At 34.4% G+C, this 223426-nt stretch overlaps 1 protein-coding gene across 6 annotated transcripts; it reads right to left on the bottom strand.

The window, feature by feature from the left end:
- Positions 1-65342: 65342 nt before the first annotated feature.
- On the bottom strand, positions 65343-220594 carry LOC126857589 (lachesin). Of its 6 annotated transcripts, none has more exons than XM_050607200.1 (11): positions 220457-220594; positions 100370-100417; positions 89755-89858; positions 87225-87432; positions 86921-87076; positions 77401-77529; positions 73383-73520; positions 72507-72671; positions 71614-71682; positions 71205-71273; positions 65343-66547 (listed from the first exon to the last, which is right to left on the bottom strand). In XM_050607200.1, exons 1-11 carry the CDS (start codon positions 220527-220529, stop codon positions 66399-66401), a joined length of 1308 nt encoding a protein of 435 aa, XP_050463157.1. In that variant the 5' UTR covers positions 220530-220594; the 3' UTR covers positions 65343-66398. The 6 variants fall into 6 exon arrangements, with proteins under 6 accessions (XP_050463157.1, XP_050463156.1, XP_050463158.1 ...); XM_050607199.1 differs by lacking the exon at positions 220457-220594 and adding an exon at positions 133453-133584; XM_050607201.1 differs by lacking the exon at positions 220457-220594 and adding an exon at positions 133453-133584 and having other exon boundaries at positions 72507-72656.
- Positions 220595-223426: the final 2832 nt, after the last annotated feature.

Raw genomic sequence — 223426 nt, 5'->3', positions numbered from 1 at the left:
ATTTAATTGCAATACATGTGTTCTCTGCAATTTATTCGTGATATTTATTTCATCTGATTTGAAAATATAATTGATTTCTTATATCAATATTATACTTTGAGAATCGTGGCAGAACAAACGCATTTCAAATAAACGTATTTCTATTGGAATCTTTCTTTAAACGATCCTGCGTTCCGCGATGCGGAATACGTGCAGCAATGCGTATTCCCAAACTCTCATAAATATTCTCGGTGGAGTGCCGTGCCCAATTTTCTGAAAAATCTGATACGAGCGAGTATAATTCCGACGAAAGGGAAGGCGAGCGCTTTACATGCACGGTCTTTTGTGCTTTTCACGAGACACTCGCCGGTAAAAGGGTAGTTTCTCCCTAATCATATTCCGTTCTTCCCGCCGGTCGCGTTCGGCCATTGGAATGTATTCTTTGAGGCAATCCATTAAATTCCATTAAACGAGCGCGTCGACCTATCTAGTCCAATATTACATTGAGGCATTTTTATCAAACTTGCCGCGTTCGTCCATTTTCCCGGGCGCAATATAGAAAAAGCATTTAATAGGATTTGTCAGAAGCGACGAACGATGCGAAGGTATCTTCCAGTAGCATTCCTGCAGCTCGGGAGAACCGTGCTAACGTGCCTGGCAAATACGTACGGCGGTCGCCCGATTATCAAACGATGACACGAATGCAGCTTAACTATCTTTGACATGCTGCTTCCTTATGGCACGCGGCCATTTCGCGGTTCTCGCGTGTCATCTGGGCAACGATGGAAGGAAACGTGTCAAGGAGATCCAGAAGTGTCCGCGTGAATTTTGTACCAATTCGAGCAATGGGAGCCATGTGTGAATAAAAAATAATACGCATCTCTGTTTCTCTTTTTGAGATATTTTTTATTATAAAAAATTTTAGATATTTTTATTTTTAATATTATAGAAAATATACGAGCATTTAAATATAAAATGCGAACAATACTTCTTTTTTATTTGTTATTGCTATATGTAATTATCGTGCGCTCGAGTATTATTTTATTTAAATAAAATAAAATATTGAAGCTAAAATTAGTCGATATTAAAATAGTATATTTTGTTGTGAGACGTTGTATAGACTTGCAGGTTGTACAAGACAGTCGCGTATTCGCATTATATCGTCGAATTGACGTTAGATGCCCGCGTCACGTACAAAGATATCCTACGACTGAGCAGAGTGGATTTCCAAAATTGAATATGCATTTGGCATATTGTCAGCGCGCGAGGTGAGTCGGGAAGGAGATAGAAGATTTGGGTGATGGAGCGAGAGATGTCTTCGAACGAATCACAATGCGTTTCATTGCGAAAAACTTTTAGGAAAAAGAAGCATTCCCCTTAGTGCTACTACAGATTGTCTGGAAAGAATATGAATTTTCATTAATGCAGAATGGTGAAGGCGTGCAGAGAGAAGAAGAACTGGCTTGTCTATTGCTTATAGTAAATCACTTAATTTCGAGTGTCGGATTGTGAGCACGCATTTAAAATCCGTGATATCGCTAAAAATAATAATATATATTATTAAAAAATAAAGTTGATTTTAAAATATTTTAAATAAATTTTATATTTTTCAACAGAATTTGAAACATTGTGTGTGTATTGCTTTAAGATTTTATTACAATTAACTTAATCAGCGATTAAAAATATTGTAAATTAAAAATACTGACGGATAAAATTTCAATTAAATACTTTTTAATATTGTATCACAATATAAAATTCGGCACGCTTATTGAATAGCAATTTAAATCATCGTTGTACTCCTCGCCGACATGAAACATATTAACTTTACAAGTGCACAAATAAATTATATTATTTCAACGATTCACTAGTCTCGCAATTTCATTTATCGCGATAAATTTGTTTTTGTTATTATTTTTACCGCTTAACAAAAGTATATGTCATATGTCAATCTTAAAAATTCAATCATTTAACATCTTTCGCAAGTAATACATTATTTCGCTTTTACCTAAAATACGCGATTATTATCTGGTATCTGTCATCTGTATCCGGTGCGAAAAATCCCCTTGTTGATTCTGGCCTTCATTGAATAAGTGTCCGCAGCCGGCGCGTGAGTCCTGGCGCAACTACGACGATATATCAAATTTCTTTCTAATAACAGCACCATGGCCCGCGCGCCGTGCCAGACACCCCGAAAGTATCCAATATGGTGACACTCCGAGAACGACACCTGAGAAACGAGGGGCGTCGCTAAGTTAAAGCGGCTAGTAATCCACAGGTTTTACTTGGAGAAAACTCAGATTCAAGTTCTCCCCCTTTCTTTTTCTCGTCTAGAGCACACAAGAGCCCAGAGTAACGTCACCGCCGTCGCTGCCTCCTCTTCGTACCTCGTCACTCGTCGCTGCCGCCACCACCCCCGCCAACAGTCTCCGCAACACCACTAAGAATCGCCTTCAGTCTCCGTCAGGACGAGCCCTGTTCTACTCTCCGTTCTCTCCGACACCCTTTCAACTATATTCTCGGCTCACCGAGGTCAGCTTATGAGAAATCCCTCCTGCCGCGTGCTAACATTACGGTTCAGTTCTCGCTCGCCCGAGCAACTCCCTAGAGCTGTCTATTAAATACCTAATATCAACCCATGCTCGCATTTCCCATCAGTCTCGCCATATCCATCTTTCTCTCTCACGTTAAACTTGACGTTGCCTCTCCGCCATTTCTCCATGTTTGGCTCCCTCTCTACTTCTCTCTTCCTCTCTCATTTTCCCGTTGTATTCCCCTTCTCATTCTTGCATGCGCGCGTGCAGCTGCAAGCTCGACTCCACCACATTTCGCACCTACACAGTGCCGAAATGTTAGTCTCTTTGCTTTCTCACCTCTCTGTACAAACGCTCACTCTTCCACCTTCACTCTCGGCAAGGATTCTCCGTCATCATTTCTCTCGGTCTCTCTCGCATTTCCGTACTCGAAGCCTAATCCGAAACGTGCCGAATGCCATTCGCATTATCATTCTTGTAGCAGACAATGGAAAGTTTGTTTTAGACTCGGCGTTCATCCTCTTTCCTTTCCCTCGCCCCTATTCCGATGTGCTTCGGCACGCATTCCGACAGCTCGCGACCTAGCAGAAGCATCGAGGCGCGCCTTCAACCAGCAGTAATGTTATACGAGTTTCGAGCACTTTACACGCTAATCTCTGCCGTGGGGATTGCGGGACGGAGACGTTATAACTCCGCATGTGCGTTGCGTACTATCCCCTTTACGCGGCACGATCCACCAACATCGGGAATCGATCCCGCGTCTAGGGTTCTACGGGAAAGGCGTTGTCATTAAGCCGTCGTTCATCGTGAAAACTTGTCGTGCCGAGCAGTAATAAATTGCTTCAGCCTCCCATCAAAACGTTTTTGCAGTCTTATAGATTATGCTTGAATTAAGTCGATACACACCACAGCAAAACTGAATCCGATAAACTCGTTTTATAAAGTCGTGTAGCCGATGTATATATCGATAAGGTAAGATTTATGTAAACGTATACGCGGGGTATAATAGCAATAGCAACACGGCGGAAAGGCGGAATATAGTAAGACTCGTACTACTTAATCTATATGTTTATGTTCTTACTTTGTGAGCATAAATCATGATACTTAAAATACATGCTTTTTTTTTTGTTAGTTTGTTTCTAATGGCATAAGATTTAAGTGACTGAAATTCTGAATTATAAATTCACCTTCCAATTTCGTTCATCCGCTATACACATACTGGCCACATATACAACGCTTTGACGTTTGATGTAAACTTCTGATCCGCCGTCTTTTCCGGGCCGCTATCCATCATTCTATTTCATCGTGTTAATTCCCAGGAGCGTACAGCGGCTATTAAATGAGAGAATAATAATTTCTAATTCCCTGCTACCGTACGGAAGCGAGTCTAGTCGTCAATGCCTGGCTATTTGTGGATGGAGATTGGCAAACGTATTACGCGCCGGCTGCGCGTGTAATAGTTCAGGATTATGGACATTGGAATAAGGAATTGGGAATCAATATTGCGGGTATTTACGGAAGGACTCACCCGAGCACTGCTGTCGCACCTCTTCCACTGTCCGTGGCATTAATTGCGCATTTCTCTCCCTGTCTCGCCCTCTCTTCTCGCCTCTCGCGCTCTCGTTCTCGCGAAATGCTGCTCCTTTAATTAAATCGGTTTATTAAGCCTTCGAGTGGATGCGCCGCATCGTGAAGTCTTCTTTTCTTCTCCCTCTCTCCTCCCAACCCCTCCTTCCTTCCCCGCATTCCTCAAATCGCCCCTTTTGTTTTCCGCGGTCGTTTCTTTTTTCTTTCTCTTCTCACTCATTTCTGCAAGAAATGTATCGCAGTTATATCGTCGACGGGCACGTTCGGCTTTACGATCCGTGTTAATACCTCGTGGATAACCACGTCGGGAAAAAGGCGATTCAACTTTGCTGAAAGTTTTTCGGGGATTCAAGCAGAGGCTAGGTTAAGCCAGGTTCGCTCTCATAAAGTAAAGACCAGCGTTTGAATTAAACATTAGTCTATAGATAGTTTATATAGTATTGGCAAATATACCACGTGCGATTATATCAAGATATAACAATCTCTTTGTATGATGATTATATAAACGATGCAACTATTATAATTCCAATAATGATGACCGATGTTTCAAATTGCGGTTAAAAAGATTGATTTATCATTTTTTCTCACAGATTCTTATCTACTTTATGCGGAATTGCAGAAAGAAGAAAGAGAAAAGGAGATGTGAAAATAGGAATAAAAATGAATAAAAAGAGTTTTTAATCTGTTAAAATTTGTACTGTTAACTAAAGTAAATTTTTTTGGTGCCAAACATTGGAAAACTATACTTTAATTTAAAGAAAAAATATCGTATATTTTTATATTAAATTTATTTCGATTAGATTGTACAATTTTTTACTTTATATAATGATTTATAGAAGATATTTCGTATATGTCATAGATATATAAGTGTATTACACATGTAAATATCGTCCGCAACATTGTTCCGAACACGTGCATCCTAATGCAGCATTAAATACCTTTATTTAACAAGTTACATGAACACAAGCACAACTGCACGAGCTTAAACCAAAGCTTAACTAAGCTCCCGCTTACTGGTACTCTCGCGTATTGTTTAATCGTCAATTACCACGTTGCAAGGAACAAATATACGATAACAATTCCAAATTCGGATAGTTGGAGAAATAAAATTTGCTAAGGAAATATTTTTTATATATTTACTTTTCTTAGATAAACATTAATAACTCAAATAGTATTAAATTTGCATATATAAACACATATACATAAATTTCTCGTTGGTATGCAAATTATCAGAATATTCTCGATAAAAAGAAATGTATAACTAAATAAACTATTTATGCAAGACAATTTTTTTTTTTTGAGGATACATGTGTCGGTTTAATGTAATATAATTTACAATATTTTATTCTTTAAGATAATAAATTTGCGTTTTGACGCTGTCTGGAAATTTAATTCCAAATGTTATGACAAAAATATGTTTACACTTATCAGAAAAGACGTGTGTCAAATTGGACAATTATATACGGCTAAATATAACGCAGACCGTACCTACAATTCTGACATGAAATTTGGTAGTTTAAATTAATTAAGCCAGAGTGTCTAGTGAACCGCGATCTATAATTTAACATCTCGTTCTAATTTTATCGCGTTTCTTCAGCCTGCGACGATGCTGAGGATAACATAATCGATGTATGCGTTTGAAAAATCTCGATATATTGAATATCATTTTTCGTTTAACTGTAAGTGCGACCAATTTTGTTTGATTTCGCTGACAACTGCTCTCACTTGTATGCATCATAGACAATAGAGTCGCTCTTTTTAAACGACCCGGAAAAAAAATGAGAAAGCTGCTTCTCCTTTCCGCTTCTTTTCGTTTTATATTGCATTACGCGGGCATACATATTTATTCAGCGTACATAGACTTTCCATCGTAAAGCGACGCGACTGTCGACGTATCCTCGCATTCAGCATGATACCTGGGGACGTTTACGAAATCCAGGATAGCATGTCAAAACGTTTCGCATATTTGGCGACCGCCGCGAAAAATGCGAAAATGTTCCAGAATTGATTTATAGCAATTTTATGCTCATAAATTCATACGTAATATACTGTTCGATGTATATGTATATATGCGCACGCCGTATGTATGTGTGCAAAATTAACATTTTACACAAATGCATATAATCGAAGGGATGTTTTCCAATGTTTTCCAATGTTTTCACATTAATCAGCGGTTAATAATGCGGTGCTAATCTCTTTTTCTCTCTTTTTCTCTCTCCCTGTTTTTATTTAATATTCGCACGCAATGTTCTGAAAAATTGTATTTTAGCTGTTTTGCAAATTCACATTTTGTTTTATCCTATCCAATACTGGGTTTTTTTTTTACAATTTCTACTTTTACACACACAACGCGTTTTCAAAAACTCATGTATATATACGCACACATTTCGTCGTCAGATTTATATAAATATTTATCACATTGCGCCATTTTACGAGAAGCTTACGAGAAAAATCTCGCATACGATGAAGCGGAAGAGTTTGCGTCGCCCCCGAATCCGAAAGAAAGAGGAAGAAAATAGAGGAAATGTGGAAGAAGAATTTGGGATAACGCATTGCGTAATGGTTGCGCGTGATTCAGCGGATGCGATACGATTTTTCCGCATGTGAATCCGCATCGCTCCACCATGACGACGACTATTTATTTGCCGCGACGTCAAACGCGGATGACTCGTTCGTCAAAGCGCGCAGCATCGCGATACAAAAGACAACGGCGCTATCTTGGCGATAGACAAGACGGAGAAAGCGGATGAGCGCGTTGGATCGTGGAATCGGTGGAGAAACCGCCGGGGGTGAAAAAAAGGAGAAGCGAAAACTGAGAGGGAGGAAAAAGATAGAATGAAAGATACGGAGGAGCAAGAGAACGATAGCGAAAACGCACGAGCGAAAGGCTACGAGATGAAATTCTCAAGTCATCCATTCTGCGTGTCAGAGGGGATTCCCGTGCGGCAAGAGGTACCGTCGCGGAACCGAAGAAAAGGAAAAAGAAGCCGGCTATAGAGAAAGAGAAAAGAAAAGAGAAGAAAGGGCGAAAGAGAGAGAGAGAAAGAGACGAGATCGTTGTAGGAGGCGAGGGAAACAAGGACACAACGATAGTAGTGGAAATGGCGATAGAGCGAGGCCGTACAAGGTAGCAAGACATCGAACGAGGGCGTTTTCATGGCGGGGAAGTCGAGGGAGCCAAGAAAACTGTCAGCAGAGCTCAGATTGTATCGTCGCTCCCAAAGGGAAGGTACACCGTCCACTCGAAAACCTTCTGACATATGGTAACCGCGCTCGCTTGTCGTTCACGCTTCTGTTTGTCGCTCGATGATGCGCGGCAGATCGAAGGGGTTTCTTTTGACAATATAGAAAATTACGGGTAAAGAAATAACATTTTTTTTTAATTGTATAAACTAGAAATAAATTAATTTAAAAGAAGAAAAAGAGAAAGAAGATGAGAAGATTTTCTTCTTATCAGAAGAAGAAATTTAATGAAATTTTAAATTTAACACGGACAAAAAAAATTAATTTTTTGCGCTTACAAAGTCATTTAAACAATAATGAGAGAGAGAGAGAGAGACAGAGAGAAAAAAGAAAATTAGGAAATGAGAAAAATATATATATATAACTTTATTCAATTAAAATATAATTTATGTAGCTATTTATTTGCTTGATCATATCACTAATGTATTTACTTAATCATATTGTTAATTAATTGATAATTTTATATATGAGATACGTGATAATTAATTCATTTAGCACAATTGATTTACTAACCACATATTAATTTATGAAATTCACCGCACTAACTGCACAATACTCTACTATAAAATAATCATGCAGTCAAAAACAGTTGATTTAATATTTTAATAAGATTTTTATGTGGATAAAATATATCCAATAAATTCTTCGTTCTTCTTTAATAATAATTAACAATTTAATTGGCGCTCTCTTTTTTAATCTATAAAAATAGATAACATTTTAATGTTGTATCTTTCTATAGTCAAGTACTTATTTTCACCATTTCTAAATGTTTACTATTGTTTTTTACATTTGTTTCTATTTAAATTAGCATATGACTCTTTCGTTGAAAAATCTTCTGCATTAATAATAATTTAATCAAGATAAGTGCATCTTTAGAGAACAAAATGTTTCTCAAGAATATTCAAAAATTGCTTTGAACAGAAATGTTGTTTCTGGCTGTGTGTATGTAAAAGAATTTTTAGTAACAACGTCATTTTTTTCTATATGTAGTAAGCAATACGTTAAAAAATTATATTATTTAAAAATCTATCCAATATCGCATTAGCATTATATCGGAATAATCATCGTGATAAAATAATAAAGTTACAATTATAACAAGTATATGTATAACATGTATATGAAAATATAATAATAAATAATATGTAAAAAAATAATATTGTTACGTATGTAAAATGAAATGAAAACTTTAACTATTAAGAGAATTAAAATGAACAAAATAAAGCTCATTTCTCTGGTTTAGTTGATTTCTTTAAAAAAGAGAAAAGACGTTTAATAAAATCTGCAAGTTGTTTTAAAAAAAGGTTAAAAACATTTGGTAAGAGAGAAGGGGGAAGAAACTGTCCCCTCACAAAATGTGATAAATGTGTTGTGGAGCGACAAAGAAAGTGATTAATTTACGTTGAGGTCCGCAGTAGACGATTTAAAGATTTTTAGAAAAGAAGTAAGATATGTTATTAATCAATTTTTCTTATATAATACAATTTTGATTATTTACGTAAGTAAAGTAGTTTTTTTTTGTTTTTAAAATTGCATTAATAATATATATAACTACGAAATATTCTAATTTCTTTATATCTTGTATTTTTAATTTTTTTTTTAAATTAAAATTTGATTTGTGAGCAAATGCATATCAAATATCTAGGATCGTATATAATATATATAATCTATGTTAAAATATGATAAAAGATTTAATTCTAGAAATTTAACTCATGCAGTTACATTTTTATATTATATTTCCAAGTTATTCTTATTTAATAAAGCATATGTAATAAAGCACGACGATAGTAATAAATGTTATAAAATTATCTCTACAACAGATAATTTAATAATAATATTTTGTTGTTGTTTGAAGAATACTGAAAATTAATCGAACTTCCGCTGCAACTTTCATACGCGTATAAAAAAATCAGGCGGCCTCCATTCCTTCCTATGCCGCATAAAAATTGCCTATGAATTTATTATAGCAATTCGCGGCAGAGTGCACGGAGTGTTGAGCCGAGACTTTCGCGAATGTCTGGATTCACGATGCGGAATCCTACAAGTTGCCCGACATCTCGGTACTCCTGAGAATTGCGGCGAAATCTTCCCGTGGTCACTGCGAAAGTTCGGTGTAAGTGACATTTTGTTGTCGGCTTTCGCTGCATCGACAGTTACGCAGACTAACTGCAATTCCGAATGCACAACTGACAACATATTGGCAGTTATCGTTTCGATACAGCCAATAATGCATCATGCTGCTGGGTCTTCCCAGCAGTATGAAAAATTAATATAAATGTTTAAATTATTTTATAATATTTTAAGAACCGTGTAGTTTAATGTTAACGAGTATTATACATAGATATAGATATTTAATAGATATTTAAATGCTTTGCAAGAGAAAGAGAGAAAGCAAGAAAGAGAAAGATTCAGATTTTTGGATATAATTTATAAATTTTAAATCTTTTTGGGTAAGAGAGATCCGAATTTTATCAATTATATAAAGATTCTGAAAACGGAGTACATTTTAATTTCACTGAGATTCTTCATACATCAATTTTTAGAGATTATAATATAAATGTACTATTTCATATGTTTCAAAATTTTTTTATATCAATATTTTAATCCATATTTTACTTGATTTTTTATAAAAATAAAAAAAATTTTGTAGTTTATCTATCAAAAAATTAATTTTTAACACTGAACATTTTGAAATAAAATTTTCTTTACAATAATTGTAAATTACATATCAAACATTTAGTAGCAAATTATTACATGATTCGTGTCTCCATCAAAGTGACATATGTCATACTGGCATATGTCATAATGATTTATATCGTAGATTCATATTTTGTACAGTTAGAGCTGTTAGAGAGATTGGTCACGTTTCTCGCGCAGTGTATGCAGAATATATCCAATATTAATATACTATACACAATTTGATGAGTTATGTGTATGTATTTCTTTTATTTATTTTTCATCTTCACTTTTATTTATTATACTGTATGATAATAATTGTTTCTCAATTTCTTTCTTTCTTTTTATTCTTTATATATTTATATCTCTCCTTCTGTAAATAATCTACACACTTTCTTCTGGCTATTTACAATATTTTTACAAAGCTAAAAAAGATTAACGTATTAAACAATTTATATTTCAGATAGCTAGAAAAAGGACTGCACTGCTTTGAACTGAAATCAAAATCCATTCATGAGATATGTGCTCATTTAGATTTGTTAATGATAATTGTGAATGAATTAGAATTGCATGATAATAGCCTATATATCAAATTACATGTCATAGAAATTGATACAAGTGAGTCGCATAATTTCATATTGGAAGTATTACAGGCGTACATTCACTCGAGATACGCTGTGCCGTTATATCACAGTTTGATTATTAGTCTCATTGGTGCAATTGCAAATATGGTGCGCACTGTAAACAAAGGGTCAGAATCAAATATTCTCGTTGTTAATTAAACGAGGAAACTGCATAGACCGGTTTATTTACCGATACGGTGTTTGGCTCGAAGTTGGTGTGATTTGCATATATACGTTATACTTTCTGAGATTTTTTTTTCAAGCTTTCATTACTTCATTTTCTCTCATACTTATCTTTCTTATTTAATCTCTTTATATAGCGCAATTTAAATCTGTGAAAAATCAATCATCAACGAAACACAATGCTAATAAAAAATAACAACGGTAAAAGCAGAAGAACTACCGATATATCCGGCAAATCTTAAGAATAGGATGGGTTAAAGAGGAGAAAATAGGGATAACAGGGCGAGAGAAAAAGTCAGTTAAAAGCCGAGTGTTCATTAAGACTATAATAGGAAAACGTTAAACAGAGAAACATTAACGTTCTCAGTGCTAAGATTATAGCACCTTAAAAAAGGAATAGCTATAAGAACACTCAGAGAGAAGTATCTTGTAAATGTTTAATAAGTTTAATAATATGTTTAATATATTTAATTTACAATAAATCACATTTTGTTTAATTAACAGCTTGTTGATATAGAAGATTTGTATGCAATATATATGCAAATTTATGTTTTGCATTTTTTTACGACTTTGATATTATTTTACGACCGTACTTTATTGTATAAAAAATTTTATATGTAATATAAATCTAATCATAATATTTAATGTATTAAAAGTTGTGTACACAATTTATTATTGATCTAATAATGCGTAAATTTAGGAGACTTTATAATAATAGAGTCAAATTTAAGAACTCTACGACATAGGAAGAGATACATAACTATAAAAAAGTGTATAAGCCTTATTAAATGTCTCTTTCTAAATTCAATAAGTTTTCGTGTGCTTATTTTAACCGTTGGGTATTGCGTAATTCACAGCCACATAAGTTGAACCGTATTGCACAAGTGGTACGAAATAATGTGCATGTAAGGTTATTTATGTACACGACAGAACGTGATTTCGTTGCTTCGCTTCATCTCTCTGAGAACATAAAACGCATTCGGTATCGATATTCGCGTTATATTCGGGCAATGTATTCTGCTTGCTGAATATATCTCTTGACCTGCGATCGAAAGTGCTTCGGAAAGTTTTGTCAGGAAGCAATGCATTCCAAAATTCAGGATGGTCATCTTTTGAGCTTCAAGTATTTTTCATTACGGATTTTCGATACTATATATACTTACATCGCATAAAATAAAGTAATATTACAACAATATAGATAATATTACTCATGTTAAATAGTATAAAAATAGTGTAATATATGTATATAATTTAGAACATTTAATTAATAATAACATTAAATAAATATAGTTAAGAGAGGAAGTTATTTTTTATTATTTTTTTAATTAATGAATAACTTTGTGATTTTCTGAATTGTATTGCAAATTTAATCTTGTTGGTGCAATTTTCTTTACTTTTTATGATACATATAACGTGATAAAATTTTTCTACAAAAAAGTAAGGTAATTTGAAACACTGTTGCATACAGATGTCAATAAGTAATAACGATTTGATCACGTTTATGGAAAAAATAGAAATAAATCTGAAAGACATTTGCTGCTTATTATTACAGGTAAAAATAATGAAATGGACCGATTAATCTTTCGGATATTGCAGGATATTGAAGAGGAATGTCTAAGTAATGGATTTTCATTCAGCTTTTTATGATTGCATTCCAACTGGGATGGCTTGACATTTTCTCCAACACGCATAAGAATATAACTTCGTTATGACAGGCAATCACTGTAAAATATGAGCGATCGTTGGATGCGTGCACTTTGTCAAGTTCTTCAAAGAATCGAAATACTTGAAACTTTTCATACTATCAGTTCTTATTCTGACGGAATTTTAAGCTATTTTTATGTTCCATCTTCTTTTTTTTTATCCTCCTTCAAGTCATAGATATGTTCGCATTTTGTATAATTTAATATTCCATTTGTATATACGTCATAGTACAGAAAATATTTCGGCAAACGAATTTTCAGTAACATGGTATACGTCCTTGATGTTGTAAACATTAGCGCGCTCTTGTTAACGTATTATGGTTTATAGCTTTATTATTCTCACAGCGACACTCGAACAGTAAGGAAGTAGAACGCAAGACATTCCATCAAATTTCTCTACTCAACGCGATTGCGAAGAATCGGGCAATAATTTGATATGATAAATAATTAATTATCTTTCACACACTTTAAATTTTGAATAATACATTATTATATCATAAAGAATAAATTTCAAAGTGCGTTTTGTGTGACATACATATTTAATAAAGAATTGAAATGATTAAAATTAAAATTGTGAATTATTGTTTTGTGGAGATCTTTCTCTTTCTCTTTTTATTCTCTTTATAAACAATAATTATTTTTAAAAAAATACTTGATTTAATTATATTTTATTCGATGCTTTATTATAATCATGATTCGGATTGAGGACGCGTAATAAAATAGCCAAATCGCAGGTTCGAATAATGTTTAACATAATAGTAAACTCTGTGATATATTAATCTGTGATTTATTAAATAATTAATCTATAATTTAAAATACTTGTATTTAATGTTCCACACCGTATATATGTCATAGTACTCAACATATTTTCGGCCGCGAATTATCAATAACATTGTATTCGGCCTTGGCGATATAAACATTAGCGCGCTAACGTCTTACGACGTATAACTTTGTTGTCATTCATACAGCAACGCTCGAGTAATAAAGTCGAACTTGTCGATTCGCAGTACGATTCACATGTGAAACGGGGTTCGATCGTGCCGAAATTCGAAAGTGCGGGAGTGTCGTTCAAAATATCGCGCATACAAGTGCAGAAGTATCTTTTAGTAAAAGTGCGGGAGTGTCGTTTAAAGTATCGCGCGTGTGAATCAATCTGAGAGGAGGAGGAGGCCTAGGAGAGGCATCCTGCCCCGGCGGAGCAACCCAAGGGTGAGTATTATTATTTTTATATTAATTATTATAAATCCCGTACATGCATTAATTCGATTCGATCATTATTTGAATAGTTTAAACAAGAGAGACTTCTACTATAAAATTTTTATTAAAAAAAAATAGCTTTCTTTTTTAAAATTATTCCATATTTATATATCTTCTTATTATTATACACATCGGATATAAAATTTGATGCACACAATAATAATTTTTTGAAATATTAATTATTTTAAGTGTTGCTATAATTTGGATTTTATATTTGTGTGTTGCAGACAACGTAGCCTCAAGACCAAATCTCCGTTGTTGCGCATCAGTGTCGGTGAGTGATAAATTTTATTTTATTTTGAGGTGACGGATCCGTAGATATTTTAGATTGTAGATTGTAAATAAATCCGTTGCCTCAAAATGGATGGGCTAGAACAGATGAAATCAAATAAATTTTAGTAGACTTTTTAAATGTACATTAAAACATATTAGAAACATAATTTAAAATATAAATTTAAACAAAAAGTTGAAAAAAAATAAAATATTCTTCATAGCCCATCCATCTTTATTATCATGTCAATTGACAGTTTGTCGTGCATCGTTTTACTATAATTATATTTGATTATTAATATAGTAATATTTATAATACTATGTAATTTATATTAAAATAAAATATTTATTAATTTTATTTTATATATTTTTATAATTTTGTTTAATTTTATTTTATTAAAATTAAATATTGTTACTTCAATCAATTAAATATTATCGTCAAATTACCCATATGATAGATACATAAATTTTTCTTTATTTATTTTATTTTATATATTTTTATAATTTTGTTTAATTTTATTGTATTAAAATTAAATATTATTACTTCAATCAATTATTTAAATTTGATTGACAACTTGGCATTAGATTGACTGAAGTAAAGTTATATTAAAACGATGCGTGACAAACTGTCATATCATAAACGAGCATAAAATTATGCTCGTGTACCCCGGCGACAATAATTAGCCGGCAACGGAAGGATTTTTTTTCCTTCATCGACCTCTGATAGGGGTCCATCGAAGCTACATTTCTGGCTAGATGTAGTCAAAATGAGCATGGCCAGAATTAACAAAAGGTAAGTCCAACTGGCCCAACGCCTAGCAGTCTACGGTACATTATATTAGGGCATTCTATTAGGATGCGCGAATAGGGCACGCGAGTAAGACACGCGAGTAGGGCACGCGGTTAAGGCACGCGGTTAGGGCACGCGGTTAGGACATGCAATTAGAGATACGTTCTTCAAATCTCAGATTTCTGCTGATTCAGTGAGCAAGCAGGTTTGTTAGGGCTATAGGAATTGTTAGGCATTAAAAAAAAAATTAAAAATAAAATTACAATACATAATAATAATATCCGACTTAAATTTATTCTCAGGAAAATTAAAAAAAAATAAATTAGAATAACATTAAATACTATAATATGTTGTAATATATATTTTATATTAAAAATATTATAAAAATATTGTGTAATTAATAATATAAATATGTATAATATGAAAAAAATATGTATAAATATGTATAATTGTATTATATAAAATAATAATACATCTCTTTTATACACGCATGCATTTAAGCGATAGCACGATAATTTTGTATCTGTTTCGCGTATTATTGCATGTACGTCACATGCGTTTTGCTCCAATCGTCGTTTCTGAAAGCTTTCGACCGAATTCGTGCGATTCGAGCGAGATTAAAGCGATTTGTTGAATGAGAATAAACTGGGTTCTATGACGAGGGAGGTGCATTTTCCAGGAAATCTGCAGAGGGTTCGTATTATTTTGTAACCGGTTGGTTCGGTCGGCCATTGTATGGCATTATACGGATAAAAGCTTTGACCGTACCGGTATAACGGAGAGATTTATTACGGATCGATAACTTCAGTCCTTGTCACTACTCCGATGAAATGTTTGTTGCCCAACGGCCGAAAATAAATCCCCTCTTGCGCGATGCGTGCAAACTTGTGCTTCGATGATACAGCGATATCTGCGATTTTATATCAAATTGATTATTTGCATCGCAGCAGATCTTCATACAGTCTAATGTATATTTCGATGTAAATTAATTTAACAAAAATAGTTATCATTTGCCTGTTTTGAAAATAATTATTATTAGTAGTAGAATATAGTTTATTCGAGTTCCTTTTAATGAAGAAAAAAAAATTTATTTAAATGTACTAAATGTATTTATCAGAAAAATTTGCACGTATCTTATTCATAGCTAATAAAAATAATTGCAAAATCATGCGAGTTAATGGTTTGTTATAATGTATTATAAAATTCTTATTGTTAAATTTCTATTATCAAAGACGTGGCGTAACGTAATACCGATATTCTAAAAATGTCGATAGCATGTTGAAAGATATTGATGTTTGTCACTTTTAATATTAACGATTTTTATTATTTATTTATGCTAATAAATATCGATTTTCTTCTTGGTAGGAAATATTCTACCATTGTCAAAAGTGATATAATTTTGCTTTTGATATTTTATAGATACAAATAATATTAATTGTTAAACGTCAATTTTTATTTTCTTTCTCTCTTTCTCTAAAATGTGTCTAAAAACTAATGAAAACATTTTACGATAATATAATTTTAGCTCAAAGACATAATTTATTGTAAGATATCTTTAAATTCTATGGCATTTAATATATAATGTTTAAATTTATGACAATGCATTTAAACTTGCAAATTAATATTCGCGTGTTAAAGTTTAAAAATGACGTATAAATACACATATAATATGATCATTTAATTAATTTAATTTCATCATTTTCTTACACATATTTGTATAAATATTGATTAAAAATAATTAAGTGAGACTAAATAAATACGAAAAAATCGTATCTTTGTTCTCCTTATTTACAAGTGTTAAGTTGGTTATTATTAAATCAATAAATAAATCATTATTTTCTACTATATTTATAATTGCTTTTTATATTTATTTATAATTGCGATTTATAATCATTTTACCGTTGGCTTAATCTATCCGTAGATCCGTATATCGTAACGTAATGCGGCTGGAATGGAAGTCATGGATCGGTCTTATCTATCCTACCTATTGTGCGCGTAGTTAAGGTAGTTAATCATTCCGAAGTTTACAAGGTGTTAGGTGGTTAGCATCGCGGGAATTAATTTGTCGTGCGCGACGTCGCGGTAAATTGTCGGCGTGGAGTTGCCATCGTAGAGAGCTGCTAGTCGCCGGGTAGTCCTAGTCTCGGCTTGGGTGCTGGTAGCGTGTGGCTCTTTAGAGTGTCCGAACGTGCATAAACTGGTGAACAATAGTTCGCGCTATGAATACACGCTTCACCTACGTTTTACACGCTATGTACCGCAGCTAGAATCGTGTTGCAAGATCATCTCTATATACGATGATCAATCGTGCTAACTCTCTCTCGCTCCAAGGAAATTCAAGTATACATCAAGTATACGAAAAATTTTAATTTAATGTTTACGATACGGTAAAGTGCAGTTTCTATTTTTTTTATATATATATAGACGTACACATGCACGCATACATACAATTAATTTAACTCAACAAAATGTTTTACGCTTGCTCGCGCGCTATGTTGTCGCAGCACGTTACGCACGATAACGTTACGATGTCGCAATAATAGCAGTCGGACTATCAGATATAATAACGCATTTGTCGCAGCGAAATCGCACTGAAATTATTATCTCTCGCCCATGCGTTGCCGCGTTATTTCCTTTCCATCGAACCACCGTTCGTCATGCGGAAGATCGCCGACCGCATTCGAACTTGAGTGAGCGCATAGCTCTCGATAGCGAACGCATTACTAACCGCCGGTTTTCCGGATAGCGAGATATCGCTCCCTTCAAATTTTTCTCCCAGCGTCACACGAGTGATTCTCCTTTTCTTTTTTTTTTTTATCTTCTACAATTGTCGCACTCGAACGCATTCGGAACTACCGTTGAACTTCTTAGCAATTCCGCTCGGCTGGGTGGACCGGCGTAGAAAGGGCGGAAAATGGGCGCTGGGGGATGGAGCGCGACGAGGGGCGCGTCTCTCGGTGTAACTTTCCCGCAGAGCGTTACGTGCTACGTATGTACGACGGATTTCGAGCGTGGAATTTTCGTCGATCCCCCTTCGCGCTCACGAAAACCGCCACAACGTGCGCAACACGCGCGCCATGCACCGCGCTCCACTCTCTCTCTTTCGTAAGGGCTGCAGTTATACTATCCACGACGAGCGTAGTGTGTGCCGAGTGGGTTGGGTTAATCGCAGGTGCAGCATCTCTCTACGGAGTTTCCACGCTCGAATGGAAACTGGTTGCAGCGGTTTGCACGTGTTGTCGAGAGCGCCTGCGAACAGTTGTAAAGGCGTGGTCGATGATTATAATGCCGCAGATATTGTCGTTCATTGCAATTTAATGCAGTTCGTTGCGAAGTTGCGTCCCGTTCCCGGAGCTATTTAACATTAAAACATTTACAAAGTGATTTATCGTTCCCGCTTTATTTTTCACGCAACGTGTTAACGGAATTGCATTTTGATTTATTTCCAAGCGGGAATGCAAATCTTCATGCTTAATATAATTGTAATATATTAGACTATTTTATTTTTGTATATTATATTTTGCATTTAAATTATCTATATTCTTCGTATGACAATATTTGCAAGAGAAATATTAATGTCATTTATGTCATGAGTATCTTGTTAAATTAGATTTTACAAATGCATCGAAAAATAGATCACCTGCCATTGACTTTGCACTTGGTTTAGGCTCCCTCGTGAAGCGTTACAAAATTTAGAATTGATCGATAAATTATCGTTTAACTGGTGCAAAAAACACGTTACGTTCTATCTGTGGAACAGGAAAAAATTGGAGGAATTTTAAATGCGGAATATTCGATTCGCTTCGTATACAGGTAACAATTAGATTGCATCAAACTGAAACGTTGCACACATCTGCGTAAATAATGTTACGTGCGCGCCTCATATATGTACGGTCGCTCACGCTAACAACGATTTTATCTACTAATAAATCATTTAGGGATTGGTTCGATTAACCGGCAATCTGCGTCCATGCTGCGGATTCCTTCGATATTCGATATATTATCCGGCATCAGCGACGCAGATCACTTTACAACGATCACCTCGGTTAGCCGAGAAGTGTATAGCGTCGATTTATCGATCGATGCAAGCAATTCCTATCTAACGAGAAGTAAATGTTCGGAGGATGTTATGCATAAAGTTGCGCAGACTTGCAGAATAATTTAGTAGTTGCGTGACACACAGCGACATGGCGAAATTGGTCGAGCGAGCGCGTGAAAACTTTGCGATAGTAATCAACGTCCTCAAAATCGATTAATTCTCACGTATTTATTGTTCTGCGTATGCGACGTTAAGTTTCGCCAATTCTAAATGAGCTTACCAACCGACAGACCTATTATTTGATATCTGCCAAAGAGCGTAAACATTGAGCAAAACTCTAAATCCGTATCGCCACAATTTACTGCTCTCAATCTTTGACGTGAACGAAAGACATAAATAAGTGCAACACATTTTTACGAAACAAGAATGGGGCCGAATCGAATTCGCGAAACAAGGGTCCGGTAATAAATGCTCTTTGAAAGTTTCTCGAAAGAATCATCTCTGTACGTGTTTGAGAGAGTTATAAGTTGTAAAGGATTTCGCGGTGCGCACATATATAAGAGGTACTTCGTAAAGCACGGTAAGGTTTATGTTTCTGCGATCTCTTTGCAGTGTGTAATGGGCGAAATATTACGTCTACTGGTTTTGAAGTTAATAATACGCTTGCCGGCACACGTCATTGTTTTCTTTGTACGAGAGTCGCATATGCACTTTCACATAAGCGTGATATACATGGATCAAACCAGGTCGACGTTTAAGAGGGTTCTCGTGTACCCACTTGCCAAAAAGCGTAGTATGTAAACTTTTTATCAATAGCATGCGAGGTCTGTGCTTCTTCGAATGTATAAGAATAGAGAATATTATATTTGATAATGTATCTATCTCGATAATTGCAATCTAAATTTGTGAATCTAATTCTGCAAAGGTGAGAAATTCTACTTTGTTTAATTGACTTATTTCATGAGATAATCATTTAATTCATATTTTATATCATGTATAATTGAAATGCAGAATTGAAAATGGAAATTAATATAGAAAATTTAGATTGCTAGCTAAAATTATAAAATTATAAATTATTTAAAATATAATATTCTTAATATAAATTATTTCTATAAACTAATAAGAAAATTTATTAATAACATATAATAATAATATAAATTATTTTAAATATAATATTTTTTTTAATATAATATTATTTTTAATAATTTTAATAATGCAATTTTTACAAATTCAACATATGTTGAATTTCTGAAAATTAATATTTTTATAAATATTATGCACATATACACAAAAGCTAAATTTCTTCACTATAAATCTCATAAAAAGGAAACATGGCGATATTAATTCAATGATAAATAAATTATACGTATTACAATAATATTGCTCTTATCTATATGTTGAAATTGGTTTGACGTTAGAGGATATAGTATTTTCAAGTATGTGTCTATAAATAATGTAACTAGGAGCTATAAAATTATCGAGAGCACAAGATATCGCTTTGCCATATAATTTATCGCACATAAGTTTGCCGTATATGTTTTATAGCAGTTCGAATCGATTTATTTCATTCCCGCAACGAATTCAGACGGGATCGATGTCAGATGAGATACGCGTAATGGTCGGATCTCGACATGACGAATTGTGTGTGGATATATCTATATATGTCTCAGGAAGAGAATGTTCATTAAAATATAGATATTCGCGCGCGTATACGTGCCCATATATACGTCACATACACATATATATATATATTTGCATGTGTTTGAAAATAGTGGATCACAAAAAAAAAAAAAAATGAAAAGAAGGGAAAATGAGAGAGAGGTATGGAAAGAAGAATCGGCCGTCTCTCTCTACTGTTAGCATAGTGGTGCATACCTATTTGCGACAGTTGGTACGCTGCCAAGATTGCTGATTCCCCGCGGCTATCGTAGTACACCACTGTTCTACCTCTTTTACCCGAATACGTAAATCTATTGTGTCGTCGAGGACGAAGTGCATATACGCGAGCCAAATATCCCGGCCCTGTTCGCCGTTGGTCTGAGCTGTCGACGACTGCCGGTCTCGCCGTATATACGTGCACGTGTGTATGTGAAATATTTCAATTTTCCAAAAATTTTCATCCCGTTGTCATCCGCTACTGGTTAGCCAATCTGCTCCCGTTCGTCGGCCGTACAAATGAGCTGCGAAGCGGAGACGACGACGACGACGACGACGACGACGACTAATGAGCTATGGCAGTAAAAAGTGAAGAGAGGACTTCGTCGCCAAGTCCGAGGCGGTTTGCCGCTCAATTCCGAAACTCAGCTCGGAGATTATTAGAGAAAGTTAGTTCCCGACAAATACTTGGAGGTAATTCCGTGATTAGTAATTATTTAATGAAATGCAAAAAAATATTTGATTTTATAATAGAAGCTTTTAACCCGCGATCGTCTACAAATTCTACGAGATTTTTTATCTGCTTCATAATATACATAAAATTACTTTATAAATACGCAAAATAATAGGCAATAATTAATTTTTTAATGTTATATTACAAAACAAATACTATTTATATAATTGATGTTTGCAAAATGATTTAATTAAAATTTTAATGACACAGATTAATTGCGATTTATCTCAATGCTGAGTGAAACTTGATCCTAAAGATTGTCTTAGAGCAAAATCGTATCTTAATAACTCTCTGCTTCAAGGGTTAAGCGTTGAGCTTGGATAATCTCGATTCAATTAATTCAGCTATTATCACAGTAGGTTAATAATAACTAACTTTTCGCGCAGATGGTTTCTTCAACGAACCTTTTACTTTTCTTCTTTCGTACTTTCCGAGGTATTATCTGTTCTTCGTCGCAATTTTCTCTGTGCCTTTAAGAAGCATAGTAATTGTAACTTTAAATCCCGATCAAAAGATGGGAGACATTATTTCATGCACATTTATTTTTTTCCTTATTCGTTCGTCACAATACTTACGTTGGACAAAATTGTAAATTGTTATGATTATCATTCTCTCTCTCTCTCTCTCTTTTTCTCTCTTTGTCTCTTTCATTATTATTATTATCATCCCTCTTTTTCATCCTCAACGTAGCGGACTAAAACTTTAGAAGTCGACGTCTGCATTGATTAGCATCCGCGGTGGAAATTTATCGAGTTCAGAGAACTGGAACACGTGAAATGAGTTTTCTTTCACTTATTTTTTTTGCAGCCTCGAATTTGTACTTTCATGTAGGTAGTCACGAAACATTGTTCACACAGGCATTTGAAAAGTTAATTATACCTTTTGTAACTAACATGCAGAGTGTATACTACATTTCCACTTCAAAATTTAACCACTGTTTTTGCATATCTAGCTTAAAAATTACATTGCTCACTTGACTATAAATCGCGTTTAGTAAACAAAATTTAACAAAGAATATTAATATATTGTTTATAATATTATTTATTAGAGAATACTCTAATATTATATTATGTAACGTTTATAATAAATAGCTACACAATCAATTTCAAATTATTTAATTTACATTTTCATATTTTGTCCAAAAAATATATAATATTTAATATTTAATAATCAAAATATTTTATTTAATCTTTCATTTTTAGAGAAATATTTATAAAATATTACTTAAATTTTTAATTTTTAAGTCGTTAGTTTTTAGTTTTCATAATTCATAATTCTTGGAATAGCTTGTATAAATTAATTGGTTATTATTTATATATCAATGCATGTTCAACCGCAATTTACTACTCTAGCCTTTTCGTTACGCTTAATTTTATACCAATTAAAATAATATATAATAATTATCTAATCATTTAAAAATGATTTTAAAAAATATATATATTGCTTTGAATCGATTTTTTGTTTTGTCAACTCCACTTTGTTACAAAACTGCGATAATGTTATTAGCGAGATAAAATTCGACAGCGTAAAGTCATGGAAGGCAGGTATCTAAATCTGTGCCATGTATCGAGTATCGATCGTTCACAGTTGCCGTACGACGGTACTAAAATCCACAAGGAATTTCCTTCTTCGCGCAATGTCGTTTCCTACACGTCTTAGACCCTCGCATCCTCGTCGTAGAATGGCAATGAAAATGATGGTAGCTACGCGGCCGAAAGGCGCAAAGGCGTCTTGATACGAGAGCGCTCCGAAAGCCACTCGATAAAAGATCCTTCCTAGGATCTTGAGTAGGTACGTCCATTTTTATGGAGGCCAAGGACACACGAATAACGCAGATAAGAGCCGGCCCGAGTCGAAGAGCTTTTGGTAGAGAAATTTTTGAAAATAAAGCGCGCCCCGGTGATAGAAGACGGAAAAAATGTGCGTGACCGATTAATGACACAAAGAAAGACGCTTAATTAATAAATTCACTGTTGAAAAGTAGGATGGAAGGTAGTACAAGGGGTGGCCTCGTTTTTCGCGAAAATCCCGCTCGCAAGGCAGTTTCCTCCAGATGAATAGCCACCTCCGTTACGTTAGGAAAGTGGGGTAACTGAAGTAGCATGATTAATTAACGTATAATTAATGAATGGCTGAATCTAATAAGAAGCTTGCGGTGTAATCACCTGGAAATTTATCATGCACGAAAATAAGCACGATCCCCGCTTCGCTACGCGGAAGGAAAAATTCCGCCAATTCTTCGTACTTTGCACTTTGCTACATTGTTTAATTCTCGCGAAGAATAAAGAGTCTAGCTCCTGGCATCATGACCGTATAATCAAGATACGGCGCTTTCTTCTTATATAATGTTTCATGAAAAATGGGTTTAATATTACTTCATAATATTTATACGTTGCAGCTTAATAGAAATATATTGTTACACATTTACATCATCATAAATTAAACTCTGTAGTCTTTAAGATATCGTAAAAACAATATTTTAAATATTTAAATTATTGCGTTAAATCGCGCGAAATCTCTTGTTTCATATTGATTACGAAAATTGATACTTATCAACGATGGCTTATCCCTATTCACCATTCAGAGCCAAATAAATATTTTACTTTGATTTTCAAGAATATTTATTATGCGATTGTTTGCCCGCTATCTTTTCATTGTAGGTATTATTTAATTCTTGTTCGATGAATACACAATGTGCTCAATATCTCCGACTGCATTTCGCGCGATTAAAACGTAAAAAATGATGATGGTTTATTTGTTATCGCGAGTGGCGTTACGTCGAGATATCAGGCAAGGTGAAATAAACGAACAGCCAACGGCCAGAAATTCATGTCGCGCGTCTCCTTCTTGCCTGATTTTCTTTCAACTGACTGTAACGCACGAATGTAGTGTTACATGCGGAAGAGAGTGCTCTTAACCTCCACCTGGATCTTGAGAGGTGGTCTTGTAGAAAAGAGGGAGGAAGTGGTGGCAACATGAGAAAAGAGAGGGTCGAACGGGATGAAGAAAAAGGTGAATACAAGGAGATCCGCCATGGTTATCATGAAAGCTCCGACGAAACTCGAAACTCCTCCGCTTCTTATTTCTTCTCGCTTCACGTACGTGGACTGCATCCTCATGACGATTATATTCTTATCTCTTAAAGATCCAGAACTCCGTCATATTTGCCTCGTTAGGAATGTCCTGTGTAGAGATGCATGAACGAGAAGTGATAATAGATTTCTGCGCGGAGATCCCGAGTGTCGATTCGATCTGATCACCTTGCGTCAAGTTTTTTATATCACGAGTCGTAAATTTATTTGTAGGTCAGTGTATTGCAATCTGTTTTGATAAATAGACGAGAAAAAAAAACAGTTAAAATACAGGAGTTAAAAAAAAAACAAGAAAAAAATATTAGTACTCAGTGTTATGAAAATTTTCAATGTAAATAAAAATAAGATATTACTTTATACACACAGTATATTTTATTACGTTGAACTATATATTAATATTTTTTTAGCGTTAATAGAGAGAGAGAGAGAGAGAGAGAGAGAGAGAGAGAGAGAGAGAGAGAGAGAGAGAGAATAATAGTAGTAAGAAACTGTACAAAAAGTGATATTCTTCAAGACAACAATTCTATGTACGTAAGAGAACGTTCTATTACAATTTCATGAAATATTTTATACAGGAACACATTTTTATAAAGTGACTTGATGAAAAGATATGAAAAATATCGATCCACACATATATTTGTGTATGTGTATTTCAGTATACATATATATATATATATATATATATATATATATATATATATATAGCATTATGCTACTTTACCGTTTTTAATTATGTACATATTTTCTGTAGATTTTGCTGGCATAATAATAACGCTATTAAATGTGAAATTTGATCGAATCGCGAAATAAAATACCGCAGTGTAAAAAATCATGATCAATCTTTGTATTGTAAGTTCTGCTGTCGAGTAACGAAATGCTACGGAGCTACGCAAATGCCCCTGCATAAAATCTGAAGGAAAAATAAATGCTACGTGCATATCCATACGCGCTGAAAAATCTGCTCCTGCCACGCTGCCATTCGCCTCCGTACGGAAGGATAATGCTTTCGTAGATTTTCTTACGATGTCTCGTAGAACCGACTGGCACCAATCTTTTGATATAGAGACATCGTCGTTCTACGGACAGGGATGGGTCGTCGTCGTCGTCGTCGTTGTCGTCGTCGTGGATGTGGGTACACGATAACAATGCAAGCGGAGAAACCGATATCGACTTCCCGGCCGGTTCGAATTGATGAGCTCGCGGTCTACGTTGTAAACGTAGTCATCGAGAAGCTCACCGCGGTATTGGAGATTTGATTGATCTCGATGTATATGAGGATAGGGAGGACAGTATTGTGCCACTGGTGCTAATTCCCATTAGTGGGTGTACGTCGGGTGCGACTGGTTCAGCATTGCAACGACGCCCATCTATGACTATACATGGCCAGGAATCTTGTCCATATACATTCGTTATCACTAGGCTTCCCTTACATGGTAATGTAATATAATCAAGATATGTTCCCCCGGACATGAATCTTCCTTACATTATGGCCATAAACCTCGTTAAAGCTTCAAACTCGCCGGTCATTTTCGCATCGTGCTTATACGTCTTTATACATACGCGGCTCTATGCGATTTTCACATTGTTGTGTGGTATAAATATGATATATTAAACAGATATAAATCTCTAAATTATTCTTGTATCGATGGTAAATGCTCATTTTGCGTGCTCAAAGTTTATGTAATATATATTAATTTTGTATTTTAAACTTTCTCTTTATTTCATGTACTTTCGATCCTTTTTCAAAGACGTTATCAGCTGTTTTTTGTATCAACCACACGTTTTCACTGGACGCACGCCATATCACGTGACTTTTTTATCGCTGGTGTTTGTTATACAAATATGAAATGCGAGAACGTACTAGCGGACATACCATCATATTATTCTTATGCCCATGTTCAATATTTGCTTTGTGCGATTTCAATATTTTTGTTTTCCGTGGTTATCAATAGACGAGATGCATTCGTGTTTGATTTGCACGCTTTTATATGATATATAAAATGAAGAATTTGATAAACGTTAGTTTACACAATACGGAGAAGTTTTTTTAATAAAACGGATATATTAATAAGATATTTTAGAAAGTCATTATTCTTAAGTTCGCTCTTTTTGAATATATTATCAAAATTAAATAAATTGAAAAAATGATTTAATATTGAAACTCAATCTGAATATTTTATTCAGACGCGCTATTTAGATCTCAACATTATATATTTTATCTCGATTTATAAAATTTTTTTTTCTAATAAAAGCAGTGTGAGAGATCAACGAATTTCTATTATCGCGTCATCTTCGTCATCGCTCGAATTAGTCGTAGGGACATTGATTGCAACATGTGTTTCGATGCACGCATGATTAGGACTGCATCGGTGTAATTGAGTGGGCGGATTTCCGATTTGCATTACCGTCGAAGATGTTGCTGCGCTGTGGGTTACTAATGGCACGGACACAAATGGCTGAGACTGCCTGCCGATCCGCACCGGGTATGTTCCGCGCCTAGTACGTTAGTGTACACTAACATAGGTATATACCTGGATGGCGTTTCTCGGCAAGCCTGCAAGAGGAGATCGACGATGGAGGAGAAACTGAGGGGCCGCAACCGCAGCCCGTGAGTGATATACCCTCAATATCCACACTTTATCCTAAGATCTCACTAAATCTCTTCCTAGCTTGCCTACCCATCTCTCCGACGCATCCATAAGCCTGCATACACAGTGCTCCAGTTTATGAGACGGTATATTTTCGGCCGTAGTAACGCGTGCAGTGTGAAAGTCTGCTAGACTGCTGACGGGTTCAATGCTGCATTGCCTTTATTAGTGTTAGCACTGTATTCGCCGCGTCTTAGCATTCTTCGAGCCTCGTCTAATTTTTCTCGTAATATGTCAAATTTTTTGGCAATTTTTTCTTAAAATAATAAATTAATAAGTTTTTTTATATATTTTAAAACAGTAAAAGTAAATATTGTCTTATTTGAAAAGATAAATTTTGGAATACTAAGCAGATTATATTGCTTCTACAAAAAGACATTTTTGAATAATTAATGTATTTTATCAAATAAATATATTAACTGAAAATTAGTGTATATATATATATATATATATATATATATATATATATATATTGTATGTACGTGTATATATTTATATATACATACGTTCTAAGCAATATTATATTTTTCCTATTAGAGGAAGACACAGATAGGAAAAAAGATAGGAAGACGATAGCGGAAAATTGATATGCCTTGTTTTTCTCAGACGTGCAAAAAGAAAAATAAACTCCCGGAACGGTCTCGTATTTCGTTGGAGAACTACGTCTTCGTTTTGGGCAGCTTTTCACAACAGCTGTTGCCAGCTGTCGAAGGACGTGAAAAAAGGTGTCGGAAGCACCGGCGTAAACGTGAACAGAATTTCATATCGGAAAAATCTTCACACATCGGATATGTGATTTTTTTTTACGATAAAATTAGAAAATTATGAATAATGCTTTATATTCATCAAACAAAAATTTATTAAAATCAAATGAATAGAAGAGCATATATAAAAAATTGTTGAGAAAAATAATAAAAGATAAAAATATAATTGAAAATTGAAACAAAATTATAATCATAGTAGAATTTTACACGTTTTAAAATACATTAGAAAATTTAAGATTGCATATATTTTCCGCACAAATATGAGAATAATTAAAAATAAATATGTATTTTTATATAATTTAGATTTATACAAGTTTTTTTTATTACAGCATTTTATTAGAGGCAAATACATTATTTTTTACTTTTTAATTTATCATCTTAACTTTTATAAAATTAAAAAATTTATCTTATTTTAAAATTAAATTTAATAAAAATATAAATATAAAAAAATATTAATGTAATCATGCATATACAATTTTAAAGTTTAAAAATAAAAAAAAACAAATTTATTTCTACATCAATAAATTATTAAGTTTAACGTTAATGAAAGTTATTCAATTAAAAATATATTCATGAAAAATATTTAACATGAAGGTGTTTATATACATATGATTCGTCAAAAGACCAACCGTGAATTAATCCCACATTTTGCGGTGAGATCCTATAAAAACATTTAGAAATCCTGTACAGCAATTACGCCGGAGTGCCGAAGAGCTCACATGCGATCCTTAAAGCAACAGGCGTTTTAACTGCCTATCAAGTGAATGAATTCATTTACGAGTCGACAGAGGTGAATGAAGAGTGCTCGAGCTGCGGCCGCGGACTAGCTTTTCATACGCCGACGACGTAAATGGCTATGATACCTCGACACGTTAAACCAGATTGCCGCATCCACTATCCCATCGCGATATGTTCCTCGATTTCGCGCATAGTTCCAGTCTATATTCGCTGATTTACATCATTGATGTGATGAGAAAGTATCGAAGCATCGTTATTAATGGATGTACATTTTACATTTTTATTTGCATTAATTATTGAAGTTTCCATTATTTTAAAGCATACGCGATTGTAACCGTATTGCGTTAAGCTTTTCATACGCTCATACGACAACTGCGTATTTTATCATAAACATTTTACGTTCCGATAAGCAACGATTTATGCCATTTGAAGCTGTTTTGCAATTGTTTTATATTATTTCAGATAATAACAATGACATATTATACAACTCTTGAATGTCATACTGATGTTGATTAAATGGTATTGTACTATTAATCGTATCGTGAGAAATTGCTTTTTGAATTTTCTGTACTGTTTCATTTATTTATTCATACATGTAAAAGAGATGTGCATTATTTAAATGCATTTTGCTTGTCAAGTAAACTTTACATGACATTTGTTTTAATGCCTTTTCTAATATAGTATAATTTGGAAGGAAATACTATCCAGGTAAAATATATTGTATTTTATTTTATCAATTATTTCTAATTGTGCTGAATTACAGTGTCTAAGAAAGTTTTACAAATTTTATAAAAAATTATTTTTATCCAACTATTATATTGCAAATTATTTATATTTTAAACAGAGATAATGATATTGCTATATAAAAATAGATAACGTACGTTGCATTTATGTAATTTAAAGTACTAGATACATACAATTTATTTTTACAATTCTCTTCTAATAATACAAAAAGAAAAGAATTTAAAAGAAAGAAATATTGACCTAAACGTTGCAACATTGCAATACAAACTGTAAATTTGCTTTATTTATATTTATTATATATGTATATATATATATATTATATATATATATATATATAACTTGAACGTTTTCACCATTAATTTATTGTTATATATATATATATATATATATATATATATATATATATATATGTCGTAAATAACAAGTTGCGTCATATGTGTATGTGTGTAAACAGCTCATCACATGCAAGTTATATAAATATTGCAACGATAACTCCGGAATTAAAATTGGGTCACGCAACATATCAAAAGCTTTTTCATACATTATTGATTAAAATGAAAATGTTCATAAAGCAAAATTTAATTATCTACAAAACATAAATTATTTAATAATATAATTAATTAGTAACTTTAACATATTAATTAGTAACACAATAAAATGATTTGTGCCATTTTCTTCTATGTAACTATCCTTTTTATATTTATCAATAAAAAAGATAAATTGAGATTTCTGTACAATATTATTATTGAAGAATTTTAACTGTCATGATATAATTTTATTTTTCTTGAAAAATGAAAATTTTTACTTTGATAAATATATCTCAATGACAAGACGATCGCGTGTCTTAATAATAATAAATGTTGTCACTTTTACATAATCAACTTTCTGTTCTTTTTTTTAATAAATTTGAAGAAATTTACATAAATGACTATTATTTTGCAGTCAATAAATAAATTTTAAAGTAATACAAAAATAACGTTTTTATTAATTATTTTAACCGTACAAATTTTGGTTATTGATGTTTTATTAATTATCTTAAGCATATAAATTTTGATTAGTCTTCAATCGATTTTTTTTGAATTTTTGAAAGATTTGACACGATTGCAATTTGAAAACGGAAATGATAACCATCTCCAATTGTTGGCAACGCAATTCGATCTGATATCAGATATAGAGATTGTTTTGACCGATTGGCTGTTAGATAGATATGAAAGACAAATATATCTACACACAGATATATCTCTATCCATATAGATATACTTTCCAATTTTTGCACAAAAAATTTAAAAGTATGAAACAATTTTTTTATATATTTTTTTTTCCTGGAATAGTTCTGTAGAAGATTTTTTGCTTTTATTGTACATTTATTTTTTCTATGTTTTTCATGTCTCATCAATCAAACATTAATATATAATTATTTTAAGTTTTAATTATTATTTCTATATTATTTATTGTTAATAGATTAAAATACACACTTGAAAATATTTTTTAAAACACTGCCATTATACAGTACATATTTACAATGCACTAAAAGTAACAGACTATGCAGAATATAATGAGAAAGTACTTTTATCGCGCTCCGTATTTGAAAGAAGATTTCATAAAAACAATAATGCTTTCAAGCACATATATATATATATATATACACATATATATAGATTCGCGCATATTTATCGCCGTAGTACGTATAATAGGAAAGTAGCGAAAACGGAACGAGTTATTACGGTAGGATACATCGGCACGTTTCAGCAACAGCCTCGGGCGATTTGCGGCGGCTTTCTTTCCCGAGGCTGGTCAGTGCGCGCGTCCGATTCTCTGCGGAACTTTTAGAAAAATTTCTGAATGACTCGGCGTAATCGTTGAGAGAAGCAATACGACACAAGGCGTGGCGCAGTTGTAGAAAGTTTTAACGCGCCTGGCGTGATCTTGCAAATAGCCGTCGTAAATCAATAGCAAAGGACGTCTGGCCTCGGTGGAGGGGGTGTAAGCCGAAGAAGGGAGCACGACGTTGGCACGATGGGGGTGTTGGGTGCCGTTGGGCCCGCGCAGGTTGGGGTAACGAGAAATTGAAGGAGCCCGTCGTAAATGGATGTTCGCGATTACGAGAAAAATCGTATATAAATGGCATGGTATGGGTGACGGTGTGAGAAACGGAGTGGAGGATGAAGTTTTATCTGTCGGATGGCTGGGACGCCGAGGCGAAGGGAAGAAAGGGATGGAGAAAAAGGGAAAGGGAGAGAGCGTGCGCGAGATAGAGAGAAAAAGAGAGAAAGACGGATGGAGAGGAAGCGGGTGCGGAAGGAATCGAACGGAGGATGGAAAACGGAAGAATTTGTCCGTATGACGGTGCACGTTTCGCAGCGAGGAAAGATTTTGAATCAAAGATCGATTACCACGAAGTTATGTGATTGAGGGAGCACTGACGTCGTGCATTTTTAACTCCGTCCGGGATATATGGTACGTTTTCCTTCCTACGCGTTTGTTATAAAAACCTAATACCCTCCCCAGTTCCATTTATCATATGACTTTATTACGCGGTATGTGTGTGTGTGTGTGTGTGTGTGTGTGTGTGTGTGTGCGCGTTCCCCATCCATCGAACGGTAACTGCACAATCGCGGCGTTAAAACATGCTGAGGATTATATTTAGGATTATACTTACACTACAATGTACGGCGTGTGTGTAAAGGACATCGATAAAAATCACAAAGCCATGTACATTTGCAGCAAATAAATCATGTTGTTTATTGTGTTACTAAATAATCGCATTACATACGAAACACTTCCTGCAACATCTGCAACTATGGCTTACCAGATCTCGTCGAATGACACTATTGAAGCGGGATACACGCCAGTAATGGCTGCGTGCGAAGCAACATGGCACACGCTTGTTTGGCAGGATCAGGGTCAATTAAGTTCCGATGTACATAACGATTCATTGAATTGAACTGGTTAGTCTACTCTAGCGCGCAAAATGTCACAGGAATGTGACTTCGATAAATCAATGTGTGACTTGGTACATTTATAGAAATACTTTAATAGTGTGTTTTATTTACTACTGATTATATAATCAATTTTATTTTATTAATAAAATAGCAAAAGTATTTATTTTATTATGATGTTACATCAGAGTTGTACATTAAAAAAATTTTATTAACAAACATTATATGCAAAGAATTAAAAAAAGAAAAATCTATACTATTAATTTATTATTTAATCTATACTATTATATTTTAAAATGATTTACATAAAATTCAAAATATATGTATTAGAAAGATTATTAGCATCCATTTTTTTTTTCAAGAAAACAAAGTACAAAATCAAAATGATAAATAATCCAAGAATTCCCAAAGAGACATGTTTTATTCGTCTTCTTACTTTTCTTTGACATTTCAAGAAAAAATTATAAAAAAAAAAGTTAACGAGGTATATCTCTCGCGGCTTTGGTGTTTATCACCAAAGAGGTGGGCTACCCCATAACTATATACATCTACAACGCGTACCTTTACTAGTGCGATTCGATCACGATAATCAGGGATTACCTCGAATGCGGTGGCGCACGCCAGAAAGGTCGAGCATAGACACGGAAAAGGTAAAAACCCCCGTCACCCGTCCCTATGACGGATCAGGCTAGCAAATAATCTTTTTGCGATCCCCTTTGGTGGCCAAGCTTGCCTGTCTCAGTCGCCAATCGTGGCGAGAAGAGAAAGAGAGTGATGCAACCGTTATGGCATTGGTGATAAAAACCGATATACCGCCGACGCCATCCGTGAGTGTAAGGATTCCGTAGTAAGCCGAGCAAAGACTGGAAAAAGCGATTTCAAGAACGGTTGGGAAAAAGCGTCTTGCCGTGGCGAAATTAGCAGCGTCGCCGATTAAATCAATTCTATAGGAAAGAACCATGTAATCCAAATCACTTTTTTACTAGATGATAAAATTCAATTTCGTTTAAAAATTTGACTTTTGCAATCATTTTTTCTTATATATTAAATCAACTAATGTTAAGTCAAATCGATTTTATTGTTATAAAATAAATTAAAAAATTTACGATGTTAAAAAACTAAAAAATTTTGATATTAAAAAATGAAGAAATATGTCGGAAAATTTTTCATATAAATTTTTTTTTAATATTATGAATTAATTATTTATATCAATAAATCTTATTTTCTCTTTTTATGTATAATAAAGAAAATTATATTTTCATAATTACTTCTCTACATTTTCATTATTCTTCTGCCTTTATTTAAATTATCATTGTCATCGTGATCTTCTCATAGGCAAATAGAAACGATATAAAATAGTGTCGAATAATAAATAATTTTCAAATCCGACACGAGACAACGCAAATAATCTTTTCGATAAATGGCGCGTGCGCCTGTGGCGTTAAGCCTGGTCGGGACGGTAGACGGAAAAGGCTGCTTCGCTTAATAGAAATTTAATTGATCCTTCGGCTATGCGCGGTCGAGCGTAATGCAAATTGAAGTGCTCCAGTGAACGACCCAGCGTATCAGAGAAAGAGGATCAAGAGCGGCGAGGCTACTAGCGACGAGCAAGAAAGAGATGGAAACAGAGGGTAGTGTCAGAGGAAAGTGGAATCGGGATGAACGAAGAAGAGGGAAAGAGAGAGAGAAAGAGAAAGGAAAACAGAGGGTGAGAATGAGAGGGAGGGAGGAAAATGCGCGAGGCAAAGAGGAATTACCTGAACGAGAAAAGGAGAGAGCACAGAGGATCCAATGCAAGGTCTATGATGGCCGGAGTTTCGGCGCACGAGAGTGGACGAGAGAGAGAGAGAACAACAGTGAACAGCATTCTTGTCCCACGCGGCTCAATTCTCCGCTACAACTGCATTTTCCCTGTATACGCCTGCTTCCGCTGATCTATTCCTTTTTGGCTTACTCTGCACTCTCCTCTCTCCTCTTCACTACCCTCGATCGGTCGCGTATCTTTCATTTTCCACGTGGTCGTTACGATAGCAGCTCCATCAAACCGGTTGCGTTATGTCCTCATCGCACTATCACGCGACCACCGCTCGGTCCCTCGCAACCCTTCTTAACCCCCCTTTTCACGTGTATCATCTCGTACCGCGTAGTTAATTCTCTCCGTGCTCATGGAGGTCTCATGACAACGCATGCTGATGATACATCGCGCCCCACCGTGACCATCACCCTTCGCCGTCAACGACGCGGACACGGCAATGAGGGCGAGCGAGACTTTATGGGCGCGTAAACCGAGAACACATCCACGTTGATCTGCTAATGCGAAAGTGGATGCTTCCCGCTTATTTGCCAAGCTCGAGGTTGGCGTTTATAAGCTGTCGCAAGTTGATAGTGCGGTGCTTTACGATCACTTTTCGATCTCCTCTTATAAAATATTGCCAGAATTACGAGAAAATCACGAAGCAGTTTATGAGTTTCTAATATATTAAATGACGATTGTTTGACGATCAATATTGAGCGATTAAATATCACAGAAATTTTTCACCCTATTATCTGCTTCAGTTAATGCTACGAAAAATAATTTTCCAAATTTTACGCTGCAATTTTATGCTGTAATTATACGATGAGTGAAAATTATACAATATAATGCTTCTCGATATATTATAAATGTCAGAGATGTTCTTTCATCTCAATTTTATATGCATAAAAACAATAGATATACATATTTAATAAATCAGAAAGATTTTTTTTTTTTTTTTTTTTTTTGCAAAAATAATATTAGAGTTTACAAATTATAATTTTAAAATATTAATGTCTCGCGGGTAAGATATAAATGATTGAATAGCGCGTATATCTCTTTGTAATATGGAAAGAAATAAAGCGCGATAAAGTTAATTGTATCATAAAATTGCTATTATGATAAGTTTGTAATAAATAAAAGTGTATTTTTATTACTAACTAAAACATACATATAGCGAAAGAAATTTAAAATATACAAGCCATCAATCATTAATAAAAGTTAAATGGTAAATTTTCGTGCTGCTTATATAGTGCCAACATGGAATTTACAAAACTTTATTTTCTATTTGCGAGTGTAAAAAGTGTTTGCTAATTTACACCCGTTCATTTACACTGAGCTTTAATCCTGTGGTTGGTAAATTTTCCTTTTATTGTTCGATATCCATATACGATGAAAAGCATATTTCATTAGTGAGCATAAATTATGCGATAAAATTATGCGATAAAAATTTGTGGCAAAAAACAGAAACAGAATATACAATGTATTATTGGAAAAAGATGTTATTTTAAAAACAAAAACTAAAATAAAAATGTAAAATATCATCATATATTCTTTTAAAATTTCGAGTAATTGCTTTGCTATTAAACCGTTTCGATGAAATATTTGAAGAAAATATATTTTATGTCAAGAGAAATCTGAATGAATAAAGTTCTATGGCTCAAATCTAATCATGCAGTAAATCGCACACAGTGCTCTCTCACCGAAATGTATATCTCTCAAACTCTGTTGCTTTGACGCAAGAGAACACCTTGAGAAACGGTGAACCAATCTAATAACGAAACTAATTTTCATATTCCATTTTCACGTATCTTGTCAAAGACATACGCACAACTTTATGCGTTTAAATTCGAAATGGAGCACGTTTTGCGAATACTTGCATAAAACAAGTAAATCACTTGACAAGAAAAATTACTTTTGTAATAAAAACTTTTGTAATAAACAGAAAAAAAAGAAAAGATAATAAAGTTTTCTATACCATCCAAAAATTCATTGATATACAATCATTCATATCTTGGAATATATTCTGTTTAATGACATAACTTCTTAAACGAACATTGAAAGTTGTGTGAACGTATTTTCTCGAGATATAATAGTAGATATGATAATCTTTTTTTATTCATCAGCTTATAGACATCTATTACCAAATAATTTAAGAAAATATACGACAAATAATAATATGACATTATGAAAATACACATATACTCAATCACGTAGATTTCAATCGTTAATATAATGAAGTAACGAGTTCCTAAATTCATCACGCCTTTGCGTAATATATATTATTTTTGTTTTGTCGGCCAATAGAATGGGTATGCATTCGTAGATAAACGATCCTTCTCCACGCTACTTCGCGTGAAGGATTAGCGAGAAGTACGTCATATATTTCATCCTGGACCCGCCTTCCTCGGGGTAATGAAAATCCAGATACTAGCAAGAAACGCGGGAAGGATAAAATGAAACGGAGAATATGGAGTACAACAAAGGAAACTGGAAGGTATTTGTAGAAAAAACGCACACGATATGCACACGCTTGTACATTACTTTTCATACAAATCTTGCTGGTAGTAATGTAAAAACAATATGTTACACATAACAAAATGTTTGAAAAATAAATCAGCATTTTTTTATATTTAAATTTTTATAAATCTAGACTAATAAAAAAAGAAATATAAAAATCTATTTAATATTATATTAGATATATAGTAAAAACTTTCTTCTTTTTTATTGGATTTTTTAATTTGTATTTGAAAAATTAATGATATGAACAATAATGATATAAACAATGAGTGAAAATTAATGATATAAACAAAATCAGCTGCATTATAACATTTTCCAGAAATTTAGATCATTAATAATGTTTAAATAATTGTATATAATATGCATATATAACACAATTCTGACTCTTTTTAATATATATTATGTCAATATGAACATCTCGTTATCATTAAGTATATAGATGAGACATATCCTTTTTATGATTTTATGATATATAACAATGATAATTATTTATGTATGTATTACATAATAAAATGATAGAAATATAATAAAATTTACATAATACAGTTGTAAATTTATCGCAATTAAAATAATTTGTAAACTATTTGTTATGCGATGCGAAATCGCAACGTGCAGTCGCATAATTCGTCAAAATCATTGGTTATCTTGATCCAAATGCACGTGCGGTCGTTTTGGCCTCCGTACAGCCACGTATGAAGCGTATCGTGCCACCTAACTCGTAAAATAACTCTGAACAAGTTTTGATAAATTGTAGACGTCACAGCACGTGCGAAGCGTTCCCCATTAGTTACGGCGTTTCCCACCAGAATGTACTCCTGTCTTTTCTTGAAACATGTGCTGGCGTTACTATCAGCTGTCAAAATTTCTAACACACATGTTAAAACTTATTACCCAGAAAATATATTTAATACGAATATATTATACCATATATACGCACACATTATTTGCAATAGCAGTTATAAATAATTTTTACCTCTAAAATATTATACCGAGTAAGGTATAAAATGTTTTTTATATTATTTATATTCTTAACATATTTAATATTAACGGTCAGCTTTCAAAAGATTTCATTAAAGATGATAGATGACGTGATGTAATAGAAATAATAGAAATATTATATAATAAATATGAAAGTATATATTTTTCATTTTATTCTAACATTTTCTATTCTAACATGTATAATATTTCAATGGTCAGTTATGTTTAGCACGTACATATATTAATGGACGTGTGTTAAATATATAACGTCGGTCATTTATAACTAATAAATATAGCATTGGACATGTGAATAAATAACTTCCAATATTGAAATAATATGCGCGTATTATGTCAAAGAATAATAAATTATAATATTTCTACCGTTATATATATATTACCGATAATATCTCTCTCATGTGTAACGAGTTTGTTTCGATACAATTTATTGTGATTTCCGCCGTTTTTGCAATATATTGTAATTTCAGTCGTTTGGCCTGAAAAGTTGGATATATCATATTTTCATCAATGTAATCTGCTTAAAAATGATTACCACCTTTGTATAAATCACACATATCCATTTCAATACCGGATCGTAAATTTCGTTGGTTTTCTGCTTAAAAGCCGAAAACTGAATTACACCCAGCTATACAATCCCAGAAATTTAATCTAGGTTTCGATATTCGAACAAATATTTTATATAGCTGGGTGTAGTTTTTAAGTTAATATCTCGTATGTATGTATGCAAATAGTTTATTCCGATTAACAAAACAATCGTCGACTAGAAAAAGAATACCATTGTGGTTATCTTCACAAAAGTTTTTTTTTTTTCAAATATTTGTTTCAACTGTACGATGCAAATGCATCTTTCATTACAGCAGTCACAATGGAGAAAAATCAATTTTTTTAGCGATTCCACAGACGAAAAGGAAAAAAGAATTGTGCAGAAGCGCATGCTCTCTTGAGTCGAGCGACTTCTCAATCCGAACTGCGGAAATGTCTGACGGATGGCGCGTAAGGATAAAGAGAAGAGGAAGACATCCGCCGATTCGAGACACGCAGGCTATTTAACCTGCCGGCGAACGTGCGCCGTCTGCGAGCGACTTTCACGGCGACTTGTTGGTATCACCTGGCTCGTGCGTTCTTGAGGCACAATGTAGCGGCAATTTAACTTTGTACCTGACTTACGTGCGCGATGCATACAAATGGGGTAGAAATGCATCAGTCAAAGGAGTCCCGTGCTGAGGGCTAAGCGGCGCGATGCGACAGCGCGAGGGAAAGACGGTCTTAAAATCGCACGCGGAACAATACCGCACGTCAGGTCCGGAAACAGTACGGTCGCATTGTTTCCCCCGCCGGCATCACGATCCCTCCCATATAGTATACGTGTGTATGGCTACCAGCCTTCTCTCCCCCCGCGGCCACCCCGAGCCACACACCGAGTTCTCCCTCGTGCAATGCAATTTCAAATTAATTATGCATCGGGCTGCTCGTGCGCGTAGGCGGACGTCGAATAATACCCCCGGTAGTTCACGCCTCCGAGGTCGAAAGAGGTAGCTAATAAACCGGCATCAATTAGTCGGCACGCAATGCCACGGCAGGCGCACGGTATCTGCGGTATTCGAAATTAGATGTATTCCGCGCATATAGAATCGCGTTCGTACGAAATCAGGTATCGGCATGTTCCTGGGGATTGACGCCAATTAAATGACCAGCTTCCGCGTCAATAATGATTGTCGGTGTTCTTCGAAGCACGAACACGAAGAACGGCATGAATATTGCACGATCTTTCCGATGAGATTTGATGTCGCAAAATGCTCGATTAAATTAAAAGCTATACTACTTAAAATTCTTAAGTAGTTGAAATTATCATTTTTTTTTTTTTGGATAATATGATATTTTTTTTTTAAATTCACTTTTCAATTTCGATATATGCATCCATTTTTTTCCATTTATATAAATTCCTTTGGCACGCAAAAATACAAACAAATGCTACTTTTAAAAAATGCAGGGCACGCAGACAGAATCTGCGTAACTCGTCGGATCCAAATTTAAGAAAACGAACAGTCAGCAGATCGGACTGAATCGATCTCACGCTTTTCTCGCTGCAGAATACAGGCGAACAGAATCAGTCCCCTCTTCTTCGGCGCTACAATGAACGCCGGTCACGGTAAGCTGCATTTCGTAGATCGATTTCGTCGCACGCGCGCTCGGTGCCGATCGGGGGGGTCGTTCTCGGTCTGCGAACCGGTACAAATGAAAACGGCAGCATCGAAAAAGGGTAGCGCCGTGCGAAAAGCGTCCCGTTGCAGCGAGGGGTACTCGACAGGATAGAGCGTGAAAGAGGGTGAAAGAGCCAAGAGATAGAATTAGAGATAGGATACACGAGGAACGCGAGTGAGAGAGAGAGAGGGAGAACGGATGCAGGGCGCGCGAAAGTGGGAACATGGTCAAACGGGTTTTCCCTTTTCCTCTCTTGCCTGGATCGGAGGGGAAAGGCTTAAATCAACTTGATTTAAATCGCTGAATCAAACGAGCGCGCTTCCGCGTGCCACTTCTCTCTCTTTCTCTCTTTATCTCTCTTTTTTCCTCGTACGTGTGTGCAAGTCCGGTACTCCAGAATAGTGGTGATGGTAGTTCCGCACGGTAGCCGGCAGCTATTTAAACTGCAGAGAATTTCCTCCGCGCGCGGGCAGCTTTTTAAAAAATCAACCTCTCCGGCTGTACACGCCATCGGGACAAGGGCGGGCTCGTACCTGTCGCGACGGGGCCAGTTTTGTCGAGCACCGACGCCAAAAGCGTCGACCGAGTTTACCACAACAAAACCGAGTGCCGTTCCCCGGGTGCGTTGTGTTTTTAAAACGGCGACACGATAGAAGCGATTATTCGTCGTATTGTGGGATAAACCGTGCGATAAAAACGTTTTCGCGTCTCGTCGATTATACACGACGACACGCTAAAAGCGATTATTCGTGAGCGGAAATATCGTACGGATAAAAACCTTGCTCGCACGTTGTGCGATTCTAGGAGCCCTTAATCTGCAAAAGAAGAATAATATCTACAAATTTTTAATAACAGCATACTTTGATCGGTTTGCCCTCTCTCTCTCTCTCTCTCTCTTATAAATTCTTTTTGTATACAAAAGTGAATTATATTTTTAATATACGTAGAATTATTAACAATTTTTGTTATAAAATGATTTTCTCTATAGATAAAAAAAAACTATCCAAGAAATAATAAATATGAAGTCACATAAAGCTGTGCTACTTAAAATTTTAAGTAGTATAGCTTTTAATTTAATCGAGCAGTAGAGAACAACAAGATATACATAAATGTTGTTGAAAAAAATTAAGCTATTATAAAAATTTTTTAAATTATAGATTCTCTATATACTGTATTCTACACTAAATCTGAGTTAAAATTATGAATAATTAATCATTTAAAATTGTTGACGTCTAAATATTCGTAAAAGGATTCATACCAGAGATAAATCTACAATGTTAATTTTGCACAAGAATAGAAATTCGTGTAGATATCACTGCTAAAACGGTGATGAACTTTGTACGAAGCACTTTACTAAAACTTCACTAGGTACATAGATTCTGACAAACCGACAATTGCCCCAGTTATATAACGAGCTTTCCTACCCGTAATAATTTAGATGCTATGCTACTGTGAATCAAAATTCTTTGTTATGATGATATAACTATCTTTTTAAAATAGCATACTGTATATTAAGATCAAACGTACTTTGAAGATAAAGTATAGCAAATAAGAAGGAGAAGGTTTTACTTATCAAAATACAAATTAAATATAGAAAATGTAAATAGTAATAGTTTTAATTTGTAGATACATTTTAGGGTCTTTAAATAACTTTTTCAAGAGAGAGAAAGAGATTTCGACTAAATTTTGATGTGATAAATTCCTAGTTTCTTTGAAAGAGTATGCTAAATAAATTTTATATAATCTTTGCTCTTAATATTTTTATATATGTATATATAATAAATATAAAGATTAAAAGCAAAGATCATATGAAACTTTTTAACATAATTATGTTTTCAAGGAGCTAATAATGTTACTGCAATAGCGTGACATATTTGCTTAAAAATCAATATTTTTGTTATTTTTTGCCATCTAAGATATTTGCCAATACTTTCTCCTTAATGATGCGACTAATTATGAAACGTTAGTTTTTGGCGTTGCGTTTTCACCACAGATGAAGAACGCTAGTGAGTACGTAGAAGCAGTTTCCATTGCTAAGAAAAAGTTGGGTGAGAAACTTGGTCGCCGCGGTCGAAACTTTCCTGTTTTTCCACTCGTTGCTATTCATGACCGGACGGAAAAATTGTAGAGCCAGGGTCGTCGAGAGAGAGAGAATGCGTCGGCAAGGGGAGAAGGAGAGATCGGCAGGGGGACAGGAACTTCTAAGAAAGTATTATCCCGAGGGTTTTTCCGTTCGATGCCCGGTCGCACTTTTAAGTCAAAGCGAGCCATTTCCACGATGGCTATCGTCGCCGCCGCCGCCGCCATCGCCGCCGATATCGTCGAAGTCGTCGACGTAGTTGTCTTCGCGTCATCGAGGATCTCATTAAAAGCGAGCCACTCGATTACTTACTCTTCTCCTCCCTTCCCCTTTTGCCGTTACTCTCATTCGTTCTCGTTTTTACTCTTTTCCAAGTGTAAGTACGTGTTGAATTAATGAGATGACTCTTTCGAGGAATTTCTCGTCAATGAAGTATCGTTGAGAAATTTTTGAACGCACGGATAAAAATAAAACAAACAAAGAAATCATAGAGGAAATGAACTAAACGCTTTGCACACAAAACATAATTAAAATATATTATTATATGTCATATGCAACACTTAATTATGCACAACTTATTGCAGAATAAAATACAGTAAATATTGAATATTTGTGATGAAATCCAAATAGTGTAAGTTTATATATGTAGAGATAGATGTATTATATTCTGTAAATATCATGTTTGTAGATACCACAACGTTAACCGGCGTTAAACGTAATTGCAGAAAGATTTTACGCGACATCATTGGATAAACATTTCCTCGAGCAAATAAATTCTCTCTCTCTCTCTCTCCCTTTCTTTTTCTAATGTATTATTTTCTTTATTTCCTCTAGATGTTTACGCCCGATACCTTCTCAGAAAACCTTCGCTCCACGCTTATCCGATAGAGCATTGAAAATAAATTTAGCGGGAAATCGGCGTGTCATGGCGTGACTCGCCGGAGGTGGGACGCGCTTCGAGCAGTTTCCTACGGGGCTAAGTTTGACGTTGAATTGATTGGGCTGCGCTCGTCGGTCTCTACGAGATGGACGAAGGTTGTGATAGTTTGCCAGAGTTGATGGTAGTAGTAGTAACAGTGGTTACGACGACCGTGACGGTGGTATACCTAGGTCACGCAATAGACTTCCATGTTGCTCTCGTCATCCACTCGTCGTTGCTCTCGGTGAAAATTGAAACAAAGTGCCGTCAAAATTGCATCGAAAACTTTTTCCGAAATTCAGCGCATATAGGTATATATATATAGAGAGTACGCCGGTGTAGGAAGAACAGGGCGTTTACGTGTGTTCGATCGGATACCTGAAAGTTTCAAACGCAAGTTCCTCTTGAAAGGAGGACGGTGAAACAAGATCTAACCCTTCGCGCTCATCCCCGCGCTTCCATCTCCCGATATCCTCATCCCAGATAAGGAACAAACTTTTACGCGGTGTCGTTGGTTCGCGCCGATTCTTTCTCCCTCTTTGACGCGAGGGAGCTTTTACCGTCGTCGGAGGGTGACCGTCTTCGACTAAACCCCCTACCGCCCAAAAACTGACTAAGCGGGAGACCGTCGCGTATTCCACGAAGGGTGCCGCTCGCTTTTTTTTGTCGGGAGATTATCGCTGACAATAAAAGTCAGACCGCCGTGATTCCACGTCGATCGCAGGAACGGCGAGGTAGGAGAGTCGGAAAAGATACAGAAGAGAAAGAAGAGAAACAATGGAAGTGACTGAAAACGTAACGGAATAGGGACTAAGAAAGGGAGAAGGGGGGGGGGGCAAATAGGGGGAAGAGAGAGGAATCGCCTGCCTGCCAGGGTTGTTCGGTGACGACTTTACTCCTTCCATTAATCAACCCTCCCCGCTTTTGTCGCTTCTACCGTTGCCAGCGCCATGGCAGAGGATGGTATGGGGTGACTCGCCTTAAGCCACGCTCTGTAGCCACGTTGTTCTATTGCTCTTAACGCTAATGCTACCCACCGCCCGTCTACGAAGAAAAAGGAAAGACCCCTTCTCCCATCCTGCCTTACACCGAGAAAGCATCTATATCTACAGCACCTCACCGGCGTAGATCGATTGGTAATCCGCATTGAACAACCCCTCCCAACGGATATAGCTACTCTTTCGTTTTATTTTGATAGTTTCCATTCGATTGGCAGTAAGTAATGTAAAAAATTGTGCCTATCAAAATATATCCTTTATTGCTAATTGCTTATTGTTTGTGTGAGTGCTTATAGATATTTATATATAAAGAATATAATCACATATCATGTGTATAATAATATATTTAAATTTAAGATTGCATGGAAATGTGAAAAATATTATATTTTTACGATAATTTTTGTTCTTTCTCTGCTTAAATACAATTTGATAAATGTTAAATGTATCATAGATAATCAGTGGATTAATTAAGTAAAATAAAATAATGCAATTTTTTCTTGTTAGTTATATAATCAGATTTATGTGTTAAATAAATATGAACAAGAAGCTATGCACACAAAATGCTTAGCATAGAAAGAGAATGAAAGATTTGTATAATTAAAATAACTTTTTATATTTTAATTGGAGAATTTAATAATTGAATTTAGAGAATTTTAAAGAAATTTAATAACATTAAAAATATATAACAACAATTATATTATTAAAAAACAAAGAATAATTAAACAAGTATAATGTATTAAATAAACTGTACGAAAACGTCATGCTAATTAGTACCTGACCGAGTTTTTTTTATGATGAAATGCAAGCAGTTTAATTTCCAAGGGGAGGAATATTTTTTGTGAAAGAAACCTATTTGTAACAGCGTGGCTTGCGCCGTTATTCACCGACCTAGCGTGGCAGAGAAGGAAAATCAATCATTCGAGACCGCCTTCTTTTAATGTTAAATCTTTAATTATCTGAAATCTTTTGGAAGTGAAAATTAGCCGAGGATTAAATAGATGGTATACAATCGATATATTTACATCCGAAGCTAAATTATTACTAGGCAGAGAATTAAAGGTGGAATAAATGAAAGTTTGAGTCGTGCGACAGCCAAGTCAGGCGGAAAGTTGCTAATAGCATAGTTCAAGAAAAAGAAATAATTAAGGAGAGAACATAATGAGATTGGGAAGGAGGTAAAGTGAGTGAGGAATATTGAGGTTGGAGTAACAAAGAGTGAGGAGTTGAAAAATGATAAAGAAAGAAAGATAGATAGACACAGAAGTGGAAATGACCGAGATTAAAAAATAAGAGAGTCGAAAATATAGAAGTAAATTTTCTGTATCTGTCATTCCTGAAGTGAGAAAAATATTAGGCGAGAGATATAAATGTCAGCTTATTAAGTTTATTAAACCTAATTTCTGAGCTAATAATTTTTTTGTAAGCAGCTACGCGAACGCACAAGTATGTTATTAATAAAGAAAATTATATTAAAACTTAAATATTTTTACATTACTTAAATAATTGGGCATTTTTAATTTAATATTTTTGCTTCAATGCAAGATAGAACATAAGTATCTTGTATCGTGCAAATATTGGTATCTTTAAATAAATCAACATTGCATTCAGTTTTTCTGTTAATTTTGGAAATATCTCTCTTCTCTCTCTCTCTTTCTCTCTCCCTCTCTTTCTCTCTTGCCATAGATGGATTATCTTTTCCTTATTTATCTCTATCTTCAACATCTGATTTATTTTCGTATTACTGAACTTTCGTGAATAATATTTCTTCGTGAATAATATTTCTAGTGGTATTCTCTGTTTCTGCATCTAACGTAAGTTGTATTTCTCATCTCGAATCTCCCAACTCATCTCCCCGGGCCTTTGCCCATCCCCTTCGCATTACCACTCAAGCTTCTTAGCGCTTTAGAAAATTTTCTTGTGCTTCTTAAACTTTCTACCTGAGCCAATTTGGTGCACGTCTTCCTTGTCTTTTGTGCATCTCCACAACTTGTACCGCCTCGCTAGTTAGACATTGCCTGTACTGTCATAATCACATTCTCGTACATTTCATATTTTTGGTTTGATGAGTGTATAGGCAATAATTTTAGTTTTATTCAAATTTAACAGATCGTTGTAGTAAAACAAATAGTTTTATTTAAACAAAAATATGTTTACAAAAATACATGCATTTCTATAATATTTTTAAGAAGAATTATATTTTCGGGCAATTATTATATTATATTATGTTTTTTGTTTATCTACTTTATCCGTTCTTTTTTATTGATATTAAAATTTTTTTGCTTTTTGAAAGCAGTTCAACTAGCAACAAATAAAATTATTTACACTTTATTAATTCCTTAAAAAGATTAACAATAAACTTTGATACTTTTAAGCTATTGACTTCATATACTTTTGTTGAATGCAATGCTGTGTTAAATTTTCGTAAAATATTTTATTTAAATAAATACTCTTAAAATAAATAACAATACAAATCTAAGTAACATTTTCACTAAAAGTAATGAGAATGCGAACAATATTCCTAAGAATCTTAACATCATTTCTGAAAAGACTAGCGCAAATATTTTTAATGATACTTTCGAGAATCTTAAAAGCGTCCCTTTTCATCGTATAGTAAATCATAGTAAAATAATAATGTTGTGAATTTCATAATTTATATTTGCTCTTTTTAACTTGCTTAAAAGCATTTCAAAGAAGGATACCATACAACAATAAAGCGTAGAAGAGAAGTGCTTGAGAAGAACTCATCATTTTTTTAACAATTACTCGTAGTTTCCATTATATATGTTTATCTCTTTCCGTCGTTTAAAAATACATGTATAAATTATTTATAAAATTTATGATTAACAATTAATTAAAAATTGATTTTTACTATATAATTATATGTTTTAAAAAACTTTAATTGTATGCCAGATTATTGTACAGATTTTAGTCGATATTATAACACGTGTATTTAATAAAAATTCTAAATTAAAAAACAATTCGTTGAAAATCCGCAATATTTTTATGTGAACATACTGAGGTTTAGATATATCGGCAATACCGTCATAAAACCTAATGTTTTGATCCTTTGATCGACCAAATTTGTGGTCTTACTATCGATATGACATCTTCAGAGCTTAGCGACGCGGACGTAACTCGCTGTTAGAAGGAGAGAACGCTGGAACGTTCTGCAATTCAGGCAAAAATAACGCTGATATCCGATCACAATAGGAGCACAATGGACACCGGGGACGATGACTACCCGGCTCCGGGCACTCAAAGAAATTGGCTGGTGGTTTCCTGACCCCGGACGCCCGGACCTTAACGGATAGTTGGAAACTCCGGGAGCAGGTGGCTTTGGTGTCATGCCCCGAACCAAACCGAACCGCTTCGAAAACCCCTACCCCGTTTCCGCTCACCTCTGCCCTTCCATCTTCGGTGGGGAGAGGGGCCGACTCGGTCCGGTCATTCTTTTCGCATTCGACAAAGGAGTTACTGAGTGCTGAAAGATCTTTTAAATCCCGAATGCTTTTCTCATCCTCCTCGCCTTACGAGAGCACGCCGCTACCCCTTCCTTCACCCCGCCGTCCACTACCTTGATCGTTCTCTCTTGTAACTGATCTCCCACATGATCGCTAAGTTTTCTCCTGGTATACGTGATCTCTTGTGGAGTCACATTCCGTTATCGGGAAACGATCGTCCGGCTTTCCTAGACAGCATCCTTCTAGACACCCCTGCATTTGTAAACCCGAGGGGTTTGTCACCGATGGGGCTAGTTGGGGAGGAGCGGGGGGCGAATTGCGCTATAGTGGCGGAAGATGTCAATGGATGATTATCACAATCAGGCAGCTGCATTTTGCATATAAACAAATATGATTGTAATCCTATATTGCGCTGCTCGCTCACGCAATTAAATAATCATTAATGTGGTTCGCGCACAGCGTGATTGCACATTAAATCACAGTCTGATATTCAGCGCAAATAAATAGTCGCGAATTATGCGATAGCGGGAAATATCGTGACTGTGCGCTGAGCAAGCTGAGCTCGTGTATAACGTTTCCCTGATGCATTCGAGCGTGACATTGGATTTTACAAAAAATAAAAAAAAAAAAAAATAAAAAGCGGAGTTGTGACGGGTCCGTTATGCCTCGCGAAGCACGATTTTACGAGTTCTGAAAAAGAATTATGCCATGTCATAAATGGCGATTGTACGCAGAGAGGGGAATAATTGTCCTAGCAGATATATAAGTATAAGAATATAATTGTGTTTCCAATATGTATATATATATATATATATATATATATATATATATATATATATATATTATAAGGCACTATATATATATATAATTGTATGAATAATGTATCAAAATGGCTTTGCGTGCAATCTTTCAATTGCAAGCACAATTTCCATAATTTTCAAGAGAAATAAAAAATAGATTGCATATTTATTTATTTTTTATTATAAATATGTATATTTTTAATTATGTTAAATTTAAATATATATTTTAAATCAATCATGATCATATGAAGGAAAGTACAATCATTGACAACTACTTGATGAAAGTAATGAGCGGAACAAGTCCTGTTCAGTTAATATTGAATGATCAAAGGCGCAAACTCAACGAACTATTGAATACGCTTCGACCTGATTAATTCTCCCTGACATACATACGAGTCAATTATTAAAGTGCCCTTTATTTATTATTGTTTATAATTTTTTTGCAAAATTTTTCTTGTATTATACAAATTGAAAGCTTTGAAAGAAAAAATTTTTAATGTTTTATTTTTGAAATTAAATCAATATTTATAAGACTCTATGTGTCGTAATTTATTTTTTCTTATGTCTTAATTTTTTATTTATATATTTATAGATGTAGATAGACTTTGTAGATGACTGTTATTTTATTGCATCTATAAATAATGCAAATATAATCTAATAATTCAATATGTATATAATACACTATCTTATTGCTAATGTATGTTAAAAATAATTTTTTTATTTTTAGACATTCAACATTGTTGAATGTCATATTATTATGTCATATTATGTAAAATATATTTATAGGTGGCATTTCAAAAATTTATTAATATTTTATTACAAATTGTAATACACACATAATTCTATAATTCTTTGTTTTAATATTATATGTAATTAAAAATGTATAGCATACATTTTTATCATTCATTTACTATTTTATATTTAATGCAAATATTTAAATTAATTAAATGAAAAAGATTTACATTAGTCACTATTAAAACGCACGTTTGTGTTTCGCAATGTAAGCTAAAAGATAAATGAGTCGTTAAATGGTCGCAAAAGAACAAATTTTCTTACTTCAGGTGTGTTAAACGCGGAAGATAAAACGAGCTTAAAAAATTAAGACTTAACCGTTAAACTTGTAACATTATGATATCCGCGTAATGAATATATACGAGCGAAATGAGCGGCACGCAGATTATAAGGTAACCTTGCTGCGTTTAAGTGAAAAACTCGAGACTCCAGCTAATAATAAGTCAGAAGGTGCGTGCCGGCGCGTTTATCGAGAGCGCGGGACTTGGAGCTTGATACTCGCGATACACAGGTAGATACACAACGTTAGACATAGACCAGATTTCGGTAGTAAATCTGAGTTTACGGAGGATTCAACGGTGTTGCCCAGGGCTAGCGGCAAAATTTATGTGCAACCGTTCTCCCTTCGCGCCGTGGTTATGCAGGTGGATGCGCCGACGCTTTTCTCCCCGGCCGGCGCGGCAACACCTCTCGCATCAGTCTCTGTAATGCATAGCGGGCGATAAATAGATACTTCGTATCTCTCGATTACTTTCAGGCTGCTTTCAGAGTCGGCGGATAGCTGATCGACACTTCGGCACTCGTTTTCCCCGTGCTCGAGTTCCTCGCGCACGACATCGTTAAAACGAATTTACAACAACGCTAATCGCGATTTATGGAACTGTGCGTGCAAACTTCGCGATACATTCTCTTGCAAGTTGTTTACGCGTGACACGCAAATACTACACCAGAATTAGACATTAAAGTGCACTATGCGAAATACGTACTCGGTGAAGAGTAACGTAGTGTCATGTATGGGCACTTGAGCTGCGGCGCATAACTTACGATCGTGCACGATATTGTTATTATTATACATGTAGTAATAAAGCAAACCGCGTAGATTAAAGAAGAAATCAACGAAATATAATGTGACATTAGCACTTCTCTGGTAATAGCACGAAATCTCGATGCCTTTCTTGTCTAAGATAACATGGTGCCGAGACCGTTTTGTCAGGATCCTCTTGACGTCGGGAACGTGAGATCGTTATTTCATTATGGTTAATTTGAGACTGAGTGCGCTCATGGGAAGGCCAACGAGATAACAGAGAGATTTCCGTCATTAGAGGGACGCATCTAGTGAAGATTAACGAGCTCTTTGCTGCACAGTATCATGCACTATATGTCAAATAATATTTATTTATATTTATTCTTTATGCCTTCCTTCTTTCCTTTCTCTCTCTCTCTCTCTCTCTCTCTTTTTAGTTATGTAAAATGACGGAATACTTTTTAATATTCAGTATTTGTAACAAAAGGGATCAACATGTTAAAACACTACTTACACAGCGCCAATAATATATATCGCTTACATATATCTAGAAATCTATTTTTATTTGAACAAACAAATGAGCATTTCAAACTAACTTATTTCTTTTTAAATTTTACTGTGTAGTTTTTAAATGAGTTATCAATAACGGTTTTTTATTTACGCGTCTAATTTAGACATATTTTTATTTACTTTCTTAATCCAAAAAATTAATTAAAGGAAATGTCATTGCAATGCATCTTTAAAATATAATAACGTAGAAATATCCATGTGTTGAGATATGCATTTAAAATTTTATTATACGTGTTTTTTAAATTAGTTACTAGGTTTTTTTATATGTACACATATTACTTTCGATATGATTGTAAGATTTAATGCGAATAATAGTTACCTCTAACATTTCTGTGTCAAAATTATTGAAAATTCTATCATCAAACAATTTGCAAAGAAAAAAGCTGTCATGTGAAAGATCCATCAATCACGCTCCAAGTATCGTTTTGCATATATATATATATACGCAGCATATACGCGTAACATGTTCATGTTTTTAAAATTACTGGTAAGAGGTTGGCTTTATCAAGAAACATTTTTCTCCAAATCATGAACTATTCCTTGCAAATATGTAAAGATGAGAAAAAAAGATGAAGCTTGCTAGTTTGTTATCGATCCATTGGCGTTCCGTTGCCTCTTTTGCGCAGCTTTAAATAAATAGGTAAGCGGAGCTGCAGAATAACGTTCTCGCCGAGAATATGTGTAACGGTTATAATATCAAGGATTAAAATTGAGATACGAGATATTATTATAATATTTCCTGTCATAAAGGTAACTTACTTTTTTTTGACTTATTAGTCATACAATGAATATATATCGAGAATAGAATATGCAAATAGACACAGAAATGTGAAAAAGCTTGCGTGCTTAAATAATATTATATAATGTATATAAACAAAACGCAAGATAGATACGTTAGTATCAATGTCGAATTCCATGATTGGACGAATTTCACTGGACAGGAATAGGGTTGCCGACGCAAGGCCAATATTGGCTTGGAGGATTGGCTGATCAAGTCGTATTTCTGCACAGAATCTTGTTTGCTTCACGTAGCTTTTATATTGAATCGCTTGTGTTTCGCGCGAATCCCACGTATTGTTTGCTAAATTAGATTAGGCGTTTGAAGAGACAGAACGTATTTTGTTCCATAGGTTACAAGTTTTCAATCTGTCGTCATCTCTTCCACAGTTTCGTGCAACAAGTTTGATTTGCACAAATATTTAATTATAATATTAAAAATACGTAACGTCTGTATTAAAAATATATTTTACCATTAACGCTTATTATTAATAATTATTAACATTTAAAAAATAGAAATAGTAACTAAAAATAGATCTGTTAGTTAAAAAAAAAAAAATTTTGGATGATCTAAAAAGTAATAATAAAATGGCTACTCAAATATTCTAAAATATTTTCCTTTATTGAAGTACGATATATGATTGTACGACGTCTATGATTATTGTGCTTAATAGAAACAGTACTATGTGTGTGTTCACACCGATAGTTACTTATTGTTAGATTCAATCCTTCAAACGCTACCTACAATTGCCATAGTTCACGAACTGAATATCGGAGTTTCAATCTCGGTTCACGAGCAATAGTATATATATATATATATATATATATATATATATATATATATATCTAAACTTCTTAATAGATTTACTGGAACACCATATATAAACTTCATTGAACTAATGCAATGCGTTGTGTCGTGATTGACACTATTATGTTACGACTTTTAATTACAATGATTTCAACAAAGTGTCCCACGAATCTTACTATCCTTAAATCCCTTTTAAATATGGCTCTCCCTTGTATTCTCGGTAACAATACTTAAAGCGTTCGCGCCGCGAAAAGAATGAGGATATGCGGCTAGAAAAAAAAGAATAGGGAAAAAAAAACGGAAAAAGGGAAATCGCAAAGGGGCTCGGCCTTGTAAGATTTATGAGAGCCGACGAGGTCTTTGCCGGTGGACTCCGTGTGTACTTACGACCCTAAGATATTGCGGTCGTTTCCCTTTGGTCAGGCGAGCCGAAGAAGTCAGTGGGCGCAACGTTACGTCTGACTCCTTTTTGCCCCTTGAACGATCGAGCCTCCTGTCCTCCCCCGTCCCTCTCCTTTGATCTCCTTCTTTCCCCTCTCCACTCCTTCCATCAATTCATTGGATTTTTAGCGGCGAATGGTTATAACCGCTACTATCGCGTAAAATGTGCCCCCGCCGAGTTAAAAATTGGCTTCTAATATGATATATGCCGGTCACCATATGGCCGAGAGAGTGCCGCAAAACGGACGATATTTTCAGTTTCTTCGGATGGTGCTTATTTCCACTTTTCTCTCTCTCTCTCTCTCTCTTTTACTCCCTCTCATTCGATTGCGCTTCTTCCAACCTTCTCTTTTCCATCCTGCCTCCCGTATCACCCTTTCTGCCTCTCTTTTATGCAATCCCTCTCTTTCTTTTCCGCCTTTCTCTAACGTACTATTGGAAAGCGATAGTATTTTCGCGCCGGCGGTTCTCTTATGGCGCGGCTATATTTCATGACCCTATCCTAGAGAGGTGAGAACACGGGATGCGAAGGCGGCAAAGGAGAAAGGAGGGAGGGCAGGGTGGCAGACAGGGATAACGGGCGAGAATACTGGCGCATTTAATATGCAATTGCCGAGCACGGTACCGGAGGGTAAAACTTCTCGAAAGATCGGCGCGAACACGCGTCTTCGGGCTCGCGTCCCGACAACTCCGAGCCGCGTTTGACGGTGACATCTGGTCCCTGCGCGAGGCGCCGAGATCAATTTTCAAGGTTCCTGAAATTTTGCAGCAAGACGTACTTAAAGAAACGTTAACGTAAAAATTGACTAAGTTTATTCATGAATTATAAAAGTGTAAAATTTTTCTTCTATACATACTTTATTGCGCAAGCAGCAAACAATTTATTATTTTGGAATATTAATATTTTGACGTACACATCCATAAAATATTTTTTATTCGTTTTCTGATTGCCAGAAACGAATAGATAGGTCTAATTATAAAAGTCAATTGGTTAGATTTTGCAGCAACAATTCACTCGTAGAATCACAGCTATGAAACTTTCGGAGCTTTTAGCGAGCTGAGTACAAAATTATACGAAGCGGGAAGAATCTTCGTTTAGTATGTATTCTGAAAGGAAGGAAAAGAAAGAGGTAAGGCGGAAGAAGTATTTATTCCTTCTTCGTAGTTGCCGACGATTTAGATTAAACGAGGCCGATTAATCGCATCTAATTGCACAACTCGGGACGAGTCATTAATTCCCGTTTGAGAGAGCGGGATTACCGATCACTAAGTAGATGCAGTCGTCATCTAGTCAGACTTTCAGCTTCATTATTTTCTTATTTTCTTACTTATTATAAAGAAAATATTCTATTTTATTATAACTATCATAATCGATAATGAAACAAAAATTAATATTTTCTTTTATTTTTATTTTGTTTTAGATAATATTCATATAAAAAAACCAAACAATTTTTAAATTCTTTTTTGATACATATATTAAATGTCATAAAAAGATTTTAAATTGTATTTGTACTGTAAATTTAATCATAATTTTTTTAAATCTCTTCTTGTAAAATTCTTTATAATAAATGTAAGACGTTTGAACAAGTAAAGTAAGATTACAATGAGGGAAAACAAAAAATAAAATATACAGACATCATAGGAATATAATTTATGCTGACGGCCGCAAATAATAAAAATCGTAGGAAAACGTAACTGAAATTGAGATATACATTGTTCTTTATTACGGCAGAGAGTCAGCAGTATTTGAATAGCCTGCATAATGCATTGCGATTTGACGTCGGAATAATTATAATATCTATTTCTATTTTTTTATTTTATCAAGATGTCAGTTAGCGAAAGTAATATTTTCTCTTAGATGGCTTAAATTTTATAGAATTGTACGATTTTTTAGAAATATTCTATAATTATTCAGAGATATAGTTTCTGCCTTAAATAAAAATAAAATATATAAGATACATAATACATAAGATATATAATAAATATATAATATACGACAATTGCGAGTTAACTATTTGCGCGTTGATATATTATATATATATATACATTTTTTACATATCTATAAAACAAAAATAACTAATGTTTAAAGATTCATATTCTTTCTTTTAATTAAAGATATTATTCAATCAAGATTTTATTGCGATTCATATCCATCTTTAAGCAATATTATTTTGATGATAACATTCGCGGTGATCTAAAACCTAGCTGGGATTCAGAATATCGCGTGTGGAAACGATCTCATCGTAAAGATTGCATAAGGGCGGCGCGTAAAGTCCTTCGTGTGAAGTGACCTCGTCAGGTCGATTCAATTCCAGGCGATGAGCGACGTCGAGGAGAAGAGCGAACAAAACTAGACGAGCTCGTCTGCCGATCTCTTCCATCGCGACGAGAGAGGATCAACGCCGGATAATAGGATTTTTTGACGTACGGGAGACTCTTCGACCCTACCGGATCGGGTAGGGAAAAAAAATCGTGCTTATTGCTGACTTTGAGGAAGTGACTTACGCATCACTGCATGCAAAAATAATCTGACATGAGACCTGGTAACGTCAATTGCTTTACTTGATATTTCACATTACATTTCTGATCATTTATATATGTATTGCATTCGCTTTTCTTATTTTATTTCTTTTTACGCGTTGCTTTTCTTCCTTTAATAAGAGTGCGCATAATATAATACATCACGAACAAGTTATACGTTATGTGTCAAAATAATTTACAAATAACCATAGTTTACAAAAATGGAATTAATAACCGAGTGATTCATAATAATGTAATAAAGATTTATTCTCTGTATTAAATAAAAAAATAAATAAATAAAATTTTGCATAAGAGAAATGGAAAGAAAAGAGGATTTTATTTGTATAGTTTGCTCTGCAAATAAGGTCTCTATCAATTTACAAGTGAAAGTAAGATCATATAAATTTTTAAATAGTAGTAGAAAAAATTTACTCTAATTAATTCTTATAGTAATACATATATATATATATATATATATATATATATATATATATATATATATATATAATTAAGAATCGAAGTAACAGGAATCAAAATTGTAAATTATTGATTTGCGATATTTCTCTCCTTTTATAAGCTAAAATTATTTTTTTTTAATATTCAAAGTCCAATTATATTAGGTCTAATGCATTTCTTTTCGACGATTAAATATGATTGGAATTGAGAACGCATAATAAAATAGTCGAATCGCAAGTTCGAATAATTGACATAATGATAAATTTTGTGATATATATATATATATATATATATATATATATATATATATATATATATATTAATCGTTTATTAAATAAGTGATCTATAATTTAATATACTTGTACAATTTGAGATTCCGCTTTTATATACGTTATAAAATGTAAAACAATTTTGGTTCTAAATTATCAATAATATGGTATACGGCCTTGGTGACGTAAACAACAGCGCGCTAATGTTTACGTGTTACAGCCTTGTTATCATTTGCACGACGACATTCGAGCAGTAAAGTAGTCGTGCAAAACTCTTCGTATATTCGTCAAATTTCTTTTCTAAACGCGATTGCGACTAGTATTGACACACAATCGTTATTATTTTAATTAGTACAATTAACATTTAATTAACTTTCGATAAACAATATAAAACTATATCGCGTCAATCATAAAGTGCATATCTCGTGATTATTCCGCGATCGTAAGTACCGGACAAAGTGTCTTGCGGTCGTTAAGTATACGACTAATTATAATTAATTATGTTTTCGCGAGTGAGACCATGAAGAAGGAAAGAATGAGCAAGAGAAGAAAAAAAGGTTTGAGCGATGGACCAACGACATGTGCGATAAGTAATTTATTTATCATTTATATAATGTTTAAAATAGACATATTACTATGTGAGTACGTATTAATATGTGATATGTATGTGTGTGTGTGTGCGTGTATTTATGTGTATAATACGTAAAATATTTCGGCAATAAATTATGAATAGATTGGAATTCGGCTTTCGCGACGTATAACGCGCTATTGTTTACGTTTTTTGTTCATTGACGTATTGTTATGGTTCGCACAGCAATACTTAAATAGTATTGTAATGGTGGGAGACGCGTCATTAAATTCCTTTCTTACTTATTGTTATCATTCGTGCGGTGACACTCGAATAAGAAAGTATTAATACAAAACGCTCCGTTCTTTTCTTAAACGCGGAAAGTATTAAGTTTTAACAAATAATTTGCTATGATTAATACGACAATTTTATGTTTTAAAAACAAGCAGTAAAACAGTCAAATCGCAGAATTGCAGATTAATTAGCATAATAAAGACTCTGTGAGATATCACTCAAAAGTTTAATAAGTAATTCATCTATAATTTGAAATATTTGTATAAATTCATGTTTCGTATATATATGTTATACGCAAAAGGATTATAAGGTAATATTTAACATAATTGAATATATATAAAATAAAAAAAATTTTAACTTATATCTTATTTTATTTATAAGAAAATATAAAAGCACATCATTGTTTTTTTTCTCTTCGTTATTCTCAGATACATAATGAACAGTTTCTTTTGAACTAAAAATTCAAAAAATAGAGATTTATCTGATGTAGCATTTCGCGGTTGTTAATTTAAATAATGACTGAATATTTATAATTTATAATTATTTTTTCTTGTTTTTTCCAATCTTCATATTCTTTCTATAATTTATTTATATATATATCTGTATAAAATCTCAATAAAATGTAAAAAATATATTAGAAGATTAAATACTTTTTTTATTAAATATTTATTAAAAGAAGTTGAAAATTATTAACAAAATTTTGTTATTAACTTTTATCTTAACATTTCTTATTCTCAAATATAATAATCTAACGTTATATGTATACAATTTTGTAATATGATATATATATATATCATATTACAAAATTATATACATATAATACCCTCCTAGGGTGTAACCTTGGCGTGGTGGGAGGGCATAGTACCCGGATGGTACCTTAAGGGCCTTAAAGGCCTCCTGAGGTTACTGAGAAGGGGAAACCAAGCACCCAAACGCCGTCGTCGCTGTCATCGTGCCGCGGACGGCTCGTCGTATCGTTAATGCTGTCATCGTGCCGCGGACGGCTTTCGCGGCGTCGGTTCCGTCAACGTGTCGCGGACGGTTTTCGCGTCGTCGCGTGTCCATACTGCATTGCCACGAGTCGTACAATGACTCATATGTGGCACGCACATCTGTGGAGGACTTAGTGCGTTGCCTTGTTGCTCGTCATCGGAGCGTACGAGCAACGAGAGAGTCGCGTAACCGCATAACCGCGTTTTCGCGTCGTCGCGTCTTCGCGTCGTACTTCTATCCCGTTTTCACGATTCGAGGATCGTACTTCGTTGCCGACTAACTGGGATATCTCTCAGCGTTGCTATCGGTAATATATTAATACCCTATTAATATAATTAATTTTATATAATATTAGGTAACGTTAATACAATATTAATGTTATATATATTATATAAATATTTATGTATTAATAAATTTAATATATTAATGGAGACGCAACGTTAAAACGCCTCAGTATCGCGGCTGAGGTGAATGCCGGCCGCGTAGCAACGTATGATCGTGCATAGTATAGATGCGACGATCGCGCGGTTAATCAAGAACTTCGGTTCGAGAATTGGCTGTTGGGGGCACGCTCTGCTTCGACGAACGGTTCGGCCCGAATCGGTTAGAATTCGATCGATTTTTGAATCGTCGTTCTCTCATCTTGTACCGTCTATCAGCTGTACTGTATCGCATTGAGGACAGTTGGCTGTGTTTTATTAGGTTCGATTTTCGCTCGCTAGAGAAGCTGATTTCTCATCTTCTAAGTGATCTAAATTGTGACACTTAGGACTTGGGTATCTTCATTCTCGACCCGTCTCTCAGCCTTATGATAAGCGTAAGTTTCAGTCTGTATGATAGAAACTTGGTGGTTCTCTGTGATCGTTCCTAATAAAGTTCGAGTCGGCCCTCGGTGAGAACAAGCGCGGGCAAGAATTGAGCGTCGATTCCATCAATCGATTTCGTCTTCTTCCTTTGCTCGCTTAACCCTAGCTCGGAGTAATCGTGAATTCCCGACTTGTCGACTCGCAGTATGATTCTCGAGTGAAACGGGGTTCGATCGTGCCGAAATTCGAAAGTGCGGGAGTTTCGTTTAAAGTATCGCGCGTAAAAGTGCGGAAGTATTTTTTAATAAAAGTGCGGGTGTGCCATTTAAAGTATCGCGCGTGTGAATCTACCTGAGAGGAGGAGGAGGCCTAGGAAAGGCATCGAGCAACAGTGGAACAACTTTGTGGTAAGTAATTTATTATTTGTATATTTATTATTTATTAGTTGCGTACGTACAATTTAAATTAAACAATTAATCGCGTAATTTGTGATTATATGATTTAAACAAGAAAAAATTAAAGAAAAAAGTTTTTACTTTTAGATTATAGCTTTTATATAAAATTATTAGTTATTAGTTTTTTTTTTCAAAATTTATAAAATTATTTTATTCATCAAGTTATTATATACATCGAATGTAAAATTCAATGTATTTATGATAAATTTTTTTAAATATTAATTATTTTGAGCGCTACTTTAATTTGAATTTTCTATTTATATGTTATAGATCAACGTAGCAACCCTGACATCCTGAGAGGAGGAGGAGGCCTAGGAGAGGCATCCTGCACCGGCGGAGCAACCCAAGGGTGAGTATTTATTATTCATATATTAGTTATTAAAAATTAGCAAAATATGCACATTAATTTAGTCTCTTTATTTGAATAAATTAAATTAGAAAAAATTAAAAAAAAATTTTACATAAATCCTATAGAGGTTTTTTTTGAAAAAGTCTTTTTACAATTTATAAAATTGTTTCATATTTATATAAAGCTTTTTAGTATTGTACGCATCAAATATAAAATATTCCGCACAAAATATTAATTATATTTTACTATAATTTGGATTGTATATTTTTATGTTGCAGACAACGTAGCCTCAAGACCAAATCTCCGCTGTTGCGCATCAGTGCCGGTGAGTGATAAATTTTATTTTATTTTGAGGTGACGGATCCGTAGATATTGTAGATTGTAGATTGTAAATAAATCCGTTGCCTCAAAATGGATGGGCTAGAACAGATGAAATCAAATAAATTTTAGTAGACTTTTTAAATGTACATTAAAACATATTAGAAACATAATTTAAAATATATATTAAAACAAAAAGTTGAAAAAAATATAAAATATTTTTCATAGCCCATCCATCTTTATTATCATATCAATTGACAGTTTGTCGTGCATCGTTTTACTATAATAATATTTAATTATTAATATAGTAATATTTATAATAATATGTAATTTATTTTAAAATAAAATAAATAAAGAAAAATTTATGTACCTATCGTATTGGTAATTTGACGATAATATTTAATTGATTTTAATAAAATAAAATTAAAATATCGTTACTTCAATCAATTATTTAAATTTGATTGACAACTTGGTATTAGATTGACTGAAGTAAAGTTATATTAAAACGATGCATGACAAACTGTCATGTCATAAACGAGCATAAAATTATGCTCGTGTATCCCGGCGACAATAATTAGCCGGCAACGGAAGGAATTTTTTTCCTTCATCGACTTCTGATAGGAGTCCGTCGAAGCTACATCTCTGGTTCGATGTAGCCAGAATGAATATGGCCAGGATCAACAAAAGGTAGGTCCAACTGGCCCAACGGAAGCAACATACGTACATTATTCTATCAGGCTACGCATGTAGGATACGCGAATAGAACACGCGAATAGAACACGCGAATAAGGCATGCGAATAGGATACATGATATGTTTTTTATAATATGAGAAAAGCGAGATACTCGTTATAACAAATTAGTTTATGTAATTAGTGACTGAGAAACTCGTTAAAACAAATTAATTTATTTAATTAGTGAATGAATTGAACTATTAGTAATAATAAAAAATACATAAATCAATTCAAATATTGATTACTTGTTATATCGATGTCCTTATTTATCGACAAAAGCAAACATGCATTAGAGGAATTAATCGTCTTTATCTCAATAATAAATTTTTATTTAAAAAGGTGCATTATATAATAATACTTAATTTGTTTATTTATAAGCAATTAGTAAAAAAATAAAGGTAATTGTATCTAATTAGTAATCAAATCGATTTCCGGCATAGCATCTATTAGTCTAGATTAGAAGAAAAAGTAAGTGGAAATTGAGATAGTGTGAGATGCACACATTCTCGTATGCCGTCGTACGAGATCCGAATCGAAGTCTTTCCCACAGGGCTACAGGAGACACTTTCGAGATTACTTTCCAATCTATCCGAAGCGAATTGATCCAAAAACCATAAGGCATTTCCTGTCCGTTGCATTATTTTCGCCAAATGTCCAATCGCAGTGAGAGCCGATGAAAAATCGCTTTATGCAATTTCAGAAATTGATTCTGTTAGACTGATTGTACCAATCTTCAACATTTGAGTGAATACCAGTCGCGTTATTTTTAACGGGATACAATCAATAACCGAAAAAGCTTGTGGAAAAAACATATATCTCGTTCGTCCATAAAGAAATAGCGATAGTTTTGATGAAAAGCACTTCGTAACGTAATATTTAACTTTTGCATTAAAAAAATTAAAATTTGTTTAATTATTATATTATGTGGTAATATTTGTATCATATTGAGTAATTACTTTATATTAAAAAATATTATAACAAAAATGACTATAAATATAATTATATACATTTAACACACACACACACACACACACACACACACACACACACACACACACACACACACACACACACACACATACAAAGATAAATACAATAAGAAATATTTTTACAAATATTAATTTTGCGCGTATACGCACAAATTTAGTTTAAGTATCTGTATCTGTGTGTTATAATTTTTATATAATTAAAACATAAAACATCATAAGAATAAATAGTGCGACTGGTATAACACTCAATGTATTAATTTAATTGGTTAATGAATTAAAGCCGAATTGAACATCAATTTTGATATTCGGGATATCCGTCAGAAGTGTTCTGAGTATGTTCGTATTATCAGTAATGGTCGCTCAGGGGTAGAGAATGGGAGACTCTACTAACTTCCGCGAGTCGATAATGTCCCATAATTAGTAACTCCCAAAATGTCGATGTAAGGGAAGATACACATAGTGTGATACAGTCATTCTGAATTTGCCATATCGAGAAAGCAATCGTTATTATAGTTGCCATCAAATTATTTATTGTCATTGTCACTAGTGTTCATTAACAACAAAACAACTGCAATAAGCCTCTTAATGATTTGGTTTAGTATCTCAATCTAAATTCCTAGATACGGCAATCTAACTTTCAAGAGTAGACAATCACGCTATGAATCATCTCCCAGTCACATCGCTACGCCCATCTGATCCTAAGAAGGGAGAAAAAAAAATAAATGGTATACAAGCTGATTGATCGTCCTTGCCATGCGTCTCGAAAATTGCTGACCCCGCTCATTTTCTAGCTCTTTTTTTTTAATCGCCAGTCATTTTCTCGCCGACTGCATCAATATGTACGCACACGTAAACGCGTTTGTCCGTTTGCCCGCAGCGGCAATCCTCAGTTGAAATATACAGCTGGGCAAAATGCCGGATTTGCAAAATCGCATGGACGTAAATAACCGCGAAATGAAACGCAGAAAACCTGTTTGCCAAAATCCTCCGCTAAAATCGATGCGCTTTGTTTTACGCATCATGTGTCATTCGAAGAGAAAGATAACAAACCATTAAATAATAAAACAAATTTTTTGTGTTATAAATTTAAAGCTAAATTAAAATTTTACTGTTAAATCAAAAGTTTAATTTGATTGTTCACTCACACATCATTTATTAAAATACATATTTAATACGAAAAAATAAAATGTGACAAAATATTATCTTCTTTTAGTAATAATTTTTTTAATTTTCTTAATAATTCTTTTAATCTTTTAATTGTTCGTATTAGCCTTTTATTAATCCTGTGAAATATTTTTGGATATAACGGGCTTTTTTACCTAAATTTGTTATTTCTATTTTTTTTAATTTTATTTGCTAACACCTTTATGCAATCATAGCACGGTATGTAATACTTTGATCGTGACTAACAAAAAAAGAATTAGAGAAAAAATTGTAGTTCCAACATTTCATTTCAACTATTCATTTCAAATAACTTTGAAACCAGGCATATTATACTAATTAACATAATACATAAGCATTATGTTAATTAACAATAAATACAATTAATTAATATAATAAAACAGCTTAATCTCATGTGTCACAGGCTATTTACCGCTTTTAAAAGAGTAACTTTTACAATATCTATTTGCAAAATGTATATGAGATATATTTTATAATATACATGAAAGCACGTAATAATTTTAAAATTCTATTAAATATTTAAAAAATTTAATAATATTTAATTGATAAAATAAAATATTAATTTCAGTTACAATATAATAATTTTTCTCTTTTAAATAGTCTAATTAAATTTAGTCTAAATTTTGACAATAGATAATATAATGTTTTTTATTTGCTATTATATTATAAACATCCATAATTTCTAATATATTCGCGTAAAATATATTTACATATAGTAAAAGATATCATATTTAATCTCAATTAATTAATTATGATGATATAAAAGTTAATATAATTGCAGACAATAATTTCAAAGACAAACGCTAGATTTATTTCCTTTTCAATTTCACATTATAAGACATATATTATTTGCAATCATTTAAATATTCTCTTTCATATTTACAACAGATGTACAAATATTATTTTTTTTAATTTTGATATTTTATCTACATATTCAAATCAATCCAGAGAGAATGTGTATTACATTTAATGATAAATTAATATATGTACGTTATATGTCATATGTGATATTTATAATAATTAATTTTATCCAAAATATAGCTTATCTGCTTACAGTAATTGCAAATATTCTCTCGAAGAAAATATAAAACATAATTTATTTCTCATAGAGAAAGAAAAAAAGAGCAACAGATAATATTTTATTACTTTCAAGTAAAATAAATGAATATTGTTTGTATTGCGATAATAAAAGATATTATATCATCGATTTATAGTATATTAATGGTAAATATAACAAAATATTTGAAAATTAAAATTAATATAAATGCGATATATTTTCTATAAAAGTTTATAGTTTCTCATTCTCATATTAATTTAATTATAAATTGATGGAAATATTAATTATATACACACAACTTATTCTATACAAATATAAATATATTTACCAATTAAATAAAGAAGTAGATTCATTAACAAAAGAATCCATTAACAGTTCGTGTTAATCAGAATTTCGCGGATGCGCGGATATAATTTTATTTATTAATAAAACATTTAAATAACATATGCATATGTACCGTATTATCTTCAATAATGTCAAATCAAATCCCTTTCGAAATTTGTTATTTAATACTTGGTAAATTTATATACATATATATAATTATAAAAACATTAGCGCTTGCGTACGTGTATAAATAATTAATATGCTACTTACCTTCGCAAGAAGTTTGTATTGTTTTCAATACTTCCTCTTTGAAAAAATATCTTGTCAAAAAAAAATATAACAAATAAGAAATCTGCAATCTATAAATAAAAATATATTAATAAAAATATAGCAAAATTATTACAAATAAAAATGCACATTAATTAGAAAGTAATATTTTAGCTTATTCTAAGGACTTATTTATTAAAAAATAATGCTTGTATAATGGCAGTCATCAATATTCGATTTATTAAGATATACAGGCCGACAGTTCCACTATCTATATCTAATCCCATCGGTTCGTGTTTCATCCGAGGCAGTGCATGTGGTACATAAAAATCGTTTGACATAGTGAAATCGTCGGACATGTGATACATTAATAACATTATCATAACTTAATTTGAAATATAGCTACGATATCGCGCTGCAGCCTCATTTGGTATTCTATTGAACGACGTCATCGCGTACGAATACCGTCTCTCTATATCATCTCAAACATTATATAATATTCACAACACTCGCCTCTACATTCGATTTAACAAGCGCAGCCTCGAGTCATCCTCTCAAAGATGACGATCCAGACTGATCACAGCACAACGTATCTACAATATTTACAGAATTAACAGGGAAAGGCGCATGGCATTTCACATCCGTTTCGCTTGAGATCGAACGATGATGGCAATTGATACGATCAGGTACAACGTAAGAAGAGATTCAAAGCGTTTAAAGCGTCGCAGACAACATTCTCTACGCAATAATGTGCCTGTGTTAAGCGCACGCGGTTCGCGTAACGCGAAGAGACAGAAGAACGAGAAGTGGAAAGCAGGATTTGCGCAAATATAAGAGTTATATATATTTTCGGAAATGCCAATCAATATTTTCAGACGAAAATAACGTTTCGATATACGTCACACGTACATTAATCTATATAACAAGGATATACTGCATTGCGTTACCGTTCTCTAATTACGGCCGTGCGTAACTCTGTACTGTGATAAAAATCGCATCACACTCCGTCAAAATGTTATAATCGCGCAAAAAGAAGCCACGAAGCTCTCTGCGTCACCGTCGTCGATGATTCGAGGCTACTTGATGTCTAGCGTTAATATCTTCCCCGTGACACAAAACCTACGAATTTCCCTTGAATTCTCTTAACAATCGCGTCTCGCGAAACGCATGCAGGATCATACGCTCGGATTATATGCACGCCTTAATCAATCAAACAGCTAATTACGAGATTACCGAGCAATGCGACTCGATACAACTACAATCCATATGTATATGTATATATATATATGTATACATATAAATATGTCTATATATATATATATATATATATATATATATATATATATATATTTTTATTTATTTATATCTCTGTTTAGCATTTTATGCGTACGTATATATATATATATATATATATATATATATATATATATATTTACTGAATACAGTTCTCTCTCGTGTTTCCCTCGTGATATAAAAACGTGAGAAAGTATATCAAAATTTTCGCGAGGACTTAAAAAAAAAAACAAAAAAAAAACGATTAAATAGCATTTATAATAATTATGGAAAAGGGGAGATCAGTTTCGTAAGTTACGGCTAAAGTATATGACCGTTTCACACTGCATATCGGAATTCGATAAATGAGTGAAAAATACATGAAGAGAGTAAGTTTCGTCTAATCGAGTAAAACGTTACATCAATAGACAACCAATGGTGGATCGAGATATTTTTGAGAGCTATGTGTGAAGGAAATTTATGGAGATTCATATCAGAATAATTTCGTTGAAGTCGCGCATAAGTGTTCATCGATGTATGTATCTGTATTCGAGAGATATATTCACAGCTCTTTTATAATCTAATACTCTTCGATTAGTAGAAAAGGAGAGGCAGATACATCAGGCAGTAATTCTCAGTATCTTGAGATGACCTAATTTTACAGCGAAAAATCTCGATATTTTTTCCGCGGATTAAGTGCATTCCAATTTCTAAAAATATTTAACAAATGACGGGACGTTTTTCTCGATATATATATATGCGATACATTAAAAAAAAATTTTTTTTCAAACGCGAGAAGTCTCGTCCATATAAAAGAACTAATTGCAGGAGAAGAACGACACGATTCAGTGACACACGAGCGCCAATCAGTCCAGAAAGCCTAAACCGCATACTTACACGACATACTATATATTCATATTTATATATATATTATTCATATTATATATATATATATATATAATATCTTTTCTCTTTGCCCTTTCTCTCTTTGTATAAGTTTAGTTTTAGTATGAAAATAATTTTATATAAGCGCGGCCCGCTTCGTCACACTCGTCCATCACTTGCCCGGAGACGGCGTACCGGAAACTGGTAACCGCGCGCGCACCGGCCGTCTCCGGTCCGATCACCGACCAATAAACACTAGAACTGGAAGCCCCGTTCCCGCGACGTGAGAATCACCTTCTGATAGCCGGAAGCAGCAATGACAGGAGGCTGAGAGAGAGATGAAGAACGAACTGCGCTCGATGAGACACGCCCGGGCTCTGGATGTCCGGCAACTCGCCCGGTGGCCTCATTGACGCCGGGCCGTAGTCCCTATCGTAGTCTGAAAACAGACAAAACAACGCTGCGGTTGTTCCACTACGAGTACAATGGGTTGATTACGCGAGAGTGAGATGTGCGTTAATATGGCTTTTATTCGAATAATTTCTAATTCAATTGCGATGTAAGAAAGAAAAGAAAATAGAGGAAAAAATTGGAATATGAGATACGCTACTCACACAACATATGAGATGCTACTTTATATGACGAGAAATTTTTATCAAATTCTAACGTTTATTATCGTCAAATTTTTCATCAAATTGAGTGATACAATTATGGGAGTATCAAAATAAAATTACCACAAACTTAACGTTATTCTACTGATAAAAAAATTTGTGTGCACTTTCAATGATATAAATACAAATATTATTAACTATTATATATTCTAATCATTTTTATCTTTTTTTTTTTTTTTTTTGAGAATCTCGATATTTTATATAAAAATTACGTTTTTATCTTATATTCCTCTATGTTTTCTTCTATAAAATTGTCATTGATTTATTATTTCTAATATGCCAATGACTCTATAGAGACAAGTGTGTAAAAACAATTAAAATTTTTTCCTTTAGTATTCTCTGTATAAAATACATCATTTTAAAAATTATAATGCACGTATAGATATTTCTTAAAAAATTTATTATTTATAATAAATTTAAATATTATATTAACTTCATCCTTATTAATGTCTTTATTAAAGTTTTTATTTACAATTAAACATAAATAAACTCTCTCTCTCTCTCTCTCTCTCTCTCACTTCTCTCTGCGCAAATAATATGCAAGTATCCATCTACCGCGCGTTAATTATGATAAAGTATTGTATGTTTAACAAAGAAGAATATAATCTTACATAATAAAAGCAGAGAATGCTGTGCTAATAATAAAAGAGAGAAGCTTATTCATTGACCGAAAGTTAATATTCTTTCTCTTCGGTTTCGGTTAATGAGACTGGCCGCAGGGCGGACGACCACGCCACCGGAATATCGTTCCCACTTTGTATCACCGACCGCGAACATCACCACCGTCGACACCGCGCTTCGGACGAACTTCTTGGTCCTATTTTCACATAACGCTCCGCGCCATAACCGTCGTTTGCCAGCCGCGCGACGTCCGTAACAAATAGTTTGGTAGCGCTTGAGCATACGCGAAAATCGTCAAGCTCGGCGGCTCATTTCCTCGGTGGTCTCGTTCTCGTCCCTGCCAGTGTACAGGCACGTACGGTAACGAGCGGATACGGAAGATAAATACGAGGAGTTGTTGCGGATAATGCGAAACGAGAGAAAGGGTGAGATGGGCATCCCTCCCTCCCTCCCTCCCTCCCCTCGACGCTCGCGCGCGCGTCCGGGAATTAAATTCGAGCGAACTCTCGGTTCTACCGGAATTTCTACGATGCTCAACTCGCGCACAAATCCCTTTTTAACGAGATAAAACCCTCGGCGATGAGGAGTGGCGGGCACAGGAGAGAACGCGGAAAGGGTAAATTCATTTGAGATTAAATATATCCGACGTCTGTTAAATCGGCTCTTATCAGCCGTTACCGTCAAAGAAACGCCGGATGAAATGTTACTGGATTAATTGTGGCGCCGCAGTAATTCGCAGATGCGCCTTGCGAGCTTTTTCATTTGTTATGTAGCTAAAAGAGCGATGAGACACCGGTGAGATACGTAGCCAAGAGTTGCTACGCGAAGCGCATCATGATATATATTGAACTTCCGCAGCTTAACATTTAAATACCTTGAAACTTAATAAGATTTTTTTAACAAGTTTTCATTCAGTACACAAAAAAAAATAATTTTATCTTTTAATAATAATTATATATAGAGTTATTATATAACAATAAGAATAAAATCAATGGAAAATCTAATATCTAATAATAAAATATAATATTTAATAATACAATTTTATAAAGCAGGAATTTTAATTTTTAATATATTTATAATGACAAGTCTATATATAAATAAAAAAGATGAACTTGTACATTAATCTAGAAAAATTACCGATAAATTTTGTATGAGATATGATATTCACGTATATTAAACACATGAAGTAGATCAAATAATATGCAAACGCGTCAGTTATTCGAAGAAAAAGCTCCATTTTATTCGATTAAATTCACATTTCCTGACGCTAACTTTTATTGATTGTCTGAACTTTGATAAATGAATTGAAGTCGAATCAATATCGCCACCTGTGGCACTAATGTATAGTTAGTAATGTTACAGAAACGTATATATCAATGACAGTAGACCATACATCAGAATGTACGATTATTACCGCGATAAAACTTCACCCCGATTTACCTTAATGACTTTTACCCACGGCATTATCAAATAATTTAGGATCTGTTCCCTTGTAACGAGTTGCATTTATTAATAGTGATAACTATTTGACTAAAGCGAAACTTTTACTCGTTTTGTTAGTTCCAAATTATATTATAGTTTTCAAATTATTTCAGCAAAATTTTAAAAACATATTACGTTGATAATCATTATAATAATTTGTCCAATAATGAAAAAAAATAACAACATTTTTGGAAAAATATGGATAAATTAATAATTGAAAAAATTGGATTATAAATATTATATAGCAATTAACCAATGCGTCTAGTTTGGAAGCATTATTATCTAGTGTCCGTGTTTTGAGTATTTCAAATAGAGTTTGATTTTAAATCGAATATATATTTTTTGTAGAATTTTTTTCTAATCTTTAACAACCAGCCTTCGCGATAGAACGTTTAGAAGGATATTAACAAAATTTGTTCTCTCCAAAAAGTCGGAATGTAACGACTCGAGAAAGTGTCTGTTTTTGCCTTTTTCCTGGCACCGGCGGATAGTCGCCCCAAATGCAGGGCGTTTCTCGAGAGTAGTTCATCGTGCGCGCCCCTTGGCTTGCCCGCCAGAAACGGACGTCGAAACCGCACGTTCGTTCGGAAAAAGTTATTCCCACCTACCAGTAAAATCCACCGTACGTGACTTTCCGCATAGTCCGCGACAGACGAACCATTTTCCAACACTTTAACAACTTCTTTAACAACTTTAGTCTGTACATTCAGTCTTATTATTGATTATATTCCGATGATTTTGAAATTACTCAAAGACTGTCCAAACATTTGTCATAAATTTATGCTAACTCACTTTTGTTTAAATTAAGTATAAAGTGATAAATTTTTAGAAGCTATTATTTCTCATTAACAAAGCAATTTACATATACAATAATATCACAAATCTTGTTTATTTGCATAAATCAAATTTTTGTAAAAAATGTCTTTTTTTTTCTCCATTTTTTTTTTAATTGGTCTAATCAAAAAATATTTGCATTCAAAAAAAAGAAATAAGTTGTAATAAAATGAATCATTTTATGCAATTTGCAATTCCACTAATCGCAACATTTATCAATTATTTTTCAATAGCAGTAAATGATTAACGATTAATCGGGAATAATATTAACCGAACAGAGTACATAAATCACAATTGCAAAAGACGATACGCACGAAGTCAATCGATTTTTCAAGGAGGAAAGAAAAGGGCGAAAAAAAAAAGTATCGATGGAGTTTGCCTCTCTCCATTTCCTCTTTTCCACTTTCTGATCCCGGAGGCAGACGGCCGCGAGTCAACGCAGCTCGTTTTTCATTAATTGAAAGTAAACTTCAGGAAAAGAGAACTGGCCCAACGCTTGGGGGAATCTTTGAACAAAGTCATTTGAAGTGAGTTTTGAACTTGCATTTTGCCGCCAATCTCCAGCAGCTGGGCTTGTATAATATAAGGAATCTGCGAAGAGTTCGAAGTTAACGCACAAAGTCTGCCTTTCGTAAAGATCGTGATTGATAAAAACTCCACAAAAAACAATCTATTTAGATATATTCAGGCGCCAAAACTTATTTTGTGCAATCATTATTATTTAAAATACATTGAATTTTCGTAGTAAAATCATAAAGAGCAGGAGTTCTTTTGTATTGTTGTTTGGAAAAGTTCACTGAATACGCTATAGAATAATATATCAATGATTAGTCTCAGAAAAATTTGAAATTTGAGGATAGTAAATTTGTTTAAAGATTTTTTAGAAAAATGTTATGAAGGATATCTTATAATTCCGCGCGCAGTTACTCATATAATTTGTAATGAAAGAGCGACTAATTTGCGAATATATAATTTTTTTCAGTAATATTTCAACGAAAAAAAAAGATAATTATTCGAACAACACTTTTCAATATAAAGTTTTATAAATTTGTCGAAGTTGTGTTCTTTAAAGCTAAAATTAAGCAAGTCTTAAACTTTTCAACTTCTCCAATCATGTACAGCGCGCTTAGAATTGCAAAAAATTTCACACGATTATCAATTTTTGCTCAATGAGCTGAAAAAAAACCGTGAGTTAATGTATGTCGTTTTCGCTTGATTTTACGATAGCGAAGGGATAGCCACAAAATCCTTCTCGGTCAATAAATGGGACCGTGTAACGTGACGAAGTAATTCGCTCGCGGATAAAGTGGATCACCGAGCATTGCCAATTTAGTGGATTTTCTCTCTTAGGATCTTCCTGGTACAACGTTGACGAGGTTTTAATTACGCTAATTACTCGAACGACACGGCGGTGTCGGGCAGAACGTGTATCGTCGTGGGAAATACCTTGGCTCTACGCGGGGCGTGTTAAAATAGATATTTACTGACCTGGATTTCGCCATTCCTCGACCTCGTAGTCGATAGGTCGTGGTCGTGATTTCTGGTTACCTTTCCTACCTAAAATGCATTACACAAAGGCGATTTTATACATTGGTGCTCTATACGATAAGCTGCCGCGGACGAGGAGTGAGAATGGATGGTTTTACTTAGGAATCGAAAAATAAGTGAATTCTGTCAGAAGTTTCGCTCGATCCTAAGGTAAAACGTTATTCTACCTTATTCGATATCCGTATTAGGCGCTTCCGGTGGTTTAACATAATGCTATATTATCGCTCGATTTAAATCTCGTACATCGCATTTTTCTAACCGCTGCCCTATATTACGTGTACTTATCGTACATATGACAGATACAGACACAGTTTGAAGAGGAATTTATAAAATATTTAGATGACATTACCATTTTTGTGCGGTGACGTTGCATGATATGGCGACTGTGTTGTAGACGTGGTCGATGGAGCTGGAATTTCTGCGCGTCAAAATAAATAAGTAATATATTTCAATATGTAAATACGTACAAGAATATTGCGTAAGATTGCATTCAGGCGCTGACAGTTGTGAAACAATATTGAAGATGGGCATAAGTAGTGTTAGATATTATGAGGATGCAAAAGTTTGTCAAGTTTTACGACAAGTCTTTACAAACATGCAATGCTGAGAGACGCATCGGAGCGGCCTACATGAAATTATTTTCGTTTGCATCGTCGTTTAAACTAAATAAAACTTTCCTTCTACCTTCTATTAACATTGTCAAGAAGACAACGCATTTAACGCGGAATAGAAAGACTTATCATCAAATTTCACAAACTTTTCCATCGAACTGTTTCTTTTTTTTCTCTCTCCATATATGTATTTTTGTATATTATATAAAACTGGAATTGTTTCACACACAATTTATACACGCGTTAAAACATTAATTTATGTTTTATATAGTGATGTGTAAAATAATTTATATAAAACTCTTGTAATAATTATACTTATATGCCCAACAAATTTAATATGGCAATTATGGTTAATGCTTGCATAAGAAAAGTATGCGCGGCCTCGCCTGTCGCTCGTTAACGACGAAAGCTCAAATATCTTAAAGTAACTGACTATTGGAAACCAATTATTTCACCATTAGCGCGGACGTCGACTTCGAATAATCGATCTTAAATAAAGTGCAATTATATATTCATTTAATACTTTTCAATGCGTGATGCTAAATGTTTTTGCAAAGATATATATGTATATGTACTTCTACTTGTAACAAATCAAATATTATACTATATGTCGTCTTTTTGCGTGACTTACCATCTAATTTGATGTCGCCATCTGTTCCGCCAAGAGAATTTTGTGCGACACATTTATATGAACCAAAATCTTTCGGACCTACGTTTCTTATCTTTAGCATCATGTACTTGTTGTAACCGCTGTCGGTCGATACCGCCTCATACTTATCACCTGAAACAGAATTGCCTGTGCCAATAAAACCAAGTTCTCCGACTTTCATTTTAAACTAGGATAGTAAAGTTGCATGATAAAAAATAATCAAGTATCTGACGTATTTCATCTATCGATATATCAAGAATTGTTTTAATAACGATTTGTTTAGGTATTTATAACTTTTTTACTTATACATTCTGCACATAAACAAATTCTTGATATATTATATAAAGATATAAAGTTTTAATTTATTTTTCAAATAAAATAATTATTTAATATTTATTTATGAAAAATAATATAGCTTATCTTTTAGTTTGCAGAAATAGAAATTTATACATGTACAGTAAATTGTATCAGAGAGGTATGCAATAATTGTGAAAAACATATCACATTTGCATATCTGATATTTAAAATTATCAGACACTATTATATTGTCGAGATTCTTGTCCTATTATTGAATACTTTTATAATAATGAAAAGTAATATATGTGTTTAACAAGTTATATTTTCTCACAAAATTGAAGTTTAAATATAACAGTATCAGACATGGAAGAATTGCAGTCAACTTTTGATATTCTATTTTTTGTCGCATTGTTAAATATTTTTGAAACAAGTTGAAAGTACATGTATTTAAAAAAAAAATTGTTTTCTTGCAAAACCGGAGAGCTTAAATATAGCGTAGACATGCACTGTAAACATGCAACAATTGTAAAGGATATTTGCATATCAGATTTTTAGAATTACCAGACACTATCATATCACCGCGTTCTGTTGTCCAATAATTTATAGAATTTGGATAAGCTTCAGTATGACATTCAAGAGTTACGTCTTGTCCAATATAGGCTCCTTCCAATTGATTTGGTATTGAAAGCATGGGTGGAACTGTAAATAAGAAACATAATTTACTGTAATTTATATATATATATATATATATATATATATATATATATATATATATTTAATAATTACTATTAACAATATTTTTACATTTACTGTTATTTTTTGTTTTCACATATCAATAATATCATTTTTTTTAGAATAATATTAATTAATTAATTTATATTTTTTTACCAAACACAAGTATGGGCGCACATGTGTAAACACATATATATTGAATGTGATAAAGATAATGGTAAATTAAGAAAAAAAAGAAAACAAATAAAAAAAATATTCTGTTAAAATCAAATCAATCTAGAATAATATAAATCTATCAAATTAACGTCATTCATTAAAACAATATAGAAAATTTATACAAATATGTAAAAGACATTTTTTTTTTAAGTTGGTTTTGACGTCTAAAAATTTCAATGAAATGTTCGCAAAAAAGTGTAGTTAACACGCAATCCCCATTGCATGTAATACAATTGCCTATCTTTGCACCGGAGGTTGTCACGATTTAAAAGCACTATCTGAAAATAAGCATTTGCCTGCAGTTGCATGCAATGTAGACTGCATGTTAGTTCCATCGAGTCATTTTCCACTGATATTTTTGAAAGCGTAAAAGAACTTGTAATACAAAAAGATTTTTCTTGTTATTGATATTTATTCAATGTTTAAAAAAAATGATTTTAAATATATATATATATATATATATATATATATATATATATATATATATATATTGCATTTATCGTCATATACTCTGCATAAGGAAAAAGTTGTTAATTAAACTGTGATTCATATTATTATCTGGAACTATTGCCTTCAGTTGCCAATTTATATAAATGCTTCTGATTGTTTTTAAAAATATGCAAAATAGAATTAGTGTTTTAGAAATTTTTTGATAAAATAAAAATTTTTATATAAAATTTAAATCTTTTTTATAAACATTGATTCCGGGAAGAATACTTTTTTATTAATCAATCAACTTATCATTTTTCTAATAAATTTTAACGTTAGTTAAGTTTTTACTATTTTTTTAGTATCTTTTTTTAAAGAAAACATTATTTTATATGAAGACTCTCAATTGATATTGGTGTATCATAAATGCGAGGCCGTTCTTTTTCGATCGATATAGATATCCCAATATATCGTGTCATACTTTCGTCTTTTACGGACGGACGTAAATCACGATTTACTAGCAGCAGGTGCACTTTCGACAGAACTACGGAGGGTAGTTTTTCTACCTATCTCCTTTCCCCAACCTTCCTGCTGAGCTATCGATAAATCTATAGACTGCGAGCGAGTATACACTTTGATTGCACATCATTCAATACGTATTTTCAGAAGCGTAATTCTTATTTATCAAACTTTACATTGCGCATGCGTATATGTTTAAAAATACTACGCACAAGATTTTATAATTTCTAAATAGATATTAAAAATGAAGAGCATTTACTTAGCAAAAGCTAAATGCACATTTGTGTATATATTTTTGGCTATTATCGACATTTTTATCTCTATCTCAAACTTTAACTCGTATAATTCCAGACTCAACCTTAATTTTTTAATTATTTATTTCTATTCTAAAAAAAATCATATAAATTATTTTCTTTTACTGTCAACTGTCACTGGAACGATTTAATCTTTATATAAATAGCACTATAATCGTGTACTATCTATGATAAAGGCGGCTTAATACACTAAAGATAAAATTGCTTAAAAAAAACTGTTTGATGATATATCTTTGTAATAAACGATCGATATTAATTCACGCCACGCGTTAATAATACTCGCGCATTTATCATGCATCGCGCGCATCATCAGATCAACATCCGCCAGAGAATGTATAGCACAATATTCCGTACACCACAATATCTACGAAAAAATCCAAAGAGAAAATACCAGATCCGCATGGGCAGTGTGTAACTGGTCAAAAAGTTGACGCGATTCGTGACCCTCGTGCGAAATTGCCGTTCAAGGGTGGCTCGAATTCCTCGGACGATTATTAATATTTGTGCTTGCCCGCAAGGGGGAAAGGTAGACACGTAGAAGCGAGAAACTAATGTGGTAGAAAAGACGACGCGTTTTGCACCCCAAACTGAGTAAAACCCGGGGGGGACGGGTGGCGTTTGAAATAACTGCGCGGGGATAAACGGACGTATATCGACCATATCTAGGTCAAGTAGCTGTCCATAAATCGGTAGCTAAATGAGACGTTGAAAACCTAATGCATAGCGCATTGCGGGGATGTTTTTATGGATGAAGAACAAAAACTCTTCATCGAGTTGCAGCGATGATAATGTACTTCAAATGTATGTGTGCCTGTATTTCCTGTTTTAACTACTTTTACATAAGTAACTATATTTTTAACTTACATATAAATATTGCTGAATATTTTCTCTTAGATTTTATGGAATGCCAAATATAATTTAAACTATTTCACAGTATGTTTATATGAAATAAAGATAGATATTGTTTCTATAAAATAAAAACTGTGAATTTCTGGTCTAAAAAAAAAAAAAACTTTATTTAAAATATAATCTTTCTTTATAAATAATATATTATAAAATTATATTGTAATGTATATATGTGTGTTCCATCAAATCTAGGTGGCATAAAATTTAATAACATAGCACTTGTAGCGCCTGTTAAAAATTTAATACAACATGCGAAGTTGGCGCAATGTTTGTCGGGAGATTAATAAAAAGCTTATGAAAAACAATATTAGCGTAGTTCATATATCAAAGAAAACTAGTAGCTTTATTTCATTTCTAACGTTTATGAACCACGTCGAGTTTATTAAAAGTATAATATTTCCGACATCATACTTTACTGCTTCCAGCGACCAGCTTTTACTAAGTTACGCGCGCCTTGCAATCGGGGAGGTATGATAAAAACGGGTTTCTCTCCATCATCCTTTCTTATCATCTTTTCTTGCACAGAAAAATACGCGGGTATTCTTACGCGACAATAGTCGTTTCTTCCTGAGTTTTATCCCACTCTTATCATAATACCGAAGTGCATAGTATTACGATGACAGCGTGGTTTTCGCTAATGGCATATATATATACACGGAGGAATCGATGGTGTCAGTGTCAAATCCAGCGCTCCATAGAATGATATTGATGCAAAATCAATATAATCCAAAATGAATAAATCGTTGAATATTCTCATACCATATTCGCCTTAAATATATGTCAATAAAGAAATAATGAATAAAATCATATACATTTAATTTATTATAATTATATTAGTTATATTAGAGCCAATATAATTACAAGTTTATATTAGAACTAATATAACTGTTATGTTATAGTTACATATATAGTTATATATATATATTAGTAATATTGCAGTTATATTAGAATATTGGTTATCTGTTCTTCAAGAGAGAGAATTATTGTAATATTAAATATATTATAAATATATCACATATATATTCATTCACATACAGACATTTTAATCTATTTTTGATTATCCGACGCAATCCTTCAAAGTTTCGATTAGTTCAGTTTCGATACTTGCGCGTTGGAAAATAATTTCCACAAACTTTTTCAATCAGAGAAATCAATATTAAAATCGCTGACTTTGCAAACTATTGGTTTTATTTGAATTCATTAGGTTAATAGGCAGGAAGCTATTACTTTACGAATATTTTCATATGTTTTTCTTTCTAATCTGTATTTATAAATATATGTTAAATTTTATGAAAAATTTTCAATATCAATTTTTTAACATTTTATTAGAAATAATATCATGGTGAACACATGCACTTCTTGTCTTTTATTAGAAATGACATCCATTACGCAGACAATGTTTTAAGAAATGTTCGTGCGTACGATGAGAATTCTTTGATAATGAGAGAAAATTAGTGACTTACATTGTACACGCAGCGAAACTCGCTTGCTCACGGATGGTGGAACACCATTCGAAGCTATGCATAAATAAGCGCCCATGTGAAGGCGGCTTATCTTCACGATATGCAGCACTTCACCATCCACTACATTCACTGAAACATAAAATGTTCACGTATATTAGCATATAAACTGCAAAAGCTTTAGAAAAATGTATTTATTATACTATTTCAACACTTTTATCAGTTTTTATTATAAGATAAAATATTTGCAACTAAATTGTTACAAGGGAGAGAAAGAGAATACTGGTCATAAGCTTTATTACGAGATCTACAATTAGCAATTAGTTAACAATTGAATTTTAAATTAAACGATACTTTTTAATTAACACGTGTTTTGCGTTGTAAATAGCAGATTGTTGAAAAATCCTCCTATTATATTCCGCGCAAAATAATTATTGTAGAATGTATAATACAATTTGATAAATACACACGACTCGTCGCAGTTGTAATACTTCTCACGAATTAATAAGCGCATGGCGTGCCATGATAATATCAACATTATTTCGAAACGCGCGGATATCGATAATACCGACAAAGAAGGCAGCATGCACGCTGAAAGCGCGATGCGCATATGCGTTAAACTTTTATTGCATGTCGTGTGACAAAGAGCACTTTGCGCCTTCCTCCCGGAGAGCTATTTGCATCTACGCTGCATTCATTTCTGGCATGTTGGTTGATATGACTGGCGCAGATCGCATAAAGTAGAGATAGATAGGAAGCAAATTAAACTCTACAAAGGCGCAAAGAGTAAAGGCAAGTTACACCAGTACTTTGTCACAAGGCTTGCTTGAACATTATAGACATGTACGCGCAGAGGATCACATTATTGGCATTGATTCTGCGCGCAAAACTTTAATTATAATAATATAAAGACGAAGAAGAAAAATAGAAATTACATATTTGATAATAAATACCCTATATATGGAAAATGTCTCAAAAGTCACGTTTTTTTTTCTGCTATAGGCGCGATGATATGCAATCGATAAAAAGATACACTAAAGATTTTTAAACACTTGTATACAATAATGTTTATTATTATATTGTGTGCAGATAAATATATATACAGATAAATTATTATACCTCAAAGTTTCAGAAGATTACTCCGGTTATCCTCATATAATTCATGTCATAAACGATAACATCATACGCAAGCAAAATGCATGTTATAACTCAATGTGTCTTTATCCTGATTTCTAGAATGATTATACAGATAAAGTGCATCGACAACCACTATTATTGTAAAGCAGATATTGTCATATTAGAGAAACTGTTATATTTGAAGTAACGATCTATGCTATCTCATTGTCGCCACTCAATGGATATTGCACGTGCTATATAAATATATATTCTCTGCTTAGGTATAGAATCACCTGATTCAACAATGTCTTGCATATTTTATTTATATCGACCAAACTATCCTTTAACGGGCAAAAGATATATATAGAGAAATCTCTATTAATATTATATATTATGCTATTTTTTCATACTTAATAAATAACTCCTATAATATATGATAATTAACTGTTTAAATTTCTGTCTAAATTTAGATTGATATAATTTTAATAGAAGTAAAACAAAATAAAAGTTAGATTTTTTCACTATTCAGTTCAAATTAATACTTAAAATTTCAAGAAAATGCAAATGTAAATGACATATATTGCAATGAAAAACTTATTTAAAGTTTTCTTGCAATAAAATTAAAAGCATCGTAAATGGCAAGAAACTTTTTACGTTTCTTTGACTTATATATATAGAAGCAATAAGATATTATAAAGGCATAAGATGTTACAAGTTAATGCCCTTGAAACGCATTGTGCGTTTTAATGTCTAAGAATATTTTACGCCTTTTCTCTCCCCTTCTCCCTCTTGATGATTTTTATTGAAATTTAATTACGTTATTTTACGTGACGTGCAATACAAAAAGATACTACAAGAATCAATAATGCTCTTTAAATTGGCAGATGTAATAATATCTGTAAATTCGGATACACACACAAAATAAATACGCACATATTATTGCGAGCAGTTATTACATTTGCATACTATATTTATGCATTCGCTGCGTACAATTACAAGATATTAACGTCAGCTAAAATGAAAATGGCAAGCCATTAAATTGTGCCGGCCGTGCAGCTGAAGATTTCGCTGTTGAAAGAGAACGCAACACATATACACGTGATGCAACGATGAAAGCGGTGAAAGGAATAAAGTTGTTATCCAACCAGTAGTAGAACGCGAGAGAGGGTGCTGAATCCATGGTAGCCAACCCCGTGCTACAAGCTGCGCGGCAAACCTATCTATTGTTCCATAAACAATGCAGAGTGCCGGGAGATTCTGCCAGCGGGTCGCACTTTCAGGGGGTTTTAATCAAGTAGTCCCGCAGGTCCTGTGTCGGAACTACCCGCTTACCGGTTTAGCGGAAACCTTTAAAACTTTCGGCTTAATGGGAAACCGCAATATGGCTCGGCCGGGCGGAATTTCACGGCGGACGAACGGGGTGTGACGGGGGCGAACAAAGGAGAACGTGGACAATTATTATTTTCGGGCACGCCCAAATTTTATCGTTTTCCGTGCGATCGAAGTGGCTCAAATTAACTGCGCAGGGATCCGTTTATTTCACGGTAGAACGGCGATCGATGCCAGTTAAGATTAGAACACTGTATTATCATATCGCGTGAACTCACGCGTTGTCATGTCACATTATAGTATAAATAGCATCATTAATAAAGTTATTGTTGACTCTTACGGGATTCTCCTCTCGTCTTTCCTATATTCATTTTGTTAATTTTTAACGGCATTTTTTTCAATTTTTTTTTTAGAATTGAATATTATATAAAATATTACATTAATGCTTTTTTTTTCCTCAATCAATAATCTCGCCTTGTCTGTAACATATAATTATAAAAAAAACCCTTGTGTTATGGTAATCAATAAATATGTTTCAAAATTTTTAAGCGACATTATATATACATACTGTAAATGATGCAAAATATTTTAGAGCTCCGCCGTTTTAAGCCGTGAATGCACAGGGAATAGTGGCGCGCGCACGTGGAAGAATTCCCGAAATAAATTAACGTCCGTTTGAGTCGATGCCGCGAGCGCGCGCGCGCGCGCGCGCGACGTACTTTGCATAACGTTTCCCGGCGGCGTATTCTCAGCAGCGTAAAAATAAACGAACAGCTTACTCGAAGACGAAGTGGTAGGTTGGCCACCTATTTGGGAATTAGTACGTGATGTATTCCGACCCATAAGCGAAGGATGGGTCGTAGATATTTCATCCCGTTCCCCTTTCTCGTAGCCTTAAGTGCCCTTTTTCGCGTTATAACCGGGAGATAACCCGGGTACATTCATTCCCAAGCGAAATCCTCGGCCAACGATTATTGCCGCTAATGCATCCGCGAATGTTAGATCAGACATACGTAAGTGATTTCCACGTATTTATTACACTGGCCACGACGAAATGTTTTAACAAGAGTGACAACGATCATGTCAAAACAGCGTAATTATATGAAATGTTAAAAGCAAATACAATTTTAATCAATAATTTTTTAAATCTATGCTTTTACGTTCTGTGATCAAATTTTGGAATGTATAAAAGGGAGAATGTGTCAAACACATTTTTTATTATATGTGATATGTTTGTTCTCATAAAAAAATAAATAAAAAATTACTTTGCTTGATTTTTCAATGTAAAACGAACGTACAAGCATTTTTGAATAAATTCACATGTTGCATTTTTGTTTGTAAACAGACATATATAAATGTGTATGTGCATGCACATACAAAAGATATAAATATTTGATATATTTTTTAAATAAATACTTATAAATATTTTATAATTAAAAAAGACGAATGCTTATAGAGATATTGTAAAGAGAGATTGAATTAAAGCTTGTATAAAAGACGGTCGCGATGGAGAAATGAAAGGCGCTCATTTCTGTGCTCGAATTCAGGGAATAACAACGATCAATTGTCATGAACGATTGACGTCACCAAATTTGAAGGACAAATTACGTTTGCAGTGCAACATCGCGTAAAGCGAATGAAAGAGACGGGGCTATTATATCCTAGTTTCCAGCGAGAAATTTCTCAGATAATATTGACTTCGTGCTGAACGCGCTGACTTTACCAGTGGTTTGGAAGGCACAAAGGAACCTCAAACGGTAACGAGAAAACGTAACGTGCTTTCTCACCGCAAGCATTGGCGTACCACCCTAGCCATCGGAACGTTCGATACCGGTTGGAGCCTGATTGTATGTATGTGTGTTCGTTCTGGCATAGAACTGAGCGAGCGTTGGATATGTGTGTGTGTGCGTGCGTATATATGCGCGCAAAATGAGTGCGAGAGTATAGCCGACTTTGCGTCGTGCTTTATACCCGATGCACATCGCCTCCTATTCTCCTGTACGTTCGTCTCCCGGCACACCAGCGGGAAACTCAGCTCGTTGTCAGTTTCGATTTTCCAGTCGCGTCGCGTTATGTCGGCCTCGCGTCGACAAGCCGTGGTCGCATTAGCAGAGAAGCCTTGCTAGGATACTCGTGAGAGTATCGGTGGCGGAAATACTTGAGATATCTCTCTCTCTCTCTCTTTTTCTCTCTATCTATCTATATATATATATATATATATATATATATATATATATATATATATATATATATCTTTACTTTTTCGTGAATACAAAACAGGTGGGCGAAAGGAGGCGTATGCGCGCAATCTATAACTTTACATATATACATTTAACTATCGGTGAACAACAGTATATATGTGTATATATATATGTGTCTAATTACTCATGTATACACATGTAATCACAGTTGCGCCGTTACCTTGATCCACGATAATCGTGTAGATGTATAGTGAGGTGAGAGTAGATGAGGTAGATGATAGTTGCGCGATATACACACGTATACACATATATGGGCGCAAACGAGTTTAGAGTCGTTCGTACATCGAGAGGATACACTACCCGATTCGTTCGGCTGATTCTGATGGGAATAGAGTGCACGGACACGATGGACAGGTAGCGACCAATGCAGGTGGTGACCAAGGCAAACTCGTACATATATCTGTGAAAAGGTGAGAAAAACCAATCGCATTTTCCGAGCACGAAGCGGCGTTGGCACACGTATATGCGTTTCCATAACTATAGAAGACAGGGAGGATTCGCTTCCTTCATCCTTCTTTTAGTGTAGGTAAACCTCCTCGTCCCCCGTATCGGAATTGTTGCGGATGCGAATACATCGTGCTCTATCACTACCCGCGCCAATTCAGCCCCAAAATTTGCGACCGGGACGTCGCTAGATTGCGACGTTATCGCTCTTATGAACGATCATATTAAGGATACGAGAGTAGCGCGACAATTCGTTTCCACCATCCTCATGGTTTATTTGCCCTTCGTGCCTCCCCGCCGCTCTAATTTCCCGCCCGCGCCTTCCTTTATCTTCCCCCCTTATATCCTCCCGCCGTCGTTCTTCCGCACGATCAGTTCCGGCCTGTCCGCCGGAGGTAAATCTCCCTCGTACCTGCAGGTGCCTCGCACCACAACCAACACCAATACCAATGCACCATCCTATCCCCAACGACGGCACCTCGATGCGCCAAGATAGTTTTGCTAAATTCGATTTGCTTTCTCATCTCTCTTGGCCATTCTTTTTCGGTTTCCTCGCTCCGCGGCGAGGTGAGGGAGCGAGAGGGATGGGTTAGACCCTCGATTCGAGAAGAAGCAAGAGAGGCCGACAACCATCTATACTTTCTCCGAGGGTTAGAGGGTGTCTGGAGGCTATCAGGCGGGGAGTAATGGCGTTAGCCCATCCCTCGTGCCCCAGAGGCCAACACATCAGTTAGTAACGCGGTCGTATGGCTCGAACGCGCACCATATTCACCACCGCGATATTTCGTCCAATTACGCCGATAATCTGACGCTTCTCTCGAATGACGGATCGTCGGTTCGCCATAAGGCGCCTACCCACATCGATTCATATGATATCGATTAGGCATCAATGTGCGGCAATTTTATAGATTCATAATTGCGGATACGGTGACCCATTTTTAAATGTATTAAAAAAAAATTCGAAATTTTTCCGACAAATGTTTCTGCAAAATATTTTTTTGTAAAAAGTTGTGTTTTTAATATCGTGAAAATATCTTCTTAATGTTTAATTTTATAGCAATAATGTTAGTATGACCCCCTTATTCCTTAATAATCACTTTAAAATCCACTTTAGATTTTTCTATTATACGAGTAAGAAGTCTCCCCTCCTTCCCACAAATTTAATATCCCAACGAGAAGCATTTAAGGACTTGCGAGGAACCTTTAAAGGTTAATAAAAATGTCAGTTCAAAAAAGTTTTAAGCAGCTTAAAATATAACAAATGATAACTTACAAATGATTCGTGTTCTGATGGTTGCAAAATGAATTTTCTAAATAGAAAATAATATAGAAAAATACAAAGTAGATGTTATATTGGAAACGAGGCAGTTTATGTAAATAGATGATGTATGTAATGGCTTGCCATAAATAAAATATTCATAGCTTCTAGATGTTAAGCCTCTCAACACTCATGTGCTATATGCGCGAACATAAAAGTTTATTACTTTTTTAAGATAGCAATATTATAAAACGTTAACTTACATAATTTTAGCTATTATTTCACAAATTCTCTAACTAAATGTTTTAAAAATAATGTGTTTATTATACACATATATTTATTATTCTAATTTCACAAAATCACTATATAAGGTAAATGCTTACAAGCTTTTTCTTCCCTCGGTATCGGGTTTTTCTATTACATTCGTGTTCAACGACTATTTTCCACTTACGATAAAATTGGATAACTTTGTACCTTCGAATGCATTGCGAAATAATAGTTGAATGACAGCGGAAAGAGATGGAATTTTTCGCGATGTGATGCTTATGTTTTTATTAATAAATGATACTAAAGCACACGTGCTTTTATCAGAAGTGACGGCAGAAACCATTGCAATATTCGTGAAATAAACTTGCTTTCAATTAAATTAATCGAAGCTTTTTAGGAAATTATAAAACGCACTTTGTTTATAATATTTTATTGATAATATTGCAAAGTAATATTGCATTTATCTTACTATGCATTATTTTTTTATATTACGATGAAGAAAAGGCGTTAATAGACATAAATAAAATTGTATTTTATACTTTCTTTACTTTCTAGCTATCGCATTAATTTTTATTTTTTTAACATTGCTAATTTTAATGAACATTAGTGCAGATGTATAATAATACGTTCAATAATATAAAATTTTCGTAACAGCGTCAATATCAATATAAATAATAATTGCGATATTGGCATAAAATAAAATATTTGTAAAAGAAAAATTGTGTGTGTATGTGCGTAAAGTCATATAATAAAAAATAATATAAATAAATATAACCAATTAATAGCAATTCTCTTATTTATTCTTTGTCTATTTTATAAGAATTGTATAGAATAATTGTTTCAATTATAATTAATTTTAACAGTAATGCAAAAATGACATAAATAAATATAAAAATAAATATAAAATAAATATAAAATGTAAATTGTTTAGATTTATTGATAAAAGCACGCGCGCATACTTACATACACATACATGTTAATTTGATTTTAATATATTATATAAAAAGTTTCTCTAAAATTAGATGTATTTTTTCGAATTTCTAAATCACGCATCACTTTGGCGGCAGATAATCAGTCGATCAAGTTAGTCAAGCTATTTTTCCATATCAGAACGCGACATCCATATTTATCAGTAACAGTTTATACGGTCAGTTTAGTATGGAATAGTGGTTTACGATCTGACGATCCTCTCCGAACGCCGGCGTGACCTATGCCTGGAGGGCAATGAAAATTTAAATTAGCGTAGAAATTAAATCCGGCCTTTATTGAGAGGAAACCCATCGGAATCTGCAGACAGTTTGACGTCTCGCTTTTCTATATTCCGGCCAACGGACAGAATTGTATTTTTTTATAATTAGTAACCAAGGGGATAATTAGCATAGATCGAGTTAGGCCTAAGGAAGTGCACGTGTTTTTATATGGTTATTTTCACGATATTGGAACGACAAGAATATCTCACATCTGCGCTGTTATCGATTCATTATTTATGTCGGAGTCACGTAATTACCCGCCTTTCACAGCGGATAATTACGTGACAACTAACATAATTAATCAATGAAGTTTTTGCTTATATTTCTTTGCTTAAATTAAAATATATTATACATATTTTATAGAGTTTTTTAATTAATTTTAATATATAAATATTCTTTGCAATAATGAAAATAAATATATTTTGCCTGACTTGCTAAAAACTTGGGATAAAAAGTTATAAATATTTTGAGAAACTCTCAATAAGAAATAAGAGAATTTTATATATGTATTCGTGCAGAAATCGAAGAAACTTTATCACGTAGCATACTCTATATCTCTATATGTATTGATCTCAGCGCCTAGCTGCAAACTGCAGCTGCACTCTTGGACATATTACAGTACAGTTTGGCGATATGCAGTGGTTATATCGCGCACCTGAATAATTGCGTTCTGGCCGGGGTTTATTCGACCAAATTTTGATGTCGGACCAAGAGAGGAATAATTCAATCGTTAAAGCACAATGCTCGTGAATAGATGATACTGGCTTAGATTTTATAGTTATATGTGTTTCCTCGCGTTTAAAAATGTATTTTCTCTACAAATATTCTTATTTGTTTAGAAGTATCTAATTTATATAAGTTTAAGAAGTATATAATTTCTCAAAATATTGCTAAAAATGTGAATAACTTTATTTCTTGGTAAAAGTAAAGCATAAGAAGTGAGTGTATCTAAAAATAAATTTAATTAGTCATCGCGATAATTGATTATAAATATGCAACATAAATATATTTGAGATTGGAAAATTGATAAATATTCCATATTACACAAAATAAACTTAATTATCGCGATATTATCTGTTAGCTAATGGCTAACATATTATAACATATATAATATTCTGTGGTCAAATATATCTTATTGATATTTTATATGCTTTTATTTATCTTTTCATTTTAAGTCATTTTGACAAAAAGTGCACCTTTAAAATAAAAAATAATACAATAGCAATCTTAATAAAACTGCTCGAAAATTGCATGTTATTTGAGATATTTTTTTCAGAATATCGGAATACGTTATTTGTAAAAGACCTGAAGTATTTATAAATTTTTTAAGTTTAGCATTTTATAATATAATAATTGTATTATATTGTCATAAAAATTATAATTTACGACTAATTTGCAAATGTCGTGTATATTTGAACAAGGATATCAATCTGGCATCAAACTTTATACGCTATTTGATCGCGATATCCACCAACATATTTCTCGACAGTGTAATGAAAGCAATGACTATTTTATACCCGGCGTTAATCTCCAAGAATCATCGTTTCTATCTGTTCGATTATTCATATAAATCATAGTAAATTATGATTGGGACTCACCACTTTCGCCATTATAATTTATGTTCTTGCCATCTTCCCTCCGCCACATGACATAAGGCTCCGGATATCCGGTCGCTTTACACGTCAATGTCACGTTAGAAGCTTCACGGACCACCATGTCAGTGCTGGTCTCTTTAGTAATGATCGAGGGTGGTACTGCGACATAAATGTTAGACAAAATTTATTTTTAAAATGGTTACATTTATGCGGATTTGAATGAAAAGAAACTTGTAATAAGTACAAATAACTTTGAGCGCAGATAAAAAGTATATATTTATATATCGGGGAATAAATTATTACTTACCTACAACTTGTACGTAGCCTTGACGACTTTTCATTGGATCCGTATTCACCTGGCACATGTACCATCCGCGATCCACTTCCTGTACGTCCTTTATATGAAGATACCATGAACGATGATCATTGTATGTTAGCGAAATTCGTGGATTCTGAGTAATTACATTCTGATGAATCGACAATATAGTTTGTGTGTCAACGCGCACCCAGGCCACCTAAAACAAACGCCAGAACGCATTTTTTTAATATTAAATTATTGCTGAATATATAGAATAGGCCCAAATGTTCCGGCCACACTTTGAGATTTTATAAGAAATTTAATGTTGAACAAAAGTTTCTATAAACATAAGTCCAAAATGCTTCCTTAAAAAGTTAGCTCCCAAAAATCTCTGAAATCATGGTTATTTTATATATTTTTACAAATATCAGGAAAAGTATGCATTTTTTAATAGAAAATACCGAAATAAAAGTTATACAAAATTAAATTATCTTTCAAATAAAATTAAAATGATTGTAGTACGTTCCATAAGTTTTGAGATAACCAGTTTCAAATGTGCAAAAAAGTGTTTATATATAGTGTATATATATATTTTTTTTTATTGAACTATCTTCTTTTTTCTTTCTACTTAACCCAATAATTGAGCAAGGTTGTATTCTCCAACCATTACAAGAATCTTGAAGAACTAACAGAGACTTAGAACTACTTACTCTTCTTCCTACCACTGACTCTCACACACTTCCGTCGTTGAATTTCCGATATAGGCAAGAGGTTTCTTGAGCATGCAAAACATGTCTGAAGTCTCGCGAATTCTACAGTATAATTTCCAACGCGAGTGCAGCTCGAGTATGTTTCGTGTTTCCAGTACTACGACTGGAGAGTATCGTTCGTAGAAAAGATCAGCTCACTCTCTCGCGAATATTTTAGCTCTAATATATATATATATATATATATATATATATATATATATATATATATCGTATATTATATATTTATATATACACGACTGCGATAAATAATATGCAAAGACATCTTTTTACACTTATTTTATATAAGTATGAATATATTTATACAGCTTAATATTTTTTTATTAACGCACTAAATTTAAATTTTTAAATCCAATGCTTCAAAAATGCTATATAATATAATCTCTCTAAATAAAGATTACATTAAGCTATATCATAAGCTAAAAATTTTTCATCTCGATATAGAAAAATATTTAACGCTTTTCCATAATATAAAAATTTTGCGATTAAATAAAAATGAATAAATATCAGAATCAAAATGCCGTCAAAAGAAAATTTTTGAATACGAAATATGCTTTCTCCTCGGAATGCACGGTGAATACCGGGAGCATGAAAGCTTGTCGAACGACGAGGATATAAATCTTTCAGCTCTCATTAAATTTTCAAGCGACGAATGACGAATACCTTGCAGATTATATTACATATAGGAAAGAACATTCCTGAAATACGCTTAAAGAAAACGTATGAATTTAATTTAACTCGTTTAATAAGAAATGAAGAAATCCACGACACTATGGGCAAGTGGGTGAAGGAAGAAAAATAGAGTTAGTTAGTTCGCAAAATAATATGGAATAATTCATAAACTTCTACTTGATTCTGATCACCATCTTGAAAAAGAAGGAACGTGTTATTAGCTTACGCTTCCTTTGCCTTGCGAATTATATTGTATCCAGTAAGTGTTGTCGCTACTCAGCAGAACGAATTGTATCCCATTGTTACGTCATCTCAATTAACTGAAGGAAAATGAAGCAATTATGCAAGGCCTTTGATAACGGTACGTAAACTAGGACCGTCCAATTCGCAGTCTACGGACCATAAACGCCGTAGGGATTTCAGCAGATATTATCTTCGTTTAATTTGTGCAAGCGCTTCTCTAAAAACGAAACGGCAAGAAAACTTTGAATTTTACTCGATGGCAATTTGCACGGAAATACTATCTTCGCGATGACGTTTCTATTTTTATATATTGTAGTCATATTTGTATGTTAATGTGCAACAAATAAGACGCATTAGTCTTTATATGAGATATCTGCTAATAGTAGCAGATTTTTTTTCCTATTCCATATCTATAATATTTTTATCTGCGCTTTCATTTTGTGCATAATATGAATTACAAAACATAATAATGCAAAGAAAAAAAAAATAGAATTTAAAAGAATGAAAATTGATATTTTTTTACATCCATAGTATATATATATATAAATACGTGACCTCAATTTTTGTGAATGTCTCAATCGATGGATCAAATTCAACTCAGCGAGAATACGAATAATTATATGATAACGTTCTATATGAAATTCAACACGTACTCAACGAAAACGAAGAAATAATTTCACATTTCAGATCTATCACTTTATAATATCACAAAAGCTTTTTTATTAAGTTTTTGAATAATTGAAATCAACGAATATGTAGCGCAAAGATAATATGGATAATTGCGCGATAACAATATCTCGATGACATTTGGCATACATGAAATAATAAAGACAAAGAAATGAATTAATTTGCAGTACCTTATAATGTCGTAGGTTATCCACTACGCAAGCAAGCAGAGCATCACGTCCCACGCTTACTGTCACATTTTGAATTTCCTCGGCAAATCGGGGTAAATCGGCGTCTGTAACAATAATGTAGAGATTTTTTGTAAAATAACCAAGTAGAGAGTAAATTATTAAATCAATTAAAACATAATATTTAATTTTTTTATTTGTATATCTATTTTTTAAATCATTAATTTCATTTAATATAAAACATTATGTTATCAATTTTGCCAGGTAAAGATATGTGTGTCACGTGCAAGGATTAGAGACATATTTTCAGAGAAAAAAATCTAATTTTTAAAAGTCTTAAATTGCCTCCGTAGTAAATAACAAATTTAATCGAAGCAAGTGATTTGCTGTTTTTTTCCAGAAATTATATCGCGTAGTATATACGCGTATATGTAGAAATAAAAAATATTTTTAATCAAAAAATCACCGTAGTTCTGGTTACATTAGTGTCAGTATCTGTTTATCATAATTTGTTAAATTACTGTTGCCCTTCGGCTATTATAAACATTAATTTTTCTCTAAAACAAAATTCAGCATAAATTAATTAGTAAATAAGCTTCTATTATTCATTTACATTTTTTATTTACATTTGCATTACTTTGCGTGGAAACAGTTAATATTCATTGCTGAATAATTGTGTAATTGCGAGATGAAACATTAGTTATGAAAAGACCTAAAGAGATATTATTGAAACAAATAAATAATAATTCTTTTTAATTTTTGTGGCTTATTTTTCATAAAATTAGTGTAATTTTTAAATAATAATTGTTATTATTATTTATTTTACAGATTAGTCTTTGACAATTCCCCAATTATACAAAATTTATCAAAATTTTATTTAAGATGCTTACCTAACTAATTTTATATTATTACTAATATATTATATATTATCCGTATTAGACTCACAGATGCAATTTTATTAAAAAGAAATGGGTACATTTACAATATTACAACATCAATAATCATTCACATGATACCGCTCATGTTAATAAATGTTCCTTTCTGCTACGCGCCGTGCGTCTGATCAAGATAAATCTGTCGCAAGCTAAGCACTTGATTAATCATTTCGACTATTATTCACTTACGTATGTTTGATGCTGGCACGCCTGCACGTATGCCTAGACAATACATCGTCCGACCTGATTGCGGAGTTATTATCATTAAAGTAATACAACGAGTTGAGAATTCAGGCCGGTCTCCCTTAAAAGCTTTTATCTTCGTTAATGTCTTTACGATGTCCCGAGCATCTGAATTATTTATGGGCACAAAGAACTCGCGGAGAACAGGAAACAGAAGGATAGAGGGGAGAAAGCAAAATCAGGGGAGGGGAGGGGAAGACAAAATATCGTAAAAGGAAGAGAGCGAAAGATAGAACAGGGAGACAAGCTTCGAGATAAGTTTGAGTTACTTTTAAGTCTTTTAAGCGCGACAGCTCGGATACAGGACAGCGTTAATTACGCCCCCAAGTGCTTTATTATAAAACACTTCGCAGTGTTAATTGTCGCGCCTACGGCGACAGAGGATGAAAAAACGAGTAACGCGCTTGGAGCAACTCGAAATTCATTGCTGCAGTAAAATGTCAGAATAAATGGTTTTGTAAATTCCATTTTCCCTCCCCTCTCTATCTCTCTCTCCCTCTCTCCCTCTCTCTCTCTCTCTCTCTCTCTCGTTTTCTTTGCTAAAGTTAAGATGAGAATTATACTGCGCACATCGGAAAGATGAGATTGAAAACTTTTAATATGGTCGAAAATCTTTCCGTCTTGGATCATTATTGAGAGATATTTTTCTCAGTTGGATGAATAATTAGACACTTAAATTTTGTTCTGAATCTCTTTAATGCTAAATAAGTAAGTTTGTTATCTCGTTTTTTTGATTGGCGAGAGAATGTGTAACTTCTCTTAACTATAATAAGTTAAATTTCATACGTTTATTAATGAGATACGCCATCGTCATAATGCCGATGGCCGTCACAGCATTCAACGTGTTAATGATAATGAGAGGGAGAATCGAGTGAAACTGCTGGAATTCGCAGGCACGTCCTTCGAAAGTCGTTATCAAACTGATTAACAAGCTTTGATTAAGGTAAACCCATGTGTCGGTATATAGCATGGAGCGCTTAATAACATGACTCAGCTCCGCATGAGAAAGACACAATACATTACATACTAGATATATCGTGAATTTCGTGCATAACAGTCCGCAGTTAATGAATATGAATTTCTGCCACTGCACGTACCTGCGAACAGCTTTGGAATAGGTATTTAATAGGAGCACGCGCATTATATAAATGGAAATAACGATAATTATACGATGCGTAAGAGCTCTAAAAGATGTAAGAGATATTTATTATCTCGTGTGAATTTAAAATACTTTAATAATCAAATAAATTTAAAGCACGAAATGTCTAATGAGACGCAAATTATCTAGCGTATTTATTTTACTAACAATAAGAGAGGAGAGATATACATACACATATATTATGCGAGATTACACACAAATATTTACATATCTTGAGTATATTTCCCTAGAACGGAGAGACCAAACAGATTAGACTTGAAAATCCTATCAGCGATAACTACGATAAGGAAGGTCGCTTTTAATCCGCGATGTTCACGTCTCATCTCTTGCTCGACATTATCGTACATATCGCAGGGGAAATCGTGTCTTCGTATTTCGAGAGTTGCGACTCAAAGGCGGTCTTATTTTCTCGTTAAAGAACGATTTAACGAGAAACGAAATTAAGGGTCGCGCTTCTTGCCTCAGAGGCAAGCCCCTGCGTCTGTCTATCCACTTTTCCACGGCGCGCGCTTCGGTATTTTCTTAGCACACTTCATCACCTTTAACCGCGTCGGAAACCGCAATGGCATTGGCAGCAGACTTTGGCGCCAAAGGTGATTCAATGGTTTCTCATTAAGTTTCCGTCTTACTTTGTCTGCTTCCTTTGCTTTTTGTTGTTTTCATTGCCGTAGTTTATGCAATAATCATTACTCTGTGACAGACACAAAGAAATTACGGATTTCGTATAACACGTGGAAATCCTTCATTATCCATCTTGTCCGTAACAGATAAATTAGATTAGATTCTTGCATTATATTAAACATTAATTTATTATATTGCAATGAGTAATGTATTTTTATCCTAATATTGCACACACACACATAGCTGAATTTCAAGAAAAATTCTTCACTTTTACAAACTTTGTTACGCGTTTGTTATCTTGTTACGCGATTTTTTAATAACATTCAAAATTATTTAATTTGTATCAAAAATTTTTAATTTACATATATATATATATATATATATATATATATATATATATAAATTAAAAAAAAATATATATATGCAAATTATCTTAATTTTTCAAATTATATAATCCCGAAAAGTTTGATTATTCAAATAAAAAAAAGAACGTTGCGTTATTATTTATATATACATACGATATACGTTCATATATCTTTCAACGCATATAGTTTAACAAAAATGATATTTGCAGTAAACTAAAAATTATATAAGCACAATTACGTTTATATTATTGCATAATACTACAGTTTGATTTACGTTTTTTCTCGCGTGAAAAATCGCGCACGCGGCTCGCGACATTTATATGTAGAGTGTGACACAAATATTCTGTTATATCATACACGCGTTATGCAACGGGATTCTATCACGGGATAGCGATTGCGCGAATAGGTATGATAACTTTTATTGTGCAAACTATCATAAATTTCCGCAAAATTTCATTTCCAAACTACACTCTCACTTCTCGACCGTGTCGGTCTGTATCTGCATTTTGCAGCGAACTGCGACGCGGCGAATCGCGGGTGAATCGAGCAACGAGAGCAAAACTATTTGGTCGAGGCGTGCGGGAAGAAGTTAACAGTTTGGACCGGCCATTTCCGCTAGGTATTTCGATCAAGCAAGATCTTACGCGAGATTGCCGATTGTTCTATGCGCTATTTCAGACGGTTGTCGTGGGCGGGGGGGGGGCGAGAACTTCCATCCTCCTTCCACCCGTTGAGAATGCGCGACATTCGAGAAACAGTTAAGGCTACATGACGTTCGTACGGCCCTACCTATCCGATGGAAAGCTCCTCTCAATAGGGAATAATAAACTTTTACTGCAAACTATTTCAATGAAATTCACGCTGGATGTAGGTTTTCTATAACGGTAAAGAGGATGCGACGACAAAACGGTGCTATAACTGTCTCCGATTTGATGAAAATTTTATTGCGACAAAATTGTTGTAGAAGTCATTGAGAGAAATTATAATTAAAGTTGTTCGTAATGTAACACAAATTATTTTAATGATTAGAAAATTTATAAAATTACATCAGATATTTGTTTTTTTATTTGCATTTTATATGTGAAATGAAGCGTAAGCGTTTTTAAATAAAAATTTAGCAACACGCAATATCGTTAACAGAATTTTTTTTTTTTTTTAAATATGAATACAAATATTTGATAAAAGTGTGATACAAATATAAACATTCACACCGATATTGCGAATCGATTTGTTCGCGCGCTTTGGCAAGTCTTTCAGATAAGAAAATCTTCGGGCAAGTCGAACAGTTCGAACATGAAACTCGTAAGGATTTACCTGAAATGAAGTTAGACTTTATTAGTTTACTGAAGTAAACGGAAAAGGACTTGTGCGAAACGTGCTCAATAATCCGTGCCACGAGATTATCCGAGAGCTGGCAGCGTTTCTTTCGACGTGCTTTTACCTTCGCAGCTTCGCGCGGAAATCACGATGGAATTTTAACAAGTTACAGCTCGTGCTCGGGTAGCTTGCTCGGAAAATGCACAAAGACTTATGAAAGTCATGAGTTTCCTCTCGGAGTAAGCATTGTCGTTCTTCCGCCACGACAAGTATTATGTACCAAGAGGTAAACATGAGATGTGAACATATCTGTATTAAACATAGATATCAATGAAAAAATTCTTGTACAAATATTGATAAAAATCTAAATTGCTACTTTAGCGAATTTACGCTTGAAAAATTGATATGAGGAGTAATTGACTTTTAATTACATCAATACAACGACAGAATTGCATCTCAGAGTTTGCAAGTTTTCGAGATTTTCTCTTTGCTTTTCCTTGACTAATAAACTCCTTTCTCTCAGACATTTGTAAATTGAAATATCGACCGTAATTATAACGTTTTAAAAGCAAGAATAAAAATTGCATAAACGAAGAGAAGATAGAGATAAAAAAACCAATATGCATAAGAAGAAAAATGTCATTAATTTTCTTTCTTATATTTTTTTAATCTAAAATCTAATGGTACGTATTAAAATATTAATAAGTCTTATAAATTAAGATATTCTTATAAATTTTTTTTGTTTCTATTTATCGCAGAGAAAAGTTTCAGTTGTCCACTTCAACGACGCGATATTAGTTATCTCTTCGCGATTTCTATATTTCTGCAGAATCATTGTAAGCAGTCTGGGTTTCGAAGTCGTCATATTTCAGGATTTAATCCTACAGAAAATATATTAGCGCTGCAACGTCGAGCAATAAATCAGGCAATAAAGGAAAGCTCAACGAAGAAAAGAGGTTGGATAAAAAGAAAATAACAGAACGGAGAAAGTGATCTTCATTATTTTTAAAAGCACTCCAGAGGCACGGTTGGAACCGCTAAGGGTGCCATGTGACATATATATATATATATATATATATATATATATATATATATATATGCCTTTGGAGGCATCGCGGAAAGGCTGCGACAAAAAATACGCGGCCAATATTTCTAATATTCTTGCTCCGATTCTGTCATCCCTCGCGCTGGTAGATTCACTTTGCGCTCGGAAAAGGAGAAAACGACCAGTGGGGCCAATCGAGGCTGGACCGAAGCTGGAAAGTTTTGCATAAAATTAACGTAGGAAAAATTACTGCTATTACCGGCGGTCTCACCCGTACGTGCACGGTACGGTAAGTCGGACGCAAGTGGTAAGAGCGAGGATCGTGGCGGACCGAGGAGGGGGTGAGAGAAGGCGAGCGGTCGGGCTATAATTATAAATGTGGCCGTGACTAATTCAATTTTCCCCATCTGGTAGCGATTTGCAGGGGTAGAATAACTATGGGAAACGCTAGACTACGATGAGAACGGCGATGCGCTGGATAATAGCCGCAGGAAGTGCCGTCTGGTAACACAGTAAGATAGGTAATAGAGGTAAGAGAAAAGACGAAGGCACCGGTAGCGCCTTCCACAGGAATAACGCAGTCGGCTGAGTAAATAAGTTCCGTTTAAATGTAATATCCCGTTGAATTGTGTGCCTCAGGGTTACCGCCATCGTCGTCCTCGAAATCCGATACGCATATACTTGGCAGGTCGATACAGCGCCGGTTATTTAAGGTTTACTAACTATTCACTCGCAGTATCATCCCTTTCGTCTCGTTCTCTCTCTCTCTCTCTCTCTCTCTCTCTCTCTCTCTCTCTCTTTCTCTCTCTGCTTCCCTCTATTTCTCTCTCATTTTCAGACCGTTGTCAGAAATTTCGACAGGCGGAATACCGTGGAAACGGGAGACACCGTTTGTCGCAACGATAAAGAAACGAGAACTTTATTCCCGGATCTCACGCGTCTCTCTTACGTTCGTTGACTCGTCGTATTTTATTCGTGACGCTTCTCTCGCCTCTCTAGTGCGTATCCCAAAATGACGCTGTGCCTCGTGCATATTCTGTGGCAATGCAAAGCCGCGAGCTACGCGACGAGAAGGAAATTATTTTATTTCGCACTTCGAAATATCACCCTGCGCGGACTCATTCATATTCATGCCCGCGCCTGAGCACTTCGTCTCCGAAATGTGCCGTGCCGGTGGTCGTGCCGGTTAGTTTAAGATTCAAGCACGATCTTCTTATTCGGCCTAACTCCGTCCCTTATTCCCTTATCGCCTTTGATTTTGTCTCTTAACGAGGACAAATATTACTTGCAATATGGTATATGTCCGATTCGCACAAATTTAGAAATATTCAAATTTTCTGTCGCTTTTTCGTAACAATACAATATAAATTATTATTACAAAATAAACAAATAAAATTGTTGCTTCTCTATTTTTACGTATCAATTTATATCATTGCAATATAATTTCATTCTCGTCAATTTTAAAGATTATTAAATTGTAAGAAATATAAAATATTGTTTTTTTAATACGATTAAAGGAACAAGCATCGAAAAGATTCTTTGATAATAAGCTAAAAAAATATTATATTATTAATATTAATTACTTTTAACAAACATATGCACATAAAATCAGTGTCATCGTTTACAATCGTTATAATTAAAATCGTATCTGCTAACTTTGTTTACATTATCATTCACACATTACGAAATAACAATTGGTTCATCTCCGCAAATTACAATCGGATCTCATTCACCTCTTATTCAGAATGCGAGGTCTAGTTACAAATCTGATTGTCTCGCGACGAGCAAACTCTATACAAATAATGCTATCTCCTTGGTTTATCTAAACAACCCCAACTTCCCACATTACCCGCTTAACGCAAGCGACTCGGTTGATTAGGGTGCAAACGAACCGTAAGCATTAAATTATTCATCATCCGTTCTACAGTCGAGACGGTTAATTGACAGTCTAGTTAGTATCCGATTAGTTTACGTTATTAATGCGATATGATTAAAACTTTTTTGGGTCACGCGCTATAAAATGAATTCGCTTCACCTCGGTTAAAACTCGATAACGGCAGCTACACGAAGTTATTTCAGTCCCTAGCCTCATTATTATACGTGATATATGATAATCAATGTTAAAATTCTGGTAATGAGTTATAATCAGTTACATGAAAGAAATTGATAAGCGTAAAATAACTATAACGCAGAAAATTTTTTTATTTTTTTGCAAATATACTTTACGCATAATATATATTGTAATTTGTAATTATTTTGATGTTTCAAAGATATGAAAAAAGATGATATGTAATTATTAAAAGTCTCATATAATTATTTTGCTCTTAATTATCGCCAATCTTTTGGAATAGAACATCTTGTAAAATTGATTTTGGCTAATATTTTTATTACATACACAGACTCTATTCACGTATACATATAGCATGCATATGATATTAATACCGCTATTTCTATTTTTATCATTTATAACAATGATCATGTACACTAAACAAACACGTCTACATTAAAAATCTCACGAGAAATCTACGTAGGGCGAAATGTCGTAAAGGAACATCGACTCCGTTCGGAGCGAAGTGTAAGAGTTGTCGCTTCTTTTCCCGGGGAATTGGTCAGATCGTAAGATTTCCCGTGTGCCCATGTTACCGATTAGCCTCGACGCATACGACGGCGGGGAATCGCGTTCCGGGAGATTTCTCTTCGTCGGGGAAAACAGGTGGAATGGGAAATCAGACGGGAAGGAAGGAAGGAAGGAAGGAAGGAAGGAAGGAAGGAAGGAAACGTCGAACGCGGGCGTAACGCGATAGACTTCTCTCTAGAAGCACGAGAAATTGTAGGGATGGTTTGAGGAACAGGGGGAGGCGGGGGAGGGGGGCAAGTGGAGCGGCGGCGCGTAACACCATTGTGACGAATGATTCGCGCGTGTTCCATCGAACACCATCGACATTGCGACCAGCGCGCGCGATGCTGGTACCTTCTGTCCCGAGGCTGGCGAGGCACACGGCTTCGGAATCACGGGTGTCGGCGATATCGATCGGGCGCGAAACGGGCAAATAGAAGGGGTTGTGAAGGGAACGGGACGGGGAGGAAGGACCACTTAGAGAGCCATTGCGTACCGAAATTTCCTCTCCTCTCCCACGGAGATTTCTGTCGCGGATTTTTGCGAACAAAAAGACGGATCTGAAAATCCTGACGAGGCTGTGGAGAATCAGAGAGAAGCGTAGATAGTGATAGCGGACGATATGGGTGGGGGTTAGAGGGTAGATGAGTGGGCGGATGCGGCGGAGATTTCATCCGGCTTTTGTGACGCGACTGATATATTTTTATCTGACGTCGGAACTCCGACGACTGTGTGCTCGAATTGCTTCTCACCGAACGTGCTCGTCTGATATCGACCGATAAGACATATGTAAATGGTTATTAAGCTATGCCGAATGAATGCGAGACGTTTAATTTGATTCGCGGAATCCTGCTGAGATTTTGTGACAGTTTGTCATGGGACTGTTGAAAATTCAAACTTGACGATACTCGCACAACTGAATATAGGGCATTGGTAAAAAATACACGAAAATGTGTGACACGTTGCAGCCGCAATATTAAAAAATCATATTAGAAGCGACGAACAAAGTTTTAAGTATTAGTATTTGGTACTCTTCATATGCAGATGTCTCCAAAAAATTTGATATTGAATTATAGTATTTTTAAGTAAAAATATATATTTTTTTACTGTTATAATAAATAATAAAAAATATAACTATTATAACTACATTTTGCACTTTTATTATTCACGAATCATATTTTTAAAAATATAAAAATATTGACATCAATTATTTTATATATGTTTTACTGTTATCTTTATCAATATTTGGCTCGCAAATTAATAAGATCTATGATTACATCTAAAAAAATGCAGCATAAAAATAAACGAAATAAAATTATAATATAATAAATAAAATTAATACATTATATTGTTTTTTTTTTAATATCATATAAATTAAATCACATACAAGCAAAAATCGAATTCTTTTCTAATTTGATATATGTAAGAAAATTATATTCTGAAAATACATAACTTCTCCTCAACTAGACAATTGCCTTGCATTAAACTAATTTTTCATGCAATATTTCTTAAACTCTACGACAATCACGAAACTGCTCATAAAATTGAAATCATTGCATTGCTTGTTTTTACTTCATTGTTCAATATACGCTATCCAGCGAATAATATCTTTGTTATTTGCATTATGCCATCGTGCGATTCGATCAAAACAGCTTATGCTGTCGGCTTACCGTTTCTCATATACAATCGATACACAACACGAAAAAATAATCGCGTGGAGTGAAAATCCATTGCTAGGCGACGGCACAAATACGAGAGCGTAGAGAGAAGGGGACTTATTTTCAATAAAGATTATAGATATAAAAAAACAATCTGTGCTCGATAAGCCAACAGCGGCTTTATCGTTCCCATAATCCCATGTAACATCGAAAAGAGCTCGAGATATCGATGTTATGGATAAGAATCAAATTGCGGTGACAGAGAGGCGGCGGAGGGGGAGGGGAGCGAGGCAGGGAGGAGAAGAAAAAGTTATTTTACAAGCAAGCGGATACGCCGAGGCACGAAACGGACTATTTCATGAATCATCCAACCACCCACGATATACAAGCAATGTCGTTAACATAACAACGAAAGCGTCCGGTGCTTCGTAGTTTACTTTGGCCTTTAACGCAAACAACAAGGACGATAATGCCCGGTCCCGGTTGACACTCGCAATGTACAGAGCCACGCGAGTAGGATTTTCGACATCCAGTGCGTTCTCGTAACATCCCGCGGGATCTAGCCGTTTTCACTAGTGATTTCCGGCTGGATTGCGCTCATCAAGCTACGGTCACTCATTGTTATTGTAACTGTCCGATAATGATGCATCCTACATACCGTGATGGTGACCCAACGTTCCCGGTAATAGATTCCTCGCTTGTCGCCCTGTAACATGAAAGAGAACGCAGCGGATGTTAGATATCAAACATCTGTCGACAAACGTCATCAAACGTGTAAATTAAAGTAATTTGTAAGGAATTTTATTATTCTCTATCTAGCAACTACTACTCGAATCCATTATAAATTTTTATATTGATTCAATAGAAAATATTTGTGGTTATTTTAGGTATTACTCGAAGTTAATTAATTCTTGCAAACGTTTTGCATGTTTGTACGAGGTTATTATTGTGACAACGATATATCAATAATATATTAAGGTGAAACAACATCAAAAACTATAGAGTCAGAGCGCAAAACATAAAAACGTATCGAAATCCGATTAAATAAAAAAAAAAAAAAAATATCCGTGAATCAGTTTAATCGAAACCAATTAAGTTGAAACCTGTAGAATTTCGAGTACTTTTATATTATTCATGAACTTGGTTAATAGACGAATATTCCGGAATAGAGGTACTTGTTCTACATTGATAGCGTACTACGTCAGTGCATGTCGGTTCTAGAAAATTTGTTTTCGAAATCGAAAAATAATTGGATTTCTTTTTTCAATATGTTCTATAAAATTTCAATATAAACAAAATATCATAAAATGCAAAAATCAATTATTTCGTTATACAAATATACCTTTAACAATAGATATAAATTCAATACGTGCTAATTTTAAAATACAAAAATAAGATCTAATATTTGTCAGTTTTTTGTATAAGTAAAAAAAATTGATAAATAAGCCAAAACAATTTGTAATAATCATACTATAGTAAACTGCTAAAATCTGGCAAAATGAAATGGGACTTATTAGTGATATTTCGTCTACGAATATGTCACTTTATGAAACAATGCCATAGATTTACATGCGAGATGGCGCATCGAAGTGACAAGTGACATAGGATGAACATGGGTATGCAAGAACATCGTCTATGCCGTTCACAAGTGACGCGTGTCACTTTGAAAGCATGACTTATATGAGACATTTATCTCCTTATCACATTTAAATTTAAGAGAAAGAGAGAAAGGGAAAAAAATGTATGTTACTATATTATTATTTAAAAAGAAATTATACATTTAAATGTATAGCAAAGTCACAAATTTTATGATATAATTTTAAATATTATATTGCTAATATTAATTAACTGAAATATTGTTCCGGTGATAAAAAACACGCAAGAAAAAATCCATAACGTAGTCGCAAAATTTTTGCGGTAAAATTTATGAAAAAATGTTCTTTATTATTTTGAAATATTTTTTAATTGTAGTTTCTCTCTGATCGTTAATAAAAATGACGTCAATTAAATGCAAAAACCGTGCATTTCTCTTAAAAATTATTTCACATCTTCTAGAGATGTCTAGATTTATATCTTCATAAATAGAAAAGGATTATACAATACTATATTCTATATCTAAAGAAATGAAATTGTTGAATGACTTACTTACTGTACTGACAGTACTATTAAATGAATAAAATGTAAAGCTGTTATATTATATACATTTACCGTGCAAATCAATGCGTATGAATCGTCACGACTTTTATGCATGGCAATGTGTGATAGCGTTGTGATATTTTCCAGTGAATTCGAGGTGACGAAACTATCTAAACTTGGAGATTATGACAACCGTTTGTCGCGAGTTTAACGATGTTCAGTGACGGCGCTTCCCCAATAGTTATATAACTTCGTGCGTCTCATAAATGCGAGCCACGGAGCAACTTGAGGATAATTACATTCGCAGATGACAGAGGGTAAAATTACTTGCATTATGAGCATGAGAGTAGTAGATTACACGTGGGAAATGTGAATTTGTAAAAGCCAATATATACGCATGTTTTGTATCTTGTGTGCAAGTGAAAATTTCAGATAATTGCGTGTACTGGGAGCAATTGCTCCGAGTAAGCGATAAATTAATAGCGAGCATAACTCCATCAAAATGTATCATTTTCATTTAAATTTAATTTCGTAAAAAATTTATGATGATTTCTACGAGACTTTTTACAATAAGCATATGCAATTTTGAAATAAATTTACGACACGAGAAAACATTCATTCATCAAAGCCACAAACCAAATGAAAATGTGTTTGCATCTAATTTATACATCCTTTATTAAAACGTCGTTTGCTTTTATATTTTTTACTATATATGTAATATATACATATACGTACACATTGTGCAAATACGTCCGTAATATATTATACATGAGAATTTTTCCGACTAGATAACTCAACAAGACAATAAAAATCACAGTAACAATACCTTCGTATTTATATAGTCTATATTTTCGCGGTACTTCTGCTATTTTCTTACATTTTCCAGTTTTTTTTTTATATATAAAGTTAAAGAATTTAATTCCATTGACCACGATTGCTATTTTATTCAAGCTTTGCTAACATTGTGCTACTAAGAAAGGTTTCATTGTGAAATTCGGATACGAGCCATTGTGCCACTCTTTTTCCCTTTTCTCACTCGTTGGTAGAGCCACCACTACGTAATTGCGCAACTGTATTTTCTGCGCCATGGCGTCGGGATATGTTTCAAGCGGCCGCATTTATTTAGGACGTGGTCTCCTCATGACATTGTGTGATATCGCGTGCGTCCCCGGTAAGATTAATGGACCAATCTTGACGTCGGGCATGGTTACGCGTAATCAGGAGACAACTTTTCGGAGCTTCAGCCTTTCATCATGATAGCAATGTAGATAGATACATACCAGTTACCCAACGTGGCTTGCGCTTACGCGCAGTACGCTCGGGCTATTCAAGTTTACGGTATTTACTTTACGTTCCGCCATGTAAGCTCCGTAAAACGTAACATATACGGTGTAACGGCAGTCACGGGGAGTCGTATGCAGAGTGAATAAAATAAGTGTTATTGAGAATAAACGTCCGCAAATTTTTTACAGCATAATATTATCATTTTGCTCGATGTTTAAACAATACGAACGCCGTTTATTACAGAGGAAGGTTCAATCCAGGATAGTTAATATAATATATGGCTTTTCATTTCTTATAAACACAGAAGATCGCAAAAACATTGGTATAGAGATCGGTTATCGAGCAATGTAATATTTGTTACAGACGATTTCACGTCACTCGGGAATGAAATCGATTTGTCTCTTCTCTTAGATTTGTTTTTGAAAGGTCAAACTGCCAGCAACTATTTATCAAGTAACCGGAATACCAGGAGGAGCACTGAAAGGAAGAAAGTCGCGAACAAGAATAATGAGCTCGGTTGAAAAATCGGGGCACTTCACCAAATTATTGTTGCTCTCTTCGTGTTAGATTTGATTCGTTGTGCTGTTGCTTGCAAAATTGTCATCGTTTATTTACCTTCGCGAAATCATGTCTATCACATTAGATTTATCTTAATGTGATTATATTATTTTTCCGTATAACACAGTCTGATTATGTAAAAGAGGTCTAAACACATGGTGACGGAGATTTTAATTGCTAATATTATATATGCGGATTGCGCAAGAATTTATATGCATCAGTTGCAACATTATAAATGTATGGAACATGAATATAAATAGAAATAATTATCATCAGCGTCAAAATGAATATAATATTTCATTAGCAAAAGGATTCGCGTAATTAATAATTTTTTTCTTCATTTAGAAACGACAAATAGTTTCTCATTGTTACGGTTATCCAATTAAATAAATGAAAGCTGAGACAGAATAGAAGTTAAAAGGCAGATTACATGCCTTTGTAATTCAACGGTATTATTTCATAGTGAACATTATCTTGCTATATCCAACTGTAGAATACTTTCGGTTGGATTAACTTCATTGTTCGAAATCCAAGCGTATGACGTTACGTATTTGTATGGTAGTAATATTTCTACACGCATCTTCTCAACTATACGTTTCTATTCATCTCATTTTCCGCTGCAGAACGTTGACTTACGGCGGATAATGCTAGTCATAGTCTGCTTAACATAATTTTGTGCACATTGATTATTCACTTTGTCCCACCCAATGGTTCTCGACCGCATGTAAATTCCCGTAGGATCGCGAGTCTCCGAGCGGCACTAGGAAGTTACACGACGAAATAAGGTACGGTGCCTAATACAGCTTTATACACCCAAAGGAGTGTTTTACCCAAGTTGTTTCGTTCCGGTCTGTCGCCACTTTTCCGATAGGCTCTTTAACTAATTCAAACGACGGTGCTATAACAACTGAGATAAAATTCAGCAGAGAATTAAAAAGGCAAAGGCCGGAGAGGCGGAACGTTCAACTTGTGCGCATCGCTTGAATGTTAAATCGATGAACATCTACCCCGTTAAAACTCGAATTAATTAATTAATTACAAATGGCAGAAACAAAAAAAATATATAATTTGAGAAATAAATATTGTATTCTTCTATAATCTCAAAGTTTAAAAAAAAAATGAAGTACTTTCTCTTATTTTAACAATGTTTTTCTCTAAAGTTAAATTAACTTTCAATAATTCAAACTATGCAACCTTAGCGTTGTGCCGGTTGAACTTTGCATTCAACTTTTAAATTTAATGAATATATTTTTCAGTTATCGAGAGATAAAGTCAAAGTCTCACGGGTTCACAATAGTTATAAAGATATACGAATCTCGAGAAGTGAAGAATATTACAGAAACCTGCAGAGGAATAAATTTAATTTTACACTCAACCGTGTTAATCCTTTTCTCTTTATACACTGGCTCGCTCTTTCTTCTCGTAAGGGGAGAGAGGTGCAAGTTGCGCGAACAGGAATAACGCGAAGACCGAATAGAGGATGGCCGGGAAGGTGAAGAGGTGCAATGGGGTCAGGAAAACGGCACGGTGGAAAGGGAAAGGATGGGATCTGCGGAAATAAAAGGACTAACTCCGAGGTACCGACAAGTTGAAAAAGTAGGTAAAATTGGATCTCGGTGCTGTCTTCATCCGCGGAAGCGTAGAAGTGGCAATCGCGCAGCAAATTAAGCGGGACCATCGTCCCAGAAGAACGAAAATGGTTATGCCCTACCCTAAACTTCCTCTGTCTTATACCGTCATTTTTCTTCTCTATTTCTCCAACTTTTTGCGCTTCTATTAAATAATAGATGAATCAAAGTAATGCGCCCTTCTCCACGGCAAAGCATAGTTTGCTTCAAGCTAGAGGCAAGTTTCTAGAGTCTCTTCCCTACCTTTGTATATTCTTGTAGGCGTAGGATTACAATACATCGACTTAGTACATTAAAAGCTTTATCTTGTACAAATTTGGTTGCAACAAAGCATTTTATTTTCATTAATACATTTTAAAAATTATTTATTATTAAAGCACAAAAATATTAAAATATTAAAATTAGTTACATACACATAAAATTATTATAAAATATAAATAGCCATATAAAATCTGATAAACTATTGTATGAACGTATACATACATGTATAAGTAAATGAGAGATAGATATCAAATTTTTCTAAAATTATATAAATAATATAATATATCATATAAGATAAAACTTTTCCTTTTCTTACAACAAGAAAAATTAGCCAAGAATGTAAATAACGTATTAATTCCGTGGATTCAATAGAATATATTTATTATATATGATCTCATCCAGACAAAAATTATTCGCGCATACCCTTCTTCATGAGCTATCTCTTTTGCGTGCTAAATAAAATATAGGTCAAAGTATATCTCTCATCCTTTGCCCTACGCGACTTGGCCCAGAATCAGCATAAGTTTCCAACTTTGTAGCGAAGAAAGCCCCTTGCGGCAAGTTGCGTACCCGCAGAATCTCGTGAACAGAGTCAGCGCATGCCAACTACGAGGAAGAGTAAGACGGCGCCTTGTATGCTTGGACCGCGGCGGCATCCTCTCTTATCCCAAACACGTACTAGCACGCGCGCAAGCTTTTACGCCAGTAAAACGCCGTGTGTAGCCGAGTTTCTTCGTTGAATGAAATGTTAATAGCAACGGAAAATGTGCGTACACGTACACACGTGCACGTACATTTTGCCAAAAGGCATGAACTTTTCGGATAACACCCGACATTGCGCCGTTTGCGCATTCTTTTTACACAGCTTGGCGAATACCTCACGTTCTTGCGAGCGCAGGAAACGGAGTGTCTCGAATTCTCTCCCTTGAACGGCGTTAACAGCACGAGCGTGCTTTTCATTTTTTTGCTAACGAGAAGCTCGGGTGATTCATGGAAACCCGTAAATCAACTTGACTACCTGCTCCTTAAGGGAATAATTTCGGTCTCTTCTCTTGCCGAATGATTTATGAATTAATATCTTTTTTAAACCGCTATAGTATATTCAGTCTATGAGAATGGTCAGTATATGTTAAACGTTAAACGCTAATCGACTAATTTGTTCTCTTGGCTAATTCAATTAATCATTTCCTGTTTAAAATGTGGTAAATTATTTTTTTGCCAGATGTATATGTATAGTTTTACAAAGTATAATTTTGAAAAAAATGTTTGCACTTTAATTTTATATAATTAAAATTATATATATAAAGTAATAAGTAAAAAAGTACTACATTTAACAATTTAACAATTTCTATTGTCGATTATTTTTTAACATGTATAATAGATATTGTAATAAGTTTAGAGTGTCGATTATATTAACAATTTCTTTTCGCTTCTTATATGAGTATTCATTAATGTTATCCAGAATAATTAAAATTTATATTTAACGTAGCTTTGTCCATTTGATCATATTTTGACAGATTAGTAAACACACGAAAAATATGATCTATTTATTCTTACGTATTTTAATGGCAATATATATGTGACATATTTTCCAATATCGAGACATTTAACAATAAGTTTTATTTATAACCGCGATTATTTATGAAAAACGCTACCTTTATTATCCTTGACATAAAACCCCTATAACTGCACAAGTAATATTCGTGTAACATCCTTTTCTCCTTTTTTAAATATAATTATCGCAATTGTAATGTTTAATAATATTTGATGACGGGTAGCTTCGTCACTAGGGGTTTAACGTTAATTATATTACGTAATTATATTATCTCATTGCGACACAAAGACAATCTGTACATATATGTGCATTTACGCAGGCAGCAGTTAACTTTATTCCCATGAGGGCAAGGTACAAATAGCTCGGGGCTTCGCAACAGATTCGAAATATTCTCACAGCCTCTGTATCTAAGTATCGCGTTGTAAAAGCTATCGGGAAGATCAATGTATTTAAAATGGGATGTTATGCTCGATTTCATGACGCGATCAATCGACAAAATAATACTGCGTGCAAAAAACTGCAAAAAAATTCCGGGTTTCAGCGGGGACCATTCGTCTGTGTTAAAAAGGGATTCGATATCGCCGCATACATCATACACGTGATCGATGATGGCGATTGCAGCGGATCGCTGCAGCCAGTTATTTCATGCGCAGATTGAGAGAGGAACATTGTTTCGGCTTAAAGATAACGCTTTGTTTCCGGTGCTTCGCGGTGAACAATGCACGCATGAAAATCGAATAACGCGCATAAAGCGCGCAGATAAGCGCCCGTGTTGGGTGGGAAAAAAAGCGCGGCTCAAGCAGCTTTCATATTTCATGACTGCCACTTGCGCCATATTTTTCATTTTACTCTATTCTCGCCCTTTTAATTACTGATATCGTGGGAGAAACCGCACAGCAGTGTTATGCGCGCGTGCGATCGCGGAGATTTGTAGCCGACACCAGGTCCTGCGAAATTAAGTTTTACAAATTTACAGTTTATTATCCTGTGCCGGATGCAATACGAGAATGAAATGGATGAATAAATAATATACGCGATAACATTATTTACATTTCTACTTGCAATTCTCGCCATATTCCGATGTTTTGATTGCGTCTGTATCATGTTTAAAAAGACGAGCAAAAAAAACAAGTTGTTTGAAATAAATAAATATAAATATATTTTGGAAAAAAATAAACCCATTTTATCGATCCCTCAATCCATCAATTGTGCTGACAGCCGTCGAAGTAATTTCTAATTACCGTATGTGATTCGCATGTGATCATTTTCTAGAAGGGAACGGACGCATGCCAATGGAGCGAAATCGAATTAGTGCCGTCGTCATGCTTGTCGAGAGGTCGCAAGCGAATTCGTACGTGTCGATGTAACGCTAATTCGCGATCTGAAAATCTTTCACGCAGTTAAACGGCGGCGGTAGCAGCGCGATTTGGCGGATCGATTCGGGAGCCGCACTCTTTGCGAGAGCACGTCATTGCGGATCCCGGCGCTTGTCCCCGATGCTCGTCAACGATCGATACACGAAACAAAGTGCCAAACGTACACATTTCTATACGTTGCAATCCGAAGGGCAATTCAATTGCGGCGGTCGTCCCATACGGGCATCTGCAATATTCTCCGCGAGCAATCGTTCTCCAGGGAACGTCAATGTATGCGCTCGCGCAGCTCTCCCAATGACATTTACATTTATATTGACACGGCGCTCAATGGGATCTTGAACAACGGCAGGATGCTTAAATGCATTTGCGACCGCGGCTTAACGACCGGACCCGAATTTTTTCAGTGCCGGATCAGCGCGCGGAAACGCGGCAAATGGTACATGCGAGGACGCATCGTGTCCCGCAACGAACGCCAAAATGAGGATTCAACGCGATTAAGTTTTCACGTTACAAGCACGCCAACATCGCGGTACGTCGACTTCTGTGCGCGATACACGTTTTCAACAAATTACAACACCGACAAAAATTGATTTTTTTTTTTTATCTACAGAAATGAATAAAACGCGAAATAATATTTCTTAGGAGAGATAAAATTTTTTTATAGACACACGAATGTCTAGCAAAAACAGTTTTAATTATACCACGGTTACCGTAATATTGAACATTCTTGGTTAAATAATAATAAATGATATTGTATATTTTAATGCAATTAATATCTTATATCTAATGATATAACTATAATATGCTATATATATATATATATACACAATATCTATCTATATATATACAAATGTTGTTTTCAGTAATAAAGAGAATTAATAATGAAGGTTTTAATTTAATATGTACAGATTATGCATATTTTTTGCATACTGAATGTATAATATTATTTATGATTATTACAAAGAATATAATATAGACTATTATTATTAAATTTTCTTTATACATGTATAATTAAAATGACGCAATACTTAATTAATGTAATTGTCATAAAAAGACGTGTCATTATGATGACAAAATTGCAACTAATATTAAATAAGACTGTCTACGTCATATTCGTCTGGCTTCTGTAGTCCGGTGTATTAATATCGAAGAAATCTAGCCCGAAATAACATACGGACAATATTATCCTTCCTACCAGGTATTTATATTGTAATATATATTTATTTATATATTGTAAAGAGTCGGTAAAAAAAGATTCAATTCGTGAATATAAACCTGTATATAGATATGGATAGATAAAGTCAAACCTAGCATAAAATCGACGGCGAAGGATTCAATCGTTTTCGTGACGATGTACTCGGTGATAGAGAGAGAGATATAATTTTTACCTTTATTTTTCTAATTCAGATAACAAAAGTATATTGTTCAAGAGCAGCTACCTATGGCCGCTCTCCTTAGAAGAATTGCTTTCGAGCACGAAAAAAAAACGACGAAAAAGATTGCGTCGCGATGGCTCGTTACGTGGCCGATATCCCGCGACTCGTATACCTCGTTCACCTGCGCAAGTACGGTAACCAAATTCGCCTCACGTATTTCCTCGGTCCTTTAAGCGCGACCTCCGGAGACCCACGGCGTCCTGCAATTTATTTGGAATGACGTTCTATTAAGATGGGATTCGGTTGCCTTTTACCGATTCTATACCAACTTCCGGAGTAACACGAGGCCTTTCGTCTCACGAGTTAGCTACGCTACGAGCTAACGAGTTTGTAACTTTTTAAACGGTCCTTTAGCGAGAGCGCGATTCTTGATGTCAGTCTAAGATGTCGATAGCCGATACTCGACACGGTGATTTAAGACCTCCTTTCAACGGCCAGGATAAGTTAATTGTAACTCGATAGCGTTTAAAATTTACCAGTCGAATATTGATTTTTACTGTGGTTACAAATAAAATGAACTGCCGTTAGGGGATATTCAATTATTTTTAAACAGATCAAGTTTTTATATATTTATTGACTAATTTCAAAAATGAAATTTTTCGAATAAGGAATAATCTGTGATAATAATAATGTGAAATAATGATCGTTCTATTTATGCAATACCTGCGAAACGTATGCCCGGATGTAATATTTAAAAAAAAATTGATATATCTTCTTAATATGTATATTATTTTAGAAATATATATATATATAAAAAATACAGAAAAAAATAATAAGTTTCATGAATAAATGTCATATTCTATCTCTATTTTTATTATTTAATTTTATTTTAGAATTTTATATGAATATTATTTTAAAATTTAATAAACTCTTATTATCCCATTAAACAATTTAATAAAGATTAATTTAATGCAATATATGTATTGATCAAAACAGCGTATCAAGAATTATACAAAAACACAAAATAAAATACAATTTTTATTTTTCGAGTTCTGACTTTTTATCTATTCTCTGTGCATGTAAAATTTTTACATCATATGACCCAGTTTAGTGAATGCAAAAAAAGAATTAATATTTCCTGAATAAAAGCTATAAAATTATATTTTGAATAGAGAAATGTATTTGGACATTTTTATGCATCAGAAAATTGTGTCAGGTAATATGTGAGATAGCACATAGGAGAGAAAGAAGGAACTTTTCGGACGCGAAATGACATCTGAAGAAATCTTGAGAAACAGAGGCGCTGACGCGTATCCGCGTCACATATATTTTCCCCCTCGTCTCGCGGCCTACCATACCATTCTCGAATTACGAAACTTCGTAACGCGAACATTCGTTGTGTCGGATGAGCCCACGCCGCGCGAGAGGACACTTTGTTCCGTAGCGACTGTCAGGAGACCCGTACCGTTGTGCTCGCGCGTCACGTATTATGGCATGCCCGCTCTGTCGAGTCGGAGCCGCGCCACGTATAAGCGTTTTCTCCATCTCGGCTCTCAAGTTTCCACAAAGTATACGATGCGCGGGCTGGAATTTTCACGAAAAGAACGTATGCGCCCGGGGATTCGTCGAAATATTTCCGTCAGCTGCCTTTCTCGCGCTCTTCTTTCTCCGACTTTTTTTTCCTTTCTTTTTTCTCTCCCTCTCCCTCTCTCTCTCTCTCTCTCTCTCTCTCTCTCTTTCTTTTGATCGTGGATAAGAACGAGATTTGGAACGTTGCGTCGCATCGCATTGGTCCAACGAGATAAAGAAAAGAACGAAGACACAGATTGCACGAACGATACGTAAAGTAGAATCCGCGGGTCAGTCACAAAGGAAACTCTCCGTGTCCCTTCTGTAGATTCCGCGCTGGTCTCGACGCTGGTTCCGGAAGACGATGGTATCAAACGGATTTCGTAATTGCGGAACCGACTGTGCTGGCAAGGCACATAAATATTCCGTTCCGTTGCGGTGTGAAGAGACGAGTTTCCGCGACATCACGTACGCGAATTATACGCACACGAACAACCGCGTCTCGTCCTCGAATGATTTTCCCGCTCTCTGACAAAAGTTCACTCTTACCGCGACACGACCACTCTTTGCCGGCGAAAACTTTTTTCGTTTTACTACGCAAGTATACGTGTGTATGTGTATATATCGTATATAAGTATATGTGCGGCGCTGTCATTATTCTCGCACCGAAAGAGAAAACTCTTCTCACGGGTGACAGGCGAAATTCGTCAGGTCTCGGACTTGTTTTTTCTCCACACAGTGATTTAATGCTCTCGCAACATCGCAAAGATAGAGGTTGAAGATGCGAGGAGGCAGGCAAGACGCTCAATCAAAATTATTGCTCGCGCGATTTCGCGCAAAGGGATGCGGCGAGAGAGGGCAATTTCGCGAAGTGTGTTGGGATTAGTGCTAGTCCGTTTTCAGTTTAGAGAGAAATAAGTGGGATAAGATGAGGGTGAAATGACGGGGAGTACTTTATAGGATAACCGTGCGGAATGGGAATGAGCTCTGAATGCCGGCACGGTGTATTGACGCGTAAATCACGCCGGGAGAATTGATTTCCTTCTTCACTTGACTAATTCCCGCTTAGCGCAGATTTGTTATTGATTATACAACGTTCCAAGATTTTAATTATTATATTAATTTTATCAATACCAACGGCTTTACCTATCTTCCTCGATTGCCATTTCCACTTAAATATTCTAAATATATTCATGTCGCATAAAAATTGATTATATTTTGTAATTATTGATAAAATAATAATAAAATATGGGCAGAAATTATTACAATTTTTAAAATATATAAAAGTATAAATATATATTAAAAATAATTTGCGATTTATTTTTTATACCCATATGATTAATTAAATGGTTACCATTTCACATAACTCATTGTATATCGCTTCAATAATACATCAATTGAATTACGGTCCAATTATAGCTTTATCTCAAATAGCAAGCGCTTGAAAAGAATATTACATTGCGAATTTAAACGTAATTTTGCCAACTGTAATTAATGCTGAAACGTTTCGATTCAAATTTTTTGCTTAAAAATTTTGAATATTGCACCCTCCATGGTCGAAATTGCACGTACGCCTCGATCGGCAAATGTTCGATGGTTTCATTATCAATCCATTGTAACGTAAAATCCGAATTCGCCAATCCGTTCTCGTTCACAATTTCGTTTCGATATGACGAGCGTGATATCACTCGGATATTGATCCTGGCGTATGACACGTGCAAAGGAGCGCGCGCGCGTGAACAACACGCTCATCGAGAGCGCACGATTGCGCAACTGAATCAGTTACTCTGAAGCTTGATTTCAATTTGCCATAATTTCATAGAATTGATAATCAGGATTTCGCGTGTTTCCCCGACTGTACGTTGCTCATTGAATGATATAACTTTCACGAAGATGCGAAATGTGTCGCAAATTATTATGTTGATAATATGCATTTGCAACGTAGATGCGGTACTGCAAGTTGCATATGGAGATCGAGAAGGATACAGCGAGAAACAGATAAACCGAGAAACTGCATATTACTATTTGATGCCTTAGAATACGAGCAAATTGTTTAAATATCTCAAATAACAAAATAATTTCAAGAAATGTTCACATTTTACACAATATATGAGATTATGATTCATGTACAATATATAAAGAAAACAAATGGGTACATAATTGTAATTTTTAATATCAATATTAATATTAAAAATATTTAATGTTTAAAATCATATTCTTAATGAAATAAATAGCTTTTATATTAGTATAATAATATAAATTATATATGTATAATACATAAAAGAAGATTAAGGAGAATAGGTATATCATTAGTCAGACATCGTTACTGTGGCTAGTACTGTGGTAAATAAGTTTTTTAATTATTTAAAATAGAGACAAATTATACAAATAAAAATATGCAAACTTTTTAAAAATTTTAGAAGATTACAAATAAAATTGCTAACAAGATAAAAAAAAAAGAAAAAGAGAAATTTACGCGTCAGAACGTCAAGTTGCAAATGTTCATTTCCGTCGCCAAATCTAATGAATTTCGCTGCAGCTTCCGCCAAATTATACTCGCATGAATGCAAATGTAAAATATGAACTTTTCTCTCTTTCTCTCTCTCTCTCTCTCTCTCTCTCTCTTTCTCTTAGCTTTTACTTGCAGCCAAGTATTTATCTGATTACATAAACGCGAGAATTTGGGGAAAAAGTAATAACCAGCGTCGAATAATGTGTTTATACCTTGTAAAGTTTATATCTCGTAAAGTTATATTTTCTTTCATGTTTGAAGCTTAAAATTAAAGATATATAACGCGAAAAATTTCTAATTAAATTGTGAATTTTTATATCAATTGCTATGATATATAGTTTTATTTTTTCATAATATATTTAGACAATAGCAAAAGAAATATTTACTTGATTTATAAGATTTGACGTATTTTTCAAGAAAAAAGATAATATAAATTAACAAATTATGTATGTATATGTACAAGAATATAATGAATTGCACTAAAAAATTCGCCTTTATTACAGGAAATAAGTATGTAACTCTGTGGTAAGTAATTTATCGCTAATGGTTATTTTTTGGCGATATTTTTCTCTACCAAGATAAAATTTGTAACGTAGAATTGCGCTTACACAGTAAATGTGACAATCGCATTATTTTGCCGCTTGAGAATACTAGTCATTGAGAACAGGAAATAATCCAATACATTAATGGAATCAACGACGAATTGTTGTGATATATATATATATATATATATATATATATATATATATATATAATATGTTTTTATCATGGAGAACTCGCAATAACCCCTACTCGATTTAGAGTCCAAGCAGCTCGCGGAGACTCAGCATTGGTTGGGGAGAAGGAGGAGGTAAAGTGGTAACTCGCGATGGACATCGGGAGAGACAAAGAGGCAGCAAATGTCCAACCGAAGGGTGAGATACGCGACGGTTTCTATGGGTTTGCGGTGGAAAACCGTTAAAGGGAGAGCACACCCGCTGACGAGGCTTTCCCTAGATACGCCAACACCTAGTTGCCGGACCGAGCTTTCAGAACAAACGGAAGGAAAGCCGAGAGGATGGATAGATAGAAAGAGAGAAAGAGAGAGAGAACAAATGGGTGACAAGAGGTACCTGCACCCCGGGACATAGAAGAGAGAGAGAGAGACGGAAGCGGCGGGGCGCGTGGGAAACGAGGGGACGAAATCAAGGGAGGGAATTGAGGATCGGTGGGAAACGAAGAGCCGAGCTCAGCGCGGAATCGCCCGGCCGGAAAACGCGACACCACCGGAAGATTGCACTATCGCGCACCCACTTGTTTTCTATCCCCTCGTCGTCGTGGCCTTTTCACCCCTCGCGTTGCGACCACCCTCGCGCAAACTCCTCGCTTTCCTCCCCTGGACTCCCCAGCCGATTCTTCCGTCCGACAGCGTATATACAAATCCGTTTCATCGGTTTTCTTTGTTACACTTGAGGTCACCGGATCCAATTCCCTATCAGCTCGAGGGTACGCATACTCGCTTGATTTTCTCTAAAATGCGCAATATCTCGCGTTCGATGAAACTATCCGGAAGATCGCGTTTCTTGCGTCAAACGGAGAGAGCGTTCCACGAGTGAATTTGAAGTAGTAAAGAGGTGCCGTTTAAAGGATGAAGACACCATTGCTTGGGACTTTTGCTCCGCAATACCCGGCTTCGTTTTACGAGACTAGCGTGCGCGCAACCGTTGATTAAAACTCGCTGCTTTCCACTTTGAGCTTCTTTCGTTCGAAGTCAATGCTATATTCCATGTGACGCACATTCATATTATTCCTTCAATGTTTTCCATTTAATTTCGCACTTTTCATTTCAAACATTTTTTTCAAATCATTTTTTTTTCGATTCATTTCATTACATCTATTCGATTAAATAACTATGTTATGAACAAAAAAAAGGTAGAGTTATAAATTCAAATAAATCTATTAATTTATTATTTAAAATCCATATTATAATATTAATACAAAAATATTTTAATTGAAATAAAAATTTTTATAAAATATATATTAAATAAAATAAGTAAATATACATATATTTAAATAAGATCATAAAATTATTGTCTTTTAGTGCACCAATTTTAATTATTTTGTTTTTTAAAATAATCACAATCTTTAAACATTTAATTTTAACGATATTGCTATCTAAATAGTTCGGATTTTTCAAATTAGGAAAAAAAGCAATTATTGCTGTCAGTGAAAAAGAAACACGTTTGCCATCACTAAAAAAAAAACACGTTTAATGAGAAAACCTCATGACTTCTACGTGCAGTAATTTAACCTAAGTCCCACTCAATTTAAGACTTTGGTATTACTAGCTTGGTTTTACGACATCCACGCGGCACCGTCAGTTTCATTGATTAAAACTCTTCGCTTCTCTCAAATCGCCGGAATTCGTACGAGTCGAAATGGAGATGTCGAAAGAATGAAAGAGAAAAAGAATTCCTACGCGGTGACCGTCAAAAGAATGAAAAAAGAAGGAAAAGCCTCTTTATTCCGGAAATTGAAAGAAAGTACGAATGGCCATAGCATAGTGACGATGAAAGGAAAAAAAAAAAGAAAAGAGAAAGAGAGAGACATGGATGAAAAAAAAGAGAGAAAGATCGGGAAACATAATGAGGCAGTGGGGGAAGAAAAGAAGGAAGACGGAAGGGTTAGGGGATGGAAACTACACGTGGAGCGCGTTTCGGTGCGAATGTAGTTATGCATTGGAATTCCCTTCTCGAGGGTGCGACGACGGTACTGGTAATAGGAATTGCTCCACTAGTATCCTAGACGAAGCAACGATTTTCCTTGCGGCGAGAGGGAAAAGGAAATATAAACGAGACGAGCATTGCGGAGACTCGCATACGTGCGGAAAGGAGAGGAAAAGAAAGCGACGCGGTCGTCGAGAGATATAGTTCGATAAGTATGAGCGAGTGTGTCGTACGAGCCGAAACGAAGTTTGCCAGACTCGAGGTTGCCAAACGCGAGTTCGGAGAGCGAGCGGTAGAGAGAGGCAGGAAAAACAAATATGTACCCGTGCCTGGTTCCGACGGATAAAGGATTTTTCTTGAACATGACGTAAGACTTTTTTTTAGAATAACGCGTTTTTATTTTTCCCTTTTTTTTAACATAATCTCTTTCTCTCTTTTTTTCTTTCTTATTTTTTCGTTTGTAGTATTTATATATATATATATATACTAATATATGATTATTGAAATATATAAATCATAAAGCCAGCATATAAAAATTTGTCAGGAACCTTGCGATAAAAATATACGTATTTCAATATCTCGCTGATATTTCGTGTCAAATCATTTCGAAACTGTTGATCCTCTCGAAGAGTGCTATGTTTCTCATGCGCGCGAGAGATCTACGATGATTGTATGCGAGAGTGGCCCTAAGGCACGGAATAAACTCACTGCAAGATACTTGCGGGGCGAGTGTTCGGTGCTACGTGTGTGCAGCACAGCATAGCAAAGTTTGCATCGAGACTGCCAGCCGCAGGTCGTAAGGACAAATCCGTTTTCGAGTTTCGTTGGGTTACCGGTGAACAAGGAGTTTCCTTGATCACCAATACGATTTCGAGCCGGATTGGCCCACGTAGACGCTTGTACATAAGCAGATACATTTAGTTATACGTGTATAACACTGCACCCACACATACATGTCCACGTATATCTCGCTCATACATACACGCATATACAAATGCATACATATATATGTATGTAGTTCTCATAGAGAGGGTTAGTAACGCCACAAATCAATGGTGTCTAAAGTTTAATGTAGCCCAAGGCGCGTTACACGCGGCAGCGTGTAATTAACCCTTAACCGTGAGCCGACAACGACTTTATAACATCCTGAGTGTACATCCGGTGGTTCTAACCCACCTATCCCAACGTCACCGAAGCAGAGTAATTGCGACCAGCGGCAAATAAGAGTTTCTTGTCGATCGTAGCTTACGATCCATTTCGCGATCGATCTACAGATAAATACAAGTGCCGATTGACCATAAGGGTTTGGTGGCGAGTAATTTCCATCATTCGACGATATTCCGATGATGACCGATCGAAACAGGCCTTACGGGTAATTTCATACGTTCTATTGGAAATGCCAACCGTATGATCTATCACTGAGACGCGTCGTTTTGTAAACACACTCATTGAACGTATCATATCAGCATCATCGGGATGTTCGTGCTTCTATCGATCGTCCATTATCGTTCTGATCTCGAGCGTACGTCGACAGGGTCTCGGGCCAGGAGAGATAATTGGCGATGTCCGCGACGCCCCAGCTAGAATCGTTAAGTACAATCGACCGTTAAAATGCGATAGAAAGTTCGCTCCGTGGAGTGTAAATTTTTAATCAGGCAGAAAAAGCGGGACGCTGCCAGTCCCGCTTTCACTCGCCACATGAAAACGCAGAGAGTTACGGAAAAAGTTGTACGCCATTAGTTAGATGGAAAACTTGTGAGTTTTAACTTCGTCCATTTCTGAGTTCGAAATTATATACACACCTAATCATCCAGAAATATCATACTCTTTATCACAGTTACAAATCTAAATAGACAGACGGTTTTTTAATTATAATTCGGAGTTAGATGATCATATATCAAACTATGGATATAAAAATAGATAAGAAATTTAATTTTTTATTTAATTGAAATTAAATAAAAAATAAATTTTAATTTTATAATCAATTTATATAAATTCAAATAAAAGTTGTTTTATAAAACTTGTAATTATATAAGACCATATTATAAAATCCGAAATTAGGCGCGATATTACCTTATTTTATATAATTATATTAATCACACAGATCATGATTAAATCCAATTATATGTATATGAAAACAGATCGAGCCAAATATAATTATATAAATTATATGAAGCCATATCGAGCCAAATTTTGAATATTATTACACATATAATCACTTAAAATTACTTTAACTGGATTTTCATTTGATAAATAATTTCTTAAATAAAATTCGTGACAGCGGATTATTATTTCAGCAAAACAAATAATATTTGATAACAAACGTTAGCTAGATAAAAATTTTCGAGAGCCAATAACAGATGTTTTTAAGAGGAATGTGAAATATCGTAGAAATTCTATTTGCATTACCACGGAAATTCGGCAAAGTTTCATTCTCCCTCCCCGGTTAAAGTCTTCGTGAGTCTGCCAGGAATAACACGGTAAACGTATTCCTTAAACCGGAAGTTTATCAGGGAATCCCGGCTGCGGTCAAGCGGATTCCACTAACTATCCCTTCACCCTCATCCGCCCCTCTATTCTCCCTTACTTTAGGAGAGCAAAATATTCGAGCAATTTGGTGACACTGCCAAGCGTCCGCTGGGGTCTTTTTATCCGTGGTGTTAGCCGGCTTAGTTTTATCGTGGGCGCATTATCCTTCCTTCTCTTTCCATTCTCTCTCTCTCTCTCTTCCCCTCTTTCTCTTTTCTCTTTTCTCAATATCACATCTCTCTTCTCGCGGTACCAAACTACATTTCGGCTCTTACCTATTCTGGATTAATGCCAGTGGTCTTGCCATCCGAATCTCTTCCTCACCGTTTCGAACGAATATCGCCTTCTCCTTGTAAGGACTCCCCTTTTTCCATCTTTTTTTTATCTATAGAATTTTTTCTCTCTCTGCCTCTCTTTCTCTTTTGCGACCCCTGTTTTCCGACGCTTCGCCGAAATATAGGTATAGACGTGAAGCTGACAGTCGTAAACGAAAAATTACGAAGTGAAGTGCCGGTGTGAGACATGATATATACTCATTGTCGTGCTCGGTTTATTCTTCTAAGTCGAGCCTCTCAAAGTTCAAACCTCATCGCCTTTGTATTACCCGCAGCGGATGTTACGGAATGACGAGATATGCTTATTACAATGGAAAATGCCAGTTCTCCGTGATCTTTCGTAAGAGAATGAATATGTTGCTCATGCATTTAATTATGTTTTTTAAATTATATATAAATTTTTTTAAATTAAATATATATTTATCCTCATGTCAAATCTGTATCATGATAAAGGCTGTACGTATATATCAAAGAAAATATAATTTTTATTATTTAAAAATGTCAAACTATTTAGATCTACTAATAAGAATTGTCAAGAATTGTCTTACATTATGTATTATAACGCAACACATGTTTTAAATGTATTAAAATAAGTTTAATATTTTAAAAAATAACAAAAAAAGGGATAACTTTATTTTAAATAAACGTCATTTTACATATCAACGGAGAGATTACATGTCGTGTCGTCTTGATAGCGATGTGCGCGAATGCACATTAGTTAGTACCTAAATATTATACGTTAAACACGCAGCCATCTTATCCAGCGCGATCTATTTCAATTACGAACGCTAAAACAAACAGTTTCACGACACCCCGGGGAATCTGGTCTCGAATTTCGTGCTCTACGGAACGACCGTCTTATCTTGACGTATCGTCGGTGTGCGTCCCCGAGAAGTTACGTCGAAGATGATTTAAGGAGATAGATTTGCGCGCCGTGCCGTAGATTCGGGACGCCTTAATTGGTTTAGGTTTTCCCTGATATCGGGTTTTACGAGACGACCGAGAAGGAATACGGTTTTCCTGACGCTCCAGCGTCATAAAGATAACAAACTATCATGCTGAAGAAATACCACGAGGCGTAATTTACCGGGAAAACGGTTGCTTGCCCGTCCTTTAGTCCGAGAAATCGATCGCTATAAATATATACGGGATGTGTTCACACGCGCGTTCAAACCCCATACACGCGTGTCGTAAAATTGCACAGTCGAATGATCGGACGACAAAAATTTCTCAGCGAAAATTGCGACAACGAAAATGGAAACCATTTTGAAGCCGCGTATATACATATATGGTTTCGTGGGTAAATCCTAAGGGGACGATGCGAGCAACGTTTATATCGTGATAGCTTTTTTACTGTCCGAGTGCATGTACGAGCATGCCGACAAGCGCTTTATTTTCCTGATTTGCTGCACTTTTCACATTGTGATAAAGTAGACCCTGTGATTGTGATTGATGCACTGCGTTGTGTTTCAACTGTCTGGGACGATCCGGCGTATTGAAAGTAATGATCATTGCCGATGTTATTAGCAGTATATTGGAAAAAAATATTCGCCAACAATATTTGTCATTATAAAGCAATAATGTGTTTTATGCAACACAATAAAATGCATATAGTAATTTTACAAATAAATAGAATTTTTCTTCAACGAATAAACCTTTAATTACATATCATTTATTTCAATAAATTTCAATTTTCAATATTTTTAGTATTTTTGCAAATAAAATATTATTAAAATAAAATTATTTTAATATTAATTAATAATTTTATTATTTATTTGTAGTTTTGGAACTTAATTTATATCCAACTCAAAGTTTCTATTAAAAAATATATTTATATAAAAGTTGATTTTTTAATCTTGCCAATTCATCTAAACTAACATTTAAAATTAATGTTAATTATTGTTTTATATTTGTGAATCAAATATTTATGATTATACTTTAGTATTTAGGTTTGGATTTTTATATTTTCTGCAGATAATTCTTTATGCCAAATACTATAATGAGGAATCTACATACGTCATGTAAAATAATTAATGGTTTCGTATAATATTATATCATACATACATACATATAACAAGATGAGAAATATAATATCTTATTACTTAAATTCCGCTCCATTCAGATTTAAAAGTTAATATGTATGGAGATTGTACGATATGTCTTGATAAAATAATTTTACATTTTATTCCACCATATTTATAATCTCTCTCTTCTAATTTAATTACGTCTTTGTTCAATTTTTTTCTCATTCATGATCATAAAGTAAAAATAGTTTCGAATATGTCATACATCATATATATATATATATATATATATATATATATATATATATATATATATATATAAACCATTTCAAAAATTTTTTTAATATCTTATCTTTCAAGTTTTTCTCCTCCTCTTTTGAATTTATAAGCTTCTAGATTTTCTTTGAAAATTCATTCTCTCGAACAAACGTAGTTTTAAATTTGAGTTCTGCTCTTAAAAATTTATAATTCTGAATTACTGAATTACTTAATATACACCATTGATATTAATTTCCACGCCGTTTTCGGCGGATGTTGATGCCGCATAATTTTAAGAAATTACCGATGAAATTTATCCATATAAATATTATATCACCGAACAATTATGGCAATAATACTGGCGACATTACCGCAGAAGTTATACACGCGATTGTTATTACACTCATATACAAACAGAGTTCTCTAATTACCGCGCCATTGTTAAACCCTCGAATGGCGCCAAGTCATTGCGAACTACTTTCGCTTCCCCATTGCTTGTAACCATAAATCGCATCGTAAATCCACGTTCATGAAATATTCCAAGTATAATTGGCACTAACTTTTTTCATATATGAACTAGGAACTTATAGCCGCGCGGCCGGGAAAATTATTCTCCATGGACCCGCGGGTTATGCAACTCGGTCAACCAGGAGAGACCGTACTATGAACCGCGCGTACGGTAGTCATTATATTAGAACATATGGAAAATTCGCTGCTAACACATTCCCTATCTCGTTCAACCTCGCACTGAAAACTACGCGATTTCAAATATTCCTTTGGAAATGAGCCGGTATTTTATCTTATACTCGGATAACTCCTTTCAGTAGTACGATTTCAAAGATTGTGCTAAAAGCCTGCGAAGTAATAATAGGATTCCGCTTTGTTCGCGTGAACATGTCAGTCCGGTTACGCCTAGCTGCAATAAGTATTACAATAATTGACGTGACTCGGAATACTGTGAACAAAAGGAGAAATCATATTTGCATTCATCGACTATACTGATGTTCATCACGGCACATAAAGCTGCGCCTATTCTACAAAATATTATGACTAATGGACTTAATTATATTGTGTTGGTAATAATCGTTATTTGCGAGCTAATCATTATTATTTATGTATGCATTATTTTTACCGCGTATATATTATAAATATGTAGTTTTTATAAACTTTTTTTTTTAACAATAAATTCAAGTATTTAAAACTTTAGATATTCTAAAGTTTTAATTAGAATTTATTTGATATTTAAATATTTATTGAGATTTATTAAAATATTCATTAGTTTATGAAGCCGCCACGAAATTTCCATTAGAACACATACGATTGTGTAAAAATTTGATACGACAAAAATATTTATGTATAACAACGTGTTACTAACCAAGTAATACAACAAGGAAAAACACTATTATCAGCCTTTATACGAAAAATATTACATTGTTACGTGATGCGCGCTTACTACAATAGAAACTTGCAAATACGTATATTGTGTATATGTATGCATATATATATATATATATATATATATATATATAATGCAGTTCACGTTCTGTGCTTTTTTCATGAATTTTTATGCTAAATTTCATGCATATACATTCATAAATATAAATCTCGTATTTTTTTAAGTAAAATGTTGGGTGGTTTCATATGACTATGCTGAAGAATTTATTATCCCCGTATATATATAACTAGAATCTCCAATAACTAAGCCAGTTTTTTTTTTTGTGTATCTTTACATCTTTAAAATATTCAACATTTAAATATTTAGTTATATAAATATTTAGTTATATAATATATAATCTGACTTGATCTTTTTGCTTTCTTGAATATATCTTTCGTTATTCAAATTTTTACACTAGACTTTTATTCGTAATACTTTTTTCACTTTATCGATAATAAGTTTTCTCGTAATTTGCTTTATTAATTTTTGTTAACATTAGAAATATAACTTTTTTCGTCATTTTATGAATTATGGATTTTTGAACTCGTGCGGATTGTGCATCCATCAATTTTACACCATGCGATGTGACATGTCAGTCACGTCGCGAAGATTCTAGGCACTTTCTCCTTTTTACATAAAGTATGGACTTTTCAAGAGACCAAAGTAGAATTCTCAAGAAATTTTACGATGTAAAATAATGATATTTTTTTTTATTTACGAATTCGTCATAAAAATCTAAAATTCTTCTTTTGAAGATTTTATAATAAATGTAATACAAAAAGTGCTTTTCTCAACCGTTACTAATTTAATTATATTGTATAAAGAAACAGAAATAGAGAGAGAAAAAGAGAAAATATGATATACTTGAACAGAAAGTTTATCTCTTATTCGAAATGTGCACGTCATGTGAAGTGAAGAGCTTTAGAGAGATTTCCGGATATAAAATATCGATTAAATAGAGATTAACAAAAGCATGCCTATTAAAGCGCGATAATGTTCTGCAATAATGCTGCACAGAATTGAATAGCAGTGAATATTCGTTGGAATGTTCTTTAATTTCTACAACAATGGACAGTGCAAAAATGCAGAACCTTTTCCATTAAACTTACTTTAAATGATATGATAAATTGCTTGCTATATTAAAATTCTTTTATGAGCGTTAAATTTAAATATTATGCAGTGCAGAAAAATATATAACAATTTATGTTACGTGCTATATAAACGTAACATATAATTTAATTGACAAGTTTTACAAAAATTCGCGTAATTTAATAAATATATTTTCCTGCGTTGTATGCGAAAAAGTTCGTCGAATAACAATAATTAAATTCAACCTAAAGTTATTCCTTTTTGCTATTTATGATAATATCAAGAAATTAGCACGACCTACATCTCTCTTGCGCGTATGCATTTCTTTATCTATAATGTGAACCAAACATTACCTGAAACGCGGTTCATGTTTGGAAGTAATTTAAGCCTGGGAATGGGTTAAATTTTCTTCCACTTCGACGGGAGGTCAGTCGGGCACGATATAATGAAATATCGATTACGCGGTCTGCGGCATTACCGAAATCGTTTTCCTGGCACTCGCTCACATTGGCCCAAATTATTCCGCTCGATGCACCTAGATACTTTTATATCTGTAATACCTTTATCGTACGTGTACATATCCTAGTTTTCTCATCATAAATATTTTTCTTTTACTGAAAATTTTTCTATTCTATGCAGGTATATATAAAAAATTTAATCCAATTAGTCAAAAATTATCTTAAAACTGAGTAGAAAAATAATCTTTACCAAATTAAATTTTTTTTCTTTAATAAAGATTAAATTAAAGAAAATAAATTCACATTGTAATGTAAAAAAAAAAATACAGAAGACATAATACTTTGCACAGTATTAAGAAAACAATATCTGTCTTTATTTTAATATTTTTCAGTTAACGTTTATTAAGTGACAACATAAAGAGACTTATAAAATTAAAGAGTATTACAAACTTTATTATTAATTTTATATGAAACATATTTGATTATTTTTTTAATATTTCGTTGTCGAAGAAATTGGAATTAATCCCAATTCGGTTATATAAAGAGAATACGAATGATTTTTGATATTTCGTACAAACGAGCCGCTCTTTTCAGTTTTTTTTTTACACGGGTCGTAATGTGTGCTTCCGTAACGACCGACAACAACGAGCACGCATCTCCTGGCGGAATTTGTCCGCGCGCGCGCGCTCCCTCGTTCGCTTGTTCATACAGATAAATTTCCACGGTGGCAAGGGGCATACATGGGTATGGCTTCGTTTTGCGGGACGTAATTGCCGCTACCGAAATCGATGAATATTTCAGCGCATACATCGGCACGAAGCGTCGCGTACTTGCGCCCGCTCGTGTACGTTAAATTTACCCCCTTTGCCCGTGTAGTCCTTCTCGCTTTCACTCATCCAACCCTCTTATTCTCGCTTTCGTATCATAGTATTTGTCTTGCAGCCTCGCTCCCCGCCGCTCACCGCTCGCTCTGCCAACGGCCGGCGAATATGTTTATTCATGCGGTTATTTATTAGTTCGGGCAATTAGCATTAATTAGCGCAATCTGGTACTCAGTTCTACCTCGTAGCGGCACGTCCGCAAGCCGCGAGCGGCGCGACATTGTGCGGTCATTATGTTTTGGTGGTACACAACGAGGCAACGGGCTGTAAGCTACCAGCTACGATTGCGTTTACAAACTCTGTTAGCTTCCCACTTACAATTATATATACTATATGTAAAAGGAAATCAAATGTTTCTAATTGATCTGTTTTCTGAAGAAAATGATAATTAATTTTTATTTTCTGTGAATATGGACAGAGACATTTTGGGGAATTATACTCTTTACAATAAAATGTGTAAAATGTTACATTTTTGTAATGTTTAATACATTGTTAACAATGCTTATTGTTAGTGAAACATATGACGCTCAAAGTAAAATTTTTGTATAAAGTATAAAAAATAAAGAGAATAAATTAAATATATTTTTATAAAATAGTTTTATAAAATTGTTATTATCTGTTAATAAGAGTTTTGTCTTAAAGTTTTAGTGATGATATTATTTATTTAATATTTTAATACTTAATAATTATTTAATACTTAATTATTATTTTAATACTTAATAATTATTTAATATTATATATAACATAAAATATTATATAATATAATAGTAAGATATATCAATAATTCTTTTACGCTTACTTTTATCATAGTCGAACGAATAAAATCATGGTGTTTCTAATTATTATAGTCGTCAACACGTGCAAATAAATCATGCACAGCAAATTTAATTGGTTGATACAATGTCACAGATAATTCTCCAATGAGAAAGCCATAGAGGAAACGAGTAGTTAAGCGAGTATTTCGGAGATAATAGTCTTCTCTCTGGTAGAGATCGCTTCATTTTATGACTGTGCGCGATCAATTTGTCTCGCTTCATTCTGATACCTCTTTCATTGGTCAATCTCATATAGTTGCGGAGGAAATTGCGGCTAAAGTTTTCTCGCTTCTAACCTCGCGTCACGTAAAGTTCAAAGAAAACAGAATCAAAAGTTAGCGGCTAGTTTCTCCTAAAGATAAATATTGATGGTTTAACATTGAATTGCAATTAAGACACAAAATAATATCCTTAAATAATTGTCCATGCAATTTTATTAATTTTTATTTTACAGATTTTAACAAAATAAAACAATTTTATCGATTGAAAGCCTTTGTTTATCTACAAAGCATTAAAAGCTTTAGAAAACAAAAATATAAAAGAGATCAATTTTTGTCGAAATTCAAATAAAATAATAAATTTTATATATTAATTAAAGCAATTATATGAAAGAGTTAAAATAAAAGAAGGGAGTAATATTTGTAAACGTAGCTGCAAGAAATTATGCGAATTATAAAATAGAATTGTAATAAAATAAAACTAAAATATTAAGTTTTAATATCTGCGTACTTACTTTAAATTGTACCACTTTTTATATTAATATTTGGCTTTTATATTAATTCCATATTTTCACTGAGAAATTCTACTCTAAAATGACTATAATATGAAATCAATTGATATGATGTTAATTTAAGTCAATATGAATATGTATGAAGAAATTTCCCAGAGTATATATGAAATAAATATATAGCTACGATTTCACATATTTAAAGAGATCTACATATTCGAATTTCTCTTCATCATAGAAAAGGTAATAATAGCGGACCAGACGTAAAGATATGAAAATCTGATTATTCGAGGACATTATAATGCGATATCCATTTTCCAAATGCATCGCGTCCATCCGTGTTATTCACGCGATAATAGAACAGAAAGGATTGGCAAGATACTAGGCAGGCCGGAGCATTAGCATAAATCCGATAGAGATTCCTGGTATTATGAAGATCCGAATTCCTGGCCGTTAAGCGTGTCCTCTTTCCCCGCGTAGCATCCATGCCATCGTGAATGCGATTCGTGCAGCATGCAGTAGCGCTCACGGAAAGACAATAGAGTCCGATGGCAATGGCGGGAGAGGAAGTAAGAGGGTTCATTAGTCGATGCCGCGTCTCTTTGCATTAAGTATTGATAACGGAGAACTCTCGAAATAGCGAGTAGAAGGGCGAATTGCGAGGGAGAGATAGATGTGGTCTTTGTTCGTGACTACTTCTTCGCCCTGGATCGCGCGAAAGTTAGGTGAGAGGTATCGTCTTGGCGATGTCATGACTACTTGCCCGCGGAATCCGTCTTTGGTATCGCTGAGTACAAGTACAGCCACGTCGCAAATACATTGGTGGCAAAGGTACCACATCAAACGAATTCACTTCGAGTCGACTTCGCGTACCAATCCCCCAATTATCGTCGAGTATGTCTGTAAAGTCGTTCCCTTGAGTCGCCGTCATCTTCGCCACCGTTGCGGTGCTTTAATCGGTTGTCGAGCAACGGTTTCTACGTGGAGTTAACGACTTGCTCTCCAGATCAATGAGGGTATATAGATGGGAAATGTTCATGATTATATATATAATGTAATTTTGATATAATAAAAATATTATTTCAAAAATTCTGAATATTATTTTTGTTTAAGAGAAAAAGAAAGATGGATAGATAAAAAGATAGAAAGGAAGATAGAGAAAGTTACAATACTCAATACTTATTTCATGATTTATTTTGCGGAAATAACAGTACATGTATGATTAAAATAAATTAAAAAAAAAAACGAGAATATAAATGTCAGCCTTGTTTTTAAAACTTGATAAAATTTATATATATATATATATATATATATATATATATATATATATATATATATATATAAAATGCGTTATTTGGAAATTAAGAGACGCTGAATAATGAGAATAAAAGCAAACGCTAATTTTGAAATACAATCATGAAGTGCAATCATTATTAATTGAATGACATTTTATTTATGAAAATGGGATAATTACATGAGCAGCGTTCGAAAGACGCGGTGACCCATATTACAAATAAGCATGATTAATTGAGCATGATTCAGCTTAACTCTTCTGTTTCTCCGCGCATAAAATAGAGGTAATTTCTGATAAATGATGCTTTGTTCAACCCCAATTAGTAAACGAAGCGTGTGTAGTAACCAGATAGCCAAAACTAATTTTAGAAAAACTTGATATCTTTAAGAAGAGATTTAATATATACATACACATATATATATGTACATAAAATAAAAGTTTTCCTCGATTTTTCCGTCAATTTTAATGAGAATGAGGAGACGTGTATACGTAAAATCCTCAGAACGCTACACATCGTTAGAGGTATATTGAAAACATGTATTTTACTATGTACATTGAGGTTGCTCTTCAAGCTTGTAGAGAACCGGGTGCGCTAATGCAACTTTCCCCTTGAGTATTTTCCATCCGCATCGCGCTTAATGCAACAAATATATATCGTTTCCTATTCTTCTTTTCTTCCGTTTTAAAACTGCTGTCCGAAGAGGTTCGGGTGCATGTACGGCTACGTAACCGGAAAGATAATCGTTCGAATGTATCCTCCCAGTTTCGATCAGAGGAGAGAAGGGGCGACGTTTCCCGAGTTTTATTATCCCTGTTTTAGTCAACCCCCCAGAGGGGGAGAGGCGATCGTTTCTTTTTCTTAGCAGTGATATTTTACCATGGCCGGGAGGGGGGAGACGCTCGCCTTTTAAGCGTTTGTACCCGTTCGGCGAGCTAGAAATCGAGAAAGAGACGGGGTAACGGGGAGAGAGAAACGAAGGGGATAGTTACCCGCACTGCAGAATTGCCATTTTCCGGTCTCACCCTCTCTATTTCAGTCCCCTAATCCCAACGCTATAAATTAGCCCGGACGGAAGTTCGATACGTTAGTCGCATTTGTCCACGGTATATCCGAAATAAAGAGGACCTCGTGAAATCATGAGCGTGCGCGAGTCGGCAGAGGGGAAATCGTTCCCTATAGCGCCTCCATTCTATCTCATAGTTAAAGAAAACAGGCGGACTATATGTCTGTCTCGACTATTTAAGCCGATACCAGTATATATAATAAGTCCTAATGAACGAAATAATGACAAATATTTAAGCCTGTCTTCACGTTATGTAGCATTCGTTCTCCAAAGTGGCAATGCAACTGGTTGCTCGTTTATTTCCTATCGATATTTTGTGCATATGTTCGAATGTCACAGTTCTTTCCTAAACATTCCAAATATGACCAATAATATACAAACATCGAATCAAATATTTAATGTATACTGCAGAGGGAGAATCTTATAATTGTTTCTCTAATTAATATCCAAACAGTTATAAATCTTTATTGTAATTAATTAATATGTTATATTTTCTCTGATCAATGTTTATTAATTATTGAAAAGCTTCATAAATATATTGTCAAAAATTCTGAACCTTAATAACACTTATATTTCTGTGTCTGTAATTTATTACCGTATTATATTCATATTAAAATAGATATTTTCATATTGTTTCCATTATGTATTAATACATTCTTTATAATATTGAAAAATTTATTGTAATTCCGCTCTTACGCGTTGTAGTCACGTCGCGTGATGCAACTCATGAGTCATGACAAGTGATCCGTCGAATCGATATCCCGATAGATCGCTCATCTGATTTTCAAGCGCTGAATGTCGCCTTGTTGCGTTGTATATTAATGATCGCTCTGCACTATACAGCACGCATACAATGGCATGCAGCGAACAATAGTGTGCATCGATTCGAATGAGTCAATCACGGGCATAGTCTAATTTGGGATATACATAAGACCGAAGTATATGGAAACTGATTCATGATCTGAACTATGCTATTGAAGGTAATTTCGACGATATCCAAAATAATTTCAGCAAGATATTCCAAAGTGTTCTTGCCGTTCATATGGAGCGTATTATTGTTTGCCTAAATATAATCAATCATCTCTTTTTGTTACAAAAATAAACAGACTCTCTATATTTTTTTCTCTAGACAGTGTAGTGTCAGTTTATAAAGTATTTTTGTAACAAAAATCCAAAATTACAATCTTTTAAATATAGTTTGCTTTTAACGTTGTGATTACGTAATTAATTAATATATGTATACAGAATACTTATATTATAAGAGCTTAATTTAGTAAATTGTTTTTTAGAATCAAAATTAAGATTTCATTAAAATCAATTTTTTTCGACTGTATGTATATGTTTATATGCGTAAGTACAATATACTCAATTTTATTGTAATATTTTAAAAATATTTGCAGATTATTAAAAATTCTAATATGCTGTAAATTGTTGTAGAGATAGAATTTTAATTGATTTTCTTATTGATTTTCATTAAAGCATTTATTTTCTAGACTAATTGCACACGCATACATATATTGATTGGCTGATATTTATCGCACTCAAAAAACAAAAGCTAAATACATAATAACAATATGGCTAATAATTAGCGTATAATGACAATCATTAATCTTCTATTATTCTCCAAAAATTTAAGACTGCATTATTTGTTAAAAGAATTATGTAAAAAAATATATAAAAAAGTAATTTTTAATTTATAAACCTGTTATGTATGTAGCATAAATTTTATAATTTAAATAACAAACTATATTACACAATTAAATTTATATGTCATTCGATGATTTTGTAGATTTTGTAGGGAAACATTTTGTTTATTTAGTGTACATTACATGGAATCGTCGCGTCGCGCTGTAAATGTACACATGGTGAAATGAAACATAGTGATTCTCTGACTCAAGTGTAAATAGGAACGCCATAAAACTAATCCGGGATTTGTCTCGTGAATAACGCTTTGTTATCCTTAAATTAAATGAGTGTCGCACCGTTGCCAAGACTTTTTTGGCAGTCAATGTGGGAAGGCTTCCGACCCGATGAGACGAGTTCGCCGAGAAAAGGGAAGTGAGCGAAGAGAAAAAGAACGGCGAGAAAAGTAGAAAAGCTTCACTCGCCGCCTCGTTCGTTCGTTATTGTCGGCGGGTAAGGATCCTGCCAGGGATTGGACGTGGAAAAAAGTTCCTCGGTACGAGAGGGGTTTCTCGCCTTCATGAAAACTCCGAGGTTTTATAGATGGGGATAAATAATGTATCAGGATATTGGGGGATAATCGCGCTGGCAAGAAGAATCGAGGGCTCGGGCCAATCGAGGGTTAGATATCCACAGAACTACGTATCTACCATACCCTCCTAATATGTACTTTTACTATATCTCTCGAATTTCGTCGAAAACGCGATGGTTAGATCAATCGAGTGAAATTAGTTTTTTGCGTGTTCTTTATGCTACCACCAACCTTACATGGAAAATTTTATCTTAATTTTAAAAAATCTGGGCGTGTAAGTAGACTTAAAAAACGTAGAAAAAAAATTAAATTTTTTTATTATCACGAATGCATATGATAGTTTGCACATTTTTGCTTGAACAAAGCTGACGAGATAGTCGATAAAACCATCTTTTATCGGGAAAAATCTATATTGATAAAACATCTAAATTTTATAAAAACTTATAAATAAAGAATTCAATTTATAATATAATAATAATAGTTATTCTGTAACAATTAATTAACAGAAAAGAAATTATCATACAAAATACTAGCTTTTAATAAACAAAAAAAAATATTATTTATTGTCAAACACAATGTATTGATAGACTTAAAAATCGAATGCATCTTTAGCTCTTGATAATCGCCGTTGAGTTATCTCTTCTTGGCAAAAGCAATTAGTGTAAATAAAATAAGCGTCATGTACCTATCATGTATAGTTTATCGCGCATGAGATGTTATTACTTCGCTCACAAAGTGTTATGACATGTGATTAAATTAATGTCGAAATCCAGTAACACAAACACACAAACTGCTGAAACTTGCCGACCAACTCAGATTTCGAAATCACACAATCTCGGCGCGTCACAGAATGACGTGCCAACGTATTTTGCAACAAATTTTAGTTATATTAAAAAAGTACTACAACCATTAAAACGTAATCATTATTACATAAATTAACACTCGTATATATGCATTTATTTCAATAAAATGTATTTCTTGTGCGTGATTTTTTTATCTTACAGTCATACATAATATAAATATATAATTTATAAATTTATAAATTTATAAATTTATAAAAACAGTTATTAACGTATGCGAGCTTAAAAATGAAATAATTCTATTTTTTATAAATTACTAAATTTGAAAATATTTTATATTTAAAATAAATATAAAATATATATAACGTAATATATACATTTCAATATTAATATTTTTATTTTATTTTATTTAATATAAAGTATAAAATAATTGATGATAAAACTATGTGAGAAAGAGATAATATACTTTTGGGGAAATAAAATTTTTAAAGATAAATTCTAGTTACCATTTTGTTTCTTCTTTTTATATATGCGTCCGCGTTTATAATTTTAGTGTGATCTTATATCATATATATGTAAAGAAATAGATTATAACTGCACTGCTAAATTGTAAATACAAAAAGATGTACGTTGAACACGGCAAATCATCACGTGGCAATTTTACGAAATTATTAACGTCAATCTTCGCGCGGATTAATCAAAACAAATTTTGCAAGATTGATTCACAACGCTCTATATACCCGAATAAGTCACATAGAAAGCCTTATCTCCACGTACAAGAGACGCGGCCGCTTTCAAATGTAAAGAGACAATAATTTTTCTCGATATATAGCGGTACAACGAATATTATCACTGACCTTCCACAAGGGATGGACGAACAAGGAGCACCTGCGCGACGACGTAAATCGCTGACACAATAATGCGGATCAGCGACATCCATCTAGAACTTGGCGTGACGCCACGACGAGAAAGGACAATTCGCGCCGGAATCTCGGTGCGGACTGGCACATGAGGGGTTCACCCGGCTCGGTGGCGGCTGGAGTAAAAGAGAGGGTAAGAAAGAGCGGTAGGGAGAGTTGGGGTTAGAGAGAAAGAGATAGAGGAAGAGAGGGGTTGAGAGGGGAGACAGAGAGAACGTGATCCTTTCTGGTCTACCGTGAGCTTTAGGGTTGGTTCGCATGCGCCCGTCTGGGTTCACGTGCCCTCCGCCATCACAAACCGTAAGACCCGCCTTCCTCGTACAGGAGACACGTTCTTAGGATAGCGAGAAACACACGTAGACACCAACGTCGGTTCCATGGGATCCGACCACCAGAGTCCCCTTAGAATAGATAAATGATCGAACGTACTGCGCTAAACAACGTAGACGCGCCGAGTTACCTTTCTATTTATACAATGCACGCTGTTTTCTAAAAATATTAAAATTTATTATTTATATATAATGTATAAAGCGATTACGATTAGCTCTTCATCGATCCGATATACTGGTTAATTAGTATGTAGGTGTATAAATATTACCATGTTAAACACGTCATCAAGCGTAAATTATCTTAGCAAGAATAGAAGTTGTTTTATATTCAAATATCACAATGTATTAATGTACTGTTAATTATAATTTTTTTTTAAGCCAAGAATTTTTAAAATAATTTTATATTAAAAATTATAAATTTCTTTTAAATTTAATTTTCTTTTTTAAAAATACTAGCTATAATAAGTTGATTATTTAGATAGAAAAAACAAAATTATTATATATTATATTTTTAAATTATTTTAAATATTATATACTGTATATTTGCATATATTTTACAAACTTTTAATGTATTTGATAATAATTGTAATTTTTGTAATATTTTTACTATACAGTTAAATCAACATTCTAATGATTCCGACGTTGCAAGTAGTAAAACCCATCGTATGGTCAGACGTGAATTTCAGGCTGTACCAGATTAAGAAGCCAAATTTATCGTCTTTCTCTATTGAACTTGTATAGAGTGAAATCACGTGCTCAATCGAAACATTGCTTTTTCAATCTGTGGGGGAGTGAAAATAAGTTGAAATCGATCGTCGGTCTGACGGTGAAAAAGATTATCCACTTTTCCGTGTCAGATGATAAGATTTCGTGACCTGTGATTCACCGCATCAAGCCAGCCTACACGTGCGGGGACTACTTTAACAGGCTGTCGATCAATCAGTAGATATCCCCGTTTATCAACTGCTTTAAAAGAAGGTTCAAGCCTAACGAGATCGTATATGCTATATCGTAAAGTTCTTTCTTCAATTGCATATCCTGTATGCGAAACTTAACAAAGTCTGATGTACTATTGCTAAAGTTCTTTGGTTTGAATGTAGTTCGCGTCTTTCAGTACCGTGGTTTGCGTCACGAGATCTGTCAGATCAATAATTATGAAACAACAAACGGTATACAGAAAGCTAAAATTGGTTTCAAGTCACGGGCAGGAGAATCGTTAGTGCGATATAGGGGCGGGGGATAGAAGTCAACATCAAAAAGGTTGCCGTGGAGTTTAAGCGTTTTACGTCTTTCGGTGGCATGCGAACGAGTAGTGCAAGTCATAAACCCAACCCACAGCTCTAGCCGGTATTCGTAACAGGCATTACAGTACCTACCTACATCGCGCACTATTTCGAGGGATGACTCCGAGTGCAAGTGTACCGAAACTTTCGTGGGTGTCCTCGTAAACCGGTAAGAGATGGCTTCAAGGTGACGGCAGGAAGCGAAACGTGTTTCTAACTCTCCCTTTACCTTCCCTCTTTTTGTCGCACTTCCCTTTCCTGTGCGTCTAGATTCTCTCTCTCTCTCTCTCTCTCTCTCTCTCTCTCTCTCTCTTTCTCTATCTTCCTCTTTTCTTTCTACAATATTCTCTTCCTTTCATCCGTTGGCAAGGTAAAACCGACAACATTTCCACTACACTTGCTTCGTCGCACATATTCCGGCATCGTTGTAGGTGCTTCTGTAGGTCTTTCGAGCCAAGTTTCACAATAGAGGCACGAGTCTCCAAGAAGGAAACTGTAGGTATTGTTCAAATTATACCTATGTTCTAATTAAAGCTACGCTATTGTGTGCGTAAAAAAATTTTATCTTTAATAAAAAAGTCAAATAAAGTGCGATGAAGAATTTTAATTCAAATATTCATATATCATGCACCGTTTTTGCGCTGACGGTTTTAAGGCCATAACGACACTATCCAGCGCGTATAACTTTTGGTCTGATGACCTGTCGGACGGAAAAGAAAAACGTTACGATCGTTTGTTTTTAGATTCGCAACCGCGATAAAATCAAATTGCACGGAGATCGAGCGAGACGTCGCGGAGGTCGTCCGAGACGTCGATGCGGCTCCGGAAAATGCCCATTCCCAGTGAAGGACTGGATGCTCATTTCCTGCCGTCGACGCGGCGGACCGCAAACGCGAAACGGGTAATTCGATTTTCTGCGAAAGCGCTAAGAGGCGTCCAAAAGCTTCGGCTGCGAGCGCTCTCCTCGCGCTTATTCCAGTCCACGGTTGTCGAAGAGTCGAAGAGAAAGAAAGAGGAAGAAAGGAACGGCCGTTTTATTCACCTTGCTCTAAGTACCGGGCTTTTATGCGCTTTAACGCGAGCATGCGAATGCAGCGTGAAGAAACACACGAGAACAAACAGACGAACTTGAGAACACTCTTAACAGCACACTCGCTGTTTAATCTCTATACGCGTGCATCGTAATTCGCAAACTATTTCACTTTCTATAGTCTTGCCAATATCATGCGTAGTTGATTATCGGATGTTAATCGTATACGACTTCATTTTATTATATATACGATCCTTTATTATATACGATTCTTTTATTATTTTAGATGCACTCAAAATTATTTTATGTGTTGCTTATTTTATAACTTTTATACATTTTTCATTTTATTTGTTATTTTCTTTATTTGCTCTCAATCAATAATTTCGCGGTATTTAATCGCTAAATGTCAAGCTGTGACACTAGTGGAATCAAACCAAATTTACTCGTCTGAATTATGTGATTGGCAATCAATCAGCTTAGTGGATAAACAATAACGATATTTGCGTAATATTCAGTTCGCGTATTTTATAAATTAGGCTTACAAGTACAGATTTATTTTACATATATATATCTTAATATTTAAACGCTTAGAAAGTGTCAAAAAATAAAGAGATATAGTATAATAAATAAAAAAATGAAAAATACAGTATAAATAAAAAAATTTACAAAAAGAATGTAATAGATATTATACATATAAGAAGTTTTTTTGATAAAAGAAACATTGACATAAATATAAAAGATTCTGTACTTTCAAGTAATATCATTTGAATGCGAAATATGTAGCATTTACAATAGGAATTATAATTGATTTTCTTGACATAATCTGAGCATCTATATATTGTATTATTAATACACACATATATGTTTATTTTTTAATCTAATTGGCAAGTGTTTACATACGAAAGAAATGAATGTTTTCTTTAATTGTTTATATTGTATTCAATGTTGCATTATCCGATCTTTTCATACTTGTTATTCCTGTATTAACTGTGTAGCAAATTCAGATTTTCCCACATCTGTCAAAAATGTTACGATAAAAGAAGCGTGACACTCGATAACGATATATGCAGCGATTTGCGAGCACTAACGTGCAAGGTGGTGCAATGCATGCAAAGAAGCGCACGAGCGCAAACGAGAAAACTTAGAAACTTTGTTAATAACCAGACTGTTGTTTAACCCTTTGCACGCATCCTGCCCAGCCGCAAACAGACCCTGACGCCACCAAGGCGATCCTACCAGACCTTAACGGCCTGAGAAGCGCGTTACAGCGATAATATTATGTCGGTAATATAATGCGCGCCATGGGGGATTTCTGTTATATTCTGACAATATCGGCACGCAGCGCGTCTCATCGCTCGCGGCGCAATAGGTCAAAGTGCATCATAAAATATGCTTTGTAAAGAGCTATCGATGTATATCGTGTAAAAACAATAACAAAGGGAGATAACCACGAGAATAATATGAGACGAATGATTGACACTCCATGTGCGTATATATCTCCTTTAATAAGAATAATTATAAATATAAATTTGCGTTTAATCATTAAAACGCATATTTAACTGCATTCATGTATTTTTAAATTATAAAAAGCATATTCGTTTTTAGCTATATATTTTTCTGTATTTAAAAAAATTTAAAAAGATACATTTTTCACATTTCAAAACTGAAATGGTTAATTGTTTAGTAATTTCGAAAAAAATAATTATTTAGAAAAAAATATCTAAATGTCTATTTAAGATATTTACAAATGTGTCCTTAATTTTTAATATTTCTACAAAAAAGATTATTATTTTTAATATACTTTCAATATAATAAAATTGTATGTGCATTATTTCCAAAATGATTCATGTTATTACGTTTTCAACACAAGTTTACAAATTGTAATATTTGTTATAACAATATTCCAATGAGTTAATTATCTAGTTAATATGTAAATTAGTAAAATGTTTACGTCTCTTGCATAATTATTTGTATAAGTAACAAGCAGAAATAAATATTAAATATGACTTGCATTTAGTTATAATATTTGCAAAAAATATTTTATTGATTTCTGACATTAAAATAATATGAAAAAAAAATGATAAATGTACGTTATATATATTTTTATAATAATATATAAGAGTAGTATATAATTTTTTTTTGTGTATATATAAATTAAATTTATCCATTTTAATTCTGCTATTTTTAAATCATTAATATAATTGACATAATTTATGGATAATTTAATATAACTCATGATAACATTGGAATATCAATATCATTAAATCTGTTGTTAGCGTAAAGCAGTGCGTGATTTTCAATTTTTGTTGTTTCAATTAAAGTATTGCATTAAAATGTTACATTTGTTAAACTCACGTAAAGTCGATTTGCATGTATGAATAAAACCGATTACGCGTATATCGCGGCGCATGAATTTAAATACATAGCTAAACTAATAAACATGCTTACGCATTCTTTTGGTTATGGATACATTGTTTAATTGGGACGATCACATGCACATGCACATTTTGGCGAACATTGGAATTTCGATGACACCTACTTAACCAGATTTGTATGCGGTCGCATAATAATTTATTCCCGATCAAGCTCGATGCGTAATTATTTATACACAGCCCACTGTTTCGCGTATCTAATAATTGGACTCCCGGCTGACTGGAAGAGCTGCTTCCTCTCCCGGGTCAATCAGGCCGACCGTGACAGTTCTGCATTGAGCCCTTCAATTAATTCTCACCGGGTGGCAACGCGGTACCTGGGCCTTACAACGTGTATGCGTGCACCTTTGATAAACGAGTCGCATAAGGACGATTAATTAGCGCAGCATGTGAGCGGTGCTTGCGTGTACACTCTGTACATCTGGTCCAGTTATATGTAAGCGTGCACGTTGATAAGCGAGCGTGCCGGTGCACGTAGCCGCGTTGTACATTCGGTTGTTTTCGGAGTCGAAGGGACTACGAGACGGAAAGCGTTGGCACGTCATTGTCTAACCACAACCCAAACCACCCGTACCATTATTCAGGGGCACAAGGCTTTGACGTTTCTCGTCCGAAGCACGAGATAAATTGGCTCGCGCTATAAGCATTGAATAAACAGTAATACACACACCAACACTTCCCCAAAACACACCTGACTACACAGTTAGAAGGGAATGGAGCGAATCGTCGATAAGATGGAGCGATAGGTTTTAATAAGGTATCATTTTCACTTCCAGCAACATATATTTCGTGTTTCATCGCCCGTGTATTTCGTAGAAGTTAGGCACGGTTGGATATTTTGGACAGAGACGCGCGCCGACGTGGTCCTATCAGTATCCTTCTGCTCGAGTTGTGCCACTCTGCTATGCAGCAGTTTTTATCCACGTCTTGTCAGAATCCCCGCTATAGTATAAGTATCGATATTGATGACACCATCATTAGTTTAATAAAATACATTAATAACGCTGTATCTTAACCGACAAAAATACCCGCTAAAAAATTCAGATATAGTTATTGAAGAAATTTCTTTCTTAATCAAAAAACAATATTATATATAAATATATATATAATTACAATATTATATTTAAATATTTATATATAATTACATAATTATATTTAAATTACATATTAATTTTTTAAAGCGATTTTAATGAAAAAAAATAGATTTTTTATTTGATTACATTGTAATATTTAAAATATAGAATTTGCAATGAAATAGATTATTAACGTATGCAATTGACATTTTTAACATATGTTATTTCAAGTTATTATTTTATTTAGAAAATGACGCGTCCTGTATAAAAGCTTTCTGTATATCAGCTGATTACGCAGTTTCACATATTAGATGTATATTAATTCTTTAATATTCATGACTGAATCATATTTTTACATGTTTTTAAGATTAAAATTATGACTCATATATACATAAAATATTTTCGGCTTCTCGGAGTAATATTTATAAGCGTCACAATGACTTTGTCACACATGTCATGTGAAATTTGCACATACAATATTTCTGGATACGTATTTAAGGGAGCAAATTATTTCTCTCGCACATATATTTCACACGCATCAAATGCATTTCCGCTTCAACCGCAAAACGTTAATAATTTTAATATACGTGAGTTATAAGTGCGCAACACACAGTACGAAGGCGAAATTGCGGACCGGAGGACCGTTGTTTTTCCTCGCGCGTCCCATAATACGATATGGCGGAAAATTGCATACGTTTTAAAGTTCACTCAACAAACTGCAACACCAGGCGGACTCAGGGTCACAGCCATCACATATTCATAAACGCTCTACATAACCAGGGTGGTATGCGCGGTCACTTGCTTGTACGCAATTGCGGGAACTCCGTCATCGTAGGGAATATATTATCATCGTTCTCGCGGATTCCCATATTACGTTTCTTGCCATTAAGCGATGCAGTTTTGCCGGTAGGATGTAAACATCACCATCATGATGTAAATTTTAGTCTAATGCTCTCTAATCGCTTTTCAAGGGCAATTACTTTAAATACAAAGTATTTACAGAAGGGCCCGCCATGCTTATACGATAAGCCCACAAAGTTCTTACGGTTCTTTCGAGGAAAAACACGAATCCCTTTCTGAAAAAAAAAAAAATGCTCGAGATTACCGTGATTTCTCGGAGCGAGGGTGAACACCTCGGAATGTGAAGACTGACTGGGTGTGGCTGGATTCATTTTCCTTTTATTCAGCTCGCTGCCGGTAGCATGGGGATCTCAAACATGAAAGGCTGGTGGCTCTCCGCGTGAAACAACCCGAAATAATACTATTCGAAACAATGGCGCTATTGTAACCGTTATCGATGTCTGCGTTTCTTAAAATAATACGACATCATGTTTTTATCACTTTTTTTCACAAGTAGAGTTGTATTACAAATCAGCTGATGTGAAATTTAAAATGAGAAGCTTTAGCTGCAGAATTCGATTTATTTTATAATTGAAATAAAGAAATGTTTATTTGTCTTAATAACTTTTGACAGCTACGGTGAACAAAATATTTTTTTCTGTGTTATAACAACATTTGACAATATCTCAATATCCTATGTTTTCCTGTCCAATTCCTATGGTCTTATGGTCAAGGCTACGTTACTTCCAAGTCAATACCAGTACATTAATGTTTATCTCGGGTTGAACTTGCTAACGAGCACTAAGGTAACCTCCGTGGTAGTTGTCCGGGTACTGAATAGTTCACGTTGGAGGCTGATTTCATGGACGATGTAGCTAAGTTAACGTGACTGCCCTCTCGCAGTTGACGTAATTTTAATGAGATGACGTAGACCTTGCTTATGATATTGTTTCTAGGATTAAAGCTACTATATTACCTCATTTACATTTTCAAAAAGAGAATATTATGAATAAGTTGTATATATTTTGCAAGAAAAATGACTTTATAATAACAAAAATATATATTTTATAATTTTTCATATAATTAATTTGCAGTGGGCATTATAAATTTGAATTTTATGAGAAATAAATCGATAAGTTTTGTTAATAATCTAAGAATAATTTTTTTTATTAATGAGATGAAGGTTACAACATAAAGAGCACGAGCGCGTTAATTAAATATCGATAATGCCGAGTGTGTGACTGGAACGCTCATACCTGGTCATGTGCGTTCTTACGTTCGAAAGAATATATAAAATCCTGGTTGTACGAGAGGGTGACAACTGGTCCGGACCATCGAACAGAATTATCGAAGCGATAGGGAAGCTATCCGAGACTCTGTCCCTTCGTAATCCCGCCTCTGTTCGAGCTATTATCCCGGAAAAGCCAGTCGAACATCCGATTAGGAAAACCGAACATACGTTATTTCCTTTGGGCAGAAAACGTTTGGTCCGCTCGCAGCAAAATGACATTTTATCGTTATTACGTTTGATGATTCGAAACCGGCGCCGATCGATCCTCTTATAAGCGAATTTGCTACCGCGGCCTTTATCAATCTCAGAATTCTGTCATTCAATCAAACCAAATTGTGAGAGCAATCAGATCTATCTTCTCGTAAAACGCGGATGGTAAAGCGTATTGTTGTTGTTCGTCAAAACGAGAGTATATTACAATATTAGATATTTTTATTTATTTCTGATTATGTGATTACGTAGAAATATATGTAAAAATAAATCGCTGCATAAATATATTCATGTAAGAAATTTTTAGAAACCGTTTCATATTTGCCATTAAAAGAAATGCACCGATAATTGCATTTAAAGTTGACGGGATAACTGCATCGCAAGACATCCGAAATGGCGTTAGTCGTCGGAACGCGGACATTCCCGTGCGTTCTTTGACAAAGATTCCTCTGCTATTCCTGCACAAGCGGGATACGGAGTAAAAATCTCGCGACGGCTTAAGCGACGGCTTAAGCGGCAGCATTGCAAATAGATGCAAACGCGAGCGAAAATCTCAGCATTTGACGGCGGAATTTTTCAGCGTTTTATTCTCAGGTGCTCGCAACTTGTAATTGATAAATGGCGTCTCGAAGAAGGGAGAATGAGAGCGCGATGCTCGCAAAATGCCGTCACGAGTGGTGAGAGGAGGAGGTTGACGCGGCAGGGCGGATGAAAGAAAGAGGGTGGAGGGGTGGAGGAAAGCGGATAGAAGAGAACAGAGAACTGCAGTTTCATCGCATACCGGAAGACGAAGGCACGGCCGGTCTTCAAGCGTTTCATGGCAAACCAAATATTCGCGGTATGCACCGGCGTTACACGCCGGAATTTCCAGCATGAAGTCGTTATACTGCGAGACCACTTATAATTAATTGCTCTAGTTTATAATCGCCTTGCGGCCATTGTGACGCGGCCGCCCGAATAACGCGGATACTTGTACTGCATACTGTGCGTGTATCCGAGGCAGGGCTTTTATTTTATTTCGCGAGAGGCACGGATAATTCGCAAGATGCGCCCGCGCAGATTAATCAGCGCTTATCACTGGCCCGACCGAAATAGCGTTTCATCGACGTGCATCTGCGGAGGACAACCCGCCTCGATAAATTAGATAATATGCCGTGCGTGTTTCCGCTTACTTGCCGCGCCTGCGATTAATGAAGCAATAACAAGCAAACGGCGTACGGCGCCGTTTATTTTGCGGCAATTGACTGGCACGTGACAGAGTGCAATAATTCGCCGAGACTTCATTAATGCTTATACGCTTTAGCGAGTACATTTTGGTTTCCATGTCAGTTACAACGCGCATAGAGCATTTCATGGTAATTTCACGCGTCTCCGCAGCAGATTTCATCAGAAATTCACTATATATACTCGTCATATGTGCAATAATCGAGATTTATTGATGACAATTTTAATTTAAAATATAAAGCACACTATATATATATAACTGTATGTATTATATATATACGTCACACACACTGTACTATAATATAAAAATTTAATAATTTATCCTGTAATGTATATCTAATCGATTTATGTGGCCATAATAATCTATTTTTTTTTTAGTTAAATATATTAAAATAATAAACTTGTAATACAAGACAAAAATTTATTTACATTTCTAACTAATATATCTGAAAAATTTCAAGTGATAATATGTTTCTTGATCAAACATAACATCAAATTGCACTGTTAGAAACATCGTAAAAAAATTCTATCTCAAAGTATTATATATTAACATTTTATTTTTTTTTTTTTTTTGCATTTTGCAAATTGCATTCGCTCATACAATGCATGTTTAAAGAATAAAATTAGATCGTAGATATATTAAATATTTATTTGCGTGCAAATTTTCAAGTTTGCGTGTATCTACGACATGGTAGGTCTTCAAGGATGAAATTTAAGCTGTCTGTGAATTTAAACGCGAACCGTGTCTCTGTATGTCTTCCGCCGATTAGATGCGACCGCGGTTGTTTGAGTTACAGATTGCGCCTGAGGTGTATTAAAGCTACCTTAGCAAATTACTATCGTATGTACTAGTATATGCATTTCAACACGATTTGAAATGTCTGCTTAAAATCTTGGGAAATATTATGCATATTAATAAAATATTTGAAAAAAATGTTATAAGTATTTAAAACGCATTTCACATAAATAATTTAAAATATACATAAATATTAATAAATAATAATTCACTTTGTTATTATTTATCATCTGCTATAAAATCATAAGAAAATATTATGACAAATTTATAATATTTTATTTTATATATTATAATTTATTTAATCAATAATTTAATGTAAGGAAAAATTTTTTTGTTTAGTCTTTCTTGCAGCAAACTTATAATTTAAATATTCCATATGTTTAATTTATTATTCAATAGTAAAGAGACTTTTTATGTATAAAAGAATGCAATGCAAATACGGTAAAATTATTATTTTAATACGTTACTCAAATATCCTTTGCTATTATTTTTTCATCAATTTAATCGTTTATACGTTGCTGGCATTACCTAGAGATGAAAATGAAATTTTCGCGATATTTTACTTTCATAACATCATCTGCGGAGAGAGGGTTGAAGAACTAATTGCTGAAGTTTTCCCTCCAAGCAACAATTTACGGTGACTCGCGCAAGAACACGATGAAGCAATTCGTCCGAGCAAATCGAGGCAATTAATATCCAGCGGTATAGTAAATTTGTTTTTAAGCCCCTGACGTAGATTGATCGAGAGGACTTTTAATATAAATATTACGTCTCGCAAGAATTGTGTCACTGTCAAATGCGCGCCACGCGATAAGACAATTTGCTGAACGCCTCGCGTAATAATTCACGTCGGCGATACGGATGCTCGTGCGCGATATCGATTTTACCAGAACGACCAGAGAGCGCGATGCCTTCGCCCCCTCGCCCCCAACCCAGAATTTCCACTCAACTCCCAAACGAGATTCGTCGGCGAAAGAATTCCGACTATCGAGCGAATTTGCGTCTCGATTCTGAGCTGTCGCATCTAACATTTACCTGGACCATTAAATATTTAGTATCGTACCAGCTGTGAAAATCTCGCGTCAGAATAGAATGACGTGCGTCCCACGGCGAGAACGAGCTTTAACGAGAGTAAAACGGGCAGCGAGAAAAGCAGAAAAAAAGGGCACGCGAAAATCCGTCGTTACAGGAAGGTTTCGCGACGATTTTATTGAATCGGACAGAAACAGTATCCGCGAAGATAACGCGGCTAATAATACAATCTTCTTACAAGCTCGACGTCGATATCCTTTTTATATATCATTCGTGAGCTAACTGTCGTTCCATTGAAAATCAATAATTCTAACCGATCTAATTTTATTATTGTGAATGAAATGCATCTTAGTTAGAGACAAAAAACTTGACATTGTTTAAAATTATAGCAAAACGTATATATTCATCTTATTTACACTTGAATTGTTTACTAATTTACGTTAATTTCCGGCGTTTATTTCAACACTATTGACGTATCTTAGCGTCTAATACTTAAACAAATTATTACATATTTATATTTACAGATCTATTATATTTAGACCTAATCACGTAATCATTTCCTCGAATCCAATTCGTTCTGCAAAGCAGATATATATAATAAATTATACATATTAAAATTATTTAGAGATAAAAATATTATATTTATAAAAGATATCTATCTTTCCATTGACACATTTTTTTCTGAAAAAAACTATAAATAATTTAATTAATTTAATTATGATTTGATAGTACGCATTATTTTGTTATACTTCAGTTTTTTCTTCGATAATATAAATTTGCTTTCTTTATATATTAGATAAAATGCAATTCGAAAATTTTTTATATATTATGTTATAGTTATTAAATCTTATGTCCATTGTTAGAATTATTAAAATTATAAAATAAAGTAATAAAATGTTTCTGTAAAAAAGATTACCAAATCATAATGTGAAAATTTTCAATTTACAAGAAAAACGTGTAATTTATATATACTTGTTTATGATGATTCCACCGACTAACACAGATGATAATAACAAGTTACAAACAGGCTTTGTCTCGACGTCATTTTCACTTAAGCCATACAAATTTCAAAGCACACTTTAACGTGGTAAACGCTTGTATGAACAATGCTCAACTTTGTGCGAACAGTATGTAAATGTAAATGCAAAGGCACACCACATTTTACTGTTGTAAACGTTTGTGCAAAAAAATCCATAATGCATATAGACACAATACATTTACATAATCGGAAAAGAATCGTCGCGCGGGTTAGTGATCCAAACGACATTTCGATTTAAGCTTCTTACCGGCGCTGCAGGTCGCTTGACGCTTGGCTCCGTAACTGACGGAATAATACTTACTGTCAAAAATGACAGTGTTATCGGCGATAACATGAGCTTTCCGGACAACGGATTAACGAGTCACTCAGGATTTCGCGAACAGGGCGCTCCGTCGCGATAGAAAGACAGGGAATGGGACAATGATAACGGGCTGAGCCCTAATCTGGGTCCATTAGCTTGACAGATGTAACGGTAAACACGATGCCGTTGTGATATCGGCTTGCAAATTACAACACTCCCACCTGGAGGACTGTGATAGACAGGTCTGCGCTTGGCTGATTACGGGGGTGGCGGCCCGGCGAATGGAGGTCTCTCGGAACGAAGATAATACGAGGGCAATTAGTTCTCGAGTAATGCCGCGATGTCGTCGACATCTGGCCCGCTAGCGGTGCACATGATTTTTCCCGAGCTCCGCGTCCTCAATGACAGGATTTGTTCGTATCACGTTTCACTGTTCGGTCGGAAAACTTTCAACAAGATACATCTTCTCCACAATGTTAAAGTACAAAATTAATGTGGATAAAAACACAAAAAGCATATTATCTTTATGAAATCGCTTCTATAATCGTTCCGCAAATATTACTTTTATAGTTAATTTTAAAATAAATACAGATTAAAATAAAAAATTCATTATAAATTATAATTTTATTATATAAAAATGACTGACAAATAACAATGAACAATTAATATTATAAGCACATATCAAAATATAATAAAATATGATAAAAATAATATTTCAGTGTTGCTATAAGCAAAGTTTTCTGATGACGCGCATGAATGTACTATGCATGAAAATATTAGCATTTTTATGTAATACTATACAGCAGGCTTTCTCTATAGTGTAACGCATTTAATAAATAAATTTTTTCGTACACGCATATGTAGGTATTAAATTCGCGCTAATAGAATTTTTTTTTATGTTGAATGTAAATTATATTTTTTTATGTGTTGGTGCTCCCTCTCTTTCACAATAATATTAATATTTAAAGTCGATTTCATTAAAACTCTAATACAATATCATCAGATAAAAAAAGCTTTTTATATGATTTGATACAATTTCACGAATATTTGAAGCTTTGAAAAATTCCAAACTATAATTAAAACAATGTTAAATCCAATACGTGGAAAACAAAATTCTAATTTTTCTTTTAATTTTTTTTTTTTTTTGCGAATAAGTTAAAATATATATAATGTTGTTTATATGTATTATTTAAAATATTTTTATGATTATCTCTAGAAACATAAAAACAGAAACTAAACCTAAATTCTTTATTTTGTTCAGCGGTTGATGAGTTTTGTAAAATTGATTGTTTACGTTGTTTACATGATTCATCATAAAAAAAATAAATGTATAAAATATAAAGTCACATCTAAAGTTCTTCGAAGGTTTATATTATCTGATCTCGCTCCCGCAATAATATTTGAGGATAGCAAAATATGCATTATTCAAGAAGGCATCAGAATATTGTCCCCTCTCTTAATATCGTCCTTTGTAATTCTGACTCCTCTACGTGTTGTAATCTGTCAGCAATGTTATAAAATTTACCACTTCATCCGTGAATTCGTGAAATATAAATCTCCTCTATGTTTTGCTATTATTTAATAAATGATTCTCCCGATATTATTAATACAGGAAATGAAAGCATTTTATTGTGTATTAGATGATACAAATTTGATTTTATTGCATCTCTCAAGAATTTAAATTTCCATCCCATTTATACGCTCGTGATAATTTTCACGCTTTCCACATGAATTGAGACGGGAGAACGTGTTAACGCGGCTCGCAATTATCCAACCTGCGGAAACGAAGGAAGACGGCGGGCCATTAAAAGTTGAAACGCGTGCAGATAAACGGGGTCGAGCTCTTATCGCTTTTCCACGTTGCAGCAGAGCTGCGTGTCTATTTTCGGACAAGCCTCGAATTTCGGTGCGAGGCTTTGAAGCGTCGTGATTTCACGGGCCCAGACCGATGAAATGCACGCTTTCTCTCTCTCTCTCTCTCTCTCTCTCTCTCTCTCTCTCTCTCTCACGCAACTATGTCGATAGAGCGAACGTATGTAGGTATATATCCTCAGCACACGCAAGCCACGCTGTGAAATTCCGATGCATTTCCCTCCGCACACGGGGACATGCGCGTGAACCCCCGACTTTTTTACTGCTTGTTTAGCTCGCGCGAATGACCCTTTTGAAGTTAATGCCCCATGAGCGCGCGCGCCCATATACTAAAGCCGTACGATTGTTGCCGGCTGAAAAATTCATCGAGCGCGTGCACACGAAAATGGGACCCTCGCCGACAGTGAAATCTAAATTCCTCTCGTACGTATCGGGCGCGAAACACGCGCGCAGTAGCGGTCGTCCGGTATGACGATTCATTTTCGTCCAAGTGTTCAATTATTAGCCAAACAACAGCGGCTGAGGGAAAGCGGTTTCGTCACGTTATTTTATAACAAGCCGTTGGTGAACGGATCGTTTCCTCTATTTTCAATTTTTCACGTACGATGGAATATTCATCACGCACTTCGCCACATCGCGCAAATGTTCGCATGTATATATCGAATGCCATTTCCAATGCTTATAAATACATGAATATTATATTCATATATGACTCATCATTTTAATGAAACGATCGCAGTTGCGTAAACATTCAAAGAGGCTAATGCCCCGATGAAAAACTAATTACCGTGCTAATATTCGCTAATAAAGCATCAGCATCGAAAATCTCACGAGCAATTGATAAAATATAACGAGCGAATGGAAACCACCTCTCGATTGACACTCGAACGGTGAGAGCAAGCTCGTCAAAGTCTTTATACCTCGCGGAAAATATCCGTTCAATCGTCGCGCCCCACAGGAGCGTTTCAATTACTATCTATTCCGACACGTTCCGCTGTCGTATATCATGACGTGATATGCGAATTGTATGACGTGTGTGCGCCGCGTCGATTGGCACCGACGAACATTAATCTTTAATCTCCGCTTCTTTCGCGCCCTGCGGGAAAGAAAAACCGAACAGCCGCTATATTCCCAAGACCAAGCCGCTCAGGAAATTGCGCGCGCGCTCGAGCCACCAAATTGCTTTATGGTGCGATAATGAAGCCAGAGAGAGAGAGAGAGAGAATAGGATATATGCATATGTATGCACTGCGTCTCTCTCGCGACGAATCAACCGGAAGAGAATTGATCGAGTGTTTTTATCCCCGACAAACTCCGCGGGCGTTACGCGGATTCCGGGTAAACCCATTCGACAACTGACCGCATTAGCGATTCGAAACTTTTCCCGGTTACATCCTCGGTCATCTCCCTCCACGGTGTGGAGAGAAGAACGGGTTAAGCGGCGGCCGTACGTTCTCATCATCCTGAAATTTACGCGACGGCACTAAAGCAAATTACGCTCTCTGCGCCAGGTTCGCGGGTTGTCGGGCTCGCATATAAAGAGTTCCTTCCTACCCTCTCTCCACCTTCCTACCTTCCTAACACCCCGCCGCAGGCTATACGTCGCCGGACGTCTCCCTTTCTCCCTTTCCTCCCTCTTCAACCCCCGTGCTGTTTGGCGAGTTTTTAAAACCGGCGGATTATGTGCGTCCGGAACGGTAATTTGGCCACTTATTAAAACATTGTACAGTTACATAAAGCTCGCTATGCGGGTTGCGCCCGCATTTTTACTGCGCCGCTACAAGGAAAATTATAGTGTGCCAGAAAATAGCGCGGCAAAAGGAACTTGAAGCGATTTACGCTTCCGACGAGGATGCGTGTCCGACAGAGGAATCAGTAGCGAGTTTTTCAAGGGCAGAGAAGGGGGAAGGGAATGACAGAGAAGAGAAGAAGGAATAGCGTGGCGCATTTTTGTATATAATAATAACTAACAGTTTTAAGGACCCGCGTTATGACTTTATCGTGACTCATTGCATCATATAAAAATTAAATATTTAAACAATTGCTCTTTCTTTCGCAGAGAATTATTATTAAATGAATCGACTGGCTTTTATAGTGTTGCATACAAATATGAATACATATGGTTATATCGCATCATTTATAATAAAACAGACTTTTCAACATTTTTGGCACTTGCATCTCTTTGCATTTCAATTGCGCTCTGATTCTGCAAAATTCTATTCTGTTCACTCTCTTCCATTATAGCATTATACCGGCCGGCAGAAAAAGAGAAGAAAATGAAATAAAAGAGTTGAAAAAAAGTTATATTTAAAATGGCTTTTGTAGAGGTAAAATGTTGCTCTTTATTTCCCTCACTATTTTCATTGAACGATTAAATTACTTTGCAATTGACCCAAAAGCATTTTTGCTTTAATTAATACACACTACACGTTTCGCTAATATTTTAAATTTATTTTCAAATTCAGTTTTATTATTTTATGAATATATTAAAGTTGTTAGAAGAATTTGAATGTTGCATTTAAATAAAAGAGCTTAAAATTGACAGCTTTAACGAATTCTATGGAAAATTCTGAGTTTAATATGCATATAGAAATTTATAATACGTTTCGATAAAAATAGTGTTACTGTTATATGTGCGATTTTTTTGTAATATTATCCTATTATTTATATTGAGCTTGTGTTTATTTATAATTTTTGAAATCTAATTTTTCGCGACAAAATGATTTTTACGATATATCATACTTTAGATTTATATTCTGTGAATTCTTTTTAATATAACAAGAAAGAATTTTATTTTTTTTATGCCTTATACATGTGTGAACATAAATATATATATCAGTAAAAAATAAAAAAATGATCTAATTTTTAATTTATTTTTTTCCAATTAAAAACTTGTTAAATAATAATTCATATAATTATTCATTGTAATTGATTTGATTAACGACAAATTTAATTCAATGTACGATATGAAATGTAATAGGATACTAATCGAATTTCGATACAATTAAATTTTCGCTAACTTTGTATGCACGTAGAAGATTTGATACATATTCGATGTTAGAAATATTACCGTTCGAAAAATGGTAACATAAATAATGTTTCCGAGAAGTGATATGTCATTTGCCATACATCTTCCGTGTGTGGCGTTGAATATTGAATTTGAAATGAAATGGGCAAATCTTTCAAACCTAGCAGAGAGTACAATTGTCGTATCGTGAATTGATAAAATTTAAAATATTTATCAATTTTATCAGTTTTTCTGTCAATTAAAATCTGCTCAAATATTACTGACAAGATCGATTGATTTGCAATTATAAAATAAGAATATGTGGATTAATTTGTAATGAACTATCCAATTTTAAAAAGATTTATATTATAAAAAGTAAATTAAATGATGCGCAATTTTTTTCTTACCTTTAGCACCATAAATAATTCTAAAATATAATTAGATATACATAGCTCCTATTTCATTAAAAGTATATCTTAAAAGAAAATCACATTATAAATTTACAAATTTTTTATCAAATCTAGATTTGTGCATTTCACACATTTATATATTTTATATCTTTATTATATAACAAATTTAGAATTTCTTCTCTCATGTTCTACTGTATATACTCCAAAAGATCGCGAAGGTAGGTAAAATTAATGGGTGGCATTTCAAAGCGAATCATATTTAACACGTACTAACCCACGCGATCTGTATCTCCTGACGTGATCACCACCTACTCATTTAGTCCGCGCGGGGGCAGACGGAGCCGCAGCTGGCGAAAGATAAGGAGCTCGGTATGTGTGCCACGTGCCAAGCTCAGCTGTAGGTGGATGCGTGTGTTCACATTAGAGCCTAAATCAAGGATTTGCGGAGAGTATATACGGCGCATAGATGAATCGCTCGTTGCAAGGCATCCAACCATCCACGAAATAGGAGAGATCCGCATTGCGGCTAAGTACTCTGATAGGTTCTGAAGCCGACCTGAGAGCACGGCCGACGGAATTAGCTATTGTGTTTTAGCCTACGATTTAGGTAAGAGGCTGCAATTTACTAGAAACTTGTTGATGGAAGGACTACAACGACGTTCGTGAAAGCTTAGCGTTTAAGGAAGGGATGGAAGATCCGTCGATAGAGGGGAATGTCTTCGGTGGTGATAACCTGACTTAAGTACAATCGCAGGGATATGTAAATCACGTCAGAGTATGAGAGAAAGGAAGGATGAGGAAGGGAGGTACACGATCTAAACAGCCGCTAGAAACGAGACGGGTAGATATCGGTATGTCGGCAAATAGATCTCGGCTAAATCCAAGAAGAGGTTGCGGAGATCGTGGCGAGGCTGTCGGTGGAAGCTGAAACTCCTCGTAAATGAAATCCTCGGAAACGAGCTCTGGCGCAAGAGTTGATATCGGGCCGGCAGTACGTTAAGGAAAGGTACTGCCAGTTTCACGGGTAGATTTGCTGCGAATTTGCATTACAAAAAACGACAGACGCGGCGTCGGGGGGTAAGAACGAGTCAAAGAATGTGTATGTAAATCGAGAAAAGCCGGTAACTTCTGTGCTCGAAAACATATGTCTAGCATTATTACACATATATCCTTATTTAGATAATCCAGCAAGCACACAAAAAGCAATTTTTTACATATATCAATTAAAATAATAATATCTAAGGAATAGCGGTAATTAAAATTTATATTTTTCAATTAAATTCTTCGAGAAACATATAAAATTGCTTTTATTATAACAAAAACATCGAAACGCGAATAATTTTTCAATAAAAAATACAATTTAAAATAAAAGATTTTGCGGGATTTAAAAATGCAAAATTTCAAAGATAAATTTTGCAATTTTAAAAATATAAGAAGGTAGGAAATTTTTATTCTTTAGTACACGCGCATAAAGTAATTTCTTCTTAATTTCAATTTCAAAATTAATATCAAGTATCTTTAACTAAAGAATTGATAGATTTTGCAACAAATATTGAATTATCTACCTCTAAAAAAGAAAAATAGGATTAACATCAAATTTAACATCCTTTGTATTATGAATCATTGAATGTAATTGTCTCATTCTCCACTAACAATAAGCCGCAGGAATAAGTAGCGGTATCGCTGTCTGCCAATATATCGTCTTGCGGGCGAACAACGTAAATTTTGGTTTGTGTACGTGTGTATGGCATCGCGTATCCACACATGGAAACGTCGAGGACAGGTTGCGTTCTTGCAAGACAGTATCTAGAGGCGACCACATTTGCGAACGTTACCACGACTGTAAATCTCCTCGCCGCGCATCGGAGAGCTCGCAAGTAGATCATTATGCACGCTGCAGCCGTAATTTTGTCTTTCCCATCCCCGGAGCGCATTTCGTGCTTCGGCGTGCTGGAGAAACTCGCAGCATACATCGGTGGTTCCCTAGAGTGCCACTATATACATTCGACTGTGCCGAACTACCCAACGGAATATCGAGCCCGAAGTCGAACGTTATTCCCCAGTCTGTTGATTTATCGCCATTATTAATAGTAGGATAATATTACGCGATACGGACCGTTAAAACCGGCGTTAAAATCCGCTTCCAATATTGCCGCTTAAAGGCAGGTGCGCGCGATGATCGATGCCTGTAATCCTATCGCGAATCCTTTAAATCCCGACGTCGGTGTTAAAAATCCGCTGAGTTTTCGTATACATGTTAACGATCGGAGATTGCTTGTAATAAAACTATTTCTATATATATATATATATATATATATATATATATATATATATATATATACATACATACATACATACGCGCAATGTTGACTCTGCGCGATTCTCTGCTACTCGGCAAGCTGATACGCGCCCAGCGAGAAATGATTTTATAACGCTCCGAAGATTTCAGAATTTCATTTGATTGTTGGTCTTATCCGTACCCAAAATGGAAATACGTGAATCTAGTTATGTTCCCGAATGTCTTTTCGCCCGAATAACTTCTGAAATTGAAACGTTATCAAATGTTGAAATTGGCAAACTCTCCAATTATTCTATTTTGCTCTAAGAGCACCGAATAAATGAAATAAGACATCAAATTATTTGAACGATTCAATATATAATTAGAACGTTATTTCTTCCTCTTCGAAAAAGAGAGAAGAGAATAATTTTAATCTATCAATGGAGGAAAATACAATATTTTGTATGCACACATACATCATATATGTACATATAAAGTTTTATAATTAAATAATTATATTAAAAAATATAAGATTTAATGTATAATTCAGTAACGCACGCTTTTATTGATTTCGCCATAAATAAACGTTGCGCTAAAAAAAAACATGATAATAATTTAAGAAAATTGCAAAGAAAATAGAGTAGTAATATTTAGATCATTTTTGCATTGTTCACGCTGCGCAAGAGATGTAGAATATATTAAAATTTAAATTATGATAATTGGTAAGTAAATAAATCTCGCGACTAGACGTCATTTAGTTACTTCGAAGATCCTCTTGGTCGAGTATGATGGCGCATAAACGAGGATTCTCGACTTTATGGAATCCGAAGAAAATCATTATAATGGAACTTTCAGATCCCGCGAAAATTCTTTTGTGCTTTCTCAGCGCGAATAGGATTTTTTTCGTTCAAGACAGTTGACGAGCCTCGACGAGAGAGAGACTCGAGGAAACTTTTCGTTATGTTCTCCTGGGTTCACTTCTGTCCGTTACGCGAAGAAAGCATCAATATCGACGACGGCGACAACTCGACAAAGCGTACCGAATGCTCCGATTTCATCCCCCCCCCTCTTTTCCTACGTACACAAGATGCATTTTAAATATGTATATATATATATATATATGTTTTATATATAATATACATATATATCAATATACATATGTATATAACTTTTCACCTTTCGACCTCTATCTGTCGAAGCATAGAAATACGTCTACCACGACTTTTCTGCCTTTCGACTAAAGCGAGATAAAATCAGTGAGGTGAAACGCAAATGTCGTCGTGAAATCGTTCAAGAGGGATTTGAGAAATCGCAAAGTTTTAGCGTAAGAACAAACAAGACAAAGATATTAGCGATGCGCAATTGACAATCGGATTGAGAAGAAGATTCAATAGTTTTAATGGAGAATGTTGTAATTGATTAATTAAGTTTAATTTAATTATATCTTTTCTTTTTATTTCTACGTATAATTTATAATTATTTTTTAAAATAAAATGTAGTTAAGAAAATTGCAACATTCTCTTTTTAAAACCAGCAAGCATGTACAAAAGCACATATATTAATGAATTAAATATATGGGAGAGAAATGTAAAGAGACAGATAAAGAAAGAAATAGAGAAAAGTAAAGATTAAGTATCATTTTTTTCTTCTAATTGAAAAACATTCGCGTGCAGGTGTCGGCTTATTTTAGCATTTATATTCACGCAGAAAGACGAGAGTGTGAATTTATATTACGGACGGCGCGAATCGCGTGTACGACCAGGAAGGATGATAAGCCACTGATATTGCCCATCGAAGTGTGATGCTTAGATTGGACTCGTTCCTTCTCATATCCATTTCACATAATCATCACGGGTACCGAGACCTTCCTATCGGCAATTGCGATAGTCTTTTGGCGAAGAGACGGCAGGGGGGAATGACTGGTGCGAAAATCGGTGGGTGAATTTCCACGTCCTTACGATCGGATCAATCTGATTTGTTTTTGCTTTATTTGCCATCTCCGTCGCCGTCGCCACCGTTGCCATTGCAACCAAAAACCGATACTGTCGCGCTCGTTTTGCTGAATCGATTTTTTAATAATACGCTGCTCGGTGTTAAAGAAACATGCGCATGGGGATTGGGCGTTAATTAGTTTTTATTTCTGCGGAAATTGTATGCTAATTGCAGGTGTTGCACACGAGCGCGGTTACGTCTCATGGAAGTTTAATGAAGCCAATAACTTTCTTTCGAAATTTATGCTCACTCCTATTTATACGTGCGTTTTAATATGCAGATATGAATCGCCCATTTTGTATAAAAATTATGTTTTAAAAGTCATGAAAAAATCACTAATAGTTTGCATTTTCTTAAATGTTATAATTTATTATTATATAAAATAATTAAATGTAGAGAATTATATAGAGAATTATTAATAGAGAATTATCTCTATGATTATGATAATATATAGTATTTACAATATTTTAGTTTTAATTTATATTTATTTTTATTTATATTTATATTTATTTATATTTATATTTATATTTATATTTATATTTAATTCTATATTTATATTTCTATTTATTTTATTTTAGTATATGTATTTTATGTGCATGCTGATCTCTAATATAATTTCAAAATTATAGATATAGATATAAATTATAAAAATATTTGTTATACAATAATATAATTTAAATTAATAAGCATGATATTTGTATTATAAATATGATTGTGAAATTAATCACTAACATTATATAAAATTTAAGAGTTATATTTTCTGATAATGTATAAAAAATTATAAAGTCAAAAATATGATTTAATATTTTAATATAATAAATCATTACAAACTTTTGACGTTGCAAAAAATTTAAGTAGCTATCAGGAAGGCAAATAAAAGAAAACAAACGATAAAAGTTTGCGTTATCCGAGAGTCAAACACCCGTGTGGACCGTAATTCGTAAAGAGCGACGTTTGAAAGCCAATGAGAACTTCTCTACAAAGTACAATTTGATGGTCCGGTTAATTTCTTCAAGTTTATCACCGTTCGAATATCACGGAGATCTGGTAAACGACGTGAATCGATTCACGAGAAAAGAGACGCGAAACTTTGAACAAGCTGCCGTTAAACCGTCGCGCATGTGTGACTCGAAAAATATTGCAAGAGAGAAATTCTATAAAACGCAAACGTTATTAATCTTTGACTTTGCAAAAACGACCATACAGAATTCGAGATGACAATAAAGAATCTTTAGATAATTTTGTATAGAATGTAATATATTAGATATAATTAATTTCTTTAATAAAGAAACAATACTTGATATAATTTTATATATAAAAAAAAACATACTTAATTTTTGTTAGATTAAAAGTTATAATTCTAGTTTATTGTTAATTTATTATAATTTATTATAGTTAATTCTAGTTATCATATATATATATATAAGTATTAAATTAAATTTTGCTGATTTATTTCTAATAAATGACAATCTCTAGAATCAAAAAATTTAAACTTAAAAACTGCCGAAAGTAATATAATTTCAATAATAACAGTAAATAATGTAATTCCTATAATCATATAAAAACAGCGCGTTTGAAAAACACAATTTTAATAAAAAAAATATTTGATCCTGAGTAAAAAAAAGAGAGAAAAAAAGAGAGATTAAAGAGAACACGAGTATTTTTGAAGGCTAATCGGGATTTGGCCGCCCTGTCGTCCAACATTATTTGCCCATCGATTTGCGCCGGCTGATTTTTCTATTGTCTCTCGCCGATGAAACGCCTGTTCGACTGGACACCGTGCCGAATGCTAATTCACGCGGTTCAAATAGTTTTTCTACGTGACTTAAATTCCTCGAACGTGAAAGCCATTAACTGTCCGCAGTAGCATCCGCACCGCGTACCGATTGATCTCTCTTTGCATAATAACGGAATGCAATGGCCCGTATTAGTAAATTCGTCTAAATAAACTAACGTAATACCGCCGATATTTTAGCAGGAGGATTTGTGTTAAGGATCAAACAACAATGTTTTATTGAAACGTGTAAATCTTTGCAAGACATACACGCGATACACATCAGTGAATGCAACCAAGTCGCCGTACGGTTAACCGAACGTGCCGAAATGGTATAAACGCAGACTGCATAGTTAAAAATAACGAGGTTGCAGTGCTGAACTGGTATATTCTTTGTAATGATAAAAATCCAGCAAAATTGAGAAAAATTTTTGTTCCTGCACAAGATACAAAGAAAACTAAAATTTTATATATAGATATTTTTTTAATGTACTTTCGCGTATGTGTGAAATATATATTTAAAATATATATAATATATATATATATATATATATATATATATATATATATATATATTTAAAAGATTACATATTTATATATATAATATCCATATTTGAGAAGATTCTTAATAAAAATAAATAAATTGACAGAATTTGCTGCAAAAATGCATTTACAAAAATAATAAATTTTTAAAATTCTAAAAATTAAAAATTTAAGTTTGAATAATAATTTCACGGCAACTCTATTTTAATCACTAATTTTTATAAAGTGTAACTTTTCGCTCTTGCAAATAAAAATTGCATTATTATTTATAAGTAAAAAAATAATTTGGTTATTCCAATTTTAATATTCACAGAATTTTTTTATTTTTTTATTTACTCTGGCAAAATTATTTGTTTTAAAGTTGAACCTTTCTTCTTTCATATGAAATCTGTTTATGTGTAATATGTCAATATACTTATATATATAAGAATAATTTTTCTAGAAATAAAAATGCAATCTATGCAGTCTATCACGTATAAAAATATCGATAATACATGTGTTATAACACATTTATTAATCTTAGTTAAATTGCAATGAACTTAATCAATTTTAGTTAACTGATTGTTACGCATACAAAATAAATCTCCTTATACACATGTAATATAATGAATATTACTTAAAACCATATATATTCGCACACACATAGGCACGTAGTTGCCACGGCTGTGTTTACTGTGCGCTTTACATTATTTATGCCGACAATAGACGATCAGTCACGAAAGCTCCTCTTTTTACACTGACGAGGAATCTCCATGCACGAGAGCGCGTACATAAGCACGCGCAATCTCGCGAACAAGTGGAAATGGTGCCCGTGGCGGTGTAACACAGCTGTGGGGCACTCGAGCCACGACGACAACGATATTTACGTTAAAGCATAAATCACGGCAACGCGAAGGTATACGAGATAGGCCACAGAGGGAAAAGAGAGAGAGAGAGAGAGAGAGAGGAGAGGAGAGTGAGAGAGAGAGAGAGAGAGAGAGAGAAAGAAATGTCGGGAAGAGAAGGCGAATCGGATGGAGGAATTGGCATGCATGAGAATACCTTGGCATTCGATTTAATGCGAGTAAAGAGGTAAGATGCCGTGAGACGTATCTATCCTGTCTTATCGGATCTCGAAGATGTATATCGCTGGGCAGCGAATACGAGCGCGGCCCATTCCAACCCCCGCGCGCTTTTTCCTAAGACGTTCCATCGTTCTTTCGCGCGATCCAGCTTTAGGCAAAAAGAGCGGATTTCCTTTCGACTATAAAGCCTCTCTTCGCAGCCTACGATCGGCCTTTCCTTCGTATCCGGCCTATCGAACTTAACGCGCCGTCACCTTTTCTCTTTCCTCTTTCATAGATCCTTTTCGGCCGGACCGATCTTTTCGAAGCGATATTTCGACGCGGTATGTTATTTATGTTGTTACATTTTCGACGCATTTCGCCCGTCATTTTCGAAATATCATCGATTTCCGATAATCGGCGCTGCGCGGAAACAACTGCGGCGAGTGCTCATCACGTATTCCATCTCGCAGCAGCCGGCGTGACGGATCAAGCCTAGATCGAACAGAGAAGGAAAAGGGATAGATGGGAAAAAAAATACCGGGGACCTGTCATTCGCCAGCGGCTTCCGCTCGCTCTACCGGCATTTGCCAGGCACGGACGGTGGCATCGTGTCGGCCTGGGGCCAACCGTGACGGCGAAAACGAGCACTGGGCTCTGAGGGAAACAACGGCATTTTGACTTCCAATTGTCGATCGCGATAAAAACAGAGGACCGTGTTAAGATTGAACTTTGCAGTACACTCGAATATTTCGGTCTGCCATTTATGCAAAGCGCTATATATACATATTTGTTTCTCTCTATAAATCCATTTATAAAATTATAAAATTTTGAATATAAATATATGAACCGCTTTAAAAACTCTCGAATCTCTTTCAGTCTACTTATATATTTATACATATTTTTATTTCTATAGAGAAAGCGTTTAGTCGACGTTAAACCTGAGAGGGCACCTTACGAATTCATATCTGCATATACTTGAGAAAGAGGGAGAGAGAGAGAGAGAAAAAGGGCGGATATTATTCTAATCCGGATATGACACTATGTGGCACAATCCAAACGCACAGGATTATCCCGGTAGCGCGCACGCGAATTTGTTTGACAGTGTAAATACGATCCGACGTAATTTTTCATAACGTCCGGCAGAAGTGCATCGCTTTGTGCGAATATCGGGTAACGCTTGTTTTGCGATATTCCATTCCGCTATGGCGGAGAAACATTTATTCACGAAGCGAATGAAAAATGAGACCACCGCCATTATATGTATTGCGGTGAAACGTCCAGGGCGTTTGTCACGCGGTAACATCGCATTTTACATGTTTTTACCGGCCAAAATTGATCACGCGCCTGTTTCGACATCATGGTGATCAGGATCACATAACAATGGTGTGTGCGCGCGCGCGCTGTGATCTCTGCAAGTACGAGAAATCGGATATGCGAGGCAAATGAAACGCCCCTGTTTCAACGCAGCGCGAAAATCCGATGTGAAAAGCGAACTTTATCGCCGGGAGCAGCGTGCGCTCTACAAGTGTCTCTGCTTGGAGGTCAATGCCCCCTCTTCATTTCGAGTACTTAATCTTTTCGTAGCAGAATGTATGAGGAATAATTTGAAATGCCCGATTATACATTCCTCTATCGTGATCGATCGATTTTTCTCGCGTTTGGCTTTTCAACTGTCACTACATAAATAAATGTACAGTTTTTTATCTCCGCTTATAACATAACGCGTATTAACTTTGTCAAGTGGCACTTGTATATATTGAGTGCTATAATAATTATAAAAATCACCTGCATTTCCTTGGACATTATAGCATTTAAATATAATTAATAATCTTATATATGCATATTTTATTTGCATAATTTTCGGTAACATTCTTATTCCACATGAAACGCTCTAAAGATCGTGTACAAACTCATTATAAATTTTATTACGCGAATTATTAGTGATTGACAATAGGAAAACCGAAATGTATCGATAGCGATTAGCGTAAACAGCTTGTAATGACAGCTGCTCCAATATGAGCGCAACCGAGTTCACGCGATAGCTTTCGGCTAAAACCGTTCACTATCCATTATGAAAGTAGAAGTGACGGTTGGCATATCGACAAGCGGGAGTCTGATTAATCGTCACGGATAGTTCAATATGAGCGACGTCTGTCTTGTTCGCAAACTGAGGGAGGGATCACTTATTACAGAAGAATCCTCCTCTCATTAAGAGTACAGAATGCCTGGCTATGCAAGTATCTATTGTCGTCTGCGTGTTGCGGAAGACGGCGAGGACGAAGATGCCGACGACGAGGACAAACGAACGGGTCGAAAAGCAAGGAATGACGACGACAACGGCGACGACACCGACGCAAATCAAATATGTCATTTATATCTGATGAGCGCCGTAATGAAGTCGTTATTTGCCTGCGAGCAAAATGCTGAAAATGCAAATTGAGAGATGGGCGTTCGCGTCGCGCGACGCGCAATGATCTCCTTTCCTTGTCATTATATTTTCCTTGAAGAATGAGCAAGCTAGCGAGAGAGAAAGGGACAATATCCTCTTCGTCGTGATCTTGGTTAGCCGTAATCTCACGTAAGGGCGTTGACGTAGCGTTTCCCGTACGTCGTTTTCCGCTGGTTAAAATTATTCTCGATTCTTAAATAATGATTCTCACAACATACAACAATCACTTAAAATTGATGCGGTGATACATCGAAAACAATTGTAATATCGTGAGCAAGCAACACGAGATACGAGGTAAAAGTTTCGCTGACCTTTTTGTAAATAATTACATTTAATTTTATTTTCCGCTAGGAAATGAAAATAAATCTTGATGAAGTAGATTATATTAGGTAAACTCTAGTATCTATCTATATCAATTTTATGATTGAAACTGTCCCGACTAATAAAAACTTTTTAATAAAATCATTTTCTAATATATTATTATTAAATAAGATTTTTATATTTTAATAAGATGACTGCTTTTGGTTTTATCTCTACAGGTTGTTTTTCTAATTCTAATTAATATGATTTCAAGAAGAAAATGTGTGATATATATGTAGCATTGCTTTCTATCTCTCTCTGTCATTGTAAATGTTACATTATTGAATGAACGTTTATTTGTGTTATTCGTTTGCGATTGATATATTTCAACAAACTCGTTTATTTCTAGTGGTTTATTCGTTCATGGCTAGTCGGACAGCTATTAAGTATCATAGCAATTATTAAAACCGTCATATTTCCTTTTCCTTAATTGTGAGTAATGTTAGTTCTTGCAGCTTTTCATAATTCTACAACGTATTATGTATGTTAGCAGGCATGTGGCTCTAATTAGTTTCGTGTCCGCGGCATGTTACAAGCTGTATAGGAGAGAATATCGCTTGATAGCGCTTGTTAAGTATTTCAATTTTCGCTTTTCTCAATTATGAGAAAAAAACAATTATTCTCTTATGCTAAAAACAAAAATGAGGTGACTAAGATTACGCGAATTATATAAAAAAAAAGTCAACATTCGAATTATACAAAAGAAAGTCAACAAGAAGAAAATAGAATAAATTATTTAAATGAATTAATTGAGAAAATTACCACCAGTGATAATTTAATGAGATATGGATAATTTAATCAGCCAATTGATATAGCGTTGTCAGAAATAATTTTATATACGAAGCAACCTTTCGAATTAGATACATTATGAGGCACATTTGGACAAATGCTGTTGTTAGTACCAGCGATTATTACCTCGATTCAACGCTGTTGTTAATACCCGTCTACCGGCATCCGTGCCGTGATTCTATTACCGCACGACGTGCGCTAAAGTCACTTTCCGCAGCTTCTTGCCAATTATCGATGTTGGCCAACGGTGGTAAAAGCTGCGGCCGCGACTGCGGCCGCGGCACGTAACCGCAGTGGCGTCCCGCGTGAATTTCGAAAGTAGTCCGTACTTTAAGTTTTGACGAGAACGAAGCGCGCACGCATCACCTGAGCCTGCCCATCTGTAAACAAGATTTATCAGCGGAAACGTTTTAGCGAAACTTTCTCTCCCACGAGTAAAACCGGCGCCTAGTCTGACCGTTCCTGCTCCGCAACCCCCCCCCGGCCGGTGGGATGCTTCTCGATAGGAAATATTTCACTTCGACGAACACTGGGGATATACGTAATTCCCAATGCATTTTATCCCGCATTCGCTGTACCAGCGAGAGGTCACGTTCGCGTTCCGTGCCGGCTGGGCCGATGGGGGATTCAGATTTGTGGCGAAAGAATAGGTGGGAAGGGTAAAGCGAGGGTAATGAATGGAGGGTAGAATAGCGTAGAGATTTCGGGTTAAGAGCGCCCTTCCCTGTATATCTTTGCCATGGCAATAATCCCTTTTTTTTCTTTTTTTTTTTTTTTTCGCAGTCATAAGAATTATTATCAGCGTGATATACGATCTGTACGCGCGGCGGCTGATACAATACGATATAGCGCAAAGATCGGAATACCATATGCGTGAAATGGGGGACTCGCAGCAGGATAATATACGGCCTCTTTTAATCACGATTTTTCGGAGCGGTTTCATGCTGATCCCGGTCGAAATTAATTTTCGTATTTTTGCGAGAAAAACTTACTTCGCGCTCTACGACCTTCGGGGAATAACGCTAAGGTCTGCACAGCAGAAATTTATTCACGAATTAAAGTAGAAACGGATATATTTTTTCCAATGTTTTGTAATGCCGTCAAGTATGATAAACGCTCCTCTCACGCGATAACCTGATACATTCCGGGAGAGGGAAAAGATAGAGAATATTCGCTTACAAAAAACTGTAATAGTCAGTACGGCTTGCGAAGAGATTGAAGCGGGAAAGCGACGATCGTTCTTGTGTACCCGGTTTTACTATCTCCTTTGGATCGGTTAACCGGTCTGAAGTCTTTATTTGTGTTCTTGACAAGCCGGAAGAAGGTAGAGCGCCGGAGGGAGCTCACAGCTCTCTTTGGAAGTTGAGGTATTTACGATCGTATACTGGGTGTATACAAAGTCACGGGGAAGCGGGAACGGAAGGATTTGCGAGTAATTAGTAGAATGCAATTAGTTAATGGTCATGGAAGGGGGGGGGGAAGAGAGGGAGGGAGGGGGAAGGAGAGCGGGGCTTGGTTTTAGACCCTATAATCCTTCCGCTTTCGTATCTCTCTGTTTTGCACCTCTAGGGTAGGGAAGTCGGAAATTTGAAACGGTCGGACTGGTAATTATGATTTCGTGTATAAGCACGCTGAAGTTATTACGATATGCGTTGTAAAAGATTGAAAGCATAAATAGTTACTATATCCAAAAGAGCTTTAATGTAATTTAGATATTTTATAATGTGCATACAATTTTCCACATACCTATTCTTGTCAAAGTTGTTTTAATTTTTATACGCTAATAATACGAGTAAATTAAAACTGAAGTAATGTTATAAAAAAAATCACGTGTGTGTGATATAATCTGGATTAGTTTTTGCGATCCTTTTTATGCAAAAGGTATTAAATAAATCACTTTTATTTAAACCATCACTTATTATTATTTATATCTGTATATGTGTGCGTCTACGAGACATAATCCTACAATTTAATTTAAAACACATTTGCTCTTATGAAAAATATTGCAGTGCACGTTTATGCATAATCTCGAGCACATAGTGCAACCGTGGCAAAAACTAATTTCGTAATAACTATTGATCAAACGATTCAAAAAATAAGAGCGCGATATAAAGTCGCGCGATATGGAGATTTAACGACTTGACAATTTCGTTTTAATACACCATCCGAATTTCAACGATATTCCATCCTAGTCGTTTTACTTTAGATGCGTATATCAGCCTATAAAAATCCGACAAAGGAAAAATTCTGCAATCGTAGCTTTACTCATCTTATATTTTCTTCGCGATATTCCCGATAGTTGACAAGGCTCCGGACTGTCATCTTTGATTGTCGTTGATAGATCGTATAATTAAAACTTGAGTCGAGACGTGCGAAAATGCTAAATATTTTCGGGTCAAAATTGAAGAGACGCACAATGTCGATTTATGATAGCGTGGACGACGTAGTGATAAAGTTATAACAGTCCCCTTTTGACGATGATGCCACAGAAATGCGTGCAACAACCTCCCCATCCGTAATAAAGTTTAACGCGATGCTCTCATTTTATTGTGCTCGTCGTATATATATAGACACATACATATATACACGCGTATACGGGCTGCAGAAAATGGTGGCCTTTTGTCAGCTTGCGCAGGAAGGCGACTTCGAGCGTTAAAATACTCCGACGAAGGAGCTTCCAATCCGGAACCATGGCTACATCGCGGAACAAACCGAGTCGGTATTTTATGACTCAGACCGTGTACGTCGTCGTCGATGTCTCTGTTTATTCCTAAAATGGAATTCATATCGAAAGCGACGACCAAATGTCTGGTATTTCTTTGAATTTAAATCTGCAGGATAATATAAATGATGTATAAATTACGAAAAAGTAGAGCTTGGGTTTATTATAAGCAAGATAAAAGAGAGACAATAAGAGTAAATATTAAATATTTATTACCATCAAATTTTATAGTTAATAAAGAATAAGTGTGGTAATTAAATATCTCTTTCAATAAGAGAAAATGCAATAAATTTTCAATGATAAAATTGAAAAACCAATTGTTTACATAATAATTGATTTGATATTATTTTAAGTGAAATAATTAAAATAAACATAATATTTTCTAGCAAATTTAAATAGCAGTTCTGTTTTAACTATATTACTGGAGTATAAAATTTCTTCATACATTTCTCATTTTGCGAAAGCAAAACTACTATTGTGCAATGAGAAAAACCGCAAATAGAAAATAATAAGGTTTTCCTGAGAAACGACGTAAAAGCCTGAGAAATTGCGAAGGAGAGAATTTCGACACGATCGAGATACACGTATGTGTTGCAAATGCTACAACATGGACTTGCGCGAATTGAGACGTTGAACGGCTGATAATTGAATGAAGGACACGTGGACGAGATTGCCACACCAATGACTCGATCGATATCAAGTTACTTTGCGACTATCTTAGTGCGAAAAATGAGAAGATTAATTCTGTTTGTATGAATATACTTATTTCCGCAAAAAAAAATAAATAAAATAAATAACTTTTATAGATAAAAGAAATATTTTTTTTAAATACTTTTTTTAAATTAAAAGAAATTAATAAGGTTGAAGAATGACAGATTTATTAAAATAAATTAATTTTTCCCAAAATATATATGATATATTTAAATTTGAGGCAAATTTATATTTCATAAATCAATTTTGTCAAAAAATAAATGATTAAAATGCTATAAAAAGATGTACATTTTTTAATTTCAACTTTATATAATTTATTCGCAGAATATTCTTATTTTGCCGATAAGTACTCCGTTCAAAACTTCTTATCTTCGAAAGTCGGTCATGGCAATTACTCGTGGAATACCGGAACGTTCTGACAAGTTTCATCGATTCTCGAAACCACATAAATTACATATATATATATATCTCGTAACTCGAGCAACGACGTTCAGGCCGAGCTTTAGCAGCTTGGAGGCCGGTTTAACGGAACACGACTAGACGAGAGATTCTCCTACCTGGTCAGGAAATTGGCGTTGACCCGTAACCTCGTTAAAGCTCGTCTGGTACAACAAGCGGGAGGCTATCCGCGCTTAGAATTTCTTTCGGCCGTGAGAGGATCATGAAATCCAACTTTGTTTTATTTTTGCTTCTTTTTCCCTCCTCCCACATTTTCCCTTCGGCTATTCCTCTCCTCGCCCCGTCTTCCGTTCTTCCCTCAGAAGATCCCGAAGAAAGATCCGGTTATGCGGGCGAAACATCCTCGTTTTGCGAGGCTGAGAGCCCCGAGGAGGAAGCCATCGAGATAAGTAAACGGTCGCGACCGCGTGGTGCAATTCTTTAAACGCTGCAGCTGCGGTACCGGGCCAAAAGGATATTTCTCATGAATGTTTCAAACGAAATTGCGGATCTAACCCCACGGCGGGGCTAAATCATTTGGAGGCCTTGGCGCGCGCCACTTCTCTCTTCTCCACCCTCCCTCCACTTTTCTTGCTCGCTCTACCGCGCGCAAGGGGGGTTTTCCTCCACCTTATCACTCTTCTTCTTCTATCTATTTACTCTCGCCTTCGTTCTTGCTCTCGGTTTTTCTCAGTTACCATATCGTTCCTCTTTCTTCTGCCTGGCACGACCTCACCGTTCCTCGATTTCCCTCCTCTCGTGCTCCCTTGCCTCGCGCGCGATCCTTCTTGTCTTTTCTTCTCCCGGTTGAAAGCATACCAGAACCTGGATTCCCGTTCGCAAGCGAGAACCGCCGAACAACGTAGTTACGGTCTTCGCGCCGACGGTTTGAATGGATATCTATAATGCATGGCTCGCTTTATTCGAGATTTTCGATCTTCAACGAGGCTTAGCTTTCGCGCTAGGATAAACCGGATGGACGAAGGAATAATGAATTCTTAAATATTTGCTTATATAGTCCGTATATTCTCTAACGCATCTCTGACGCTGCCGACGTATCGATCTGCGGTGAAAATTACATTTCTCTACCTTCGTCTAGTGATACGATAGTCGTGCCGACTCTGCAGTCGTCCTTACCGCTATTGTGCGCGCACTCCGGGCACACAAAGGCGAACGGTTATTCCCGCGAATAGCTACAGTGATTTTATTGTCAACGCGGTGAATTTTAATAAAGCTGCGGCGATCAGACGGTTAGCATTGCATAATACGCCGATAAATTAATAGGCGGCCATGCACGCTGCATTAACGGGCGGTGATGCGTGGTACATCGTTATTGGAGCGCTGTACTATGTTGCGTTCAAACTTTTCAATGGCTTATAACTGCTCATTATGTGGAATTGCTGCCGAAACAATGGTACGCTGGATATGTATACTCGGGTAATAAATTTGCGTACTGTCGAGAAGTTTGTCGATTGTCAAATTGACTAGTTAATAATATTTTTAAAACTTTTACAACTTTTCTTAAATTATATTTGTCTCAAATAATTCGTCAAATATTCTCAAATAATTAATGTTAAATAAACTTTGCTTATTTTTGTTTAATTTAAAGAATTTAATCGATTCGACTAGTCGTCATGGCCAACTGGTCGATTATCGACACTTGCTTTATAGCAATGATTGCTGTATTCATTTTATATTCATATATAATTACACATCATTTTAATGAGAGAATGACGTTTACTCTAAAAGTTATTAATTAAATTCACAGTTATTAATTAAAATCACATTAAAGCTAATGTATGCAGTAATCTATTATAATTCATACGCATTGTAAAATTTTATAACGCAGACAATTTTTTCTATATGCTTTACGTTGTCGTCATAATTGTAATATTATGATAAAATTATGATAAAATTAGATTGAAAACAACTTTTGAAGATTAAATAATGTATGTATAAACAGATATAAAATATTGAGTTTATTATAAAACTTGGCGAGATAATATAATATTTTACATATTAAAATTTAATATTATTACCCATAAAACATCACAACATAAAGTTTGTCTCAAACTCTTAAGAAACAAATCGTTTGAAAAATTTAAGATTAGAAAATGTCTTAGCAGATTAAACACCAAATTGTGAATAGATAACGATATCTCATTTATCAGTTTTCCTTCAAGCAAACTTTGTTTAGAGTTGGAAATTACGGATCTAATATTAGTGAGATATTTATAACATCCGAAAATCAACAGTTGTCGAGAAAAAAGTAGCATTGATGTTTTTAGATTTCCGTTAAGAAGATCGGGAGATAAATTTAAGCACAATTTTTTTTGAAACTAGCGTTACTAGTTTCGCGATAAAGGAATTTTATAGGGATGAATGCAACTAACGTCATTAGAAACGTACTTAAAATGCTATTGATCCTTGCGAAAATAACGCTGACCTGAACATTTTAAATCAGGACTGTATAAGAACGTCACGATAAGTGTATTAACAGTTGCCACATGTGTCCACTGCAAGATTATTCTCCGACATAAATAGCTTGATTACTATTGGATCAGAATACCATCGGCCTTCCAATCCTAGCATATCCTATCATTACCAAACAATATCCTGTAACAATGATCTAATCAGCTTTATAGCTTATCATACAAAATCTCTATTCGCGGAATGTTACTGAAATATTCTATAAAACACACACATTGTGTAAGTTATGATAAGAATTGATTTATTCTAACTTGTTACGTTATCGATATGCAATAATATCATAAAAATCGATAAATTGACGATTTATTTTCTAAATTGAATTTATTGTGTAAATATGATTTTTAGATATAAATGTCAGTATGATATATTTGATTAAGGTTAAATTATTGCTCAATTGAAAACAATATTTTTTTTTTTAATGCCAAACTTGATTTTATAAAGCGATTCTGAATCGCTTTTACTTCAATATCGAAATATATGGGAAACTATGCGTCCGCTGCGTTATTTCCTTTATCAACGAATACCGAAATTAAAACAAACCGACATTTATGGTACTCTGATACAATTCAAGCAAACGTAATGCATTAATTAAAGATAAGTCGATTAAATAATGTAGATACTAAAACACGAATGGAATGACGGATTAAATCGGAATTACCATTAACGAAGCTAAAGTTGCTGGTGTGGTACAATCGAAAATACATAATGTAAATGTGTATGTGGATATACGCGAACCGTTATCCGGTTGCACAGAAGGAAATAGCCGCGTCCTCACGAGAGCAGGCTAAAATGCGAGAGAAGCAAGTATCCCATTTTCCTGCCATCGGACACGCGAAAAAGAGAAACCGGCGACATTTTCCAAGCGGTCCAAGAGCGGCAGCTGCTCCCTTAACGAACGTTAAGCTAAGTAAGAGCGTTAACCCCCGCGTCGCGGTAAAAACCGCGTGCGAACCGTCCGCAGCTGCGACAGGGTCGCGGTACTTTAGGTAACTTTTCCGCTAATGCGCTCATCCACGGGTAAAAGAAGCTGCCACCCATGGCGCGGCGCGCCAGCCCATAAGAGAAATGACCCGCCAAAGAATTCCATTAAAATACATTAGATCCCGGACACGCTCGACGCGTTTTGTACTTCGGCTCGATTCCTAATGGAATTTTCATCCAGATAATTCGTTATCTACTCGTATTCCAAACACAATCAGTATATAAATCGGCTTTACAAAAACTTGTGTTAATAAAAATTTGCAATACATATTACATAATATATTAAAATATATTGGCATATTTTCTCTACAGATATGAATATTAAATTTATCGTCGAATAAAGAGACATGTAAAAAGATAATATGTAAAAGGATAAAAATGGAAAAAGAAGAAAAAAAGGATGACATTTATTGTTAGTATTTGAACCTATATTATTGAATAGACAAATTTTATTTTTTATTGACACATTTAAAAAAGGATTTACATCCTGTATGCGTGTGACGATTTTCCGGCAGTTTGGACGTTAAATAGAACGTAAGGGAATATCCGTACAAGACTCAATTCGATCTTTGCCATTGTAGATGAGTGAGATTGCAACGAGAATCCGCAAGATTAAATCGGCCCGACGATTGTATTTCCGCAAACGTGACTATTGTAGGAGTCTTACGAGAGAATTGTGTACGCGCAACAAGGACCGGCGATTTATTGTACCGTTCCAACGATGCTCTACGATTGTGTTAAACAACTCGCGCTCAATTTGCACATGCAACCCCAGGAGTTTACACTAGCTGAACCCTTGACGATAATGCGCTTCTACAGTGTTAGCTTCGAGAGAACGGACAGTAGTCGACTGCGGGATTTTTCCCACAATGCTCAAGTAGTGTGACGGAAAGGGATCAATAGCGGAGCTTGTTCACTATATAGGTATTATTCAAAGAAGCGTTTACAAATCTATAGAAAGATTATCGCAACATTTCAGCGATCCATACATTTTTATTAAATAAATTATATTTGCAATTATATTTGTGACAGTAAAGTTGTAGTAAAGTTGTCTTAAACAATCAGCATAAATTGCAAAATTTTATATATAACTTGCATAAGAAGAACGTGTGGCGAAAAATTAAGAAAAATATTAAGAATCTTTAAAAATTCTTTTTTATTTTCTGGTTTATTTGCGTAATAAAATTGCAAGAATGCAAAAGAGAATAAATAAAAATTATTATACATAGAAAAGGAATGGAAGTAAATGTAAATAAAAATAAATAAAAACAAAAATTATATAACACAAAACTTTTGTGAGAAATTATATCCAGTTGCTTTGATTTCTAAAACTTTAATAAAACATAAGTAATTTAACTCTCTCATGCTTAACGACTGTAACGTCCACGCAGCCTGTACGACGCATTTTCCAAGTCGCTTTCGTTTAGCACAGGCAATCTCGGAAGTTTACATTACGCAAAGTATCTTCAATGACGCGAATTTTCGAAACTTTCCAATCTTTCTTTTAGCGAAAGCGACAAACTTTATTCCATTACCGGAGGGGCCGGGAAAAGCGCGTGAAGTTCTTTCGAAGATCGCGTAACGAATTGCATTTGAAAGCAAATAAATGCGCGCAAATGAAATAAGCGCAACTTTACGCGTGCAAAAATAAAACGTAAGAATCATCTTCTAAAAAAACACATAATATCCCGGCACGCCAGTTTACCATAATTACATAACTACGCATTAATACGATCTTGATAACTAAAGTAATGACACGGTAAAAAGAATCGATCTCATGTGTAAAACGAAAAGGTGAATTTTTAGCGTGGCTGACGTCGGCTCACATATAATTATGATGAATTACGGGTTGTTAAACGCAACGGGGTATTGGGTAATTAATCACGAGCGTCACGACACGTCTGACATGCCGAAAACGTCGCGTACTAGTTTTTTACGTGCAAGCACGACAGCTCAACGATTCATTATCTTGGTCTACGCAATACCGTAGCCAAGATTCATAAGATGCTGTCATAAAACACGAGTTTGCCCTTCCTTCCGCATAATCCTTTCTAATACGCCGCGTTACAGAAATTCAGTTATCAAGGAATATAACGGCGCCGGCACGAAAGATTTCTTTCGAGGATCCTGCAGATTAAATCGCCGCACCAATCGTGTTTGCGCGGACGTGACTGCGGATCATCGGTTAAACTCCCTGCGGCCAAACTCCTGGCTGCTCGGTCGATACCCCTCTAAATAAATAGGGAGGTTTGGGTCACGGCCATTAAACGAATTAGCTACGTTTGATTTTATTGGCTTGACCCTCTTCGACTCTTCCCGCGCGCCGCGATGCTATCTTTCTAACTCGTTCTAGCTCGGTGGATCTATAAGCGAGGAATGAAAACGTATTCCCTAATAATATTGATGATATCAATTTGACGTGATATTTTTACGCGATCGTTAGCAGTTTGTAAAGCGACTTGAATAGTGAGTATCGTTATGTTTGTACGCCAAATATTTTCGCAACTCCGACACGCGCTTCTTTCATTATCTTTTGAATCTTTTTAAACACGAACGTTCGACCTAATTTTAGTTTTCCGTGTTTCGCGATTACGGCCATTTATAAATTAAGAACTGTTTGCGAAACGTTGAAAGCACCATCGACGTATGATTGATTTAAGAGACGCGATAAATATAGATTTTGCTGACGACGGCTTTTGTAGTATGCGCATAAACGGATTATAAAGGTTTTCAATCGACCGGCCGGGACTTTGGCTCGCCGTTCGTTCGCGCCAACACAATTTCAGAAAATCACAAACCGGCGATATCTTTCTCTCGCCCCAAATCACACCGGCGCGGCGGTCGACAGATTCGATGTCCTTTCCGCTGCTTCACGCAGGACACGCCACGATCGCGGCACCCTCAAATTCGTGAGGCGTGAGAGCTCGATTTATCGATAAACGGATTTACAAACAACCCGCATTTTGTCCAATTACCTAGCTCAATTTTACAAAAGCAAACCTTTTCTTTTTTTTAAATTTTCGAGTTAACCGGAATCTCTTTTCCAATTCTGTGTAAAGGCTCTATTTATTTTTCGCTGTTAAAACTAAATGTTATCGACAGTTTTATTTATAATGTATATTCTGCATGTATTATATACTTTATTGAAAACCATGTGATAAATAATATACATGTCGCCAATTAATGCAAAATTTTTATGTCTTTTTTAAGTGTTCATTCATATTATATTGTATTATTTTTCATATATATATATATATATATATATATATATATATATATATATATATAAAGAGAAAATTGTATGCATATATAAACGCTTATGCAATCAATGACATTTTTAAGTACTAGGCACATATTTCAATGTGATTTTAATTGTGTTTTAATTAAAAATAAATAGAAAGCATTCACGAATAAACAATGTAATATATTTAAGCGATATGAATACAATTTTAATTAATTTTGTATAGCAAGCAGTCATTCATTTGTCTACGTTATGTAATGGCCTGCAAAATTTCAAAGTTGTAATTTTCATTTTAGAGCTTTATCAATTTTTTAACTTGACAGTCTATAGAATAAAACATGTCAATGTGTTAAATACTAATAAAAATCGATGTCATAGTAAAGTTCTTAGAACATTATATATATATATTTAACATAATACTGTACTACAGTTGTGGAGTAAAAATAGATATATGAACTGTTGAGGTAAATATATGTCCATATTTTTATAGTAGAAATATGTAAAAAGATGCAAATTATTCTTTCATATTCTTTTAAATCGATAATTTTTGACGGATTGCTCGAAAATTCTATAAAGAGCATTAGTATTTCTACAATACGAATCACCTTGCGGGGATAAAGAGAAGTTGGAAGCTTCAGTTTAGAGGAGCTATTCGATTGGGCTTAACAGTACCATCTTTTATTCATTGTGGTTGCTTGCTGTGTAGCTTGACGACTGCGTGAGCTGAGTTTATACACGCTCTCTAGTTAAAGTTCTACCAGCCTGCGGTCTGCGAGTCGATCTGTTGAATCTTCTCCCTCGGCTCGAGCCGCACGCGTGAAAAGAAGGCTGCCCTTTGTTAACGATGACGTCGTTACGTTCTGTTGTTGCGGCCAGAACTGGCGAGAGTATTAGGTGCCTGGATGTTCATAAAATCTTTTTCGTATTGCCGTAAAAAGCATTTCTCATAAATTGCTGACATATATATGGTGTACCGAGTAATCGACAGAAGAATGAAAAAAATTATTAGATAAATTTTTTTCTCGAAAAACATGTCTTTGATATAATCTATTAATAGTTGCTGCCAATTATGATTTCGATTAACGATTAAATAATTTGTCTGTGGAATGATACTTAAAATTATGAAGTCCATTTACTTAGAAATTATTAAGCGTTCTTAATTTTGATAACTTTTTATGATTAATTAAATTACGCATTTTCTTATAATTAAGAGTCAACTTGAAGTCAAAAATTATTTTTGTATTATATTTATTTGTACGTTATATGAAAAACTTTCAGATTAGATCAAAATGATGGATTACGGCTTAATAATCGTTTTTTGCTTTTCCAAGATAACGAAAATCCATCTCATGCTTACAATATTATATTTCACAGAGACGACTTTAAGTTAATTTATGAGATCGAGTCTTCTTAATCTGAATATTATATAGCGTCCCGTAGAGAAATCTTCCGATACTTTCTCATTTCTTAAAACAATAGAAAGAAATTTATACGATATATACCGCGTATCGGATAAAATTTAACGATAATATAATGCGAATATAATATAAGAGTTTCTTCATTTTCCAAATTTAAAGTGCAATCATAATTGTATCAATTAACATGATTACATATGTCAATTATGATTTGTAATATTAAAACGGGCTTTTCTTTATTATTAAATTATAAATTGATATTATAGAAGTTTAATGAAAATCAATGCATATAATTTGATTTTATTAATAATTTCCTGATGACTGATTTTGCATACGAATTATTAACTCGTATATTAAATACTTAAATAACTATCCTCTATCCTCCACATATCATCTTACGAGAGTAAGATATATATAAATTTAATCCAAATGTCAAAGAATAATATTTGATAAAAGGAACATAGTCGCGTAATTAGATATAAAGACTCGATTCACTTTTACTTACAGATCGTTCCACAAGGAAAAAACCATGAAGAATTTGCAGTGCAAATCGCGCTCTGATAAATGCAGATCAATGTTTCCGTTGGCAAGAAGGGAAAAGGATTGCGAATGTAAATGCGCGCATAAGTCGTGCCACACCTTAATCGGTCCTGTTAGGCTATGATAACAAGAAGAACTTAATTGCGGGAGAGAAAAGAAAAATATTCGTCGCTTCTATTCGCGACGGAAATATCTCAAACTCATTTGTTCAAGATTTAAATGATTTTTAATTAAATGTAAACGTAGCCGTGTTAAATCAAAACAAAGCGAGTATGTAAACAACGTCGCGTTCAGCCGGTGCGTGTTCGTGCGCCGTTCTTCGACATAAACAACAATAATAAACTTGGCTTTCGAACGTTCTTCGTCAAAAAACCTTTATTATTGATATCGGTAAATCTCGAGTCTTAGCGGTCGTCCAAGTTAGTCTGTTTTCGACAACGATTCAAGTTGGTCGAAATTCGCAAGTCTCTCTCTTTATTGTTATTATATTTGTTCGTATCGTGTACGTTCTAAATCGTTATACTTTTAAACTGTCAACGCACATTTTGGCTTGCGATCAATCTTCAAATCCTCATAAGTTTATTCATTTTCTTTACTCTTATCTGCTATTTATATCTGTTAGTGATTTTGTGAAAATGAAAGTCCGAAAATCGACGATCGTTAAGCGCATCGCAAATGTCCTCTGCCTCGCACGCAATAAATTTATTAATTTATATTATATATTCGGCGTTCAAGATTTTCTATCTCACGAGAGCTCCTAGCAGGAGGCTCTTTAAGATCTGAAACGCGAAAAAGGCAGTAATTTGAAAGACACAAATAGAAGATCTCTGAAAACCTCCGCGGAATACGTTTCGTTGCTCGCTTATCGGGGATATTAAAATAAATGTTTTATTGACATTTAATATCGTGAGTTTATCTACACTTGTTCCAGTGAATCTTTGCGTTACGCTCGCTTCTAACAATAGATGAATTTCAACTTTCTCGTCGAGATTGACTCCCGAACAGTTTCTTATAAGTAAACGTGCGCATACATTGTTATCTATGAAAATCATTTGTATGCATGCGAATGTCCTCGTGTTCATCGCGAAACCGAGCATCCTTCAGTCGTGTTTTCCTTCGCAAAATTGCGTGCTTCGTCGTAATAACCGCCCTGATGGTCATGCCGACAACATAAATATTGGGGGATAAACGCGTCAGTTGACAAGTCACGGCTCCCGGCAAAGACGCAAGAGAAAGGTCTGCGAGGTCTGTCCCCCGAATTGACTCGGCTTTCTTCTTCGAGGGTCGACGCGAACCCGAGGCTAATCCTCCGCGGGCATGTCACAGAGAAACAGCCGCCGGCGCAGTCACGCGATTCATGCCATCGTACCGCTTTGAACCACCCTCCACCGACATACTTTGTATTTGCATCGAAAGTAGTACGGTACGGACATACTAGCATTTTTTTATATAGCGCATTGGCGGCAACAAGCGCGAGAAAAGATCTGGCTAACAGCTGGACGTATGCGAGACAGGATATTTTCTCGGACAAAGACACGTGATTTTTATCAAGATTATTTCGAGCCGGAACTGTGCAGGCATACATGATAATATATGATAGAAAAAAAAAGAAATAAAAAACATGCGGATAAAAACAAAGACACGGAACATCTTATTGTAGATTTACTGCACGTATGATTAAGATACGTAATGTAACGCGCATCCTCCGAAACTCAAGTGGAAATGAATTGCAGCGGGACAAGTAGTAATAGCCCTTTTTTTAGCGCGTTACGTATTCAAACGCACAAGTAACTCTAATGGTATAAAAACGCAATAAATGGCAATTTGATTCGACAAAGGGACGATTAGACTCCGTAATATATTAATTGCTAACTTAATAATTGATTTATAATTTAAAATATATATATATTATTTAATATTCCGTTTGTATACGTCATAGTACTGAAAATATTTCGGAAAACGAATTATAACATAGTATACGGCCTAAACATTAGCGCGCTATTGTTAACGTGTTATTGTTAATGCCTTTATTATTTTCACGGCGACACTCGAACAGTAAGGAAGTAGAACGCAAGACACTCCATCCAATTTCTTTACTGAACGCGATCGCGACAAGTATCGAGAAATAATTTGATATGACAAATAATTAATTATCTTTCACACTTTAAATTTTGAATAATACGTTATTATATCATAAAGAATAAATTTCAAAGCGCATTTTGTGTGACATACACATTTAATAAAGAATTGAAATGATTAAAATTAAAATTATTGAATTATTGTTTTGTGGAGATCTTTCTCTTTCTCTTTTTATTCTCTCTTCATAAACAATAATTATTTTTAAAAAAATACTTGATTTAACTATATTTTATTCGATGCTTTATTATTCGATTTTTTGATAATATAATCATGATTCGGATTGAGGACGCGTAATAAAATAGTCAAATCGCAGGTTCGAATAATGCTTAACATAATAGTAAGCTCTGTGATATATTAATCTATAATTTAAAATACTTGTATTTAATGTTCCACACCGTATATACGTCATAGTACGCAACATATTTTCGGCCGCGAATTATCAACAACATTGTATTCGGCCTTGGCGATGTAAACATTAGCGCGCTAACGTCTTACGACGTATAACTTTGTTGTCATTCATACAGCAACGCTCGAGCAATAAAGTCGTACTTGTCGATTCGCAGTACGATTCACATGTAAAACGGGGTTCGATCGTGCCGAAATTCGAAAGTGCGGGAGTGTCGTTCAAAATATCGCGCATACAAGTGCGGAAGTATCTTTTAGTAAAAGTGCGGGAGTGCCGTTTAAAGTATCGCGCGTGTGAATCAATCTGAGAGGAGGAGGAGGCCTAGGAGAGGCATCCTGCCCCGGCGGAGCAACCCAAGGGTGAGTATTATTATTTTTCTATTAATTATTATAAATCCCATACATGCATTAATTCGATTCGATCATTGTTTGAATAGTTTAAACAAGAAAGACTCCTACTATAAAATTTTTATTAAAAAAAAATAGTTTTCTTTTTTAAAATTATTTCATATTTATATATCTTCTTATTATTATACGCATCGGATATAAAATTTGATGCATACAATAATAATTTTTTGAAATATTAATTATTTTAAGCGTTGCTATAATTTGGATTTTATATTTGTGTGTTGCAGACAACGTAGCCTCAAGACTAAATCTCCGCTGTTGCGCATCAGTGCCGGTGAGTGATAAATTTTATTTTATTTTGAGGTGACGGATCCGTAGATATTGTAGATTGTAGATTGTAAATAAATCCGTTGCCTCAAAATGGATGGGCTAAAACAAATGAAATCAAATAAATTTTAGACTTTTTAAATGTACATTAAAACATATTAGAAACATAATTTAAAATATAAATTAAAACAAGAGTTGAAAAAAATATAAAATATTTTTCATAGCCCATCCATCTTTATTATCATATCAATTGACAGTTTGTCGTGCATCGTTTTACTATAATTATATTTGATTATTAATATAATAATATTTATAATACTAATTTATATTAAAATAAAATATTTATTAATTTTATTTTATATATTTTTATAATTTTGTTTAATTTTATTTTATTAAAATTAAATATTGTTACTTCAATCAATTAAATATTATCGTCAAATTATCTATATGATAGGTATATAAATTTTTCTTTATTCATTTTATTTTATATATTTTTGTAATTTTGTTTAACTTTATTTCATTAAAATTAAATATTGTTACTTCAATCAATTAAATATTATCATCAAATTACCCATATGACACATAGATTTTTCTTTATTCATTTTATTTTATATATTTTTATAATTTTGTTTAATTTTATTTTATTAAAATTAAATATTATTAGTTCAATCAATTATTTAAATTTTATTGACAACTTGGCATTAGATTGACTGAAGTAAAATTATATTAAAACGATGCATGACAAACTGTCATGTCATAAACGAGCATAAAATTATGCTCGTGTACCCCGGCGACAATAATTAGCCGGCAACGGAAGGAATTTTTTTCCTTCATCGACCTCTGATAGGGGTCCATCGAAGCTACATTTCTGGCTAGATGTAGCCAGAATGAACATGGCCAGGATTAACAAAAGATAAATCCAACTGGCCCAACGGAAGCAGTCTACGGTATATTATATTAGGGCATTTTATTAGGACACGCGAATAGGGCACGCGAGTAAGACACGCGGTTAGGGCATGCACCTATTATAAAATACATATAACTATTATGAAATTAGTTATATATAATATAATAATATGTACAACTAATATGCATTACCTGTTTTTTCAAAATCAATTAAATCAAAATTATACACATATTTAATATTTGAATTGTCAAATATGTAGCCATGACAGGCTTTATTGATATAAAGTAATGTACAGTATGTACTGAGATAATTAATCAACAACAAGGAAAAAGAATACTTACGAGTATCGATTTTACATGTATTTTTTAAGAGTGGATAAATTTCTCTTCTTTTATTTATTCGATATTATACTAAGTCAAAAGAGAAATGCAAATTAAATTATATCTGATCAGATTCATTAACAGATTCATGGAATAGTAAAAAATTAGTCTGATTTATGATGCAAAGTGAGTAGAGTTTCCATCATCTGCGTTTCTACCTTCATAGGCCTTATCCATTTCACCTATCGCCAACGGAGATATAATGGAAAAAGAAGTTTAATAACTGGTTTGAATAATATGACGCGCATGAAGGATTACGTGAAAGAAAATGCGCTCTAATATGAATCCATTATTTTCACCGTGACAAAGTTGGTAAATGTAATTTGAAGACAAAATGATTCAATATCATTGGCAATCGAATTTTCGATTTTATGACAGTCATAGTTAGTGAATGAAAGTAGCATTGAAATTTGCTTCGTTTTTTCAAAATAAAATGTAAGAAAGATATCATAATACGTGATAATATTTAAAATATTTAAACTTCCATTCGGCTCTATTATTTATATAATACACTAGATACCAATAGTACTAGTACATACCTAAACTTACTTAATCAGCTTACGTTGCATTATTCTTTTTTTCCCCTTTGCCTCTCTTTTTCGCCTATCATTTTTTACATATTTCATGCGATGTCAACGCGTAGATTTTTACCGAAATTACGTGTCTGTCTGCCATAGATTTAAATCAAATCTATGGCAAACTGAACGCTGTCCGCCTGAAAATTGAGTAATGTCCGCGTCCACCTCTCGATCAGCGCGCAATTTCGTTTCTCCGCGAATTTCAGCTTCGATTATTTAAACGCTGTCACGATTGGTGCGTCTCGCACAAATATGCATTTAGTTTTAACACCCGCTAATGAGAAATTAAGGAACGAATAAAATATCTTGTTCACTTAGATCGCATGACTCAGCTAGTTTACGAGAAAATAATAAATCATATCTTGAGCGCGAGGTATGCTCTTTTCATGCTGTGGATCAACTTAAATGGATTTTATTTGAGAGACATTCTATTTATTTTTGTATAAACGGTGCACTTGAGTCGTTCAACGTTTTCCCCGTGGTATGCGTGCTTAGTCGTTGAAAAAATATCGGGATATTATCGCGCTCGGGCCGCGTGCAATACGCTCGAATCAGCCGTTATGTTTCGCACGATTCTTCGTCGCGGATAAACAGTATATTTTTCGCATATTTGACTCTTTTCGGCGTGAACAAGTGCACTCAACGGCTCGCTGCGTATATCGCGCTCGATGTGCGTCTCTCTGAATCGCTACGCAAACATGCAATACACGCTGTGTAAACGACGCGTAGATTCTCCAATTGCGAGAGCCAGATTTCTTTTCCATTGTCGTGTTAAGCGAATTTTCGTGTCATATCCTTTCTTTTCATTTAATATATTCGTATACGTCCATTTAACTATAAACTCTTTCGCAAAAGTTAGAGTGCAGACAAGAAATAAAAAAAAAAAATAGGAATAATTATAATTCTAACATATTTATAATAGATGACATCAAACTGTCATTTCTCATCTTACAAAAAATATATAAAGTTAGGAAAGCTTGGAGAATAGCAAAATATAATGATTAAATAATTAAATAATGTTAATTAATAAAATAAATTATTATTAAAATGAAGCACGGAATGTCACATTTGTTTTATGTAAATGCCTATTTTGATCATTTAAAACGCGTAAAACGAAAAAATAAAATTATATAATAATTTATTTGTAGTGTATTATATATAGTTATATATAACGTGTCTTGATTTATTATTTATAATAAAGAGACATTTTTATTTTCGGACAATTTTACATTTGATACTGGTAAGAAAAATTTACTTTGTTTTTGAAATTAAAATTTTTATTTCTTCTATTTGTGCACTTGACAAATTTTTTTTCATATATCAGTCAATAATATACAATTGCCGAAAAAGATACTTGCAAATAAAAAAATAGATATTAATAATTATTACCACGTTTGTTACATGCTTATAGACATTATTTCATAAAGTAATATCACTCAGCATAACGTCACAAAACCCATCGATCAGCTTATTTTATGTCACAGCGACATTAAGTTGACAAACGCGAACTACTTTAATATTACCTATCTTGTCTTTCACGTGTATGTAATAGATATCGCGAGGACGATCACTTTACCTAATATGAACCAATCAGGTAACACTTGGAATAATAATAGAAATTTCCCCGGAGATATTGCATCCCGTACACGCGAACATAATCAATATATCGGTGAGGCTGAACACCACAATACTACTTTATCATAATAATTTCGCACGAAATTAATTTATTAGTGTAACGTAAAAAATTGGGAGCTATTATATGCTTATATAAAGGTAATATATTTAAATTTTAAAAACAATATGAAATTACATCAGATCACATCTTTGGAAGGAAGTGGAAAAGAGATCTAAATTCTTTATACTCTTTATCTCTTTCTTTCTTTAATAAATTTATATTGATTATCAAAGAAAAGTTACTTGTTTTAAAATAAGATTGATTCTATCTAATTGAATACACACATTGTATGCTTTTATCAAATTTTCCTGTTCCTCTTTTTTTTTTTTTTAAACAATCCAAATTTACAGAGAGTTATATTAAACTGTGAGCAGAATATATTAAGATATATATATATATATATATGTTTATAATTAGATACCGCGAATGGGAGGTGAGACAAAAGTGTTAATCCATTTTCAAGAGCGTGTAAAGCGATATTCTTTATTAGAAGGCCATTTCAAAAGTGAACACATCATCGCGCACGTCCATATTATTATTCATCGTGGCATTCTCGTGTACGAACAAGTGGCCCCGGTCTTATCACGAGTGTCTGCTGCCGTCGCGGTAACCGAATCTCACGCCACCGAGAGTGGATTATAATCGGACGTCGATATTTCCTTGTCTGGTGCGGATGTTCCCGCGGCGCTTCTCCCACGTATATGCATACATATTTATAACGAGACTTGGTCGCGTTTAAACAGCAGTACGCGTTCGTAGCGCGCATTCTTTGATCCGCTCACGTATCTCGCGTTACAGACCGCGCCAGTCCGCGTTGTCCAATCAGCGGCGACAGATATATAATATTTTGCACGCTTCGGGCATTTTGCGGGGGCTCTTCGTCCGTCTGCCTCTCATCCCGTCTCGCCTTTTTCCTCCTCGAAAAACGCCAACGCACAACGAAGTCACGTACGTGGCTTAACGAACGCACCATATTCCGGCACGGTTATATATTCGTCTTTCTTTCTCTCTCTGCTTTTTCTTCTCTTTTTTACTCGATTATTCCTCTTTTTCAAATTAGATTGTATAATTCATGATGTATATATATATATATATATATATATATATATATATATATATATATATATATATATATATATGTACTTGTCGCGCTCTATACACGTATTACCGCATGTAATCTACGCGCGAATTACGACACGTCAATCGTGTCTAAAAATGAACGATTGGATTTGTTTCCTCACAGATTTTAAAAACTATATCTCGTTTCCGACGTATCTTTTACCCGATAACCGCTCGCAATAACGCGCGTATATAATAATCGTCATCGATCGATTCACGGGATCACGGGATTCGCATGTGGCGTGAAAGCCAATTTCATCACAATAAAGTCATAGCGAGGAAAGAAAAAAAAAATTGAGGAAGGATGCGAAGTTCTCGAGTCGGATATTATAGCGAAATGTGTCGTTATGGTTATAACGAAAACCCCACGACGAATGTTTTGACCCTCTCGTATTCTTGTTACCACTGTCTCTCTTATCGGCGAGTGGCTCGTTGTCCTCGCCTTCCCTCGAAGTCGTTGCTTTCCCGGGAAAGGATCGCAGACCCGAGAGAGGAGAAGAATAGATACATGACCGAGGAGGAAGCGTGACCGACCGGATGAATGAAGAAAGATAGAAAAGGAGCAAGCGAACGAACGATCGAAGAAAACTCGGTAGAAAAGAGCCCCCAATAAACGATCTCGATGGGTCAGCCGGCGTAGAAAGCGAGGACAAACGACATCAGAGATAAGCTATCTCGTGCGGCGTTTTATCGTCAAGGAGACGGTTAATGAGGGTCCACTGATAGATGATCATTTTCGAACGCGCGTAACAGTTGCGACCAGGGAGTTGCGTTTAGATCGCTTTCCTCGCGAATAGTTTTCTCGTTCGCGCGTAACAAGATTATATAAGACGGAGATAGAAAAAAAAAAAACTGTTTAATCTTAAAAAAGAGGGAAATGAGAAAGCTTAAAAATATCCGTTCACTTTCTTTGAGACGTCCATGCATCGGATAAAAATAAAGTGCATCTAGTATTTATAAAATCTGACAACGTAGACTAATATCAAATGTATACAGTAATATTAAATATAAAGAAATGTGCATACACGTATAAAAAAAATATCGATTATTTATATTACAGCGAGGAAAACGAGTGAGAAATGATCAGATCACGTCTCGAAGAAGTGCGTGATATTTGTAATAAACTGTATAGCTATATATATTCACAAAATTAGATACGAGATATTGTTTACACCTAAAATAAAGCTTTACAAGGTGAATATTTTGAGCGAGAGATGAATAAATTGCGGCACCATGTTCCGTTGAGGCGTACTTACATCCAAGAGTGAAAAATCTTTTAAAGCTACCAACAGGCTGGACTAATTTTCCGCGTCATGCTTGAAACATGGTGCACAGCGGCGGTTACATTATTAATTCCTGCGCGGGGTGTTATATGCAACACGCACCGCGCTGCTTCCAGTTGGATTCAGGTTGCAACTCTCCTCTCGGTTATATCCTGGCATAACGTGAAAGCCACGTTTGTGATTTAGGTTGGCGGTATCGAATGCTGTAATTATTAAACTAAAGCCGGAGGGACTTTTGAGAATTTCATCATTCCACATAAAAGCGACATCATAATAAAGCGCGGAATTACGTATCATATTTTGTTTCATTCCGCATTTGATAATTCAATTTTATGAACCGGCATTTTTTCACGATGATATTTTATTGCTCAGAAAATGCACGATTTTCCGAAATGTGTGACTACGTTTTTAATATTAAAGATTTTTTTGAGCAAAAATGATTTTTCCTTAATTAAATTGGATTATGGACTAATGTAATTATATTAATCATTTCTAAACAGAGACAAAACTTTTAAACAACATATATTCTTAAAACTTGTAAATTTTTAACTAATCTCCAATTTTTGTTCACGTCCAAAACAATTTTATAAATCTCTTTTAAAGTTTAAATAGATCTTTACAGAAAATTTGTACAAATATTCGTTAAAATATGCACATCGCGGTTGAATGCGAAATAGCTTTTACGATACACTTATGCTGTAATCATGAAAGTAACAATTTGAGAGTAATTCGAAGTTCTGCTAGTGTATAATCTCGGGGTCGCTACTTTCTTTTACTGAGAATTGAAAAGTTTACGAAGTAACAACGAACTTGCCGTTTCGATATAAGAGTTCGACAGCGGAATAACTGCGCATTCAAAAGTTCCCCAGCAGCTCGCATGCCTGTTATCAAATTCTAAAGTCGTTCGAACAGAATTGTCTTGCTCGTGCAGAGATATTGCGCGACCCCCTTTTCAATGTGTGACATAAGTCTTATATTTTTATGTATTTATTACGATAAATAAATAATTTGGTTTTGTAGTTTTTATTATAAAATTATATATAAAAATTACAAGAAAAAACAGTAAGGGAGATATAAATTATATTTTTTAATTTCTTAAAAACATAAAAAGATTTTGTTATATTTGTCATTTGAATAATGAATGTATTACAACATATAAGTATTTGATGATATTATTAATATATATATATATATATATATATATATATATATATATATATATATATATTAAAGAACGTTGATATGTTGTATCGTTTTTTAATAGTAAGTATTTCAAGAGCTGACAAGAACGATTTATTGAAATGCAATTGAGCCCGAAAGGAAAATGCGATCGTAAACATTTCTCTCGGTACTTTGGAGGATAGAAGACGATGGAGAGAGGAAGTGTAATATATTTTCATTATTCAACCTGCAATTCACGGGGACCGCGACGACATTTAGAGGGGTTAAGCAATGTTTCTGTGCAAAATCTTCTTAAGAAAATGCAACATTTTCGCTAAAATTTAACGATCTTGTAGAAAATTTACGTTTGCATGTCATACTTAGAAATTTAACGACAGCAAAATAAATTTAAATAAATTTAGGGAACTTCAATTATGTAAATTATAATCAATATTTTTTTCCAAATATTTTTAATTAACTTTTCAACTCTCTGTAATTAGGCATCTATTTAAAAGTTTCAGATTGCTGTCTTTGTGTGTTCTGCAAAAAATATTTGTTAAAAGATTTTGTCTTGTATTTATCAAAAAAAAAAAAGAAAAAAACAAAAAACAAAAATTGAATATCATGTATTTGTTATAACAGTCATTAAAATTAGACCTATAGAGATAGAATTCTTAGATAATTATTATGGTTTTTATTTTATTTTATTTAACCGTTAAATCACTAAAAAGCGTTCATATTTTGTTATAAAAACGTTGCAAAAAATATAAAAAAAAAAAATTATTATGTCTAGAAAATCGCCTTAAACGATGAACACATTCTCATAAAACGTAAACCATAAAACGTAAACTAAGAACGATAACGTCATGTTCGTGATGTGAGAAAATTGCTAAAGAATTCTACACAGTGCTACAAAGCAAATGGTTCCACATCATTGTATTCAGGTGCTTTTTTAAAAGTTCGGTTTCTTTATGGACAACCTTTGTATATATTTATGAAAAATTACAGGATATACATATATGAATATATTGAAAAATAAATATAAAGACGTATCATATATATTTAAAGTAATATTAATATATTATTTTTTTAATAATATATCATATAATGAGTTGTCACATTTTTTATGTTTTATAATTATAAACGCACGTATATTTGTGCTCTCACTTTGTATATCTAAATGCTGATAAAATCCGTTGGGAAATTTTGCTGATTCTGCCGTAGTTCCAATCAGTAAAAAAGCTCTCTCAGATTGCGGGCTTTTAAGGAAGAGAATCCCGCTATAACTAAGAAATTCCGCCGACGTGGAATTCGAGATCATTACACGGTACGAAAAGCATGCGGCCGCGAATTCCGCATAAATAATCCGGCATTTCCGGAATTCGGCGGGACATAAATCATGCAAATGAACCGTTCGGACGTGATAAATATTGCGCCCTTGTAATCCGCTCGTTCCTCCCGCTGCACGATTGATTACTGGCAGATAAATCCAGGCCGCACATTAAGCCGGAACCACACCGATGCGGCGACGGCGGTGCCGCGGCTGCGATGGTTGGGGAGCTTGGTGGCGGACTTTGCGCCGAGTAATAAAAGCGTTCGGGGAAGGTCTTAGGCGACCAGGAACGACGGCGAGCGCTTTTTCAAACTTCTCCGCTCATCTATCTGAAGCTGGAAAGTTGCCGCGCAAACGACGGTGCTACGACGATTTTGCGACTACCTCCCCTTCTATCCGCTGTCGCGCGATTCTGCGGTCCAACTCCTACCCCCCTATCTATCTAACTCTGGCGCGCATATCAGACGTGATGACTTCGAAAGAAAACTCGACATGGGAAAAAATTCCGTCTTCCACGATATCTCGTGCAAAGCCAGTTAAACGAGGCAAGGTAGTCGCGACTGCGGATAAAACCGGCGGGTAAATCCATCATCCCGCTTTGATTAAGTAGAGATTTTTATCTTGACCAACGAATTGTGATAATTGAATTATTCGTATTAATTTTAATCCGATTATAACTTATTTGGAATAATTTATTTCACTATTACTCTGACATTGCTATGATATAATTCTCTTTTCAAATCGTACATTAAGAAAAGAAATTTTTGACAGATTTTAATTAAAACTGCCATGAAAAATCACAATATTGAATAAAGATATAATAGTGGTAATTCGCTAAAACGTTGCAATTTATCAAGATGAAAAAAAATTAATTAAATTAAATATCAGATTAGATTAAAAAATATCAAGAGAATATTGGAAAATTCATTATAAATGCAAAACGTGATAAATGTAGTATAATTCTGTTCGATCTTGTTTATTAAATGATACATTTTAAACTTATTATTAGACTATTTTAGATGCAAATAAGAAAAAGAGAGAGAGAGAGAGAGAGAGAGAGAGAGAGAGAGAGAAACTAGAACTGAATTTATGATGCAAGTTATATGATGACAACAGTTTGTAACTTATAATTACATACAAATATATTCTGCAATAACATTGTTCTTAACAATCATCAAGCAACTTAATAAATATGCATTTAAATTAGACTAATAAAATATATGAAGATTTTATATAATTTTTAGTTATTATATTATCAAGAAAAATATATATAATAATTTGTTATTATAAAAATTTTAAATAAAAAAACATATATTCATAAAATATGTAAATATCTTTTCATTTTGCGTTTAGTAATCATAATTTCTTGCTACAATAATATTTTTAGTTTCATATTTCTAAATTATTTGCATATATCATAAATTTTTCGTTATTTGCATATTTGCTAATAATCGTATAATATAATTGAAGAAATTTTTACTATCCAAATTCTAAAACTTCTTTAAACTTGCTACGCGAGGTAATATCCGACTTTAGTTAAACTTTGCATCTTATCTTATAGTACATAATCCTGCTTAGCCTACCACCGCGAGACGATTCAATTTAGACAATCTCTGATTATCGGGATTATTGTATCAAGAGATTAACATCTACTTTCTGCCTATTTGCAGTTCCTTAAAATGATATACAAACGCATTTAAAAAAAATTTTTTTTTTCTTCTCTCTTTCCTTCTTCTCACTTCATTTCTTTTTCTTTCTCTCTTATAAAATATCTTCTTTTATAAAATATCTTCTAAAATATTCATAAAATTTAAAAATTTAGGAAAAGTTTTTCTCAAATCATTTAAATTAACAATTAATTTTTTTCTTTTAATAAAATCTAATTAATTTAATGATATAAACTGAATAACTTAAATTATTTTAATTATATAAGTTTTATGATATAATTATCTGAATATTATATGCATTACTTTTGTCTTGAATAGAAGGAATACTTGCTAAATCATTTATAAGGTTCGTATTCAATGTGCATAGTAAAATGAGAGCATTTCCATTTGATGAAAACTTCTTGGCTTTCACAGCGCGATTTATTACATCACGACTAGACGCACGTTACAATTGTTATTCGACTGGATTTATTTCTCTCCGTTTTACATGTCACAGCCATAAAACGCAGTCGTTAAATGTTACTCGTGTTTTGTTACGGTAGAATCGGATCAAGAAATCACTTTACTTGGAATACAAGTGGAATTTGATGTATATATAAATTTTTTAAAGATATTTTAAATTAAAATATTAACTAATATTAAAATATAGATTGGGTATGTATAAATAATATCTAAAATTATATTTTAATTTAAAAACATTAATTTAAAAACATTTATATCTCAATATATGATTGTAATAGCTGTATATGAGATTGTTTAAACTACATTACAATTGTTCGAGCCGGTCCTATAATGCTCGCAGGCGTATTCTTATTACAATGAATCTATTGTGCGAAGTGGATGCCGCGAATTCCGTTTGAAGCTAAATTCATGGAGCGAGAAGATTATAACGGGTCTTATGGGTATCCATATACATGGTGGCGTATGCCATCAGGGAACATGATGAATCGTGCCTTTATCATCGCCGCGGTTCCCTTTACAAGCCCCCGAGCGCGTGTCAATAATAGCCTTTATTCGCAATTTACCCCATTACTCTTATAATTTCCTCATTTCCATTTCACGGAGATGGTCGCTCTTTTTGCTAAGAAGCTCCTGAGTACCTCGGACCCGCAGGCCATTAATATTCAACGGTTTTAGTTATGAAAGTAAAGTGAAAAAGTAACGTCCTCTCGTCCTCTTGCGCCCACCGCGCCGTTTCCTCTTCCGCGTCGCTCTCCTTCTCACCTCCGATGGCACATAGTGAGACGGCATATTTGAGTCAATTATACACTATTTAGCATTGTAGTTGAATAATAGCATCAGTTGACTCAATTATTTCATTAAGAGGTTCAACGATGCGTTGCAATAAGGAATAAAAAGATAGATGCAGCAAGATATGTGTACCGAACAGTAGATATCGCGATTTTTTTCACCAAAATCATTGACATAATAAATCATACAGACTCTTTTGTCACAAAATTTGCAAATAGTTAATAATTTCCAAATTTAAAAAATCCCAGATAATAAATCAATTAAAAATATAATTTGTAAGATAAAAGTATGATGCATAGAAACTACTAATAGAAACTTATGTGAATATTATAATATTGATTTTACACTCATGTTTAATTGAGAATATTCATAACTCGTGTTCTGTAATTCCTGGTTGAGAAAAATTACAGATGTACCGACATGTTTCTCCGAAAAATACGTGCACTTTTTTTACTCGTTATTTCAATAGCGGGAACGAATGCGCATCGCGGCTAAGTCTCTCGGTTTCTTTCGTTTATGGTAATCTCACTGGGTGGTAAATATAGAGAAAAGATATACATAAACAAACGCGAGGATATTTATAAACTCTGAATAGTTTTGATCATGGAAGGCGATATTCGGTTCAGACTGGTATAGCGCTACGTACTCGAGTTAACATTGATTACGCGTTTTATGGACTCGTCGACAATCATAAAAATAAGCCCCATGAAGTCGTTGTAAAGATATATATAAATTCTCCGTGATTTTATCGGGCTAGATTGTGACGATAGAGGAACGTTATCGTACATACTTAAGTTCTCGATCAATACAGTTGTCAACAGTGTCGTTATTAACATAGCTCTTTTAATATTAATCAGTTTGTCGATACTTGATTTATTGAAAAAAATTAGCATCCATGTACGTTATATTTTCATGGTTTAATGACATTATTTTAATTTCTGTCTAAGTCCTGTTTCCAATAAGTTCGTTATCATAGTGTCGCGATTAACATCGCGGGCTTCACTGGACGTGTGTTATTTTAAAATCGTCAATAAACCATTCCCGCATTTTATGTTGACTATAAAATTCGCGTAGCGTGTCACGGCTATCGTAAAATTTATGTTGAATCGTTTATACAGTGCCGCCGCGCTTCGCAATTACGGAAATAAAAAAAATATCATATCGCAGTAATGGTGCGACGCCATGAAAATCGTGATGCGCATGGTTTGATCAGTGTCAGCTGCTGCATGTTTATCTCACAGTAAGTTATGTTAATAGTTATCCAGCTTGCGTGACTCAGCTCTTGCAAAATATGGTATGCTGTAAAGCGTGTAATTTACTCAATTAGGTAATGCTAGTATTTATTATAATTTTTTTGCTAGTTTTTCATTCCAATCTGTAATGCACAGATACGTAAAAAATAATTACGATATGATAATACATTAGTATTACACAGCTCAATACTAAAATAAACAATCTATAAAAATTATTCTTGAGAAAGTATGTACATAGTGTACAAATATTTTGCAAGTGTTTTTTTTTTTTTATTTTTTTCTCTGCTTTTTTGTTATCAAAAGTACATAGAAAGCTTGAAAGAAAAATTGTTTGATAGAGTTTGAATTTTTATTTTGTCAGCAAATAAAAATCTCAAAAAACGATACGCTATGTTATTTAGAACAATCAAAAATGTTTACAGAAATTTTCAACCTTCTGTATTCGTTCCAGAGCAGAATAATTTTTACTGGATTCAAAAAATTTACTTGGAATTTTTTCCGTATCATCTCAGTCTACCGCAGTCTATTAAATGTTATATCATAAAATAATAAATAAAACGTAAATATATATATAATAATATTAAATAAAAAATAGAATACTCGATCATATTTATGATATCTAATGCAAAAATGTGAATAAAAGAAGTCTGTTTGTACTGAATTTATTATAGAAGGTAGAAATTGCTAATTGAAAGAAATTATATACTTTGACAACACTTTGGAATCAGTTGAAAAAGTAGAATAAAGCAACAATGAATAAAAATCAATAATTGTGTAGTTACTTGATAAAACAATTATATCGTAAAATAATTAGTGTTTTAGTTTACACAATGAATTTACAATGTTTTAGTTCAAAACAAAAGTTGTTTTCTCCTACGTGTTTGCGGTAGCCATAAAATATTTTATCAGTGATATTGATCAATGTTTGACGATAAATACGTAAACATGATAGCTACGTGAAAGAACAAAGTATCGTAATATGTGAGGCATAATTATCATCATCACAGGTAACTTTCGACACAGGTACAAACCAATGACGGGTGTGCGGTTACGTAACGGAATGATAGAAGCATTTATGAAATCGGATAACGAATTATTGATATCGAAGGCTCGAATTGCAATCGACGAAACTAAATTGCGCGTACCCAAATCGCGATGCTAATTTTGTCACCAAACTTAATACCGATATCCAATCTTTTTCCGTCCGTTATCCTTTTTCATCTTTCCTTTCGTGGAACGATAAGAACACATTTTCTACATGACCGCTTCTGGAAACGGCGTAATTGATAACATTTTAGTTATTTTATTTCTGTTACTTTATATTTCCCGACACTGTCGACTTATTTGAAACTTGATTGTCTGGAAGAAATAATCGCGATTACTACTGTCTCTTCTCACAGAAATTTCGCATTTACAAAATTATTAAATGAATATAATACAATTGCTCTACAAATTAGTGTGTTATGTATGTATATGTATATTATTATTTCTTTATGCTACTTTTTAAAAATAAAAAATGTGATCTCAAAGACTCACTGATTTACATAGAAATCTATGATGCATTAATTATAATGTTTTTCTAATACAACTATTTACAATGCAATTATTATCTCCAGAATATAAGTATAGCGCAATTTATTATAATAATTTTTTTTTCAAAGAAAAATGATACTAATAATTTTACTGAGAACGAGAATATTTATAGTCTTTTGCGTGTTCGGTAAAATTAACATGACGTTGCTGGAACATATTTGCTTCTTGGAAATAAGCCCTTCAATTATAAATTAATATGTCAACGCGTTCAAGAGAACAGGCAGCAGTGACGTAACCATAATTTCGGATTTAGTATGCACGTGTAAAGTCTGTCGCGAAATCCGTTATGGCAGCGACAACGAGAAGCTAATAGATAAATTTGGTTTCAGACTGCGTGTCCTTCCGTGAATAACAATCAAGAGCACATTACGCACGTAACAACGAATGAGAATGGCAAAGCCGATGGTAGAGTGGGATTAACGCGCTCGTAAAGGGGCGAACAATGACGAAAGGAGTCGTTTGGTTACGGAAGAGGCTCGTTGCGCGAACTCTTTAATCTTCGCCTTGTAACTTCGCGGGACGATTTCTTCGCGCATTAAATGCGAAAACGAAGGAAGCGTCAAGAAATTTTGAAACTTTAATGACACTGCTAATACGAAAGACAAATTACGTTGCAGAAATTCATTAGGAATTACGGTTGTCACGGCGACAATAGCTTCTCACGTTCTGCGATAAACGCGCGAATACTTATTTTCTTCTAGCAATTTATATGTAACACGTTTTTTTTTTCTCTTTTCTTATCAATTCTCGAATTATGATTGTATTTAAAGTTAAATTGTGAAAGTTATATTTTTATGATGCCTCTATTGAATGAAAATAAAGAAGAAGCAATGTATACGGTTAAAATAAAATATATTGTGCTAATTCGTACTTTAAATAATTATAATCTTACAATAAAATGAAATGTTATCTTAGACAATTAATCGCAATTCAAAAAAAGAAAAAAAATGACAAAATTATGTAGTATTTTAGAGTGGCGCGGATTAAAATTATTATTAACAATTATAATACGGTTATATAATTAAATTCAAAGATTTATTATTTAACTTGTACATTTATTCTGTTAAAAAATATTATTAAAGCAGTTTTTCAATAGTGGATTAAACTGTGTATAGGTATATTTGGTGACATCAAAAATGAAAATATTCAAGAATATTTTTCTAGCAGAGTATGCCTTCATAAAAGGATATATAAATACATAAAAAAAATAAAATCTTAAAAATAGTTTAGTAATTTTTATATGCTGTCTTAAATGTGTGTATGTATATGTATGTGTTGTAAAATATAGAATAATTAATAATAATTAATTTTTTTTAATTTTAAAAAATTTTGGAATTAACTTTAAATTTATTAGAAAAAAGATTAGGATATCTTGTGCCTACATAAATTTACTATTTCGTAAAACTCAATATTAATGCAAACAATAGAAAATTATTGATTCAAATGATATAATGTACGAAAGAATCGACAGAGCCTTATACCACTTTCTGTGCCATCTGTTTCCAATTTAATTAAATATTCTGTTAATATTCATCTCCAGAAGGAGAGGAATTCAATATTTTGCCGACAGTTTACATTAAAGCAGAATGAATAGTATTCGTTTGCAATTGACATTGTGAACAAGTCTAATAGAAACGGGTCGATGTAGTTCACAGCTTTCCATAAACCGAACAGCGGGTCACAGTGTCACCAAAGAGGTTCGTGCGTGACATTTCTTTATGTCATGATTGTTGCGAAAACTTGTGCTTATCATTACTTCAAAATACAGATTTTATAAAAATCTTTTCCCCAAAATCTGTTCTTCTTTCTCTTTGTTTCCATCGTAATATCTTCGAAGTACAAGCTTATTTCAATTTGCGCTTAGCGATTATATGGATCGTTTTTAGCCATCCTCGCATTGCGAATCATCAGACCGTATTAACCCTCTCGTAGACGATATACACTTGGGCGACGGATCGAAACCGTAGCAGGATTCAATAAAAAGGTTATTTCCTCCGCAATGGGATCCAGATAATTGGGATCCATGTACGCGCTACCATAATGAAGTTATATATTGATAAGGCAACTGGGAGCGCGAGACGCGCTTAAGATAGAAGAGGAGAAGCAATGCAGAGAGAAGAGAAACGGAGACCACACACATGTGGGCCCAGAAGAGGTTATCGAGCTCGACGCGAGATGATCCAATCATCTCAAGACGCTGTCATGAAATTGCCTCCGAGCTCTATTCCATCCGCGTGGCACGGCCAATTGCCCGCCGCTTCTGAACTTTCAAAGAAACTTTGCTGCATTTCGGATTAAGTCGGTCGGGCTTAAAGCTTTTCCACTGCGATCGGCAGTAGAGCGTAACCGTCGCCGTCGACGACGACGACGACGACGACGACGACGATGGTAGCGGCCGGCAGAAGAGGCGATGGGGCTGAAAGAATTATTCCTTCCACCGAATTACATCCATTAAATCGGAAGAGAGCCGCGCCGCATGAACGAAGGAACGCGATGAATAAAAAACGGTTATAACGAACGCTTTATAATAGACGCGAAATATCCCGTTGAGATGTCGATTAATAACTTCTCGGGCAAAAGTTAGCAGACGTTCCACCGTTAAGGATAATCAGGCCAAGTGCCGGAGAAAAGCGGCGAGTCGGAAATATTGTTTCCTCCGTTCGGATCGCGCGCTATTAACTTCAGAAATTGGAGCATTTCGCGTATGAGCAGGCAGCATGTGCACACACACACACACACATACACAGATATATACATATATACGCACAAATACAAAGGAAGATGCGAACATCATGACGTTACGCTTTGATCAAGCCGGTTAATGAGTAGATCCGGCTGTGTGATAAGTAAATTACGAATATTTTGACAAGCGATCAAAATTTCATATAATTGTCATCCACTTATCGAAATATATTAAAGGAATGACAATTTTTTTTTAATTGTATCATTTGCTAGTTAATCAGTGCAAGAAAAATACGCTTATGTAACAAATTATTATTTTATTTATCGTAAAATTGCATTGTTTTATGATAATTTTGATATTATGTATTTAATATAATATTTCACACAAAAGTTATAATAATAATTATTATGTAATGTGACATATGTCATAAAAAAGAGAAACATATGTGCAAATTGCAACCGCAAACGTTTTATAAAACAAGGCTTGTAGCATATGAAATGCGACAATCGATAAGAGATATTTTTAGATGGTTTCCAATATGGGTTTATAGAAAAGTGATATTGGAACACGAAGCTATCGTAAAACCAACCAAAAACCAATGTGAAATTTTCGATCTGGCAATTTTAGTGCCTGAAATAAATGAAGCTGACGTTTCACTATAAGAATGTCACAGAAATAAAATTATCATGAATATCGTGAGATCGCATTCGAAAAGATCAAGAGTTTATTCTTAAATTATTAATTCTGTATATTCTATATTTATTAGAGAAAAAAAGAGAGAAAAAGAGGAAGAGAATATTCTTTTTATTAATCTTCAATGATAAAAAAAATTTTCTTCCCTTACGTTTTTTTTTTTTATTTTTTATTTTGATATTTTTTATTAAAGTGTTCTTCAAAAATTTGATAACAATCTAATCAATATTATTAACAGAATAATTAATATAATTTCTTTAATCAATATATTGAATATAAAAACCGAGAAATGAAATTTGAAATATTAAATGTATAAAATAATACACATTAATGTTAACGTTATATTATCAATAGATACTTTGTACTCTTGACTTTAGATGCTGATAGAAAACTATGTTTTGAAGAATGCTTGCGACATGACAACATCCACATACTTCGTTCTTGTCTCTTTGAGAGAGAAAATATGACCCAATTACGCCTACAAAAGAGGATGCGCGTATCGCGTATATAAAGTTTCATAAATAGCACATGGACGAGATTACTCTCTACTATATTTCCTTCGAGTGAAGGAAGCTGCATACATTTTTAGTCGGTTTTATTTAGATATTCGAGCAAAATACTTCCCTCGTCTTTTTCTTCCGCTTGTTGTTTCGTCCTTATTGCGCTGCATGCATTTTTAAACGCGATTCCTTCGAGATAGCGTCGGTGATGTACGATGCAGTCGATATCGTGCAATGTCATAAGGGGTTGATGCTCTAATTCCACGAGAATGTATGCTGGCACACCCTAGAATGGCATGTCGATGCATCTTCCCAAGATGGATATGTTGAATTAATATATGTGGAATAAAATTTATCGACATGAGTTTACCGCCATATTTTTCACGGGCGTCGCAAATTGAAAGGATATGTTGCTGACGAAGTACATGTATATTTCAGAAAAATTCATAATAAAAAGAAAATCAGATTTTTCCATCCCCACATTGTATCACGAATCTATATACAGCATTCTCCATGTTTTGCATTATTATTCGAATCATATCGCGTCTATAAACCGCAAGTATTGTACGTCGATATGACAAACAATGATGTGGCATGTAATTCATCTGGTGAATATTATGTCAGAATTACTGAAATATAGATGCATTTTAACGCTCCAATTCCGTTAATTCAATTCGCTAAATGTCAGCATGTGCATGTTATTATATCCATCGCTGTAATTTAATCGTTTCTTAATTACTTCGCGCACGATACTGCACATTCCCTATGAACTTAAATGGCACTGCTTGTCACTTGCTTATCATATTTCCGTCGCCCATTAAATCCCTGATGGATATGTTTTCATATTTACAGAAATGTTTGGCAATATTACATGCTTCAATTACTGATATGCAAAATGTCAAAACAAATATAATTATAATAAAGCTTTTGAAAACATTATAATTAAAACCTATTTATTTAAAGTTGATAATTTAAAAAAAAGAGCTATAACTAGAAATTATTTAGTTTAAAGTTAAATGCTTATTTTGTTAAAGCAAGTAATTTGTAGCTGATTCATTTAAGAAAAAGATAAACTTTTATTTATTTATTTACGTTTACACAGAAAACGTATTATAAATAAAAAAAAATATTAAATATTTCCAAATATGAGGAAGAAATTACAATAATATTATATACCCATTTTTAAACCCCTATATAATCATTTCTACAATATTTTTATTTTTCCTACGCGCAAAATGTACAGTAAAACATTGAAATGCAAGAAACGAGGTTCCGGAGCAAATAACCTTTGATAATTTATTCATAAAATAAAACAATATAAAAGAAGTTTTCACGTTTCACACATGGAAAGATTTCCTGCGAAGTGGCAAGACCGGATAGTTACTTGAATGACGCGCGTACGCATCATTATATCGGGATATGCCGTAGAAAGCAGACGACTAATGAAAAAAAGAAACAGAGGGAACGTTGTATTATTCTAAAGCGGCAACGCTCTGCTTCATATTCTGTTCTCGAAGCGATTCTCTCTCGGAACGACGTTGAAATCCGGGACGGGAAGACGGCCGCGCGGCAAAAGTGGCGCGCGAGAAAAGAAAAAAAAAAAAAAGAGGCGAATGGAGAAAGAGTGACGGGAAGAAAATGGTCGGTGCCGGTTCCTTAACTACTTGCGCAAAAACGAGGGATTGCGCGTTGCCTTCTTTTCTCCGGTGCGCGTTTAATTTAACCCCGGAGCGAGAATCGAGCGAGTCACGGTAAACCGACGAACGAATAGATGGTGCACTTACGGGGAGATAAGTGGCAGCGGTGCCGGCTCCTTGTTTGCTAATCTAGAAGAGCACCCCGGGATCATCTGTTGCAAGCTGTTGCGGCAAAGAGCGATCGCTAATGGTGTTAGACCCTCGCTTCTCACTCGCCGTATACTACCCCGTCCGTCTCTCACCCTCCTCTCCCCTCCCCCCCCCACCCCGCCTTCGCCGTTCACCCCCGGATACGCGCGCGTGCACGCACACGGGCCCTTACCGTCTCTTTGCATATACCAAGGAAGCGGGACGGGAAGGTAATCGATCACCGGCACTCAAACGGAATACTCCGATAGGTTCTTACGCGCGCTGATCGGCTCACCCGATCCTTTAAGCCCGAATAATAAATGCAAGATAAATCAACGGCCAGTCATCGTAGGAGCAACGATGAAAGATATCTTGACTGCTTCACATACAAAAAGATGCTGTACTTCTTAATAGAGATTCTGCTACCATTTTTGCTACGCCAAAGTGCGCATGCAAAATAACGGCGTATTAAAAACCGTAATAATATGAATTAAAAGATGAATCTTATGGAAGAGCAAAATGAAAAAAAAAAAAACGAAAGACTGGCCGCGCGCGTAAAACGTTAAATATTTTCAACTTTAGAAAAAAATAAATCTTTTATTTCCGCTCTTGCCATTATGCGAGATTGATAATTTTTATGTACACAAATCTGCAGACCTTGCATTTTTCGAATGCATCTGCGTAGAATACGAGTATCTCTATGATTGCAATTATTCTCTAATTCAATGTAAATTCTTACGCAGATAAAAGCATAATTTCAATGTTCCCTAAAAAAAAAAAAAGGATTCCCTATGGTTTATTACTTTGTGCCGTGGTGCACAAAAGCCACGGAATTACATCAAATATTAACATTGGATTCAGTATGGCCATTTACTATATCCTCGAGATACACATCGAAAACTACTGAGAGGTCAGTAACAAGGTAAAAAAGTTTTTACGTCGACGTAAAGAAATTATAAAGTTCAAAATCTTATTGCGTTTAATGAGAAAATAGCCCGAGAGTACCACAGCTCCCTGTAACATTGAAAGTTAGCACGATGGTTGTGCTTATATGGAAAGAAGATATAAAGGGTACGACGATGACTGCAATACCACGAATGTATTCCTTACGGGCATTGGAAATTTATTTCCAATTCTCTCAATGGCGTATCCTTCTTATCTCGTTTTGATATCCATTTATCGAGAATCTATTCATAGCGAATGCCGGATTCTCGATGCAGAATGGGTTCGCGAAATTTCTTTATCCTTCCCTAGAGAGCCATTTATCCCGTTACTGGGCAGGCCACTCGTCAGGGCATTTCATGGGCTCTATTCCAGCGCCTTTTGAATTCATAAATTTCAGTTTTCTGAACAAGTTTTAGGATAGACTAAGAACAACGATGAGAATTAGATAGTAGAATTTGTAATACCGCTGTATCTGCTGTCATACGAATAATAATCGGCTAATAATCAAACATTTCGAAATTATAAATCAATACATGAATTACAGATTACATATCGTAGAAAAAACAATTAAAAATTTTGTGTCTTTTATCATAATATCTATTTTATTTTACTATATTCTATTTTATTTCCGTTCTATGCACTAAAAAATAGTTTGCAAAAATCAACTTGCCCATTTTTATTATTAATTTTTATATTTAAATTTAAATTTATGTACAAATACAAAATTTATGTTTAAATAATTTTTTAAATACAAATTTAAATTAATATTTTAATAACAAGAGATTAAATCTTTATGTTACAGCGCATTTCTATATTAATTTATAGAGATTTTATTAGTTGGCATAGCAAAATTCACAAAATTTCGTATCTTACTTTATTTACATCATCTATCTCTCTAGTTTATTCGTACATTGGAGACATAAGTAAGTTCACACTGTACAGCGTGCTCGTGTCAAGATACGCGGCGTGCGGGCTTGCATTTTCATCTGTGGACGTGAAAAGGATTCTAGGCAAACGCTCGCCTGGGGATGTCATACAGGTGCCTTGTGTACCGAAAAGAGGGAAGGGCTTCAGAATGAGAAGGGCGAGCGCATGAAGCCCCGTAAATCGTACTCTATGTAACGATCGGGCATAGTAATGAGGACAAATGAAGTGGCTGAATTATACGCGAATGTCCCTATGGGAAACAGGTACCCGCTGCTCATGAGTTATTCATGGGAGTCTATCATAGCCACTCCATCCAGATTGCGAGATTAATCGAGCGCGCGCACTCCTTTGCTCGTCCACCAAACGCGCTACCCTTTTACGTCGGAATGTCTCCCGAGTTTCTTCGCACCTCACCGGAACGAAGTGTCAGTTTCCTAAATCTTCCATTCGACAAACAACTTTTCCATACATCTCCGTGTAAACAATTTTGTCGTTCCAATTAAACGTGATGAAATATCTCAGAAAATACAAATGATATTTGATAAAAAAAAATGCAGATTTAAATTTGTATTTAAGTAGCAAAAAAGATTATTGGATTTATAACTTTTTATAAAATAATATTAAATATTTTAGAAATTAAACTTTAAATTAAAATTCTACGCCCTTTTTCAGACAATTGTAAATTAATATAATATATATATATATATATATGGTATATTTTATTTGCTATTTAATTATATACATGATAAACAAAATAATAAGTAAAGTATTTTAGATGTTTTTTTTTCTAATCCATATTCAGTTTTCAACATCTCGCAAAAACTTCTCACAGAAAAGTTTCACAAAATTTATTCAAATTTAACGTGTTAATTTGATAAACAATTAAATTATTTAATTGCCATTTCATCGCATATAGATGAACAAGCTATTTGTAAATTGCTCATTAATATGAAAAGAGCGATTTGAATGAGTAGTCGATCATGCGTAAGTGTCAATTGCATCGAATGCAAATGCAACTCGCCTCTTGCTGATATCATTCTAATCGACCTCTTTATAAACTCGCGTTACGCGCTACTAGTTTATTCGTTAATAAATCATGTCGATTTTAGCACTAATTCGACGTTAATTTTCGTTAAAATAGAACGTTTATTTTTGTTTATTGCAACTCATAACCATGAATAATATAGACATATTTTGATAATGCAATTTAAGTGTTCTCTAATTTTTCTATAATTTTTTTGCATAAATTAATATTAAAATCTCTGAGATAAAAATAAATAAAAATTATTATAAAAAATATTGAAAGTTTCAAATTAGTATATATTTGAGTGTTTATTTCTCTTTCGCATATATGTATTTGGCATTAAATCTAAAGGACTCAAGTTTCTATTTTAATTAAAAAATTAACACATTTTATTCCTTTATTTTTATTATATTTTGTTATTTTGTGTGAGATATATAATTTTAAAATTCTATAAATGGTACAACTGCAATTTCATTTACTTAATATATATTTTAATCATGATCCCGTATTATGACGTATATGAGCATTTCCATAGTGACATCTGCAAAATAATTTTTAACATTTTTATTCATCTCTTGAACAAAATGTTAAGAGATGAGAGGATTCCAAAATTTACTGTCAATCGAGAATTCTAATTTGAGCAAATGATTGCGATAATCTGATTTATTACAAACTGATTTACGTGCAATTTTCGTCTATGGAATTCCAACTGAAATATCCCATGTTGCACTATGTTATTACTAGCCCAAACACATGCAATTTTCATGCCACGATCAGACTGCATTAACTTTTAACCACTATACCATGCACGACGTAATACCGTTCATATTTATCGCGCGAGCTTTTATTTTTTGTGCGCTTGAAATAGAAGTTTATCCGCGATCTACAATCTACCTTGTCCTCCAGAAATATATATGGCACATGATTGCAATCACAGAAAGAAACTTAGGTTCAACGAACAATTTTCAATTCAATTGTAAATTCCGCAGTGCCATAAAAGCACGCTCGTAATTGCTTTGGTATAGCTTGAACCAATTAAAGCTTAAACTCATATAAAGCCGTTAAAGCAAAGTTTATCGCATCGTCCACAATGCGACACTCGTACGTGCAATATTGCTCGTCGGAGAAACGAATTTATATTACTTTCAATATTGTCACGTTATTGACGTGATGATGTCGGAAATTTGATGCAATCTATAATCTCGCGGCAAAAATCAATTTAAACTTATCTGAAATTTTTAAGTACGTATGTCAGACATATGCTTTGATCCTCCACTTAAGAGATTTATCTCTCTAATGTAATTTGATGATTTTTATTTTTATTAAAAATCAGAATTGTTTATTTTCATGAACCGCAAAACTTTTATTTTTTGTAGTATAACAAATTTTTTATCTATATAATGTATTTTTTCCCTCTGGACCTCGCGGAACTACACTTTACTCTCGCTAGTATATACGTAATTTGATCGACCTCGCACCGCAATACGTCATTTTTCCTGGCGCACGCTCCATTCTTACACCACCCCTCCGCTCACGATCCTATACTCCTCCTTCGGTCCTTCAGTGCAATATGACGTTTATCCGTTCGATAAGCGAGATTTTATTGCCCGTGTAAATCCAGGCTTTCATCGCAATCGACGTATGGCATCGGGCATTTAGATTTATTATTGGCAACAAAATTATAGCAAGCCCGACAACGCTAATATTGGCCGATGCGAGAGCACGTCGCAAGGATCGCGGAAATATGCCGAGATTAATGTCGCAATGATGATAGTATGACAATAAGACGAATGGTCCTGCGAAAGGAGCTTCAAAATTCGCGACGTATAATTCTTGGAACGACAGGGATGGAGGTAGTAATCCGGCAACAAGTGAATATACGCTTGAAATTGAAGTCTGCCGCTGCTTGGGAAATTCCCGGAGTCAGATCGATTTGGTGCTTGTTCAATCAGGGGGTAAAGCCTCTTTGCCGACGACCGAAAGTCCTCGCCAAGAGACGGCGATATCGGCAATGTCGACAGTAGCATCGACGATAATGGCGGCGGAATGAAATGATTTGTCCTTGGCCATTATTGCCGCAGGAGCCAGCGGTCGTCGTCGTCGGAATAGGCAGAATCAACGGCGGGGGTTAAATCGAGTAAAGGTAGCATGAAAGAAAAAGAGAGGAAAAAGTCCGGCAACGTGAAAGGGTTTCTCTCACGTACGTGGTACGTGTATGTCGATACTGCTTGTCGAACGGTAAAATAATAATGGAGAAGAGCGAAGACGTAAAATGTGAAACCCTGCGCCTATTTTCAGATGTCGAATATTTTTCCAGACGACATAGTCGACTAGACGCTGTACGCGAAGCGTAATAGTCGCTTCGAACGTAGTTTTCGAGTGGCATTTTATAATCGTCGAAGAATAACAAAATGCTGTGTCGCAGGTTACGAATTAAGAGGCCCGATCGAACCATTTCTTCCGTATCCGCCGCACGTTTTTCTCCCATAATCGCGGAAATTAGTCCCGCAAGACGGTCATCTACTGTGCACTCAGACTTTAACGGTCCTCGACAAGAGCGAAAGAGCGCCATAGATCGAGCGTAAATCCCGTCGATAGATGAGTGGATGGGATATCCTCGAGATAGGGCGAAAGGAGGACGTCGTATATAATTTTGAAAAAGCGGACGCGCGAACTAAGTAGATTAACAGGATGAGAAAATAAGGGAGTGTAACCGATAACGAATGTGTTAGAGTATAGGCGAGCCAATGAGAATTACTATTATAAAGGCGAGCGAGTGTTAAATTTTAGGTCGGGATCGAACGGCGGCCTAATGGGAATGATACGCACGTGGGACAAAGAAGCGGAAGAAACGGCAGGATGTAATTTAACGTGTCCCCGATGTCGGAACACGGCGCGCGGTAGTGGCAGTGTATGTTCCCGAGACAAATTCCTCCGTTCCGCTTTTATCGATAATTCTTCCGCTCAGAATGTGGATGTACTGAACCAGTCGCGCTGGAATAAAATATTACAAGATCGCGCAGTAAAGAAGATGTCGATTGCACGAAACTGGCGGCGGAAAATGTGGAAGCGGGACAGCTTAAGAGCAACGTCGATGCATTAACGTCGTCCCACTAAGCATTGCTTTCTCGTGCAAGTCAATGGTATTCCGTTGCTTCAAGACGGGAAACGTTAAGCCTGTTAAGTGTCGAGACTGGATGGTGGCCAACGACTCAGACGTACTGTCTGTACGATTTTTCCTCTCTTTAGCGTGTATCGACCACTCGAAATTGTATATTACATCACACTTCACTCGTCATATTAAAAGACACGTTGAAAAAAATGCCACAAATTCAAGCATTTATTGATTCTTTAAATATTAGAAATTGTAATCTTATAGATAATCGAACTTCCAAATAATCTTTGATTAGTTTTAAGAAAATTTAGTTATGAAGAAATTTTTAATTTTAAATTTAGTGTCAATTTCAGTAAATTATAAAATGTTAAAAATCGAAAAATTGCAAAAGAGACAAAGAATAAATAAAGGAATTAATTTTTTTTTTTTTTTTGATTCAACAAATATCATTACGATATATACGATGCAATATTGCATCTTAATAATATCACGAGAGAGAAAGAGAACCTACAAAATATTAATGCGTTAAAGAAGAAATCAAGATTCTAACGTGTCTGGAGTTTGAGGAAGTGATGTGGGAGAAAAACGAAGAGACATGAGATTTTTCGATATGGAGACCGTGCTACACCACGGAAACCATTCTCCTTCGTATCCTGGCATAGGGACGATTTGGAGCATCAATTTTCCTTGACTTCATCGTGCGACTCCGTTCGACGACCATGCACAGACGTTTCCGGCTGTACCAACATCCGCCAGTTTCTGCAGGACGCCATGTACAACGGACGAAAAGGATTGGGGAAGTTCTCTGCTTGGGCACTTTGAATACATTTTGCTTGAAACGACGTAGCCCCGTCGATAGATTGAATTCTTATCCTCTCTCGTCTTTCTCCCTCCTTTCTTTCTCATTCCCTCTCTCTCTCTCTCTCTCTCTCTCTCTCTCTCGCTCTATCTGCAGACAATGCTAAAATACGTTTTATCGTTTTTTTTTTATACGTGTCTTTTATTATCAGTTCATCGAACGTATTGGCATAGAAATGCTCATCAAGAGCTGTGTTAGAAAAAAAGCAGTTACGAGAACGAGCTTTTGTTTTATCATTGTTTTATAAGAATATATAAATTTCTATAAAGATAAAGGAAGATTCTTTTGACAAAGATAAAGGCAACCGTAAAGATGTATCCGCGCGTATTCGTGTTCTAAAAGACAGCGTTTACGTCAAACGCTTTTGTCGATTCTCCTCGTCGAAATTCAATTAAGCGCTTTTACATCGAGTTCCAGAAATGGTTACGGATTCTATGTAACAGGGTTGCGAACGGTACGGTATAATATGCTTGTAATAACTACGATACGTTCTACCTAAACGTAATATACACTCTGTGTGTTTGATAGTTATAACAAAACGTTAAATCAAACATTCCCTACCCGCATAGCTATTAACATGGCTTTATTATTACGAATTTAATATTATTTGCCATACCAGTATTATGCTTATCCAGGTTATAGGTTTGCTACAAATTTGTTAAAAATGCCGTTCGCGTCATTGTGCTAAAAATTATTAAAAGTTCATGTAAGGTGTGGTGAAAAAAAAAAATCTGGTATATAGCGATATAGAAATGCATTGTAGTCTTCCCAACCGTTCAAGTTAAGCTTCCAGCATCCGCTGGGGCTTGACTAGCAGTGTTTTAAGCAAATCCTCTCCGTTTTACCTCAATGCGGTTCCGGATATAGCGGACGAAGCGACGTCGACGATAAGCGCACCGGTTTGGCGTGGGTATGCGGATAATTCATGCGAGCCGTTCTGTACGATTGCGCCTTATGTACGTCGTAAATAATATGACTTTCTCTCGGACTATGTGTGCACGGAAGAACCCGAACTACGTCCGTATCTACGAATCATTGTAGCAGTTCCGGTTGTCTCGTTGCCCGATCGATATCGTGTCGTCTTATCCAGCGAAGCGTGAGCAGCTTCGTGCTGCACGTCTTCAATCCGACCTGAAAGACCTTCGTGCTTCAGAGACGGGTACGTCTGTAATACGGCGATACACTCGTTGTCGAAGCTGTGCAAGAACGCGTTGCATCCGTGACGAATACAGGATAGCTGTTTGAAAAGTCGCGACACTATGCTTGTAATACGATGTAATTGCGACTGCTGGAAAGCGCGAGAACAATCGAAGGTTCCCTTTGCGACGAGTATGAAAGATTACTTTCCATGATTGTATAAAAAGATACAGAGAAAAGGAGAGACTGATAGTTCTAAGTCCTTTAATTAAATGGAATAGTCGGAGTGTTCGCCAAATATATTGTAATAAATATTATTTTCCGAAAAAATTAACGGTATAAGAAAGATAGAAATGTAGCGAATTTATTTAACTTACAAATTAATATAAACACAAATAATTTATTAAATATACACGTATTTAAAAAATAAATAACAAAATTTCTTATTGTCTAAAATCATAAAGTGAAGTGACAAATTACGATATAAGTTTGTTTTGTTCTATTATACTAAAAAATAGCGATTTCAATTCTTCTAAAAATACCATCTTCACATATAACACACTTCTTATGCCGGCAGATATATTTCAGTCATATGCAACAGGCCGTTTTTCGATGTTACCTGAGTGTAGTAGTTGCAGTGTAAAGGAATTCTCGAGGTGAGCCCTGGTTTCTGCAGAATAGCTAAATCGCATGTTGCATACGTAACGTAAGACATATCGCCTTCTGGAAGTATGTAACACATTTTCGAGGAAAATGTAGGTGATAGTCATAGGAGAGAAAAATTATAACGATTGCGTCGGTCCGCATTTTAACAAGCGTTTCCAGAATCAAATAAACGTAACAACTATACACAGAAATAATAATTTAAAGTAAATATTTTTTTAAATAATTAATTGTTTGTGTGTGTTAATTGCAAATGTATAAAAAAAAAATATTTTCATATTTTTAAAATTCTAATTAATGTGTATTATATAAACAATTTCACGTAATTATATTTTAACGTAAAAAAAAAGTCAGTTACAAAGACTATACCGAAAGCCGCAAAGTTTGTCGTAAACTTTATAAAATATCCGATGTATAGGATAAACAACCGCAGCTGATACGCTCTCCGATATTTCAGCCATTCACGTATGACGACACTGGTGAATGCTGATGTTCAAAAGTTATAAGAGCAGGGAAAGCTCCTCTGGCGGCTCGGATGAAGCGGGATAAACGCCGGCATATAAAACGTACGAGACGGTCTTAACTTGAAACTGCCTCCAACACCTCGGGGCATAAGACGATCCCGCTTACAATTCAAGGCGTACATCCACCGGCGCGGACGGTAAGGGGAAACCGTAGGTCCACAGTAGATTCTCACGCGGTAAACGAATTAGGGGTTGATTTCTCGGGTAGGTGGTCTCACCTATCCACTCTTCTCGAGCACGGCACGCAACAACCGCGATCCAGCATGCTCCGTATCGTGCTTCCTTCCGGTTATCTATCGTACTTTTGCCACGAATCGAGAGGTAAAGGGTTAGATATACCCGTGGCAGCGAGCCCGTAGTACGAGAGATAAAACCAATCACATGGCACTGTACACACAGAAATTTATTGCCGCAGATTATCTGGCGAAAGTCCAAACACAAACACATTTCTTTCTTTGGCCACTCGTGCGACGGGCCGTTTGAAGCTGACAGAGAGAGGGAAGAATGAGCGAAGGGGGTCGTCGGCATGAGAAAGCCAGCGAAAGGGAGAGAAAGGAGAAGTGAGACAGACACGCAACTTAGAAGGATGAAGAGAAGATACAGTGAGCGAGAGAACGGAAAGCTTCGACGATGGGTGCGGGTCGTCGGGCTTTCCCCTTATTCCTTTCCTCTCTCTCTCTCTCTCTCTCTTCCTTTCGCTGCTTATTCGTCCATGCCGTTCGGAGTTCTCCACGTTTGAATCTCGCGGAAACTGGGGATTTCTCGACAAAGACATGCACCGCTTTTTATTGTCAGATAGACTATTTGAACAACAGCCAACATGGCAATCCGAGTCCCTACTATGCGTAGCGTTGTCCTATCTACGCCCTCCCTTTTTCTCACTTTTTTCCTTTGTTTCTGTTTATGTGACATCGGCTGCGTCTTTAACACGATCCGACTTGTCTCGTTTCTTTTTGCTCCAGATACGCGATTTATGTGTTCATAAAAAAAAATAAATCATAATGTAATTCGAAACTAAGACAAGATAATTATTCGCATATGGATATACGAGATAATTGCGTAAATAATATATATTTTGCCACAAAAATGTAGAGATTTATATTTAATATTATATATTTAATATTTGATATAAATTTATACAGATTATTATGTAAAATATTTCATTTATTATTCAACGAATTTAGTACATTGATATCTTTCTATTCAATTGAGCTTTGCAAAAGTAATGATAATAAAATTGGCATGTTAAATTTTAATATATCCATAGGAAAGTTGATAAAGATTGAAAATTACACGTTTGTCTGATTTATCTTGCCAATAATTTTAAAAACGATTACGAGAGAAATGAATATCACATTAATTGAACGATTTGATAAATGAAGATCACAATCGCAAACGGTTTTACCGCATGCTAAAGAAGTGCTAGTTCTCAAGTAAAGAAAGAAAAGTTCAGAGAATAACGATAATACGTATGCGCATTTGCTGAGAATATTCCGATATCCACGAGCTGATATTTGCTTCTGTATTCCGGCCAATAATCTATCTTCTCGAAAGTGACTTAACGGGAAATCGACGTCCAACGCGGAATACGCAAGCTACGCAATGGATCCGAGTATTTTCAACGGCAGGAACAACATTTTCCACAGGGATGGGGCAAAGTCAAGAAGTTTTCCTATCGTTCACGTCCGATATTTGCATAGCGAGATCAATACCAAGTACTGCTAGATCGAGGACATTGGAGAAATGGTCGCTATTGTGTACCTCGCGCGAAATAGTACCGGTCACAGATCTAATTTTTGATGTTTATGATTAAAGTATGCTTTTGTCCTATGATAGCAGTTGTAACGAAATACGACTGTCGAAAATAATAATATCAATTATATATTTTTCCATATCGTTTTTTCTTCAAGTAATTAGTTATTTATTTTATGTTAAAAATTATACACAATTAGTTTTGTTGTAAATATTTTAAAAATTGTATTTATTAAATTTAAAAATCAGTCCCTAAGTAAACTTAACTTGATAAACTTCTACCATTGATCAAATTTAAATATCATACGTATAATACGTAGTTTTTGATAAAATATTTACAACAATATAAAAATAGACTCTTTAATAAGTATAAAAATACGACTGATTAGTCTTTATTCAGCATTCCCACAAATGTCATTTAGCGCAGATTCGAGAAAATAGCGGCTTTTGTCTTCTTCTCTAGGTAGTCCATTTATAGTCGTGGAAGTGGACGGTGAAGCAATCGTTTCAAATCGGTCGTTAGTAAGAAAGTCATTCGGAGAATCTTTCAGCTTAAAGAGAGGATCTTTAGAAAGTTTCTACCTACAATCGTCGTGCGGTCTTTAATCTAAAATCACGTGAAATCTAAATCCTTCTATTCTCTCTATTCATTTGTTTAATTCTGAATTATTGACTTTAGTAAAAAGCAATTTAAAAATAATTAAATACCAAAAGCGATATTATGTCGTGTATTATTGGAATTGAAGATAAAAATATTATTTATTCAAAATATCAATTATTTAGCAATCTCTATATCACATTTATATATCATTTATATATATATCAAATATATAAATATAAATAAATTTAATTATTAATTCCTCAATTGCTCGTACTCTGATCGCAGTGCAGCTTAAATATGCAATTGTTAGTAAAGTATGTACTCTGAAATAACAAAGAAGGAAAAGAGCATTACTAAAACGATACAACAGCCAATTATATGCTAATAATTAGCCGAGAACTGTGTGTACGCAACAATACAAGTTTCCGCGGTAAAGTTTCCTTGTGCGTAGCGTGTACATATTGTAAACATACTTAATAACACAACCACGTTAATTAACGGCAACGATTTGTCTTTCCGCTAATGTTTCCTAATATCTAATAATGAACCGATAAACATAGATCCATAATATACCTTTGTTTGCTGTTACTAAACAGTTCGCTCATTTTAGTTGATTTAGTATCGCGTTGCTCCCCGAATTGAGCTTATTCAGCGCTGGACCGATCTTTAATTTGCGCAACAATGCTTTTCACGCTTTATGCGCTGCCCGGTCAGGTTCGATCTCCGTTAAATGGTCCGTTTGTGTTCGTTTCGATAAGGTTCCATTAAATAATATCGTGACATTAGAATTGCCACGGTAAACTTCGGGCATATCCGCCAGTATGAAAGCGGGAAAAGTTCGCCGCGAGATGTCAAACAGTTTCTACCCGCAAATACCGACAGACCGTGAAACTTCGAGACGATGTGCCCACCCGTACCAGGTATATAATACTTCTTGGCATTCCCGACACAATAGCAGTCTCTCGCATGCTTTATTGAGAACTTTGCTCGAGGCCTCGATAGGTTAACATGGATTACAGCAGCCGCGGAGCTTTTTTCTAACAGTTCTAATTCCCTGCATCCACAACTTCCATTTTTTTTTTTTTATTTAATTCTCTTACTACTTTACGCTCCTAAAGGTGTCAAGGATACCGAATCGATCAAGATACTTTTACTCGCAGCACCAGAGCCGTGTAAATTTCCACCTTCGCATCGTCGACGTTTCTCATTAATCGCTGATCGATCTCCTTACCGGGTGATTAACGTCTCGTACGGCGATAGGGAAAGAGTAACGAGGCAGTGAGGCCAACAGGGGATCGAGACCGGAAGAGAACAATCAAACGAAGAAGGGAGAAAAAGGCAGGGAGATTGGTCAGTAGGGGCAAACGAATTGACGTATCTCTAAATGTGAAGGGCGGCGGGCTTGTGAGATCGAACGTGCCTCAAAAAGCAAGTGATAAAATGCAAAATACACACGAAATATTACGTTTGCGGAGTATAAATGCACTGTTTGTCACAGCTGCTAATTTGTAACGGTAACGGTTATCCATCTTCTGTATGTCATCTAACTGGCACTCGCGTTGAGGTATTGGAACGTAAGGAGACACGAGGCATAATTTCCTCTCGTCCCACTCTCCCATGCACATAATGAATGCGTGTATGACGGTCGCATAGCAATGTCACGTGTCACGAGGGAAACTTTGAATGCATGTCATCATGAAACAGCAGTCGCACACGTTATACCGTGATCATGTGTCATTACACAGCATTTGAGCAATGATGATAAGAATCGGTATCTCATGGCCAAGAAAAGAAAGCGGAAAGTTTATTATGTGATAATCTTTTGCTTTCTGTAAAGAACAAGATTTGCATAATATATGGCGCATTATCATTCAGGCTGCAAAATTCGATAACCTACTTAACCCACCATAATCCTTTTGCAAACAAAAAGTTCTCCCTAAGATATCAATAATTTGTATTTTATCATGTAACTTACAATGCATTTAATTTTCTTACATTTTTTAAAATTTTATTACGTAAAATAATTTTTAATATATATGTAAAAATATTTTTTGTATGTGTTGTGAAAAGAGAAAAAAATTATCTATGTACAGATTTTAAATTGTACGAATAAGAATAACGGAGATTTGATAAGATTTATAAGTGATTTAATTGCATTTTGAAATAATTTTAATGTTAGACGATAAAAAGAAAAATTGCTAGATAAAGATACGTATAATTGTATTTTATCCTTTTAGAGTACGCGAATTGCGACAAAATCATCCAATAAAACGGTAATCGTTACACTTAGTTGCATGGTATTCTGTTGCTGTAAAAAGTAAAAAATCTGCTCTCGAGAAGATGGATTTTCTTCGGAGAAAACTCGAGTAATAGCTTAAATTTCGCAATCTCGCTGTTACTTATCGGAACGACGCGACGTTCCCGTTCTATTCGTTCATTCGACAAATAGAGACTTCCCTTATTACATTGCTATGCAAACACAATGTTACGCATTCAACGTTGATACGCGTAAACTTTCGTTCTCCAAAATCTAACCATCTAATAACGTATCTGATTGAGCACCGCACAGACTTTTAATTTTATAACGTTAAAAATTGAAAGATCGTGCAGGAATGAGTTAGAGTTATGTTGTAATAGTTTATTAAAGAAAGAGTGAAACTCAGATGACAAGTTAATAAGCGTGTCTTCACGAAGATCCGACAACCTTCGTAAACTTCGAATGACCAACTCGTGAATGAAGCTTGGAAACTTGAAAGAGTGAACGTCATTTATATCAATACTTTACAATCATGTTACAGAACACACTAAAATTGTACTTTGATTGTATTAATGAATAAATTTGATTAAAAATAATAAATGCGCTTTTCTAATATGTTTTCAAATAAAATTAGAGAGAGAAGTATAAATATAAAAAATTAAAGAGAAACAAAAAATTACAATGCACAACAATTTAATATTTGGAAAACAGTGATAAAAATCTTGTAATAAATAGTGAATTAAAAGCTATGAAAAAGCCTAATTCATTACTATAAAAATTACATTATTATAAAAATAATAAAATTAACTAAAAACAACAATTTATAATTATAAAAACAAATTGTATTTTCAAATACTTTATAATAATCAAATAACTTTTCATAAAATTTCTTTCGCAATTTTTTTGCTGCTCCAATTCTGAGGTATTTAAATGAATATCACATTCCGAATCGTAAAAGATTGAAAAAAAATGTGTATATCATAATTTTACAGACAGACGGTACAACAGTGCTCGCTCATTAATGTTAAAATCTTACATTTTGTTTCAGCCAACTATGCCTGAAATTCGTATTACGAGAAAAGCTCAATTCACCGCGTACAATGTTTGCGCGTTTTCTTTCGTGCTAAAAACAATGGTTCAGAGAACAACCTACCAAAGAGCTTCCGTTTCCGGGGTTACCAAAGACCCACCCTTCTGTACCAGTCGTATGCTCATATGTATGCGTGTTGAGTTGTTCTATGCGTAAGTGTATGAATCCGTGGAAAAAAAAGTAAAGGGGAAAGAATGGATTCTGCTAAGATAAATAAAAAGATTGCCGGATATTACTACGTAGAATGAGAATCCTGATCAGCTAAAAAAACGTTAAGTTAATTACAATTTTTATTTCAATTAAAAAATCAATCTATACATTAATTAAAGAATCAATTTGTACTTTAATCAAGAAATCAATTTTTATGACAAAATAAAAGCTCTCAATTGTAGTATATAAAATTATAACACATTTACAATAATTGTGATTACTTAACGATTTTATACAAGTTATTAAAAAAAAATTCCTAAATAAAAAGCAATATACGATATATATATATATATATATATATATATATATATATATATATATATATTATTTCTTGTAATAATTTAAATTTTATACATCTCTTTAAAAAAATTTAACTTTGAAGAAATCTTGCACAAAATTATTAAGCTAACGAATAGAGAAAATTGATTAATCGCAACATTTTTTTGACGTAACATGTGCCAGAGCAATTTCTGTACTTTTTATGCAGACCTTTGAAAGTGGTACAAGTATCGGTGCATGAAAACGCACTAGAACTGCAGAGACAGAATCGGTGTCATGGTGGTTGCGGCCGTGTCGGCAATCTGAACGTGCGCAAAACAGCGCTTGCAGCTGACGTTTTACGCTCTGCGGTAGCTGATGGTAGCCAGATAGGTTTCTCGAATTGTCCTCCTTCCCTTCGCGCAATCATCCTTGTCGCCTCAGTCCGATAAAGTTCGCGCGACCCGTCCTGAGAACTGACCTCAGAGTATTCATAAAAATTCAGACTTATCGAAGAAACAGCTGCCGTGCCAACCTTTCAGCTTCTTAAAAAGTATCCCGCGATTGAAAACCTTTCTAGGATGTCCCATTTTCTTTTAAAAGAAAGGCACTTCTATGAAAAACTGTTTATCAAAATAATTCTTTTTTATAAACAGTTAATTGATCTCAAGAATAAAATTAAAGAGAATTAAAAAGAATAAAAGAGAATAAATTTTGTTAAAAAATAATTTATACAATAAAATATCGTCTATTAATAGCATTATAATTTGCAACATATAATTAATTAATTTACAAAATATTTTACACATAAATTTGTTAATTAAAGAAAAGTACTGTGACATAAATTAATTGCAATCTAATTAATTGTGCGCAATATAATTTTCTGGGACGAATATATATGTATAAACTCATGCACAGATTTTTGAGAGACGGTACTTTTGCACGAGTGTAGATAAAAGACACTATGCAAAAGTGTGTTTTTCTACATTTTGCTGATTTAGCACGTTTTCTGCTTATACACCACCGTGCAAAACGAACGACGATACTTAACACGTAGATAACAGATCAAAATAAGGTGCCAAAAATAATATCTCGCTCCAACATACACCTCATATTTTCCAAATATCCAATAACAAAAAAGAAATGGATATTCTATGGTGTGCAAGGAACAAGAGACGATTGGCCGGGACGGGTAACCATGTGGAAATTAATTAGCAAGCCAATTTAACTTTAACAACCGTTCAATTCCATAGAGTTTTCGACGAGGTGTGTACATTGATAATAATTTCCTTGAATGCGCTATTATCTTACCCGAATATATCCATCGCAAAAGTTTTCCAAGTTAATTTTCTGATCGCCTGTTGATTTTACCGCAAAACAAGTTGTAAATGTGTTTCTTCTATAATTCCATCAACATTATATTTTAAGCATACCGATATCTATAACTGAAAAATAGCTATAAAGCCATAACTACATATATACATAATTGCAATAAAATTATATTAATAACTATGAAATTATATACTCGAATAGAACGTGATTATAATTGAAATAATCAAAGAAAGATATTTCTGTATTAATAGTTATACGAACGTATACATATATACAAGTGCAAAAAACTTTTTCAGTCAAGTACGGTCTTTTACAACAGGATTTTATTTCCTTAAGAGGATTCGAAACAGATTACAGGATCTTGGATATATATGTAATCTTGACCTTTCCTTCAATCGATCGCCTTGAAATTTTAATAAAGTAGCAAATCTGCTGCTCTATATACGCAACTCTAAGCTTTCAAAATCTTCGTCGTAAGTCACTTCTTAAAACTACACTATCTAAGCTATATAAATATAAGAATTTGTAAAGTCTAAAAAATGTATTATATAAATATTTAATATTTTAATAATTACAATAGTTTATATTTATTATATATAAATTTTAATTGTAGACACATTGTAGTATTATCTATACTACAATGTGTTTATAATAGGCCCTAATAAATGGTTCAAGTATAACGTATTATGATATGTTGTATATAATACCTTTATCTATTAATGTAATACGCGTATTATCTTTTGTAAGTATGTTGTGGCATAATAATGTGGCATAATTTTCAATCATTCTGATGGTTTATCAAAATTCATTAGATTTAAGCCGTGATGACGTTTATATGTACATTATAAATTAGAATATAACATGTAATTAATGAGGCATATCTAATCGATAAAATTAATTATTCAAATAAATGATAATTTTTATAAGATATGATTGCGTGTCTACAATACAAATCTCTTTATTTGAATCAATTAGAGCCACTTTAATCAAATTCCGATTAACTTAATTAATTCTCTTCTAAAACAATACATGCGTTTTGTTAATATTAATCTTTTATTGATTTACACATATTAAAAAAAAAATATTAAGAATGACAAATTATATAAAAAGTTAATTTTGCTGCACAGGCAAATTCTACAAGAATTAAATCAATCGCCGATTAATTAGAGTTTGATTGAAATGGCAAAGATGTAGGAAGATAAATTTTATTTAAAATCTTCTTTAAAAGAAAACACAAACATGTAAGTTGACTTAACACGTACTACACGCGTCCTGCATAAGCTCAATTTGAGAGCGAGCCCATTGAGCCGATTGCAATCTCATCGAACATGCAACGGAAATAGACCGATGAGGAAAAACTAAGCGCATCGCGCATTTTGATACGTACGTGTCAACTCTGCTGGGCTAAATTTTCCACAATGTTTAGAAGCACCCGAGCACCGAACATCGCATAAGAGATCGTCCGCTCAGACACGCGTCTCTATTTGCATAACAGAGGCGCGTTGCATAATGGAAATTGGCCCATGTTGTATAACATTGCGTGCTTGCATCGTGCGCGCACGCTGCCCGCCGAGAAAGAAAGGAATTTCTCTCATTCGCGTGCTAGCGAATAATTAGCAGGTCTGTCCGTGACATGAAGTTTGAAGCTGTTGCTGACTGGATATGCACAGCTTGCCTTACATTTCCCGCATTCCTTAGGCAGATTGGGGTCACTAAATAAGAAATTACCTCGCACGAATGCGGCCCGCAAGTTTTCCCATTACATGAAAGTAAATCTTTCTTAACAATATAACGCGAATATTTCATTAATCTCTGCCTGGTCTTGTTATGATAAAGCGATAACCACCGAGAAGACGTTAACCATTGCTTTTATATGCGGTACACGCATGGAACATTTAACTGTTATTTTTATATCATTTGTCATCATTATTTTAATAATATTATTTATTACGTATTATTTTATTATCAAACTTTTATAATGAATAAAATATTTTTATATTTGTTAAGAGCAGATTTCATGATACAGGTTCACAAAATGTAAATTCTTTTTTATCTCTTTTTCTTTAAAATATTTTTATAAAATTTTATAAAACTTTGATAAAAATATGATTCGTTCCTCTGTTTTTCAATTATATAATAATTTTCTTATTTATTTTTATTTTTCGTAATGTAACTTCAGATAATTGAACGTTCATGTCGTTTCACGTAACAGAAAGTAAAAGATTGATTACAAGTATAATGCGGTTGATAATAAAAGCGCATAAGCTCCACATCGACTATCACATTTTAAGATTGTTGGTACAAAAACATTTCAATTCTGATCGTTCATCCATTATGTGCGCACAAGCAAACAGATACGATCGATACCATCTTGATAAGAAGGTTTGAATCGTGTATGTATAGTGACGATTAATGACTAAATGATGTTTGTCGCAGTATTAAAGTAAAAAGTAGTTTAAAATCAATAACGCGTTAAAATCAATATAATTTTAAATGCAAATCGTAATTTTGTAAATATTTTATAGTCAGTTACTCTTTTATCTATCTAAACATAAACATGCAGCATTTTCATAAATATCCTAACGGAAATTATGATATAAAATATCACGCTGCCATTTATATTTCCTTCCGATCGGACACAGTTATCGGAAAATAATTGCATATCACGTAATCACTTTATGATGTAAACTGCAAAATATTAAATTCCTGATTTATTTCATGTTCAATTTTGCTTCCATTTATTACCGCATTGCAAAACCATCACGTAAATAATGCTTTAAAATAAAATATATTTTACAATACGTTCGTTTAAATAATATTGTACAGCAATATTATAGCTCAGGTATTCAAACTGTGATATCACTATAGAGTCTCAATATACAATATATATAATAACAATAAATATAGAGATACATACTATGTGTAATAATAATAGATATTATAAACGAGATTAAAAAGAATTGTTCCTACCTAGAAAGATGAGAAAACTTGCGTCAAAAACTTTTATGGATAAATCAATGACATATTCGTACTAATATTGGTTCTAATATAAGCGTAGCAATATCGTTGATTGCAATCGACGTGTAATTTATTACTATAATCTAGCAATAGTATATTAATCATATCGATCACTGACTCTTTAAAAGATTTTTTTAGAAAAACTAAAAGACAATACTAAAAATCTCGATAACACTAACTTCTTCAAACTTTAATCTTTATTCTTTCAGAGCAATTACCCGATAATAAGACAGAATCACGATTGTAATACGTTTGATTGGAATTCTGAATCTATTGATATATCAGGAGAAAGAATTAATTTGCTTACACACACACACAGTTTTATTTCCATGTAATTTTTATTATGTTTAGCACTTTGAGCTAAAATCTTGTTATAGCACGAGTATGTTTTTTTACATTTTATCCTTTGCAAACTTGAAATATGACAAATTGTATATATCCAATGTTTATTCTATATTATTCCTATATGATTATTCTCATTTAATAAATCTCTGCTTTGCACTACAGAATGTTTTACTATTATCAGGATTTATTTTTTTTTATTTGATAACAGAAATATTAACTTTAAAATGTCACTTATATTGGCACTGTATTTACGCATTTAAATTATTGTTAAATTAAGCTACGCGCTTCTTTTAATAATATTATAATATAATTATTATTTTCAATTGATAATTATTCATGTTTTATAATGTACCTCTCTATAAAAAATTAGAGAAATGTGTCAATGAAATAATCAATAAGAACAGTAATCAATTATTATTCCAAATTTGATTGAAATCTTTTACTAATGTATCTAATGTATTATTAATGATTTGTCATATTTCTTGATATTTAAATAAAAAATATCATATATATTTTAATTTATTTCTCAATAATGCAATTATAATAAAATTAACGTAAGTCGATATATGCTTCTTTCGATATGTGCGCTTTAAATTTATCATTTTGTACCGTCCGGTACCTGTGTAAAGTATATATACAATATTGATTCAGACTATTCACGATTTGCTTGTTCTTTTCATTCGCATTGTGTTCTCGTTTCCGTTTTTAAAAATATGAAACGGGGCAATAGTCATGCGCCTATCCAATCCTTTATTCGATAAATCATCACTTTAAGCAAACTACTTTCTCTTCTATTTTCGGTATCTTTCTGTATCATTTTTAGCAATTGCTATTATTCCCGCCCGCTCTGCTAACAATACCAATTAACACTTCCATAAATTCGAGGCTTTTTCCGTTTCCTCGGAGATAATACTTCTGTGTCACGCCACCATGCGCACTCCACAAATTCTCATTTAATCGTGTACGCGATTTTATCGTTATTTAAGTCTTCATTTTTATCCTTTGAAGAGTTTACAAAAGCACCATACACTTTTCGTTAGCTTTATACGACTGTTAATAAATATTAAAAAATTCTATTCCTTTTTATCGTATTTTTTACATTTACATTTGACATATATTAACAACTATTTTATTAATTCACATATTGTATAATATGTGTGTCAAATTAATATTGAAAGAAAATATATCGCGAAATTCTTTCAATTAATTTAATGTCAATTTATGTGCAATCCTTGGAATGCATCTTAGATATAAAACAATTCTTTGTATCAATTTTATATAGAGTCAATGTGTAAAGTTTTTAATCATGTTGTCCAAGAAAGATATCCAGCAATTCTCTACGAGAGAAACTGTATACACTCCAATATCTCCCGCAATATTACGAAACTGGAACAACGCAATAAAAAGCATTAAAAAATAGTGAAATGGTGGCATGACTTTATGAAGAAAGTTTCGCAAAATGGCATGTCGAGTTAAGTCAGATTTATGGTATAACCATAATGGATGGTATACGAAGAGCTTGCATTTGGATGTCGCGGTTTCTTTTACGCGACGTTTTTGTTGAGTGGACTTAAATTTTTTTTCTGTCCGCTGTAAAACTTAATGGTTTAATTTTTATAATTTTATTTATTCTTGTATAATTGTTGTCGCGAACGTTCAAGATTCTTATCCTCGATTCAAATTATAACTAACAGCTACTTAATCAGAAGAGTTTGATGAACGCGAATCACCTTTATAATGATCACTGATTAGTTGTTTAAGTTTACAATTTAAAGAATTATGTCTATTATTTTTCGGCAAACATTTTCGCAAGCCTCGTACTCACCCTCGGATGAATGCGCCAGCGTAACGAAGATCCACGCAGTCCACGAGACAAGGATGGCTGTGATTATTGTCATATTTATTATTTTATCGAGAGTTTATATCGTTTAATTTTCGTCACGTACATACGCACTGATATAAAATCCACGCGAACCGGAGTTCAGATGCAGACTGACTTGTCGTTCTCCGAGTCCAGCAGGAGCAACACGACACGCATGCGTCCTGACTCCCACGTGCCTCTCTCTTTCGTGTCTTTACTAGTCAAAGGGACACAATTGTGATTTCCCGGACATTCTCATTCTATCCCATTGCGCAAGAGGCCCGTATTCGAATGCGCCTTCAAATTCATAGGAAATGTTATCTCTCTTATCGTTTCTCTTATATTATTGTCATGACGTCAACTCTAAGAGTTATTGTATGTGCGCGATCGCACAATTTTATATGATACACTTAACGTAGGTAATATATTCATATGCGATTCGTTTATTCATTACTCTTTCAACCCCTATATGATGCGAGAAAGTTGCATTCGTGTCGCACGCGCATTCGCATTGTAAAATATATTCAGATTTCACATTCAGATTTGAGAAGTAGGATTGAATAGATTCTTGGAATATCTTTACTAAAGAGACTAAAGATATTTCTAACACTTGACGATGTGTTCTGATTTTATGCTCTTGTGTTCTTATCTCTTGTATCTAGTCACAGAATTGCGATTAGCCGGATATTCTCATTTTATCTCATTGAGCAGAAAATTCTAAGATGTCTTTGAACACATCAAAATGCACATGTAAAATGTTACCTCTTTTACCATTTCCCTTTTTCCTGTTTTTCTTTTTCTTTTTCCAAGCGTCTAGATTCATTTTATTCGATCGATTTACAATATGATATTGAATTCGATAAAGTGAAAAGTATGAATAATAAGAGATTAAAAAAAGGAAATTATTAATATTTTTTTATGCCATTATTGCCTAAATTTATATCTTAAAAAAAATTATTTATAAATATTAAATATTTATATTCTGAAAAGTATATGTAAAAAAAGTATTTAAAATTAATTTTATTTTGCAAAAAAATATATAAATTTAACAAATTTTTTATTATTATTTACTTGTACATTTATTTTAATTATGCTAATTTAATTATGCTAACCACTGCTTTTTCTTTATATAATAATATATCTAATATAGAGCTGCTGTATATTTTTGCTACTGTCTGTTTAAATTTGCTATGGATTTTATCGAATTTAACAACAGACCTCTCTTTCTCTCTCGGTTCCGCTATATCCAAGTGTGTAATATTGTTAGCTGGATCTCTAGCGGACGGAATAAAAAGTCAAATTTCCACGATTCTTTCGAAATCCCATCGCTCGCGTTTTATTCCCAGAGGAAAAGAGTGTATCAGGCAGCGCTCATTGTTCCCGAAATTAATGCCGGAAACCACAACTCTGCCTCTACAAACGGCATCGTGGCGCTCGCACACGCTTTGATAACACGAGATGCATGGAAATAGGGAAACGGAATGGAAATAATTCGCCAGGCTGTTGAGGCAGCTGGGATTAGTGTAAGCCGTTAGAGGTACGTCCTTGCGCCTCGAGCGTGCGTGTAGCGACGTTTTCTTCTCTCTGAGAACGTTTGAGGGAAAGAAGGGAAAGAAAGAGAGAGGCAAGTGTAAAATGTACAGAAATGTTCTAGAGAAAGGTAGATAAAGAAGGCAAACTAAAGTAAAGCAGAGAGAAAGATGCGGAGAAGGATTGCCGGAAGTGAGCAAACATATTCCTCCGAACGAGCATCGTTAGCGCGAGATTCAGCTTTCGAATCTTTTCACGTTTGATATGAATTTCTCTCTTCTTTTCTCTCCATTTTTCTTTTTCTCTTTTTTTCGGCGGAGCATTAACGCGCGTTTTTCGTTTAGCGGATCCCCCCGAATGAAAAGACCCGCACACGACGGCAACCAACGAGATGGAGCCGCCCGTTCGAAACGGGGAAGTCAAACGAGAAAACTTCGCGGATTAAGCGCAATCAAGTACCGATAATTCTCTGGTGAATCGTGTCTCCCGCTCTCCCCCTGCCATCCGTCCGATCGTAGGACGGCAGGGGGACGGATGGGTTAGAGGGACCCTCGCGTGTCCCAGCTCGAAGGAAAACCGAATTGTTCGAATTGGATGCCGTCGTGTTCGCGGCAATGCTATCTCTTACGCCGACATCGGCGCTCTCGCCAAGGCACCCGTGGGCGTTATCTACCGAATTAATCGGCAAGTTTCTCGCCACAGTCCTTTAACTATATAACATTAATTTTAATATCAATTCGACACGTCTCGTGGTTCATTCTCTTGATGGCATTCGCGGTTTCCCAGTGCTCACTGATGCGGATTAAAGCAGCGCGATGTTTCGCGTAAGTTAGGGAATGAGCTATAAATTGCGCCATTTGACGGTAATCGAGATTTCATTATAACTTGAGAATCAAAAGACGCTTTAATTGATTAAAATGTAATGCCAACTTTTTTAATCAATTGTTAATTAAATTTTCTTTAGCGCACTCTTTTTCACATAAATCGAAATTAACACGATAGTTTTTATTAAAGAAAAAAAAAAACGTGCGAAGTAAATTTATACTTTAATCAATTCTAAAAAAAATTGTTTTTAATTAAATTTTTTATTTAATTAAAATTTTATATGTGACATTTATAACCAAAAATCCTGAAAAATAATATCTCTCTCTCTCTCTCTCTCTCTCTTTGTCAATCTAGATGCACAACCTATCCTATATCTTCTTTTCAATACACCGGCGCCAATAATGCAAAAGCCAAGTTTATAAAATAAATATAGCTTACAAATTAGTGTATATTCGATACACAGCAATTAGAATTTAATATTATGAATATACAATCTGTGTATGCAACGTACACCTTAAAGAATATGTTTGCATCAGTAACTAGTTAATTAAATTAAACTATACCGTTATGCATACAAAT

This window comes from Cataglyphis hispanica, chromosome 22 (genome assembly GCF_021464435.1).
Source record: "Cataglyphis hispanica isolate Lineage 1 chromosome 22, ULB_Chis1_1.0, whole genome shotgun sequence".
Taxonomy (NCBI): Eukaryota; Metazoa; Arthropoda; class Insecta; order Hymenoptera; family Formicidae; genus Cataglyphis; species Cataglyphis hispanica.
The sequence above is the reverse complement of the archived record's forward strand: the minus strand, read 5'-3'. Positions and strand labels throughout refer to the sequence as shown.

Coding starts and splice junctions, on each gene's coding strand:
- LOC126857589 (XM_050607199.1), bottom strand. CDS start 133,531: ATGTCGCTGATCCGCATTATTGTGTCAGCGATTTACGTCGTCGCGCAG. Junction 89,859..100,369: donor AACGTTGGGTCACCATCACG/GTATGTAGGATG, acceptor TTATTGTTACAG/ACGCCGATTTACCCCGATTT. Junction 77,530..86,920: donor AAATTATAATGGCGAAAGTG/GTGAGTCCCAAT, acceptor TTTATGTTTCAG/TGAATGTAGTGGATGGTGAA.